At 39.9% G+C, this 288358-nt stretch overlaps 1 protein-coding gene, 1 non-coding gene and 1 pseudogene across 3 annotated transcripts; 1 reads left to right on the forward strand and 2 right to left on the reverse strand.

Moving 5' to 3' along the window:
* Nucleotides 1–4583: 4583 nt before the first annotated feature.
* On the reverse strand, nt 4584–212962 carry FREM2 (FRAS1 related extracellular matrix 2). 2 transcript variants are annotated; one of them, XM_060194905.1, is made up of 24 exons: nt 207499–212962; nt 200594–200683; nt 99642–99788; nt 93474–93704; nt 77570–77695; nt 76084–76335; nt 40981–41130; nt 37884–38090; nt 36690–36887; nt 35633–35797; nt 32993–33175; nt 31784–31914; nt 30168–30326; nt 28013–28316; nt 25145–25276; nt 24192–24523; nt 19022–19214; nt 14355–14459; nt 12042–12169; nt 11821–11955; nt 9833–9959; nt 8400–8587; nt 8097–8243; nt 4584–6054 (listed from the first exon to the last, which is right to left on the reverse strand). In XM_060194905.1, the coding sequence occupies exons 1-24, from the start codon at nt 212678–212680 to the stop codon at nt 5542–5544; spliced, it is 9525 nt and encodes a 3174-aa protein (XP_060050888.1). In that variant the 5' UTR covers nt 212681–212962; the 3' UTR covers nt 4584–5541. The 2 variants fall into 2 exon arrangements, with proteins under 2 accessions (XP_060050888.1, XP_060050887.1); XM_060194904.1 differs by having other exon boundaries at nt 37884–38093.
* On the reverse strand, nt 15847–17020 carry LOC132539296 (cytochrome c, somatic-like; annotated as a pseudogene).
* LOC132539626 (U6 spliceosomal RNA) lies at nt 109394–109504 on the forward strand. The gene has a single exon (XR_009550964.1). It is a non-coding gene; the product is annotated as a U6 spliceosomal RNA (small nuclear RNA).
* Nucleotides 212963–288358: the final 75396 nt, after the last annotated feature.

Genomic DNA, 288358 nt, shown 5'->3' on the forward strand with positions numbered 1-288358 from the left:
ACAGTGCTTCCTCCTTTGGTATGTTAAGTATAATAAGCTACCTTTGCAATGGCGATTGCCATGGATCCACTGGTGTTATTGTTTCTGGATACTAATAAAACCCACATTTAGAAACACCCAAGTCTTTCTATTCTGTCCTCAACAGTGTGACACCTGCAGAAGCAGCTGAAGGTTCTAGAACCAGAAGGGAAATGATTGACAGTCCTTGCAGAATATAGAAATGCCAACTATAGACATGCACCACAAAAACTTAGCCATTTTAACACATTTATATTTACATGGGCTTCATTTATATTAAATGTGTGATATACTTGGAAGGAAAACTTGGTTGTTATTATGAAACACAGTGGTAGAAAGAATAATTTTAGATATGATTGAAGACTGAATGGCTTCAACTTATTTGCACAATTGAATTTCCAAGAATAAACTCCCACATCTAGCAAGCATGCGGTATTCTAGTAAATGGATGACAAGTCAAGACTGCTCGTTTTTAAAAAGTTCCCATGGGAAAATCACAGAGGCTATTAAGTTCTGCAAATAATTCCACTACACATAGTCACTCAGTGGCCAGATAAATATAAATGTACTCAGTGCCTGGAGCCACTTGGGAAGGAAGCCGGCCCTTAACACAATTATAAAACACACAACTCCTTACCACAACAAAAGTTTGCTTTTCTAGACAAAAGAGTTTTTAAAAATAATCTTGCCCAAAACTTAAATACCTACAGCAAGGCACTGCACTGTGTTTGTTTTTGCAATGTGCTTAATTGGGATTCTTTTAGAAGTGATCTTTTATTTTTTGTAGTAATTGGCTGTGTTTTAAGAAATTTTTATTACAATACCCTTTATTTAAAATGTTAATTAAAATTATTTTCTCTTTTTTCTCCTTTTTTAAGTCACAGTAGTAATGATCATTGTGTGAGAGAATTACCCTCATACTAAAAAAATAAATATCTGTTTTAAGAAATCTCTTGGAGTATTTAATCATGTAACCAGTGTAGGCTGCATCTGGATAATAATGAAAGAACATTGTGCATTTCATAATTATTTTAGAACTTCATTCATGTTAACACTTTAATGCTACTTTTTGCCAAGTATTTCATTGCCAAATATTCAGTGATCCAAAGCTACTTTATATATGTGACCTTTAACCTCTATTCTTATTCAATTAAATGTTTAAAGGGATATTTTTCACATCTTTAGTGTCAATGTTGAATCTCCACAAAGAGCAAACCAAGGCACAGATTGTGATCAAATTATGCAATGCGACGCTTTTGATCCTTCCGCACGAAGCTCTGCTTTCCTTTTATCCAGAGTTTGGCATTTTATAAAAAGGATATACTGCATAAATGCTGGGCTTGCTTACCAGACTTGATGAATAGAATGTCAAATATATGGTGACAATACTAATGGTTTCAAGAGCATTAGTAAAGCATTCTGGGAAAATAAAAACAAATTGTAAAGAAAGGAAAAAAAAAACCTGGCCTATCAAACAGAAACAAAGGAAGAGTATGTGATTGCTAGCATTGCATTTTGTTGCTGCTCTTTAGTAAAATATAAATTTGATAAAAAAAAAAAGCACAATAGGGAAAGAAATATCAGGGGAAATGAAACAAATGTAGTTGAAAGACAGGGAAGAAAGCAAAAATGTTTAACGTTTGCAAATTCAATATTCTTTTTTCAATTCTTTTATTTTTTATATTTATTTATTTATTTATTCATTCCCTTTTGTTGCCCTTGTTGTTTTATTGTTGTTGTTATTGATGTCGTCATTATTGAACAGGACAGAGAGAAATGGAGAGAGGAGGAGAAGACAGAGGCAGGGAGGGAAAGATAGACACCTGCAGACCTGCTTCACTGCCTGTGAAGTGACTCCCCTATTTTGTTCTGGGTTTCTTACATTGATAGTTCTCAACATGGTACTACTTAAATCCTTTGCATTGATTTCTATGAGGAAAAGTCAACTGTGATTTTTCCTCTCAACTTTTTTTTTTTTTGCCTCCAGGGTTATCATTGGGGCTCGGTGCTTGCACTACAAATCCACTGCCCCTGGTGGCCATTTTTCCTATTTTTGTTGCCCTTATTGTTATTGTTGTTGTTGCTGTTGTTGGATAGGACAGAGAGAAATGGAGAGAGGAGGGGAAGACAAAGAGGTGGAGAGAAAGATAGACACCTGCAGACCTGCTTCACCGCCTGTGAAGTGACTCTCCTGCAGGTGGGGAGCTGGGGGCTCGAACCGGGATCCGTAGGCCAGTCCTTGCTCTTTTTGCCATGTGCACTTAACCCATTGTGCTAACTCCCGACTCCCTAAAATAACTTTTTATAGTTAATATATATTAAATCACTTAAGTAAGTAGATATTAAGAAAATGATGTGAAAATCTAAGTACTATGTACTTAAGAAAATTATCTGCTTTCTATGAATTGCTTTTTTTAAGATTTATTTTTTTAAATTTCATTTATTTACTACTGGATAGAGACAGAGAGAAATTGAGAAGTTAAGGGGAGATAGGGAGACACCTGCAGCCCTTCTTCACAACTCATGAAGCTTTTTAAAAAAATTTTTTATATTTATTTTGTTTATTCCCTTTTGTTGCCCTTGTTGTTTTATTGTTGTAGTTATTATTGTTGTTGTCGTGTTGGATAGGACAGAGAGAAATGGAGAGAGGGAGGGGAAGACAGAGAGGAGGAGAGAAAGATAGACACCTGCAGACCTGCTTCACCTCCTGTGAAGCGACTCCCCTGCAGGTGGGGAGCCAGGGTTCGAACCGGGATCCTTATGCTGGTCCTTGTGCTTTGCGCCACCTGCGCTTAGCCCGCTGCACTACAGTCCGACTCCCCCTTTTTAAAAAAAATTTATGTTTATTTATTTTCCCTTTTGTTGCCCTTGTTTTTTATTGTTGTTTTTATTGATGTTGTCGTTGTTAGATAGGACAGAAAGAAATGGAGAGAGGAGGAGAAGACAGAGGCAGGGAGGGCAAGATAGACACCTGCAAACCTGCTTCACCGCTTGTGAAGTTACTCTCCTGCAGGTGGGGAGCCGGGGGCTCAAACTGGGATCCTTATGTGGGTCCTTGAGCTTTGTGACATGTGCACTTAACCTGCTGTGCTACTGCCGGACTCCCTCATGAAGCTTTTTTTTGCAGGTGGGGACCAGGGGCTTGAACCTATGTTCTTGCACACTGTAGTGTGTGCATACTTAACCAGGTGTGCCACCGCCTGGCCCCTTTATGAATTGTTTAACAGGGGAGAAAGGGAAGGAAGAAGAAAGAAGGGGAGAAAGAAGGTGATAGGTAGAGAAGGAGTTTTTTTTCTTTGTTAGTAAAGGAGAGACATGCTAGTTTATATACATATACTCTTATTTAGTAAGTTCTCCAACTTAACATGTAATGATCTGAATACAACAACTCACTGGAGAGTGAACCTTGGTATAAATCTGAATACAACAACTCACTGGAGAGTGAACCTTTGGCTATATACAGTGTACAGAAACTGCAAAGATTGTGTAATAGTCAGACTGGAACATTCTCACTACTAAGTCAACTTAAAGTGAGTCGAGAGTACTTGCTCAAACAGGCTACATATATTAAACCCATTGCAATATCATAAAACATCCATGCACTATTTGAAACTTGGCTCATGCTCATTCTTATACAGGTTATGAGGTAGTCAAAGAAGAAGCCAGCATTTTAAAAGCATTAATATTTATTTGATTAAAAAAAAACCACTGGGTTAGACAGTAATTTGTGTTTATGTAAGGTTTTTGTAGGATCTTTGAGTTGTGAGTGATATGGGTCAATTTCCCAGAAGGATAAGACTACAGTTTACTCTTGCCCTAAAGAGAAGAGGCAAGTATAAGATATACGTCCCATCTCCCCCAGCACCAACATAATGTCCTCTATTTAATCATGAGATGGCTGGTTCTAATAGACACCAGTTAAGATGTGCCTGTATGACACGAGGAGAAGCTGGTCTTCTAAAGATCTCCATTCCACCAGGATGTCCAGTTGACCCCACTTTAGCTAGAAGTGAAAGGGAATCCCTTAGAAAGCTAGTTTAGGCAACTTCTTTTTCCCTCTTGGTCTTATTTTTGGTTTGAAATACATTTACCAGCACTATTAATTTTTTTCATTAAACCAATTTTCCTTTCCCGGCTGAAATTGCTTTCATTTTGGTGAAAGTGCATTTCTTGAAAATGCAACTGGTAAACTCATTCAAGTTCTATGGTTTTGTGGAGGGGATGTAAAACAGTGCTGCAATTTCTAGTTGTAAATACTGAGGTGGTCCTCACTGCATCAACTCACTGAGTTGGAGAAGTCAAAGCATGATGCTGTCTTCTAAAGTCAAAGAATAAAAGGGTGCATGATACTAGTCACCTCCAAGGTCATCTCTGACATGACAATAGCTAAGATTCCCATACCTCACCCCAGGTTGGCCTTCTTATTCTAGCTCTTGGATCAAATGCTGACTGGGAAGCTATTTAAGTTCTGGACATTGGTGTGTAGTTATGCTACTTTTGAGGGTTAACCTCATAAGTAGTCTGTCAAATGTTCTACTAGTCCATAAAATACCAGTGTGAGGCACTTTGGTTAAATATTTTTATTTTAATAAATATAACATTCCCCCTTCACCATCTGTAAGGATGTTCAATACTGCAAACACCTAGGCTCAGTTCTTAGGGAACATTGTCTTGTAAATGTCACTAACTCTATAGTGTATCTTTGTTGCCATCAAAATGTTAGCACCCTCTCAGCTGCCACAAGTGTGAGCACCATAAGGCATATTATCATGCAAGAACTCTACTATTTCTTACTATATATCCAAAACATAACAATCTCACTTGAACAAGTTCTTACAGTCTTACCATATTCTTTGGTTTAATTTAAAATTAAATAAGCAAATAAAACGAGGGTCTGATGAGGACGAGAAAGAACTGAAACCCAGGTTACTTTCCCTAAAAGTAACTTTTGAGTTACTTTCCCTCTATCTTTCCTTCCCCTCATGTAGCAAAAAGATGATTTGTGCATTGAGCAACTTCCGGTCATAATTCCATACTGTCCACATCAATCAGAAAACTTGTCATAATAAATCTTGTGTTTGCCATTCTTTGAGACCACCAATTAGTACCTTTCTATTAATACACTGTTACACAATGAACAAACAATGTGACAACTGTCCCATCAAGATTCATACAAATAAAGCAATAACAGACTCCTCTTAAATAGCTGAGAGGGTCTATGAGCACCTTTAGGCAAGTTCATCTGCACTGTGTAGAGAAAAACGCTTAAAAATACTATAGTCTTTGGATCCATGTACCTGTGAATACACAGTTGTGCCTTCGGGGTAAGATGTATGTGATCTGTGGTCTGAATTTGTCCTTTGACACATGAATGACTAGATAATTCAAATCAAAGTTCATGAGTCCGTTCCTCTGAGCGCTTTGTCACAGACGTCCCCAGTTCTCTGCCTCTCACAGGGTCCTTTGGGATTTGATTGTACTTTTTGAGGCACTTGAGGAAAAGGCTGAGCTCCACCTGCCTCATCAAACCTCTGAGCTGTCGCTGTAGTGGCTCTTTGGGGGCATCATGGGCTCGCTGCTGCCAGAGCTCTTTGAGACATCCTTCCTCCTGGCACCCTTCTTATTTTTGTACATCATTGCTGCAATGGCAGTGAGGCAGAGGGCAATAAATACTGATGTGATAGCTCCCAAGACTGTGACCAGGTTGATCTCAGAGCTGGGATTGTTGAGCTCCCTGGGAAGTACGCCTTCAGGAGGAACTCTCCCTGGGGGGACCTGCTTCCTGCTAGAGCGGTCCAGGGCAATATGCTGGATATTCGTTCCTCGGTTGTTTTCAGCTCCGATTTCCCATGCTAGCTGGGGTGTGCTCTTGATCTCTCTCTTAGTCTGTCTCTTGGCAGTTGCTTGAGGCTTGCCTTGACTCACCAAAGAGTGGTACTGGGACTCCACACTTCTTTTGCCTATGCCTCGTGTGGCACTGCCTTTTGATCTTACTGTGTAGATGGTGTGTATGTACCACTCTCTTCCCAGAGTGACCTAGAAAGCACAAATCAAAGGGTTAGAAAAATAAACATGCACTCCAACCTAATACATGACTATTTGCTAGAGATGTTAAAGACAGTGATAATAAATGGCAGTGCCATCTATCTTAAAGAATTAATATAAAATAGTAACTTTGCATGTGAAGTAAGGGCAAGTCTCTGTGTAAAAATTATAAAATACTCCATGCACTCATCAAATCGAGTGTGCAGAGAGATATGTGGTAGTCTATGGCTTGTAGTGAGGTTACATCAGAGATGGAAAGACGTAGATAGCATCACATAGTCTAACTTTTTCATTTAGACAATGAATACATAGCAAGCAAATGACTTTCTTTTAAACTGCTACTCCAATATTAACCAAGGTAGTATTAGAACTCAGGCTTCTGGCTCTAGAGACTGCTTTTGGGTATGCATTGCAGTACTGGTATAGCTAAGATCCCAGAAAATGTCAGTTTCCCATCTTTCCAGGGTGTGTAAAAAGCAAGAGAATTTCTGATGGCTCCTAGAATGCTTCAGGATTTAGAAGATCAAAGACTATAAAAAGTTATTTGTAATGCTGAAAATAAAAAAGTATCCTCCTTCAACTTCTTGTTGAAAAAGTACAGAATAACAAACATACTTCTTTCAGATTTCTTCTTTAGGTTGAATAAAGATAATACTTTTTTTTCATACTCTCCTGTCTGGACAATTTGCAGAAGCATATATTTTTTTGCCTCCAGGGTTATTGCTGGGGTTCAGTGCCTGCATCATGAATCCACTGCTCCTGGAGGCCATTTTTTTCTCCTTTTGTTGCCCTTGTTGTTGTAGCCTTGTTGCAGTTCTTATTGTTGATGGCGTTCGTTGTTGGATAGGACAGAGAGAAATGGAGAGAGGAGGGGAAGACAGAGATGGGGAAAGACAGACACCTACAGACCTGCTTCACCGCTTTTGAAGCGACTCCCCTGCAGGTGGGGAGCCGGGGGCTCAACCCAGGGTCCTTATGCCGGTCCTTGCGCTTTGCGCCACGTGCGCCTAACCCGCTGCGCTACCACCCGACCCCCATGCAGGAAGCATATTAAACAACAAACTTGCTCCCTTGAATATTCACAATTTGAACTCATCTCTGATTTTGTCTTATTTTCCCAGTGTTGCTATGTTTTCCTGTGTCTTTACCATTTACCTCTGGGTTAGGATTGTCTATCTTGACTTGCAGTATCTAAGAATAGAGGTTTCTGTGCTGTGGGTAATTTTTTTTACTTAGTCTAACAGTCCACACGAGATCACTGTAATAAATACAGGAAGTACATTGTGAATAAGGATAACATAATCCCGAATCATCAGACTCAGATTTAGATTTTGACCTGCATAAATGTCTTCACTATACACAGGCTTAATTTAGTATTAATACTTAAATAAAAATTATAGCTAGAGTTTATGAAATGCTCCCAATAGTAGCTCCCTATGTGTTAGTATATTAATATGTATGTTATATATATAGATATAAATGATTTCTCAGATATTTTAGTAACTTGTGGTAACATAGCTATTGTAAGTGAACTTATTTTTTTAATTGTTTTATTAGTAATTCAATATTGATTCACAAAATTACATGTCTAACTGGGGTATAATTCCACACTGTTCCCACCATGAGAGTTCTGAATCCCAAGTCCCTCCATTGCAAACCAGGTTCTCCCAAGGTTGCATATATGAAGTAACTGTCATCTCTACAACTATCTGTCTACATTTGTACCTAACTACCCCCTTTTTCTTCCAGGTCCAGTCCTTTATTCTCCTTCTAACCACATATAACTTTGTTACTACATCCAAGTATCTTTCTCTTTTTTGCCCTCTCTCTCTGGGACCTGATGGAGCTGGAGTTCAGAGCCCTCTTATCCTCTTCCTCCTATCACTTCTCCCCCACTGGGATAGATCAAAGTTGTTTTTGGGGTGCAGACGGTAGGAGTTCTGGCTTCTCTAATTGCTTCTTCGCTGGTTTTGGGCGTTGGCAGGTTGATCCATACCTCCAGCCTTTTATAAATGAATTTATTTTTTACTCACCTGAAACAGTGCTGTTGAGTCCACTTTAAATCCATCAGATCCAGGCTGATTCACTAAAAGAATAGCTTCAGGGTCATCCACTGCCAGTTTGGCATTAAACAGGATATTTCCAAAACTAATATCTTGAGTCTCTGGCTGAGCTTTGTCCTTCAGGCAATAAAGAAAATGATAACTGTAGATAATGCTAATTTTTGCAGGTGCAAAATGTTTTTTTCTGTTTTGTGCAAGTACAAATTACCATAACATGTCATAACTCTTGCCTTTGACTTTCTGTCTAGTTCATTGTTTGACCAAAGCACTTACCACAATTTTAAATCTGTATAAGAGGGATGGAGCATCAGCTAAACAGCCATATTCTGCATTGGTTGGACTATACTTGGGAACGTAGCCATCAGCTCCAGTGCATAGGAACACCTTTTCAATGCTGCAGTAAAAGGAGTCACCGAGATTCTGGACAGGATCCACCATGACACGGCCATAAATTACATCCCCTAAAACAAAGAAGTGTAAGAGTTATTTTTATTATGTGGGAAGGTGATCTACACACTACTGCTAACGATTTTTGAAAGCAATGGTACAACAAAGCACTTCTTCCCTTCCTACTATAACAACAAACTTTAAAGACCTCTGTGTATTTATCTCAGGATCTGATCCATTGCTAGGCACCCGATAAGATCACTGTGCAGTCCAGCTACATGTGGCTGAAGGTCTATGAAGCCTCATTTGCTCAGTCAGTAAGTGGGAGTGACTTCACAACTTCTCTCCTGACTCAACGTTCAGAAAATCTTATTGTGGTCGAAGCCAAGTTCACATAAATTAGCTGATGAGAAAGAAACCAATGTGGTATTGAATAAGACAAAAAATGAATACATTAATGACAAGCTGAATTAACTATTTGACATTTTCAGATAGAGACAGAGGGGCAGACAGAGACAGAGAAAGAGAATGAGAAAGAGATAAACACACACAGAGAGAGGCATGCACCATGTCAACAGAACTTCCTTCTGAGTGGTGGGAATTGGGCTTGAACCTGGGTCATGTACATGGCAAAGTAGCACTCTTTCCAAGTAAGCTATTTTGTTAGCTCAACTATTTGATTTTAAATAAAAATTTAATACAGAGCATCTACTATATGTGCTAAGTGTTTTTCTGGGGACTGGGAATATACTTCTGGACAAGATATATGTATATTTGCCTGGGGCTTGGTGCCTGTACTACGAGTCCACTGCTCTTATGGTCATTTTATTGGATAGGACAGCGAGAAACTGAGAGTGGGGGTGATAGAGAGGGGGAGAGAAAGATAGACACCTGGAGACCTGCTTCACCACCTGTGAAGCGACCCTCCTGTAGGTGGGGAGCCAGGGGCTTAAACCAGGATCCTTATGCCGGTCCTTGTGCTTCATACTCTGTGCCCTTAACCCAGTGGGTTGCTACCTAGCCCCGACAAGATAAATATTTACAGTCTCATGCAGCTATGGTAAGTATGCAACTTGAAATAAATATTCTAGAAAAAAAATCCAAACTTATTTCAAAGTAAAGGGAAGTACGTATTAGCTTTCTCCAACTTTCAGTACCTGGCTAAAGTGGTAAAGACCCAGTTAGATTCTCAAAACTACAAAAGATTAAAAATCCTCCCCACACCCAAACATAATTTCAATAAAATGAGGGCGAGGGCAACAGATACACTTGGTTGTTCAAGCTCAACTCAGAGATGCCTTTCATTTGTAAAATGATACCTTCTGTAAAAGCAACATCACTTTCTTGCCCAAATCCCATGGATCCATCAGACAGCCACAGACTCTTCTTGGAGAGCAGATACATTTGAGTGTTCAAGCTAAACTCAGCTGCCACTGGATCACTAACCTAAAATTAAGTGTAGAAGTCCTTTTAGATGTTTCCAGTAATTTCAGTCACACACATATTCACTGTGCACTGACATGTAAAGTATTAGACACTATAATTTTCATGTTCAACCAAACCAGCACAGGCAAGTGGAAACAAAGTGCCTTTGTCTTTCCTAAGAAGGTAAAATTGATGAGGTTAAATACTTTTTGAATGAAGCTAAACATTATCGTTTGAGCCCACTTCCAAAAATTTATCAGAGAAGTAAAAGACCTGTAAGTTTTGTGGTCAGTGGAAGACCATCACTTAGCATAAGTTCTTGGATAAAAGGTGTGATCACATTTCTTTTAATACATAACGACAAGTAGGTATTTTGAGATAATATTTGTTGTCCTAGAATATCAAGAATGAGAAAAACTATGGAGAACTATGGAGGGGGAATTCTCAAATCTCCAAGGCAGCAGACCACAGAGGATAAGATCATGAAAAAAAAAATAATAGTGGCATACATTTTTCTTGTTGTTTTGCGGTCACCAGAACTTCATTGCTCAAGGTAAAGTTTTTCAAATAGGGAAAGAGAAAAGGGAAAGAGAGAGGGAGAGATACCATAGCACTGAAGCATCCTCCAGTGCAGTGGGGGCTGGGCTTGAAGCTGGGCCCTGTGTATAACAAAGCAGGTGCATGATCCAGGTGAACTGTTGCACCAGCCTAGATAGATACTTTTTTCCTTTTTGAATTTTTTTTTATTGTCACCAGGCTTATTACTGAGGCTTGGTGTCTGTCTGCATGATGAATTCATTGATCCCAGTGGCCATTTTATTTATTTATTTATTTATTTCCCCTTTTGTTGCCCTTGTTGGTTTTCATTGTTGTTGTAATTATTGTTGCTGTTATTGATGTCATCGTTGTTAGATAGGACAGAGAGAAATGGAGAGAGGAGGGGAAGACAGAGAGGGGGAGAGAAAGATAGACACCTGCAGACCTGCTTCACAGTCTGTGAAACGACTCCCCTGCAGGTGGATAGCCGGGGGTTCAAACCAGGATCCTTAAGCTGGCCCTTGCACTTTGCTCCATGTGCGCTTAACCCGTTGCGCTACAGCCCAACTCCCCCAGTATTTTTTTTTTTATAGGACAGAGAAATTGAGAGGGGAGAGGAAGTTAGGAGAGACAAAAAGAGAGATCTGCCATACTGGTTCAGGGCTTGTGAAGCTTCCCCATGCAGGTGAGGCCTGGAGGCATGAAACTGGGGTGCTTACACATGGTAACTTGTGTGTTTAAACCAGGGTGCTACTGCCTGGCCTCTGATAGTCATTCTTTTTTTTCTTCTTTCTTGCCATACTACTTGGGCCCAGTACCCACACTACAAATCCACTGCTCCTGGAAGCCATATTTTCCATTTTTATTTTCTACTTTATTTAATAGAACAAAAAGAAATAGAAGAAGAGGGAGATAGAGAAGGAGAAAGACACCTGCAGACTTGCTTAAAACTTGTGAAGTGATCACCCTGCAGGTGGGGAGTGGAGGCTTGAACCCAGGTCCTTGTGCAAGGTAATGTGTGTGCTCAACTGGCTGTGACTCTTCCCAGCCCCCGTTAGTTATTCTTAAACTCTGGATTTTATACACTGAATTCATAACAGATAAGAGGCATTTTCCCCTATTTTTAAAAAATTCTTTCTTCTCTTGTATTCTCTTTGTCTAATTCCTCTTTTTTTTCCCAACATATAAGACCTAAGGTCATTCCATGGCTGGGGGGTGGGGAGGGCAGAAACAGAAAACAAACAAACAAAAAAAAAAGCCCTAACTTTACACTTAAGAGTAAACCAAGACTTTTTAACAAAGCAGGATCCCACAAGTCATGGGAAAACAATTTTGTGAGAGGCACCTGTTGGAATCGAATGTCCAGGTCAAAGGTGACGGGCTCTCTGGGGTTACAAGTGACTGGCAGGCGGTACTCTTGGTGAGATGGAGTAGTGCACGGCAGCAATTTCACAGTGTAGGTCCCCGAGTAGTCACGTATCTTTGATGAGAAAAGCAGGCATTCATGTTAGACTTGAAGTGCAACTGGAAGCAGCAGAAAAGTAGGTAAGCCCCTCCATCACTTACTGCAAAGTCAGACACGAAGCTCCATTGCTGCTGTGGCTGATTATAGGTGGGGTCACTCCTTACTAGGCGGAGGGAAAATGTCAGACCTGGATGATCCGCTGATATGATCATTGAACTTGTGAAGGAGGCTAGAAAAGTTTCAGTGACAGTAATGGTAGAACAGTTAAAAGAGTGCCCAGTAGGGCCCGGGAGAGAGAGCCATTGATTACACCATATCCTGAGATCCCGGAGGTCACCAGGTCAATCCCCAGCACCATCCTAAGGCAGAACTACACACTGGTTAAAAAGAAAAAAATGCATAACAATTTAGAGTTCTTAAAGTACTGTATTGCGTATTCCTTGCTTTCATTTTTATAATAAGCCTGCAAAGTAATAAGGTTGGCATTAATTATCCTCACTTAGCAGATTAAAACAACAACAACAACAAACAAACTGAAGCGTTACTATGTGACTATCCCAAGATCATACAGCTAGGATGTGTGTCTTTTGATTCCAATTTAGGGCCTCTTTCACTCTAATTCTGTCAAAAAGTTATTTGTGCCAAATGGTCATACAGTCCAGGGCTATTTTTCAGGGAGGCAGAGCAGTGCAATAAAGGCGATGTGAATGCCTTTATTGTGCACAGATGCCAAGATCTGAACTCTAGCCTGCTATCAGTCACACAGCTGGGCAAACCCAATTTATAAATGGAGCCTAACTTTAATTTGATTGTCCACAATTGTACCTAAACAAAGACTCAGTTTATTAGAAAGGTAGAGTTGTGGAAGAGAATAATTAAGACCAGGAAATCCTCAATGTTCCATAAGGGTCAGTTTTAATAAAGCAAAATGATTCTTTTTGGCCCAGTATTTCTTGTAGCCCGGTCTTGTAAAAATACAGTGAACTCTCTTTTTTTCTGCCTGTATTTTAGCCCTGCTCTCCCCTTTGGTAGGGCCCATACCCAGAAAAAGAAAGGATTTTGATGATGATAGTAAGTGAATGATGATTTTTTTCTTCTGATTGGACATGAGCTAGAACACCAACTATACATGTAAACCAGTTTATTAAGACAGAGGGTAATGGCATAAAACAAATACACACACACACATATTTAATGAAGTAATCTTTAAATTTAGAGATAAGCTCAGACATGGGATGTTAACAGCTTCACCTTATTGATATTCAAGGTATAGTCCATTATAGTTACCAAAGTTACATATCTAGTGTTGACTTAAGATAATCAATCAGATAACAAATCTGACACTTCAGTCTAAGAAGTGATTTGCTACTTATGATTCTGAAAGCACAGATTAAAAAAAAATTTTTTTTATGGTCCTGGGGATTGAACCTGGGACTTTGGAGCATCAGGCAGGAGAGTCTCTTTGCATAACCATTATGCTATCTACCTCCACCCATGTGGAGATTTCTTTTTCTTTTTTAAATTTTCTAAATCATTTTAAATATTCATTTATTTATTCATTTATTCCCTTTTGTTGCCCTTGTTTTATTGTTGTAGTTATTATTGTTGTTGTTATTGATGTCACCGTTGTTGGATAGGACAGAGAGAAATGGAGAGAGGAGGGGAAGACAGAGAGGGGGAGAGAAAGACAGATACCTGCGGACCTGCTTCACTGCTTGTGAAGTGACTCCCCTGCAGGTGGGAAGCCGGAGTCTCAAACCGGTATCCTTATTCTGGTCCTTGCACTTAACCTGCTACGCTACACTACTGCCTGACTCCACTTCGTAATTTTTTTTTTTTTTTTTTAGTGAGACACAGAAATTGAGAAGGCAGAGGGCGGTAGAGAGGGAGAGAGACTGAGAGACACCTTAAGCCCTGCTTCACGCTTGTAAAGCTTTCCCCCTGCAGGTGGGTACCAGGGTTCTTGTACACTGTAATATGTGGGCTCAATCTAGTGCACCACTGCCTGTCTCCCTGCACAGAAATTTCTTACAAGATCTAGAAAAGAATTGTGTGAATTCACCACCTAAAATTTCAAATTTTTGGCAATGCACCAAATTAGAGAAGGGGGTTATTGTCACTATTCTTTCTATTTAAGAAAATGCTACTTAAAACGATAACAGTAGGATTAAAAAAATCATTGAAACCATTTTGTATTGTGTCTAAACATCTATATTTTAATTTTCAGGTTTTGAAATGTAGCTTGACAAATATCAACTCCTTAACATGTAGATAACTGCATACATACAATTCATTTGACCTTAGGGCATCGAAGATCCTGAGCAAGAGTGCTAAAACATGTATGAGTATAGCCAAGCTATATAGTTTTTATGGAAGAAAGACTATTAAGGTTACTAGTGAATGGTGGGGCTTACCAGGATGTGACAGCACAAATAAGCCATGGAATTGAGCCACTGTCTTGAAGTTCACAACCAAACGCCCTTCTTCACCAATGCGCATGCTGGTTGGATAGAGAGCACCTACAATGGAATAGTGCATAAAAGTGGAGATATTGGTGACCAGGGACTTTGAGGACTTTGGATTTCTTCTAAGGATGAAATCAGAGTCTATTAATCTCATCTTTGATAAGCATCTGAAGAGGTACTACAAGAGGGATTCAAGAGAGGCAAAAGGAGTTTTGTTTTGCTTTCCTAAGGAAATGAGTAACCAGAAGAAGGCACAGCAATAGCTTACATTGATAACACATGCCAGAGCAATAGAAACATACTGACTGACTATAATAGGAATCTAAAAAAATATTTATTTACTTATTTATTTTTATTTGATAAGACAGAGAGAAATTGAGAGGGGAAGGGAGGATTGAGAGAGAGAGAGAGAGAGAGAGAGAGAGAGATACTTGCAGTAGTTTTACCACTCATGAAATGTCCCCCCTTTCAGGTGGGGATCAGGGTCTTGAACCTGGGTCCTTGAATGTGGTAATGTGTATGCTCAACCAGGTGCCCCATTGCCCAGCCCCAGTGAGGGTTTTTTTTTTTTTTTTTTAAGGATTTAGTGTACCAAAATGAATCAGTAAAATTGAGAGATGACTACTTAGTCAAATTTTGAAGATCATGGAATATATCAATGATGGAAATGCTTGGTGTTCTACAGAATGAATTCAAATACCATGGACTTAAAGAAAAATTGTGTTTTCCCAAGAAATGTAGTTAACCCAGAGTTGGCTTTTTCAAGGAATTTGGAAACCCTTTTTAGCCACTGAGAACCATAGAATGAAGCTATATCTGAAATCATTTACATATGCATTTTCCAAGATAAGATGTAGAATCAAAACATTTCAACAAATTTGGAGTGGTTTTTCAAGAGTAGTCACATTACCTTTCACGTAACTTTAAGAGAATTTCTTTTTATGACAGTAGATTTTTTTTCATTTTTTTCTGAATAAACATTCTCAATTTTAATATGAGGTAGTTAATAATTCAATTACTACTCTACACTGTTACACTAATCCTTCAAATATCTGACCTTCTGAATCATCTGTAAGATGTGATAAGTAGTAAATAGTCTTTACTTGACATTATACATAAATCACACTAAAATGCTTTTCATTCATAAAAGGCAACATTTAAAGACATGGAATTTTAATTCAATTGGCATATTTGAGACCAAAGGGATAAAGTGGATACTGCCAGCGTATCTTCATCCCTCCCTGTTTTTACCCGGCTAAAGAAAACAACTTGAAACAAAGGTCAATCTTTCTTTGTTCTGAGACAGTGAAGGGATTTCTACAGTATTTAATTACATCAACCAGTTATATAAATCTAAACACAAAACCAATTTCCTGTAAGTTTTGAGATGGCATTCAGCATCTTTGAAAATGTGAGCACAAATCCAATTATATTTTTACAAAGAGAAGGGTGATTGCAATTGCTGAACTGGAGTTAACAAAATCCAAAACGCTGATCATATTCATTTAACCACAAGCCAATCTTATTTAAATAAGGATCATCTGACGAAAGTATTCTATTTGCCATCCATGATCTGAATTCTGGTGTGTGAGATCGATTTAAATATGGTACACATAAAAAATATCTATCATGAGACATTTCTATTCTGTAATAAATAAGGGAGTGCCAACTATTACTCATTAGTAGCTTTTTTCAGATAAGCTACCAACTCTGCGCTTTCTGACTTCTTCTTGATGCCAGCAAAGATCATTTTTGTTCCAGGGATGTACTTCTTGGGATTCTCCAAGAACTCCATCAGTGTCTCCTCTTCCCAAGTGATGCCTTTGGCCTTTGTTCTTGTTGACATCTGTGTGAGAGAATCCAGCAGCCTGACCTGTCTATCGCCCAAAGAGACCATGGAGATTTGGTACAGTCTTGTGTTTGCCTCCCTTTTCCACGGTATGACACCGGGCACATTTCTGGACAAAAATTTTCTTGCCCTTCTCAACATCACCCATTTTTAAATCGCTCTTTCCTCACAAGATAGCCCAACGCTACCCTTCACCAGCCAGACGTCCCGCTCTTTGATCTTTTTTTTTCCATTTTTTATTTGTGATTAGTAGTGGGTTATAACATTATATGATTACAGGGTATATACTTCTACATATCACCCACCACCAAAGGTCTGTGTCTCCACCCTCCTACCTTCCAAAGATAACCACCATAGTTCTTTTTCTTTCTTCTTCTTCTTCTTCTTCTTCTTCTTCTTCTTCTTCTTCTTCTTCTTCTTCTTCTTCTTCTTCTTCTTCTTCTCCTTCTCCTTCTCCTCCTTCTCCTCCTTCTCCTCCTCCTCCTTCTTCTCCTTCTTCTCCTTCTCCTTCTTCCCCTCCCCCTTCTTCTTCTTCTTCTGCCTTCAGGCTTATCGCTGGGGCTCAGTGCTGGCACTACAAATACACCACTCCTGGTGGCCTTTTTAATTTTTTTCTCTTCATTTGATAGGACAGAGAGTAATTGAGAGGGGAGAGATAGAGAAGAAGAGAAAAGGATAGATACCTGCAGACCTGTTTCACTGCTCGTGAAGCATCCCTACTGCATGTAGGGAGCAGGGGCTGGAACCCAGGTCCTTGTATGGATCCTTGCACTTAGGATTATGTGTGCCACTGCCCAGCCCCCATCACCATAGTTCATACAGTCTTAGAAATAGTTTGCTTGCTTCAGTTACTGTTATTATTATTTGCAAGTTCGTGTGTATCATTTCTCTAGATTCCACATATGAATAAAACCATCTGGTAGTATGACAGCAGATGTTGAGAAGCACTCACAACAGTATATTCCCCTGGCTCATACTAAGCATTGCCAAGTGTGATGCTCAGATAGGCTTAGAGCCAGATCAGTACTGCATGCACATCTGGAAAGAAAGATCATTACTAATCCTAAACGGGTTAATTCGCATTATGCTTGTGGATTTTGAATTAAGATTTTGATCTGAAGGTTGAAACAAAGTTTTGCAGATGCTCACAGACACAATAAGGGGACTTACCAGCATTGTTCTAAGGCATTTAGCTACAGTACAACTGGGATAGCAGATTTTGAAAATTACATAGTCTAGCCTATCTTTCAGAAGACATTGGGTGTCATACTAGTTTTGAAGTAATGTTTGAGATCACACAGCTGGGCTGTAGAGTCAGAACTAGAACCCAGGACACAAGTTATAGTGGATTTTAAAATGCACTTCCCAATTTTTTCAAATAAAAATATATGACTCTCTGCTCTTTTTTTTTTATTGGTCATTGTCCACGTTTCACCACTCCAGGTCAACTTTTTCAGACAGATACAAAGAGACAGAGACAGAAGCAGTGAGGAAGGTTCCACAGCACCAACATTTCCCCAGTACAGTGGGTGCTGGGCTAGAACTTGGGTCTCAAACATAGTAAAGCAGTCACTCTGCTAGGTGATCTCTCTTGTGGTCCTCATGATTTGTATTCAGCTGGCACTTTTTCTATTAATTTTATAGAATTTAGGGAACAGTATACAGTGTGTAATGTGTAAATAGTTGCCTAAATGTAATTTGAACTAAATAACCACAAAATGTAGAAGTTACATTTCACAATCACATATAATGCACAATTGGAAACACAGATATGATTTAGTTATAACGATGAAATTTTCTGATAAAATAATTTAAAAACAAAATGTGTTAACAGTTGCTTCTGTTCTTTTCAGCGACAGTAAAAAAGAAAAATAATGGGAGTCGGGCAGTAGCGCAGCGGGTTAAGCACACGTGGCGCAAAGCACAAGGACCTGCGGAAGGATGCCGGTTTGAGCCCCAGCTCCCCATCTGCAAAGGAGTCGCTTCACAAGCGGTGAAGCAGGTCTGCAGGTGTCTATATTTCTCTCTCCTTCTCTGTCTTCCCCTCCTCTTTCCATTTCTCTGTCCTAGCCAACAATGACGATATCAAGAACAACAACAATAACTACAATAATAAAACAACAAGGGCAACAAAAGGGAATAAATAAATACATGTAAAAAAATTAAAATAAGGTTTTTCTATCTTTTTTATTGTCTTATTGAGGAAGTAATAATATAAGACAGTTGTCACAGGGTACAATTTCTCATCCCTTTATAATCAGTGTCTGTATACCAACCCCATCACCAACTTAGTTTTTCCTCCACTACTGAGCATTGGGTCCCCAAAATGCACTTAACCAGCTATTACAAATGATGAGATTGGGTTGGAAAAACAGCTCACTTGGACAGTGTGCTGCTTTGCCATGTACACAACCCAAGTTCTAGTCTGGACCCTACAATGTTGAAGGAAGCTTCAGTACTGTGGTGACTCTCTCTAGCTTAAAAAAATGAGATCATCTTTTTTGTCACATCCTGTGTGAAATTTGAAGGAACCACGGTAAGAGCAATCAGTGAGAAAAAAAAAGGATGAAGACAGATGATATCTTCTTCAACAGGTTTCTTTCAGTTAGCATAACACCCATGTTACTTTATAGTCCAATATGTTCATTTCTGAACTCAGCATCTGAGTGAGTGCATAGACCACATTCCATTTATTCACTCACTTATAGGTAGGACTTAAGAAATAAGGGAAAGTACAGTTTTTTTTTTTCTAAATCTATTAACCTACCTTGAAGTTCAGCTTCCGGTGGGCTGCCAATTCCTTCATTCCACAAGATGGCAGTGTCATATACGAATGTTAGACGGAGCTCAGACTTCAAGTCAAAATGTTGCCAGCCTCCTATCCCAACTGGAGAATGGAACACGTAGGAAACATACAGAGGAACTCGAAGGGTCACATAGGACTGCACAAGGTTTAGCACCTAAAGCAATATAATTATACCCATCAACACAATTTGGCATTGTAAATGAGCTTAAGTTTATACAAGCTACTTTTCTCCTTTCACTTACTGAAGATTTTGAGTAACCACTCAGGAAAGGAAATGACAGCACTATTGTCCCACATTACTTTGGAGGAATTAGACAGTTACTAGCAAACTACCTTCCTCTGGGGAGGGGGGGAAGCATGGCAAAATTTTTAATACCAACTGTTCTGTTTTGAACTTAGTATCTCCCAGAACCTCAAACAATTTGTCTGTGAGAAGGAGAGGGATACAGAAAGACACTCTAAGAGTGTGTTAGAAACAACATTTCAACCATAGGGAAAAATGCAGGAATTTGGCAATAGTTCATGGTAACAGCTTTAACTATTAACACACACACACACACACACACACACACACACACACACACACCTTTATCATGTTATACCTGGAAAGAAGCAATTATCAGCTAGTAAAATTTGTTTGCATAGTGATTACCTTGATTTAAGGTGCCAAGCCTAGAAAAGGTTTAGAAGAGTGAAAGCATTGTCTGTAAGACACTTTGTCACGGCTGTGGAATCGGCAGAGGACACACAGATGTGGGTAGTTAGCACTAGTGGTTTTCTGAGGAGTGTTGCCCAACATGTGGGCACCAAAACCACAATACTTCAATGGGAACATTCATTCAGTTTTGTGTGCATCTTTATTTTTCTGGATTTCCCCATCCTAGCTACACCAACATAAGAAGTCTGTGAAATCCTTTTGCAATTTGGAATAAGAATGTGTTGACCACACATTTAGCTTCCCTTCAGGTGCTGTCTCATGAAATGTGTTTCCAGTGCAATCCTATCTGCTTATATTAATGAAGCACTACTCTGCTGTTGTGAAAGCACAGATCTGGATAATTTGACCAATCTGGCACACACTTGCATGACAGGGCATTCCTTTTGCAGCAAGAACAAAAGGGGAAGTTCATTTGCCTTTCTTACACTTACACCTTCGACCACATCCATCCATCACACTCACCCAGGTAAGAGACATTTAAGTCACTGTGCAGATAAGTGTCATTGTGTGTTTAAGAGCAGGGGTCTACAAGCAACATAAAAATAAATACTTGTACTATAGTGTTGTTAGGAGGTTAAGATTGTGAAACTATAAAGTAATTAGAAGACTCGCAATGTAAACATTAAATATATGTTAGCTATCACTATTATCATCATCATTGCTAATGTTAGTACTGTTGGTAGATATTTTCTCTACAATCTCAGACTAAAAGAGGAAACTCTCAAAGGGCTAGATTTCTTCTATTTTAATTGATATTTTCTTTATCTATATTTAAATAGTGCATGGAGCTGAGGCTTTGTGTGTAAGAAAACACTAATTGCTAGGGAGAGGGAGAAACTTAAGTGCTGGGAAGAAAGTATTGGTAAGTAAGAGGGTCATCTCTGAGTTTCACCAAAAGAGTCAACTATATGTTTGACTAAATTGTACTACAACTTAGTCTTATCCTGAGGCTTTTATAATTTATTATTAAGTTCTGAAGTTTCAGTGATTCATACTGAATTTGGCCATCCCTGTAATGGTGATCATCCTGGTTAGGTGTTGAAATTAATTTTCACAATTTAAAAGCTGAAAAATTATTCCATTTCACCTGCAGAGGGGGAGCTTCACAGGTGGTGGAGCAGTACTGCAGATGTCTCTCTCTCTCTCCCTTTCCTTTCAATTTCTATCTTATCAAATTAAATAACTAAATATATATTTAAAAAAATAAAAGCTGAAAAATCAGTGCAGAAGGAAATCTTTTAGACTGGCCATATATTATTAAAACATAACTTTCTTTTTAAAGATTATATTTATTTATTTATTTATTGATAGAGATATCCAGAAATTGAGAGGAAACGAAGTGATAGTGACTAAGAGAGAACTAGGTGAGAGAGAGGGCAGGGGAGACAGCATAATGGCTATGCAAAGAGACTCTCATGCCTGAGGCTCCAAAGTCCCAGGTTCAATCCCCTGCACCACCATAAACCAGAGCTAAGCAGTAGTTTGGTTTAAAAAAAGAGAGATAATGAGAGAGAGATGAGAGAGAGAGAGAGACAGAGACACCTGCAACACTACTTCAGGACATGCAAAGCTTTCCTCCATAGGTGGGGACCAGGGACTTGAACCCAGGTCCTTGTGCATTGTCACATGTGAGCTCAACCAGGTACTCTAACCACCCTGACGCCAATTTAATTTTCTTTATTTTGGATAGAGACAGAGAAATTTAGAGGGAAGGGGGAAATGGGGAGGAAAAGAGAAAGAGAGACATGTGCAGCACTGTTTCACCATTCCTGAAATTTCCCTGCTACAGATGGGGACTGGGGGCTTGAACCAAGATCCTTGAGCCACTACTCACCTAGTGGGATGGAACCACTGGCAACTCAACTACAGAGCAATAGTTTTTTCTTGCTATCATGGCAATAGTAAAGAAAAAAAAAATCCTGAATATGAAGAGTTAAATAGAGGAAGGGTGACTTAAAACAAAGACTAGTCACTTTAGTCAAATATTTTATAGCAGGATTTGGCTGGAGAGATGAAACCATCAGAACACTGGCTTTGCATTTAAAATGGATCCCTGGAGAAATGGACAGATACAGTAAGACAAAGCTTAAGTAAGACAACTGTAGGGATTTCCATAGAGAAGATTATCTGGGTTGCATATACAAAAGCACTGCCATTTTGATAGGTGAACATAAAGCATTATTGAGGTTAAGAAGTGACTAAAGAGGGGTCTTAGAAGCTACCTAGTCTATTAGGTTTAGCAAGAGTGAGAACTGCAATGCAGTACTACTACTGTAACTATTTTGTTCATGCTAGTAGCTTGGGTGAATTAAGTAAAAGAAGAGAAACCAGAAAATAAAAAGGAATTCTAGGGTCATGCGCTTAACCCGCTACGCTACCACCCGACTACCTGAATTTTAAAAAATATTTAGTTATTTATTCCCTTTTGTCGCTCTTGCTTTTTTATTGTTGTAGTTATTATTGTTGTTGATATTGATGTCATCGTTGTTGGATAGGACAGAGAGAAATGGAGAGAGGAGGGGAAGACAGACACCTGCAGACCTGCTTCACCGCTTGTGAAATGACACCCCCCCCAGCAGGTGGGGAGCCGAGGGCTCAAACCGGAATCCTTACTCCAGTCCTTGTGCTTTGTGCCACGTGCGCTTAACCCGCTGAGCTACTGCCCGACTCCCTAGACTACCTGAATTTTAATTCTTATTCCAAGCATAGAGTTTTTGTTTCTTTCATACGAGAAATGCAGGTTGGGGGAAGAGGACCTCATAAAGGCTCAAGTAACTTGTCTAAAACACAGAAAATTTGAGAGCAAAATTAGGTCTGCATCTGATCCCAATGCCCAGAACCTTTCTGCCATTCTATGATTTCTTGCTGTTTGCGTTCTTATTGGGGAATTTTTTTACAAAGCCATACAAGTTTCTGAAATATTCTGCAGCTTTCTGAGGAGGCAGTTACGATTCTGTCTCACTATTTTGGAGTCCACGAGTTCTTAGGTAGAACATATGGCTTTCCAAGCAATATCAGCATTAACTTAACCTGCCAAGTTTCACAGCTTTGCTGTAGGAGTAAGCTGATAGTGAGCTATCATCCACTTTTCTCGTGCCACTACTTGTTATATATTTCAACATCATAGGACTAAAAGAGAAAAATTACAGTTCACCTTGGCTAAATTTTCAAAGCCATAATATACTCAGGGTGTCACTGAATACTGCATAAGCCTACTTATATAACCCCTTTGTTTAGTTCAGGTTGGAGAGAGCATAGGTTTTAGGTAAAATACTTTTTACAATTTTAAACTATGTCCTACACATTTGAGATTCTTTATTATAATCACTAATGAGGACCTTGCTTTCCTATAATTTTAATAGCAATTTTGTTGATGACAATGTGGGGAAAAGGTAGGTGTGTGTGAGTGCACAAGTGAGAATTTATATAAGCACATCTGACTATGTTAGTGACAGAGTAATGAAGCAGAGGGGGTCAGACAGTAGCGCAGCAGGTTGAACACACATGGCACAATGCACCAGGATCGGCGTAAGGATCCCAGTTTGAGCCACTGGCTCCCCGCCTGCAAGGGGGTCACCTCACAAGCAGTGAAGAAGGTCTGCAGGTGTCTACCCTTCTCTCCTCCTCTCTGTCTTCCCCTCTTCTATTTCTCTCTGTCCTATCCAACAACAATTATAAACAACAAGGGCAATAAGAGGAAAAATCGCCTCCAGGAGTAATGGATTCATAGTGCAGGCACTAAGTCCCAGCAATAACCCTGGAGACAAAAAACAAAAAAGAGAAATGAAGCAGAGAGGGCAGAAAAGGTGGATAGAAGAGACGAGAAATGGAGGTAGAAGGAAAGATAAAAGGCAAAGGAGGGACAAAAATAATGAGTGAAAGAGGAGAAAAAGTAGTCTGATCTAGAGAATTAAAAATCCTCACTTTGGAGGGTATATGACATGTGTGTGTGTGTGTGTGTGTGTGTGTCAGTGTGTGTATGATAATGCACATTTTGCAGATAAGTTAGTAGTTGGATTTTTATAATGTCAGGATATATTTTCAGCCTTGTTAAAGGTACACATATTGGTCTGGGGAGACAGCATAATGATTACACAAATGAATTTCTTGCCCATGGATTTGAGGGCTCAGGTTCAATCCCCAGCACCACTATAAGCCAAAACTGAGCAGTACTCTGGTATCTATCTCTGTTTGTCTGTCTTTCTCGTTCACTAAAGTAAATAAAAAAAAATTAAAAATGCATATGTTTTGACACATTGCTCTAGAAAGAGGTAAGTGGACTCTTTTGTATCCAGTGATCAAGCTCATCCCCTAGATGGTAAACTGAAGTTCAGATTTAGTCCCAGTCTATGTAACTGAACAAAACCAACTGGTTCACCCAAGGACCAAATGTCAGATGTTAAAGCCCCTTACCTGTCCATCAGTTCCAATGGTGCCTCCACAGTCAGTGAGCAGTTCTGACATGTCATAGTAGCTGACAAACTCCCACAAGCAGGCCTCTAGGTTCAGGTTCCGGTAGAAACGTAAGGTGCTAGAACCTCTGACAGTGGAGCTGTACTGGTAAGGATAGGTTTCTCCAACTATTTCTGGATTTTTTGTAGCATCAGTCAGGAAGCCGTGGTGAGTTTTCACTTCAGTGTAATCCAGGAGGTTGGAGCACTTGTGGTTCCCCACTCTCGTGCCATCGGGGCTGAGGGTGAGCTCAAAGTTGGAAAGCTCTTTAGTAGAGATCACCGGGAGCATGCCTATGGGAATTGCAACCATTGCATTACCAGCAAGTCATAGCATTACTATTAACCATTTCCTCCACGTAGAAAGTGAATGGAGGAGACCAGAATTTGACAGTGTCTTCTGTCCACTGGGAAACATTCACAGTGAGGATTAAGTTGCTGATTCACATGTCCTAGTCAAGCTTCCCTCTTTAGAGAGAATGAATACCAAATAAAACACTGCTTGTCACATTTCCTAAATTTTACTTTAGTATCTAAGGAATGTCTGAGTTATACAGCAACCTTTCTAAGAGATGAATGAAACCCCAGCATAATTATAACTATTTTACTCTTAAGGTAAGCATGGAGATGGCAAAATGTTTTGTTGTGAAGTTCAAATTCAAGAGCTTTGAAGACATGAGGCTGTTATAAAAGCTAACACATCAACTAAAGCTTTGTTTTGCTGTATCAAGTTCTTGTAACTTGAAAAAAAAATTCAATCTCGAACTGTCAGACTTGTCAGAAATTGGGTGGAAAGAAAGCAGAAACAGTGGAAAGAAGTCGTAAAATCTGACGTTCAAGTTGCAGACCCAGTGCAAGGACACTGAGAGGACCCATTCAAGTAAACACGGGGACTTGCTCATCCGTTTCACTTACCATCTATGTGTGGCATAGTGACTGTGAGCTTGATGACATTTGTGTATTCTGGGTCCTCAGGGCCTGTGTAGCGCAACTTAGCTGAGAACGGCTCTGCTCCCACAACTCCTGGCACCCGAGGCTGACAAAGACCTAAAGGAAAAATGGACATTGAAAGAAAAATTTTATTGATTTACGATATAGTTGTTGGCACATGGGTACAATTTCTCATCTCACCAAGATAGGTGTCTGCAAAAACACTCTCACCCCCAAATTTGGTGGAACATTTTTTAAAAGATTTTTTAATATTTATTTCCTTTTTGTTGCCCTTGTTTTTATTATTGCTATAGTTATTGTTGTTGTCATTGTTAGATAGGATAGAGAGAAATGGAGAGAGGAGGGGATGACAGAGAGAGGGAGAGAAAGAGAGACACCTGCAGACCTGCTTCACCGCTTGTGAAGCGATGCTCCTGCAGGTAGGGAGCCAGGGGCTTGAACCGGGATTCTTACGCTGGTCCTTGTGCTTTGCACCATGTGTGCTTAACCAGCTGTGCTACTGCCTGACTCCCCAAGGTGGAACATTTTTGTGCTACAGAATGATAATGGGAAACACTGAAAGATGCTTTTGGAAAAGGCAATATTATTTTTCTATACATTTAAGAGTTCTCTATGGATTAAATATATATTTCTTTATGACAGAAGACGAGGGATGAGGAGAGAAGAAGACCAGCGCACCACTCTGGTACCTGGCCATACTGGGGCTCAAACTTGAGATCTCATGCTTGAAAGTCCAATGCTTTATTTATTGTGTCACCTTCCAGGGCACCAAAGTTGTTTTTATTTTTTAAGGTTTTTTTTTTTTAATATTTATTTATTGGATAGAGACAAGCAGAAATCAAGAGGGTTGGGGAGACAGAAAGGGAGAGAAAGACATCAGTAGCACTGCTTTACCACTCACAAAGCTTTCCCCCTGCAGGTGGGGACCAGGGGCTCAAACCCAGGTTCCTGCTACACTGTAACATGTACACTCAACCAGGTGAGCCACCACTTGGCCCCCCAAAATTGCTTATTTCTAAGAAAGGTTAGAAAGCATTTTTTTTCCCCTCTGAGATTAGACTTTACGTATGCACAAATTCACTGCTCCAGGCTGGCTTTTTTCATTCAGTTAAAGGAGCAGCAGAGAGAAAGAGAAAGCTAGGAAGGAGAGATATCATGGCATCTGAGCTTTCTCCAGTGCTATAGCATCTCCTGCATGGTGCCAGGGATGGAGCCAGGGCCATACATTTGGCAAAGCAAGCACTTACCCTGTGAGCTATGCTCCAACTTGAAACCACATATTTTAAATCTAACAAAAAAGCTTACTTGTACGATCTCAATAAATACTGATACTGTATACATATAGGTGAGGGGTTGTAAAATATAATCTTTATGCGATGAAAACACTGAACCAGTGCATGAAAATACAGATTTTATAAAATGAATCTTATAGATTGTTTCCAAGACCTAATTAAAAACTTCCTCCGCAAAGTGAATGATAAGCTTATAGAGTGGATGTCTTGTCTTTCTAGTGTTGTCTTGAACTATCTCCATTTCTCTGCGATTTATGTGCCTGAACTCCAGCACTCACTATGACCCCCACTGTAATGAGCAGGTATGGGCTCATATACATCTTTCTTTACCAGGATGTCTTCCCTTTCCTGTCCCAGCAAGCTTCCACTCATCTAGCAAGCTTGGAGTCGCCTTGGCCTGGCCTATGAGCCACCCTGTTCAGATCTCACCACCTCACTTCACTTCTGTACCTTTCTCCTTCATCATTTGCCTACCCTACCCCACCCCACACTACCCCATTTCTCTGTTTATAGTTTCCAGCATAGTTTACATTCTCTCATGCTTCCATGAGTCATTTTTCATGAATTTTGATAGGACACAGAGAAAGTGAGAGAAGAGAGGAAGAGAGACACCTGCAGATCTGCTTCACCATTTATGAAGCTTTCCTCCTGCACATGGGGACTGGGGGCTTGAACCTGGGTCCTTGCACACAGTAATATATGCACTGAACAGAGTATGCCACTGTTGAGCCCCCCTCTGATGTTTACAAGGTCAGGTTTAAGCATCTTCTCTGTGATTAAACCTTTCCTGACCCATTCAGAGCACTGCATATGTTTTTCTGTTTTTTCTCTCTCCTTTTAAAAAATTAATGAATTAATTACTTTAAATTTATTTTTAATCAGAGCACTGCTCAGCTCTGGATTATAGGTGGTGCAGGGGATTGAACCTGGGACTTTGGAGCCTCAGGCACAAGAGTCTCTTTGCATAACCATTGTGCTATCTACCCCTGCCCTCTTTCTGTTTTCTCTCCAGAAAGAAAATTTCAACTTCAGCATGAACTCTTTGAGGACAGGAAGGCTTCCTTATTTTTCTTGAGGCTATCATAATGTCTGGGATAACAGATGTTAAAAAATGCAGAATAAGGACTAGGTGGTGGTTAACATTAATATTCTCATGATCTTGGGTTCAAACCCCAGTCTCTACATGCAGTGAGGAAGCTTCACAAGCTATAAAGCAGATCTGCAGGTGTCTCTCTTTCTGTCCCCTCTCTCACTCCTCATTCTGTCTTAATTTCTATCTGTCCTATTTAAAAAAAAAGGTGGGACAACAAGAGTGGTAGATTTGCTGTGCAGGTACCACACTGAAACCCTGGTGGCAATAACAAGAATGTGGGATGAATACAATTTTGCTTTCTAGTGAGTATTTGTGGAAACAATTTTTCTTTAAGTAGTTAAAGAGGATCATGGGATACCTGGGGCAATTTGAAGAATTACTACTAAACACCGGTCAAACACTTCAAACAGTCATGGTATTCTTCTATGAAAAACAGCAGTGCCTTACCTTCCTCCCTGCCAATGGTTATAATAGGGCTCAGCAGCTCTAAGCCTTCATTGCCATTGGCATTCACAGCACGAGCTGCACACTGAACTCTGGAGCCTGGCTGAAAGTATATAGAGTCTAAAGTGATCATCTTGGATGATGTGAAAAAGGTGTCAAAGTCCACTTCTCTCATGGGGCTGGTCACACCATCAGGCCCAGCTGGGGCGCTAATTAGCCATCGGTACCGTGTCAGAGTGTTGTTGATGTTCTCACTCATGCAAATCGAGCCTGTTTTGTCATAGTCTGAATACTTAGGGTTGCAAGCCTACAGGAAACAAATAAGTAGGTTAGGCTCATGGTATAGAACAGTGTGGAAATGATTCCTCTCGAGTTCTCTATCAAAGTGCTTCCATGGCAAATTTTTCCATTCGTATATACTACTTATATAACTTTCACATTTCTCTTCCTACTCATGGTAGCTTTGGTGAATTCTAATCTTGTATTTCAAACACCTAGACACTTTTGTGTCTGGCTTGATGTAAAATAATATTGTTACAAGGTTTATCCTTTCAATCCTCAGAGTTGTTGAATTTTTCTGTTCTCTTCCCCCCTCTTTCATATTTAAAAAATGCATTCTTTTTTTTATTTGCTAGGATAGAGAGACTGAGCAGGAAGGGAAGCTTGAGAGGGAGAGAGAGACACCTGCAGCACTGTTTCACCAGTTGTGAAGCTTCCCCACTACAAGTGGGAATTAGGGACTTTTACCTTGGTCCCTCACAGAGTTACCTGGGCATTCAACCAGATGCACCACCATCAGCCGCCCCCTTTTTCATTTTATTCCCATATTTAGTGGTTCAGGTCCTTCTTCTCTTTCCCCTTCTCCTCCTTTTTTTTTTTTCTGCAATAATCCTTAATTTGGCTCCTTCCTTCCTATTCTCAGCACTACCTCCCAGGTTAATTTGGGGATTCTCTAGTCAAGTGACACTGATGTCATAATACCACTACGTACTACGGTACCACATAGTACCATATACTACCATAACCCCTCTGCTCATGTCATTCTGTAAGAATTCCCTGTTGGCCAACAAATGAAGCCCATATTATTTGCTATAACATTTAAGCACCTCAACAACCTGACACCAAATGATTATTTATTGCTTGATTAATTTAACAAATGTCCATTGTGTGCCCTCTCTGTCTAGGCTGTTATAGCAAGTCCGTTATGATATAACAGCTATATCCCAGTTTTTTGCTTACAAAGAGCTCATCATCTAAGAGTCAGAGAAGGCAAGTAAGAAAGTCATCTTACTATGTCATTGTTAATGCTAATCCTTTAGATGTGACCTATGTTGCAATCACTTTTTGGAAATACCTTCTTTTATCTGACAAACTACTGAAATTCTACCTGATGATTTCAAGCATTCTGCCTCATAATGAGCATATCTTTCCTTTTGATACAGTGGTTGTGACTGATTCTTAGAAAATTTTTTCTTTCTTATTTTAACTTTTTATCTTTTTTTTTTTTTGCCCCAGGGTTATTGCCAGGGCTTGGTGCCTGCACTATGAATCCACTGCTCTTGGAGACCATTTTTTCCCCTTTTGTTGCCCTTGTTGTTCCATCATTGTTGTTATTATTATTGTTGTTGTTGCTGTCATTGGATAGGACAGAGAGAAATGGAGAGAGGAAGGGAAAACAGAGAGGGGGAGAGAACTACAGACACCTGCAGACCTGCTTCACTGCTTGGGAAGTGATTCCCCTGCAGGTGGGGAGCTGGGGACTCAACCAGGATCCTTTTGCCGGTCCTTGCTTCGTGCCACATGCACTTAACCCGCTGCACTACCGCCCAACTTCTTATCTTTCATATTTTTATACCTTCAGTCAGTGCAGAGTTCATACTTTTTTCATTTTTTCTGGCAGTGACAGATGATATCACACATGCCATGTGATAACTCACTGAGTACACATTACTTAATAAACCTTTGTTGGATAAGGGAGAAAAATGGGTGCTTTATTTGATTACTGTTACATATTTTCCAAAGCTCAAAGCTGAACTTTGCAGTATTTTTCTACTTTTATCTCCTCATGACAAAGTCAACACTGCAGTAGTTAATCTTTATAATCATTTTAAGTATTCTTTTTTATGATGTCCCTACATATTTTTCATCTCCTACTCACTGTGACACAGACGACAGGATAGCCAGACATGGGTTCAGCATTTGCTTTGGCCCTGGAAGTGTCATCATATATCAGTAAGGACACAATCTGTGGAACTGAAGGAAAAGTGACATCTGCCATGCTGTTCATCTCCTCTATGTACACAATAGCTTTGGTCACCTGGACAGAAAAGATGGTCGTTGTGACTATTGGGATACTAGACTCTTGGTGCTTCCAGAAATTATTTTTATTTAATTAATTAATTAATTAATTAATTCCAGAGCACTACTAAATTCTTGTCTATGGTGGTACAGGGGATTGAATTTAGGACTTTGGAGCTTCAACCATGAGTCTCTTTGCATAACCACTATGCTATATACTCCCTCCTACCCTTTTTAGAAATTATGCAGGACAATATTCATTAAGCTGGGCAAATATATGGTTTCATTGTGCTGAGGACTGCCACACCAGAGTCCTGTTGAGAGACAGGCCCTCTGTGGTTTGTTTCACGTGTTCCTGGCCCTTTTGAAGTAGCCTTGTCCTTAGCGACGGACGTCCAGGTTTGCAAGTGGTCTGTGAAATATTTGAGCTCCAATTCCCCCCCCAACCCCACCCAAAATGGTGAGGGTTGTAGCTAAGTCTATCTTGGGTTTGAAGTAGAAGATTTATGAACAAGTCAATTAGTTGACAGTGGGAAGGAAACTGTGTTCTATGCATGGTGAGGCACATACTCTATTGAGCTTTCTGGCCTCTATATGCAAATTCTTTAAAAAAAAAAAAAACAAAAAGAAAACCAACAACTTTGTACACTTAAAGTGATTTGAGTGAATTTCGGTACCTCTCACCCAAAGAGTTTAATATGTTTCAAAAAATAATAATAACATTTTATTTTAGCACTACAGCAGAAACAATCAATAGTCAAGATTACAAATAGGTAAAATATATTTAAGGACAAAATACCTCCACATTGAATGTCATGCTAATAGGGATGAAAAAAAGAAAGAGCGTAAGTTTAAGCAGAGAGAGGGAAAACACTGAAATATTCTTAGAATCAGTTTGTATAAAAATTACATATGGCTCAAAGATCAAAATCCCATTTATCTTGATGAAAATCTGAAGGGTGATACAAAAGAAATTAAATAAAGCCAGAAAGCAAATGTTAGGACATAGCGTATTGGTCATTGAGCTCTGGCCATGAATCTGACTCTATAAGGATGAGCAGATGGGAGTGAGAAGGACTAGAAGGCTGTTGTTTGAATTTCAGTGGATGATGTCAGGAGCTATTGCACTGAATTAAGAGTCTCATCTTTGTGCTGAGGGGACATTTTTCTTTCTGTTGAGAGAAAGCTCTGACTTTTTGAAATGGGAGGGTAAATGAGATGACTGGGAGTAGTGTTTTAGAAATCTTAGCCCTTGAGTTTCTGCAAATCTGACTTTTTTTTTCTGGAAAAAGATCGGATTTTCTTGATTGTAATTTAATTAGAAAAATTTTATTTTTAGTAAGAGAAAAGGGAATATGTGTATCTCTTGCAATTTGTACAAAGTTGCATTATTTTATTCTCCACAATGTGACACTTATTTGCATCATTTCTGATAAATATCAAAGCCATAAATTTATATTTACATTTGGTACTTACCTGTGTCTCTGCTATCATATTTTCATCGGGTTTTAGGTGAACAGTGAAGGCTTCTCTCATTTCTCTTACCCCATCGAAGATTACTTCTATTTCAACTATGTGTTGGGTTTCTCCCTCCTTAAATTCAATTTCTATAAATGAAATGACGTGCAATATATTTCCATCTTTTACATGTGAATATAAGATTTTGTCAAGCATTTTAGACAGCGACCCACAAAGAGAAATACATTTTACATATGGCACTGTGTGTGTGTGTATGTCTGAGCAGAATGGAATTCAAAATTTATAAACATCACTTAATCTTACCAAAAACATTCTATTATGTTCCATTCTATTTGATGCCATTCCATTTTATCCAAATAAAAATTCCAGATATAAGCTATTAAGATGATTTGCTGCACTATAATTTGCAAAATTGATAAGTTATGGGACATTGTCAGCAGCTTTAATATTGGAACATGTTAAATTCATATTTTATAGGACTTATACACCGACAGAACACAGGTCAAACTAACAAGATTGCAGGCACTATCAAATGTGAGTAGCTTTTATATTATAGATATGTGTGGAAAATGGGGTATGAAATTGGCTTTTAAAATTGCATACTGAATTTTATTTTTAAGTGATTTTTCTTTTTAATATTAATCTCAGAGACTATGAACATTTAAAATGCAAATACCAGTGATATTTCTCTTTATTCCCATCTTTCCTCATTAAAAAATAATAGTTTTATTGTCATAGATATTAAACCAAATTATGAAACTTTAGACCTGGATATTTGTATGCTATAGTGTGCGCAAGGACCCAGGTTCGAGCCCCTGGTCCCCACCTGCAGGGTGGGAAGCTTCACGAGTGGTGAAGCAGGGCTGCAGGTGTCTCTCTGTCTCTTTCCCTCTCTTTCACCCCCTTCCCTCTAAATTTCTGACTATCTCTATCCAGTAAATAAATAAAGATTAACAACAACAACAAAAAAGATATGCCACCACATGGTTCTCATTTTTACTCGATAAAAATCTCTCTTCTATAAAACTGAGTTTTAGACTTGTCTTTAAAGTTTTTGTTTTTATCAAGATTAATTGAGAAGTGTATCTATTTTCATTTTAGTTGAATATTTTTCCTTTTTCTCCAGATAACATCTGTGTTATTCTGTTACCTCATTTGTAATGATGTGACCCAGTCATGTGTCCACAAGCCCTGGGGGCCCCATACCTTCTGAAACAGGGTGATAATCTTCTCCAGAAGTAGCAGAGCCATCCTTGGTGTGGACCCTCACAATGGAAACCTTTGACGTGTCTCCTTGGCGAATCACTGGGATCTTTATAACCACTGACTGTCCTGGTTCTTTGGGCTCACTGACACTAAATTTGGTTTCCCCAAATTTAATAATTGCCTCTGAAATCACAGGAAACATGAATAAGTTAAATTTTAAGAGGAATGCCAATGCATCCCAGAACCTCACCTCTTCAGAGACTTATTCTACTAGGGAAAGACAGAGATAGGCAGGGGAGGATGGATCAATAGGCCAATGTCCATGTCCAATGGAGAAGCAATCACAGAAGACAGAATTCCTTCCTCCTGAACCCCCAAAACAATTCAGGTCCATATTCCCAAAGTGGGAGTATGACCAGAGGGCTCTAAACCCCAGTTCCACTAGGACCTGGAACGTTTGTGACCGGGAGCCTTTATTTTAGCACCATCATAGAGAGGGAAGAGAATCTGAAGAATATCTGAGGAAGTCAGGTGCTGTTTCTCTTCATTGAAAAGGAAAAAGGAAAAAAGGAAGAGCGCCTGCAAATTGTAATAGGTGTAGATGTGACTCAGAAAGAATGTGAAGGCAGGGCAGTAGATGGGAATACCAATGGGTATCAGCTTCCATGTATGGTCAGCCATCTTTGCCCAGTTGGCCCATGTGCTTCTCTGGTACTCCTTTTCATTTCCTGATTAAAAATTGTAAAATATCAGGGGTGTGGCCCTATGAGGAATACTTAGAGTTGTGAGGGTGGGGGAAACTTTAAAAATGGAATAAAAACCATTCATTTGAGTCTTATAAATACACACACACATACGCACACAAAATCATAGCACACAAAATCATAGGACATATACTCAATGGATTACTCCCAGTAGTTTAAAAAAGACTGTAAGGAGTCCGGCAGTAGTGCAGTGGGTAAAGTACAGGTGGTACAAAGCACAGGGACCAGCATAAGGATCCCAGTTTAAGCCCCCGGCTCCCCACCTGCAGGGGAGTTGCTTCACAGGCAGTAAAGCAGGTCTGCAGAAGTCTTTCTCTCCCCCTCTCTGTCTTCCCCTCCTCTCTCCATTTCTCTCTGTCCTATCCAACAACAACATCAGTAACAACAACAATAAAACAACAAGGGCAACAAAAAGGAATAAATAAAAAAAGAGACTGTAATATGTCCTTTGGGATGAAATGGATGGGATTGGTAGTGGTTATGATTCATGAAGTAAAGTAGAAGGACAACTATGAGATGATTACACTCATTGGTGGAACATAGAGAATTGAAACACATGAACCTGAGAAAAGAAAAATTATACACACACCCTCCATATTTATGACCTTGGGAGAACCATGGTGGTTACTGCTGGAGGTAAGTGGGGGCACAGAACTTCGATGGTGTGAGTGGTGTGGAACTGTATGCCCATTATCTTGTAAATCATTATTAAATCACTAATATATACATATATATATTAAAACTTGTAAGAGGAACACTTTTTCTCCAAATCTGATGTTCCTTTCAATGGAGGGCAGAGTTTAATGACTACTACTGTACAGTCTTGATTTTTCTCTGACCCCACATGTATTATTATTATTAATTTTTGTCATTTCATTTGGGGTTATTGGTTCACAGTACAGCTGTTGACATATGGGTACAATTTCTCATCAACCTGTAAGAGATGTCTACAAGTCATTTCAGGTCCTCCAACATCAAACACCAGGATCCCAAAGGCCTCTCTCCTCCTTCCAGTTGCCTCTCTGGTCTCCTTCCCCAAAGACCTCTGCTTTGGTACAATGCACCAAGCCCTTGGCTAAAAGATGTTAGACCAGAAACCATCAACTATTTAGAGAAAAACATCAGTGGAACTCTTTTTGATCTACGTTTTAAATGCATCTTCAATGATGCAAGTCCAATCTCAAGGAAAACAAAACAAAAAAATCAGTCAATGAGACTATATGAAACTAAGAAACTTCTTCATGGCAAAAGGAACCACCCTCAAAACAGAGAGACTCCTTATAGAATGAGAGAAGACCTTTACATGCCACTTATCAGACAAAGGGCTAAAGAGCTAATATTACTATAAAGTATATTAGCAGAAACTGAGCAGGCATAGATCAATTCCTTCCTTGGGAGTCAACCAGCTCCCAGAAAGCAAGAGCTCTGGGTGGTCTCTTTGCAGCATGATTTTAGGAAGGTGGTCGACTAAGAGTGGAAGAAAAGAAGAAACTGTTGGCTCAGGACTGCCTGTAGCCAAGTGCACTGAGGGGAAAAAGAATGAATGTTTGAGATTCAGCATTTAGCTAAAAATTATATTCTCCAGTTTAATGCTATCTTTCAATTCCCATTTGTCTTAGTCTCTTTTCTCAATTTTTTTAATCACTTAAAAACCTTTGTCAAGAGAGGGAGGGTATTTTTTGGGCCACTTCAACCTTTTCTTTTTTACATTTTATTTTTAATGGTCTACAGTACAGTTGTTGACATGTGGATACAACTTCTAATCTTACCATGATAGGTGTATGCAAAACATGTTCACCCCAACTTATGTTCTCTTCCACCATTATGTACTAGGACCCTAAAGTTCCCCAGAACCTTAACATAGGTGACTTCTTACTGTCAGCATCATCTTGGATCCGGATCAGAGTTTCATTTTGTTCACCAACTGCAGCCCCAAAAGGAGAGTTGCTTTGTGGGGCGCCAAGAACCAGACGGAGCTCCTCTATCTCCTCATACAGTACATCATCCATCAGTTCAAGGAGGCAAGGTTTCTCAGTCTCACCTGCAACAATAATCACAGTAGCAGGCCAATTCCATCACACAACCCCAAAAGGGATAGGTCTACAGCTAGAAGAAGAGCAGCACAACAGCAAGGATATTGCTTCCACCCCCTAAGATGTTAATAATAGTTAAGACCTCTTGATTGAGATCATCTGAGCATTAAATAATGTCCATCCCTATCTTTTAAAATTTTATTTATTTTAAGGTCTCTCATGTCAGATATGAGTATAGCTGTTCCTGCCCTTTATTTTTGTGCTCCAATGGCTTGTATGGTAGTTTTCCATCCTTTCACTTCGAATCCATGTTTGTCTTGCAGACAACATATGGTTGGGTTGTGTTTTCTGATCCATCTTCCTACTCTATGCCTTTTAATAGGTGAATTCAGGCCATTGACATTTATTGACATTATGGAATGAAGATATTTTAGTGCTATTATTCTAAAATTTTGGAGTGTTCTGATATATCGCATGTTTATGATGATGTGATGTTTTATAAGAGACTTTTTAGAACTTCTTGCAGGGCAGGCTTGGTGATATTTGAGTGATGATATATTTTAAAGCTCTGGAGATATTTTAAAATGTGGTATCTGTTTCTTTTCACTTCTGCAACTTAAATATTAAGTGCATCCACAAACTGTGAAATGCAGAAATGTTATATGTTCTGATCCACTCAGTAAGATCTGAATAAACAATAGAGCACATTACCAGGAACTAATTAATAACCTAACACAGAGACCAAAAATGATATTCATTTAATCTGTTGCAGTCTAACTTACTTTATTACTATTGAGTACAGGAGAAACATTGTAATCTAGTTAAAATTGAGAACTTGTATTTCTCACTAAAATCTTGACTTTATTCAAATTCAAGTACAGACTGTAAACTCAGACCTACCAGACAGGAATGTTATGATGGAGGCATCAGTGTTTGGTCGTTCTTCAAAGTCCATCATCACTTGGGCAGAGCCCTGCCGTGTATAACATCTCACTGATGACCTGAACTGGATATCTCCACTCCTATGGATCATTGCTACTATCTGTCCATCATTTTCATTGCCACTATATATGCGTTCTTTGAATTGCATCTTGGGCACTGTGAAGAAAAAAATAAAACATGTAACACAATGAGCACACATTAAAAATATATGGCACACATATTCAAATTTTAGGTGACACCTGGGTTAATTAAATATAGGTCTCATTGAAACAGGTTTGATGTCTCCAAGCAGCATTAAGATAATCAAAGTTGGAGCGCTTTGAGAATTTCTTCGTGATGACACTTCAGAGAACTCTACCATGTGAGTAAAGTTGGTTGCCTTAGAACAACGTTGTTGACGCCTTTATTATGAAATTTCAAGTGGGTGTATGGTGGTGACAGAAAATTCTTGTGCTGAGAAATGGAGAAATATCATTGACTCACGCTTGGGTCTCTGCAACCCTGTGTCATTCCCTCATTTTTGACACATTTTTGAGACATAATAAGGATATTGATGACATCTCAGTTAAAAAAAACTTAACAGGAAGATCAGAATTTTTCTTCTGGTATTGTCTTATTCTAGCAACATGATCAGGAAGAGAATGGAAAATATGTTAGCTATAGTAATGTTATTATTGGGATGCCTTCCAAATTCATAGGTGGAAGTTTCAACCCTCAGTACTTGGAAGATTACTGTTTTTTTTTTTTTTTTGGAGATAGTGTCCTTATAGTGAGATTATTAGGGACAGTTCTAATTCCATGTGATTATTATTCATATACAAAGGAGGAAATATGCAAATGGAGCTATAATTCAAAAATGATGTAAAGATACTGATAAACAATGGCCGTCTACAAATCAAGAAGAAGGTGGGAGAAGTGTTTTTCCTAATTCGCCTCACCACCCCCCAACTCAAAAAACAACCCTGAAAATCTCTTATCTTGAGTTCCTAGCCACCACGATGATGAATGACATGACATTTCCTGGGTCTGTAGTACTAATCCTAGCAAGTGAATGCAGGTATATAAATCTAGTGCATTATCAGTAAGACATCAATAATTACCATTTGTATAGACAGTAGCTGGCCATTTTACTTGTCATTAGGAAGTACTCACAGTCTGAGACAGAGTCGTTTATGGACACTGTGACCTTGCTGGGCTCGCCAAGGGCAGCGTGCATTGGCATACGAAGTATCAGTTCAAATTGCTCAATTCCCTCCAGCACTGGCTGCCCAAGATCATCGAGGATGATGACACGAACAGTCTGCATGTTGACTCCAGGTGCAAAATCTAAATTGCGACTGATTCCTACATAGTCTGTTCCTGCTGTACAGTAATATAACAACCAGTCACTTTAATTAAAAAAATAAACTAGGAGAAACAAATTACATAGATCTATTTATATTTCTTTAAAAAAAAATCACAAGCCAGCATAATACTACAGAAAACTTCTTTTTAATAAAATGCAAAAGATAGGTATCTGCATTGGTATCAGGAGCAAAGATTAAGCTCTAAATTTTGTTCCGTGTGTTAAACAAACTGTTTCAGTTAGTTCAGATTTCTTTGTCTTTATTCTGGATTTCTCAAGTGGAGCTCTATAATGAGTTCTAATGGAATCACCCACTCAAAAGAAAAGATGGCTATAAATGCATACGTGACACATATATCTTTAAATTTTGTAAACACTAGTTTATTATTTGTATTTATCTTCAGGAATCACTACAAAACATTCATTTTAGGTATGTGACTCTGTTGGTTAAACACACTTCAAATAACAACAACAACAATAATAACCACAACAATGATAAAACAACAAGGGCAACAAAAGGGGAAAAAATGGCTTCTAGGAGCAGTGGATTCGTGGTGCAGGCACCGAGCCCCAGCAATAACTCTGGAGGCAATAAATAAATAAATAAATAAATAAATAAATAAATGCAATAGGGCAGTGGCATATGGACGAGACATGGTGGCAGTATTCATTTAAAAACAAACAAACAAACCACGCACTTCAGATAAGAGTTTTTGTCATCAAGGCTCTACTCACACTTGCCTCTGACAAAGACAGCTATCATTTACTCTCAAAAGCATACTTGAAGGGAGCCGGGCTGTAGCACATCGGGTTAAGCGCACACGACACTCAAAAGCATACTTGATCTTTATTATTTTTCAGACTATGGCACACACAAGTAGTACTGACATTTCTATTCATACCTAATGTGGTGGAAAACAAAAACCACACTCTCTACGAACCACATACATAAAGACTGAGTGGAGGGGGGACCATAATCCAATATAATTACTTCTGTTTTGATTTTTGTATCTTTTGCTCCTCTCTCATTAATACCACCTCTTCCTCTACATATGCAACTGTGAATGATCTATCATTAATTCACTTTTTTAAAGTCTTTATTTTAAGATTTTTTCCTGTGGTCTTTTCAAGACTTCTCTGTTCCTTTGCATCTTTACATTCCCCCCCCCTTCCTTATCCCATAAATTTTTCTTTCAAAAAAGAGTAAATTGGCTAAACAATTCTTTTTTGAAATTTAATTTTTTTTTAATTTTCTTTCTTTATTTGTTGGATAGAGGCAGCCAGAAATTAAGCAGGAAGGGGGTGATAGAGTGGGAGAGAGACAGAGAAGACACCTGCAACAATATTTCACCACTTGTGAAGCTTTCCCCCTCTGTAGGTGGGGACCTGGGGCTCGAATCTGGGTCCTTGTGCACTGTAACATGTGCACTTAGCCAGGTGCGCCACCACCTGGCCTCTGCCAAACAATTCTTTACAGGACACCACTACATTAAAAATAATGAAACTCGGGAGTCGGGCTGTAGTGCAGTGGGTTAAGCGCAGGTGGGGCAAGGCACAAGGACCGGCATAAGGATCCCGGTTCGAACCCCAGCTCCCTGCCTGCAGGGGAGTCGCTTCACAGGCGGTGAAGCAGGTCTGCAGGTGTTTATCTTTCTCTCCTCCTCTCTGTCTTCCCCTCCTCTCTCCATTTCTCTCTGTCCTATCCAACAACGACAACAACAATAAAACAACAAGGGCAACAAAAGGGAATAAATAAAATAAATATTAAAAAAATAATTTAAAAAATGTTGAAACTCAAGGGAACTTAGACTAATTGTGATCAAATGAAGTAGAATCAAGGACTCTAAATGGAGAGGTGGAAAGGAACTAAGAATATTGTGTGGGGGGGTGGCTAGTGTATTGGTGGTGAGTGGTACTTGAACACCTATAATGGGGAGATAAGAAACTGTACTCATATGACAACTGTCTTATAAATCATCATTTGCCCCAACATAGTAAGGAAAGTTTCTAATCCTGTGTTTGCACTAAACATTGTGATCAACTTTCTGGAGATACGGAGTCAGAATAAAAGGCAAACATAAAAAGCTGTCCAGTTAGGACAGCTTATATAATGAAGCATAGAAAAATCCTCTTGACTTTGGAGTTTTTATGGGGACACTAGTTTAAAATGAGGAAAGACAAAAATGGCAATCGTACTACATGGTATTTAAATGGCATTAGATTTCTGTGAGGGGGGCCAGCATGGTTATTCTTGTTGTGCATATGATGTCATGTATTCAATGACACTGATCTGTCAATAATAGAGAACTAACTCATGCAAATACAGTCATTAGAACCGAAAGACTTTATTTCTTTTTTCAAAAATATTTTATTTATTTATTTATTTTCCTTTTTTGTTCCTTTGTTGTTTTTATCATTGTTGTGGTTATTATTGTTGTTATTGATGTTATTGTTGCCGGATAGGGCAGAGAGAAATGGAGATAGGAAGGGACTACAGATCTGGGGAGAGAAAGATAAGATGCCTGCAGACCAGCTTACTGCTTGTGAAGCGACCTCCCTGTAGGTGGGGAGCCAAGCAGGGGCTCGAACTGGGATCCTTATGCTGGTTCTCAAGTTTCAAGGCATGTGTGCTTAACCCACTGCGCTACAGCCCGACCCCCCCGAACCAAAAGACTTTGACTAGCTGACAATCTAGACTCTCCTTTGTGGTGGTCTTTACGTGTAGTTTCTTCTGGTCGTAAACAAAGCCTAGATTTACCTTGGCAATAGCAGTGATTACAGAAAATAAACAAATAAATCCATTCAATCTGTCTGCGTTACTAGGAGTGAAGTATTTTAGCTTTATTGTGTTTTAGCAAGCTGACAATTGTATAAGGGTGAGAAGAGTCGTGGGAAAGTGCTCACCATCAGCAGAGGGAGGATCCGTTTTCCGAGATCTCACAGTGACACTAGAAGGCCTGGATAGGTCCATGCCGGTTCTCCACACCCTCACTTCCACATAGCCTGCGCTCTCATCCACAGAGTACTCAAGGTCACCAAAGTAGAAGTTGGGTTCTGTCAGGAAAGAAGGGGACCATGTCTTTTTTTCTTCCCCATATCAGATTCTACTGATGTAATGCCAAAGAATAATTAGTTTTATCTTATCAGCTCCCTTATATTATCATGTTTTATTTATTTACTTATTCCCTTTTGTTGTCCTTGTTGTTTTATTGTTGTAGTTATTATTGATGCTGTTATTGGATAGAAGAAGAGAAATGGAGAGAGGATGGAAAGACAGAGAGGGGGAGAGAAAGATAGACACCTGCAGACCTGCTTCACTGCCTGTGAAGTCACTCCCCTGCAGGTGGGGAGCCGGGGGCTCAAACAGGGATCCTTATGCCGGTCCTTGCACTTTGCGCCATGTGCGCTTAACCCACTGCGCTACCACATGACTCATATTTTTTATTCCCCCTTTTAAATAAGATATCTTTTCTCTAATCTGTTGTTGGATAGTATGCCAGCTCCCCCTGGCTTCTGCTTAACCATATGCCTATATAGGGATAGATTTAATCCCATTCAAAGCTTTGGTCTATTTACATAAATCACTTTTACATTTACATAAAGCACTCCCTCCAGGGCATTGGTGGTTCAGTGATAGGATTCTCACCTGCTCCACCCCCTCCTTGTCACACTCTGATTTTCGCCAGTCACTTTTCTCTCCACCCTCTCTATGTCACATCCTGTTTCCACCCTACTTGGCAAGTATATATAAAGACAGCATTGTGAGTTTTAGGGTACTTGAGTTTAGCTTAGCTTGTTTTAGATTGTGCTGCGTCCTGCATGAATAAAGAGATACTGCCTACAGCTCAACCATGAGTCCCTGGTCGTCTGTTACCCGCCCGTGAAGCCAGCCCAGCGAAAACAACATAACCCTTCGAAAACAACTATCTGTAGATTGCAGAAGGCCTGATGAGATAAAAATGCTTCTGTTGAAAAATGGGAATACATATGATAGAGTGCCTGATGGAACACTGTCATGGTGAGACCTAACATTTGCTTTCTGTAGATGGGATTTGAAATGACTATAGACTTCTTGAATGTTCAGCCTGTAAAAATAGAACCAAGATAAAACAAACAACAAAAACCCACAAAGCAAAGCACTTTAAATTACATGTTTATGAAATTGTTCTATTTATCTCCTGCTAAGTCTTCTACCTAGAGACCATGCATTATATCTTCCATCAGGGCTGGTTGTACTGGGTTGTATTATAATGACTAGTTAGTAGCTATTGGTGTAGCTACCCTTAATGTATATAGTTACCAGATTTATAGACTTGAGAGAGATCAGAGTATGGCTTTAAGTTACTTGTAGGATTTTGGGGATCCCCTGTGTCAGCTGACGTTTCATTAGAGAAATGATCTCATGCCGAGGGAGTTATATTTGTTTTTAAACATGTATGGGAATGATGAATTTAGGTCACAGAAAGTAGGACAGGTACTTTGTAGATGTTATGTGTTTTCCCAGGAATTTGTGATAAATTAATGTAGCCACTGTTTACTGTCTGATTCCATTGGTGACAAACTTTATCTCCTGAGATAGCCATGAGAAAACCGATGGGCTGCGGCACAGTGGGTTAAGTGCACATGGTGCAAAGCACAAGGACCGGAGGAAGGTTCCAGGATTGAGCCCATGGCTCCCCACCTGCAGGGGTGTCACTTCACAGACAGTGAAGCAGGTGTGCAGGTATCTATCTTTCTAGCTCCCTCTCTGTCTTCCCCTCCTCTCTCCATTTCTCTCTTTCCAATCCAACAATGACAACAGTAACAACAACAATAATAGCAACGATAAACAACAAGGGCTACAAAAGAGGAAAAAATAGCCTCTAGGAACAGTGGATTCGTAGTGCAGGCACCGAGCCCCAGAAATAACCCTGGAGGCAAAAAAAAAAAAAATCGGAAGGATAGGAATTCTAAACTAATGAAGAAATGGAGAAAACAGATACTTGGTGAACTTGCTTAAGAAAGTTAATCTGGGGGAGTCGGGCAGTAGCGCATCGGGTTATGTGCAGGTGGTATAAGGATCCCAGTTCCAGCCCCTGGCTCCCCACCTACAGGGGAGTTGCTTCACAAGCAGTGGAGCAGATCTGTAGGTGTCTCTTTTTCTCTCCCCCTCTCTGTCTTCCCCTCCTCTCTCCATTTCCTCTGTCCTATCCAACAACGACGACATCAATAACAACAATAATAACTACAACAATAAAAAAAAAGAAAGTTAATCTGGAAATATTGACAGGTTCATAGGAAGTTGTAACCATACTAGAATGTAAAATTCACTTATTTTTTAGCTTATTTGGTAAGAAACCATTACCAAAGATAAGTTATGTGAATATATATGCATACAAAGACAAATAGTCTTTTGACTTTTTAGCCATCTGCATCTGGTTTTACAAGACTCTAAAGGACAGAGTTGGAAGGAAAGGTCATGCAATTCACATCAATGTTCTTCTAAGTACAAAGTTAGTAAAAAATGACTGCTAAGTTTCAGAGTTCTAATTCAATTAGAAACACAGTAAATGAAACAACACCCTACAACCATGGCTCACAACTAATGCACAGCTATTTTGTACACTCCTAAAGTGGAGTAAGAATTCTTTATTATCCTGAGCCAAATAAATTGCCTTCATTACAATGAGAATTCATGTGTTCTTTATACAGAGGCCATGATTAAAAGCATCTAGCTCCTCTGCACTCTTGAATAATACAAAACTGGCCTTGGGAATGAGTTTGTATATCTTGGTTCACAGAGTGATAAGTCTGCCTACAGCAAATGTTACCTTCTTCTCCTCCTTTTAACTTGGACGGTGCCAGGGCATGTGTGTGTATGTATACAGGTGAGGGTGTTATCTATGAGCCCCCATCAAGACAGACATCAAGAACAAGTTCATAAATTCTTTACATTTCTCCCACCTAAGAAGGGGAACAGAGGCGAAGGCAGAACTCTGAAAATGCTTATTTTGACCAACTGGGTCAAGTCAGGCACATCTGCATGTCTTTCAAAATCTTTTATAATTATACAGAGGCTTGATCACCTGCATCTAACTAGCAATCTCTCTAAGTCATCACATTCCTGGCAAACTTCATCATCATACAGATTAGCTTTCTAGCTTATAGCAGAGAGTTCTGAGATGTAATGAGAGAAGAGGACCTCCTACACAGTAATAACATGTATTTCCCCATCTCCCTACTCTTCACAGTACACACTACATGTTGAACAAAATAAAATCATGTGAGTAGGGGGGGCCAAGTGGCGCATCTGGGTGAGTGTACAATTACAGAGCACACATTCAAGCCCCTGGTCCCCACCCCACCAGTGGGGGCTTCGTAAGTGGTGAAGCAATGTTTCAGGTCTCTCTCTCTTTCTCTCCCTCCCTTTCTCCCTCTCCCCCCCTTTCTCCCTCTCCCCTTTCCCAAATTCTTTCTGTCTTTATCCGAAATAAATAGAATATATTTTTAAAAGAATATTTAAAAAATCATATGAATGGATGCAACTGTTGAACATCGAATGTACTTTACATCATAGGCAAAATTGTATTTTGCATGTGCTCAGATCTACTACATCAATTACAGATCAAATGTTATACATATGTATATAGTCTATTAATACATATGCTATTCTACATAGGTACACATGCATGCATATGTACATGTGTATAGACAGCAAATACACACAGAATATCTGTAATAGTTTGAAAATTAATTAGAATATTGGTATCTAACGTGTCATTCAGAACAATGATAAATGAAAATAGCCACTATATGGGGAACAGAGAGAGAGAGGTGGAAGGATATGGGGCATGAACCAATGCAACAGATAGTGACCAATGTGAATGATATAAAGAGTATATCATGATATTGTCTATTGTCTAGCACATTCTTAACAACGACAAAAGAAGGAAAAGGGTTTTAATTCTGAATTTCTCAATTCCACTCCAGTAGATAATAGAAGACATTATTACAAAAGATAATTCTTTCAACTTTCTGAAAATCAACAGATTAAAGTTAATTACGTGTTATCTCTGCCTTTCTGTGTCTCAGAAGTTCATCTATTAATCAACCACAAGCATTGTAAAGTACAAAAGGTTAAGTATGAAGAGATTAAAATATATTATTAATGTAATATAAAATGTATTAAAATATATAATTAAATACATAATTCAGTAGTTTTTAATGAGTTTTTTTTTGCACCATGCTATTTAACTTCTCCTAATAGGCTTTTTAAATTAGTGACTTAATAGTGATTTATAAAATTATAAAGATAACCAGTGTATATTACACACCAGACTCACCACCCAAGTTCTGTGCCCCCAAGCCCCAAGGATAAATACCATAGTTCTCTCAAGGTCTTACATACATGCTGAATACTTTTAATTTTGTTTTTTTACGTTTATGTGTTTCAATTCCCTATATTTCAAACATGAATGAAACCATCCAGTAGTTATTTCCTTATTTACTTCACTAAGCATAATCACTTCCAGTTCCATACTGATGGACTCTATTTGTTTCTTTCAATGTCATGTGGTACTAGAAGCTCATACTCAGATCTTCAGGGGGGTAGAAAGTGCATTCTACTGGGTGAGGCCACTTCCATTTGGCCCCACACCCCAGTCTTTATTGACTACTTAGTTTATTGTACCAGGAATAGAAAGAAGTGGCTAGTATTGCTGTTTCAATTTAACAACTTAAAAATCTCTAAACTTTGAATGCTCTTTGTAACTAACTGTTACCACTTGAACAGAATGTTATCTAATATGAATGAGTTAAAAATTCTCTAAGCAGAGAACTTAGCTAGATACCAAGCAAGATATAATGACAAAACATTCCTGGGACATTTTAATGGGTACTGGACAAGTGAATGGGAGAAAAAGATAAATGAATGAAGACCGTCAATAATTGAAAGATACCCACTCAAGAGCCAGAAAGAAGAACAACTTACTCTGGAAATCATTAAGATTTATGAGTGAGATTTTAACTCACCTCTCTTTGATACCATCTGTTTGTTTTTGTCTAAGAGCAGAATGTCATTTAAAAGTTAACTGTAGACCTTTGACCATTTGTTTTAGAAACACCCACATTACAACTTAAAGTAATTAGAAAAAAAACCTAGTTACGCCTTTAATCAAATCTTAAATACTATGTCAAATAAGTGCGAACTCTTACTGGAGAAAACAGACTATGGCTGAATAGTATTACTCAGAGTAAGAGCGATTAAATAGTTATGTCTCCCTTAGCCCACAACCATTTAATACCATCAACAGTCATTTCTCATTATTCTGCCACCCACGGATGACACAGCAGAATACGTGTTTATTCCCTCTGCAGATGAAAAAAAAGCTCTATCTAAATTTTGGGTGAACAATATAAAGGCAGTTTAAACTGGCCTAGTGAAAGTGTGACATTCATCAGGGAAGATAGATTCTACTCTCCGTCTTCTGTGTGGTGTTATGCTTTTGAGTAAAGGGTCCAGATCAAGGCATTGTCAACAGAAGAGTCTATTTTCGTTCATTAAACATTAATACACTTTTCAAGTCTGAGAACACATTCATTACAACCAGCGCAGATAGGTTCACACCTACTTTCCACAAAAGTAGTTGATAAAAAGGCTTAGCAAGTCATACAACACACACACCTGCAGTGAAGACAAAGGGAAATAATTTAGGTTTTCTTTTCTTTTTTTTCCCACCCCACAGGGAAAAAGTGAACCTTTTCTTTTGCCAAAGTCTGCGGTGTCGGGATTGATGTTTACCATTACACTGAGTCTCCTGAGATGAAAGGCAGAAGTACTAGAAATAATTGGTATCTGGAGCCAAATCTTATTGACTCAGATGTACATAGGCCATCCGTCAAGTAGGCTTTGTCGTTCTAACCAACATGCTTGCTTAGCACTGAATTAAATGTAAGCTTTCCTGCTGCCCTTTGCTTCAGTGCTGAATATATTACAAAGGAACCTCCCCAAGTGATTTCCAACTTCAGTCTCTGTTCTGAGCTTTTGAAACTGACAACTACCTACTCAACAGGCATCTCAAAATCAACTTCTCTCTATCAGAGTGTTTCCCCCTCTACTTCCCAATCCCTGCTTTCTTACTTTCTGTCTCATTGCAACTACCTTAGGTTTGGCCTGCATTACTTTCCACTTACATTTCTCCAGCAGCTACCTAGTCAAATTATCATTATTTATTTATTAGATAGAGACAGAGAGAAACTGAGAAGGGAGGGAGAGCTAGAGAGGGAAAGACACAGAGAGACACCTGTAACCCTACTTCACCACTCATGAAGCTTTCCCCCGCAGGTGGAGACCAGGGACTTGAATCTGAGCCCTTGCATACTGTAAAGTGTGCAGTTAACCAGGTGTGCCACCACCTTGCCCCACTTGTCAAGTTATTAAGCAAAGAGGTCACATTCCCAAAGCAAATCTCAAGACAGCCCTCCCCACCATTATTACCACCACAATTACTACTGGGGCTCACTGACTACATGATGAATCCACTGCTCCATGAGAGCAATCCTTCCTTCCTTCCTCCCTTCCTTCCTCCCTCCCTTCCTTCCTTCCTCCCTCCCTTCTTCCCTTCCTTCCTTTCTCCCTTTCTTTCTTTCATTTTCCATTTCTTTCATTTTCCATTTCTTTTATTTGAGAGAAATTGATAAGAGGGGAAGATAGACAGGGAGCAAGAAAGTCACCTGCAGCACTGCTTCATGGCTTATGAAGCCCCCCTCTCTCCCCCTGCAGGTGGCTTGAACCTGCGTAGGGCTTGAACTTAGATCCTTGTACATGGTAAAAAGTAACGTGTGCTCCACTGACCATTCCACCACCCATGCCATGGCAATCTTTTTAGTGAAAACTCTGGCATTTCTCAATGCTCTTAGGACTGCTCACAAGTTTCTTAGCACTATTTATAAGATACTGAAATACCTGGTCTTGTTATACCTTTTAAAGTTCATTTTAGCCCCCTCTTTTACTAAAACAATTCAGTGTCTTGACTATCCTTAGATGTGCTACTTCTAGTTTTTATTCTACCATGGCTATTTTTAAGATAGAAGCAGAGATAGTGAGTGAAAGAGACCCCAGCATTGAAGCATCTTTCAGTGCTGTGGAGGTCAGGCTCAAATCTGGGTTGCAAACAATGCAAAGCTCAGCACACTATCCAAATGAGCTATGTCACTGGCCCGCTAATCTGGCTGTTGCTTTGAAGTGTCACTGGCTTGCTACCATGGCTTTTGCTTTGAATACTACTTTCTTCTCTTCATCAGGCTAACTGCTGCTCCTTCTAGGCTTCTGTGAAAAGCTCACTTATACTAGGAAGCACCCCATCTTTCCCATCCAAACCCTCACCCACCCATATTCATCTCAGCACTCAATACAAAAGCTAAGATATGGAAACAACCCAAGAATCCAAGGACAAATAAATTAATAAAAACTTGGCAAGTGGGGCCCTGTGGTGGAGCACTTGGTTCAGTGTACACATTACTGTTGGTCTGCTTCTAAATTCTGCTTCTAAGACCCCTTCTGTTGCATTGCTTGCCGCTGTGGTCTATTTACATAATCATTGTTTTGCCTGCACTGGTTTAATCCCCACTGGTTTGTGCACTTTTTCCTTCTCCCCTATCCTACATACATCCTCTTCTTACCTGACACTTCCGCCTCAGGAGATATATGACAAGATTGTGATTAGAGATAGCTAGATCAAACTGCATTCCCGATTAATAAAGACTGAACTGAGTTCCCAGCTCAGCCATGAGTCCCTGGTCATTTCTCTCCCGCCCGCAAAGCTAGCCCGGCATCTGGCACCCCGAACTGGGACCGGCACATTACCATGTGCAAGGGCATGGGTTCAAGCTTCTAATTCCTACCTGCAGAGGGGAAGCTTCATGACTGTGAAGCAGTGCTGTAGGTGTCTCGCTTTCCCTCTCCTTCCCTATCTTCCCCAACCCTCTCAATTTCTCCATGTCCTATCAAATATAAGAAAAATAAAATAGATAAAGTGAAAATTTATTAAAAAGATGGTGGATGCATATAATGGAAAAGTACACAGCTGTGAAAAAGATGAGTTCTTGCCTTTTACTACAACACAAATAGAATTGAGGGGATCATTCTCTGTGAAATTGGTCAGAAGGAGACAAATACCGATGACCTCATTCATGTATGAAACATAAAAACCAGGGGACAGCAAGATAGGGGTTAAAGGAAAGAGAGCTTCAGTGGCATGTTGTGGAGAAATGTTAATATTCTGGTGATGGGTTCTGGTGTGGTACCACATCTGAAAGAGGTATAAAATGGTACACTTAAAAGACATACAGTTGGGGGCCAGGAGGTAGCGCAGCAGGTCAAGCACACATAGTAAGAAGCACAAGGACCAGCATAAGGATCTTGGTTTGAGTCCCTGGCTCCCCACCTGCAAGGGACTCACTTCACAAGCAGTGAAGCAGGTCTGCAGGTGTCTATCTTTCTCTCCCCGTCTTCCCCTCCTTTCTCAATTTCTCTCTGTCCTATCCAATAACAACAAGCTATTGGCAACTATAACAACAACAACTAGGACAACAAAATGGGGAAAATGGCCTCTAGAGAAGTGGACTTATTTATAGTGCAGGCACTGAGCCCCATAAATAACCCTTGAGGTAAAAAGAAAAAAAAAAAGACCAACAGTCTTGGACTGGCAGCATAGCATGTGATTATGTCAAAACATTTTTCATGCCTGAGTCTTTGAGCTCTCAGGTTCAATACCTAGCACCACCATAAGCAATAGCTGAGCAGTGATCTGGTAAAATAAATAAGTAATTAAAAAATTTAAAAGCCATGCAGTCTTATAATTCAGTTTTACTGAAAACAGAATAACAACACACAGTCTCACTCTCCACAAGCACTGCATGTTTGTGTCCTGAAGTGCTCCTGATTGCTGCCACCAGAGAAAGGAAGCCTCTCTTACTCACAGATGTTTCTACAAACACTCCTTGGCATCAGTGCCTGGCACAGTAGGTGCTCAGTTAACACACGGAGAGTGAATGACTATCAAGTACAACAAGGTTGTGTATTAGCCGAGTTCATGGGTGCAAAATGTCTCTGTGCAGAGGACCCAGAAGAGAACACTTAGTATTAGACACTGGGCCTGCAGAGGCCGTCAAAACAAGTGGCTAAAATGACTCCTCAGAGCAGCGCTTTGCACTGGGAGGAAGTCCACTGCTGAATGGAAATGGAATCACAAGGGATTCAGAAAGAATGGGCCTTTTAAATTTTTTTCTTTTATGATTTTGTTCTTTGTTGAGGCATGCTATTTTCTATTTTTATGTTTTGCCTTCAGGCTTTTCCAATTTGGATGTAGATTAGACACATCCAAGGAGATGGAGAAATACAGTCAGCTGGGTCTCCCCACAGTTTATGAAGCCAGAGTGCTCAGTGGGTGCTCCAGGCACCAGTGTTTCTTCTTTTGACTATGCTGGTTTTTGAATGACTGGTGTTTTCTCAGAATGGTTTTAGCTTCACAGAAAAACTGAGCTGAAGACACAGACTTCCCTTCTTGGCTCTGCCTCACCAGTGTGTTCCAGTATCTCCACAGTTGCCAGCAATCTGGAGCAGCTCATTTGCAAGGGCTTCGAAATTACTACTAATTGATAAATACCACACTGATTGTTTTTTTGGTTTTTTTTGGCTGTCAATTTTTTTTATTTTTCCAACACAACTGAGTTTATTAAATAAATGTGTATTGTCTACTGTTTACACTCATGTTGCTGCTATAAAGTACAACAACATACACACATTCCTAGCATGAATTACTTGTTCACCCCCACTGAAATACTGACATTACTTTAGGATTAGATCTTTGCTGCAGGGATTTCAAAAACCAAAGAACTGGGACATCATATCTTGAAAGAATATTCTCAAGTGATTTGTTGGAACATGAAGGCATAGCCAATACAGTCATACAGCACCAGCAGGGCTGTCAGTGGGAAGAAAAAGGAATGAGGAAAGGGAATACTTAGTTCTCAGCCAGTGTTTCTGGTGACAGTTGAAACTTGAAACTTTGAAGCTTGATTTTGTAAAATTCCATAATTAAAAATATTTTCTTGCTTATTTAATTGATAGGACAGAGAGAAATTGAGAGGTAGAGGGGTTAGAAAGGGAGAGGGGATGAGAAACACCTGCAGCACAGCCTCACCACTTGTGAACCCTTCTCACCTCCCCACTCCCCTACCTCCACTCTGCAGGTGAAGACCAGGGGCTTGAATACCTTGAACCCAGGTCTTTGTGCATGGTAACATGTGTTCTCAAGCTGATGCACCACCTCTCAGTCTGAGATTGTTTTAAATTCTATATCTTATTCCATCCCTCTACCCACACTATCTATGAAGCAAGTGCTATGTCAACCATATTCTCATAGATAAGAAAATTGAGATTGAAAGAATTTTCCATGACTAGGTAGATGTCAGTAATTCATAGTTAGAATACAGGTTTTGCATGCTTGGGGCTTCAGATTTGATTCCTGTTGCTATCATATGTCAGCGCTGAGCCATGCCCTGCCTTCTCTCTCTCCTTAAAATAAATAAAGAAGTAAACAGATAAATCACTTATATTTTTCCCCTTCTTTTTCTAGAGACAGAGTGAAACTGAGAGGTCAGAGGGCAACAGAGAAGGATAGGGATAGAGAGACACCTGCAACATTGTTTTACTGCTAGTGAACCACCCCTGTAGGTGAGGAGTAGGGCTTGAACCGGATCCTTGTACATGGTAATATGTGCACTCAACCTGGTGTGCTAACCAGGCCCCAGTCATTTTTCAAAGAATGGTTCAAAGTTACACATCAGGGTAATGGTAGACTAGGATTCATATGTAGGGTAAGCTTGTGCACTTTTACGAAGTTAACAAACCTTAAGGCAAGAAAAGAGTCACAATACAATTTTCATATAAGATTTTAATAGTCATGATTTCTTCCCCTGTGTGTGTGGGGGGGTGTTTTATATGTAATGGAAACACTAACATAAGCGTCTAGAGTTCCACACAGAGAAATGTTTATTGTATGTCCTTTGTATATGGCATAATTGGAAACAAGCCCTAAGTCTATTAGAAAGTTATTAGTGGACATGGGTAGATAGCATAATGGTTATGCAAAGAGACTCTCACGTCTGAGGCTCCAAAGTCCCAGGGTTAATCCCCTGTGCCACTGTAAGCCAGAGCTGAGCAGTGCTCTGGTATTAAAAAAATAAAAAATAAAGAAATTGGTTAAACTATAGCTCATTTATTAAATATTAGGGACCAGATAGTGTTGCACATGTTACCATGTGCATGAGGACCTAGGTTCAAGCCTCCAGTCCCCACCTGCATGGAAAGAAACTTCATGAGTGCAGTGAAGCTGCATGTGTCTCTCTTTCTCCCTCTATGTGCAGAAATCCCAAATTAAAAAGTCTACCTTTGTCCATAATTAGAATAAATGTTAATGAATTGTTTTCTTATCTAAACTAGCTTATTAGATCAGACTAGAAATAAAACAAAAAGACAAAACTACAGGAAAAATATAAGGATATAAAAACAAATATTAGGCCAACAGGACCAAAAGTCAGGCTGATGTAGCAATATTAACAAGATTCCAGGATAGTCGGTGGCATACTCAGTGAAGCAGACATATTACTTACGCATAAGCTGGAGGGAATCATGTTAAGTGAAAGAAGCCAGAAAGGGGGGAAGGATTAATACTGATGATCACACTCATAAGGTGCCGGTCCCAGTTCGGGGCGCCAGATGCCAGGCTAGCTTTGCAGGCGGGAGAAAGACGACCAGGGACTCATGGCTGAGCTGGGAACACAGTTCAATCTTTATTGACTAGCAGGGATGCAGTTCAACAATCTAATCTAATCTCTCTTCATTAGAAAGCCCTGTCTTTTTATATCTCCTGAGGCGGAAGTGTCAGGAAGAGGAAGTACATAGAGTAGGGGGTGGGGAGAAGGAAAAAGTGCACGAACCAGTGGGGATTAAACCAATGAAAACAATGATTATGTAAATAGACCACAACGTTAAGCAAAACAATCGAACCTAATGTGATGATGAAAACAGAAGGTCTTAGAAGCAGAATTTAGAAGCATACCAACCATAAAATAGGAAAAGAAGAAGAAGAAGAAGAAGGAGGAGGAGGAGGAGGAAGAGGAGGAGGGGGAGGAAGAGGAGGAGAAGAAGGAGGAGAAGGAGGAGAAGGAGGAGAAGGAGGAGAAGGAGAAGAAGGAGAAGAAGGAGAAGGAACAGGAACAGCAGCAACAGCAAAGCAAAGAAACTAACAGGGTGAACCTTTGAGTGACTGTGGCTTATTTCTGCATATCCAAGGACTCAAATGGGTGAGAATAGGTGGGGTGAAAGGGAGTTGGGGGGGAGGAAGAGAGTGCTCTATGGAGCAGGAGAGATTTGTCAACATCTATCTAAGGGAGATGAGCAACTGTAAACCTGTGACACCAATTTTGTAAATTATAAAGAGATATAGATAAATAAATATTTAATATTGCCTACGGTTTGGATATGTTCCTGGTTTCTAAAACAAAAGATTAATATTCAAATTAAGAACAGCCCTCATAAATGTAACAAAAGTTTCAATAGTAAAAGGAAAAAATATTGGAAAATTATATAAACATGCACTGTCTCGGAGGAAATTTGTGTGGCTATATGTAAATAACTTTATTAGTACCCAGGGCAATGGAAATTAAAACAGAATTGATATATTATTTAATACTTCTAACAAAACTATAATATCTCCCAAGTGCTGCAATGCTATTGGAGTAAAGTAAATTGCTTGGAAAACAAGAGTGAACTGGCACAATCTGGTAACACTGAAACTGTACATCCACCATTACCCAAGAAATATTTAAGTATATGCTTTAGAGATTTGCACATGTATTCAAGAAACATGAATAAATATGTCTAATGCAGCACTGATTATGCTTACAAAACAATAGGAAACCCAGTTTCTGTCAATTAAAACTCCTCTAAACAAATTTAAATGATTCAATCTTGTAAATGCAATGTTGGTTAAAAAAAAGAAAAGATAGGGAGTTGGGCGGTAGCACAGCGGGTTAAACGCACGTGGTGCAAAGCGCAAGGACAGGCTGAAGGATCCCGGTTCGAGCCCCGGGCTCTCCACCTGCAGGGGGGGGGGGTCATTTTACAGTTGGTGAAGCAGGTCTGCAGGTGTCTATCTTTCTTTCCTCTTCTCTGTTTTCCCCTCCTCTCTCCATTTCTCTCTGTCCTATCCAACAACAATGACATCAATAACTACAACAATAAAACAACAAGGGCAACAAAAGGGAATAAATAAATAAAATAAATTAAATTAAAAAAAAAAAGGTCTGAAGCAAGTGGCCCAGGAGTTGCACAGTGGATAAAGTGCTATACTCTCAGGCAAGAGTATGAAGTTTGATTCTTGGCATATTGTATGTGCCAGAGTGAAGTTCTGGTTTCTTTTTCACTCTCCCATCTTTTGTATAAACAAACAAACAAATCTTAAAGAAAAACAGGGGCTGGGTAATGGTGTACCTGGTTGAGTGTACATATTACAATGTGCAGGGGCCTGGGTTCAAGCCTACTTGCAGGGGGAAGGTTGTGTGAGTGGCAAAGCAGTGCTACAAGTTTCTCTTTCTCTCTCCTTATCTCCCTTTCCCCTCTCATTTGCTCTCTGTCTTAATCAAAGAAATACAAAAGAAAATAGATCTGCAGCAACTATGAGAAATGATAAGACTGGCTAATTTTATTCTTATTTATTTTTATTGTCAGCAGTGTTGAATCCACTACTACCTGGTGGATATGGAGGGGGGGACGACATCCAGCCTGCCCTGTAAATCTGCTTCACCACTTGTGAAGCTTTCCCCATGTAGGTGAAGAGTGGGGGCTCCAATCCAGGTCCTTGCACCAGGTAATGTGTGCACTGAACCAGATGTGGCGCTGCCTAGCCTCTGAGACCGGTTAGTTTTAGACAAATTGTATCTTCTATTGTATTATTTTTATGCACGTCTGTAGTAATAATTTTATTGTTAAATGGTATGCATAAAGCAAATACATTCTATTACTAAACAGAGTTGATTACATATTTACAATTATCATTCGCACATAGAAATTTAAGAATATTTGTCAGCCTGCTACCTAGTTATTTCCTAGGGACAGAATCATGAGGATATCTCATTTCCTTTGCTATACATTTTTATATACACTAAAAATGAAAACAAAGGGGGGAAAGCCCTGACAAACTGCTTTCTTTAATAACATCCTTTAAACATGTTAAATATTGTGTTAAATGACATAATTTTAAATGTGTCTTTCTTTCCCTGATTTTCTCTCCAGGAATGCTTTAAAATATATAAACATAAGTTCTTTTATTTTGCATAGGGAGAGAGGAACATTGAGAGGGAAGTGGGAAATGGAGAGATACCTGTAGCACTGTTTCACCACTTGTGAAGCTTCTCTTCTGCAGGTGGGGACTGGGGTTCTTGCCTATAATAACATGTGTACTCTACCAGATGCACCACTTCCTGGGCCCAAACATAGTTCCTTAGGGATGATCTCATATCTAGTCTTTGGAAAAGCATTTCCAAAATTCCTGTCTAAAAATATAAAGTTCATATTTAAGGAAAAGTTTGAGAGTATATATCAGTTCTAAAGCATATTTTGACATTTCTTTTTCCTGCCAGCTACAATTTTCTCAAGAGAATAAAAGTCAGTACATATCTAGGATGCTGATCATTTAAGAACAGAATTTTCTCAGGATTTCAGCTAAGAATACATGGCAAATCATTTCCCCAAAAGACATTGCTATCAGAGATTCTAGTGTCAATCTAGCTTCACTCTCAAGCCCTGCTAAGAGTCAATAGAAGTTCAAAGTAAGATGTAAATTTTGGGGTCAGGAAAGTTTTTCATCAATCAGTAGCATCTGAAAGTTTGATGAATGTTTATGATTCTACAAATAATATTGAGCACTTTTGTCTCCAAGGGGGGGGTGTTGGAGATTCTTACTATGTTTATATCTTTTAAAAATACTTATATATTTATTTATTTAATAGAGACAGAGAGAAATCAAGAGCGAAGGGGAAGATAGATGGGAGAAAGACAGAGAGACACAAGCAGCACTGTTTCACCACTTTAACATTTCCCCTCCTGCAGGCGATGGCTGGGGGCTTGAACCCAGGTCCTTGTGCATTGCAATACATACATTGTGTGGTGTAATACATGCTAGCAGTCAGCCTGGCCCCTTCATTTTTATTTCAGTCCTGTATGATTCCTTAGGGTGGTAAAGAGGGAAAAATTCAATCATGACCTACTATTTTTCAATTCAAGGGGTTGCAATTTATTGTTTTTTAAATGCTATTTTATGGCAGCGTGGCCACTGATTTATTTTTAATTAATTAATTAATTTTCCCTTTTGTTGCTCTTGTTTTTCATTGTTGTTGTAGTTATTGATGCCATCATTGTCAGATAGGACAGAGAGAAATGGAGAGAGGAGGGGAGGATAGAGAGGGGGAGAGAAAGAGAAACACCTGCAGACCTGCTTCATTGCCTGTGAAGCGACTCCCCTGCAGGTGGAGAGCCGGGGACTCGAACCTGGATCCTTATGCCAGTACTTAGGCTTTGCACCATGTGCGCTTAACCCGCTGCGCTACCACCCGACTCCCAGCCACTGATTAATATTGCAAATCTCTGAAGACTTTTATTTTATTTGCTTCTCCAATAGATTTATTTATTTAATCTAGTGCTTGTTTGCCACCAGGTTTTTTTTAAAAGCATTTTAAAAATTATCTTTATTTATTGGATAGAAACAGCGGGAATACGTTCCACACCTTCACACCTTTAATATTATTTCTGCTTCAAAAGTCACCAATCAATCGGAAAGTATATTTAATTCCTGCTGACTATAGTAAAACTTTTAAGAAAGGTTTTGAAACCAAAAAGGATTTTCACAAAAGGGAGATTTATGTGGGAATTCTGACAGCTGAAAGGAGGAAGGTTATGGCTAACAGTGTCAAACACAGTCTGTGTGAGGTCTCAGGAAAGAAAGCATGTGGTTGATACTAAAAATAAATAAATAAATAAATAAATAACCTTGACCACAGACTGACTGCTCACCAATTGACACTTGAAACATGCCTGCAGGCAGCAAAACAAAGGACTACAGAATAAACAGCGAGAGCTCCTCCCCTTCAAACTCCAAGGAAAGAATCCTTCTTCCTGGTTTCTCCTGTGAATGTTAATCAGTAGCAGTGTGGACTCTGCTCCAATGCTTCCTAGTCAAGTACAAAACGGGGATAGGGACTCAGGAATTTTCAAACTTTACGCTGTTTTGGGGAAAACACACACAGACTGTTCTGAAAACTGGATGCTGTTCTTTTTTTAGTTAGAAAATTTGCTTGACATTGGGCAGTCAGTCTCTTTGGCTCCTGAGTTTCTGCTCTACCTTCTGACAGTTAATACAGTTTGAGTCTGTGTGAAGGTTACTCAGCAAGCTTTCAGATCTCTGTACATTCTTGTTTTCCTCAGAGGTGGTTGCTTTCTTGTGGGTATGATGCCAGCTGGTCGCTACTTCTCTCATTGGACATTCATGTGTCTTATTCTTGCTTACTCTGTGCGGTTCTTTACTGAAAATAACATTGTTGCTTCAGATAAAACTAAGAATGATGAAAGCAGGAAGTTAAGGAAAAATAGAATTAGAAAGCCAGGTTTGCTGCATAAATGGTTTCAACCATGATGATACAAATGGAAACACTGGGGTGGGGTGGGGGTGGGCTTTCAGATCGCGGTGGAGCAGCGTCCATGACAGTGGAGGAGGAATGATGGTGGAGGAGGACCTAGGCAGAGCATCAGTGTTTGTAGAAAACAGAAATTTTACACATGTACCAACTATGGTATTTACTATTGACTGTAAATCATTAATTCCCCCAATAAAAAGTTAAAAAAAAAACTTCTGGGGAAAAAATGTAAGCATTATGATTCTCATATGACTTTTCAGGCTCAAAAAAATTATCCGATACCCCAGCTCATCGAAAAACAACTTTATCTAATCACTTAAATTTGCATTTTGTTTTAATTTAGAAAAATTAGAAAAATGTCTTAATATCCTTGTAGAGTCAAGTTTAAAAATCAAAGTTATCTCACCTCACAGACTGAGAGCTGTGGCTGAGGCATGTGAGTTCAGGCTAAAAGGTAGCTCAGAGAAGAGGTGGATAATAGGGTTAAACAGCTCAGTAAATGGCTTCTATGGGGAAACTTAAGAGTCAATTCAAGATTATTAGTGTTCAGGTCAATATAATGCCACAAAAAAAGCTAGCTAGTAACTAACAGATGGATCTTTGCTGGAGCAGTAGAGTTCCAAATTAATGACAATTCCCCTTTGCAGCCTTAAGTGGTGGGATACTTTAGATTAGGCTGATTTTTAGAGAAGGATCTAGGAAAATTTAAATAAGCTAAACTGCATATGGCTTGTCCTTTGTAAAATCCAACTACATCTTTATCCTTATCTTGCAGGAGAATTTAGAACTCTGAATCATACCTGTCTATCTGAATCTACTTCTGTGATACCTGTTTCCTCTTCCCTCACTTTTCTCATTTATCCCTTGTTCTTAAATTATTGGTGATTTTTCCTCAAATACTTTATTTATTAACAGGAGAAACGAGAGAGAGGAAGAGAGAGAGGAGAGTGAGGAGAGAGAGAGAGAGACAGGGAGAGAGAGAGAACCAGAGCATAACTCTGGCACATGAGCTGCTGTGGATCTGTGGATCATCTTCAGGCCCTAAGCATTTTTTTTTTGCCTCCAGGGTTATTGCTGGGGCTTTGTGCCTGCACTATGAATCTAGGGCTCTTGGAGGCCATTTTTTCCCCTTTTGTTACCCTTGTCATTTATCGTTGTTGTTATTATTGTTGTTATTGCTGTGGTTGTTGGATAAGAAAGAGAGAAATCGAGAGAGGATGGGAAGACAGAGGGGGAGAGAAAGACAGACACCTGCAGACCTGCTTTACCACTTGTGAAGTGACCCCCCCTGCAGGTGGGAAGTTGGGGGCTTGAACTGGGATCCTTACACCAGTCCTTGTGCTTCATGCTATGTGCTTAACCCGCGGCCCTAAGCTTTTAAGCACAACATAAGTCACTGCACCACCACCTGCATTGCATGGGTATTTGATTTTAAATAACAAAATGAGAGGGCAGAAAAATAGCTCACTTGTATAGTGCACTGCTTTGCCATGTGGGCAACCCAGGTTAAAGCACAGCCCCATAGTGCACTGAAAAAAATTTGGTAATGTGGTCTCTGTCTGTCTCTCTCTCTCTCCCTCCTTCCCTCCCTCCCTCACTGCCTTCTTTGTTTCTATTTCCAAAAAAGGATAATAAAGTGGTCTTTGTCTCAAAAAAAATTTAAGACAATAAGGTGGCTCTGTAGGTAGAGTACATGCCACCTTGCAGAATGAGGCCTTAGGTTCCAACCCTGGCATGAGGTAGGATGAGCAGTGCTCTGCTCTTTCTTTCTCTCACTAAAAGGTACTTAAAAGAAGATGATCATACAGTGCTGAGCACAATATTTGCAGATATTAAGTACATAGTTAATAAAGCCATCATTGTTAATAAGAGTAACGGCTTTTGAATCCTTAGAATGAACTAGGTAAGAGTATGGGATGATGGAGAACACGTCTCAAATGAAGCAGAACAGAACTAGAAGAGCTGATGAATAGAGGGACACCCATGTTAGAAGACTACAGAGAATCAGTGGTACAACAACACGCTTCTTAGGGTGAAGTCTTGGGGTAACAAGGAAAAGAGAAGGCAATGACAAGATCACCTAGGACCTTGTTTGCTAAGAAGTGGGACCTTCCACTAGAAGTTATCAAGTGAGTCTGCTGTTTTAGGAAGCAGAGGAATGCAATAAAATAAACATTAAAAAAGTATGTAGATTGGGTAGGTTGGAGGGGGGTGGATAAATCAGAAGTAGAGAGACTAGTGAGAGAGAGGAAAGCTGCAGAAATGTAAATAACATACAAAACTGGCCTGGACAAGGTGGTGACGATTCAGAGGGTGTGTGTGTGTGTGTGTGTGTGTGTGTGTGTGTGTGTGTGTGTGTGTGTGTGTGTGTGTGTGTGTGTATTGACAATTCAGAGGGTGTGTGTGTGTATGTGTATATGTGGTGTGTGTGTGTACCATGTACCGATTCAGAGGGGTGTGTGTGTGTGTGTGTGTGTGTGTGTGTGTGTGTGTGTGTGTGTGTGTTGGGGGAAGAAAGGAGAGTTAATAGAAAGATATAATATTCAGACACAAAAAGGTGGTGGATTCGAGGATTTGGCATAAGGAGTGAGAGATGGGAGGCTAGCATTGTAAGAGTCATTCAAGAACTAACTGATCTATTTTCTCTCTGAGAAATTTTATTCAAAAAAGATGGTATTTATTTAAGATAGGTAGACAGTTCTCACTTAGAGTGGCTTCAGAGATTGAACCTGAGACTGTTGGGGACTCAGGCATGAAAGTCTGGTTTGCTACCTTTTCACTGTCTGCCACGCCGGCCCCAATTTGCTTTGATTTCTTTCAGAAGGGAAGTCATTAAGTTCATGGTAATTCATGCATTGGTATTATTTTCTTTTCGTTGTATAAAATGAAAAGAAGAAGGAGAAGGAGAAGAAAAGAAACATACCACACATAACTCAATTATTAGATCTTTCTGTAATGATAACACAAGGGTATACAGGAGTTACCCTCTTCACAGAAATGCCAAGGGATGTAATGTTTTGAACAAGGTAATGAAGCATTCCCTCGAGAATTAATCAAACATCTCCTGTTAGTAGCTTTTCTTTTCAACATATTGAACCCAATCCAGAAGGCACTGCTTTTTAGATATACCAGTAGTTTAAAAAACTTCAAAATATGTTATTGGACCTATGCCAGTTAAAAGATAATTTAAACTAGACTTGTTGAGAAGTTCACGATCCCTTGGAAAGTGGGTCTAAAACTGTAGCTCTGAGGGAGTTGGGCAGTAGTGCAGCGGCTTAAGCACACATGGCTCGAAGCACAAGGACCGAAGTAAGGATCCTAGTTTGAGCCCTGGCTCCCCACCTGCTGGATAGTCGCTTCACAGGCGGTGAAGCAGGTCTGCAGGTGTCTATCTTTCTCTCCCCCTCTCTGTCTTACCCTCCTCTCTCCATTTCCTCTGTCCTATCTAATAATGATGACATCAATAACAATAACTACAACAACAATTAAAAAAAAACAAGGGCAACAAAAGGGAAAATAAATAAAATATATTAAAATTAAAATAAAACTGTACTTCTGAGTGGTGGTTTACATATAGAGCACATGTAATCATGTTTGAGGACATGGGTTCAAGCCCCTAGTCCTCATCTGAAGTTTCATGAGTGGTGATGCAGCTCTGTGGATGTTTCTGCATCTGGTATTCACAGGATCATCTTGCAGCCATGACAATGGGAAGGACCCTACGTTCTGGCTTTTTTTTTTTAATTTATATTTATTTATTCCCTTTTGTTGACCTTGTTTTATTGTTGTAGTTATTATTGTTGTTATTGATGTCGTTGTTGGATAGGACAGAGAGAAATGGAGAGAGGAGAAGACAGAGAGTGGGAGAGAAAGATAGATACCTGCAGACCTCCTTCACCACTTGTGAAGTGACTCCTCTGTAGGTGGGGAGCCAGGAGCTCGAACCGGGATCCTTATTCTGGTCCTTGCACTTTGCACCACGTGTGCTTAACCTGCTGCACTACTGCCCGACTCCCCCATTCTGGCTTCTTAAAGCCTTCCCTGGTAGGAAGTTTGACCCTGGAAATTATCCCTCTGAATAAGTGTGAATCTTTAAGAAAGAGAGAGAGAGAGAGAAAGAAAGGGAGAGAGACACAGAGAGAAAGAGACAGAGAGAGAGAGAGAGAAAATCAGCTTCTTCTTGGCCTTTTGACCACAGGGCTCTTGCTTTGTGGCATACTTCCTGGGATCATGAGACCAGATCCTTCGTGAAATACCCTCAGGGAAATTGAAACTGAGAAGTTTTTCAGCAATGTAAGATATAAAAAAAGAAAAAAAAAGGAAGTTCTTTTTCTTTACATTGTATAACCTAACTATTCTGAATCTTTTCTCTCTTCTCCTCCTAAGCACTAGCTAATAAAGTTCTACCAACTATTTGATTTCTTTTCATAGGGCTGTGTATAAATTCAGCAACTGCTGGCTAGTCTTGTCTTCTCTCTGACTTGGCCCATCCTCAAACAGTAACAACTGTCTCACAACTGAGAAGACTGTGGGTTCAGGAGACAATTGCATTTCCCTCTATGAGCTGCTAACTCACAGAACTCAGTCCTTTCAGTTCTTTTGTGTTCAGGAGGTCTGACCTTTCTGAAACCTGAGGTCACATTAGCTGCTCCTTTGAAAGTGGCTGCTGTAGGTGGAGCCTGGTCTTACTTGCCACGTTATACCTGTTTGGCTCCTTGGAGAAAGCCTCTACAGGGTACAGTCTTGGTCACCAATGTGTCCTTGGAGCCTTGAAGTGTGCCCACCACTCAGCAGGGACCTAATGTATCAGTGATGAGAGGGCAGGAGACACCTTCCATCCCTTCTACCTTAGCACAGCCTTTGTCATGGCAGAGATGCTTGGGGAATGCTTAAGAGAAATGCATATATAAATAGATGTAATTTCAAATGTCTGTTTTGGGGGAAAAAAGAGTTAGTGTGAAGGGAAACTTTTACCTATAACTGTAAGTGTTTCATGTTGTTACAAAAGGCTTGAACAGTCATTTTCGGCTTTCACTCCATTTTAGAATTCTAATATAGAAATTCACTGTGATAATTTGGAGCATGATGTAGCTCACTGAGTTTATCACATGATATCACTTCTATACTCTGCAGGACAGCCTTGTATCTCTCTGGGTCAGCAGCAAGATTTTTGGTATCATATAGAGGAAGATATAAGGTTGATTTTATTTATTTATTTATTTGCCACCAGAGGTATTATTGGATTCAGAGCTTGCATGATGAATCCACTGCTCCTGGTGGCTGTTTTACATTTTAAAAAAAATTATTATTATTATATTTAGAGGTACAGAGAGAAATTGAGAGAGAAGGAGGAACAGGCAGGATGAAAGTAAGAGAGACATCTGTAGCACAGCCTCTACACTCCTGAAGCTCTCCCACTTCAGGTAAGGACCAGTGGCTTAAACTTGGATCCTTGAGCATTATAACATGTGCTTTACTAGGTGTTCCACTGCAAGACCCTATAAGGTCAAGTTAAAAAAGGATATGTAAAAGGGCTAGAAAGCTGGACCAGGGAAGAGAGTAGCTCTCAAATATGGGGAAAGTGTATAAATATTGTTTACTGTAAACCCCATCGATTTGATCTGGGGCCTATCTTCAGGACAGGAGCATATGTAACCTCTAATTCCCTGTAGGTCCGAACTCGCATTCTGTGGTCATCAGTAGGAACATTCAGAGTTGCACCAGCTTTCTGGCCCTTTTTCCAGCCATGACATCATCTCCCCAGACAATAACAACCTGGGTCCACCTGCATATCAGATGTCAGGCTCAGGAAGAAACTAATAAAGTAATGGGCCCTTCAGAATATACCTAAAATAGACCTACTAGATATTTCCAAAACAGAGACCCCAAATCTTCATCAGCAATATTCCAGCCTTTAGGCTCATGATTAGTCAACAATTTATATGGCGTTATATGTTAACTCTTTTTCAGCCACCAGGTTCCAGATGCTACCATGATGCCAACTGGATAACCCTGGGCAGACGACCCCACCAATGTGTCCTGGAGCCCTGCTTCCCCAGAACCCTGCCCCACCAGGGAAAGACAGACACAGGCTGGGAGTATGGATCGACCTGTCAATGCCCATGTTCAGCGGGGAAGCAATTACAGAAGCCAGACCTTCCACCTTCTGCACCCCATAATGACCCTGGGTCCATATTCCCAGAGGGATATCTAATAGGAAAGCTATCAGGGGAGGGGATGGGATACGGAGCTCTGGTGGTGGATATTGTACCCCTCTTATTCTATGGTCTTGTCAGTGTTTCCATTTTATAAATGAATAATTTTTTAAATAAAGTTACGTAACAGGGGCTGGGTGGTAGCACAGCTGGTTAAGTGTACTGAGCCGAGCCCCAGCAATAATGTTGGAGGCAAAAAAAAAAAAAGTTATGTACAAAAAATTACCATTTAAAATTACAAAATTTATAAACAGAAGGAAAAATATTAGATGTTGCTTCACTAAGCCAGGATATAGACTTGCATCTTAAGGAAAATCAAACTATCCAGTCAAAGTTTACATCTATTCGGAGAAAGAAAGGCAGGTGCATGGAAAAATTGGTGAGCCTGTAAATACTGCTGATTCATTATCACTAAGCCCAAAATCAGAACACTAAACATTTATAGGCACTTCAAGATCTCAGTTGTTATAAGGAAGTAAACTAACAAGTTTCACATTTTTCCACTGAGTACCTGATATATTAATAGTATAGAAAAATGACACATATATCCCAAAATGTTTTGATGATCAGAGCACCGCTCAGTTCTGGCTATTGGTGGTATTAGGGATCAAACCTGGGAACTCTAGGATGCAAGTCTTATGAGTGACTGCACTATTTCTGATGCACCTCCCCCCCCCCCCCCGTTTTTGTTGTTGCTGTTACCACTGAGGTTTCACCACTGCAGGTCAACAGAAGAGACAAGAGAGACAGGAGAGAGAGGAAGATATCATAGCATCAAAGCTTCCCTCAGAGCTTAAACCTGAGTCACACACATAATCACAGTAAGTGCCTCCCAAAGGTAAGCTATATTGTCTGCTCTCCTAATTGTTTCACTTGAATGTCACAGAAAGAGATTCTACTGTCTATTCAGATTATCAGATTACTACTCATTAGTTGTGAATATGATCAGGGCATGTTTCAACAATAGATAATAAGTACATAGTACATTGCCTGTAGTTCCTAAATCCATAATCATACCTCTACAAGTTCACTGCCATATTTCACAGACTGGACTCTCTTTATATCATGGAACATGCAGGGCAAGATTTTGAAATATTCTGCTTTTGGTCATGTTGCAGCATTCTCTTTGCATTTTATGATTTTTATCAAAAGGATATTAGACCTCTACTGCTGGTGAATAAGAACTGCTGACACTAGCCACAATGCTGATTAAGAGACTTTTTCTAATTATTCAACTCCTATGCATTTTATTACTTTTATTACCATATCTCTTTTAAAATCTTTTACACACACACACACACACACACACACACACACACGTCCCTGGGGGATGAATTCAGGGCCAACTGATGCTACTACTGAGTGGTCTTCCCTAGCCATTCTAGTTTAGGAAAAGAGAATGAAAGGGAAGGAGAGATATCAAAGCACTGTGTCCCTTCTGCTATCCATGATAGTCCCATGGGGTGTGAGGACTTGAACTCAGGGACTTGCATGTGGTAAGATGCAAGCTCTACCAGGTGAGCTACCTCTTATAAAATATACAGTCATGTAGAGAAGACACTATTTTTTACCAACTCAGAGAAGCTATTTTTTTTTGAGAAGTTTCTATTTTTAAGATGACAGTGGAATTTATCTGTGGCTGGTATTTTGAGATGCCTATAAATCTTTAGTGGTCTACTTTAGTAAAACAATAATTCGACAATATTTATCCTTTGAAGTCTACAAGATGATATTTCTCACCCAGAATTCAGTCTCCTGTGTGGAAAAGATAGAAGGCAGGCAGATAATGTTACCAGGAGAAAGACAAAACAAACACAAGACAACACTATGCTTACAGGGGAGACAAGAAGGTCTAAAGCAAATCCTTCAGAACTTTTCTAACAAGCAGTTTGCTAAGTGATGTGGGAAAAGTAAATGCTTCTACATTAGTGGAAGAACTGGAAACTCTTTCTTTAAAATCATTAAGGAATTATAATCGACAGATGGCAAACCAAAATTCTCCCTGTATAAGTTAGCCCAGTACCTGAAACTGTGAACAATTTACTTATTCCAAGATCCTTGAGTATAGTATACACACGAAAATAGCTGGTTTCTTCTTGTAAAGTTCTCTGTTTGGAAACTTGATGCTGGGGGCTTGTGATGGTGCCCCTGGTAAAGGACATGCATTACAGTAAACAATGACCTGGGTTTAAGCCTCCAGCCCCACTTGTAGGGGATGAAGCTTCACTAGTGGTGAAACAGTGCTGTAAGAGTCTGGCTTCCTCCTCTTACCTCTCACCCCTCTCAATTTTTCTCTGACTCTACCCAAAATAAATTAAAAAACAAAAACAACAACAAAAACCAGAACGCTTAATGTTTGTCAATCTTTGAGTATTGTAGTGTAGACTAGCAGGCAGCTGTGTCTATTAAATACACACACTGCCGTGAGCAACACAATGGTTAGTGCCAGGGATTCTGCAGATAGAATGACACTAGTTGCTTGAAAGTGGGTGTGTTATCTAACCACTCAGATGATGGAATGTAGGTATCATACATCCTCACTCAACATCTGCGTATCTCTGTGTTAAATAAAACAACTCCAGTAAATGGCCCAGCATACCTAAGAAAGTGCTTGTGTTACTCATTACTATGTTTATATGACACATATTATAACCGTGAAGCCATGACAAATGGGCATGAGCTAATCTATTAGTACCAGGAACAGTAGGGATCCTATTCAATGCTGCAACCTTCATATCTTAGAATCCTCCTAGCACCCAACATGCCTGCACATTTGCATGCCAAGAATTTAATAGCCTATTTCTGAGTGAACTGGTCTTCTGTCCTGGCATAGTGCCCTAAGCTCACTTTCTGGTAGGTCATGAGGCCTTGCTTTAATGCACATTATACAAAACAATTAGCAGTTTTCATAAAAGAACACTGGCGGGGCCTTTGCCTTCCCTGATAATGGCAGTGAATGTTTTCATGCAACTTGCAGGAGTGATTGAGGTGGGTGCTTGCCAAGCTTCAGTATGTGCATCAGAACAAAGCTCTTAATACTTGCCTGCTGTGGTCAGTGCATTGTATCAGCAGCTTCAAAAAGAACAGGGGAGTTCACAGTGGCATAGCAGTGAGGGTCTACTGGAGCTATGGTCCATAACAGGCTAAGTCAAATGCTTAAAGAACCCATTCCAGCATCCTCACAGCCTTGTTAATCTGTCCTTTAAAAAGATGTGCCCCTGTTCCCCTAGACCCTAGGGAGCACTTCTCTGCTCACAGCTGGCCTGCTGGACTGAGTGCAGCTGGGTCCAGAATGAACAGAGAAGACTAGAGGAGGGGCTGGATTCTGTAGCACCTCCCAAAGTCCAAACCTGTGAAGTTCCACTTCTCTAGATACTTTCATTTACATTTAGTAAATAATACAAATTCAGAAATGTCCCCTTTCGACCTGTTCTCTATCACTCATAGTTTTGCCAAAGAAAGAATTTAATCTTGTAATTGTGCAACACCTGTCTTAAAACCTTTGCGTGAAGTGAAAAAAATTTTTTTTCAGTGATTCTGTATCATACAAGTATTTGAATTGAACTGCAAAGATGGTGGGGGTAGAATACTGGCCACGCAAAAAGACTGAAGCTCCAAAGTCCCAGACTCAATCTCCACCACTTCTCATAAGACAGAGCTGAACATTGTTCGAGTCTCTCTCTCTCTCCCTTTCTCATTATCACTAAATTAAGAAAATAAAAATAAAGTATATTTACCTGCAAGGACGTACAAAAGGAGGGAATTAAACCTCTGTGTGCTTTCATTTTTCAGCTATTGTGAAAAGAAGCAACATTTAGAGCCAGTTTGTTTAAAAAAAAAAAAAAACTAAAGGTACACTTACTGACAAATCCAACTATTCACTCAGTTTTGAACATATCCATAATGTTCTTGTTAAACAATATTTGATATTGACAGTCAAAACCTCTGAATATTAACATTAGGCAGACATATATTCTAACGATCTTTCGTTATTGTTAATCACACCCAGTTTATGGCACATCGATGTGAAATTTCTCTCCACTGTGATTTACTCTCCTCTCTTCCTTCTAGTTTTCATGTATTTTCCTGATTTCAGAACTTATACAATAATTCCTCTCATTCTACTTTAGTCAGTTCCACATGCATATAAGTCCTCTCACGGATCTCACAGGAACTTGATCTTAATATGTTTAAACAGAATTCCTCACCTTCTTCAAACTTTTTTCCCCTACACTGGTTTGCTCTCTTAACTTCCACGGATAGGCCCTCTATTATTTATTTGCTTGTTTGTTTGTTTTTTATGTCTGTCTCTGGGGTTATCACTGGGGCTTGGTGCCTGCACTCTGAATCCACTGTTCCTCATGGCCATTTTTTTCCCCTCATTTTGGATAGGGCGGAGAGAAATTGAGTGAGAGGGGACAATAGAGCGGGGGAGAGAAAGATAGACACCTGCAGACCTGCTTCACTGCCTATGATGCGACCCCCCTGCAGGAACCAGGGTCCTTGCACTTCACACTATATATGCTTAACTGAGTGTGCCACCGTCTGACCCTCGGCCCTCTATTATTTGAATCTGTCATGCACAAAGCTTTTTAGATACAATTTCACTAAAGTCACCACCTTCCTCTATGTGAGGTCTAAGTTAGTAGGTTTTCTGGGGGAGTGGGAGCTAGGGATTAAATAGAGATGAAGGGAGAAGGTAAGGGGGTTTCTTTCCAGCCTCTCTCTACTCACCATGCACTTCTGTTTTTTGTTGCTATTCTGCACCCAAAACTTTTTTTTTTATTATCTTTATTTATTGGATAGAGATAGCCAGAAATTGAGAGGGCAGGGGAGGTAGAGAGGGAGAGAGAAAGAGAGACACCTGCAGACCTGCTTCACTTATGAAGCTTTCCTCGTACAGGCGGGGACTGGGGGCTTGAACCTGGGTCTTTGAGCACTGTAACATGTGCACTCAACCAGGTGCGCCACCACCCGGCCCCACCACTGTCACTGTTTAGCAGATTTTAAAGTGCCTTTATACAGCTTTTATTTAGTGTACACACACACACACACACACACACACACACACACACACACACACACGGAAAGAAAGTAAGTTGGGTAATAGCAGAAACAGACCTCCCGAGTCTTTGAAGAAAAGTGTATCCTCAAATAGCCAAAGTATATCTACAGCTCAGGTCTCCTATCACCTAGCTTCGAGTTGACCACTCAGTCTTTCTCAGAAAAAAACAGGTCAAATTGGATGACCCACTACTCCCAAAACTATTCTCTCTCTCTCCTTTCTGTGTGCAATCCTGGAACAGTTTGCCTTATTTTTCATTCATTTAAATTCTTTCCATCTGTTAAAGGCTGTTTCTGTTCTTCTGACTCATGAACTGATCACACAAGTACTTTTAATCACAATCTGCCTTCTTAAACCTTGATTATTTCAAACTATTATGGAAATACATCATTCTCATTATTCTCACTTTTAGATTATTAGCTCTTCTCCCTTCTTGAATAGATTTTAAGCTTTGTAATATCCTGGCCTTGGCCTTACATATTTTTGTATGCTCTACTTGTTATACATAGTAGGAACACAAAAATAGTTGCTCTGTGTCCATGTAAGTGTGGGACTTTTGATATTTTTAAATGAAAAGATATTTCATATACTGTTTCACTCATGTTTTTGTTATATATTTGCTAGAGAAGAGAGATAGAGAAACTGAGAATGAGAGAGTTGGGGAAGACAGAGATGAAGAAAGAGGAACATCTGAAGCACTGCCTCACCTCTTTTTTAATTTAATTAATTTATTTTCTCTTTTGTTGCCCCTTTTTTATTGTTGTAGTTATTATTGATGTCATCGTTGTTGGATAGGACAGGGAGAAATGGAGAGAGGAGGGAAAGACAGAGAGGGAGAGAGAAAGACACCTGTAGACCTGTGAAGCAAACCCCCCCCCCCCCCCGCAGGTGGAGAGCCAAGGGCTCGAACCAGGATCCTTACGCCGGTCCTTGCGCCTCATGCGCTTAACCCGCTGCAACTGCCTCACCTCTTATTAAGCTTCTCCCTCATAGGTTGGGGCTGAGGGATTGAATTTAGGACCTTGCCCATACTAACCTATGTGCTCAATCAGATGCACCACTGCCCAGCCTCTCATTTTTGTTTTCAAAGGGGAAAATATCTGCTTAAATCATTAGGCCTAGTATCCATTCTAGGTGGAGAAACCTAATAAATAAATACTTTATTACTCAGTGGATTTCTACAGTAGTTTCCACAGAACAGAGTTGCATTAAACACCCACTGCCTTTCACTGGGTCCTAAGACCATCAACTCTATTAGATCCTTTATTAATGGCTGCATTAATATTGAGTCGTTAGAAACTCCTTTTTTTTTAATCCCTAGATTTTGAATATTATTCTTACTCCAGCACACTAAATACAGAAGGATGAGTTTGTTTTATCAAGCTGTTAGTGTAATTGAATTTGGCTACTGCTTACAATGACTGGCTTGGCATTACTTAATTGGAGCTTACATGGAAGGAAATAACAGCTTTCCAGAAGAAAAGAGAATGATTGCCAGGTCTTTCAGCTCAGCACAAATGAATAAAACATAGTTCACCCACACACCATACCATAATGTGTTTTTCTATCACTGGAACTGTTTTCTTCTCTATGGCGCTCCTGCTGTTAAGAAACCTTTTCTGATGTCGGGAACCTTTGGAATAACACATAATTGAGCTACATTTAACACAGGGCTCACCATGTTGTCTTTTCCGCACCCCAGGCTCGTATCTGGCATGGTAATTTTTCTAAGGTTGGAATAAGCAGCTACTTTAGCTAAAACCCCTGTGGGTTGTCACACAAAAGCAGGAAGAAAAAAAAAAAAAGATTTATCCTGAGTGCTCTTTAATTAACGTCCAAAGACTGACTGACAGTAAAGCTTAGTGAAATACTGTTAGGTCTGACTTCATACTCTTCCCAATCAATGAATACTATTAGTAAAGCATAGTGTCAAATTGTAACTTAGATTTGTCCCAAGGATTGAGAACACTGAAGCAGTACAGCTAGGATATCCACACAAGATGACAGCATTATCTTTCCCACAGACTATTCATGAGTAGATAGCGTCTTCCAAATACAATGCAAATTTTATGTTTCTTACAAATGTAGAAAGCACTTCATCAAAACATATAGCTGTACTTCAATATCCCTAATTTACTCCCATAGTATTAATAATAAACAGCTCACAGAAAGAAAACCTTTGTTACCCACTGAAATTTTTACACATTTGCATCTAAGGTAAGTTATGAGCACTCTAGACTGTGGTTATCCATTCTGCGGTACAAGCATACCATTTTCTAATTTTACTGACAAATATATAGATTTTCAGAATCAATACTAGATTAAGGAAATGACTTATTAGGGCTGGGGACACAGCATAATGGCTATGCAAAAAGACTCTCATGCCTGAGGCTACAAGGTCTCAGGTTGACTCCCCAGCCCCACTATAAGCCACAGCTGATCCGTGCTCTGGTATCTCTTTCTCTCTAAAATAAAATCAAAATATAGATAAAAAAAAGAAATGACATTGTTTTTTGGTCAGTAATCATTTGTTGGTTGATTCATTATCTTGTTTACCAGTATCACAGAAATGGATATAGCAATCAGAGGAGAGCTCAAAAAAAAAAAAAAAAAAGTAGAATATTTCACCCAGATTGTGCAACAGGTTTGAGCAGAGAATCAGGGAAACAATCCCATTTGCAATTGCATAAAAAAGAATTGAATATCATGGGTCAAATTTAACTAAAGGAGTGAAAAAAACAGTACACAGAAAACTATGGCATTATAGAAAGAAATAGACACAAAGAGATGAAAATCCATCCTATGCCTTTTAATTCAAAGAATTAAGATCATTATACGACTGTATAGACTAAGTCAAAATATAGATCAAATGTAATTCCTACCAAGGCCTCAATGACATTTGTCACAGAAACAAAAGAAAAATCTTGAAATTTATCTAGAAATAAAAGATATCTCAAATAGAAAAACAACAACAACACACACATTCCTCAAATAAAAGAATAAAAATGGAGATACTAGGCTTGGCTGGTTCAAAGCATACTGCAAAATGATAGTAATTAAAACAGCACAGCATTGGAATAAAAGTCACACAGGGCTGGGGTGATAGGATAATGGTTACATAAAGAGACTCTCATGCCTGAGGCTCTGAAGTCCTGGGCTCAATCCCCTACACCACCCACCATAAACCAGAGTTGAGTAGTGCTCTAGTAAAAATAACAACAAAAACCAAAACAAATCTGGTCATACAGATCAGTAAAGCATTAAAAGCCTAGAAGTAAAATCACATATATATGACAAAATAACCTAAACTCATTAGTGGGAGCAAGTAAACCCTCCAATAAGTGAGTTTGGGAAAACTGGACCTCTGTATACGAAAGAGGGAAACTAAGGCATTCACAAAATTAATATAAAATAAAGACCAATATATAAGCTAAAATTAAATACACAGAAGAAAATTTAGGTGAGTTGTTACTAGACATCAACCTCCCATTAATCTTCAAACGTGTTTGGAGATATAACTCCAATGGCCAGGGAAACTGAACAAAAAATAAGCAAAAGGCACTATGTCAACTTAAAAAGCTTCTGCACAGGAAAAGAATATTGTACTATGTGTGCTTAATCCGGTGTGCCACTGCCCAACCAGGAAAAGAATATTGCATCAAAACAAAAAGACATTCTGCTAAATGAGAAAAGACATTTGCCCAACATAAATGTCAAGAGTTAATATCCACAGCATACACAGAACTCATAAAACTCAACAATAAAAATTTTTTCTTTGGAAAAGTATCTATTTAGATTCTCTGTTTGTTAATTGTGCTGTATTACCCTTTTTCTACTCCATCTATTCTTCTCTGCTAATTTTTCTTTCTTACTTATCCTGTCACAGGATGGGCAAGTCTATTTTTAAGAAAGTCATTGAAATCTTTTTGAATAATATTTGCCAAACCCTGCTCTAAATATAGAAATCAGATTCATCTCAGCTGTTTTTCTTTTTAAGGGTATTTTATTTACTTATTTATTGGAATGAGACAGAAAGAAATTGAGAGAAAAAGGAGAGAGAGAGAGAGAGGGAGGGAGAAAGAGAGAGAGAGAGAGAGGGAGGGAGAGAAAGGGAGAGGGAGAGAGCCTGAGACCTACAGCACAGTGGTTTCACTGCTTGTGAAGCTTCTCCTCTGGAGGTGGGGACCGGGAGACTTGACCTTGGGTCCTTGCAAATTGTAACTTGTGCTCAACCAGGTGTGCCACCATCCAACCCCAGCAATGCTTTCTTTCCTTTTGTGCATTTCTGACTCTTGATTAAAGGAAAGGGAATATCTGCGATGAAAAAAAGGTCTCTGGACAAGCAATGACATTAGAAGTGAAAGGAAAAAGAGAAATGAGAGAAAACAGAGAGGAAGTCACAGGACATTTGATCTGTAAATTGGGTGAATGAAGGAGGACAATCCAATGGCTGACAAGATTTCTGACAAGCTTCCATAACATTTGCACTTGAACTCTAAAGCCTTACAATGTCAGTCATTAAGCCGTTAACCACCCCCCAACCCCCAATAAAGTGACTAAAAATCTCCACCACAAGCCCTAGGCTCTGGGACAAAAAGCTCTCTGAACTCTAGTTGTCTGTTAATATCCTTTACCCTGTCTCTACCAGAGAACTGCAAAATTCAGAATAAATATTTATAACAATAAAACATTCTATCAGTGCTGTGTAATAGTAAATACCATAACAATGGTTCTGCAAAATTGTCACCACTAGAAAAAGAACTTAAAATGCATGATTTGGTTTTGCATTTGGACCCAATACTGACTTTGTCTTCTACTAGCTTTGTAAATTCAGGTTAATTAATTGATCTCTCTAAGGTTCACCCTTGTCACTTAAAAAGCTGGAATAATAACATCATTCCCTCTTGTAAATGTGAAAGAAATGCACATGTAAAGGAGATAACATACTAATTTTGCAAAAATACTTTAATGCTTGAGGTTACAAAGTCCCAGTGCTTTGATACAAAGGGGTGGGGGGGGGAGGAGGGGGAGGGGGAGAAGGTAAGGAGGGGGAGAAGGAAAAAATAAATAAAGGAAATGAAAAATGCCTGGTGCCCATTAAATGATGGTTTTTTTTTCATTCCTTTTTTATTTAAATATTTATTTATTTGATAGAGACAGCCAGAAATCAAGAGGGAAGGGGTGATAGAGAGGAAGAGAGGCAGAGAGACACCTGCAACCCAGCTTTACCACTCATAAAGCTTTCCTCCTGGAGGTGGGGACAGAGGACGATGTTTTTTTTTTTCTGTCCCATTATTTTCCTCATGTGCATATACCCCATAACAAGACAAACTAGGCATTAACTATATGTTCTATTTTTTAAACTAAATCTGTTTTTGTGTCTGTGTTGCTAAAAACAGAGAGTTATATATCTAGAGAGTGGATATGCTTTCAGTGTGCTTTGTTCTGTTTTGTATGACAGTCAAAATACTGAGTTTAAAATGAAATTTCTAAGATTAGGTATGTTTAAGGTGGTATGGCTATAGCCAAATGAAATTTCTATACAATATACTAGAATGATTTATTAAACCAATAAACTAAAAAACATTAAAAATATTAGTACAGTTAACATATTTAGAGTATCAACTAGGTTTAAGGTAGAATTAGATGAGTTTATTCAAACTTTTTTTGGGTAAAAAAGTCCTAATTTTTTAACGTATTTATTTATTTTTAGGGAAAAAACCAACATTATTCTATATTCTACAGGAGGACAATGTACACTTCAGCATTGTGGACATGACACATGCCTGGCACAGTGTTTTTCTCACTGCATATTCTTCTACCTATCAAGCACCCTCCTTGTAGGTTATATTTAACTTCCTGAGTTTTAAGATTATTTGTGATTTAAAGTCTGTTGACTCTCCTCTAAATTCCCACCAAAACACAGGCTTCACTTGTCACTACTACTCCTTCCAGTTTCTTTCTCTTTCTTCAACAGTGAAGAAAAATTTTAAGAAGGAAAAATTTTGATGTACTAGATCCTATCTCTTCACTTTCTATTCTTATATTCCTCACTATATTACTGGCAGTCTTCTCTTTTCTTTCCTCTTGAGTACAGAGACTGGACTTGGACTGAAAAGAGACAGTTTTTTTTTGAAAACTGGGTTTCTTTGGAAAAAACAGCTCATACACTGAGATTAAAGTCACATAATACAAAGGTTTTTTTTTTGTGGTAGTGGGGGGACTGGAGTAGGAGTTATCCCTGGGAAGTCACTGCTCCAGGCTAAGTTTTTCAGATAGAAAGACAGAGACAGGAGACTGGGTGGTGGCACACCCAGTTGAGGATTGAATGTACATGTTACAATATGCAAGGACCCGGGTTCAACTCCTGGTCCCCACATGGAGAGAGAGAGAGAGTATGGGACGGAAGCTTTATGAGTTGGTGAAGCAGTGTTGCACATGTTTCTCTTTCTATCTCCTCTCTTTATTTCTCTCTGTATTTTTCCAATAAATAAATATAAAAAATTTTTAAAAAGGAATAAGAAAGAGATAGAAAGACACCAACCATGAAACCAAAGTTTCCTTCAGCATAGTGGGGGCCAGATTAAAACCTGGGTCATGCCTGTGACAAAGCTAGGTTTCTAATCAAGTCAGCTATCTTGCAGCCCATATTCCATAAGCTTTTAAAAGTGAAGCAAAAGAAACTAAAAGGAAATTAGAATTTTAAAATTTGCTTCAATTCTTCATCTCAACATTACTAATGGTAAATAGTATTGAAAAAGAATCTGTAGATAGGGGAAAACACAGAGAAATGACTAACCTTTTAAGAACATTCAGACAGGAAAGACAGATTGACTGATGTAGACATTTTGAAACTTAAGCACACTATGAAATTGAACATAAAATAAATGTGTGTGTTATTATTCTTTTACATACTCATTTTTTTGGTCTAGAAGGTTATGCCTGATGTTAATCTGGTTGACAGGAGGAATAACTGTCAGACAAATTAGTACTTACCATCATCTTTGTCGGGGACAATTGTAACTCTAGCTCCTGGGAACTCTGATCCAATTCTCCCACCCATGGGCATGCTCAGAAGGACCTGGAACGTTTCTTCCTCCTCATACAAAGAGTCGTCAATCACTATAATCCTACACATTTTCTCGCGTTCATTTCTGTCGAAGCGGACCATGCTGGTGTGGTCCTCGGGCCTGGATATGTAATCAGAATAGGACAGCACTGATGTGGGCACAGTTCCTGTTGCAGTTTCTAGAGAGAAAGAGAATCCCAAAGGTATTTTTGTATAACAGACTATCACAGGATTTTCAGAAACATTTTTTTGTATATGCAGCATCTTTGGGGCCAGTTTCTATATGGGATCATTCCTGAAAATTACAATAGCACCTATGCACTATTCCAGCATCCACTTCATAATGGTGTCAAGCAGACAACAAATACTACATTCCAAGTGTTGAATTCTCCACTTCTTGTCAGTGGTCTTCCAGATCAACACACTATTCATACTAATAGATATGACTGTCCATAAACTTACTGTGTGTAGGCAAGGTGCCATGTGTGCTATATACATTGCCTCATGGATCCTCTCAACCACTGTAAAGGGTTTTTACCACATGGGTTAGCTAAAATGTGCAGGAGTTAAGTCACTTACTCTGGGACTTAGAACCCCAAAACGATCCTGAGGTGCTCATTTTTAATCATCATCATTATTTTTACTGTATTTCTCTTCTTTTCTTTCCCTTCCTAACCCTACCTCCCCCAAACTTCTCTTCATCAGAGCACTGCTCAGCTTTGACTTATGTAGGACTGAACCTGGGACTTCAGAGTCTCAGGTGTGAAAGTATATTGCAAAACCACCATGCTATGCTATCTCCCTTATCCTTTGACTGACTTTCACCTAATCCACATGAATGGAATTTTTCCCCCAAGGGTTACCACTGGGGTTTGGTTTCTACATAATGAATCCATCATTCCTGTTAATTTTCCATTCCTTTTTATTTGATAGGACAGAGAGAAGTTAAGAGGGGAGAGTAGAGATAGAAGAGAGACACATGCAGTACTGTGTCACAGCCAATGAAACTTCCTTCATGTAGGTGGGGACTGGAGACTTGAACCTAGGTACTTGTGCTTGGTAAAATGGGCACTTAACCAAGTATACTACCACCCAGCCCCAATAGTGGGAAATTCAAGAATGTCTGTTCAGCATAGTTAACAACAGTATATACAACTTTTTTCTTTTGCATTTGAGAAATCTACCTAATTCCTAGAAAGGCATTGAACTAGAAGCAAAACAAAGATTTTGAAAGTTGGCTGAAACTAGTTTGAAATTTCATTTCTCAGGCTGTTGTTGTTGTTTGTTTGTTTCCCTTTCTTTTCCAAATTGTGAAGAACTATACTCCTTCTGACGTAAGGCCTTGGCTCCAATATGCTGCAGAGGGTGAATTGTTGCTGGGTGGATATCCTAGTTCAGTCCCAAGAGAACTACCTTGCTGTGTATAGCACATCACCATCAACTCCTGGCTTATGTCACCACTTCTTCTGATGGGGATGAACAGTTCACCGACATCTTCCTCAATGGAGTATTCAGACTGAGGAATAAATACAGTTGATTCTAGGGAAAGAACACAAAAATTGGCATGATTTTTTTTGCATGAATTTCTTATCTCTGAAATAGCCCTATGTAAATTACAATTATTTTAATAATCTTTTCCCAATTTTTTAAAACAAACTGTGCCAGTGGCTGAGAGAGCTCACCAAACAGGGCATTTGTTTGAACCAGGGCACCATGTGGTAGGGAGAGGGTGAAAGAGCAACTTGGAAACCTATGGTAGTATGTTATCTTCCCCTTCCCCTATTAATCTAAATATAAAAGTTGGCTTGGGAGTGGTGAAATTGAGTCCCTAGTGTCTCTCTTTCTCCCTCCCTCTCTCTCTCTCTCTCTCTCTCACACACACACACACACACACACACCAAAGAATGTGAGGTAAAGGAGGGAGGAAGGGACAGAGTAGGTTTAAACCCTGCAGGCTCCAGGCCACCGCTTTTTCAATATGTAAATAAAACCCAAACACTGCTTTTTTTTTTCTTTTTTATTTAAGAAAGGATTAATTAACAAATCCATAGGGTAGGAGAGGTACAATTCCACACATTTCCCACCACCCAATCTCCATATCCCATCCCCTCCCCTGATAGCTTTCCCATTCTCTATCCCTCTGGGAGCATGGCATCACACTCCCAGACCTTAAACTATATTATAAAGCCATCATCATCAAAACAGCATGGTACTGGAACAAAAATAGGCACACAGACCAGTGGAACAGAATTGAAAGCCCAGAAATAAATCCTCACACCTATGGATATCTAATCTTTGATAAGGGGGCCCAAAGGATTAAATGAAAAAAGGAAGCTCTCTTCAATAAATGGTGCTGGGAAAACTGGGTTGTAACATGCAGAAGAATGAAATTGAACCACTTTATCTCACCAGAAACAAAAATCAACTCCAAATGGATCAAAGACCTAGATGTCAGACCAGAAACAATCAAATACTTAGAGGAAAACATTGGTAAAACAGTTTCCCACCTACACCTCAAGGACATCTTTGATGAATCAAACCCAATTGCAAGGAAGACTAAAGCAGAAACAAACCAATGGGACTACATCAAATTGAAAAGCTTCTGCACATCCAAAGAAACTATTAAACAAACAAAGAGACCCCTCACAGAATGGGAGAAAATCTTCACATGCCATACATCAGACAAGAAACTCATCATCAAAATATATAAAGAGCTCAGCAAACTGCACCAAAAAAGAAAATGACCCCATCCAAAACTGGGCAGAGGATATGAATAAAACATTCACCTCAGAGGAGATCCAAAAGGCTAACAAACATATGAAAAACTGCTCTTGGTCACTGATTGTCAGAGAAATGCAAATTAAGACAACACTAAGATACCACCTCACTCCTGTAAGAATTGCATACATCAAAAAGGACAGCAGCAACAAATGCTGGAGAGGTTGTGGGGACAGAGGAACCCTTTTACATTGCTGGTGGGAATGTAAATCGGTACAGCCTCTGTGGAGAGAAGTCTGGAAAACTCTCAGAAGGCTAGACATGGACCTTCCATATGATCCAGTAATTCCTCTCCTGGGGTTATACCCCAAGGACTCCATAACACCCAACCAAAAAGAGGTGTGTACTCCTATGTTCATAGCAGCACAATTCATAATAGCTAAAACCTGGAAGCAACCCAGGTGCCCAACAACAGATGAGTGGCTGAGAAAGCTGTGGTATATATACACAATGGAATACTATGCAGCTATCAAGAACAATGAAGCCACCCTCTCTGACCCATCTTGGTCGGAGCTAGAAGGAATTATGTTAAGTGAGCTAAGTCAGAAAGATAAAGATGAGTATGGGATGATCCCACTCATCAACAGAAGTTAAGAAAGAAGATCTGAAAGGGAAACTAAAAGCAGGACCTGACCAAATTAAAAGGCACCAGAGTAAAAGCCCTGTGGTGAGGGGTAGACATGCAGCTTCCTGGGACAGTGAGGGGTAGGAGTGGGTGGGAGGGATGGGTCACAGTCTTTTGGTGGTGGGAATGGTGTTTATGTACACTCCTAGTAAAATGTAGTCATATAAATCAGTAGTTAATTAATACGAGAGGGGGAAAATTAATTGTATGTCTCAAAGTTTTTCAAAACACAAACTGAATCTTTTTAATATATAGGCTGTGTAATTGATATGCAGACTCTCTCAAAAGCCTAGACCAAGCAGATCAGAAGCAACCAATAGCACAGCTATATACAACATACTGGGTACTGTACAGCAAACCCTAACAAAAGGACTTTTCAAAGTTAACCCAATTACCAAACATTAACTATCCATTGTCTTTTTGAACCCTAAGACAACAGGAACCTCACATCTCCACTATAGATCCTCTACTTCCCCCAGTCCTAGAACCATTGTATAGGGCCCACTTTCCCATATGCCTCTCCCAATCCATATCAAATAATATTGCATCTGCTGATCACAACCTAACCAACGCAACGATTGCCACCTCAACATGCTTCACTTCAGACTGTGTCCAGAGACTTCACGTGTGGAATGACAACCCTTCAGCTTCATTACTCGGGTGAGACCTTTCCTTTCATAGTATACTCTAATTCCATCTCAGGTGGTTCACTTTCTAACAAAATTCCATAACCTAGATATACACCAGTTTCTGTGAGAGAGAGCATATGTTCACACGTATCCATAAACTACTGCAAAATATATACCTGAAAGCAGAAGTACACTAGAGTTTGCAGTGAGTACCCCCCTAACACTTCCTCTCTACTATTCCAAGCTTTGGGTCCATGATTGCTCAGCAATTTGTTTGGCTTCGTATGTTAACTCTCTTTTCAGTCACCAGGTTCCAGATTTCATCAGGATGCCAGCCAGGTTTCCCTGGACTGAAGACCCCACCAATGTGTCCTGGAGCTTTGCTTCCCCAGAGACCCACCCTACTAGGGAAAGAGAGAGGCAGACTGGAAGTATGGACCGACCAGTCAACGCCCATGTTCAGCGGGGAAGCAATTACAGAAGCCAGACCTTCTACCTTCTGCAACCCACAATGACCCTGGGTTTTTTTTTTTTTAATTATTTATTTATTCCCTTTTGTTGCCCTAGCTTTTTTTTTTTTATTGTCATTATTACTTTTGTTGTTATTGATGTCGTTGTTGTTGTTGGATAGAACAGAGAGAAATGGAGACAGGAGGGGAAGACAGAGAGGGCGAGAGAAAGACACCTGCAGACCTGTTTCACTGCCTGTGAAGCGACTCCCCTGCAGGGGGGGAGCCGGGGGCTCGAACCGGGATCCTTATGTCAGTCCTTGTGCTTTGCGCCACGTGTGCTTATCCCACTGCACTACTGCCCGACTCCCACAAACACTGCTTTTATCTCTAGAAGGAAGATAGGGGCTGGGGTTGGGATGGGGGGTAGTTAGGCTTTCAGGTCCTGGTACTTGGGAGTGAGAGTGTTTTGCAGACATCTATCATGGTGAGATGGGAAATTGTACCCTTGTACCAACAACTGTAAACCATTAATGTTCCAATTAAAAAAAGAAAAGAATATATGCTTTGTAGGTAGACTGAAATTGTTATCAGAGTCTGAGGTGTTCAGTTAGAATAAAGCCAGAATGTTACAGAACTGGTAAACTAGATTGAGTAAATAAAGATGCATAGAAAAAAATGATTATAAGATTGTCTTCTCAAATTATTGTGTGTGTGTGTGTGTGTGTGTGTGTGTGTTTGTGATTATTTCCACATGGTGGTAGGACTCTAACTATTTATTTCATTAAAGCTCTCTATTTGGAGGAGTAGATAGCATAATGGTTATGCAAAGAGACTCTCATCCCTAAGGCTCAGAAGTCCCAGGTTCAATCTCCTACACCACAATAAATCAGAGCTGATCAATACTTTGGTGTAAAAAAAGAAAAGACTTAATATTTATATTTATTTTCTTTGTTTGATAATGAATATGTGTTACATTTCCCTTCTCATCATTCCTTCTTCTGAGAGATGCAGCTGAACAAAGTGAATGCATTCTTTATTAATCAATGTAACTACAATGCAACGGATACTCTGATTTGTAACTACAGTCTTATTTTTAGGCTTTGATTGTAATGTAGAGGCAAAAGGTTACTTCTGTTCTCAGAAATAAAGGATCTCCAGCTACATTTGACAAAGACTATCCATGATGACCCTTTCTCCATTCTATTGAACAGACTACATTAACAAAATAAAAGCAAACACCAGATTATTATATTAAAAGTGCAATAGAACAAAATAGCTTCTGAATATCTTTTTTTTTTTTGCCTCCAGGGTTATTGCTGGGGCTCAGTGCCTGCACCATGAATCCACTGCTCCTGGAGGCCATTCCCCCCCCCCCCCCTGTTGCCTTTGTTGTTGTGGCCTTGTTGTGGTTATTATTGTTATTGTTGATGTCGTTCATTATTGGATAGGAAAGAGAGAAATGGAGAGAGGAGAGGAAGACAGAGAAGGGGAGAGAAAGACAGATACCTGCAGACCTGCATCACTGCCTGTGAAGCGACTCCCCTACAGGTGGGGAGTTGCCAGGGGCTTGAACAGGGAACCTTACGCAGGTCCTTGTGCTGTGTACCACGTGCACTTAACCCACTGTGCTACCGCCCAACCCCTGCTTCTGAATATCTTTGTTATAACAGACTAAAGAAGGCAAGGGAAACACAGTACACAGATGAAGGCATGAGTATTGGTCTTCCTTAAATTGTCTGCCATATTTAAAAAACAACTCAAGATATTCTAGTACATCCCTAGGCTTAAAGCAGTGACATTGGATAAATGCACCAATAAGTAGTACTGAATGGTGAGTCTGTTACTGATAAGTCTGAATTCAAATGACTCTGACATTTAGGTGACGTGTGTGTGTGTGTGTGTGTGTGTGTGTGTGTGTGTGTGTGTGTTCGAGTACAGGTGTGTTTTAACTTTAAAACAGGCATATCAATCTATAGTTCAAGAGGGGTTTGAAAGAGAAACAAGTGCTAGTAATGAAAACGTCTAAATAACATGATAACACAGTGTTACGAGTTAATTTCTAGTTATGATAAGGTCTCTAAATTATTCTGTTAGTAATGCTGGTTAGAGTGAATCCTTAGGTAATCTTGGATTACACAGTTAAATGTCTGTATGTAGATGTGTTTAGAAAGTTTTATATCAACAACTGGCTTTTTTTTTTATTTTTTTATTCTAGGGTTATTGCTGGAGCTCAGTGCTCACACTACAAATCCACTGCTCCTGGAGGCATCTTTTTCTCTTTCTTCCCTCCTTCCTTCCTCCTTCTCCCTCTTTCTTTCTTTCCTTCTCTTTTTCTTTCTTCCTCCCTTTCTTTCTCTTCCTTAAGACAGACATTGAGAGGGGAGGGGAGGAATGGAGGGAGAAGAACGACAGATCCTGTAAACCTGCTTCACTGCTTGTGGGGAAGCCTGGGGTATGAACCCGGATCCTTGCTTGGGTCCTAGTGCTTCATACCATGTGTGCTTAACCCTCCTCTCCCCTGCCAAACTGGCTTCTTTACTATGTTTTGCACAAATTTTTTTCCTTTTAAAAATATATCTTAACGTAGTAATATATTTGTTTTTTTTAAACTGTTAAATATATTTATTCATTATTTATTTATTTGATGAGACAGAGAAACTGAGAGGGGGAGGGGAGGTTGAGAGGGAGAGACACCTGTAACACTGCTTAACTGTTAGTAAAGCTACCCACTGCTCCTTGTAGGTGGGGGACCAGGGGCTTGAGCCTGGGTCTTTGAGCACTGTAATATGTGTGACCTACCATGTAGGCCACTACCTGGCCTCAGACAAACATTTAAAAAATATATTTATTTATTTGTTCCCTTTTGTTGCCCTTGCTGTTTTACTGTTGTTATTGATGTCATTGTTGGATAGGACAGAGAGAAATGGAGAGAGGAGGGGAAGACAGAAGGGTGAGAGAAAGATAGACACCCGCAGATAGGGGAGCTGGGGCCTCGAACCAGGATCCTTACACCAGTCTTTGCGCTTTGTGCCACCTGTGCTTAACCCACTGCGCCACCACCCGACTCTCACAAACACTTTTCTTATCCTGCTTTTTGTGCTGTATTTTTAACTCAGGATGATGATCCATAATGTGTCGCAATAGTTGAAAAAGAAAAGAGGTTTGGAGCCGGGAGTCCTAGAGATGGTTCAGAACCCAGGAGAGCACACACTTTGTCACACATAGAGATGCAGGTTTGAACCCTTGGCCACCACACTTGAACACCAAACAAAGGGTGTGGTATTTCTCCTCCTCTCTATCTCTCTTTCCCTGTCTTTCCCCATCTATTTTGGCAGAAAAAGGTCTGCTGTGACCAGTGGAATCTTGCAGACATGAAGCCCCAATGACGCCCTGGTGGCAAAATAAAAATAAAAAGAAGGAAAGAAGGATCCGGACACTTTCTGGAGTTGTAGTTGATTATCATTTCATTAATTCTGGACCTTTAATTCTGGCCCACCTATGTCAAAATATTAACTAGTTAGTGACCTCCTTATGCCCACATTGTCAATGGTACAATTTAAAAAATCTAAACATTTTCAAGTTAACAAACTTAACAACAGTTAAAAAACATTAAACAAAAATCATAATGCTTGGATCTTATGTAGCTATCAGTCCATGCCATCTCCTATCTCTTGAGATGGCTTTGGTTCATGCAGAGAAAACATTTACCTTTTCTTTGCATCTATTGAGATGAGGGATGTGGAGATGTCACTTTTAGCTCACTGTAGAATAGTACGCTTATTCCCTACTAAATATTGCATAATATTAACCAGATGTGGTCTATCAAAATGATCACAAAGAATGAAGAGCTGTTATTAACATGTTATTTAGATCTTTATGATTAACAAGTATTCTTTTTCTTTTCTCTTTTTCTTCTCTCTTCCTATAGTCCCTGGGGATCAGTGCTGGCACTAGCAACCTTCTGCTCCTGGCAGCCATTTATTTTCTCATCATTTTATTGGATAGGACGGAGAGAAACTCTGAGAGGAGGTGGAGATAGAGAGGGAGAGAGACAGACACCTGTAGACCTGCTTCACCCCTTGTGAACATCCTCCCCCTACAGATGGGGAGCTGGGGCTTGAATGTGGGTCCTTGCAGGGATCCCAGCACTTAGTACTATGTTCGCCTAACTGGGTACGCTGCTGACCAGTCCCCTACAAATACTCATAGAGATATCAGAGTGAACCCACTGCAATCAGATGTTTGCTGATATTTCAAATGTACACAATAAGTAATTGTGTGACATACAGACATCAAATGTCTGTGCTAGTTATCTGTCTCGAATATGCAAGGCTGTTTTCTCCTAGAAAATGTACATACCACTCAATTTACTCTGATGAAACATTACACAAAGAAAAAAAAAAGTAATGGAATCTTTACATAAAAACATTTAGGGGGGAGTCGGGCTGTAGCGCAGCGGGTTAAGCGCAGGTGGCGCAAAGCACAAGGACCGACATAAGGATCCCGGTTCGAACCCCGGCTCCCCACCTGCAGGGGAGTCGCTTCACAGGCGGTGAAGCAGGTCTGCAGGTGTCTATCTTTCTCTCCTCCTCTCTGTCTTCCCCATCTCTCTCCATTTCTCTCTGTCCTATCCAACGACAACAACAATAATAACTACAACAATAAAACAACAAGGGCAACAAAAGGGAATAAATAAAATAAATATTAAAAAAAAAATTAAAAAAAAAAAAAACATTTAGGGGAGTCCAGCGGTAGCGCAGCGGGTTAAGTACACGTGACGTGAAGCAAAAGGACCGTGTAAGAATCCTGGATTGAGCCCCTGGCTCCCCACCTGCAGGGGAGTCCCTTCACAGGCGGTGATGCAGGTCTGCAGGTGTCTTGTCTTTCTCTCTCCCTCTCTGTCTTCCCCCTCCTCTCTCGAGTTCTCTCGAGTTCTCTCGAGTTCTCTCGAGAAAGCTGTGGTATATATACACAATGGAATACTATGCAGCTATCAAGAACAATGAACTCACCTTCTCTGACCCAGCTTGGACAGAGCTAGAAGGAATTATGTTAAGTGGACTAAGTCAGAAAGTTAAAGATGAGTATGGGATGATCCCACTCATCAACAGAAGCTGACTTAGAAGATCTGAAAGGGAAACTAAAAGCAGGACCTGATCAAATTGTAAGTAGGGCACCAAAGTAAAAACCCAGTGGTGAGGGGTAGACATGTAGCTTCCTGGGCCAGTGGGGGGTGGGAATGGGTGGGAGGGATGGGTCACGGTCCTTTGGTGATGGGAATGGTGTTTATGTACACTCCTAGCAAAATGTAGACATATAAATCAGTAGTTAATTAATATGAGAGGGGGAAATCAATTGTATGTCTCAAAGGTTCTCAAAAGACAAACTGAATCTTTTTAATAGATAGGCTACGTGTTTGATATGCGGACTCTCTCAAAAGCCTAGACCAAGTAGATCAGAAGCTTCCAATAGCACAGATATATACAAGATACTGGGTACTGTACAGCAAACCATAACAAAGGGACTTTTCAAAGTTAACCCAATTAACAAATAATGTGATGATAATATTAACTATTGATTGTCTTTTTGAACCCTAAGACAGCAGGAACCTCACATCTTCACTATAGAGCCCCTACTTCCCCCAGTCCTGGCACCCTTGGATAGGGCTCACTTTCCCGTATGCTTCTCCCAATCCATACCAAATAATATTGCATCCGCCGATCACAACCTAACCAAAGCAACGATTGCCATCTCAACATGCTTCACCTCAGTGTGTATCCAGAGACTTCACGTGTGGAATGACAACCCTTCAGCTTCATTACTCGGGTGAGACCTTTCCTTTTATAGTACACTCTAATTTCATCTCAGGTAGTTCACTTTCTAACAAAGTCCCATAACCTAGACATACACCAGTTTCTGTGGGAGAGAGTGTATGTGCACACGTACCCATAAACTACTGCAAAATATATACCTGAAAGCAGGATTACACTAGAGTTTGCAGTGAGTATCTCCCTAACACTTCCTCTCCACTATTCCAAGCTTGGGATCCATGATTGCTCAACAAATTGTTTGGCTTTGTATGTTAACTCTCTTTTCAATCACCAGGTTCCAGATGCCACCAGGATGCTGGCTAGGCTTCCCTGGATTGAAGACCCCACCAATGTGTCCTGGAGCTCAGCTTCCCCAGAGACACACCTTACTAGGGAAAGAGAGAGGCAGACTGGGAGTATGGACCGACCAGTCAACGCCCATGTTCAGCGGGGAAGCAATTACAGAAGCCAGACCCTCTACCTTCTGCAACCCTCAACGACCCTGGGTCCATGCTCCCAGAGGGCTAGAGAATGGGAAGGCTATCATGGGAGAGGGTGGGTTATGGGGATTGGGTGGTGGGAATTGTGTGGAGTTGTACCCCTCCTACCTTATGCTTTTGTTCACTAATCCTTTCTTAAATTAAAAATTTAAAAAAAAAAAAAAAAAACATTTAGGGGAGTCCAGCGGTAGCGCAGCGGGTTAAGTACACGTGACGTGAAGCAAAAGGACCGTGTAAGAATCCCGGATTGAGCCCCTGGCTCCCCACCTGCAGGGGAGTCCCTTCACAGGCGGTGATGCAGGTCTGCAGGTGTCTTGTCTTTCTCTCTCCCTCTCTGTCTTCCCCCTCCTCTCTCGAGTTCTCTCTGTCCTATCTAACGACAGCAACAACAACAACAACAATAAAAACCACAACGATGATAAAACAACAAGGGCAACAAAAGGGGAAAAAATGGTCTCCAGGAGCAGTGGATTCATGGTGCAGGCACCGAGCCCCAACAATAACCCTGAAGGCAAAAAAAAAAAAAAAAAAGTTCTTGCCTATTTTTCTCTTATTATAAATAAAACTGTTCAATATTTATGAATGCCTGTGCTTTTCTAAGAGGAGAGATGCTGCAGTGTTTCTCACAGAGAACCTAAAACATCACTGAACTATGTTTTATTATGAACACTATGAATCTTCATTCAAGACCAGCAAAATAGTTCACCTGGATAGTGTACTGCATTGCCGTCACTCTGGATCATGCTTTCCCAGCTCTTAGCAGAGTTATTGAGGTATAGAATATTCTTAATAAAATTTTATTGAACAGATATTTTTCAAGGGCTGAAATCATCTTTACTGTCTTTCTAGATCACCTAGTTCCATTCACGCACACTAATATCGGTGAAGTTTGATATAAAGAGAGAAAAGACAAGACAATACGAAGGGAAGGACTTGTTGAGTTATACACACATACTCTCTTGCACACACATATATGTTCATATGCAAAGAAGGTTGTAGAACAAGGGGGTTATGGAAAAGATAAAGGAGTGAAGGAAGGATTATGACAATGAGAAGGTTTTCTAAAGGGTTCACAAGATCTGAAGCCATGGGAAGTCTGACAAAGAAAGCCTAACATCTCTCTGTTCTAGCTTTGCTTTTTTTTTTTTTTTTTTTTCCTACAGGGTTATTGCTGGGGCTCTGTGCCTGCCCTATAAATCCTCTGCTCTTGTGGCCATTTTTTTTTTTTTGGATAGGACAGAGAACTTGAGAGGGAAAGGGAAGATAAGAGAGGGAGATAGAAAGATAGACACCTGGAGACCTGCTTCATCACTTGTGAAATGACTCCCCTGCAGGTGGGAAGCTGAGGGTTTGAAGCAGGATTCTTGCTCAGGTTCTTAGGCTTCCTATTATGTGTGCTTAACACTGTGTGCCACCGTCTGGCCCCCTAAGCTTTTCTCTTTGTACCAGAGATTTCAATTCAGGAAGACACTGACTATACTGATTTACTCAACAAATGATAGCCAACTACTGATAGCCAGAATGATGTCAGAATAGTCTATTCTCTCTTCTGTGCTCCCACAGCATCTGGTTCATAAGACAATTCCTTTATTTTCATGCTACAAAACGTAGTTTTTCACATCATGCAGACAAAACAGTGGACTTCCCAGGCTTTTTCCAAAGACTGACTGTGCTTGGGTGGTCCTTTCTTGATTGACAGAGGCAGGTACCAGCATGGCTAAAAGATATTCATGTTGTCATTTTGAGAGATGTAACTCCACTATGTTTCTGGCCACTCCAGAACAATCAGGGACAGAGAGTAAGTGGTGGGCTCCACACATCAGGCATGTGAATGCTCCTCCCTGTGTGATGTGGTGAAACATGGTAAATAGTTGAATCCATCCATTAGAGAGGGGCCAACTCTACTGATTATAGAACTGTTTCTATAGAGTCAGAGAGTCCCTATTATCTGGAAGCATGTGCAGAATTACTAAGCATCATTGTGGACACTGAGTGTTACCTAACATTCAATAAGCATTAAAGTGTATATATTCTGGGGGTTGGGCAGTAGCACAGTGGGTTAAGTGCACATGGCATGAGGTGCAAGAACCATGCAAAGATCCTGGTTCAAACCCCTGGTTCCCCACCTGCAAGAGGGTTGCTTTATAAGTGGTGGAGCAGGTCTGCAATTATCTATCTTTCTCTCCCCCTTCTCTGTCTTCCCCTCCTCTCTTGATTTCTCTCTGTCCTATCCAACAACAATGATAGCAATAGCAACAACAATAATAACCACAACAACGATAAAACAATGGCAACAAAAGGAAAAAAAATAGACTTTAGGAGCAGTGTATTGGTGGTACAGGCACCGAGCCCCAGCAATAACTCTGGAGGCAAAAAGGGTATATATATATTTTTTCAGTGGGTGCAGATAGTTAAATATTAAAGAAAACCATGCTTCTAATTTCAGGTACTGGAACATGGTAGTAGAGGAGGACCTAGTGGGTGTTGAACTGTTATGTGGAGAAGTGAGAAATGTTATGCATGTACAAACTATTGTATTTTACTGTAAACCATTAATATCCCAATAAAGAAATTAAAAAAAAATTTCACACACAAAAGAGCTATCTATGACAGCCCTTCTGAGAAGCAACACCTGTGATTCAGGTCCCTTCCCTAAACTACCCTCACAGGTGTAGAGAAAAAAAACAGAAAAAAAAACATGGTTATTAAAAATCTCTATGTTTTCAAGGTTGACACTATGTGTGCACAATTTCACAGGTCATAAGCAGAGCGAGAGACACAGACAGAGAAAGGGAGAGACACCACAATGCCAGTTCTTCCTCAGATGTTTTAACACTCCCACGTAGTGCCAGGGCTTTAACTTGGGGTCACATGTGTAGCAAGGCATGTACCCCACCAAGTAAGTTTTCTCTGGGCCCCCATTTAAAAATCTTTACCCAGGGCTAACGAGAGGACCATTACACACAATGAAATTCCAGCAGTTTTTACTGGTAATAGCTTACACTAAACAGATTACATAAGGAATGCATGCTATGTGTCCTGTTATTACTATCTGTGGTTACTATTTATGATTTATAATAAGAAAGACATGCTTTGTTCTTTTTCCTGTTTTTGACACAGAGCTCCTAAAGCCCTTGGAGTTTCCTGTGATGAGAATGAAAAAGGTCTATTTTGTAGTGTTAATGAGGCAACTTTTCAAAAATATCTAACAATGGGGTTTAGAGCCCACCAGAGTTTAAGGCTCAAACTCTTGATTAGAGACACAACACACAGACACAGAAAAGAGAGATGGTTCAGAGCTGAATCAATCACTAATGGCCAAAGATTTGATCAATTATGCCCTGCCCATGTCAGGAATCCTCTATAAAATACCCATGTGTCAACAAATGTACTGTGATTCATCAATCACCAATAAAGTAAAAATAAATAAATAAACCACAAAGGACTGAGATTAGAGAATTTTCTGGTTGGTGAACCAGAATGTTTCTATGTGTTACCACATTGTGCCCCCAACTCCATGAGATGACAAGTTCCTTTATTTGGGAACTTGGCATATATATATATATATATCTTCAGTTGGTTGTTGATTTGTATCCTTAAATATTTCTTGTAATAAACAGATAGTCTACTGAGTAAACAGGCTTCCAGAACTCAGTGAGATATTTTAATACAAGCAGAAGATCTGGAAACTCCAGTATGCTACTGGTTGGTGAGAAGGGAGGTAGCAAATGCTGGGTTTTCTATTGACACCTGAAGTGAAGGATGATCTTACAAGGTTGAACCTTTAACCTGTGGGATCTGAAATTAGCTCCAAAGATATAGTTTCAGGATTGCGTCAAATCATGAGACACCCAGCTGGTGTCAGACAACTGCTTGGTGGTAGGGAACACTCTCCACACCTTAGAATTGGGTGTAGAATCATTTTAATTTCTCACTTCTCAGCTCTCTAGTGATTGTAGAATCCAGAGTATCACTCTGGATTTATAAACAGGAAGGTACAAATGAGTTTAAGAGGTTTTTTTTTTATCCCTTAGGGTAAAGTATGGCAATTATACTGGCAAATGAATAGAATAATTGAACAAAATTATATATAATATATAATAATAATAATATTACTAATATTATTATAATAATTGAATAAAATTATACTGGCAAATTATAATTGGCAAATGAAGAAATAGCTTCAAACAAAAATTCTAAGTAATGAGTCAGTTTATATGTAGTAAAGTTGTCATTGGGTGCATTCAAGAGACAAGCTTCATTATGCTATCATATGCCCAAAATTCAGGACTAGAGAAAAAATATAATTATTTATCCCTAGATAATACAGATAAAATAAATGTGATTAAATTCTAGCTGTTCTTTACTGAAAATTATAAACATAATTGGATTTGCTACTTAACTAAAGGCATAAACATTAAACAAAATCAGAGATACAGTTCTCTTATACTCACTCTGTAATTAAGCTTAGTCGTTATTTATTTATTTATTTATTTATTCTGCCATCAGCACTATCACTGGTGCATCCCGTGAGTACCCATTCATTGGGGAAACTGACAATCCTTCCTAGCCAACTGAATCCACATGGATCCCAGTCACAAGCAGCTCCTGACAGCTTTCAACCTGACGCTGTTGACTGGCTACGGAAGAAGGGCAAACGCTAGAAGAAGAAGACTGGAGCTCAGTGCTTGCACAATGAATCCACCATTACCAGTGGTGACTCCCCCCACCCCCTATTTTTAATTACTTTTTATTTGATAGGAGAGAGAGAGAAATTGAGAGAGGAGAAGAGGAGGAGATGGAGAGAAAGAGAGACACCTGCAGCACTGCTTCACCACTCATGAAGCTTCCTCCACTGCAGGTTGGGTCTGGGGGTTTGAATCCTTGCACATGGTAACATGTGCATACAATGGAGTGCACCACTACCCAACCCCAAGCTTAGTCTTTAAGCTCAGAGATTTTAACCCGTCTCCATTTCATGTTCTCAATAGATTGTATCTTCACAGAACATATAAGAGGCTTTTGACTGACAAAGTAGGCTGGCAGTTTAAAAGAAAGTCATGTCTGGTTTCTGACAGGATTTTAGTTTTAGAAGAGTCTCTCCAAGCTCTGTATAAATGCCAGCCCTCCAAAAGCCATTCAACTTTTTTTTTTTTCCTTGACTGCTTTGAGACAAGCCAGGACTGTGGAAGTAAGGCAGGGGAGGAGAAGGTCAAATTACACACAAAAGCAGTGAGGTCATTTTTACCCACATCAGTCAAGGGTGAACACTGACAGGCAAATGTAATTAATAGAAACTAAAAGTACCGATTTAAGACACTCTTCACCAAAGAGTAGAGCTGGGTATTATGCAATAAATGTGAAAACATAGCCAGCTCCAAAGTTTTGACTAATGAGTACATAAAAGAAATGTGAATAATTAAGAGTAATATGATTTATTTATTTATCTATTTATTTTTTTGTCTCCAGGGTTATTGCTGGGACTCAGTGCCTGCACTACAAATCCACTGCTCCTGGAGGCCTTTTTTCCCATTTTGTTGCCCTTGTTGTAGTTGTGATTGTTATTATAGCTGTTGTTGGATAGGACTGAGAGAAATCGAGAGAGGAGGGGAAGACAGACACCTAGACACCTGCAGACCTGCTGCAGCACTTGCGAAGCGACCCTTCCCCACCCCGCAGGTGGGGGGCTGGGGGCTCAGAATTGGGATCCTTATGCCAGCCCTTGTGCTTTGCACCACGTGCGCTTAACCCACTACCACCCAGCCCCCGATTTATTTCTTCAATAATTTGTTTAAAGAACATTTTGCAGATATGTATAGGGCTTTTCAAAATAATGAATTAACCCAAGAAAAATGCAGTATTTGTTTGGAAGAACCAAATAATAATAAAAATGTTGTTATAATACAATCCATAATCACAGTTAATTTTCTTGAAATAAAATTTATTTATTTATTTATTTATTTATTTATTGCTTCCAGGGTTATCACTGGGGCTTGGTGCCTACACTATAAATCCACTGCTCCTGGCAGCCATTTTTCTACTTTGCTGTTGTTGCTTTTATTGTTATTGTTACTGTTGTTGTTGGATAGGACAGAGAGAAATCGAGAGAGGAACGGAAGGCAGAGAGGGGGAGAGAAAGATAGACACCTGCAGACCTGCTTCACCGCCTGCAAAGCGAACCCCCTGCAGGTGGGGAGCCAGGGACTTGAACCTGGATCCTTACGCTGGTCCTTGTGCTTAGTACTAACCTAGTACTTAGTACTAAACTTAGTACTTAACCCAGTGCACTACTGGCTGGCTTCCAGAAAATGTAACTTCTCATCAAGTTTTGAGTTTCTTTTCCTGTCAGCAACAAAGTACCTATGAAGAGATACTGAACTATTAATGTAGAAACTTCTCTGTACAGAAATTCCCAATGTTGACTTTAAATGTTCTTCTATAAGGCATTTTGCCTTAAAAAAAAAAAAAAAACCAAACAGCAACATAAGAAATAAGTTGAAGAACAGAAGAAAGCAGTGCTTACCATCTCCTGGGTCAATGATCTCCACGGTAGTCAAGGAGGGGAACTCTAGGGCAGCCAGCACTGGCTCTGAGAGAACCACCTGGAAGGTCTCAGACTGCTCATGTTCTCCGTCACTCAAGATCCGAACTCTCCATGTGGCTCTGGTCTGGCCTGGGTTGAACTGCACTTGTTTCTGTGCTTTGCCCTTGAAGTCTTTGTCTTTTTGTGCAGTTCCGTCTCTTGTGCCAATACCTTCACAAAAACACAGTGCATTCTTAGTTACGTGTGTTCTACTTAATTTATTACGGTTTTCTCCCATCCAAGTACTAACCAGGCCCGACCCTGCTTAGCTTCCGAGATCAGATGAGATCGGGAGTGTTCACGGTGATATAGCCATGGACTTATTATGGTTTTCTATGTTGTTAAAATTTGTGTGTGCCATATAACAATACATCCCCCACAAGGTGCTCTGTCTTCCTTTATGGACCTGTATTCTCCGCCGCCCCCCCAACACACACCCCAGAGTCTTTTATTTCGGTGCAATATGCCAATTCCAGTTCAGGTTCTACTTGTGTTTTCCCTTCTGATCTTGTTTTTCAACTTCTGCCTGAGAGTGAGATCATCCCATATTCATCCTTCTGTTTCTGACTTATTTCACTTAACATGTTTAAAAAAAAAAAAAAAAAAAAAAAAAAGCTCCATCCAAGCGGCTGAAAACGGTGAAGTCACTGTTTTTATTTTAGTAATATTCCATTGTGTATATAGACCACAACTTACTCAGCCACTCATCTGTTGTTGGACACCTGGGTTGCTTCCAGGTTTTGGCTATTACAAATTGTTCTGCTAAGAACATATGTGTACACAGATCTTTTTGGATGGATGTGTTGGGTTCCTTAGCATATACCTCCAGGAGAGGAATTGCAGGATCATAGGGTAGGTCCATTTCTAGTTTTCTGAGAGTTCTCCAGACTGTTCTCCACAGAGGCTGGACCAGTTTACATTCCCACCAGCAGTGCAGGAGGGTTCCTTTGATTCCACAACCTCTCCAGCATTTGTTGCTGCTATCTTTTCTGATGTATGACAGTCTCACAGGAGTGAAGTGGTATAGCTCACTGTTGTCTTTATTTGCATTTCTCTGACAATCAAAGACTTGGAGCATTTTTTCCATGTTATATGGAAAACTGGGAAATGTTATGCATGTACAAACTATTTACTTTGGAATGTAAAACATTAATTCCCCAATAAAGAAGTTTTTTAAAAAAGAAACTATTCAGAGCATCCTATGCAAAAGACTTTCATGCCTGGCACAACCATAAAACCTAGCTGAGCAGTACCTGGTAAAAAGAAGGAAAAGAAAGAGGAGCAGGGGAGTCGGATGGTAGCATCGGGTTAAGCACACGTGGTGGTACAAAGTGCAAGGACCAGAGTAAGGATCCCAGTTGGATCCCCTGACTCCCCAGCTGCAGGGGAGTCGCTTCACAGGCAGTGAAGCAGGTCTGCAGGTGTCTATCTTTCTCTCTCCCTCTCTAACTTCCCCATCTCTCTCCATTTCTCTCTGTCCTATTCAACAACAACGGCATCAATAACAACAACAATAATAACTACAACAATAAAAAACAAAAGGGAATAAATCAATAAATATTAAAAAAGAAAGAAGGAAAGAAAGAGGAGCAGTTGGAAGAGGAGAAAAGAAACTACCCAGAAAGCCAAAATTCAGACCATAGCCCCTAGCCCCCAGAGGGGGGGAAAAGTTGTGTGTGTGTCATTTTGTGCCACATAGAAGTTGACCTTTCTTTTATTCCATAAATGGATGACTCAATAGGGGCTCTACAGTGATTGTTTTTCTGTAGGTATAGAGCATTTCATAGTTCCTTTGTACTTTTGTTTCCATTATAGTTTTGCTAAATATTCTTCCGTTCATTTAAAATATATTTTACTTGTTCTATTTTAATGAGAGAGGGAGGAAGAGCAGGAGAGAATGGGCAGGGTGGAGAACAGAGCACTGCTCAGCTCTGGCTTATGGTGATACTGGGGATTTGAACCTGGGATCTTGGAGCTTCAGGTATGAGGGTTTTTTTTTTTTCCATAGCCATTATACTGTCTGCCCAGCCCTAATTATTCTCTTACTTAAGTTTATGTTAGTATCTCTTTTGAAACAAAAGAGAATAAGTTGGTATTCATGTTGTTTCACATTCTTTTTTTCCCACAACTTCCTAAAATATGAAAAGTTCATATTTACTTTTGCATATATTACATTGCATCTGCCATATTACAGAGATTATACAACATTTTTGTAACTGGAAATATAAGCCAAGAAGAGCTTCTGTGAGAAAGAGAGATTCAATACACTAAGTTAAAGTGGTCATGCAGAGTTTTTAAAAAATTATATTAATCTCTTAATATTAATAGAACTAGTACCTTTGTGTATCAACCTGATCATTGCCAGACTGTTTTAGGTTGAAAGTCCGAGAATATTTCACTAAACCATGTGAATAGAACTGAAGCCCTAACTGTATATAGTTATTGTGAGTATTATGTTTGACTGACTGTTGGTTCACTTAAGGTAAATTTAAGTTAGTTAGACAGGCTGAAAGATTTCTGCATCTGTACACTAAACAGAGGACTTCATCATTACTATGTCATGTCTACATTATGCTATGCCTATAAATCCTATCTGGAGAGAAACAGTTAACAAATTCAATGTCACAGAAAAATAAAATTATAATAATAATAGTAATAATATGTTCTTAAGCACTGAATCAGAAGCTGTTAATCAAGTTATTAGAATAATGTTTTACTGTATTTCTTTAAATACAGATATTTTGGGGGCTGGTAAATACAGATATTTGGGGGGCTGGGTGGTGGTGTACCCAGTTGAGTACACATGTTTACAAGGTACAAGGACCCAGGATCAAGCTCATGATCTCCTCCTGCAGGGGGAAAGCTTCGTGAGTGGTAAAACAGTGCTGCAGGTGTCTGTTTCTCTCTCTCTCTCTCCCTATCTTCCCCTTCCTGTCAATTTCTGGCTGTCTCTATCCAATAAATAAAGAGATAATAAAAAAATTAAAACAAATAAGTAAACACAGGTATTTTCATAGAAGATGTCAAGAAAAGGATTTAAAAAAGGAAACAAAATCTTGTGAATATTAAAAGTGAAATGTTTGAACATAAATTCTTTTCTACCTGTTAAAAGGGTTATTGTTGGAACTCGATGCCTACATGACTCCAACATTACCAGTGGAGATATAAATAATACATTTTCAGTGCTGGGCTGGTGCTGCTTGAATGCCCATATCATCATGTACAAGGATTTGGGTTCAAGCCCTTGGTTTCCACTTGCAGAGGGGAAGCTTCATAAGTGGGGAATCAGTGCTGTAGGTGACTCTCTCTTTCCCTCTCTATCTCCTCTACCCCTTTCACTTTCCCTCTGTCTTATCAAACAAAAGAAAGGAAAATATGCCTGCTAGGAGGGTAGATTCTACGTGTAGGTACCAAACTGGTGGCAATAAACAAATTAATAACTAACTAAATAAAGCATTTTTCAATCACACATGAAGTATTATTTATGTAATGGCAAGAGAAAAAAGAGCACAGAGCCAGGAATTCCAGTGTGTCTTGCTGAATGTCACCAACTTCCTGTTAGCTCTCTGGTTCCAAATGCTCAGAGTGGTTATCTTGTGGATACACCACATTCACTGCCAAGGTGATGATGAAAGGAATCATTCTCTCTGAGCTTCCAGCACATATGTTGCTCAATGACCCATCTATTCCTATTGACATCAGCACCAAAAGAATCTGTTCATCTCTCAGAGCTACTGTATACTTCTCTCTTCTTTCATCAACAACACATTTTCTTTTAAAAATTGTTAAAAAGTTAAAAAAATGTTAAAAAGAAAAGGTAGTCAGCATAATACAAACTGTGTTCACTAAATCCAGCTAGTTGCTCTAACTGGATGATAATCAAATTATCCATTCTGGTGCAAAGTAAGTTTTGATGCTAAATTCCAACTATTGCTAAACACACACACACACACACACAGCTTTTTTAATATTAGTTTTTATAAAAGCATAATTAAATGAAATGGGAATTACAGAAAGACAGTATCTTAGACTCACCAAGCAAAGATGAATGGTATTCTATTTTTATGAAAAATGATTGTTCCCTAAAACAGCTTGTCATGCTTCTTAAATATAAGAGAAAACTAAAAAGCACATGTCAATTTTCAAGGTGAAATAAACAGGAGATGGGATATTAAATTTTCTATAAGTTAAAAGTAAATATTGCCTATCATGGAAAATAAGACTTTTATTCATGTCTGAAAACAGAGTTTTCCTATGAAACTTCTGCAGAACGAAATGAGGTAAAGTGAAGAAGCAACACTACTAATTTGTAAAAAAAAAAAAAAAAAAAAGTACAAGCTACTGTATTTTACTGTCGACTGTAAATCATTAATCCTCCCAATAAAGAAAGAAAAAAAAAGAGGCTTTCCAGACACTAAAATTTCCTACCAAATCATACCAAGTTAACACATGAGGCCTAAAATAACACTAACATGTAGAAAGTGCAGAACACCATGATAAACACACAGCCTGTAGAAAGTGGTTCCCTTGGAAAGAGGAAGATGGTGCCCAGCTTGGCAATGTCAGCTTCTACAACAGATGTAGCAAAACAAACTGAAAGTTATTTTCTATGTAAAAGCAAAAAGTCTCTTTGTTTTCTTTCGGTTAGAAAATAGGTACTGAAATTAGTCTTTTGTAAAAGTGAGGTAGTGAAATGCCAGCTTAAGGGGAGATACCTATAGTTGCTGATTTTTTTGAGCTTGTGAAGGTAAGTGACTATATCTTTAAGTAGAATATAAATTATCTAATTCTAAAAGTCCACTTTGGAAGTAGATGCTATAACAGAGCAGTTGCATGAAACAAAACATGTTCTCTGTACAACTCCTACCAGGCTATCAATCCCTTTAATCTGATAGTCCATTCAGTCCCACCAAGAATGCTATTGCCATCTGTAACGATTGACAGGTCTGAGCCCCATGCAGAGAGAGGTCTTTCCTACTCTCTATCACCCCAGGTTACTAAATAACTGTGTGGGTTAGCCAGGTAGAGCTATGGAGCCTTTGTAGGACTGTAAGAGTGGATTTTCATACTTATAAGAAAGGAAAATTTATTGAAAAAAAAAATGAACTCAGGAGAAAAAGATCTCTTGGAATTTAAGCGTTCTGGTTAATAAAACAGCAATAGAAAGAAGAATCTAAAATATAACATAAAATATTTTCAATTATTAAATTCCCCATACTGTGAACAACATATTCGTGGATGAAAAATTAAATATACTGGAAAAGTATATAAGTGAGAGCCTCACTTATAGAGTTAAACAACAAAATAAAATTTGAAAATAAGGGGAAACTAATATCCAGAATCTCAACAAATCAGGGGGATAGTCTGGGACTGCAGCTGGGGCATAACTATGGTGATGGTGGTGGTAGCGGCTTACCAAGTTTTTATTTTGCCATCATTTCCCTAGATTACTGCCTTATTTGGTATTCTCACTCAATGAAAGTTCATTTACCCACAGGAGCTATCAGTACTATCAGTCTAGATAGCAGCAAAACACATGGTATAATAAACAAGATTATTTTGGTGCTAATATTTTCTTTAACAGATCAAATATTTTGTCCCATCTAGTAATGGGATTACCAATATACCTAATGTTCTCTCCTTTATGCTTTCACAAAATTTAATGTGACCTTCCATTTGTATTGGAAAAAATATTCTTATTTGTTTGCTTTTAACTCTCAGTTTTACTTAATGAGCAGAAAATGAATAGTAATACTTAGCATTCTGAAAGCTGATTTTGTATAGCAGTCATGACATGTACCTACTTAATTTTGATTTAAGCATGAGTGGTTATTGCCATCAGAGAAACATCCTTGATAGTTGGAAAGTTTGAAGATGTATGTGTTTTGGTTACACATTTCTAATTTTTGTAGTAAAATTCTCTATGATTTAACGATGATATATATATATTTTTTTTTCTTGCAAGGAACCCTTAAGTATCAAGGGTTCTATGAGCTTTGAGACTCACAGTTTTTTAAACCAAATAGTTTAGTCTTACTTTTGCTATAAAAAAAAAAAAACCTATGGGGGGGTTAGGACTTTTGAGACAGAAGTATAAATTAAACTTACTTATAAATGAAGTTTCTCCCAAGTAGCCTCTACGTTTAAGAACAACATCTAGAAATTTGGAGTCTTCGTTGATGAGGTAATACTCCTTTTCAAAGGAGATCCACGCCCAATTTAGACGAAAATGCTGTTTAGTCAACTTGTTTCCACCTGCAAAACAAAAATATAAAGGCCAAATTACTGGTTTTCAGCATGAATAACTTTAAAAATTAGAAAACTTTACTGATGCAAGATTAAGAATCCTTAGTTACTTGGTCTGATAGTCTATAAACATGAAGATAAAGTTTACTTTTCAGTGATTTTATACTGTAAAAAAGAAACTGAGACTATCATCGCAAAATTCCTTATGTTTTAGGAAGGGAGGACAGGGTGGTTTGTACAACTGGTTGAAACAGCCTTGTTTAACTATAAAATCAAGGACTCAGAAGCAAGATGACTTTGTCCCCACAAGGTGCCGCAGAAGAGCAAGGATTTGCACAAAGTCTGAGAGGCTCATTTGTCATGTCAAACACACAAGCCAACTCCACAAATACTCTTTTCTGGTTCACTGACCCACTGGGTGGAAGGCTTTAATTATAACCACTTAAGAAAAAACAAATATCCCTCTCTTTGCCTCCCTTCCCTCCTATACTCCACTCCACTCCTTAGGGCAAACAGACAGTTCTTTTCATTTGATCCTTTCTACTCTTAAGATAAGGCTTTCTCCTCCCACCTTTGTACTAAAATGGAGTTGGCTGCCTATCAGGAGAAAACAAGCCCTGTGTGTGATCTCTCTCATGTGAAAGCTGCCACGCTAGGTAAATGAAAGGAGAAATGATTTATCAGCTGATCATTCTGCAAGGATCCTTCTGCTTCCTTTGATCAAGCTAATTATTCCAGAGTAAGGTGGGGCTTATAAACAAAGGCATCAGTAATTTCTTTTAAGTTTTTCTGTAAATGGGTGGAAAAAAAGCCACATAATAAACAGAGCTAGAGGCACAATTTTAATCTAGTTTCTTCTCTTTCGTTTTCACACAGAGAGAATGAACAGTAGACAAACAGAGACAAGACAGCAAAATCTCAAGATTTTAAGACTGAGGGTAAAAATAAGCAGACTGGAGAAGTAGCAGAGGGGAGTTAACACATGAAAATAGATGTTCGGGGGTCGGGCGGTGGCGCAGTGGGTTATGTGCACGTGGCGCTAAGCGCAGGGACCGGCCTAAGGATCCCGGTTCGAGCTCCCGGTTCCCCACCTGCCGGGGAGTCGCTTCACGGGCGGTGAAGCAGGTCTGCAGGTGTCTATCTTTCTCTCCCCCTCTCTCTCCGTCTTCCCCTCCTTTCTCCATTTCTCTCTGTCCTATCCAACAGCAAAGCAACGTCAACAATGGCAATAATGACCGCAACGAGGCTGCAACAACTAGGGCAACAAAAAGGGGGCAAAATGGCCTCCAGGAGCGGTGGATTCATGGTGCAGGCACCGAGCCCAGCAATAATCCTGGAGGAAAAAAAAAATGAAAGAAAATAGAAGTTCATCATAACCAGAAATTTTACAAAATAAGACGACAGTGATTTCAATAATTTTGAGTTATTAATTGACATTACTAATGATGAAAGAAAATACACAGTATAGTGAGGTTATATAGGGCAAATGGTGTTTTCTTGGTTGCTGTTCGACTTGTAAATTAGCAGGATCCTTTTAGACAATTACGAGGTAATGTGTACAAAAGAAATAAAACATGTTTTTATCATTTGACCATATAAGTCCTTCTGTGGGAAGAACAAAAAATAAATTTGCAAGAAACTTATTCATTACAATGTCTTCTAGAATAGCTGAATCAAAAAATCTGAAGAAATTCAAACAAGCAAACAAAAAACCCAGAAGCATGTTTTATGGTGGTATGTGACACCTATAAAATAATATTTACTCATTAAACAACAAACCAGGGCAGTATTTCATTGGGTAGGGTGCATGCCTTGCTTGCATATGGCGCAGGTTGGAGTTTCAACCTCACAAGTGAGTGTCATGGCATTGGGAGGAGATTCAGAGTAGTGATGTCTCTCCCCATTTCTTTGACTCTCTAGCTGAAGTCAGCCCTGAAGCAGTGAAACTAAACATGCAGGAGACCCTGGTCATATATCCACATCCACAATAAGTTTTTAAAAGCAAACAATAATCAGGGGGCTGGGCGGTAGTGCCATTGGTTAAGTGTACATGGCGCAAAGCACAAGGACCGGAGTAAGGATACTGGTTCAAGCCCCCGGCTTCCCATCTGCAGGGTGATTGCTTCACAAGCAGTAAAGCAGGTCTGCAGGTGTCTATCTTTCCCCCTTCCTGTCTTCCCTTCCTCTCTTGATTTCTCTCTGTCCTATCCAACAACAACAAGGGCAACAAAAAAGGGGAAAATGGCCTCCAGGAGCAGTGGATTCATAGAATAGGCATCAAGCCCCCCAGTGATAACTCTGGATGCAAAAAAAAATCATGAGAATTTTGTAGAAAGATTTAAAACAGTAAATCTAGCAATAAAAGACAGACAAAAGCAGGAACAAAAGGCACTGCTGCCGTAAATTTAGCTATGGATAATGAGGCATTAAAGATGGTTCAGGATGAAACTTCATATTAATGAAATGATGGACTTTTCAAAAAAAAAATTTTAGTTCATTTTGGAAAAAAAAAAATCACAGACTGGAGAACAGCAAACTCACTCCACATTTTGCCCTTCTCCATTTATTATACAGAACAGCTCCTATACACTGAAATCCAGAGCCAACTTCCCTTCCTATCTTCTGTCTGATTCTGAGTAAGTTTTTTCCCTAGATCTATCTTTCCTCATCTGGAGAATGAGGGTGATATTAACCAATATCTGTGTCTGCTGAGAGGATCAAGTGAAATCACTGGCTCAATACAATGTGGTAACTACATAGCACCATTCAGCAAACATTAGCTCCTTCTCCCGTCCACACTGCTTCTGCTCAACTCCACCTGAACAGCCCCAGCTGCCTGGTAATAATCTTCCTGTGACTTCCACTCAGTCTCACTTCTCCTTGGCCCTGCTTGCCTACAGCTGTCAAACATGTCCAGTCACGTCATTCTTTTGGGATGTTCATTTTCACCCTGAGCGACCCTGTTGTATCTTGTTACCCTCTAACCTGCTCATTCAAGGTCCAGCCAAGTGTTTTTCAGTATGTGGTTGTACCTCATTCTCCTGTCATCTCTAACCTCTTGCCTAAAAATGATGTGTGCTCCCTCTCCCCATGGTTCCTCACTCAAATGCTTTGTCCTCACACTCTGAGACTAAAGCTATTAACATTTAGATAAAAAGACCTCTTTTGAACTTTTCCAGCTGGCCTTTAGGCCTCCTCCTTTTCTTTTTCAGTTGGGTACTAAGTTTCTTCTCCTCCTCCTCCTTCTCCTTCTTCTTCTTCTTTTATAATAACAAAGAACCACAACCTTTAATTAGCCCTCAATAAAACCACAGGGATTTCTCCAGAGACAAAGCCTACTTACTTTTTCACAATCCAACAAGTATCACAACTTTGACTTGTGCTTGATAAAGAATAATTTCTAGGCATCTGCTTACTGTTGAAAATATTTTTATTTTCTTGGAGATAGATAAGTGAGTTAAAAATCCACTGTTAATATTGTATTTATTTATTTATTTATTTATTTATTTATTGGATAGAGACAGCCAGAAAATGGAGAGGGAAGAGGGTGATAGAGAGAGAGAGAAACAGAGAGACATGCAGCACTGCTTCACCACCTGCAAAGCTTTTGCCTTACAGGTGGGGACCGGGGGCTTGAACCCAAGTCCTTGCACATTGTAACCTGTGCGCTCAGTCAGGTGCACCACTACCTGACTCCTGTGAAAGCACCTTTACACCACACTCCCAGAATGCTATTCTAAACCTACTGTCAAGCTATATGTGAAGCCATTTCTTGTCAGTCCTACTATACAATCTTGCATCCCATCACTTATTGTAATGTAGCATCCATTCACATCTAACTTGATTTTTTTTCTAATTTATTTTTATGGGACACTGGGGGGGGGGCGCGAGAGAGACCGACCCACCAAAGGACCTCTGGACTATGGCTTATAGTGATGCCATGTACTGAATCTGGGGGAGCAAGCATGCAAGTCTGGTGCACCACTGCCATATATCTCCCTAATCCACTCACACTGTTTTGTTAATGAAAATAATAATGAAAAAGCTTGATTAAAAGCCTTCACTGTCAATGTCTTCTGCCCAGTATATATTCAGCTTTCCAGCTCTACCTAGCAGGCTCAACCATCTCCCTTGCCTTTAGTTTAGGAAGCCTGGTTTGGCATGCTACCTGTACTCCATTACCTACACAAGTGTCTGCCATTGTAGGAGCTGGTCAAATTCTTCTTTTTAGTCTCCAAGTCTACGTAGTGTGCTGGGATATTCATAGTATTAGAGTGGCTACTTAATGATTCTTGCTTCTTGATTGATTTTTTCATAACATTTTAGCTTATACAAAACCCACATACTTTAGCTTTTTTTTTTTTTTTTTGAGAGAAAGAGAGGCCAAGAGAGTAAAATAGACCACTGCACTGACATTTCCTCAAAGGTGGTAGGGGTTGGATTGGGCCTAGCATGTGGCAAAATAGCTCACTATCTGTGAACTATTTTGCTGGCCTATACATACTATAGTTTCATCTTATGTGTGATTAATAGTCTCTGAGCTGTGGTCTGGGAGGTGGCACAGTGGATAAAATGTTGGTCTCTCAAACATGAGGTCCTGAGTTCAATCCCCGGCAGCACATGTACCAGAGTGATGTCTGGTTCTTTCTCTCTCTCTTATCCCTCTCATTAATAATAAATAAATTATATATACATACACACACACACACACACACACACACACACACACACATATATATATATAGTCTCTGAGCTATGCATCAGTGAGTCTTTTTTGTGTTAACAGAGTTTATTTTATGGTGTGTGTCCTTTAGTCCTTACTCTTCCTCTCACCTCTAGAAATACAAGACCACAAAGCATAGTTTCTCCATTTCTCTAACTTTTGACAACTTATAGCTAATTTTAAAATTTAACCCTCACCTTTAAAAAGAATAACCTAGAAAATAACACTCTTCTAAATAGTTCATGCTTTGGGAGCAAGGTGGTGGTACACCAGGTTAAGTGCACATAGTGGAGAGTGCAAGGACCAGCTCAAGGATCCTGGTTCTAGCCCCCAGATCCCTACCTGCAGGGGAAGTCACTTCACAAGCAGTGAAGCAGGTCTGCAGGTGTCTATCCTTCTCTCTTCCTCTCTGTCTTCCCTTCCCTTCTCAAGTTCTCTCTGTCCTATGCAAAAAATAGAAAAAAAAAAAAAAAAGGGTCAAAGGAGTGGTGGATTTGAAGTGTGGGCACCAAGCCCCAGTGATAACCCGGGAGGCAAAAAAAAAAAAAAAGAAAAAAGAAAAAGTACATGCTTTTAAAACTGTGTCAGTAAGGCATTTCCTTAAGACTTTGTAAAATAATAAGCTCCCAGTCACATAACCAGCCTGGCTCTATATAGTTGCTTTATTCTACATAATTATTTTCTCTATATTGTTTTCCATAGCTCATATTCTATGTAAACGTATATACTTTTTTTTGGTTAATTTTCTGTCTCTATTATATAACATATAGTCCAAGAAGGCAGAAATTCTTTTTATTAACTGTTGTAAAAATGCATATTAAATAAATAGGGGGTTAAGAAGTGGTGCACCTTGTTGTGTGTACAAATTACTATGCTCAAGGGTCTGGGGTTAAGCCTCCAGTCTCCACCTGCAGTGAGAAGCTTCACAACTGGTGAAGCAGTGCTGCAAGTGTCTCTCTCTCTCCATCTCTCTCCCTCTCTCTCCCTCCCGCCTTTCTCCCCTCTCTTTGTATCTCCCCCCCCTCAATTTCTCTCTGACATATCAAATAAAAGGAAATAAAAATCAATAAAACAAAAATGGTAAATACGTAAGTAATGACTTCAGAATCTAGTATAGGAATGAATTGAAAACTCCCACACTAACATTATTTAGTATAAATGTCCTAAATGAATGTAAGTCTATGCCATACCACCCTGAATCTTTGTAGTGTGAGTAATATGTTCCAGTGTAACTGTTTAAGCATTCACACTAAATTGGGACTATTTAAGATGCTATTATTTCACTAGAGAAAATGATGTTAAATGTATAGTTTAACTGTAATTAAATAGTATGTAGGAGTGATATAAAAATTTGATGAGCCAAGCTTTATTGTATCATACTGTAGTTTTGTTACTAAAAGCACGCCTGGGGTCCAGGGTGGTGGCACACCTGGTTGAGCACACGTTACAATGAGGAAGGACCCAAGTTTGAGTCCCAGATCCCCACCTGCAGGGGAAAGCTTTATAAGTGGCAAAGCAGAGCTATAGGTGTCTCTCTGTCTCTCTTCCTCTCTACCTCTCACTTCCCTCTCAATTTCTGGCTGTCTCTATCCAATAAATAAATAGACAATAAAAAATGTAAAAAAGTGGGCCTGGACCTTGTATAACTGAAGTTGGTATTTTCTTCAAAAATAGAAGTATGGGTAGCATAGCGGATTAAGCGCACGTGGTGCAAAGCGCATAGACCAGCGTAAGGATCCGGGTTTGAGCCCCTGGCTCCCCACCTACATGGGAGGTGCTTCACAAGCAGTGAAACAGGTCTACAGGTATCTTTCTCTCCCCCTCTCTAACTTCCCCTCCTCTCTCCATTTCTCTGTCCTATCCAACAATGGCGACATCAATAACAACAATAACAACAACAATAAAACAACAAGGGCAACATGAGGGAAAATGAATAAATAATTAAAAAAAATAGAAGTATAGGGGGCCAGGTGGTGGTGTATCTAGGCAAGCACACAAAATGTTAAGCACAAGGACCCGCACAAGGGTCTGGGTTTGAGACCCTGGCTCCCCACCTGCATGGTAGGTTCTTCATAAGCAGTGAAGAAGGTCTTCAGGTGTCTTTCTCCTTTTCTATCTCCCCCCTCCTCTCTCCATTTCTCTCATCCTATCCAATAAAATGGAAAAATTTACTGCCAGGAGCAGTGGATTCACAGTGCTAGGACCAAGTCCCAAAGATAAGCATGGAGGCAAAAAAAAAAAAAAAAGATGGATGTTATTTTAGCATACGCTTCATGTCATATAAACTCCTCTAGTTTTTATGGGGAGAGTAAATGTTGGTAATCTCTAACAACAAATAAAATTGATTGAATTGGGGGTTGGGCGGTAGCGCAACGGGTTAAGCACACATGGCTCAAAGTACAAGGACCTACATAAGGATCCTGGTTTGAGCCCTTGCCTCCCCACCTGCAGGAGAGTCGCTTACAAGCGGTGAAGCAGGTCTGCAGGTGTCTCTCTTTCTCTCCCCCTCTGTCTTCCCCTCCTTTCCATTTCTCTCTGTCCTATCCAGCAATGACAATATCATCAACAACAACAATAATAACTACAACAATGAAAAACAACAAGGGCAACAAAAGGAAAAATAAATTAAATATTTTTTAATTGATTGAATTGAGGTTTTATTATTTTTTCACAAAAAACCCCAATTTTAAAAAGCTGTCGGATTTTAGCTGCAATCTAATTCTTTATCTTTCTAAAATAGATTCTGTAATTTATGATGCACATGGAGCCAATCTCAATATTTCAGTGAAGTGTCATTCAAGGCTATAACTTGTGTCCTAAATCCAGACAAACAGGTGCCTGACAGCTGATAACCACACTCAAATGCTTTGTCCTCACACTCTGAGACTAAAGCTATTAACATTTAGATAAAAAGACCTCTTTTGAACTTTTCCAGCTGGCCTTTAGGCCTCCTCCTTTTCTTTTTCAGTTGGGTACTAAGCAAGTTTCTTCTTCTTCTTTTATAATAACAAAGAACCACAACCTTTAATTAGCCCTCAATAAAACCACAGGGATTTCTCCAGAGACAAAGCCTACTTACTTTTTCACAATCCAACAAGTGTCACAACTTTGACTTGTGCTTGATAAAGAATAATTTCTAGGCATCTGCTTACTGTTGAAAATATTTTTATTTTCTTGGAGATAGATAAGTGAGTTAAAAATCCACTGTTAATATTGTCTGCTTGCTAAAACTTTGCAGCTCAATAAATTTCTGTTTTCCAAGAATAAACTTCAGTCTGGAAGCTTAACTGGAGATCAAATATACAACTATCTTATCTTATTTTTATTTGTTTTGCCACCTGTGTTTTTGTGCCTGTGTGATCCACCACTCGCAGTGGCCTTTTATATACATATATATATATGAAAGAGGGTAAGACACAGAGAGAGAGGAGAAACAACAGAGCCCTGCTCCACTACTAGCTTAGCTTCCCTTGTGCAGGTGCTCCTATGTGGTGGCTGTGACTTGGGCCCTGGGTCCTTGTGCCTGGTAAGGTATCTATCTGTTCTTTTTCTTTTGCCTCCAGGGTTATTGCTGGGGCTTAGTGCCTGCACCATGAATCCACTGCTCCTGGAGGCCATTTTTTCCCCTTTTGTTGCCCTTGTTATAGCCTTGTTGTGGTTATTATTGTTATTGTTAATGTCGTTCGTTGTTGGATAGGACAGAGAAATGGAGAGAGGAGGGGAAGACAGAGAAGGGGAGAGAAAGACAGACAGCTGCAGACCTGCTTCACCGCCTGTGAAGTGACGCCCCTGTGGGTTGGGAGCCGGGGGATTGAACAGGATCCTTACCGCGGGTCCTTGCGCTTTGTGCCACGTGCGCTTAACCTGCGCGCCACCGCCTAACCCCCAAGGTATCGGTTCTAACAGGTAAGCTATGTCCCAGCCCCTACACTGGTTATTCGTATTGTTTTTAAAGACAGCGACAGAGGAGAGAGAGAGAGGAAAAGGGAGAGAGGAAGAGGGAAAGGGAGAGGGAGAGGGAGAGGAAGGGGGGGGGGGAAGAGAGGGGGGAGGGGGGAGAGGGAGAGGCCCAGAGACCACAGTACCAAAATATCCTTCAGTGTGGTGGGGACCAGGTTTGAATCTGGGTCACAGACTTGGTAAAACAGTGCACTATCCAAATGAACTATTTCAGCCCCCCCCCCATCATCCTCCTGGTTATTTTTAAAAAATCAGACATCATCCTTTAAATTAGCAGAAGGAAGAAATAGGTATTTATATTAGAAAAATAAGATGATATTGTTGAATGGCTCAGAGATAATTTCATTTTTAAGTAGTTTTATTCCTTCAGATGGCCAGAAAAGCAATTAGCAACCACACAACTACCATCTGTGTCAATGCTGTTAATTACTGTGACAATTAAAAGTTAGAGTTAAAATGAAAGGTTTATATCATTGCCATTTATGTGCTACAATGATCTCTGCATAACTGTTATTTTCCTTTAGAATCTTTCATAAGAGAGTTTCTGAGCACTTCTAGAACTTTCCTTCGCCCTTTTAAGACCCAGGAATATTACTATGTACTGAAAAATTACTGGGTGCACAGTTGATGCCCACTTGGCTTTTAAGCAGCACCCCCAGGAGGTGACATTCAACTACAGGAGATGGCACAAGCACACAGAGAGTGCCTACCAATGAGAGCCTGGCAAAGACGAGGAGAGAACACTGATAATGAGCTGTGGAGTTCTCAAGAAAGGAAGGATTATTTTAACCTGAGGGGATCAAAGGCATGTTCATGGAAGAGATAGTGTTTATACAGAGCCTTAAGTACAGGGTGGTATTTGGATATTCAGAGAACTGGGGAGAAGGTGTTGCTGGAAGATTGAGTGTAAGAACTGAGATAAGAAATCCAGGTGCTGGCTTTGGCAGCACATATACTAAAATTAGAGTGATATAGAGAAGATTAGCATGGCCCCCATGCAAGGATGATACACAAATCCATATTTTAAGTGTTCCATATTTTAAAATTAAAATATGAAAATATTTTAAAATTAAAATATGAAAATATTATATTTAAAATTATAATTTTATAATAATTATTATAATAATATTATATATTATAATAATTTTATAATAATTAAAATTATAATTTAAAATTAAAATATGAAAATATTATAAAATATAAAATTAAAATATGAAAGTTAAAGAAAGTTAAAGAAAGAAAGTTAAAGATGAGTATGGGATGATCCCACTCATCAACAGAAGCTGACTTAGAAGATCTGAAAGGGAAACTAAAAGCAGGACCTGATCAAATTGTAAGTAGGGCACCAAAGTAAAAACCCAGTGGTGAGGGGTAGACATGTAGCTTCCTGGGCCAGTGGGGGGTGGGAATGGGTGGGAGGGATGGGTCACGGTCCTTTGGTGATGGGAATGGTGTTTATGTACACTCCTAGCAAAATGTAGACATATAAATCAGTAGTTAATTAATATGAGAGGGGGAAATCAATTGTATGTCTCAAAGGTTCTCAAAAGACAAACTGAATCTTTTTAATAGATAGGCTACGTATTTGATATGCGGACTCTCTCAAAAGCCTAGACCAAGTAGATTAGAAGCTTCCAATAGCACAGCTATATACAAGATACTGGGTACTGTACAGCAAACCATAACAAAGGGACTTTTCAAAGTTAACCCAATTAACAAATAATGTGTGGGTAATATTAACTATTGATTGTCTTTTTGAACCCTAAGACAGCAGGAACCTCACATCTTCACTATAGAGCCCCTACTTCCCCCAGTCCTGGCACCCTTGGATAGGGCTCACTTTCCCGTATGCTTCTCCCAATTCATACCAAATAATATTGCATCCGCCGATCACAACCTAACCAAAGCAACGATTGCCATCTCAACATGCTTCACCTCAGAGTGTATCCAGAGACTTCACGTGTGGAATGACAACCCTTCAGCTTCATTACTCGGGTGAGACCTTTCCTTTTATAGTACACTCTAATTTCATCTCAGGTAGTTCACTTTCTAACAAAGTCCCATAACCTAGACATACACCAGTTTCTGTGAGAGAGAGCGTATGTGCACACGTATCCATAAACTACTGCAAAATATATACCTGAAAGCAGGATTACACTAGAGTTTGCAGTGAGTACCTCCCCAACACTTCCTCTCCACTATTCCAATCTTGGGATCCATGTTTGCTCAACAAATTGATTGGCTTCGTATGTTAACTCTCTTTTCAATCACCAGGTTCCAGATGCCACCAGGATGCTGGCTAGGCTTCCCTGGATTGAGGACCCCACCAATGTGTCCTGGAGCTCAGCTTCCCCAGAGACACACCTGACTAGGGAAAGAGAGAGGCAGACTGGGAGTATGGACCGACCAGTCAACACCCATGTTCAGCAGGGAAGCAATTACAGAAGCCAGACCTTCTACCTTCTGCAACCCTCAACGACCCTGGGTCCATGCTCCCAGAGGGCTAGAGAATGGGAAGGCTATCATGGGAGAGGGTGGGTTATGGGGATTGGGTGGTGGGAATTGTGTGGAGTTGTACCCCTCCTACCTTATGCCTTTGTTCACTAATCCTTTCTTAAATTAAAAATTTAAATAAAAAAAAAAAAAAAAAAAAAACTAAATGATAGGGCTTGTTGAACAAATACATGCAGATTTTTTTTTCCTTTAACAAGGGTTTATTAAAAGTGTTTCTTTGGAAAAAAAAAAAAAAAAAGAAATACAGTAAAAGGGTGGGGGCAGATAGCATAATGGTTATGCAAATAGACTCTCATGCCTGAGGCTTCATAGTCCCAGGTTCAGTCCCCCTCCCCCACACTACCATAGCTAGAGCTAAGCAGTGCTCTGGTTATAAAAAAAAAAAAAAAAAGAAAGAAAAGAAAAAGAAAGAAAGAAAGAAAGAAATCCAATAAAATAGAGAACTTGAAAGAATTCATTGTGGTAGGAGTTCAGGACAATTACTAAATGTTTATTTCCTTCTCCTTTTCTTACATAAATGAAAGACAAAGAGAAGTCAAAATATATCCAAGTTCAAGTCCTCAAGCCCTACGGACGGGAAGCTTCACAAGTGGTGGAGCAATGCTGCAAGTGTCTCTTTCTCTCTGTCTCCCTCTCCTTTTCTCTTCCCTCTGTCTGTCTCTCACCTACTATAAAAAAAAAAGTCACAGGAGCTAGGTGGTGGCGCAGCAGGTTAAGCTCACATGGCAGAAAGAGCAAGGACTGGCATCAGGATCCCGCTTTGAGCCCCCGCCTCCCCACCTGTAGGGGGGTCGCTTCACAGGCAGTGAAGCAGGTCTGCAGGTGTCTTTCTCTTCCCCCTCTCTACCTTCCCCTCCTCTCTCCATTTCTCTCTGTCCTATCCAACAACAATGACAGCAATAACAATAACAATAATAACAAGAATGACAATAAACAACAAGGGCAACAAAGGGGAAAAAATAAAGTTTTTTTTTTTTTTAAAGTCACCAGGGCTGGTGGAATCTTCATTTAGGGACTAAGCCCCAGTGTGTGTGTGTGGGGGGGGGGGGAACAAAAGAATACACAAAGATGACTTATAGGATAAACTGAACATGTGAGGGGTGAATTTTAATGGAGAATAATTCCCAATCCTGCTGGAGAATCTTAGGATACTTTGTTCTAGAATCATTTTCTTTTTGCTACCGGGGTTATTACTGTGGCTCTGTACTTGCACAACTAATTCTCTCCTGCTCTCTCATGTGCTCTTTCTTTCCCTCTCTCTCCCTTTCTCCCTCCTTTTCCCTCTCCCGTTTTCTAATTTAGACAGCTGGAGAGAGACAGTGAATGAAGGAGAGACACAACACTGCTCCACCGATTATGAAGCTTTCCTCCATGCTGATGTTCCTATGTGGTACTCAGAGGCTTGAATCCAGGCCTTCTGCTTGGTAATATGTGTGCTCTCTCTGCTGGTTAATTTATCTGCTGCCCCACAGGAATCTTAGTCTTAGCACTTGGAATCCATGCCTATCTCTGATTACATGGGAAAACAGTAGTGACACTCCAAGGATGCTGATTTTCCTGGATTACAGGAAACCTCCAAAGTGAAAAAACATGGTAATAGAAATGGACATGTCATGAACAGTAGACTCTGTACAAAGTCTTAAACATCAGGAAAAACAAGCAGAGATGGAGTATAGTGCAAAGTATAGTGCAAAGGGACAACTAATCTCTAATTCTTATCCAGGTTCCAGAATGTCTGTTGAGAGGCCTAAAGTAAACAAAGCCATGAGTGCAAATATTAAGATGTTAATTGGGGGGGGGGAGGGCTCAGGCAGTGGCATGCATGGTTGAGAGCACACAAGATTCAAGCACTCAGTTCCCATCTTTAGCAGCAGCACCACAAACTCTGACCAAGCTGAACTGGCACTGCACAAGACGGACCAATCAGAGAAGGGCCATGGTCAAAAACCCTGGGAACCCACTGGAGTCCAGTGTAAATGAATGCCAGCTCAGTTGTGTAGAGCCAGAAATGCTTGTATGGGAGGGTTGTGCACCGTGGGGACATAGTTGGGCTGGTTTTGATGACAAGCCTATTACCTCAATGAATCTCAATGAACGGTAACTTCAAAAGTCAGTCACTTCCACATTGGAAAGATGAGGTAAAGAAGCATCAAGTCAAATGATTCACCTTAAATTCCTACAGAGTAGGTGGGAGTACTCATGCCTGAGGCTCCAAAGTTCCAGGTTCAATCCCCTACACCAACATAAGACAAAGGTAAACAGTACTTCACTATAAATCAATAAACAAACAAATAAAATTCCCACAGGTTTAGTAGAAATCTTGTACCCAGGACTTTGGGTAGGAGAAGACAAAGGGGCAGGGAAAGGGCATTGGGGACCCAGAGAGATGAGAAAATGTGCCCACATGTTAACAACTATACTGTAAACCATTATTCCCCAGTAAAATGATTTGGAAAAAAATAAATGTCATTTACACTTACTATTAGAAAGTATGTGAATTATTAGTTCTGCCAATAAACATTGCAGCCTCAGGGGTTAATAAACAAACATACATTACTGTAACACACATTCTTACAAGTTTAGTACCTGACAGATTTAGGACTCAAATTCAACCTGTGAGAATTTTTTATATACTTCTTCTAAGTCATCAGATAACTTCACTAAGGTCAACAGTCTATTATGGGGTTATCTTAATTTGTTTCAACTTAATTTATAAATGAATGCTAGTGAACAGAGGCACAGATGATCTGAAGATACTTCTTCCCGGCCACTGGCAAAATGCTCGTGTACTAATGACTGGTGAGACTGGCAAACAGACTAAAGGTTAGTTTCCAAATACCTGAGCTTGAGTCATAGAAAAATGAACAGAAGCTACGGGTAGGACCCCTTTGTTTTTATGAATGAATTTTGGACTTTAGCCAAAGGCCATAAGAATCAGAAAGAAACTTCCAGGTTGAGTGATGTGTCTGTCCATTAGGCCACAGCTGGGTCAGTCTCAAGCCTGAGCCTGTAGGAATTCTCAACATTTCTCAAACCAGCCCCCACCCCCACCTCCATCTCTGAAGGAAAAAAAAAAAAAAGAAAGAAAGAAAGGAAAAAGGAATGTGCTTTGTTACAAATCACATTTTCCCTGTAACAGAAAAGGGGAGAATCATGAGTATACATCTTCTTAACAAGGGCTTTAAAAATAGCTCTTCAATCAAACCTGATTCAATTATATAATACCTTGCTCTCTTAATTAGAAGTTTAGACCCAGTGGAATGAAGACCTTCACTTTGGCATGCAGATAGAAGAAGAAATTCAACTTATACATCCACAGAGGACAAAGGACAAAGCAAACATAATCACAAGGTGAACTCTCATATAGAGCATGGGCACTGCTTGACAATCACGATCAAGTGCAGACTCAATTAAAAGTTAATGAATGCTGAAATAAGAGTGGTGAAGGAGACACTTCTGAAGATGTGTCTTGGAAAAGTAGGCACCTCCATTTTTTTTTTTTTTCTTTTTCATTCCCACTAGGGTTATCACTGGGGCTCAGTGCCTATATAAATCCACCACTCCTGAGGATGAGAGAGAGGGACAAGTGCAGGCCTGCTTCACTGCTTTTTAAGCTTTCCCCCTGCTGGTGAGGGCCTGGGGCTTGAATCCAAACCTTGCACATGGGTGCTCAGTCAAGTGTCCCACCGCCCAGCCCTAGTACCTGTATTTTCAACCAAACAATAACCAGTAAGAGAAATAACCATATTATCATAGTATAAGTAAATTTATATTCCAAGCATTGCAGAGCAATGCTGAATCCTAAATTGTCTTTTTTTTTTTTTCTTTTAACCAAGACCCAGAAAGGCTGTCATTTAAGTTAGACTACAAAGAAGCTGATTGCAAGAGGATTAAATTCTCAGGGTATCTGACTTGTAGTCTGGTGGTCTTTCCACGTCACAGAGCGATCTCAAATATTCTTCTCAAGCTTAATTTAAGATCACTAAAACTGTATTTCAGATGAGATGAGTTATTAAACACACTAACAGGTTGAGGGGTTGGTTTAATTACTGTTCCTTAAAGTAGCTAGAAAGAATTTCCTATCATGAATTCCCCATTAATGAAGAGAAGGGGAAAAGTCGCTATATTTTCACAGCTACAATAGCTGCTTTATGGAAAGCTGAATTAAATTTGAAAAGAAGATCCACACCCTCTCCTACCTCTGAGGTGGGGCAGGCGGGGGGAGGGGCACAAAGCAAAATACCTGGTTCCTCAAGACTTTACTCACTGCCTGGAGCTACGTATACATTTATTAGATCTCTGGCAACACATTCTTAAAATAAACTTAATAGCCTTCAGGTCTCTGTTCAAACCAGAACCTTATTCCCACTGTGGCGCCAGACAGCTCCCCCTCCACCCTGAGGAGACTGTGCAGGGAAATGAACGCAGTGATTTCTCCCCACCTCTCAGTGCAACCGGTTTAGCACCATTTAGTTAATTCCTTGTGAAGTGAAGCTGTTTTCTAATTCTTTCTTTCTTTCTCTCTCTCTCTCTCTCTTTTTCTTTCTTTCTTTTTTGCCTCAAGGGTTATTGCTGGGGCTTGGTGCCTGCGAAGGAGGAGGCTATTTTCCCCATGTTTGTTGCCCTTGTTGTCACTGCTGCTGTTGTTGATGGATAGGACAGAGAGAAATCCAGAGAGGAGGGGAAACAGAGAGGAGGAGAGTGTTGCTGAGGACTTATTCTGATGCAGTCTCCGCCCCCAGGTTTTTCTATGCTCTGCTAAATCCTAGAGTGCCCCCTTTCAACCAATCCTGACTCCGCCCCCAGGTTTTTCTATGCCCCGCTAACTCCTAGAGTGCCCCCTTTCAACCAATCCTGGCCCTACACGTCACCCATGGTTGTCGCCCAATAAAAAGCCCCCCTCACCCCTCCCCTCTCTCTCTCTGGGCTCTCAGCTCTCCCTCTCTGAGGTCTCGCTCCCTGCTCTCCCCCAGTGGTCGGCCATTGCTGGCTGGCTCCACGTGGTCTGAACCAAACCTCCCCCCCATCCTATAATAAAGATCTGTGTACCCCTTTGCTCTGGACGTCCGCTCTCTTCTCCGCGGTGCAGCCTGACACCAGACCGCCTCAACAACATCTGGCGCCCAAAGTCACTATCATAGGCTGGACATGGCAGATTATGGAGTTGCTGTGGAGGATTTGCCCCCCTCCATCAGAACGTCCACCATGTAGAGGGCTGGCTAGCCAATGACGGGTAAGAGGAAACTAGCGCTATCCAGTCAACCTAAGACAGGGCATCTGGTACTACTGGGCAAAAATGACCAGGTGTTCCAATGACGGGTAAGACAGAAGGCTGATCCCCAACCTAAGACAGGCACAGTCCACCCTGCAACAAAACAAAGTCCGCCAAACATCAAAACATGATATAAGACAGGGGGACATGTGGGGAGCCATATGTGCCCTCAAGGTTGCTATTGGCATGGCCATAGAGTTTATGTTAAAAGATAGTTCCTGGGAATCGGGTGGTGGCGCAGCGGGTTTAGCAAGAACTGGCTTGAGGATCCCAGTTTGAGCCCCCGGCTCCTCACCTGCAGGGGAATCACTTCACAGGCGGTGAAGCAGGTCTACAGGTATCTTTATCTCCCTCTGTCTTTCCCTCCTCTCTCCATTTCTCTCTGTTCTATCCAACAACCACAATATCAGCAATAACAACAATATAATTACAACAAGAACAACTAGGGCAACAAAAGGCAAGATATAAGATACAAAAAAAAAAAAAAAAGGGATAAGATAGTTCCCGCTTCCCTACACCTTAGAGTCTTTGTTAAAAGATAAGGTCTTTTTCCCCATGAATCACCCAGGACCTTCCAGATAAACGGCTGACTACCATGACAAATAATATAAAATATAATCATAAATGAATAGGAAAGATACATCCCCCAATACTCAGTTGGTCAAGGCACCAAACCTCTTCTTCTATAAAGCATTCAAATCAGATGCCCTGCTAACCACGAGAAGCAGATTGTTTGTGTTTCTTTCACAGGAATCCCGGAAAAACCATCTGAACCCCTGCACACCCTGACGTCACTCACTAGATGGCACGACTACCGTGGCACACCCCCCGAAACCCTAGATGTCACTCAACGCGATCTGAAGAATCTGATTTGCAGACTCCAAGGACAGAACCTTTTTACTGCCTGTCTGCCTTTCCTACTTTTGCTTTGACCTGTCACGTTTTGGCGGTTCCAGCTCACAATCTACAGAAAAGCAGAATTCCAGAGGCTGACCTTCCTCATGCAGCATTTCATCCCCTGCCATTTCTCCCCCTAGTCGCCTACTTTGGACTGAGACTTCTATCGGACTTGCTGGTATACCCTTTGGACACTTTAGACAATTTTACAGCAGCTTCCTTCCCTTCACGTTGCTGGTTTTTCATAGACTGATCCTGAGTAATTCATAGACTTTACAGACTGTTGCCTTGAGGACTATACAATGCCAAATAGCCCCTCTGTTTGGTGGGTCATGCCTCCTGCCTCCCCCTCATTATGTACCCTTGCCCCTTTCTCCACCCAAACAGGGAATGCTCCTTTACACACCAATCCTTCCCTTCACACCACACTGGCTTTTACTTCTCCCCTTCGTGTCCCTTCCTATTTTGTTATGTCATGTAGGCTTATGCCCAAAAGGTTTCTGCCCCATGATAGTCTTTTATAGACTTTGTACATCTTATGCTATTACTAGGTAGAAATATAGAAAAGATGTAGAGATATTGTGAAGAGATGGTTGAGTAGGCTGCGCTTAAACCTATGAGATGAGTCTCTCCAGGTAAGTCTCTCTCTCTAAAGAGGGGTTGAGCACAGGAGGACGCATAAATCTCACAAGGTTGGCAGCCATTTAAGCCTTCCCTCCTCCACAGAAAGTCCTACATCTTCCCACCCGAGCATGGCATTCCTCTAAAACATTTAAGCCTGCTCCATTTTTCTTTACTGTGTCCATTTAGATATAAAGGGATAGGAGGAGATGTTGCTGAGGACTTATTCTGATGCAGTCTCCGCCCCCAGGTTTTTCTATGCTCCGCTAAATCCTAGAGTGCCCCCTTTCAACCAATCCTGGCTCCGCCCCCAGGTTTTTCTATGCCCCGCTAACTCCTAGAGTGCCCCCTTTCAACCAATCCTGGCCCTACACGTCACCCCTGGTTGTCGCCCAATAAAAAGCCCCCTCACCCCTCCCCTCTCTCTCTCTGGGCTCTGGCTCTCCCTTTCTGAGGTCTCGCTCCCTGCTCTCCCCCCGTGGTCGGCCATTGCTGGCTGGCTCCACGTGGTCTGAACCAAACCTCCCCCCCCATCCTATAATAAAGATCTGTGTACCCCTTTGCTCTGGACGTCCGCTCTCTTCTCCGCGGTGCAGCCCGACACCAGACCACCTCAACAACATCTGGCGCCCAACATGTTCCGTACCCACACCACGCCCGGCCTGAGGTCTCCGAAACCGCCCAGACACAGGTGTGGCATCCGCCCGCTTCTGTGGCCCCTTGTTTCCCTCCACCATGGGATTTTTTCCGTTTTATGAGGAGGTGTCCCAGACATTCTATCCTTCTCTCCTGGGACAGGCTTTCGATCTCAGAGACGCTTTAATTTTTGCTACACCATGGGTTCTCATGGCTATATTTACTATTTTCAGGATATGTACAAGGCCTCCTGCCAAAAGGTTAAGTGACCTTGAGGCTGAGATACAGGAGTTAAAGGATATTTACTTAGGACTTAAACACCCTAAGCAATCTGCAGTCAGCCCCCAAACCACTGCCTACGGGGACACGTGTTCGGTTTCTCCTGCGGCAGCTTCCGCTTCCACGACCCCTCCCCCCACTGCCCCTGAAGATACGTGTTTTGCCGCTCCTTTGACCCCTCCCCCAGCTGTCCCCACAGACACGTGTTCGGCTCCTTCTGCAGGCAAGTGTTCGGTCCCTTCTGTGGCAGACACGTGTTCAGTTCCTTCTGCTTCTCTGGCCCCGCCCCCTGCTTCCCGTGAGGCTTCCGGTTCTCTAGCCCCTCCCCCTGCCGTTCCGGTTTCAGCTCCGCCCCCGGCCCCTGCCACGGCGGTTTCAGCTCTGCCTGCAGCTTCCGTTTTCCTGACCCTGCCCCCGGCCCCTGCTGCCGTGGTTTCAGCTCCACCTGAGGCTTCCTCGTCCCTGACCCCGCCCCCTGCTGATACGTCACCATTAAGGGACCTAGTGACTGAGATACGAGAGCTAAAGGATATTTTTTCAGCACTTAAGGATTTTAAACCATGTGCAGTCCACCCCGGGAGCTCCGTCCCCGTAGATATGCGTTTAGTCTCCCCTGCAGCCACTACAGCAGTTTCTACTGAACTTTCCACTTCTGTAGCTCCCTCTCCCGCGCCATCGGACCAAATCCACACATTCCCGGTAAACTTGGCCCCTTCTAAACAAAACCCTCAGCCGTGGCAGCCATATTCCTCGAAAGAACTTGGAACGCTCAGGCAAGCAGTCAGGGAGGACGGTATGCACTCTCCATGGACCAAGTCCGTTTTGAGAAGCTTTTACCAGCATTTAAATACACCACAAGACTGGAAAGGACTGGCTCGTGCTGCACTCCCAGACCCACTCTATCTTCAGTGGCAGGCATGTTTCCGCGATGAGTGCTCTAGGCAATCGCAGGAAAATAGTAACAAACAGATAGAATGGAATTCTGATGCTTTGTTTGGAGCAGGAGCTTATGAATCTGGAGCTCAGCAAGCAGAAGCCAGGTTTCCAACTGGTTATTTTGAACAGGTACGCATCTGTGCAACACAAGCATGGGAAAGGGTGACCACACCTGATGTAGATCCATCAGCTCCCATTAACTCTTTTCACCAAGGCTCTGATGAGTCATTGGTGAGCTTCATCTCAAGGGTGAAGAGAAGCTTAGAGAGAAAGGTTTATAATCCTGATGTCCGCAAACTACTCCTGCGCTCTATTGTCTGGGAAGGCATGACACCACAATTCCGTCAGGTATGCTTTAATCTTAAACACCTACACCCAGATAATTGGATTCTAGCGACACAGGAACTTACATCAGGCAATTATGGGACACCCGCTAAGACGCAGGTCTATGCAGTTGCCCCACGTAAGCAAAACGGGGCCTGCTTTCAGTGCGGTCGCCAAGGACATTGGCGTAACCAATGTCCTGATAAGTTGCGACCACGCCTCCAGTCAGGGAAACCACGCCTCCAGCCAGAGCAACCCCGCTTTCAGTCAGGGAGCCAGAGACCACGTACTGTTTGTCCAAAATGTCGTAAGGGGTTTCATTGGAAGAGAGATTGTTGGTCCCAATTTCATAAAGATGGTTCGCCCCTGAATAGTACAAATTCGGGGCCTGAGATTTTGTGGACCACTCCTGTTTTAGAACAAGGACACCCTTCTATGACAGTAAAGATAGGCAACATTCCTTTTAAATTTTTGATTGACATGGGGGCAGCAAAGACGATTTTAAGGCAAGAGGAGGTTCCCCAAGATTGGGAACTCATCCCTGGACCCAGTTTACATGGAATAGGAGGGATGACGAGAGCATTTTACACACGAGACTCGCTTATGTGGGAAGACCCAGAAGGTTCTACTGGACACTTCCGCCCTTTGGTAGCTAATATTAGCACCAACTTACTGGGCAGGGATCTTCTGGAATGTCTTAATGTTAGGATATCCACAGACGCCTCTGCAGAGTGTAAAACTCATTCCCGCGATACCAGGTCTATTCAGCACCCCCAATACTAAATGCCACTGTTCGTAGCCAAACACCCCGCTTAAGCTGGCTTTCTAATGAGCCTGTCTGGATGGAACAGTGGCCTTTACCTAGGGATAAGCTAAAAATTTTAAAAGAGCTCGTCTGAGAGCAGTTGTCCTTGGGACACATTCGTCATTCTCGAAGCCCATGGAATACTCCTGTCTTTGTGATTAAAAAGCGCTCGGGAAAATGGCGCCTCCTTCAAGATCTCCGTGCAGTAAATAAAACCATGCAGGTCTGGGGCTCCCCCCAAAGGGGTTTGCCTCTTGCTTCTGCAATTCCCATGGGAATTCCAATCATAGCTATTGATATACAAGATTGTTTTTTCTCTATCCCCTTGCATCCGCGAGATTGTAAACGTTTTGCCTTCTCTGTTCCGTTTATTAATAATGCCAGCCCCGCTGATAGATTTGAATGGGTGGTGCTGCCCCAGGGTATGGCCAATAGTCCTACGATTTGTCAGGAGGCTGTTAAATCTGCCCTTGTCCCATATATTCATAAGGGCCTTAATATTTTTCATTATACAGATGATATTTTAATATGGGGAAAATCAGATACAGATCTCTATGCCTTACGTGATTTTCTCATTCCTGCATTAAAGAAAAGCGGCCTTAATGTAGCCCCTGAGAAGATACAGCTAATCCCTCCAATATCCTTCCTAGGTTCAGAGATTTCTCTAACGCAAATTTGTCCCTTAAAACCTAATGTTACCTTCCCTTCTAACCTTACTCTTGCTTCTTTACAAAGTTTTCTAGGAAATTTAAATTGGCTTAGGCAGTATCTCTATCTGCCCACAAGCTGCCTCCAACCACTGTTTGACCTGTTGAAAGGAAACAAACAGCCCTCTTCAAAACGTAAGTTAACTCCTGAGGCCTCCTTGGCACTGGAAAGGGTTAACCAGGCCCTCCAGGACATGCACCTTGTTCGATTCTCCCCCTCCTCTCCGGTAAACCTTCTAATCTTCAACTCCACCCCCACAGTAGTAGGGGCACTGTGGCAAGACCATGGGGTTCTCGAATGGCTTCACACGCCAGTAGGAGGAACTCCAAGACCCCTCACTGAGATAGATGCGTTAGCATTCATGGTTCGCCAAGGGAGAAATAGGTCTGTGCAGGTCTTAGGGAAAGAACCGGATTTAATCATTCTGCCCTTTTCTCTCACAGATACAGAGTGGCTTATACGCCATCATTCCCGCTTTGCCATAAGCTTCGTGGGGTTTCCAGGACAAATAGATAACCATTTTCCTTCTAATAAATTGATAGCTTCTTTACCTCTTCTGCCTCTACTAGCACCTAAACTTTTCTCTCGGGATCCCATTCCCTCTGCTCCTACAATCTTTACTGATGGCGGAAAAAGGGGAGCTGCTGCCCTTATATATTACCCAGACAAACAATCTCCTAAACCTCTCTTTACTGAGCTTCCTGATAATTCCCCTCAGTACAAAGAACTTTATGCTGTTTTTCTTGCACTAAAAGCTGTACCAGAATCCTTCGACCTTTTTTCTGACAGTGTGTATACTGTTAACTTACTTCCATGGCTTGCTCGTTCGTATGTGAAAATTGATGACAACCCACTTTCCCCTCTCTTGATTCAAATCACCTCTATGCTCTGTTCTCGAACCCAACCACTGTATATTCAACACCTTCGCTCCCACAGCCCTCTTCCTGGTTCCCTGTCCGAAGGGAATGCCGCAGTTGACCGCCTTGTCTCCACAGGAACTTTCCCAGTCTCTGTCTCTGATCCTGCTAATTTTCACTCTCTAACCCATGTTAATCTTAAAGGCCTTCAAGCTCGATTCCCTGATGTTCCTGTATCACAGTTAAAACATATCCTCGCTACATGCTCTTCTTGTGCAAGTCTCATAAAGACACCTGCTATCCAGACCCTTGGGGTTAATCCCCGAGGTTTAAAAGCTAATGCTATTTGGCAAATTGATGTCACCCACATACCAAACTTTGGCAAACAAAAATATGTGTTTGTCTCAATTGATACCTTTTCTAAATTTATGTGGGCTACAGCTCAGACAGGAGAAAGTGCTAAAAAGCTTGTAAGCCATATGCTCTCTTGTTTTGCTGTTATGGGGGTCCCATTATTTTTGAAAACAGACAATGCACATATGTTTACAAGTAAACAATTTAAAGATTTTTGTTCCCTCTGGAATATTACTCATACCACGGGCATTCCCTACAATCCACAGGGACAAGGCATTGTCGAGAGGGCCCATCAAACTCTGAAGGCTCAACTAAATAAAGATAAAGGAGGAACATATCCCCCAAATATCCAGCTAGCAAAAGCCTTAACTATGTTAAATCTCTTTAATATTTACAATAACTCAGCCTTACCCCCTATTATTCTTCACTGGCAAACACCATCTACCCTCCCATCTATTAAGGTCAAATGGAGAGACCCACTCGATAAAGTTTGGAAAGGGCCTGACCCATTATTGACCATGGGAAGGGGTTTCACATGCATTTTCCCTCAAAATTTCTCTAAACCTGTCTGGGTTCCTGCCCGCCATGTCCGACAATACCTGCAGGATGGCGCTGTTATTCCTGAAGAACAAGAAATAACACAAGAGGACCAGATGCAGGATACATCCCAGGATCCATAATATGGCATGGCAGAACCTACAAAAGTTGGCTCACAGAGCCCTCTCTCCTACCCCTTCCCTGAATGTCTTATGTTATGAATGGCCAGTTGTGTTTTGTGAGTGAGTGTGCTGAATGACCAAAAATTTTTTGTATGACCCATCTGCTCAGAAGTACTCTAAATGTTAAAACCAATGTTACTAACATGCATTAACTCTCTAAGTAACCTGAGTCTGCTTATAGTCCAAAGTCAATTATAGTAAACCTCTAACTTGTTACACGTTTTATTGTTTTTCACAAGTAAGTGATTACAGCTATCAAGCCTTCATATGAGGAATCATCTGTTCATACGGTAAGGTATTAAACTGTAAGAAGTTCCTCCATATCCAACCTATGTGAATTAGCAACATTCACATATTCTTGTAAACTTAACTGGTGTATCTTGTCTTGCCACCATAGGCCTGCCTTTGTCAGCCAACAATTTAAAGATGTTTCTCTTTATAACATCACCCATGCCACGGACATCCTTTACTACCCCCAAAGACAAATGGCTGTTCCCCTGGACATCACATTCACTGACTGCTTCCCTTAGACTTGAGATATGCTCCTACCTCTTCATATCAATGGATACATTCCCCCTTCCTTACCTGTATACCCTTAGTTGTGGGAACCTAGCTTGTTTTACTTCTTCTGCTCACAATAGGTCCTATAATTCTTTTTTTTTCAACATTTTAAATTTATTTATTAATGAGAAAGAGAGAAAGAACCAGACTCACTCTGGTACATGTGCTGCCAGGGATCGAACTCAGGACCTCATGCTTAAGAGTCCAAGGCTTTAGTCACTGCATCACCTCCCGGACCACAGTCCTATAATTCTTAACAAGCTCATGGCCTTTTGCAGCAACAGATTGATGCCATAAAGATGCAACCTATACAAAGTCACTATCATAGGCTGGACATGGCAGATTATGGAGTTGCTGTGGAGGATTTGCCCCCCTCCATCAGAACGTCCACCATGTAGAGGGCTGGCTAGCCAATGACGGGTAAGAGGAAACTAGCGCTATCCAGTCAACCTATGACAGGGCATCTGGTACTACTGGGCAAAAATGACCAGGTGTTCCAATGACGGGTAAGACAGAAGGCTGATCCCCAACCTAAGACAGGCACAGTCCACCCTGCAACAAAACAAAGTCCGCCAAACATCAAAACATGATATAAGACAGGGGGACATGTGGGGAGCCATATGTGCCCTCAAGGTTGCTATTGGCATGGCCATAGAGTTTATGTTAAAAGATAGTTCCTGGGAATCGGGTGGTGGCGCAGCGGGTTTAGCAAGAACTGGCTTGAGGATCCCAGTTTGAGCCCCCGGCTCCTCACCTGCAGGGGAATCACTTCACAGGCGGTGAAGCAGGTCTACAGGTATCTTTATCTCCCTCTGTCTTTCCCTCCTCTCTCCATTTCTCTCTGTTCTATCCAACAACCACAATATCAGCAATAACAACAATATAATTACAACAAGAACAACTAGGGCAACAAAAGGCAAGATACAAGATACAAAAAAAAAAAAAAAGGGATAAGATAGTTCCCGCTTCCCTACACCTTAGAGTCTTTGTTAAAAGATAAGGTCTTTTTCCCCATGAATCACCCAGGACCTTCCAGATAAACGGCTGACTACCATGACAAATAATATAAAATATAATCATAAATGAATAGGAAAGATACATCCCCCAATACTTAGTTGGTCAAGGCACCAAACCTCTTCTTCTATAAAGCATTCAAATCAGATGCCCTGCTAACCACGAGAAGCAGATTGTTTGTGTTTCTTTCACAGGAATCCCGGAAAAACCATCTGAACCCCTGCACACCCTGACGTCACTCACTAGATGGCACGACTACCGTGGCACACCCCCCGAAACCCTAGATGTCACTCAACGTGATCTGAAGAATCTGATTCGCAGACTCCAAGGACAGAACCTTTTTACTGCCTGTCTGCCTTTCCTGCTTTTGCTTCGACCTGTCACGTTTTGGCGGTTCCAGCTCACAATCTACAGAAAAGCAGAATTCCAGAGGCTGACCTTCCTCATGCAGCATTTCATCCCCTGCTATTTCTCCCCCTAGTCGCCTACTTTGGACTGAGACTTCTATCGGACTTGCTGGTATACCCTTTGGACACTTTAGACAATTTTACAACAGCTTCCTTCCCTTCACGTTGCTGGTTTTTCATAGACTGATCCTGAGCAATTCATAGACTTTACAGACTGTTGCCTTGAGGACTATACAATGCCAAATAGCCCCTCTGTTTGGTGGGTCATGCCTCCCGCCTCCCCCTCATTATGTACCCTTGCCCCTTTCCCCACCCAAACAGGGAATGCTCCTTTACACACCAATCCTTCCCTTCACACCACACTGGCTTTTACTTCTCCCCTACTTATCTCTTCCTATTTTGTTATGTCATTTAGGCTTATGCCCAAAAGGTTTCTGCCCCATGATAGTCTTTTATAGACTTTGTACATCTTATGCTATTACTAGGTAGAAAGATAGAAAAGATGTAGAGATATTGTGAAGAGATGGTTGAGCAGGCTGCACTTAAACCTATGAGATGAGTCTCTCCAGGTAAGTCTCTCTCTCTAAAGAGGGGTTGAGCACAGGAGGACGCATAAATCTCACAAGGTTGGCAGCCATTTAAGCCTTCCCTCCTCCACAGAAAGTCCTACATCTTCCCACCCGAGCATGGCATTCCTCTAAAACATTTAAGCCTGCTCCATTTTTCTTTACTGTGTCCATTTAGATATAAAGGGATAGGAGGAGATGTTGCTGAGGACTTATTCTGATGCAGTCTCCGCCCCCAGGTTTTTCTATGCTCCGCTAAATCCTAGAGTGCCCCCTTTCAACCAATCCTGGCTCCGCCCCCAGGTTTTTCTATGCCTCGCTAACTCCTAGAGTGCCCCCTTTCAACCAATCCTGGCCCTACACGTCACCCCTGGTTGTCGCCCAATAAAAAGCCCCCTCACCCCTCCCCTCTCTCTCTCTGGGCTCTCGGCTCTCCCTCTCTGAGGTCTCGCTCCCTGCTCTCCCCCCGTGGTTGGCCATTGCTGGCTGGCTCCACGTGGTCTGAACCAAACCTCCCCCCATCCTATAATAAAGATCTGTGTACCCCTTTGCTCTGGACGTCCGCTCTCTTCTCCGCGGTGCAGCCCGACACCAGACCACCTCAACAACATCTGGCGCCCAACATGTTCCGTACCCACACCACGCCCGGCCTGAGGTCTCCGAAACCGCCCAGACACAGGTGTGGCATCCGCCCGCTTCTGTGGCCCCTTGTTTCCCTCCACCATGGGATTTTTTCCGTTTTATGAGGAGGTGTCCCAGACATTCTATCCTTCTCTCCTGGGACAGGCTTTCGATCTCAGAGACGCTTTAATTTTTGCTACACCATGGGTTCTCATGGCTATATTTACTATTTTCAGGATATGTACAAGGCCTCCTGCCAAAAGGTTAAGTGACCTTGAGGCTGAGATACAGGAGTTAAAGGATATTTACTTAGGACTTAAACACCCTAAGCAATCTGCAGTCAGCCCCCAAACCACTGCCTACGGGGACACGTGTTCGGTTTCTCCTGCGGCAGCTTCCGCTTCCACGACCCCTCCCCCCACTGCCCCTGAAGATACGTGTTTTGCCGCTCCTTTGACCCCTCCCCCAGCTGTCCCCACAGACACGTGTTCGGCTCCTTCTGCAGGCAAGTGTTCGGTCCCTTCTGTGGCAGACACGTGTTCAGTTCCTTCTGCTTCTCTGGCCCCGCCCCCTGCTTCCCGTGAGGCTTCCGGTTCTCTAGCCCCTCCCCCTGCCGTTCCGGTTTCAGCTCCGCCCCCGGCCCCTGCCACGGCGGTTTCAGCTCTGCCTGCAGCTTCCGTTTTCCTGACCCTGCCCCCGGCCCCTGCTGCCGTGGTTTCAGCTCCACCTGAGGCTTCCTCGTCCCTGACCCCGCCCCCTGCTGATACGTCACCATTAAGGGACCTAGTGACTGAGATACGAGAGCTAAAGGATATTTTTTCAGCACTTAAGGATTTTAAACCATGTGCAGTCCACCCCGGGAGCTCCGTCCCCGTAGATATGCGTTTAGTCTCCCCTGCAGCCACTACAGCAGTTTCTACTGAACTTTCCACTTCTGTAGCTCCCTCTCCCGCGCCATCGGACCAAATCCACACATTCCCGGTAAACTTGGCCCCTTCTAAACAAAACCCTCAGCCGTGGCAGCCATATTCCTCGAAAGAACTTGGAACGCTCAGGCAAGCAGTCAGGGAGGACGGTATGCACTCTCCATGGACCAAGTCCGTTTTGAGAAGCTTTTACCAGCATTTAAATACACCACAAGACTGGAAAGGACTGGCTCGTGCTGCACTCCCAGACCCACTCTATCTTCAGTGGCAGGCATGTTTCCGCGATGAGTGCTCTAGGCAATCGCAGGAAAATAGTAACAAACAGATAGAATGGAATTCTGATGCTTTGTTTGGAGCAGGAGCTTATGAATCTGGAGCTCAGCAAGCAGAAGCCAGGTTTCCAACTGGTTATTTTGAACAGGTACGCATCTGTGCAACACAAGCATGGGAAAGGGTGACCACACCTGATGTAGATCCATCAGCTCCCATTAACTCTTTTCACCAAGGCTCTGATGAGTCATTGGTGAGCTTCATCTCAAGGGTGAAGAGAAGCTTAGAGAGAAAGGTTTATAATCCTGATGTCCGCAAACTACTCCTGCGCTCTATTGTCTGGGAAGGCATGACACCACAATTCCGTCAGGTATGCTTTAATCTTAAACACCTACACCCAGATAATTGGATTCTAGCGACACAGGAACTTACATCAGGCAATTATGGGACACCCGCTAAGACGCAGGTCTATGCAGTTGCCCCACGTAAGCAAAACGGGGCCTGCTTTCAGTGCGGTCGCCAAGGACATTGGCGTAACCAATGTCCTGATAAGTTGCGACCACGCCTCCAGTCAGGGAAACCACGCCTCCAGCCAGAGCAACCCCGCTTTCAGTCAGGGAGCCAGAGACCACGTACTGTTTGTCCAAAATGTCGTAAGGGGTTTCATTGGAAGAGAGATTGTTGGTCCCAATTTCATAAAGATGGTTCGCCCCTGAATAGTACAAATTCGGGGCCTGAGATTTTGTGGACCACTCCTGTTTTAGAACAAGGACACCCTTCTATGACAGTAAAGATAGGCAACATTCCTTTTAAATTTTTGATTGACATGGGGGCAGCAAAGACGATTTTAAGGCAAGAGGAGGTTCCCCAAGATTGGGAACTCATCCCTGGACCCAGTTTACATGGAATAGGAGGGATGACGAGAGCATTTTACACACGAGACTCGCTTATGTGGGAAGACCCAGAAGGTTCTACTGGACACTTCCGCCCTTTGGTAGCTAATATTAGCACCAACTTACTGGGCAGGGATCTTCTGGAATGTCTTAATGTTAGGATATCCACAGACGCCTCTGCAGAGTGTAAAACTCATTCCCGCGATACCAGGTCTATTCAGCACCCCCAATACTAAATGCCACTGTTCGTAGCCAAACACCCCGCTTAAGCTGGCTTTCTAATGAGCCTGTCTGGATGGAACAGTGGCCTTTACCTAGGGATAAGCTAAAAATTTTAAAAGAGCTCGTCTGAGAGCAGTTGTCCTTGGGACACATTCGTCATTCTCGAAGCCCATGGAATACTCCTGTCTTTGTGATTAAAAAGCGCTCGGGAAAATGGCGCCTCCTTCAAGATCTCCGTGCAGTAAATAAAACCATGCAGGTCTGGGGCTCCCCCCAAAGGGGTTTGCCTCTTGCTTCTGCAATTCCCATGGGAATTCCAATCATAGCTATTGATATACAAGATTGTTTTTTCTCTATCCCCTTGCATCCGCGAGATTGTAAACGTTTTGCCTTCTCTGTTCCGTTTATTAATAATGCCAGCCCCGCTGATAGATTTGAATGGGTGGTGCTGCCCCAGGGTATGGCCAATAGTCCTACGATTTGTCAGGAGGCTGTTAAATCTGCCCTTGTCCCATATATTCATAAGGGCCTTAATATTTTTCATTATACAGATGATATTTTAATATGGGGAAAATCAGATACAGATCTCTATGCCTTACGTGATTTTCTCATTCCTGCATTAAAGAAAAGCGGCCTTAATGTAGCCCCTGAGAAGATACAGCTAATCCCTCCAATATCCTTCCTAGGTTCAGAGATTTCTCTAACGCAAATTTGTCCCTTAAAACCTAATGTTACCTTCCCTTCTAACCTTACTCTTGCTTCTTTACAAAGTTTTCTAGGAAATTTAAATTGGCTTAGGCAGTATCTCTATCTGCCCACAAGCTGCCTCCAACCACTGTTTGACCTGTTGAAAGGAAACAAACAGCCCTCTTCAAAACGTAAGTTAACTCCTGAGGCCTCCTTGGCACTGGAAAGGGTTAACCAGGCCCTCCAGGACATGCACCTTGTTCGATTCTCCCCCTCCTCTCCGGTAAACCTTCTAATCTTCAACTCCACCCCCACAGTAGTAGGGGCACTGTGGCAAGACCATGGGGTTCTCGAATGGCTTCACACGCCAGTAGGAGGAACTCCAAGACCCCTCACTGAGATAGATGCGTTAGCATTCATGGTTCGCCAAGGGAGAAATAGGTCTGTGCAGGTCTTAGGGAAAGAACCGGATTTAATCATTCTGCCCTTTTCTCTCACAGATACAGAGTGGCTTATACGCCATCATTCCCGCTTTGCCATAAGCTTCGTGGGGTTTCCAGGACAAATAGATAACCATTTTCCTTCTAATAAATTGATAGCTTCTTTACCTCTTCTGCCTCTACTAGCACCTAAACTTTTCTCTCGGGATCCCATTCCCTCTGCTCCTACAATCTTTACTGATGGCGGAAAAAGGGGAGCTGCTGCCCTTATATATTACCCAGACAAACAATCTCCTAAACCTCTCTTTACTGAGCTTCCTGATAATTCCCCTCAGTACAAAGAACTTTATGCTGTTTTTCTTGCACTAAAAGCTGTACCAGAATCCTTCAACCTTTTTTCTGACAGTGTGTATACTGTTAACTTACTTCCATGGCTTGCTCGTTCGTATGTGAAAATTGATGACAACCCACTTTCCCCTCTCTTGATTCAAATCACCTCTATGCTCTGTTCTCGAACCCAACCACTGTATATTCAACACCTTCGCTCCCACAGCCCTCTTCCTGGTTCCCTGTCCGAAGGGAATGCCGCAGTTGACCGCCTTGTCTCCACAGGAACTTTCCCAGTCTCTGTCTCTGATCCTGCTAATTTTCACTCTCTAACCCATGTTAATCTTAAAGGCCTTCAAGCTCGATTCCCTGATGTTCCTGTATCACAGTTAAAACATATCCTCGCTACATGCTCTTCTTGTGCAAGTCTCATAAAGACACCTGCTATCCAGACCCTTGGGGTTAATCCCCGAGGTTTAAAAGCTAATGCTATTTGGCAAATTGATGTCACCCACATACCAAACTTTGGCAAACAAAAATATGTGTTTGTCTCAATTGATACCTTTTCTAAATTTATGTGGGCTACAGCTCAGACAGGAGAAAGTGCTAAAAAGCTTGTAAGCCATATGCTCTCTTGTTTTGCTGTTATGGGGGTCCCATTATTTTTGAAAACAGACAATGCACATATGTTTACAAGTAAACAATTTAAAGATTTTTGTTCCCTCTGGAATATTACTCATACCACGGGCATTCCCTACAATCCACAGGGACAAGGCATTGTCGAGAGGGCCCATCAAACTCTGAAGGCTCAACTAAATAAAGATAAAGGAGGAACATATCCCCCAAATATCCAGCTAGCAAAAGCCTTAACTATGTTAAATCTCTTTAATATTTACAATAACTCAGCCTTACCCCCTATTATTCTTCACTGGCAAACACCATCTACCCTCCCATCTATTAAGGTCAAATGGAGAGACCCACTCGATAAAGTTTGGAAAGGGCCTGACCCATTATTGACCATGGGAAGGGGTTTCACATGCATTTTCCCTCAAAATTTCTCTAAACCTGTCTGGGTTCCTGCCCGCCATGTCCGACAATACCTGCAGGATGGCGCTGTTATTCCTGAAGAACAAGAAATAACACAAGAGGACCAGATGCAGGATACATCCCAGGATCCATAATATGGCATGGCAGAACCTACAAAAGTTGGCTCACAGAGCCCTCTCTCCTACCCCTTCCCTGAATGTCTTATGTTATGAATGGCCAGTTGTGTTTTGTGAGTGAGTGTGCTGAATGACCAAAAATTTTTTGTATGACCCATCTGCTCAGAAGTACTCTAAATGTTAAAACCAATGTTACTAACATGCATTAACTCTCTAAGTAACCTGAGTCTGCTTATAGTCCAAAGTCAATTATAGTAAACCTCTAACTTGTTACACGTTTTATTGTTTTTCACAAGTAAGTGATTACAGCTATCAAGCCTTCATATGAGGAATCATCTGTTCATACGGTAAGGTATTAAACTGTAAGAAGTTCCTCCATATCCAACCTATGTGAATTAGCAACATTCACATATTCTTGTAAACTTAACTGGTGTATCTTGTCTTGCCACCATAGGCCTGCCTTTGTCAGCCAACAATTTAAAGATGTTTCTCTTTATAACATCACCCATGCCACGGACATCCTTTACTACCCCCAAAGACAAATGGCTGTTCCCCTGGACATCACATTCACTGACTGCTTCCCTTAGACTTGAGATATGCTCCTACCTCTTCATATCAATGGATACATTCCCCCTTCCTTACCTGTATACCCTTAGTTGTGGGAACCTAGCTTGTTTTACTTCTTCTGCTCACAATAGGTCCTATAATTCTTTTTTTTTCAACATTTTAAATTTATTTATTAATGAGAAAGAGAGAAAGAACCAGACTCACTCTGGTACATGTGCTGCCAGGGATCGAACTCAGGACCTCATGCTTAAGAGTCCAAGGCTTTAGTCACTGCATCACCTCCCGGACCACAGTCCTATAATTCTTAACAAGCTCATGGCCTTTTGCAGCAACAGATTGATGCCATAAAGATGCAACCTATACAAAGTCACTATCATAGGCTGGACATGGCAGATTATGGAGTTGCTGTGGAGGATTTGCCCCCCTCCATCAGAACGTCCACCATGTAGAGGGCTGGCTAGCCAATGACGGGTAAGAGGAAACTAGCGCTATCCAGTCAACCTATGACAGGGCATCTGGTACTACTGGGCAAAAATGACCAGGTGTTCCAATGACGGGTAAGACAGAAGGCTGATCCCCAACCTAAGACAGGCACAGTCCACCCTGCAACAAAACAAAGTCCGCCAAACATCAAAACATGATATAAGACAGGGGGACATGTGGGGAGCCATATGTGCCCTCAAGGTTGCTATTGGCATGGCCATAGAGTTTATGTTAAAAGATAGTTCCTGGGAATCGGGTGGTGGCGCAGCGGGTTTAGCAAGAACTGGCTTGAGGATCCCAGTTTGAGCCCCCGGCTCCTCACCTGCAGGGGAATCACTTCACAGGCGGTGAAGCAGGTCTACAGGTATCTTTATCTCCCTCTGTCTTTCCCTCCTCTCTCCATTTCTCTCTGTTCTATCCAACAACCACAATATCAGCAATAACAACAATATAATTACAACAAGAACAACTAGGGCAACAAAAGGCAAGATACAAGATACAAAAAAAAAAAAAAAGGGATAAGATAGTTCCCGCTTCCCTACACCTTAGAGTCTTTGTTAAAAGATAAGGTCTTTTTCCCCATGAATCACCCAGGACCTTCCAGATAAACGGCTGACTACCATGACAAATAATATAAAATATAATCATAAATGAATAGGAAAGATACATCCCCCAATACTTAGTTGGTCAAGGCACCAAACCTCTTCTTCTATAAAGCATTCAAATCAGATGCCCTGCTAACCACGAGAAGCAGATTGTTTGTGTTTCTTTCACAGGAATCCCGGAAAAACCATCTGAACCCCTGCACACCCTGACGTCACTCACTAGATGGCACGACTACCGTGGCACACCCCCCGAAACCCTAGATGTCACTCAACGTGATCTGAAGAATCTGATTCGCAGACTCCAAGGACAGAACCTTTTTACTGCCTGTCTGCCTTTCCTGCTTTTGCTTCGACCTGTCACGTTTTGGCGGTTCCAGCTCACAATCTACAGAAAAGCAGAATTCCAGAGGCTGACCTTCCTCATGCAGCATTTCATCCCCTGCTATTTCTCCCCCTAGTCGCCTACTTTGGACTGAGACTTCTATCGGACTTGCTGGTATACCCTTTGGACACTTTAGACAATTTTACAACAGCTTCCTTCCCTTCACGTTGCTGGTTTTTCATAGACTGATCCTGAGCAATTCATAGACTTTACAGACTGTTGCCTTGAGGACTATACAATGCCAAATAGCCCCTCTGTTTGGTGGGTCATGCCTCCCGCCTCCCCCTCATTATGTACCCTTGCCCCTTTCCCCACCCAAACAGGGAATGCTCCTTTACACACCAATCCTTCCCTTCACACCACACTGGCTTTTACTTCTCCCCTACTTATCTCTTCCTATTTTGTTATGTCATTTAGGCTTATGCCCAAAAGGTTTCTGCCCCATGATAGTCTTTTATAGACTTTGTACATCTTATGCTATTACTAGGTAGAAAGATAGAAAAGATGTAGAGATATTGTGAAGAGATGGTTGAGCAGGCTGCACTTAAACCTATGAGATGAGTCTCTCCAGGTAAGTCTCTCTCTCTAAAGAGGGGTTGAGCACAGGAGGACGCATAAATCTCACAAGGTTGGCAGCCATTTAAGCCTTCCCTCCTCCACAGAAAGTCCTACATCTTCCCACCCGAGCATGGCATTCCTCTAAAACATTTAAGCCTGCTCCATTTTTCTTTACTGTGTCCATTTAGATATAAAGGGATAGGAGGAGATGTTGCTGAGGACTTATTCTGATGCAGTCTCCGCCCCCAGGTTTTTCTATGCTCCGCTAAATCCTAGAGTGCCCCCTTTCAACCAATCCTGGCTCCGCCCCCAGGTTTTTCTATGCCTCGCTAACTCCTAGAGTGCCCCCTTTCAACCAATCCTGGCCCTACACGTCACCCCTGGTTGTCGCCCAATAAAAAGCCCCCTCACCCCTCCCCTCTCTCTCTCTGGGCTCTCGGCTCTCCCTCTCTGAGGTCTCGCTCCCTGCTCTCCCCCCGTGGTTGGCCATTGCTGGCTGGCTCCACGTGGTCTGAACCAAACCTCCCCCCCATCCTATAATAAAGATCTGTGTACCCCTTTGCTCTGGACGTCCGCTCTCTTCTCCGCGGTGCAGCCCGACACCAGACCGCCTCAACAACAGAGAGAAAGATAGACATGGCAGACCTGCTTCACTGCCCATGAAGTAACCCCCCACTGCAGGCGGAGAGCGGGGGGCTCAAACTGGGGTCCTGAAGCCTGTCCTTGGGCTTCACACCATGTGCGCTTAACCTCTGCTACTCTACTGCCCACCCCTCCCCGTTTTCTAATTCTTATTTGTATAACAGCACCACGCACCTTACTATAAAGCGCAACCACAATTAACAAGGCTTATAGTGTGAGCTATCTTTAGGATTATCTTTCAAAATTGTGTTACACTCACACAATATATATATACATATATATATGTATTCACACACATATAGAAGTGTTTACTTTGGTTAAAAAATTAAACCCCATTTGCTTCTGTTATTACCAACAATTAAATCTGGTGGCTGGGAAGGGAGGATTAAAGTGGGATGACAGTGCAAAAGCCATTCTATGAAGCAGAATACTGTGAAGGAATTTTGACTTAGAGTCCTTGAATGTCTTAGAGTGAAATGAGAATTCCCAGAAGCTATTTTTAGAGTAATGAGTTGTTAAAATCATTACTTAGTGTGGGTTGGTAGACATACTTGTTTTCAGAAGCAAAGTTAAGATTTGGAGGCTTTAGATTGCTAGATTTAACATTAAAGAGGAGTATGTGGTATCACGTCTGGTTACGTTGATTCTAGCAAACTGAAAAACAAAACAGCAACAACTTGTCATTGATATCTACCCAGGAGAGAAAAGGGGAAGAAGAGGTTGGCGGAGGGGTAGATGGAATAGAATTCCAGAAACATCTTATTTGTTTTTCCTCACTGCCTTTCATTTATTTCAGATTAGTTTTACAAAGCTAGCTTTGTATTTAACTTGTGTCTTATTGATTCAGTGGAATGCATTGGATCGACCTTCTCGTGGTGCATCCCGTGAGTACCCATTCATTGGGGAAACTGACGATCCTTCCTAGCCGACTGAATCCACATGGATCCCAGTCACTTTCAAAGCCAGCAACAAGCAGCTCCTGGCAGCTTTCAACCTGATGCTGTTGACTGGCTATGGAAGAAGGGCAAACGCTAGAAGAAGAAGTGGAACCCTGGTGATTGCTCTGACCACCTTAACATTATGCCATAGTTCTAAGTGCAATCTATTGAATGACCATAATGTATAAGTCATTGTATTACATATTGAAAAACCCAGAGGAAAACACACACACACACACACACACACACACACACACACACACACTATAAAGACAAGTCAGTATAGTCTTGAAATAGCAGACCTAGCAAGAAAACAGTTTAGACAAGGTACACGTTTGAACAAAGCTCTGTGCAAAGACATGTGATCTGCACAAAGATGGTTTACACGCAGTGCGTTCTGTACAACTGAGATTCTAGCAAGAAGAGAAACCAAGGAGCTCAGATAAATGGCAATGCAGTATGTAAGATGATGAACATTTCTGTAGTGGGATGGCATACATGTATGAATTTTTTTGTGTGGAGGGAAATTACTGATTATCAGAAGTCATTACTAGCAATGACGGTATCACAGTGATTTCTTTTTCTTTTCTTTTTAATTTCTTTGTTTTTTGTAGGTAGATGGGGTTCATGCACACACATTTTCACCATTCCTTAGCAGACTTTTTTTTTTAAGCAGTGTACTTTAAAAAAAAAAATTTTTATATTTATTTATTCCCTTTTGTTGTCCTTGTTGTTTTATGGTTGTAGTTATTATTGATGTCGTTGTTGTTGGATAGGACAGAGAGAAATGGAGAGAGGAGGGGATGACAGAGAGTGGGAGAGAAAGACAGACACCTGCAGACCTGCTTCACCACCTGTGAAGTGACACCCCTGCAGGTGGGGAGCCGGGGGCTCGAACTGGGATCCTTCCATTGGTCCTTTCGCTTTGCGCCACCTGTATTTAACCCGCTACACTACTGCTCAACTCTCGACTTTTCTTTTCTTTTCTTTTTTTGCCACTTATGTTATTGCTGGGACTCAGTGCCAGCACTACAAGTCCACAGCTTCTGGTGGTCTTTTTTCTTTTCTCTTCTCTTCTCTTCTCTTCTCTTCTCTTCTCTTCTCTTCTCTTCTCTTCTCTTCTCTGCTCTTCTCTCTTCCCTCCCCTCCTCTTATCTTATCTTATCTTATCTTCTTCCTCCAGAGTTATTGCTGGGAGTTCAGTACCTGCACCACAAATCCACTGCTCCTGGAGGCCATTTTTCCCATTTTGTTGTCCTTGTTGTAGTCACTGCTGTTAGATAGGACAGAGAGAAATTGAGAGAGGAGGGGAAGACAGAGCTTCACCGCTTTTGAAGCAATCCCCCTGCAGGGGGGAAGCTGGGGGCTCAAACCGGGATTCTTGCCCTGTTGCGCCATGTGCATTTAACCCGCTTCGCTACTGCCCAGCCCCCATCTTTTTTCTTTTCTTTCCTTTTCTTTTTCCATTTTTTTTTTCCTGTTATACTTAATAGGACAGGTCAGACATAAATTGAGAGGAGGGGGGAGATAGAGAGGGAGAGAAAAAGACACCTGTAGACCTCCTTCACCACTCATGAAGAGTCCCCACTTCAGGTGGGGACTCAAACCCAGGTCCTTGAGCATGGTGATGTGTGCTTAACAAATTGTGTCACTGCTGGGCACCTCAGACTTTTTTCTTTAATTATGATGGGGGGGGAGAGAAGGGAAGGGAAGGGGAGAGGGGGGCAAGAGAGAGAGAGAGGGAGAGAGAGGCTGGGTGGTGGTGCACCTGGTAGGTAGGTGCACCCAGTCCCTACCTGCAGGGTAAGAGCTTTCTGAGTGGTGGAGCAGTGCTGCAAGTATCTCTCTTTCTCCCTCTGTAGCTCCCCCTTCCCCCTCGATTTCTGACTATTTTTATCCAATAAATAAATAAAAAGATAAAACAAAAGAGAAAGAATGAGACACCACTGCACTGCATCAAATCTGCCTTTCAGTGTTCTAACAATCCCATGTGGATATGGGGTCTGAACCTGGGGCTGCATACCTGAAAAAGCAGGTGGTCCTTCCCAGTGGGTTATCCTCTGGTCCCATAGTAAAGTTTTAATGTCCATCTGGATTAAAGTTGGTTTTTGTTGTTGTTTTCAAACACAGAGAGAGAGAGAGAGAGAGAGGAGACCAGAGCATCGCTCTAACATACACAAGGTGAAGCATCAAACTGTGGACCTCAGGTATTTGAAATCAACATTTTATCCACTGTGCCACCTTTCAGGCCACAGGGTTCAAAACTTTCAATAAGCATCATCAGCAAACATTAAAAGTATCTTTTATTAGTGTTTTAATAATGATCAACAAGATTCTGGGATAAGAGGGGTACAATTCCACAAAATTCCTACCACTAGAGTTCTGTGTCATGTCCCCTCCATTGGAAGCTTCCCTATTCTTTATCCCTTTGGGAGTATGGACCAAAGATAAATGCAATTTTTCTTAATAAATACTATAAACAATAAACTGGGGTGGAATCTTTATATGAAGTTCTAGAAATGTAGGCATCTGATGTTTTCAGAGAATTGCAAAGCAGGCCTTATTTAGCTACACTTAATTTCAAAGTTCAAAATTCCTTTTAATATTTATTTATCTATTTTTATTTGATAAGACAGAAACTGAGATGGATGGGGAAGATTGAGAGAAAGAGAGAGACCTGTAGCAGTAGTCCTCTGCTCTTAAAACTTGCTGTCTCCAGGTGGGGACCGGGTTTCCGTTGATCTTTGTGAATGGCTGTGCATTTTACCAGATGTGCCACCCCCCCACCAATATTTTCTTAATCCTTAAGAAAATGGTGTAAACTTAGGCAATTGAAGAACACACACACACACACACACACACACACACACACACACAAAATGTTGTGAAAAAAAAAAAACAGTGACTAGGTTTCTTGGAGGAGTTTTGAATCTAAGTGTCTATTTGGTAAATTCCCCAAACACATACCACAGGTAGAATCCCTCCCCTCTTAATTTTGACTAGTGTTACAACATTCTTTTTTAGTCCAAGATAAACCACTTTTTTTCTTCACTTGGTTAATATACTGTGCTGGTGGCATATTATGAATAATCTGAGGACTGTAGACAATGATTACTGCAGAGAATTCATAGGTTGCAGGAATATGTTTTCAAAGGCACTATGTGGAAGATAAATACAACAACTTTACAAGTCCAGTAGTTCTCAAAAAGTGTAGGAGGGCAAAGATTTGGCTTTCATGGGACATGTTGGGAGACAGGTTTGGTAGCCACAAGGTGGGAGGGGAGGGTGCACAGGATTCTAGTCCACAAAAGCCTGGGAGGGAAGTTGGGGACCTACAGTACACAGTACAGTCTGAGCCTTCTCCCATCAATAAAGAATTCAAATTATCTAGTTCAAAATGTCAATTATGTCACTGTACATAACCCATGGTCCAAATTCTATTGACATAATATGTAATCTAATGTAAATATATCATCTGACTTTCCCCATAAATTTCGTGTTTGTTTTTTTAAATCTGGGGAGACAAAGGAGGCAGAGAGAGAGAGAGAGAGGACAACCAACCAACTGACCTACGCACTGAAGCTTCCCTCAGTACTGTGATAATGGGCCTGGCTAGAACCTGGGTTGTGCACATGGTGAAGCAGTGCACTATTCAAGTGAGTTATTTTGCTGACCCACATTTCATGTTCTCTTATAAACTGACAAAGTACAAGATCAAATGAGAACACTGTCACCCCTTACAAAAATAGGCAGACATTTTCAGATGCATCACTGATGTGGAAGCCTTTCTAGTATAAAAGGTCTAGCCTCTTGTTACAGGAAGTAGTTGGGCCAGTAGTTTTCCTATTCAGTCAAATTTATGGCTAATCTGCTGGGAAGTTAGGGTTAAGGATTCAAGAAGTGTACCAAACCGTGTCAAAGTGATATTGTATGCATGATTTGGATGTTAGTATGAAATCAAATAAGTGGGCAGTGACTTAAAAATATTTTAAGAGCTCTCTAGCAGGGCAGGCTTTACCAGAACACCTAAAAGTTGAATGTATTCATCAAAAGGGTTTCCTAAGGTCACTGAAGAAAAGCAATGTAGGACACAGAAAAACCTAAGTAATCCAGCAAGAAGCTTTTGGAAATCATCAGGAAATACAGTAAGGTGTCAGGCTACAAAATTAACATTCAAAGGTCAGTGGCATTCCTCTATGCAAACACTAAGTTAGAAGAAATTGAAATCCAGAAATCAATTCCTTTTACTATAGCAACAAAAAACAATAAAATATTCAGGAATAAACCTAACCAGAGAAGTGAAAGACTTGTATACTGAAAATTATGAGTCACTACTCAAGGAAATTGAAAAAGACACAAAGAAGTGGAAAGATATTCCATGTTCATGGGTTGGAAGAATTAACATCATCAAAATGAATATACTACCAAGAGCCACATACAAATTTAATGCTATCCCCATCAAGATCCCAAGCACATTTTTTAGGAGAATAGAACAAATGCTACAAATGTTTACCTGGAACCAGAAAAGATCTCAAATTGCCAAAACAATCTTGAGAAAAAAGAACAGAACCGGAGGCATCACACTCCCAGATCTCAAATTGTATTATAGGGTCATTGTCATCAAAACTGCTTGGTACTGGAACATGAATAGACACACTGATCAGTGGAATAGAATTGAGAGCCCAGAAGTGAGCCCCCACACGTATGGACATCTAATCTTTGACAAAGGGGCCCAGACTATTACATGGGGAAAGCAGAGTCTCTTCAACAAATGGTGTTGGAAACAATGGGTTGAAACATGCAGAAGAATGAAACTGAACCACAATATTTCACCAAATACAAAAGTAAATTCCAAGTGGATCAAGGACTTGGATGGCAGACCACAAACTATCAGATACTTAGAGGAAAATATTGGCAGAACTCTTTTCTGCATAAACTGTAAAGACATCTTCAATGAAACAAATCCAATTACAAAGAAGACTAAGGCAAATATAAACCTATGGGACTGCATCAAATTTAAAAATCTTCTTCACAGCAAAAGAAACCACTACCCAAACCAAAAGACCCCTCACAGAATGGGAGAAGATCTTTTCATGCCATACATCAGACAAGAGTTTAATAACCAATATATATAAAAAGCTTGCCAAACTCATCAACAAAACAACAAATAACCCCATCCAAAAATGGGGGGAGGACTTGGACAGAATATTCACCACAGAAGAGATCCAAACGGCCGAGAAACACATGAAAAAATGCTCCAAGTCTCTGATTGTCAGAGAAATGCAAATCAAGACAACAATGAGATACCACTTCACTCCTGTGAGAATGTCATATATCAGAAAAGGTAACAGCAGCAAATGCTGGAGAGGGTGTGGGGTCAAAGGAACTCTCCTGCACTGCTGGTGGGAATGTCATCTGGTCCAACCTCTGTGGAGAACAGTCTGGAGAACTCTCAGAAGGCTAGAAATGGACCTGCCCTATGATCCTGCAATTCCTCTCCTGGGGATATAGCCTAAGGAACCCAACACATCCATCTAAAGAGATCTGTGTACACATATGTTCTTAGCAGCACAATTTGTAATAGCCAAAACCTGGAAGCAACCCAGGTGTCCAACAACAGATGAGTGGCTGAGCAAGTTGTGGTATATATACACAATGGAATACTACTCAGCTGTAAAAAATGGTGACTTCTGTTGTTGAGGTGGTCTGGTGTCGGGCTGCACCGCGGAGAAGAGAGCGGACGTCCAGAGCAAAGGGGTACACAGATCTTTATTATAGGATGGGGGGGGAGGTTTGGTTCAGACCACGTGAAGCCAGCCAGCAATGGCCGACCACGGGGGGAGAGCAGGGAGCGAGACCTCAGAGAGGGAGAGCCGAGAGCCCAGAGAGAGAGAGGGGAGGGGTGAGGGGGCTTTTTATTGGGCGACAACCAGGGGTGACGTGTAGGGCCAGGATTGGTTGAAAGGGGGCACTCTAGGATTTAGCGAGGCATAGAAAAACCTGGGGGCGGAGCCAGGATTGGTTGAAAGGGGGCACTCTAGGATTTAGCGGGGCATAGAAAAACCTGGGGGCGGAGACTGCATCAGAATAAGTCCTCAGCAACATCTCCTCCTATCCCTTTATATCTAAATGGACACAGTAAAGAAAAATGGAGCATGCTTAAATGTTTTAGAGGAATGCCATGCTCAGGTGGGAAGATGTAGGACTTTCTGTGGAGGAGGGAAGGCTTAAATGGCTGCCAACCTTGTGAGATTTAAACGTCCTCCTGTGCTCAACCCCTCTTTAGAGAGAGAGACTTACCTGGAGAGACTCATCTCATAGGTTTAAGCGCAGCCTGCTCAACCATCTCTTCACAGTATCTCTACATCTTTTCTATCTTTCTACCTAGTAATAGCATAAGATGTACAAAGTCTATAAAAGACTATCATGGGGCAGAAACCTTTTGGGCATAAGCCTAAATGACATAACAAAATAGGAAGAGACACGAAGGGGAGAAGTAAAAGTCAGTGTGGTGTGAAGGGAAGGATTGGTGTGTAAAGGGGGCACTCTAGGATTTAGCGAGGCATAGAAAAACCTGGGGGCGGAGCCAGGATTGGTTGAAAGGGGGCACTCTAGGATTTAGCGGGGCACAGAAAAACCTGGGGGCGGAGACTGCATCAGAATAAGTCCTCAGCAACAGACTTCACTATTTTCAGATCTTGGATGGACCTTGAAAAACTCATGTTGAGTGAAATAAGTCAGAAACAGAAGGATGAATATGGGATGATCTCACTCTCAGGCAGAAGTTGAAAAACAAGATCAGAAAAAAAAAAAAAACATAAGTAGAACCTGAAATGGAATTGGCATATTGCACCAAAGTAAAAGACTGGGGTGGGGGTGGGTGGGTGGGGAGAATACAGGTCCAAGAAGGATGAAAGTGGACCTAGTGGGGCTGGTATTGTTATATGGGAAACTGGGGAATGTTATGCATGTACAGACTATTGTATTTACTGTTGAATGTAAAACATTAATTCCCCAATAAAGAAATAAAAAAAGAAAAATAAATAAAAAGAATTAAAAAAAAGAAAAGCAATGTAGGACACACAAGTACACATCATCCAGCTTTCCGTGTTGTATGTGGCTGAAAAGAGATGCTATATACTCCAATGCACATTCACCCACATGCCTTTATGTTTACTTATCTTACTTTCCTGTTAATAAGTCTTATTTTTTAAATATTATTGAGCCAACTAGAAGAACAATTAACTGGGATTAAAGCATATATAGACTTCTTTATTGCAGAAAAATGTAAGGTCTTTAATGGGGGACTGACTATGCATTAAGAATACTGAGCAGGCATAAGAGAAGGACAAAGCCTACAGCATTTCACAATCAAATGTCACTATGGAATCATTTCTGATGACTCTATCAAATGAATCTTGGAACAGGTTGACTGCAAGTATGGACTATGTAAAATGCAGACACCAGTGAATAATGTGCAGGATCTATCACATTGAGGTCATAGAATTTTTCAGTTGTTGACATTTGACACCAAAATTTGGAACTGTACTTCAATCTTGAAGAGAAAAGACAAAACAATAAGTGTAAGGAATTTCCCCTTTACCAGTTGCCATACAAATACTGGTTGCAAGTATTTGCCTTTCCAAATATGGATGACAAAATAAATATGGTAGCTAATAGGATGTTAAGTAAAATAAAGTTGAAGTAAACACAGCTGATTTCTGGCATATTGTTCCCTAGAGATCACATTTATTGTTAGGACATAAGCTTTGCTCTCTTGAGGCTTAACTGTATATTGCCATACTCCTCATTTTTAATTAGTCAAATGTAAGATCCGATGTCAGCAGAGACAAAGATTAGGATTTTTGCCAATTTTTAAAAAAACACAGCTAACATCACCAACCATATACAATGAGCCAGACCAGGCGCCCCCCCCCCTTTTTTTTTAGTTGGATCTTACTCCTTGTGGATATTTGAACCATAAGAGCTGCCCAACTCTGATAAAGGGTTTAAAGGCTTACCAAGAAGAATGCTTCTGAAGCTATTAAAACAGCTGGCATGAGAAGAAGGGACTAAGCTGGGTTTTGGAAAGAGGATAATGCTGCAACAAAAACTGCAGCTGATAAACAGATACAAATATCTGAAAGCTCACTGTTCTTCCCCCTAATCAGTAACCACTTCCCATGAGAATACCAATAAATACAACAGCTCAGTACACATCAGCCTTAGAGAAAAGCAGAGATTGTGTGTGTGTGTGTGTGTGTGTGTGTGAGAGAGAGAGAGAGAGAGAGAGAGAGAGATAGCAGAGAGCACAGGTCTATTATGACGTTCTACTTGTCTTTCCTTTTAAAATAATTTCACTTTATTTTTTAATATTTTATTTATTTTGTATAGAGATGGAGAAGTTGAGAGGGGTATCGAAGATAGCAAGAGAGAAAAAAAGATACCTGGGGACCTGGTGGTGGTGCACCTGGTTGAGCGCACATGTTACAATGCTTAAGGTCTCTGGTTTGAGCCCCCAGTACCCACATTGAGGGAGAAAGCTTTGCGAGTGGTGAAGCAATGCTGCAAGTGTCTCTCTGTCTTTCCCTCTCTATCACCCTCTTTGTCTGTCTCTATCCAATAAAGATAATTTCTTTTTTTTTAAAAAAAAGAGAGATACCTGTAGCCTGTAGCACTGCTTTGCCACCCATGAAGCTTCCCCCCTGTAAGTGGGGATGGAGTTTGAACCCTGGTTCTTGTGCATTGTAACATGTGTGTTCATCTGGCTCCATTGCTTTTGTATTTCCTGGTTTTACATGCTGCCAGGAACCAACCCAAATCCACAAATTTTAAGGAAACTACTTTACAACTGAGCCACCTCCCCAGCCTCCAGAAATTCATTAAAATTTTTTTTATATTTATTATTTTTTTTCCTTTTTGTTGCTCTTGCTGTTTTAACGCTGTTGTGGTTATTAGTATTGTTGTTATTGATGTCATTGTTGTTGGATAGGACAGCAAGAAATGGAGAGAGGAGAGGGAGAGAGAGAGGGGGAGAGAAATATAGACACCTGCAGACCTGCTTCACCGCCTGTGAAGCGACTCTCAGGCAGGTGGGGAGCCAGGGCTCGAACCGGGATCCTTATGCTGGTCCTTGCACTTTGCGCCATGTGCGCTTAACACACTGCGCTACCACTTGACTTCCAAGAAATTCACATCTCCATTAGTACTGTAATGATACTAAACAGAAAATAGACTTTATTCACTTAGGAACCAAATGGAAAACTTCCTAGGACCAGTGGATTTGTAGTGCTGGCACCAAGCTCCAGCAATAATCCTGGAAACAAAAGTGTATATATATTCATATCAAGTTTTGATTATTTAAACCTCTCTGTTCATGCTGACCCTCCAGACCTGCACTCCCTCCATTTTTCTCCTGTAAGCCCCTTTACATGAACACTGTCAGGCATAGGACAGACTGCTCTTCCTAATGAAGTTACTTAAGCTCAAACATGCATACATTTATGTTTTTGAGAGTCTTTTAATAAGAAGTTCATTTATATTAATGATTCTTAAGAAGAAGAGAAGATAAGGGCATCCCAATAACTATTGCCTAACCTAGACTACTGCTTTTCATTAAATTTAGAGAATGAATTGAGAAGAATACAATTATTAGCGTTATTTTATTTATTACTTTGGACAGAGATAGAGAAATTTAGGTGGAGGCAGAGATAGATAGATAGATAGATAGATAGATAGACCTGCAACACTACTGCACCACTCCTGAAGCTTTCTCCCTGCAGCCCCAGTTCTTGCACACTGCAATGTGTACACTTAACTGGGTCCAACACCATCCTGGCCCTCTTACTTATTTATTATTAAATTAAAGTTGGTTTACAAGACTGCACACTTTTAGGAGTACAAGTTCACCTCCCACTTGATTATTTTTTTTTAAAAAATACAATACCCCAAAATACTATTACTCCAAAATAACTAGATAAAAATGAACAGATGAGATGAACATACACCTCTCCAATAAGACCTATAAGTGAAAAATCTGTATGAAGCTTTGACAAATGAACATGTTCCTCATCACTTATTATCAGGGAAATGCAAAGCAAAACTGCAGTGTCACTTTACAGCTATAAAACTGGCTATTATCCAAAAGGCAAAAACCAAGTGTTGGCAAGGAAGCTCTGTAAACTCTCATGCAATGCTGTGTGAATGAACATTGTTAAGTAGTTATAGCAAACAGTATAGAGGGGGTCGGGCGGTAGCACAGTGGGTTATGAGCACATGGCACAAAGCACAAGGACCTGCAGGAGGATCCCCGGGTTCAGGCTCCCCACCTGCAGGGGGCGTCGCTTCACAAGCAGTGAAGCAGGTCTGCAGGTGTCTATCTTTCTCTCCCCCTCTCTGTCTTTCCTCCTCTCTCGATTTCTCTCTGTCCTATCCAACAACATCAATGGCAACAACAACAACAAGGGCTGTAATAAAAAGGGCAACAAAAAACGGGAAAAGATGCCCTCCAGGAGCAGTGAGTTCGTGGTGCTGGCACAGAGCCCCAGCCATAACCCTGGAGGCAAAAAACAAAAACAACAACAACAACAAAAAACAGTATAGAGATTCTTTATAAAACTAAATTTAACAAGGTCATACAATACAATTTTCCTACATCTGGGTATTTACCTAAAAAAAAAAAGTAGTAATTGAAAAAGAGATATGCATGCCCATGTTTCACTTACAGCATCACTTACAATAGTCAATACCTGGAAGTAACCTAAGTGCCCACTGGTTTATGAATATAGACAATGTGGTATTTTTACACAGTGGAATACTGCTCAGATATTTTTTTAAAAAGTAAGAAATCCTGCCAGTGCAACAAAGTGGATGGACCTAGAGGGTATAATGTCAATCCCTACAAAGATAAGCACTATGATGTCATTCATACGTGACATAAGCAAATGAAAAATCAAACAAACTAAATAAAACAATAATAAACTTCTAGACTCTAAGGGCAATACATGGCTACCTCATGGGGAGTAGGAAGGTGGGGGTGGGTATGCTAGGGGTTGGGGTTGGGCATAGCTCTGGACAAAGAGAAAGTAAACCTTGATTTTCGATGAAGTACATTGGAAACCAATACGGTATTTCATATTATTATGGGCTGGAGAGAAAGCATAGGGGTTATGCAAAGGACTCTTCTGCCAGGGGCTCCTAACTTCAGGGTTCAATCCCCAGCACCAAGCACCATAAACCAGAGCTGAGCAGTGGTCTGGTCTGCATCTCCATCTCCCTGTCTCTTTGTGTCTCTTTCTATCTCTCTCTCTCCATTAAAATAAAATGAATAAGTAAAAAAAAAATGTATTTTTTAAATTTTAAGGCTTATTGGGTCATTCATTATAATTATTTGAATGGCAATAATTTAATATTTTAAATGTCTTAATGAAAACTAATTAGTTGTCTTTAGAGGAAAATCAAGATAGAGTCTAAATGTACACAGTTTGACTTCTAGTGAAAACCAAGTGATTCAACAAGCTTTAACATCATCTTAGTTTATATACTAAATAGCTAATTGCTATAATTATTTGCTATTGTATCTTGGCCTCCATGAATGAAAGCACTGCTGAAAATCTGCCCAATCACCTGGATGAGGAAAGTGGCATACCCTTTTAATTAAAGAGTTGGCTTCTTTTCTATAGAATTATCTGAGACTGTTTTCAGTTCAGTAACAAGTTGGAGTCATCCTAAGAAAAAGTAAAGTCTGCAAGCTAGTCTGTAAACTAGAGCATTAATAAGGAATTTTTTTTTTTTTTTTTGCCTCCAGGGTTACCACTGCAGCTCAGTAACTGCACCATGAATCTACTGCTCCTAGAGGCTATTTTTTTCCTTTTTAAAAAATATTTTATTTATTTATTAATGAGAAACATAGGAGGAGACAGAAAGAACCAGGCATCACCCTGGTACATGTGTTGCCGGGAATTGAACTCAGGACCTCATGCTTGAGAGTCCGATGCTTTATCCACTGCTCCACCTGCTGGACCACTTTTTTTCCTTTTTGTTGCTCTTGTTGTTTTAATGTTGTTGTGGTTATTAGTATTGTTATTGATTGTTGTCATTGTTGTTGGAGAGGACAGCAAGAAATGGAAAGAGATGAGGAAGATAGAAGGAGAGAAAGACACCTGCAGACCTGCTTCACCGCTCGTAAAGTGACCCTCCTGCAGATAGGGAGCTGGCGGCTTGAACCGGGATCCCTATGCTGGCCCTTGTGCTTTGTGCCATGCGTGCTTAACCCACTGCGCTACCACCTGACCCCCAATAATGGAATTTTTAAGATGTTTTTCTTCTGACTTCACAGATGGCAGTTTATATTTTCAACTGAATTCTCAACCACATTTGTGTTTCTCTGTTTATCTCTTTTTCCCTCTACCCTTCCATGCCTATTAGAACAGGAGGACATTTTTTTCTAATACGTTTTATTTCTGACAGTTCACCAATCACCAGCAATGTTTGCGTATATATATTGCATGCATTGTTAGTCATTTTATTAATCCATTAAACTATACAGTAATTATAAATACAGATAGAACTAGATGCTGGGGACACTGATATAAAGAAGGAAACTCAGAATGTAGTAGGGAAAAGACAAAGAAATACATCTTTACTGTTTTATTTGGTAAGACCTGAGCTACTATAGTAGAAAAAGGTAATACACGGGGGATTTAGGTTATGGGCAGACAGGAAGGTTCTGGAACACAATTATGAACAGATGTTAGTGTGTTGCTCTGTGGCTTACTGAATGGCACATGACTTTCTGTGCTTACACTAAATAGACTCCATTGTGCCATTTGAGTGGACTTGTTTTAAAATAGATTGCTTTCTCTTTCTCCTATTACTGTTAACTTTTGTAATTTACATTAAAAACATTTATCCTTTTATCCCCTCCATCCTAATGTTGTCTATGAAACCCACCGAGGGTTCAAAATGTTATGACACACTAAACTGTACAAGTTATGTGGAAACGAATAAGAGAAATCTTACCACATACTGTTTTTTTTTTTGGGGGGGGCAGCTGTAATGACAAAAATGCATCATTCAGAATAAGATACACCTGGATGGAAAACTGACTCAACTGTGGCAAATACAAAGTTGGCTGAAGCATCCCTGGACTGTATTTTAAGTATAGACTTGGACAAAAGGAGATGCTGACACGTGGGGCATATCTGTGATGCAGGGCAATAAGATAGTGTGTGGATTAATTGCATCAATCTTATCAGAAGTTTGTCTTACTGAATTTTTTTAAAAAATTAATTATTTTTTATTTGGTAGGAAAGAGAAATTGAGAGGGGAAGGGGAGGTAAAGAGGAAGAAAGAGAACCATCTGCTTCACATTTTGTGAAGGATCCCTCCTGCAGGTGGGCCCTTTTACACGGTAACATGCATATGCATTGGATGGATTATGCCACCACCCAGTCCTGTCTTACTGAGTTTTATACACACACGAAATGTAGAGTATTTTCAAGCCTTCTTCAATGTATAAGTTACCCTAGAAAGCCTAGACTTGGGGCCAGGCAGTGGTGCACTTGGTTAAGAACACATAGGACTAAGTGCAAGGACCTGTATAAGGAACCAGGTTCGAGCCCCCTGCTCTCCACCTGAAGCAAGTAGACTTCACAAGTAGTGCAGCAGGTCTGAAGTTGCCTATCTTTCTCTCTCTCTCTTTTTCTCCCCATTCCCTTCTCAAATTCTCTCTGTTCTATCCAATAAACAAAAGAAAAAAATGGCAGCTAGGAGTAGTGGATTCTTAGTGTTGGCATGAAGCCCCAGCAATAACCATAGAAGCAAGAAAAAAGAAAAAGGATTAAAGGGAAAGAGATTGGAAGAGTAGTAAAACTCTCACTATTTACAGGTGTCATGATAGTTTACATAGAAAAGCCTAAAGAATCCAGAAGGAAACTTTTGGAAATTATCAGGTAATGTAGTAAGGTGTCAGGCTACAAAGTTAACATATATGTGCATTTAACTGAGTGTACCATCACCTGGCCCTGATGATAACGTGATTCCATCCTGACTTCCCTGGGCAGAGAACCTCATCAATGTGTCCTAGAACTTTACCTCTCCAGAGTCCTACCCCACCAGGCAAAGATAGGAACAGGCTTGGGTGTGGGTCAACCTTCTGATGCCTGTGTTCCATGGAGAAACAAGTACAGAAGCCAGGACTCTCACTTTCTGCATCCATAAAGAATTTTGGTCTATACTCCCAGAGGGGGAGAAATGATAAGGGAAGATGACCAGAGGGCTCTGGACTCCAATTCTGTCAGAACACACAGAGAGAAGAGGAAAAATGGAAGGACACTTAGAAGTAGTAATAGAAGAGTAGGCAGGACCACAGAAAAAAAATGGGCAAATATATAGAAATATAGATAAATAGTTACAGAAATAATAGTAATCCCATATCTGTGACCTTGAGAGAGCTACTGCAGTTTTCAATGAAGGGAATGGAGATACAGAACTCTGGTGGTGGTAACAGTATGGAATTATGCCCCTGTTGTAATTTTGTAAATTAATATTAAATCACTAATAAAAATTTAATTCTGTAAATAAACAAGAAGGATACTCTCCCATAAACAAAGACAACAGGAATCAGGTAAACAAGTGAAACAGACTTGAATGTTAAGCGAGAAAAGAAAAAACAAAACATCAACAAAAACAGATTTAAAAAAAACCTCAAAGACCTAATTTGATAAGGAATCTATGAAAATTCATAAATGGATAGCAGCTTCTCAAAGCTAGTCTGCTTTGCCTGCTGTACCAAATTCACATTTTTGTAATGTCCCCTTTCTAGTTCTTGTAATTTCTCTCTGTGAGGAATCGGATCCTATTTTGCACTGTAATGGTTCCTGTGCCATACAAATTAAGGAATCTTGCTTCAGGGAATACAGCAGAAATCCTCATTATTAGATTTGCAAGTGCATATTTTAATAGAACTCTTTTACTTTTACTTCTATTCATTCATCCCTATTCAACTCATCTAAATGGCTGTTTGAACCACTTATGCTGAGTAATAACTGAACACAGGCTCAAATGCTCATAGAGATACTTCCACTCTTCCAACTTGAATAGTTAAGAACACTGTAAGGGAGAAATGCTGACAGGTAGGAAAATATTTAATTGCTCTTGCTTAAAGTGTTATTTTGCTGACATGAGTTCAGTAGCTCAAATGTATTTTCACTGGTTTACTCATAAACAATTTCCTTTCTGATCAATAGATATTCAGTCAATATTTAATATATGAACAAGAAAAACTAGAAAAACCTGTGTCCCCTCTTTGCCCAGACAACCACAGCAGAATCCAGTTTTTATCTGCACTCTATGAAAGGTTTTCACACTGGTGTTTTGAATAAATGATCCCCACTTTCCCAACCTCACAAAAATGTACTCCTAGAGCAATGGCTATATAACCTTCCATGTGCATAATTACCTTTCATGATGGATGAACACAGCTGTTTCAACTCAGGTAAGAGACTAAAAACAATTCTTTCAAAAGGTTAAACATCAGGGGGTACATTCAGTGAACTGCTATTAAGATTCTAACTATCTCAGATTTGTGATGTTTCCTAGGAAAACTTAAAAGGAAGTATCCCCCAAACCTTCATTTACTTATGGAGAATGGGTCTTGTGGAACAACTGAAGTCCATACTTAATGTTTGCACTACACTGTCAGCTACATACTCCAGAGCTGATGCTCATTGTCCCTGGATAGTGATGTCTCTGAAAATTTACAGAATCCTAAATTGATGATAATTTGGTGAGTCACTTTGTGGAATAACAGGTCTTCATGGAGGGGAAGTTCTGCTTTTTTTGGACCTCGGTAGGCATAGTTTTCCTTCTGTGTTTTAAAATGTATTAGGAAAGTATAGGATGTTTCTGGCACTTAACTATTTTTTTGTATTTTTTTTTTATGCCTCACACTATGTGCCCCACTGGCCCTTCTTTCTGCTGAATCAGGTCTGAGCTTCACTTGGCTCTTAGGATAGTGTGTGAACACATACTTTAGAGTTAGATATGCCAGGACCCAAATCCAAGTTCTGGCCAATCACTGTGTGACTTAAAGTATCTTCAAGTCTAGCCTCAGTTTTCTACCCTAGAACATGGGAATAATCACTGTATAGGCTAAGGATTGGTGGCAATTAATATAAAGCAAAAGTACCTGTTCTTTACTACTCTTTATTTTTTTTTCAATTTTTTGCTTCTAGGATTACCACTGGGGCTCAGTGCTGGCACTATGAATTCATTACTCCAGCAGCCTTTTTTTTTTTTCTTTAATTATTAGATAGGACAGAAAGAAATTGAGAAAGGGAGGGGAGATAGCAAGGGAGAGAAAGAGAGACACCTGCAGACCTGCTTCACTGCTTGTGAAGTGAACCCCCTTGCAGGTGGGGAGATGGGAGCTGGGACCAGGATCCTTGAATGGGTCCTTGCACTTCATACTGTGTGTGCTTAACCCAGCACGCCACCACCTGCCCCCTTTACTATTATTATTAAATATTTTTAATATTTTTATTTACTTACTAGATAGAGACAGCCAGAAATCTAAAGGGAAGGGGTGATAGAGAGGGAGAGAGACAGAGAGATATCTGCAGCCCTCCTTCACCACTGGCAAAGCTTTCCCCCTGCAGGTGGAGAAGAGGGCTCGAACCTGGGTTCTTGCACATTGTAACCTGTGCTCTCTAACAGGTATGCCACCACCCAGCCCCCTATTATTTTTAAATGTCCATCTACGTATTTTATTTAAAAGCACACAGAATTTGAGAGCGGAAAGGGAGACAGAGAAGGAGAGAGACTGGAATGTTCACCAGTCAAGTTCAAATTGCTTTTAACACTTGGTTGGTTTTTCTTTTATATTCTTCAATATTTGTCGATTAAAATCATATACAAATATTTTGAAATTCTCTTAGCACTAAAACAATAATGATGATAATCATTATGACTATCACCACTTTATCATTTTCATTGTTACTAATACTCCTTCCATGAACACCAATTGTTGCATGCTCACAGCATGCTGGATAATGTCAACTGTTCACTTGTGATATTCCTTAGCCTTCACATAAATGCTCTCAAATGGAAACTATTATCATGCTCCTTTTTAAACCATAAAGGAGGGCTTAGAGAGATTAGTTCCGTTATCCAGTCGTCCTGGTATACAGCTGGTATTGCTGGCACTGGACCTCCAAACTGACATCATCCTCTTTTGGTTCCGTTTGGAGCTCTCTTGATGTGTCACCTTGATTTTCTTCAGCAACATCTCTTTCCTAATAGGCTCTTCACCTATTTCTGTTTTTCTGGGCTCTATCTTGAACAATCTACTGGTATTACACTCTGCATCAAAGAGATCTTAATATAGTCTTATGGCTGTAGCTCCATTTGCACTCCAACTGAACCACATTCTTCAGTTCCCGAATAATATCATTCCAATGTCCATGGCTGTCTCAATATTCCACAGCCCCCTGGAACTCACAAATGTCCAGAGCTGAAACCATATATATATATATTTTTTTTCTTATCCTGCAAAGCTGCTCTCCTCCACTTGTGTTCTATGTTGTAGAAAATCATTGTTCTTTTTCAGCATCCAAAGCAGGATATCAGGAATAATCTCAATTTCTCTCACTTACTCACTTCCATATCTAATCAGCCAAGTCCTAAGCATTTCTGGAATGCACTCCCTCCCTCTTTCCTTTGCCATGTCAACTACTTTACTTCATTCAGCATCACATAATCTTTCTTCCAGGGTTTTCTACCTAGTATATCCACTTTATTTTCTTCTACATACTCCCACTTGCCATCCACAATACTTCTCTACCCCCGACCCCACCTTTTTCTTTTTTTGACTCCAGGGTTATGGTTGGGGCTTAATGCCAGCAGACAAGTTCACTAGTACTGGTGACCATTTTTTCTTTCTTTCTTTTTTTTAAATTTTATTTGAAAGGACAAAGAGAAATAGAGAAAGGAGGGGAAGACAGAGAGGAAAAGAAAAAGACACCTGCAGACCTGCTTCACTGCTTGTGAAGCATGCCCCCCTGAAGGTGGGAAGTGGGGGCTCAAACCTGGGTCATTGAGCAGGTCTTTGTGCATAGTACTATTTAACAGGGTGCATCACCACCTGTCCCCCTCCTCATAGTATTTTTAAAATTCTCGTTACTATTGTATTTTCTTTGGGAAAACCCTTCACTAACTCCCTACAGACTTGGGAAGGAAGTTAAACATTTTAGAATGACTCACACTTTTTTCTTTAAGTTTTCAGCTTCATTTGCCTGATGCGGTCACACTAAGCATTCACTGAAATCACACCAAATTTTCTCATAGTCTGGAAACACAATGCATCTGATCTGAATTAATATTTGATGACATCTGGGGGGGCAGGTAGTGACACACGCAGTTGAGCACACACAATCTTGCGCAAGAACCTGTTCAAGCCCCTGCTCCCCACCTGTAGGTGGGCCACTTCACAAGTAGTGAAACAGGGCTGCAGGGATCTTTTTCTTCCTCTCTCTTTCTCCCTTCCCTCTAAATTTCTCTCTGACCTATAAAATAAAATTTAAAAAAAGAGAGAGAGAGGAAACGTAGCTGCTGTGAGCAGTAGGTTTGTAGTGCTGGTACTGAGCTCCATTTGTAACTTTGGGGGCAACAGAAAATAAATATTTAATGACGTTTGTTATACACCAAGCACTGACTTAAGTTGTTCTCTCCACTGATTTAGTCCGTTATTTTGGAAAATTCTTGAGATTCACTTGGCTTAAATTTGTCATGATTTCCAACTTTCAAATTATAGGCTAGAACTGGTGTGTATGTCACTCACCAAAACAAAGCTTTCCTGTAGTTTTATGTATTGCTTAGTAATCATTACTGACCTGCATTTTGTTATAATTCCTCAGGAGAAATATGATAAAATTGTTGTGCTGTTTTTGCCTTTTTATTAATTCATTTTGTAGAGACAGAGAGAGGGAGACGCATACACATACCTGTTTCACCACTCATAAAACTTGCCCTTGCAAGTGGGAACCCGAGCTGGAACCCACCCAGATCCTTGCACACTATCAGGTATGCATTGAGCCAGGTGTGCCACCATCTGGTCCTGGTAACATTGTTTTATTATTTTCTTAAGATATGTCTAGGAATAGCTATATATATATATATGTGCATATATGTAGATATACATATACATATAGCAATATATTAGTTTCAGGACACAATATAAAAATCCTACATCTGTATATACTTTAAATTATCAAATATAACTTTAATTTAAAACTCAATGGAGCCAGGTAGTGGTGGTGCATGGTTGAGTTCACATGTTACAGTGCACAAAGACCCACAGAGCTGAAGAGAGATCCTATATTGACATCAAAGTCACTGAACTGGCCTGGTGACTCAGGATAAAATCCTCCTCCCCCACCAAGATTTATAAAAAAAGAAATCAAATACGTGAGCCACAGTGCCTCCTGCTGGCACAACAAAATCAACACTAATTGAGGAAACTGAGAAATACACAGACAGCAATGACAGAAACCTCAAATGACCAGACAGACACATCTAGAAAAAGTGACATGGAGTTCAGAAAACTCATTACAAAATCTATTCAAGAACTATGTGATCGTTTTACCAAAAAACAGAAAAAAATAATGCTCCAAACAGAACTTCAGGGTGTAAAGGACACTATACATGCAGATCAGATTGAGGTAAGAGGCCTCAGCAGCAGACTTAATCAGCTGGAGAAGAGAATACACTAGACCACATCCACTAGACTGTGGATTTAAAACCCTTGGAGAGGAATGGTTTAGGAAAAATGAAGCACTTCTCAACAAAATAGCATTATTTACTCCATCAGTAAAATGAACATCAGAGTTATTGGGATTCCTGAGGAAGAAAAGAAAGATGAATAGAGGACTTATTCAGAGAAATTTTAACAGAGAATTTTCCATATATTAGCAATATTCAAAATACAGAAATCCAAGAATGTGAACACACACCTAAATTTTTGAATCTAAAATGACATAGACCAAAACCCATTATTTTAAAACTATCTAAAACCAGGGACAAAGAAAAAATATTGCAGGCTGCCAGGGAGAGGAAGAAAGTCACATACAAAGGCAAAACCATCAGGATTACACTAGATTTCTCATCACAAACCCTAGAGGCAAGGGGTGTGTGGAATGGCATATTCAAAGTATTAAGAGATAAAAATTGCCAGCCACAAATTCTGTATCCTGCTAAATTATCCACCAGATATGAGGGACAAAAAAAATAATCTTTTCAAACATTCAGAAACTGAAAGAATTTGCCACTACCAACCCTGCCTTGCAAGAAATTCTGTGGAGTCCAACATGAAAAGAAGAGGCAAAGGAATCCCAACTTTTAATGTGATGATCAATATTAGAATAGAACCACGAACCCAACAACAGGGAAACCAGACACAGGAAAGGAGAGAGCAAAATAGAACGATATAGTACAATGTTAGCCAACCTGAAAAAGACTTGTAGATATTGCAAGTTAGATACAACATTCATGATAACCACAAAACAAAATATAGCACAAAGACAAATAGGAAACATATACAGTAGCCAATATTTAGAAAGATAGGGATACAGAACTTTGGTGGTGGATGTGGTGTGGAACTATACATTGTAAGCTTACAATCTTGTACCAGACTATCAGTAACAAATAACAAAAAAGTCAAAAGGTTGTGTTAGGTCTGGTGGACACAAAGATAAAGAAGATATAGACCCTGAGGGAGATGTGCAGGAATACTAACTACTTAAATACTGGCATATGTTAAACACATCTGTTGGTATGCATGAGACCCTTTCTGTTTCATTTGGTTTAAATCCCCCCTGCTTAACACTATTCTATTTACATAACCACTTCATTCTATTTACATAACCACTGTTAACAAGTTCCACCCTCCCTCCAGGGCATTTGTAGTTCAGTGATAGGATTCTCGCCTAATCTGCCCCCTCTTTGTCACACTCTGATTTTCACCAGTCACTTTTCTCTCCACCCTCTCTATGTCACATCCTGTTTCCACCTTACTTGGCAAGTATATATAAAGACAGCATTGTGAATTTTACAGTACTGTACCTTGAGTTTAGCTTAGCTCCTCTTAGATTGTGCTGCGTCCTGCATGAATAAAGAGATACTGCCTACAGCTCAACCATGAGTCCCTGGTCGTCTGCTACCCGTCTGTGAAGCCAGCCCGGCGAAAACAACCTAGCCCAGCGAAAACAACACACATCCACTGGATTCTGGGCAGAGGATAACAAAGACGTTCCTTCATATTAGACAGCAATGGTTTCCAAGAGGAGACCATGCAGAAGCTGAATCCTAAGAGATGAACTCAGATTAAGTAAAGAAGAGAGTAAGCACGTTTGATCTAGAAAAACTACTGAATGTAGAGGCTACTAAAATTAAGCCACAAGAGAAAAGAAAAGATATTTGTATATTTGTATTGTTATGTGGAAAACTGAGAAATGTTGTGCATGTACAAACTACTGTACTTACTGTCGAATGTAAAACATTAATCCCCCAATAAAGAAATAAAAAAAGAGAAGAAGGGAGAAGGGGGAGGAGAGGCATGCTGCTGCCTGAGGGCCACTGTTGGCTATACACCCTTGTGCAAAAAAATAAATAAATAAACAAACAAAACAAATATTTTAAGGCAGCAAGAACAAAATTAAGCATCTCATGTAAAAGTTGCCAATCTATATTCTGCTGAAAGTGAATATTCACTAATGGGATTTCTATCAAAAGGAAATGTATGGGAGCTGGCTGGTAGTGTGCCTGGTTGAGCCTTGTACAGTGAACAAGGACTTGGGTTCCAACCCCCAGTCCCCACCTGCAGGGCTTTGTGAGTGGTGAAGCAGTATTGCAGGCTGATCTTTCTCTCTACCTCCTCCTTCTCTCTCAATTTCTGGCTGTCTCTATCCAATAAATAAAGATTTTTTTAAAGTGTTTGTTTTTACCAGCAGAACAAATTTCTTTCCAAGATGAATTTTTCATTATTTATCCCAACAAGGAAAATCCACTTATTCTTTGCTTTAACTTTCTAGTGGCTGAGGTTGAATTTGTGAGCTTCTTCCAGAAGCTACATGCTCAAAACATTTATGCTAATAGGATGTTGTGTACCAAAAATGGGCAGAAAGAACATACTTTCATAAATAAATATTTAGGGATAGGTAATAAAATATTTCAATTGGAGTAGGGCACCAAAGTAAAAACCCTGGGGTGAGGGTGAGGGTGGACATTCAGCTTCCCGGGGCAGCAGGGGTGAAGGGGGTGGGAGGGAGGTGGGTGGAATGGGACATAGTCTTTTGGTGGTGGGAATGATATTTATTTATACTCCTATTAATTTGTAGTCATATAAATTACTATTTAATCAATATAAGAGGGGAAAATTGATTGTATGTCTCAAACTTTTTAAAGCACAGACTGAATCTTTAAATATATAGGCTGAGTCTTTGATATGTTGACTCTCTCAAAAGCCTAGACCAGGGAGAACAGAAGCAACTGGTGGCACTGCTGTGTACAAGATGTTGGGTATTATACAGCAAATCCTAACAAAGGGACTTTTCAAAGTTAACCCAATTACCAAATAATGTGATGATAACAATAACTATCTATTGTCTTCTTGAACCCTAAGACAGCAGGAACCTCACATTTCCACCATAGAGCCTATATTTCCCCCAGTCCTGGTACCTTAGGGTGGGGCGCACTTTCCTGCATGCTTCTCTCAATTCATACCACATAATATTGCATCTGCCAATCCCAACCTAATCAATGCAACGAGTGCCACCTCAGCATGCTTCACTTCAGACTGTGTCCAGAGAGTTCAGGTGTGGAATGACAACCCTTAAGCTTCATTACTCGGGTGAGACCTTTCCTTTCATAGTATTCTCTAATTCCTTTCCAGGTGGTTCACCAGGTCCCCTGAGATAGAGCATATGTTCACACGTATCCATAAACTAGGGCAAAATATATACCTGAAAGCAAAAATACACAATAGTCTGCAGTGAGTACCCCCCAACACTTCATCTGCACTATTCCAGCCTTTAGGTCTATAATTGTTCAACAATTTGTTTAGATTTGTATATTAGCTCTCTTTTCAGCCATCAGGTTCTGGATGCCAGCATGATGCCGACCAGACTTCCCTGGACAGACCCCACCAAAATGTGTCCTGGAGCTCTGCTTCCCCAGAGACCCACCCTACTAGGGAAAGAGAGAGGCAGACTGAGAGTATGGACCGACCAGTCAATGCCCATGTTCTGCGGGGAAGCAATTACAGAAGCCAGACCTTCCACCTTCTGCAACCCACAATGACCTTGGGTCCATACTCCCAGAGGGATAAAGAATGGGAAAGCTATTAGAGGAGGGGATGGGATACAGAGATCTGGTGGTAGGAATTGTGTGGAGTTGTACCCCTCTTATCCTACGGTTTTGTTAATATCTCCTTTTTAAAATAAATTAAAAAAAATTAAAATAAAAAAGCATTTCATTGTGTAACATAAAAGAGTTCTGATATTACAATAAATTATCAGTATTGATTTCTTTAATTTTTAACAAAAGCAACACCTGTTCTCTGGATCTAGAGGGCAGTTCTGATGATAGTCCAGTTAATACAATCATGTTACTTCTAAACACCTGACTTATAGAGATTAATTTCTTAGTCACTATTTCAGGTTATCTGCTTTTTGGTTCATTTGTTTCCTTTAAGGCAAATTTCTGTGTCAGTCTAATGTCAGAAAACATAAGCCAGGTAGAACCCCCCCCCAAAAAAAAAATCATTCATACAAATAGGTTACTTTCTAGTTAAAAATTATCTTTCAAGGTCTGTGGCATCTTGTACCAGTAAGTGAACCTCCAAGGCAGAGAAACACTTAACTAAATCAACACTTAACTAAATCACTTAACTAAATCACCCCTGTGGGGGTGGGGGGTGGGGGTGGAGTTGGGGTTGGTAAATCTCTCTCTGAGATGACATAGACCACTCCTCTCTGTTCCTTGGACATATGGTGGCCTCCTATTTCTCCTAATTCTCACATCAATATCACCTTAGCAACTTCTAGGATGACAAGTGAACAAAAGCCCTCTCTCTCCCATGAATATTGCCTGGAATTGTGGGTGGAGCCAGAAGCAGGGGAAGCAGTTATAGAGAGTTAATCTTGTATTTTGTGAGTTCTCAGGGCACCCTCACTTGCTCACCTGCCTGGAGTAGAGTTGCACTATCAGGAATTTAGCTTCTGGTTCTACTCTAAAAGCTCTGACTAAACAAAATATTTCTGGACTCCATAACAACTATTTAAGTTATCCTAAGTAGTTCCCGAGTAAGCAGATTTTAAGAGCCCTAGCTATAATTCCCTGCTGTGATGACAAGTAATTACTATTTTGATAAATGGAGGCTTCCCCCCCCTTTTTTTTTTACTCAGAATAAAAACTGAGCATGGGATGACAAAGGAGTTGTTATCTTTTGCACATGTATAATCAGAGAGCACCATCAAAGTCAGCAGGTAATTCCTTCCTTTATGGAACATCACTTTCAAACAGCTATTATTGGATGTGAATGTTTAGGTCACAGGTCTCTGTTTATCTCAATTCTACCACACAATTTCTGAACTAAAGGGCATACTTATAATTTGAATTATAAGGATCTCGGTAAGTAACATAGAAGTGTATCTCAACTTCTGACATTATGTCAAGTATAAATCAGTGTAAATTCTAATAGTTCTAATAACTATACAGCATAGAATTCATCAAAAAAAGAAAGAGATGTGAGTCATTTTTCCTAGTATACAATCACCAAAATCAAAATACCTGTACCACTATCAACTGCAAACAAAATCATATGTGAAAATGCAGCTGTGTTTCTAAATTATACATTAGATTTTTTTTTAACTGTGTGTGAATGTCATTCTTTTCACTAAGATTTTTATCCAGGGATACATAGGTATTGCTGATGATATTATCTAATATGTTATTGATCTATTATTGCTATATTAATGTGGACACAACAATTTTCTGTACAAATTATAGCAGATGACCACAGAGATATCCCAATCCAAAAATTTAAGATCTTCCGTAGTTTTTTAAGTGAAATAGATTCTAGGTTCAAAATGTCTGGGTATAGTTGATATAACTGTGGCACAATTTATTTTTTATTTTTATTTTATTTAATTTATTTTTTAGACATTCTTTTTAAAATATTTATTTATTTATTTTCCCTTTTGTTGTCCTTTTTGTTTTTCATTGTTGTTGTAGTTATTATTGTTGTTGCTATTGATGTCGTTGGATAGGACAGAGAGAAATGGAGAGAGGAGGGGAAGACAGACGGGGAGAGAAAGATAGACACCTGTAGACCTGCTTCACTGCCTGTGAAGCTACTCTCCTACAGGTGGAGAGCCGGGGCTTGAATTGGAATCCTTCTGCTGGTCTTTGAGCTTTGTGCCATGTGCGCTTAACCCGCTGCGCTAGTAGCCCAACTTCCGTAATCACAAGGGCCTAGAGCTAAGGAAAAATACTTAAACTGTTCCTATTTATTTTCTATCTATCTATCGTCTGTCTGTCTGTCTATCTTGTATATCTGACACATCTTAGCTTTTTTTTTTTTTTTCGGCCTCCAGGGTTATCGTTGGGGGCCCAGAGCCGGCACTATGAATCCACTTCTTCTTCTAGCGTTTGCCCTTCTTCCGTAGCCAGTCAACAGCGTCAGGTTGAGCCTGATGTCTGCTTGTTGCTGGCTTTGAAAGTGACTGGGATCCATGTGGATTCAGTTGGCTAGGAAGGATCGTCAGTTTCCCCAATAAATGGGTACTCACGGGAATCCACTGCTCCTGGCAGCCATTTTTCCATTATATATATATATATATATACATACAGGATAGGGCAGATATTGAGAGTGGAGGGGAAGATAGAGGTGGGGGGGAGAGAAAGGTAGACACCTACAGACCTGATTCACCTCTTGTGAAGTGATCCCCCATAGGTGGGGAGCTGGAGGCTCAAACCGGGATCCTTGCACAGGTCCTTGCTAATCACCTGGCCCCCAAGAAATACATTTCTTCATGCAGATTTACTGTTGACTCTTCTTTCTCAGACTGCCTTATACCTCCCTCAAATGTCAAAATGTATGTTGAATATGTAAAGTTAAATAAGTATAATTCTTTTGAAATAGATACAATAATTCATTTTTTTTAAACAAACCAAAACTACTTAAGGACTGACTCACTTGTATTTCTTTGGTTTGTTCACTTGAAAATCGGTTTTCTGGAGATGGACAGTGGCACACCAGCAGAGCACACATATCGCTAAGTGCAAGGACATGGGTTCAAGCCCCTGGTCCTCACCTGCAGGGGGAGCTTCATGAGTGGCAAAGAGTATTGCAAGAGACTCTATCTCTTCCTCCCTCTCTTCCCCTCCCCTCTCAATTTGCCTGGAAGAAGAAGGAGAAGGAGGAGGAGGAGAAGGAAGAAGGAAGAAAGGAGGAGAAGGAGAAGGAGAAGGAGTAGGAGTAGAAGAAGAGTCCATCTAGTTTATTATGTAAATAATTATTGGAGGCAGGGTGGTGGTGCACCCGGTTAAGCACACATAGCATGAAGTGCAAGGACCTGCTCAAGGATTCGGTTTTGAGCCTCTGCTTCCCACCTGCAGGGGAAGCTTCATTCACCAGTAGTGAAACAGGTCTGCAGGAGTCTATATTTCTCTCTCCCTCTTTATCCCCTCATCCCCTTTCAATTTCTCTTTGTCCTACCCATTAAAGTGGAAAAAAAAAAAAAAAAGGCCACCAGGAGCAGTGGATTCAGAGTGCTGGAGCAGAGCTCTAGCCATAAACCTGGAAGTTAAACATAATAATTGATTCCTTGCATTAATGTATATAGCCTATTTGTTTAGGCTTCCTAAATGCATGTTAAGATGAGTCCTTTTTCCTGCCTTGAGACTAGAAAATTCTTTTTTTTCTCATTATTGCATATTGAAGAGTTTTATGTAAGAAGTTTTATCCGATGCAATTTGTGTTTCCATAATACCCATGGTATTTGGCTGGAGAGTGCTTTAAAACAGTAAAGTAAGGAAAATAAATATGAACTGAAGAATGATTACACCTCTGTTTGAATCAGTGTACCATTTGCTGTAGGCATGGGTTAAGTGGTCAGTAGAACATTTTTTTATTATTACTATTACTACTAGAAGAGTCCACAGAACTGAAGAGATGGTGCAGAGCTTGCAAACATATGGTGCCAGGTTCAATCTGTGGCAATGCATATGCAGGCCTAGGGCTCTAGTACTCTTTCTCTTGCCCTCTCATTAATAAATACTACCTTTGAAAATCCTCTGTTTGGGAGTTCGGCGATAGCACAGTGGGTTAAGCGCACGTGGCGCAAAGCTCAAGGATCGGAGTAAGGATCCGGGTTGGAGCCCCCGATCCCACATGCAGAGGAGTCGCTTCACAGGCTGTGAAACAGGTCTGCAGGTGTCTATCTTTCTCTCCTCCTCTCTGTCTTCTCCTCCTCTCTCCATTTCACTCTGTCCTATCCAACAACAAAGACATCAATAACAACAACAATAATTACAATAAGGGCAACAAAAGGGAAAATAAATAAATAAATAAAAATCCTTTATAAAATCCTCTGTTATGATGTTTTTTCCTAACACATTCTATTAGTGATTAATGAGGTCATCTTAGTGGGTGAACTGTGACCAAAGTTTTAAAAGACAGATTAGAATGATTAGAACAGATAATATTCATTTATTATTGATAGTAAGGGTTGAATGTGATTTCAGGGAATTTACTATGCTCTTTTTATCCTTGTTCAACTATTGGCAAACACTTGCATGTACTTGAGCTTTTTTGTGATCCTCCATTGTTTTTCTTTCATTTAGTGTGCCCATCATCAGAAGGGGGAAAAAAAATCACTTCTTCCAATGTTTTTTTCTCCATAGAGTTTTCTCTGATTTTATTCTTCACTCCCCACAAAATGAGGAGGTCTTGATCCACTCCTTAGTCTTTTTAAAAAATATTTTTATTTATTTATTAGTATTTATTTATATTTATTTTTCCCTTTTTGTTGTTTTGTTGTTTGCCTTTTTGTTTATTTTTCCCTTGTTTTTTATTATTGTAGTTATTATTGTTGTTGATGTCGTCGTTGTTAGATAGGACAGAGAGAAATGGAGAAAGGAGCGGAAAACAGAGGGGGAGAGAAAAAGACACCTGCTGACCTGCTTCACGGCCTGTGAAGCGATTCCCCTGCAGGTGGAGAGCCGGAGGCTCAAACCGGGATCCTTACACAGGTCCTTGCGCTTTCCACCACATGCGCTCAACACGCTGGGCTACCGCCGACTCCCTATTTTTATTTATTTATTACTAGATAGAGACAGAGAGAAATTGAGAGGGGAAGGGGTGATAAAGAGAGAGAGGCGCAGAGAGACACCTGTAGCCCTGCTTCACCACTCGTGAAACTTTCTGCTGGCAGGTGGGGCCAGAGACTTGAACCCAGGTCCTTGCGCAGTGCAATGTGAGCACTTAACTTGGTTCTTTGAAAACTTCCTCTTTATATCCCAAATGGAAGTCTAGACTTTCAAGCCACCATCTGCCTTATAATGTTCCTCTTTCTATCATCTACCCCCGTCCTCTGCACAAGTGTCCCAAACACTACAGTATCAAGGCCCTTCACACTGTCCTCATCTGGCATCACTTTCATTTCTAAATAGTTCTTTTACTATTGTGAGATCCAGAAACAATATCCCAACACTATCATACAGTTTGTCACCATCTGCCAAGTCAGTGTAATGCCTCTCCCCATTCCAAGCTCTTAAACTTTACTACAGACTCACCAAATCATCTCTGATGATCTTCACTACAGAGTCACTATCAAGTCACTATTGAATCTTCATTGAAATGAGGATATTTCTTTACAAATTTTGGTTGATTTTCTTTTTTTTTAATATATTTTTTTAATATTTATTTTATTTATTCCCTTTTGTTGCCCTTGTTGTTTTATTGTTGTAGTTATTATTGTTGTTGTCGTTGTTGGATAGGACAGAGAGAAATGGAGAGAGGAGGGGAAGACAGAGAGGAGGAGAGAAAGACACCTGCAGACCTGCTTCACCACCTGTGAAGCGACTCCCCTGCAGGTGGGGAGCCGGGGTTCGAACCGGGATCCTTATGCCGGTCCTTGTGCTTTGCGCCACCTGCGCTTAACCCGCTACGCTACAGCCCGACTCCCGGTTGATTTTCTTTACTACTCTTTCTCTTTCATTGTCACCAGGGTTATTGCTGGGGCTTAGTGCCAGCACTGTGAATCCATCACTCCTTTTTTTTTCTATTTTATTAGTGCCTTTCTTTCCCTCTATATTTCCTCTCTCCTCTCAATTTCTTTCTATCATGTCAAATGAAATAGGAAGAAAAAAAAGAAAGGAAGAAAGAAAAAAAGAAAGAGAAAAAACAGCCACCAATAGCAGTGGATTCATGGTGCTAGCATCAAATTCCAGTGGCAACCTTAGTAATAATAACAAATAAAATAAACCTTGTAAAAATATTTATTTTATTTGACAGGACAGAGATTGAGAGGAGGAGGGGAGGTAAAGAGGAAGAAAGAGAGACACCTGCAGACCTGGTTCTGCTCATGACTTCTCCCCTGCTGGTGGGGACTGAGGGCTTGAACTTGGCCCCTCATAGGAAGACTTTAATACCTTATCATTTTGATATAATTGAGCAAAATTTCAAACTTTTAAAACTTAAAGAACAATATTATTGCTGAAATTTCTCTCCTTTAATATAAATAGTAATATTTGGTTAGTTATTTCATTTACACTTATTAAAGGAAGGCAAAGAACCTTGCCTGGGTAAGAAATCACAGTTTAATAAAAGCAGTTCAGTCTTATAAAATAAGCTATCGACACAGCTTAAAAACACATAGGTGTAAATAATGGGTTTTGGGGAGTGTGGGGATTGAGAGTAAACTACATGAGAAACAGGTCAGATATAATTCTTTTAACTTTCCTCTTACAACTCTTTCCAAGAAAATGTCAAGTCTTAATGAGAATCTCCAGCAATCCAACATTCCTTCCTCCCAGAAAGAGATACTGATTCACACTGATGGAAAAATAAGAGCTGACAGAAATCCCTCGCTCAAGCATGTAACCACCTTTATTAATTGCCAGGTACCTTGTTCAACACTTCAAGTACATATTCCACACATTATCACTTTGACCCCAAATGCATTTCAACAGTGACTAATGGTTAGCAAGATCACTTTGTAAATAAAAAGAAATACCATAAATACCATTTATAAAGATTAAATGTATAGCAATGCATCCTCCACTTAAAAAAAAAAAAAACTCAGAAGCATACTGGGAAATGGAAATGGAAAACAAGAAGAGTCTATTCACAACCCTGACTTTTTCATATTTCAACTAGACCCAAGGGATTGGGTTACCACAAGAAGTGTGTGGCACTGGCAAAAAATGGTGTTTTTGTTTTGTTTATAAACCATGGACTATCACTAGGGTTCACATCCTTTTATCACTTTGAAACAATTATCCTAATAATTACACGGAGAAGAAACTGCTCCATTCATTTTTCAAATCCATGTATCTTCTTCATAAGACAGCATTTGTCTTCTGAAACTCTTTGGTTGTTTAAAAAATCTGAATAAAGCCATCAGTTTTCAACTGAGATACTTTATATTTACTGCCAGATCATAGATAAGATTATCATTCTCTCTATATTGCTAACTAATTAAATTGAACAGGATATCCTCATTTTTATAATCATGCACCACTGAAAGAATTAGCAATTGACTGGCCAAAGATGCTAGAACCCATATGTAAAATATACCAAAGAGCTAAAGAAAGTCTTATATATGGGAGTCGGGCAGTAGCGCAGCAGGTTAAGCACATGTGGCACGAAGTCCAAGGACAGGTGTAAAGATCCCAGTTCGAGCTCCCAACTCCCCACCTGCAGGGGAATAGCTTCACATGCAGTGAAGCAGGTCTGCAGGTGTCTATCTTTCTCTCTCCCTCTCTGTCTTCCCCTCCTCTCTCCATTTCTCTCTGTGCTATTTAACAATGACAACAATAATAACTACAATAACAATAAAAAGAGCAACAAAAGGGAAAATAAATTTTAAAAATTGTTTGGATAGGGCCCACTTTCCCATATGCCTCTCCCAATCCATATCAAATAATATTGCATCTGCCAATCACAACCTAACCAACACAATGATTGCCACCTCAACATGCTTCACTTCAGACTGTCCAGAGACTTCACGTGTGGAATGACAACCCTTCAGCTTCATTACTCGGGTGAGACCTTTCCTTTCATAGTATACTCTAATTCCATCTCAGGTGGTTCATGTTCTAACAAAGTCCCAAAACCTAGATATACACCAGTTTCTGTGAGAGAGAGCATATGTTCACACGAATCTGTAAACTACTGCAAAATATATACCTGAAAGTAGAAGTACACTAGAGTTTGCAGTGAGTAGCCCCCTAACACTTCCTGTCCACTATTCCAAGCTTTGGGTCCATGATTGCTCAACAATTTGTTTGGCTTCCTATGTTAACTCTCTTTTCAGTCACCAGGTTCCAGATGTCATCAGGATGCCGGCCAGGCTTCCCTAGACTGAAGACCTCATCAATGTGTCCTGGAGCTCCGCTTCCCCAGAGACCCTACTAGGGAAAGAGAGAGGCAGACTGGGAGTATGGACCGACCAGTCAACGCCCATGTTCAGCGGGGAAGCAATTACAGAAGCCAGACCTTCTACCTTCTGCAACCCACAATGACCCTGGATCCATGCTCCCAGAGGGATAGAGAATGGGAAAGCTATCAGGGGAGGGGGTGGGATATGGAGATTGGGTGGTGGGAATTGTGTGGAATTGTACCCCTCCTACCCTATGGTTTTGTTAATTAATCCTTTCTTAAATAAAAAATTAAAAAAAAATTTTTTAATTGTTTTAATTAAATGGTAAAATGTCATCTATATATACACACATATATATATACACATATACATATGTATATATATATATATATATAAATAGCTAAAGAAAGTCATATATAAATATATATAATTTGTTTAGTGTATTACTCATGGATAACTACAAGGTCTCTAAAGAAAAACTTCTTTTTGCCCCTGAGACTTTTGCATTTGCATGATTCTTTACTCTTAGTGATTTATTTTTCTTTTCTGATACAGAGAGGAAGGGAGAGAAAGAGATATGTAGGTAGAGGAGAGACACCAAAGTATAGCTCCACCTTTCACAAAGCTTCTTCTAAGGCAGGTGGTTCCCATGTGATGCTGGGAACTCAAAGTTAGGTCCTTGCACATGGTCTTAAAGTGTGAATTCTGGAGCAGCAGATCGCTTTCTCTCCTCTCCTCTCCTCTCCTCTCCTCTCCTCTCCTCTCCTCTCCTCTCCTCTCCTCTCCTCTCCTCTCCTCTCCTCTCCTGGATCAACTAGGAATACCAAAGGAGACCACCCGGACCGAAACAAGACAGGACTAGAATGACCACAGGAACCCAGTAAATCACCCGTGAGTACAAACACTCGTGGCTGGTGACAGAGAGGAGAGAGGGGCCTAAGGAGAGATTAAGTGACTGCTAACAGTTCAACAGTTTATCAGTGGAGACACCACCTCCAGTCTGCTCCACCAACAAGGGGACAGCTGAAGGGAGGAAAGGACTCCCCAGAGACTCACCAAGTGCAACTCTGAGTCTCCATTGCTACTACCCTCAGAATCTGGAGCAGCAACAGGGAGGGACACCAGGGGACAGAGATCTAACCAGGAAACTCAGGAGAAGACCTATACCTCGGTGGCATAGCTGAGGGGCTGTGAAAGTCTCTTTGCATAACCACTGGATTATCTCTGCCACACCCTGATTTATCTCTTGGTCAGGAGTCAGTGATTAAGCTAAGAAGCCTATTGACAGTTTAAAAGCCCTCATGCTCCCATAGCCTACAGGGAAGAAAAACAAAGAGGCTTTTACACCACTGATCTCCAACTCAGGGATTGAAAAAATTGTTAATTTCCACCACGGTAAAACCTTTAATTAAATTACTTAGACACAAGTCAATCCAGGCAATAGTGATCAATAATTTGAAAAGTACTGATAAAGGGAACTCATAAAATAATATATAAAATGGTTAGAACAATATTGGAGACTCGAACCAGGACAAGAGTCCAGCTAAAAGTCCTCCAGAGGGTGAAGCACAAAACAACGAGTTCAACATCCAAACATTAGCTAAGGAAATAATAACAGAAGTGAGTAAAGAATTTGAAAAAATTGTAATCAGAAATGCAGGAACAACAAATGAGAATATGGAAGAAAATTCTAATTATCTCATGGTTATTAGAGAGCTGAAAGCGGAAATCGCTGAGCTAAGAAGGCAACTAGCTGAACAAGCTAAAACAGTATCAGAGCAGGGCAACAAAATAGATGAACTGCAGAAAGCAGTAGAGGGCAGACAGAATAGAATCTATGAGGCTGAAGACAGAATTAGCAATATTGAGGATGAATTAGAGACAACTAAAAAAGAAGTAAGAGATCTCAAAAAGAGATTAAGAGATGCTGAAAACAACAACAGAGTCCTATGGGATGACTTCAAAAGAAACAATATATGCATCATTGGCTTACCAGAGGAAGAAAGAGAAGGAGAGGAAGAAAGCATTCTTCAGACCATAATAGCTGAAAATTTCTCTAGTCTAGACAACACCAAAGACATAAAGATTCAAGAAGCCCAGAGGGTCCCAAACAGAATTAACCCAGACCTAAAGACACCAAGACATGTCATACTTAGAATGGAAAGGAATAAGGATAAAGAAAGGATCCTCAAGGCTGCAAGAGAAAAACAAAGAGTCACCTACAAAGGAAAACCCATAAGATTAGCAGCAGACTTCTCCATACAAACACTACAGGCCAGAAGAGAATGGCAAGATATCTATCGAATGCTCAATGAGAAAGGCTTTCAACCAAGAATACTATATCCTGCTAGACTGTCATTCAGACTAGATGGAAGCATCAAAACATTCTCAGACAAGCAACAGTTGAAGGAAGCAACCATCACCAAGCCTGCCCTGAAAGAAGTTCTGAAAGGTCTCCTATAAACAACCAGACCACCACAAATAGGACATATATCAAAACACTCTAAAACTCTACAAGAATGGCGTTAAAATATCTTCAATCTTTGGTATCAATAAATGTCAATGGCCTGAATTCACCTATTAAAAGACACAAAGTAGGAAGATGGATCAGAAAACACAACCCAACAATATGTTGTCTACAAGAAACTCACCTAACTCAACAAGACAAACACAGACTTAAAGTGAAAGGATGGAAAACTATCATACAAGCCAATGGCCCACAAAAAAGGGCAGGAACAGCTATTCTCATATCTGACATGATAGACTTTAAAATAGATAAGATTAAAAAAGACAGGAATGGACACTACTTAATGCTCAGAGGATCAGTCAATCAAGAGGACTTAACAATTATTAATATCTATGCACCCAATGAGAAGCCATCTAAATACATCAAACTTCTACTGAAAGAGCTACAGCAATATATTAACAGTAACACAACCATAGTAGGGGACTTCAACACCCCACTATCTCAGCTTGACAGATCATCCAGGAAGAAAATCAGTAAAGACATAAGGGAGCTAAATGAAGAGATAGATAAACTAGAACTATTGGACATTTTCAGAGTCATTCATCCCAAGAAACTGGAATACACATTTTACTCAAATCCACATGGATCATTCTCAAGGATAGACCATATGTTAGGCCACAAAGACAGCATCAGCCAATTCAAGAGCACTGAAATCATCCCAAGCATCTTCTCAGACCACAGTGGAATTCAACTAACACTTAACAATCAACAAAAGATTAGTAACAGTGCCAAAATGTGGAAGCTCAACAGTACACTTCTTAACAACTTCTGGGTCAAAGAGGAAATCAAGGAAGAAATCAAAATGTTTCGAGAGTTCAATGAAAATGAAGACACAAGCTATCAAAATATTTGGGACACAGCTAAAGCAGTTCTAAGAGGGAAGTTCATAGCTATATAAGCACACATTAGGAAACAAGAAAAGGCACAAATAAACAGCCTGATTGCACATGTTAAAGACCTAGAAGAAGAACAACAAAGGAATCCTAAAGCAACCAGAAGGACAGAAATCACTAAAGTTAGGGCAGAAATAAATAACATTGAGAATAGGAAAACCATACAAAAGATCAATGAAAGCAAATGTTGGTTCTTCAAAAGAGTGAACAAAATCAACAAACCTTTAGCCAGACTCACAAAACAAAAAAGGGAGAAGACCCAAATAAATCAGATAGTAAATGAAAGAGGAGAAATCACAACAGACACTGCAGAAATTCAACATATCATGCGAGGCTTCTATGAACAACTATATGCCACCAAGCTAGAGAACCTGGAAGAAATGGACGATTTCCTAGATACCTACCAACTTCCAAAACTAAGTAAAGAGGAAGTGGATAACATGAACAGGCCCATCACAGCTAATGAAATTGAAACAGTTATCAAAAATCTTCCCAAAAATAAAAGTCCTGGACCAGATGGTTTTACAAATGAATTCTACAAAACTTTCAAAGAAGAACTAATACCTCTACTTTTAAAAGTCTTCCAGAAGATTGAAGACACTGGAATACTCCCTGCCAGCTTCTATGAAGCCAACATCACCCTGACACCAAAAGCAGACAGGGACACAACCAAAAAAGAAAACTACAGACCAATATCTCTGATGAACATAGATGCGAAAATATTGAACAAAATTCTAGCCAACCGGATACAGCAGTATATCAAAAAGATTGTTCATCATGACCAAGTGGGGTTTATCCCAGGCATGCAAGGTTGGTTTAATATATGTAAATCAATCAATGTGATCCACCACATCAACAAAAGCAAGACCAAAAACCACATGGTCATATCAATAGATGCAGAGAAAGCCTTTGACAAAATACAACATCCCTTTATGATCAAAACACTACAAAAAATAGGAATAGATGGAAAATTCCTGAAGATAGTGGAGTCTATATATAGCAAACCTACAGCCAACATCATACTCAATGGTGAAAAACTGGAAGCATTTCCCCTCAGATCAGGTACTAGACAGGGATGCCCACTATCACCATTACTATTCAACATAGTGTTGGAAGTTCTTGCCATAGCAATCAGGCAGGAGCAAGGAATTAAAGGCATACAGATTGGAAGAGAAGAAGTCAAACTCTACTTATTTGCAGATGACATGATAGTATACATGGAAAAACCTAAGGAATCCAGCAAGAAGCTTTTGGAAATCATCAGGCAATACAGTAAGGTGTCAGGCTATAAAATTAACATTCAAAAGTCAGTGGCATTCCTCTATGCAAACACTAAGTTAGAAGAAATTGAAATCCAGAAATCAGTTCCTTTTTCTATAGCAACAAAAACAATAAAATATCTAGGAGTAAACCTAACCAAAGAAGTGAAAGACTGGTATACTGAAAATTATGAGTCACTACTCAAGGAAATTGAAAAAGACACAAAGAAGTGGAAAGATATTCCATGTTCATGGGTTGGAAGAATTAACATCATCAAAATGAATATATTACCCAGAGCCATCTACAAATTTAATGCTATCCCCATCAAGATCCCAAGCACATTTTTTAGAAGAATAGAAAAAATGCTACAAATGTTTATCTGGAACCAGAAAAGACCTAGAATTGCCAAGACAATCTTGAGAAAAAAGAACAGAACCGGAGGCATCACACTCCCAGATCTCAAACTGTATTATAGGGCCATTGTCATCAAAATTGCTTGGTACTGGAACATGAACAGACACACTGACCAGTGGAATAGAATTGAGAGCCCAGAAATGAGGCCCCACACGTATGGACATCTAATCTTTGACAAAGGGGCCCAGACTATTAAATGGGGAAAGCAGAGTCTCTTCAACAAATGGTGTTGGAAACAATGGGTTGAAACATGCAGAAGAATGAAACTGAATCACTGTATTTCACCAAATAGAAAAGTAAATTCCAAGTGGATCAAGGACTTGGATGTTAGACCAGAAACTATCAGATACTTAGAGGAAAATATTGGCAGAACTTTTTTCCGCATAAATTTTAAAGACATTTTCAATGAAACGAATCCAATTACAAGGAAGACTAAGGCAAGTATAAACCTATGGGACTACATCAAATTAAAAAGCTTCTTCACAGCAAAAGAAACCACTGCCCAAACCAAGAGACCCCTCACAGAATGGGAGAAGATCTTTACATGCCATACATCAGATAAGAGTTTAATAATCAACATATATAAAGAGCTTGCCAGACTCAACAAGACAACAAATAACCCCATCCAAAAATGGGGGGAGGACTTGGACAGAATATTCACCACAGAAGAGATCCAAAAGGCCGAGAAACACATGAAAAAATGCTCCAAGTCTCTGATTGTCAGAGAAATGCAAATCAAGACAACAATGAGATATCACTTCACTCCTGTGAGAATGTCATACATCAGAAAAAGTAACAGCAGCAAATGCTGGAGAGGGTGTGGGGTCAAAGGAACTCTCCTGCACTGCTGGTGGGAATGTCATCTGGTCCAACCTCTGTGGAGAACAGTCTGGAGAACTCTCAGAAGGCTAGAAATGGACCTGCCCTATGATCCTGCAATTCCTCTCCTGGGGATATAGCCTAAGGAACCCAACACATCCATCCAAAAAGAAAAAATCATGTTGAGTGAAATAAGTCAGAAACTGAAGGATGAATATGGGATGATCTCACTCTCAGGCCAAAGTTGAAAAACAAGATTAGAAAAGAAAACACAAGTCGAACCTGAAATGGAATTGGAGTATTACACCAAAGTAAAAGACTCTGGGGTGGGTGGGTGGATGGGGAGAATACAGGTCCATGAAAGATGATGAATGACATAGTGGGGGTTGTATTGTTAAATGGGAATCTGGGGAATGTTATGAATGTACAAACTATTGTATTTACTGTTGAATGTAAAACATTAATTCCCCAATAAAGAAATAAATTATTTAAAATAAATAAATAAAGTGTGAATTCTAGGGAGTCAGGCGGTAACGCAGCAGGTTAAGCACACATGGCGCAAAGCGCAAGGATCAGTGTAAGGGGAGGCACTTCACAGGCAGTGAAGCAGGTCTGCAGATGTCTATCTTTCACATACACCCCCTTCTTCTTCCGCTCCTCACTATATTTCTTTCTGTCCTAACAACAACAACATCAGTAACAACAACAATAATAACTATAACAATAAAAAAGCAAGGGCAACAAAAGGGAAAATAAATAAATATTTAAAAAAAAATTTTTTAAAGTGTGATTTCTATCCAATAAACTATCTCCTGAGCCTAAGAAGTCCTCATCTTTGTTGTGGTGGTGGTGGTAGTGACAGTGTCTTTTTCTTTCTCCTTTTTTCTTTGGCATTTCCAATGCTTCAGCATGGTGGACACACTTTCTGGGATAGAGATAAAGAGATACAGGGAACGAATTCACAGAACTAAAGCTTTCCCCTGTCTGATGTCAGCCAGGCTTGGACCTGGGTCATGCACAGGGTAAAGCAGGAACCTCTCCAGGTAAGCTATCTTGGTAGTCTCAGGTAGTATTCTTTAATAAATAAAGTTGAGTGTATGGGGAGGAGATAGCATAATGGTTATTCAAAAGAATTCCATGTCTGAAACACCAGAGGTCCCAGATTTAGTCCCTCACACCACTATAAACCAGAGCTCAGGATGAAAAGAATTGAATGAAAATTAAAGAGTTAAATGAAAATAAAAGAGTTGAATGAAAATTAAATTCAATTCCTTTAGTAAGAATAAGAGATGGCAGAAATAAAAGCAGCACAAATTCTTAGCTTGTAAAATAATTTAGAGATATTTACAAAATTAAATTTTATAATCCTTGTGACATTGCAATAATGGAAATTAAATTGTATACTAGTATGTCCCAAAGCTATGAAAAATTCACATTATTATTTTTTTGGATTATGCATTTCGAAAGTGATGAGCAAGTTCTTGATAATATATCATAAATAAGATAATTCAGGAGTTAAACTATTATAGCCACAAAACATTCATCATTCTATTCCACAGTGTGCATCCTGTGCTGTGGTTTCTTCAAAAGGCTAAGTCCATGATATGCTAGTTGGTGTTTTTCTTCCTCTCTCTTTCCCTCTCCCTCTCCCCCTCCTTATCCCCCTCTCCTTCTCCTTCCCTCTCTCTCTTTCTTTTAACCAAAGGTCTCCTTAACTCTGGTTTATGGTGGTATAGGGATTGAACCTAGCATCTCAGAGCTTCAAGCATGGAAGTCCTTTGCACAATCACACTATATACCCAGCCCACTAACTGGTGTTTTCTTGAAAAAAGAACATGTTAAAGCAAAGAGTATTGTAAATGGTGAACTAAGGTCTCATTTCTTCTGAAAAGACTCTATAAAAACTTCGTAGAATGTCCCAGACATATTTGACTATGAAACTCTTCATACATTGTCTAACGAGCTCAACATTTTGTAGATTACAGTCATAGAAATGACAGGCTGGGCAGTCTTAGTGAATGTTTATTCTCAAAAACAAAGTCTTTGTTCTCAGTGACATATGTTCAAGAGGGCAAAGCTATCCCAGAAGTCCAGTCCTGAATGTACCATTAAGTATCCACGGGAATGTACCCTCTATGATGTATACTCTAAATATCCATTCATATCTTTCATCCAAGAAATGACCAATGGCATATCCACGTGACCATAAAATTAATATGATCTGGGGCCAGGCAGTGGCACACCTGGTTAAGCACACAGTACAAAGACCTGTGTAAGGATCTGAGTTCGAGCCACCCTCCTCCCCACCTGCAGCAGGGACACTTCACAAGTGGCGAAGCAGGTCTGCAGGTGTCTGTCTTTCTCTCCCTCTAACTTCCCCTCCTCTCTCCATTTCTCTCTGTCCTAGCCAATTAAAAAAAAAAAAAAGGCCTCCAGGAGCACTGGATTTGTAGTGCCTGCACAGAGCTCCAGCAATAACCCTGGAGGGGTTAAATAAAAACAACAAAAACAAATATGATTTGCCAGAACGTTCTGACAATGCTACTGTTGTGTAACAGGCTGTACCTAAGCCATGTTCATGTAGCACACTTGGATTCATTTGTAATTGTAACTGAAGAGGAATATAATTAATTTTATAGTTCTGAGTTGTCCTACTTTTTCCATCATAAAATTAAAGTATGAAGTGTCTCTGGCAATGCAAAACAAGTCTGAAGGAAAATATACTGAGAGTCTACGCAGTGCAAAAAAGCATGAGGGCGCAGCAACAATTATCACAGAGATAATTATGCCACCACTTTACATTACTTAGAGTCCATACATCCAGTTATTCACTGGATTTCACTGATAACTTACTTTGTGTCAAGAGCTAGGTGCTACATAAAATGGTGAACAAATATGGCCTCTGTCATCAGGCAACCTGCGATATTTGATCTCTAATGCTGTTCAAATGCATTTGAAGAGAATAAGGTTCATCGGTTTACTTCATAGCCTTTAAAATAAATAAATACATTACCCAGAAGGACTCTTTTAAAATTACATATATCGGGGAGTTGGACAGTAGCGCAGTGGGTTAAGCAAAGGTGGCGCGAAGCGCAGGGACCAGCGTAAGAATCCCGGTTCGAGCCCCTGGCTCCCCACCTGCAGGGGAGTTGCTTCACAGGCAGTGAAGCAGGTCTGCAGGTGTCTATCTTTCTCTCCCCTTCTCTGTCTTCCCCTCCTCTCTCCATTTCTCTCTATCCTATCCAAGAATGACATCAACAACAACAACAATAATAACTGCAACAATAAAACAACAAGGGCAACAAAAGGGAATAAATAAATATAAAAAAGAATTAAAAAAGATAAAATTACATATATCAACAGCATAGTAATGATTTCCATGTCTTAGATGCAACCTTACATATGAAATTCCTAGGAGTTAGAAAGGTTTGGGTGCAATGAATGCAAATCTCTGGCTGACAATATATAGTTGAAATTGTATCTAAGGCATAAAAATGACCTCCAGTAAGCTCTGAGGGAATTAAAACAATACATCCTTTGCACCTTAATTAAAGTCTGAAAAGAATCTGACTTTGTCAGGGCTGACAATCACTACCTTTCACTTCAAGTATTTCAATTAAAATACCTAACAGCTTGGCAGAAGTTTCACCAATTAACTGAACCACCACTTGGCTCTCTTAGAAACATTTATCAGATTCCAAATTAAGGTGCCACAACAGCTGGAAGTTCACTAGATGCACAATGGATAAATATTTTTATTTCCTCCACTCATACTCTATGCTAAAATATCACAAAAGAGTCTGGGCAGCAGGCTGGAGTAAAAGGAGCAGCTGCCATTTCTTTTGTATATGTTCCCATAATCTTTACTTGTGGAGGAAAAGAGTCAAAAGATACTTTTTTCACTATTTCATATTTCTGCCATTTCCCCCCACGATATCTGGGATAGTGACTATTCCTCAAACTTTATCTATCCTTCCCTCTACCCCAACACTTATAAAATCATATCATGTGCAAATTCATACCTCCAACTTTGCATTAATGAAATTTTCTTTTTTAAAAATATTTATTTATTCCCTTTTGTTGCCCTTTGTTGGTATGCTTCTAAATTCTGCTTCTAAGACCCCTTCTGTTTCATTGGTTTAATCCCCCCTGCTTAACACTGTATTCTATTTACATAACCATTGTTAACTAAGCACCACCCTGCCTCCAGGGCATTGGTTTAATCCTCACTGCTTTGCACACTTTTTCCTTCTCTCCACCCCCTATCCTACGTACATCCTTTTCGGACCTGACTCTTCCGCCTCAGGATATATAAGGACAAGATTGTGATTAGAGATAGCTTAGATTGCGCTGCATTCCACATGAATAAAGACTGAACCACTCAGCCATGAGTCCCTGGTCATCTCTCTCTCCCGCCCACGAAGCTAGCCCGACAGCCCTTGTTGTTTTATTGTTGTAGTTATTATTGTTGTTGTTGGATAGGACAGAGAGAAATAGAGAGAGAAGGGGAAGACAGAGAAGGGGAGAGAAAGAAAGACACCTGCAGACCTGCTTCACCGCTTGTGAAGCGACTCCCCTGCTGGTGGGGAGCCGGGGGCTCGAACAGGGATGTTTACCCGCTGCACTACTGCCTGACTCCCATGACATTTTCTCATTTTATGTTTTCTGGATACTCTGGCATTTGGGACTTCTGCAGACTGGAGAAAAACAGCCCCTCTCTGGGCTACTGTACTCTTACAGATAGCAAACTCTTCCCCAGCAGCTGATGTTTCTCTACAAACCAACCCACTCAGGTGGCATGTACATTGATCCAATCCCTCTGACTTCTATTCTCTAGGGGCCAGTGGCTGAGGTAATTTAATTGAGTCTGTGTGTTGACGTCATAAAATCATTTTATCTTAGAAAGGTGTGCTCTCGGCCTTAGAGCTATCTTCCTAGCAGCCTCTATGTGATGAGAGCCAAGTGGAGGAAGAAGCGGATGGGCAGGCTGAAGTGCAAACGAAGAAAGATGAGGCAGCGGTCCAAGTAGTCTTGTGCACCCATGGTAACCACAGGAGCAGAAATAAGGAATGCCCAAGGCCAGAGGAGCTGGTACAAATTTGATTTCTGTGCTGCACTAGAATTTGTTTCAGTGGATCTAGAACCTCAATCACCATCTGATCCTATGCTACCATCTTGAGGGACCTCCATTGCTCGTAACAGAACACAGTCCCTTTTGCTCCCTTTGCCTTGGACTTGACATTTTGGATTAGCTCTGTTCTCTTTTTGCGGGTGAATGTAACCTGTGTACAATAAATAACTTCCTCTGCTATCTTAGCTGAAGGGAGAAAAAAATGAAAAAGTAATAATGGAAGGTATAATGAAGATGAACCAAGACAATACATAAAACACAGAGAGAAATTAAGCCAAGGAGAGTTTCCTACTACACACAGTACTGACTTTCCAGTTGATTGTCATTACTTCTTACTGTACCCCACAGAGCCTGCCCAAACAAGTCACAGAAAATGCATGGCATATTCTAGCCTTTAGGTTCGTGATTAGTCAACAATTTGTTCTGCTTTATATCTTAACTCTTTTTCAGCCACCAGGTTCCAGATGCTACCATGATGCCATCTGGACTTCCAAGGGCAGATGACCCCACCAATGTGTCCTGAAGCCCTGCTTCCCCAGAGCCCCACCCCACTAGGGAAAAGAGAGACACAGGCTGGGAGTATGGATCGACCTGTCAACGCCCATGTTCAGCGGGGGAAGCAATTACAGAAGCCAGACCTTCCACCTTCTGCAACCCACAATGATTTTGGGTCCATACTCCCAAAGGGTTAAAGAACAGGAAAGCTATCGGGAGGGGATGGGACACAGAGTTCTGATGGTGGGAATTGTGTGGAATTGTACCCCTCTTATTCTATGGACTTGTCAGTACTTCCATTTTATAAATAAAATAAATAAATAAATAACAACAAAAAGAAAATGCACAGCAAACAGTCTAGAAGGGGTAGATATCATAGGGACACTCTAAACATGGATGGGCTAGGTCATCTGAGCCAGCATTTAAGTTTAAAAGAGATACAAGTCCAACCTCAGAAACACATGAGCTCTAATATAAGGCTGGAAAACAAGTAAGAGCATGGGTTCTTAAGCCTCTGCACCTATTATATCACCCTCCATCACCTTGAGCAAGTTACTTGTTGTATGTATCTCTAGTCTCTTCACTTACAAAAATAGAGATAAGTAACAGAATATCTCCTTAAAAAGGTTATGAGAATAAAGTATGCTACTTCCTACAAAGTTCTTGGAACAAAGCTAGATTCCAGCCCTACAGGTAATGAGTTGATTACTTCTCCAATTCTTCTAGGCACACAGTATCTTCTAGATACATTAAGAAGAACAACAAATAAGACAATATGTTTTATACAAGGGATAATTTCATTATGGATTGTGTTCTTGCATGCCTGAGTCCAGAGAGACCACGAGTTCAACCTTAGTACCACCCATCCTAGAGCTGAGCAGTACTCTGGTCACTCTCTTGCTTCCTTGCTCCTCTCTCATAATAAATAAATATATCAATTCATTAACCATATCTAAAAATAGAAAGGCTAGAAAAGAGTTCAGTAAATATTAACTATTATTGATGAGATAGTAAAATAATAATTTCACACATATATGGATTTTAGAAATCCTCTTTACACACTTCTCAACCAAAAGTCCTTCCCCTTCACCCTACACGTCAACCTGCAAGAACAAAAGCAAGACAAAATTCCTGTGGCAGCTGTAGAATTTTAAAAATACTATTTTTTTTTAAATTAAAAAATTTTTTTAAATCTAACTTCTTTAAATCGGTTATTTTGCTGATCCTATCAGGATTAGCAGAGATAGCTCACCTGAGAGGGTGCCTGCTTTGCTATCCATGCAAACCAGGCTGGAGTGCAGCTGACAACACACTGGAGAATGCTGTAGTATCCTTCTCTATATCATCTATCTATCTATCTATCTATCATCTATATCTGAAAAAAAACATTGGCCTTCAGTGAAACCCTCATAATGACAAAAATAGTAATTATAAATAAACATATAAAAACTGCATATATACTACAGGATTATTTTGCTCACATGTGGAATACAGATGATTAAAACAAATGGGTTTGCAAAAAAAAAAAAAGTAACCAAACTGTCTCTTGGTCTTTGTGGGAACTATAGTACAACTTTGTTGGAAGAGTAACATACATATACCATACATGGATGTGAAATTATACTTCTAATCTTGAGAAACTGTTAAATTTCTAATAATAAAAAGAGACGACAATGTATGTGATGACAAGCTCTACAGAGTACTCAGTATAAATCAGAAATAGATACTCACATATTTTTGATGAATAAACAAACTGACACACCCTCATGGACCTTGCCAGCAAGGCTTTACATGCTCCAAGGCATATATTTTCAATATTCAGCTATTTCTGCAGACATCTGCAGTAGATTGTCAGAAATAAATCATTAAAAAGTACATAAAATCTTGCTTTTGATACTAACTCTGGGTCGTAGATTAATTCTCTGTGGTCCAGTAGACAGGCATTTGGAAAGAAAAGGTATTATGTGGTAGAAGCTCTGCTTTGGCAAATATAAACTCTGTTTCAGTATCTTTACATCACAGTGTTTAAACAGTGGTTCTCCAAACATGCTTTCAATATCAGTTAAAATTGGCATTGTCTGGGCCCCACCCTAGGACTGAATCAGATAATCTAGGGATAGAACCCATCAATCTGGGTTTTTCTAATCTCTCCAGGTTATTTTAATGCATGCCAAATTTCGACAACTTCTGCTTAAATAATGTAGACTTAACTTAGTTAAAAGAGTATCTTTACTTGAAAAGAATGGGTCTGCAAGAGAGCTTGCTGGGATAGTGTACCAGCTTTGTCACACACATGACCCATGTTCAAGCCCCGTCTCCACTGCACTGGAGGTCTTTGGTGCTGAGGTAGCTTTCCTCTCTCTCTCTCTGTGTCTTTGTTTCTATCTGAGAAAGTCAGCTCCAAGTGTTGAAGCCTCAGTGGAGGGAAGTGGGTGAGAGAAAGAAGAAAAGGAGGCCAGAGAAGAGGAGGAAGTAGAGGAAGAAGAAGAGCCATCACCACCACCCAAAGGTCCAGAAGCTAGAGGTTTAGGCACGATTTAGATCATACTTTCTCTGAATCAGTGTTTCTCAATCTTGGCTGCATAATTAAATTTCTAGAGGAGTTGAAATAATAATAATAATAATAATAATAATAATAATAATAATGCAACATTTGTGTCCTAGCACTATAAATATGGATTTCTGGGACAGGCATGGGCATAAGATTAAAAAAAAAATGGAAAAAAAAAAACCTTTCCAGATGATTCTGATATCTTATCAGCATAGAGAACTAGCCTCTCTAAAATTCAAGTATACAAAAAGAAGGAAATTGTTAACCAACTCTATCATCAGTGCTTTATTTTCTGGTCTTCATAGCTTTTGTAAATATAAGGTGATGACAAGCCTATATTTATTCCACTCAAATGCAAAGGTAAATAGTTCTTAATTTACTGTTACCTAGAGTAACATTAGGAAGATTTCATTAATATTACAGGCTCTGTCAATAATAAAATATTATCCCAAAAGTTAATTCGCCTCATAAAAAGATCTATGAAATGACTGATACTTTTTTTCTAAAGATTTGCAATGTGTTGATGTTTTATTACATAAGCAGACACAGTCTGATCAAATAGTCCCCATTTTCTTTTTCTTTTTTTGTTTTTTCTCCAGGGTAATCACTGGGACTCAGTGCCTGTGTTAAAAATCCACTGCTCTTGGAGGCCATTTTCCCCATTTTGTTGCCCTTGTTGTTACTGTTATTGTTGTCACTGCTGTTGGACAAGACAGAGAGAAATCGAGAGAGGAAGGGAGACAGAGAGAAGGACAGAAAGACAGACACCTGCAGACCTGCTTCACTGCCCATGAAGCGACCCCGCCCCCTGCAGGCGGGGAGCCAGGGGCTTAAACTGGGATCCTTACACTCACTGGTCTTTGCACTTTGCACCATGTGCGCTTAACTCGCTGCTCTATACCACCTGACCCTCTCTCCCCCTTTTTCTTAGTAGAGTTTTCTGTCTCATGATTGTACAGTTTAACTAGTCCTAAGCCTTTAGGTGTGGGAAGAGAAGAAGAAGGAGAAGGGGAAGGGGGTGGGAAAGAGGAAAAGGAAGGAAAAATGAATGGAGAGAGTGATTCACCAAAGTACCAGAACTTCCCTAATGTCACTCTTGCATAGTACCAGGACTTGAATCTGGGTCCATTGGAAGGCAAAGCAGGTGTCCTACCCAGTGAGTTATCTTTTTACCCGCTCTGATCAACTACATTTCCTTCATAAAATGTGTCATTTAACTGCATTTGGATGTGGTACCAGGGCTAAGCATAGGTACCAGGGCAAACCATGTACCACACTGGGTAAATTATCCTTGCCCCACTACCCCCTGCATCAAATTTTCTCTCATTCATTTAGATCATTCTAGTTTGAAGTTATAAACTGAGGCATTTATAAGTCAGTATCTACCCAGAACGAGAGATATAGTTATTATCTGCCAGAGCATGTATAAGTTTTATAGCTTTCAGCAATGCCTTGCACATGCCAAGAATTCAGTGAAATTTCACTCAATTAAGTTGACTACACTTATTGTCAATGTCTGCAGACAAGCTTCCATCTCCACTCTCAGTAGGCCAGTCGGTTTTCTTTAGACTTACACTGTCAAGTGTCAACAGGATAGTAAATAAGGATTAACGATACAGAAAATACATCAAAGAAAAGTTGCGATGCTGTTTGTACATGCTGCCTCCTATCCTTATGTAAGAGGGAAATCCTACCATAAGACTAGCTCTGGGCCAAATGATGCCAAATAATTGGCATTATTAAAATTCCCCTTTGAATGACCTTCACTACTCTTTTTCCCCTCACATCTTGTTCCTGAAATGATCCTTGTATCATCAGTTCTTGATAAACCTCAAGTACCTGTGCTAACTGAATTCTGCCTGGTGATGATGTTTTTACATACGAACCGAAAAGAAATTGGCTATAATGATGGAATTTTAGAAATGATGGTAGGCTGTGGGCTATTGGTCTGCATAAGATGACCTGTGTTGTACTCCTTGAATCCCACCAACATGTGGACAGATGTTGACTTCACTCAGCATTAGGCTTATTTCCTACATATAGGAGAGTTTTGGTAGGCAGAATAGTGACTAATCCTTGGAATCTGTAAATTGTTAGTTCATATGACCAAGGGAAATTAAGACTGCTGATTGAGCTAAAATTGCTAGTAAATAGACTGTGAGATGGGAAGATTATTCAAATTATCTGGATGAATTCAATATAATCAAAAGGATTTTTCTTAAAGATTTTTTTTAAAAAATATTTATTTATTCCCTTTTGTTGCCCTTGGTTTATTGTTGTAGTTATTAATGTCATTGTTGTTGGATAGGACAGAGAGAAATGGAGAGAGGAGGGAAAGACAGGGAAGGGGGGAGAATGATAAACACCTGCAGACCTGCTTCACTGCTTGTGAAGTGACTCCCCTGCAGGTGGGGAGCTGGGGGCTCGAACCAGGATCTTTATGTCAGTCCTTGCACTTTACGCCACCTGCGCTTAACCCGGTGCGCTACCGCCCAACTCCCAATCACAAGGATTTTTTAAGTGGGAAGGTGAGGCAGAAGTAAATATTAGTAAAGAGTTTGAAGCTGTTATAATACAGACTTTGAGAATGAAGGATGTGGCCACTAGTCAAGAAACGCAGGCAATCTCTAAGAGCTAGAAAAGGCAAGAAAGCAGGTTCTTCGATAGTGCCTCCAGAGAAACATAAAATCTTGTTTATAACTTGATTCTAGCCCACTCAACCTCATTTTAGGATCTGGATCTCCAAACTATATGATAATAAACGTGTCATTTTTAAAAATTAATTAATTAATTTTTTTACCTCCAGGGTTATTGCTGGGGGTTGGTGCCTGCACCAGGAATCCACTGCTGCTGAAGGCCACTTTTTCCCCTTTATTGCCTTTGTTGTTGCTATTATTATTGTTGTTGCTGGATAGGACAAAGAGAAGTTGAGGGAGGAAGGGAAGACAGAGATGGGGAGAGAAAGATAAGACACCTGCAGACCTGCTTCACTGCTTGCGAAGTGACCCCTGTGCAGATGGGGAACTGGGGACTCGAAACAGGATCCTTATTCTGGTCCTTATGCTTTGCGCCATGTGCACTTAACCCACTACACTACCATTTGGCCCCCACTAATGTCATTTTTAAGACACTTATTGTTGGGTAATATATTAGGATAGCAATAGGAAATTGACACATTAACTGTGAGAAATTTATTTTAAGTCTATGGGTCTCACTTTCCTCCTGGGATGCATTGGATCGACCTTCTCGTGGTGCATCCCGTGAGTACCCATTCATTGGGGAAACTGACGATCCTTCCTAGCCAACTGAATCCACATGGATCCCAGTCACTTTCAAAGCCAGCAACAAGCAGCTCCTGACAGCTTTCAACCTGACACTGTTGACTGGCTATGGAAGAAGGGCAAACGCTAGAAGAAGAACTTTCCTCCTAAAATGAGGATAAGAGAGTAAAAAATATGAATTACTCTACTAACGATCAAAGGTATTGGCATGTCAAAATTACTGGTCATTTTAGAAGCATTAAAAATACATCATCCCCCATTTCTTCCCTTTACCTGCCAACATACTACTAATCTGCTACCATAAATCTTGCAATGACGTCTACATTCAAAATTGAGGGTATGTAATTAACAAATAATTGTCCAATAGATTTTTTTTGGAATTATCTCTTACTATGTTTTATGATGAAGGAAGAACTAAAACCATTAGCAAACATGAATGTTTATGTACAGCTTATCACTGGAGAATGTAAGATGATTTCGGAGCTCATAGGTGCTCTAAATAAGCATGCCAGGAATTCAAAGTTCAAAAGACTATCATAAACCATGCTTTCTTTCCATTAATACTAGGGGGTGGGAAAGGAATGCTAAAGGGGGTCTTGGTCTCATCAACTCTTCAAGACAGCATGAATGCTTTATTCCACCTGCATGCAGTTGAAGAGAGACTACAGAAGGGCTCAAAAATACCTTTTCATCTCTAGTATACAGTGTATTAGGCCAAAGTCAACCCACAGCTTGAAAATATAAAATTTAATTTAATGTAAAGCCTTAAACTATAAATCTATCTACATTTGCTTAGATAAACTGTAAAGAGCACAGGCAAACAGCAAAATGCAAAGCAATGACTGAAAACAAACCTAGATCTATATTGCTGTCCACCAATATTTAAAACATGCCATGAGGCTGGAGAGACAGCATAATGGTTATTCAAATGACTTTCATATCTGAGGCTCTCAGTTTCCAGGTTCAATTCCCAGTACCACAATAAGTCAGAGATGAGCAAATTGCTGCTAAGAAAACATTTTTTAAAAAGCCATGAAATATGAACGCCTGTCTTTATGCTACTACATGTTGAATGATAACATCCCCCCTTTTTCATAGTACATGATATAGAAAGACCTTTCTTTTTATTTTGATAGAACAGAGAGAGATTGAGAGGGGAGGAAGGGAAGGAGAGAAAATGAGAGAGAGAGAGAGAGAGAGAGACTTGCAGCAGTGTTTTATTATTTGTGAAGTTTCTCCCCTGCAGGTGGACACTGGGGACTTGAACCTGGGTCCTTGAGCATGGTTACCTGTATTCACCCTCTCTTCTCTGTAAAGGGATCAGCAATATCTGCAGAGCACTACAAATCCAATCCAGAGCAAACTATAAGCCTTAGCCACTTGTGCCCCACCTCCAACTATCCAGCCACCAATAGCAGACAGTGCCTTTGGAGACTGGGATCCATAAACTCACTCTAGGAGAACTAAAACTGCCCTCCGCCCCTCAGGCCCCAGTCAGCACTGTGCGGCTTTGCAGTTTCCATGCAAAATAATTTTTAATAAGGAAAAAGGACTTCTAAGTTCTCTGTATATTATTGTTAAAAGCTTTTTATTTAATCAACATATTAAACTTCTGGAATCTGTTCTTTAAAAGACAATATTTTCTCTGTAGTCTCAAAATTAAATGCTACATGATATTTATAATTCTAGGGACTCCATAATAAGTGGTTTTCACCACATTCACTCTCTCGAGTGTCTCTATCTATATCTACCCATGCAGTGAGTAATTAAGCAGGTAGAAAAAAGAGACTTTTAAAGACAGACATCTATAAAAAGTGGTTTACCTCTAGACATTCTGGTATTATAGCATTTATTTAGGAAAAAAAATCTTCAGTATGAAATTCTTTGCTAATCTACTATATCTCTTGGGAAAAAAAGTTTTCTGCCAAGTTAAAAAACAGTTATCACATGGCATTTCATTGACTTTATATGTCTTTTCTTGTGGCTGCTGACTTTACCACATACATATCTGAGATGGAGATAAGGGAGGGAAGCAGAGGGTCAGGGATGCAGGGAAAAAAGGCCATGAGGTGATTCTATTAAGGTAAGGGTATAAAATACCATTTTCAGTGATTTCTAAAATGCAAATCAGTAAGATTCATCACTCTTATCATAATAAATAAGTCAAAGAAATTGAAACATCTATAAATGCTAAAATGTTGAAAAGGTACATCTTAAATAAGAAACATACATAGAAATACATGCACACAAGTAAATATTCCATTTCTAGAAAAAGCAAGATAGAGACTGATGTCACTGCAAAGGTCTATGCAAAGAATATTGGGAAAGCATGTATTTATAAACAACTATGTGTGTTGAAAGATAGTTAAATACAAAGACGTGCTTCTGCTTTATTTTTTTTACATTTCTTAAATTTGATAAAACTATTCATTTTCCTTTAGATTGTTCTCTTGACTTCTGAAGTTACACCACATGCAACTTTAAAAGAAAATAGAAATAGGTTACTATTTATATTTAGCATAAATATCACTGAATGACTTCATTCCACATATATTTATTGACCTCCTATTAAGTGTGATGGGGAACTAATCACTGGAAAAGGAGACATGAATGTGGAAAAAGCAGTTACTGTCACAGGAGTTTTATAATCACAAATGTATATAAAAAGCATCTAGGAAAGAGGGACATATTTGGGGCTAAACTCTGATAAAGTGGCAAATGTCTCTGTACTCATTATAAGACAGAAAGTTTACTCAAATTCTTGCAGTCAGGATTGAAGACTAAAGTGTCTAGAAGAGCTCATATACATAATTTCTCCTTGATTCTGAAGTACAGAAAAAAATAAACAAAGGGGGGGGGGAATCTGCCTGGAGCCATGGAGAAAGAAAGAGAGAAAGAAAGAAAGAGAGAGAGAGAGAGAGAGGAGGGAGGGAGAGAGGGAGGAAGGAAGGAAGGAAGAAAAGAAAATGAACTATCACAGAAAGAGGATAAAAAGACATTTTGAAAACCACAAGTACATTTTAAGGTAATTTGGCAAAGAAAATATAAATGAATCAGAGGGGAAATCAGTAAGACATCTATTAGGAGAGTCACACTAAAAACACTTTAGTTATTCCTTCCACACAGTCTTCTGGGCTGTCTGAATGTGTAATTTCACTGCTATTGGCTACTTTTTCATTCAGACAGAGACAGAAAGAAAGACAGCACAGCACCAGAGCTTCCTCCACTGCCATACTACCTCCCATGTGGTGCCACACACTCTTAACTGGTCAGCTATTTTCACAGCCTTTAATACGTTCTTTTGTAACACCTCCATGTGGCAGGCACTGAAAATATGTCAGGAGAAAATTAAATTCAAAATTTAAAGATTAAGTTAAAAATTAAGATTAAATTAAAAATTTCAGTTCTCATGGAAATCATTATATTACAGTAGAGAGAATGGTTAATATTTGCATAGCATTTTATAACAGTCACTACTCTCAGTAGCTTATGGCTATTAAACCTTTTAAGACAATCCTCAATGTGGTTTTAATGAGACTAGTAGCCATGGTATAGTAAATAAATTGATTCAATAGAAGTTCAGGAAGTACATTTGATTGGCCTTAGTAGTTGGGTGGTTATGCATAGTGAAACAAAATGACATCTAAAGCTTAAGTAGCAAGAATAACTTTATCTTTAATGGTTAACCACTTCTTAAATGGTTAAATGTAGCCTAACTTTCTTAGCAATGATGGAGTGCAATTAACTCTGTACAATTTTTTGAATAAAACAAAAGAAGAATCATGGAAACACAAAATGATTCTTTTCTGCCCTCTGAATTTCAAAAGTCTACTGACCAGTCTCCTCACTTTATTTTTGATTTTTGAAGTGCCTCTCTTGAATCATACCAGAAGCACTGTTTTGAGTGTTCTCAACTCATGACTCTAGCAGTCACCGAAGTGGAGTTAAAGGTAGCAGGTGGGGGCATTACCAAGCTGAAATGGGGAAGCCTGCCTGCTCTGAGGGAGGCAGCAAAGAAACAGGGAGCAGACATGTCTGCTTTCTCAGTTTAGAAGAATGTGGTCACAGCACTCTTCATGGAGAGGAAAACTGTGCTGACTTCCTTTTACTACATGCTAGCTATTTTCCAAGCATGGTTCAAAATCAAAATGAAGATTACAAAAGTGATTCTCAATCAAAGGCAAAACTTAAGTATTTTATACTAGTACTTTTAATTTCTTAGTACCAATAACAATAGTTTTTTTTTTAAGTTTTTAAGATTTTATTTACTTATTAATGAGAAAGGAGAGAGAAAGAAATAACCAGACATCACTCTGGTACATGTGCTGCCCGGGATTGAACTCAGGACCTCATGCTTGAGAGTCTAGTGCCTTAGCCACTGCACCACCTCCTGGATCACAATAACAGTAGTTTTTTTTTTTTTTTTTTTTTTGCAGAAAGTGAACCTTATGTTGAATGATACTGAGCCACAAGTGACTAATTTATTCTCCAAGCTTCTATGATAGCAAAAAATTTGAAAATTATAAAAATTAACCACCTGAAAGTACATACTATGTATTATCCTCTTATTTAAAATTGCTCATATACAGCTAGTTGGCATAAGTCTGTTAGTCACTTGTGGTTCAGTAACATTCAACATGATTCACTTTTTTGCAAAAAAAAAAAACAAAAACACTACACTTTGAATATTGTGTTTGCTAAAGTGAGTTGTTTTAGAGTGCTCCATTTTGATAAAAATAGGTTACTTATATTTCACTTTCAAGTTTGTACAATTCCTACTTCCAAAGGGAGAAATAAAATGTACAAATTGAGTTAAAGTGATACATTGTGTTTTATTTGTTATTTGACCATAGGAAAGACTTATTATATATTTTTAATATAAATTTTAGTTTAACTACATGCTCATAGTGAAATAGCTTTGGAGGAATTTTAGCCTTTAGAATCAATATTATAAATGTATTCATTATTTTCACCAAAAACAAATAATAAGACAAGAACTCAATAGGCAGTTAAAGTCAAAAGATAGGTGCTGTGAGAAAAGCAAAAGAGAAAGCTACTAAAACACAAGAAAGCAAAAGATGAGAAAGAACCAAAAGAAAATAAATGAAAGGAAAAAGATGAAGGAAAGCTCTGGAAGCCTTCCTATCAATAGCTTGAAAAGCAGCTGTAGCTACCAGCAGTTATTACCACGTGACAGGAACTGTGCTGCCTGAATGATCCTATTTCCATGAATGGCCTTAATCTTCAAAAGAACCCTCTTAGCTAATTACTATTAATGTCCCCCTTTGCAAAGAAAAGCAAAGCTAAGAAAGGTCTAGTCACTTGGATTAAGGTCACATCGCCAATGACTGCAAGGGGCAGAACCAATATTTGTTCCAGTTCTAACTCCAAAGGCTGTGCTTCTACCCAAGATGGCAGAGAAGATAAGCCAGGTCAAGAGGCTGGCCTTCCTGTCTACACCTTTCAAAGAAGTAAGTCATCTTATAATTACCATATTCAAGATGACTTCTTAATTTCCTTTTGGAATTTTTCTTCAATGCCCCACACTTTTCCATGTTCATGAATGACAACACCACTCTTAGCTGAACAAAAAAGCCCAGATTCATGACATTAGTTCTTTTTCTTTATCCCATAATTTCATCTACTGATAAATCCTATAAATGAAAATCCAGAATGATGCCAATCTCAGCTTTTCCTTTTCATATCACATCTTTCTTACTGCAACAACCTCATATTCTCTATCCCTTGCCTACTTTTCTGGACTTTTTACAGCTACAACAAAATTAGATCATATTACTACTGCCTTATTTTAAAAAAAAATGGGGGAGGGAGGGATGGGGGGAACTGAGTATTGGCAAAATAGCTCAGTTGGATAGTGTATCTGCTGTCCACCGTAGCACTGGAGGAAGTTTCAATGCTATGGTATGGTTCCCTCTTTCTCTCTTATAAAAAAGAGCTCCCCACACACATAGCTCAGTGAAGCACTAAGAAGGAAGGAAGGACTGAAGGAAGGAAGGAAAGAAGGAAGCAAGGAAGAATGGATGGAAGGAGAAGAGGGAAAAAAAAAAGACAAAATAAAACTGGTGTAGTGGAGATGACTTAGTGGGTAGAATGCATGGCTTTCCAGGAATGAGGTAGTGGATTTGATCCCCCATCCAGAAGAACTTCATATAAGTACCAAAGGAATGTGCTAGGGGCTCTGGGCAGTGTCACACCTAGTTAGTCATGCATGTTGCTAAGCATGGGGACCCATGCAAGGATTCTCACCTACGGTGGTGGGGGGGGGGTTTGCAGGACACTTCACAAGTGGTGAAGCAGGTCTGCAGGTGTCTTTCTTTCTCCTTCCCTCTGTCCCCCTCCTCTCTCAATTTCTCTCTGTCCTATGTAATTAAAAAAGATGGGGGAAAAAAACACTGCAGGGAACAGTGGATTCAGGGTGCCAACACTGAGCCCCGGCAATGACACTGGAGACAGGAAAAAAAAAAAAAAAAGGAATGTTCGTGATTTGATTTCCATTTCTTTCCCTTTCTCCCTTCCCCACACCAGCACACCACCCCCCAAAAAAAAAATACCGAATAAAAATAATTGAACCAGGGAAGTCCATCATTGGTATCATGTACAGCATAAAACAATTTGGGAGGTATCATGTACAGCATAAAACAATTTTTTCCTCCCCCTTAGTAGAAAACATAAACATTGCCTTTATCAGGCTTTTTTTTTTTTTTTTTTTTTTGCGCCTCCAGCCTCCAGGGTTATTGTTGAGGCTCCGTGCCTGCACTTGAATACACTGTTTCTGGAGGCTTTTTTTTTTAATATTTATTTTATTTATTTATTCCCTTTTGTTGCCCTTGTTGTTTTATTGTTGTAGTTATTATTGTTGTTGTCGTTGTTGGATAGGACAGAGAGAAATGGAGAGAGGAGGGGAAGACAGAGAGGAGGAGAGAAAGATAGACACCTGCAGACCTGCTTCACCACCTGTGAAGCGACTCCCCTGCAGGTGGGGAGCCGGGGTTCGAACTGGGATCCTTATGCCGGTCCTTGTGCTTTGCGCCACCTGCGCTTAACCCGCTGCGCTACAGCCCCACTCCCCAGCTTTTTTTTTTTTAACCCTGTTGTTGCCATTATTGTTTATTGTTGTTGTGGTTATTGTTGTTGTTGTCATTGTTGGATAGGACAGAGAGAAATGGAGAGAAGAGGGGAAGACAAAGAGGAGGAAGCGATCTCCCTGCAGGTGGGGAACTGGGGGCTCTAACCCGGATCCCTACGCCAGTCCTTGTGCCCTGTAATGCTTGCTCTCTGGTTTGTTAGTTGAATTCCAGACTCAGTGATGCTCTTCCAGTTACTTGAACATAGGAGGGCCAGTGCCTTCACACAGGCTTTGCCCTTGCTTGGAGTATGTCTTTCTGTTACGATCTTGTTCCATCATAAGTCTAAGCTCAGATACCACCTTTCAGAGGCCTTTTCCCAACAGCTGCATCTCTAGTCTGAGGTTAATTATAACTTCCATAATACATAAAGTATATGTACCTACTGGAATCACAGATCAAAAATCATGACTGGTATTTTCACCTTTGTTTTCCTAGATCCCAACATAGTGAGCAGAATAGGGGGCTTCTTTTGAGTAAGTGGCCCCATAAATTCAGAACCAGTTTCTTAACATTGTATTCTTCTTCTCACAGGTTGTAGCAAATACATAATAGTATCAGTTACAATTTATACCTTAGACCACTGAACATAGCTATCTATTTCTTCCAGCTAAGCAGACAAGTGGGGCATTGTCATTATATAATATTTTTTAGGTGTATACTGTTGTTCTGCATCTAAAAAAAAGTCATACAATACATACCACCAAGAATTGGTTGATTTGAGTGGCTAAAGTAATGGTTCAACTAATAGAGCATCAGATTTGTAAGTCTGAGGTCCCTGGTTTGGTCCTCAGCACTGGACATACTAGAGTGGTGTTCTGATTTCTTCTCTCTCCATCGCATGTAAAGTGTTCTCTCTCCCCATCCATAAAGACCCTGGGTCCATACTCCCAGAGGGATAAAGAATAGGAAAGCTATTAAGGGAGGGGTTTGGGTACTGAGTTCTGGTGGTGGGAATTGAGTGGAATTGTACCCCTCATCCAACAGTCTTGTCAATATTTCCATTTTATTAAAAAAAAAAATTTTAAGTGTTCTCTCTTTTTCTCATTTATAATAAATAAAATAAATCTAAAAAAAAGAAATGGTTGAATTGAGATTATGGTGTCTTAAACACTCAGGTTTTTATAAGGAGACTAACATTTATTTTTTAAGTGTATATACAGAATCATGTTCAACTTTTGCAAATGTATTTAAGGACAGTAAGATTTAAGAAAAGTTTCTTCTAAACTAAAGCAAATGAAACTAGCATATTCTTATGACACATAATTTATGAATGAAATAAAAGAATTATAATACAATTTAGTTTACACTTTTCAATTTGAAAGGTGTAACTTCTTTCATGGATGTGGTCCAGGTGCCTTTTAAAAGCAGGAATTTGGCACAGAAAGACCTTGATGACTTGAACTGTTTTTGAACTGCTGGGTGAATGAAGAAAAGCTTACAGACATTTGCCCATAATAGCCAGCACCTCTTCCCAGGATCTGTTCTTCAGTAGATTTTGTGCTCTTAAAAGATTAAAAATATTTGTATCGGTGCCTAACATTACTTCACAGTCTTATTATAACTCCTTAAGGCACTAGTATCTTTCTCCTTGTTCTCATGTCACTAGCAATTAATTTTATTGCCAAAAATGTTTGCTTTTCTTCTCTAGGCTGACTGTCTGTATAATCTTTTAATGCTTATGCTCAGACCTTTTTTTCTGACATACTGCACTTATTTACATTTTCCCAGTCCTTGCTTTACATTTAAGCTAATTATCAGTAATTACATCACCTTAACTCCTGAAGTTACTGGTGACCATTAAGCAAAAACTCATTAGCAAAAACTAACTAGATTGAAGAGTTTTGGGGGACCAGTGTGTAAGAACCCAGGTTCAAGCCTCTGGTCACCACCTGTAGGAGAAAGCTTCATGAGTGGTGAAGTAGGGCTGCAGATGTCTCTCTTCTCTGTCTCCCTCTCCCTTTTCAATTTCTCTCTGTCTCTGTCCAATCATAAATAAATAAAAATAACAAAACAGAGTTTTTCCCAGTTCGAGCCTCTGGCTCCCCACCTGCAGGGGAGTCACTTCACAGGCAGTGAAGCAGGTCTGCAGGTGTCTATCTTTCTCTCCCCCTCTGTCTTCACCTCCTATCTCCATTTCTCTCTGTCCTATCCAACAACGATGACAACAATAAAAAATAAAAACAAACAAACAAAAAAACTCTAGAGTTTTTGGTCTCTTAGTGAAAATTTGATGAAGTATGGAGTAAAAATCCCAAAACTTAAACCTTAAAAGAAATTTCATATCTCGAAATGATGTTGCAGTTTCTTCTAGTATGTCAAGATGTTATTTATATCTCTCAAGAGCTTAGGAATTAAGAATGTTGGCAGGTAGAAACTTAGACACCAAAACATATAATCAAAGACAGTGGCAACAAATGTCTGGAGGTGGACAAGATACATTACAATGGCCAATACAAATAATATATCTGACGTCTAGTTCCATTGCCAAAATGAGGAAATGAAACTGTCTTAGTCTGCAAGCCCATGTCATTGGAGAGTTCACATGAGCAGCAAGGCAACTTTCATTATGGGGGGGGGGGGAGGTAGGGAAATGTAGGGGGCTCTTCTTATTCAGTATATCAGATCAAATGATGGTAAGCTTAACTTCTTCTGCCTATGGAGAAATATCTTGGGCTTGATATGTAGGCCTTGAGACTTAAAACAAACAAACAAACAAACAGAAGGAATAATAATTTACAGGATGACCCTTTAATGAGGACTGAGAAAGTCTCATGATAATATAGCTTTCTAGTATACCTGTCATGTTGTTTTAATGTGCCATAAAAGGAAAGTAGAGGTAACTAACATCACTTAAGATAATATCGCTGGCTTCGATATCTCAGTGATTTATAGAAGACGTCTAATTCTCTTTAAATTTAAAAACTGTATCATTGTTTATAAAATATACTGACCAATTAAAAAATGAATTAAGTATAACATGAGCTCCAACATGGTGGTTACTGTGAATCTCTTCCGTCTTAAATATGTTTCCCTGAAGATTTCAAAACAAGTTTTCACAGCAGTTGATTTCATATCTTTAAAAAATGTGAAAGCTGGGAGCTGGGCAGTAGTGCAGCAGCTTAAGCACATGTAGCACAGACCAGTGTAAGGATCTCGGTTCAAGCCCCTGGCTCCCCACCTGCAGGGGAGTCACTTCACAGGCGGTAAAGCAGATCTTCAGGTGTCTTTCTCTCTCCACTCTCTGTCTTCCCCTCCTCTCTCCATTTCTCTCTGTTCTATCTAACAACGACAACATCAATACCAACAACAATAATTAAAAACAAACAAGGGCAACAAAAGGGAAAATAAATATATGTAAAAAAAATGTGAAAGCTTTACTAAAAATCTTTCTTGGTGCCATAGGGATTTAAATTAATGGTAGGATGAAAGAGGCTTTAAAAGAATGCAAAGGATCTACTGGGAATTGTTTATAGAAGCTTTCTTAGCATACTATTTTATTGTTCCTTATACAGAGAGCTGCTTTTTCCTAATAATCTGTTCACTTATTTTAACATTTGCCATAGGCTCATCACTATATAGGTACTTCTTGCAAGAAGATCAATGGAATTTTTCTGTTTCTTCTTTACTAATGGAGTGCTACAAATGAGCTAATAAGCAGAATACAACATTCTCACTGTAAACAAAGATAGGGATAGAAACACAAAGAAGGGCGTGACTAACTTTGCCATCATTGCCTTGGGGGCAACTATGCAGAGGAAATGACATTTGAGCCAGTGCTGAAGAGTGATTAGCAGTCATTAAGGCAGAGGGTGGGACATACCTGGAATAGTTTTGTGAGGCAGGTTTTCACATCACAATAAAGTGCTAGAGGAGTTCCTGGGAGAGAAAACGAGAAAGCCAGGGGGCAACAAGAGTGCTGTCATGTTAGAATACCTGATAGTAAAATTACAGAGTTCAATGCTGAGGAGAAATCAGTTAAAATGCTTCATCCCCACTTATGAAGGAAATGAAAAATACATGCTTTTAGTCCCCACATGAAATCCTGGAGTACTATTGATAGATATAGAATTATAAAACAAAGAAGCATTTATCAAAGGGGGATATATTTTCCAGATATGTGTTATTGTTACATTAGTTTGCATTTGAAAAGTCAAAGGGTAAAAACACATAGAATAGAAAAACAGTTTAATTAACTCATAACAGTTCCATATATACACAAGATCTTTATATGAAGGTACAATGAAAGAATATTGCCCAACATCAGAATTCACTTAATAATTAGATGAACAGGAAGAATAGGAAATAGGAAGAATAGGAAAGCTATCAGGGGAGGGGATGGGATACGTAGAGCTGGTGGTGGAAACTGTGTGGAGTTGTACCCCCTCTTATCCTATGGTTTTGTTAATGTCTCCTTTTTATAAATAAAAAAAAAAGATTTGAAAACAAATTAGATGAAAACTATGAATTCACATCCAAGATACCTAGACAGGGATAACTGATTATGATGTAGCATTTTCTTGTTCTTCATTAGGATTCCAATAAGCATTTCATCACCAAATGATCATTTGAAGAATTATATTGAGAGGGTCAGATAGTGAAGCACCCAGTTAAGCACACATGCTACAGTGTGTGCAAGGACCCAGGTTCAAGCACCTGGTCCTCACCTACCGGTAGGAAGCTTCCAGAATGGTGAAGCTGTACTTCAGGTGTGCCTCTCTCACCCTCCTTATCTCCCCCCTTCCCTCTTAGTTTCCCTCTGTCTCTATCAAATAAATAAATAAGTAATTTTAAATTTTTAAATATTTATTTATTTTCCCTTTTGTTGCCCTTGTTGTTTAACATTGTTGTGGTTATTGATGTCGTTGTTGAATAGGACAGTGAGAAATGGACAGAGGAGGGGAAGACAGAGGGGGAGAGAAAAACACCTGCAGACCTGCTTCACCGTTTGTGAAGTGACTCCCCTCCTGGTGGGGAGCCAGGGGCTCGAACGCAGATCCTTAGGCCAGTCCTTGCGCTTGGCACCACATGCGCTTAACCCGCTGCGCCACCACCCAACTCCCATAAACAAGTGTTTTAAGAGAATTATATTAAGACTTCTTAATAATACATTTTAAGCACCATCTATTTTGTACCTTGCATATGCCCCATGCATATCTATCATAAATGCTCTGTTAAGTAACTTTTACAACTGTTTCGTAAATTAATTGATAAAACAGGTCCCTTACTTTGAAGTTGTTTCTTTGAGTTATAATTTTAGATCTATCATTCTGGTATTTCATGTGAGGAAAAAGCATGCATTCAAAAAAAAAAAAAAGCATGCATTCTTTTATCCTCTTCAGAAACAGGAATAAAAACCCTTTTTAGGGGGTCGGGCAGTAGCGCAGCGGGTTAAACACACTTGGTGCAAAGCGCAAGGACTGGCGTAAGGATCCCGGTTCGAGCCCCCGGCTCCCCACTTGCAGAGGAGTCGCTTCACAGGTGGTGAAGCAGGTCTGCAGGTGTCTGTCTTTCTCTCCCCTTCTCTGTCTTCCCCTCCTCTCTCCATTTCTCTCTGTCCTATCCAACAACGAACAACATCAACAATAGCAATAATAACCACAACAAGGCTACAACAACAAGGGCACAAAAGGGGGGGGGGGAATGGCCTCCAGGAGCAGTGGATTCATGGTGCAAGCACTGAGCCCCATGGAGGGCTCAATAACCCTGGAGGCAAAAAAGACCCCTCTTTTTATATTTTTTATTATATTTATTGGATAGAAATAGCCAGAAATTGAGACAGAAGGGGGTGATAGAGAGACAGAATGACACCTGCAATACTGCTTTACCACTCCCAAAGATTTCCCCCCTGGAGGTGGGGACTGGGGACTGGAATCCAGGTCCTTGCACATTGTAACAACCAGGTATGCCACCTCCTGGCCCCAGGAATAAAAACCCTTAATTTCTTCTCAGCATTAAAAAAATATATATATGTATGTGTGTGTGTGTGTGTATATATATGTATATATATATATGTGTGTGTGTGTGTGTGTGTGTGTGTATATATATATATATATATATATATATATATATATATATATATATGAATGATACTAGGAAGGGATACCATAGATTTTAGAGCACAGTGATAGTTATTACAGTATTATAAAATAAATATTCAATTCTTGAAGAAATAATTTTTTATCATCAGAGCATATTCAGACTTCATTCCTATCAAACATTCTTTTTTAAAAAAATCATGTATTTATTATTGGACAGAGACAGAGTGAAATTGAAAAGAAACGGGGAGATAAAGAGGGAAAGAGACAGAGAGACACCTGCAGCCCTGCTTCACCACTCATGGAGTTTTTCCCCTGCAGGTAAGGATCAGGGGCTTGAACCTGGGCCTTTATGCACTGCAATGTGTGTACTTAACGAGGTACACCACCGCCTCACCCCTCCTATCAAACATTCTTAAACACTTTGTCTTGAAAATAAAAAAGCTTGACTTTTGTCTCTTATGCTTTTCCTGAATATATGTAGCAGCTATTTCTTGGAAAAAGAAAATAATCCAGAAACCAAATAAGCTTTGAGCTCTCTGGTTATACAACTTGATGAAAATCAGTAACCTATTTCTATGACTCAGTTTCTCCAGCGGCCAGGTAGGAATGATATTTTTTTAAACTAAGCACAGAAATAGTATGAAGACAAACTTATATAACAATAAACCCATATGTAAGAGTTAATATCTATAGAAAGAACCCTAAAACATAAGGATCTGTGTGTGTATTCTTACACACATCAGCCAACATGTATTAAGTCCAAATATAGTAGAATTTCTTGTTACTAGCCCGAAATCTTCTGATCTTTAAGTAGTGAACTCTATATTTGTGGTATTAGATAACAGCACCTAAGCACTTCCCAGCCCTGCATTGGCCCCGAGCAAAAAGTAGTGACTATTTATTTACTTATTTTGGCTACTAGTGTTTGGTGTGATTTCACTACCCTGATGGACTTTTTTTTTTTCCAGATAGAGAGGTAGATGTGGGGAAGGGAGAAAAAAAACACCACGGTACCACTCCACTGCTCACGGAGTTCTCCTTTGGCACAGTGTTCCCATGGTGGTCAGGAGCTCAACTCTAGGTCCTCACACATGGTACATACAGTGTATGCTCTTCCAAGTGAACTATTTCCTGTCGCTAGTTACTCTGTGTTAAGTACCCTTCCATTAGTGGTAGATGGTCCTAGCCCATTATTATACCATACATACGTTTGTGGCTAGACAGATTCTTATGATAATACAATTAAATCTAAAACAAGACATTTCAATTTTCTATTATCCTTAATCTCTTCTACCATTCTTGACTCCTGACTTAAAAGATATATTTTTGTGATTATTTGAGGATTATTCTTGCCCCAGTAATTTCCTTAGATAATTACTGCTCTAAAATCATTCTTGCTGACCTGAAGATGGCAAATCTAGTGGATCAGAAAAATAGACTTCTCTGTCACAAACCCACCAGATGTCACACTTCAAGTTAGGATCATTTTCTGTCCAGTGATATTTTAAACAAATGCTATTTAAAGTTTCTAAAAATATGGAGAATAAGCATGCAATATTTTTGAAATAGATGACATAATAGTGTGGCATTTTATTTATATTATTTTTATTTTTAGATTGTGACGGGGGGGAGAAGGAAAGATGGAAGAGAGAGGGAGAGAGAGAGGAAGAGAAAGGGAAGAGAGAAAGAGGAAGAGAGAGGAGAGAGAGAAAGAGGGAGAGAGAGGGAGGGGGGGAGGGAGAAGGAGAGAGAGAGATTACAATATCAAAGCTTCCTTCAATGTGGTGGAGGCCAGATTTGAACTTGGGTCACACACATGACAAAGCAGCACACTATCCAAGTGAGATGTTATGCCAAACTAAATAGTGTACCATTGTAAAAAAAAAACTTTGTAAAAGAAACATAGCTGATTCTGAAAAGTTGCTCTCCTCCCCTTCTTTTCTACACTCCACTGACTGCCCTGTCCACACAACATATATGCTTCTTGAGACATTTCACTTTCTTAAGAACATGAGAAACAGAAAACATCTTTATGATCAACCTAGCAGCAGTCAATTTTTGTCTTCATTGGTAGGGTTGGGAAGACATGTGGTCAGGAGCTGAGAAGAGTGACAGTGAGGGCATTAGAGGATAATGGCAACTCAGGTTACAAGTCTTGCCTTATTTTGTGCAGTATTCTTCATATTTTACTGGCAAAACTTTAGCTTAACTAGCTCACCATAGAGAAAAACTAGCTTACCATAGAGAAAATCATTAGACACACTGAGAGTTAAACAGCACAGATGCCTTAGTGAATGCTACATATTATCCACCAGCACAGGAGGGAACACACCCTGGTGGGCACAGAGGGTAGACACATGACTTATGAGTAGAGCTGGGTTGGGTTCCAACATCCTTTTATTGCCTCAAATAGGCAGCCTTCAGCAAAGCACACTGGGAGCCATTGGACTTGGAGTCTATTTATAAAGACCTTTCTCTTCAGCTCTTTGCAAATCACAAGACAAAACTAGACAGGAGTAGGAAACATCTAAAACCATTTCAGAGTAGAACTACCACAGAATGAAATAAAATTTCCTAGGGTAAGTAACAGATTTACTAGGCATGAATTCAGGGAAGTATAAAATCATACTTGCTACAAATTATCAAGTATTGAAGTTGTCAAAGAGCAACCAAAAATTCACCCTCCTTTTCCATATGAACAGGAGAGTGGGATACTTACCACCATCTTCAACTGTGAAGTAGAATATGTCACTCGTGGCATTAGCTCCTTCTCTTAAAACATAGCAGATGTTCATATCATCAATGTCAGCTAGAAGGTGACAGAAGAACCACAAGATTAATGACTAGGGCAAAACTGGTGACATTTCATAATCAGTCTTATTGCCTGTTAATTTTCTAGTGTATATTTACGTTTTCCACTCCCAAGGGAAACCATGCTATCTTAACTCTCATATTTCCAAGTCCCTGAGTTTCAGCTGTCCCATGGAAATCTGATCACCTACACAGAAAAATAGTTCAAGAGTTAGGTTGTAATAATAGCAAGGTGTTGCCCCTTCCAGCAGTATTTGCATGTTCATGCACCAAAGGACTGACTGTCTAAATTAAATATGGAATGTCAAACTCCCCAACAGGTGGAACGGGAGATATTTTGAGGCATGGCAGATTTCCTGGCACTATTGAAACCACACCCCTTGTCTCCCTGTAGGACTGATCCTAAGAGGAAAGAGGTTTCCTTGTCTTTCCTTAAGCTAACTTTCTTGACCTCCTGTGTTGTAGCAAATTTAAACTCTACAACTTTTTTTTTTTGCCTCCATGGTTATTGCTGTGGTTCGGTACCTGCACTACAAATCCATTGCTCCTGGAGACTATTTTTTTCCCTTTTGTTGCCCTTGTTGTTTTATCATTGTTGTGTTTATTATTATTATCATTGATGTTACTGTTGTTGGACAGGGCAGAGAGAAATCGATAGAGGGGAAGACAAAGAGGGGGAGAGAAAGATAGACATCTGCAGACCTGCTTCACTGCTTGTGAAGCAAACCCCCTGCAGGTGGGTAGTGGAGGGCTCAAACTGGTACCCTTATGCTGGTCCTTGAGCTTGGTGCTGTGTGCACTTAACCTGCTGCACTACCGCACAACCCCAAACTCTACAATTTTAAAGAAAAAAATGTCAAGAAGCTCTTTTTTTTAATGTTTTAATATTTATTTATTTATTTATTCCCTTCTATTGCCCTTGTAGTTTCATTGTTGTTGTTGTTATTGATGTTATTGTTATTAGGACAGAGAGAAATGGAGAGGCGGGGGAAAGACCGAGAGGGAGAGAGAAAGATAGACACCTGCAGACCTGCTTCACCGCTTGTGAAGTGACACCCATGCAGGTGGGGAACCGGAATCCTTACTCCAGTCCTTGCGCTTTGCAAATGATACTTAACCAGCTGAGCTTCCACCCAGACTCCCTCTTTTTTTTCTTAAATGCCGCAGATTGATAATTATCACAATCCAATGTCAAAGAGAACTTAACAGAAAATAGCTCATAAAAAGCATCCTGCCTCAGAATTTTTTTTTTTTTTACTTCCCACACTAGCTAACAAATTCACTGGAAACTTTTGTTTTACTAAACACATGTATGCAATTAAAAAATGCATTAGTTGTGTGTTCACTTCCTAAATCATGCTACTCAAACAACATAATAGAATAAATATTTATTGACTTATTTTTTTTTAAATTTTAGATAGAGGGAGAAAATCAGAAGGAGTGAAGGAGACCACAACTCTGAAACTTGCTTCATTGCGGTGGGAGTCAGGCTCAGATGGGGTCCTACACATGGCAAAGCATCACATTATTCAAGTAAACTGTTTCACTAGTCTTAAAAGAATAAATATTCTGCTCTGTGATACTCAGAACAGACTTCTACTTGGGCAGGGCCAATTACTAAGGTGTTATTTTCAAGGTGACATATAATTAAGTTCATAGTTACTAATAGCTTGTAACAATGGAATATAATATTTGTTCATCTAGTATATATTATATGGTTTTTCCATCTTCTAACAGCTCTGCTATGTTCATGCTATAGAGTTAAAAGACATTACATATAAAAATGAGTTTGGAAAAAGAATAATCTCAAATGATACATGGCATTAGAATCAATCAACTCCTATAGTTCTAGTAGGTAGGCATGTCCAGCATACACTGTTATTTTGGCTCAGTTTGAAGGTGTCTTGCAATTAGGAACTTAAAGAAGGCAACACCTGATTTAACAGTGATACGTTATGGCTGACAGACTTATGCTGACTTACTTGGGAGCAAGTTTTGTTATTCCTTGATATTTTATTTTAACAGTACTCTAAATTTCCAGTTCCTGCATACAGTCATTTTTATCTTTTCTGTATGACTATTTTTTCTGAGAAGGAAGTCTGAAACCCTTGGGCTCCTATTTTTCATCTTAAATTCCTACAGTCCTTTGCTTAGGGGCTAATTTTCTTAAAAGTTCAAATGCTCCTGGATTTAAAACCAATGAGCCAGATGTCTGAGGAACCATACTTGTGTATCTACCTGTACATGTGTGATATTTCTGTGTGCTAAGAAGTAGGGTCCCAGCACAGCTCTCTACCTGTTTACTCTGTAATGCTTAACTTTCACAACCTTAAAGTGAATAGTTGTGAACTGAGTTTTCCAGGCTCCATGTCAATCATGTAAGGATCTTTTCTTCTGGTCATGAAGGGAAAGGCCCTTTACCAATGTCTCTATGCCTTCTTCAACTTTATAAGACAATCTATGGGAAAAGACCAAACAAAATCTATTCAGTACACTCTATAGCAATATTTTCTTGTATTTATTTATTGAATCGAGACCAAGAAAAAAAAGAGAGGAGTGGGAGGTAGAGATGACACCTGCAGGGGATGCTTCAAAAGTGGTGAAGCAGTTCTGCAGGCGTCTGTCCTTCTCTCCTGCTATTTCCCCTTCCCCTTTCACTTTCTCTCTGTCCTATCCAATAAAATGGAATAAACAGTCACCACGAGCAGTGGATTCATAGTGCTGACACTGAGATCCAGTGATAACCCTGGTGGCAAGAAGACAAGAGGAGAGAGAGAGAGAGAGAGAGAGAGAGGGAGAGAGAGAGCTGCAAATCTTTCTCCCTACAGGTGGGAACCAGGGTTCCTTGATCATTGTTAAATTGTGCACACCACTGTAGCCATATTTTCTTAACAAAAAATATTGAGGTATAGCTTTTTGGGTAACAGTTTCAATTAAATAAATCACCACTTCAAAACTAAAATAAGAAGTTTTTTTATGCAAAGGGAATATGAATGTAATTGTGTGACATTCAAGTGTCAGATTTTCTCTCCAAGTCAGGGCATGCAAAATTGATTAGCTGGAGCAAACTAAAATCCTTTCCATTTTCATTCCAACTCTGTTAATGATTTGTGGTTCATAATACGGACAGAGGTTTTATAAAAAAATCTCAAGTACCAGATGGCTTCACTCATGTGTAGAATACTGATAACTAAAGCAAATGGATTTGCAAATAAAAAATAGTAGCCAGTCTTTTAGACAATGTGATAACTATGGTGTCTATCAGAGGGTGAGGGCACAAAAACGCTGAGGATTCACATACACATATATGGGTGTGAAATTATGACCCTGAAATCTTATAATTTTATAAACCAATGTTAAATAACTAATAATAAAATGATTTAAAAAACAGAAAAGGTTTTGAAATAACACTGTTATTGACTGCACAGGTACCTCAAAGTAGCTTATAATAAATACAGATAAACCGTCACTTTTTATGTATTACTCGCAGCATATTTTGAAGATTAAAAACTTCGCAGTCAGATTGTCATCTTATTTAAATTAACCTAAAATAATTTACTAGAATGTCTTTTGTTGAACATCAAATTTAATTCAATTCATGCAATCCTTTCATTGTTTCAATTCTAAGTTCATCAACATATCAATCATACCCTGGTTCATACCCCTTGGGGAAATTTCTGAACATAATTCATAAGTCATCTTTCACAAGACACCAATATGCATTTTATTATCAAGGAAAAAAATTCAGGGACTTGAGGCCAGTTATGGAGAGATAGAGTTGAAACCAGGTGCTCTTTGGCAAAAAGACCAAAAAAAAAAAAAAAAAAAAGACAATGTTTATAATAACATTGATATATTTTCCCTAATTCTACTGTTAATTTTTCCTAATAATAAGATTGACTCAACTTTAGAAATGAATTTTTTTCTTTACTCACAGGGATCAATTAGTTAACCAATTTGTAAACAACTGTCTCTGGCCACATGTATATATATATATACTTGACTTAATTCAGTGCAATGAAAAAAAGTCCATCAAAATGGAGTCTGACATATCATTTCATCATATAAATAGATAGATATAGATATATCACCAAACACAAACATCATAGTCCTCATTATAGCCACTATTTTCATCTCACTACTAGAAAAATAGTCACAGTTACTCTGGGCCATAGCTTTTTCCAACTTTTTTGGGGGGTTGTTTGTTTGTTTGTTTGTTTTTCTGGGACTTGATGCCTCACAATGACTCTACTGCTGCTGATGGTCTTCTTTTTTCTTCTTTAACAAGTTGAAAAGAGATAGAGCTAGAGGGAGAGGAGGAGAGGGACAGATGGAGAGAAACCTGCAGCACTACTCAACTTCTCATGAAGCTTCTCCTCTTAGCTACTCTCCATCAACCACACTAGGAACCAAATTCCAGTCCCAACTTGTTTCAAATGCTGTGAGACTAAATATCAACAGTTTTCCTAGTGAATATTTGGCATGTTATTGAATGTATAATTTCTCCTGAAAAGGCAACCTTAAGATTCTATCTTCATTTTTTATAATAAACTTAAAACTACTTTGTATTTATACAAAGCCATAAAATGTAATCAAGATGAGGTAAAGACAGAGCAACATCCTGCACTAAAATACCCTAATAATTTTAGGGTTTAATTTTTAGAAATTATATCCTAACATTTTAACCTGCTATTCTCGATTCATAGAGCTTTAAATAAAATCATTTGTTTATCTTGATCCAAACATTCCTTGAAAAAAAAAACCAACTCTAAACTCAGATTCCTATTTTAGGTGAGTGGAATTATTTGAAGTAGCATTTACTATCCTCTAATATATTCCTTTTTTTCTCTTCACTTCCCATGAAAATAAACCAGTCTAAGATTGCATGGCTTCTCTATCCTCAGAAAGCCTCCACACAGAAGTTTCCTGCTGGTCTGGCATGACACTTGGCACTCTGAAGTTTTCCTGTCCCTGCAGGCCCTGGGATTCAGGCTCTCAGCCAAGAATCAGGAGATTGGAGTGTGGGACTATTTGCCAGCATCTAAAACAGAGGAGCAGTTTTCTTTAACACTACACTTCGATACATCAGTGTTTATTACAGCAGTTGTTACCATCGAACACAATACTGTTACAGAAAAAGCACACCCCCAGTGGGATGCCAGAGGGTTAAACTCCACCTCAAGCCACAGAGCCTATATTGGAAAGATCCAGTTTCCATTCTGACAAGGTGAGATTTTCCTGAAAGGAACCCAAAGTCCTTTGTAATCAAAGTCACACAATTTAGAGAACTGTATTAACTCCCAAGCCAGCACAGTGAATAGGTTTCTTCCTCCAGTCACATAAAACTCAACACAGGGCACTTACCCTTCCTGTCTGGGATTATGTCCCCACACAAAGAAAATTCAAGTTAGGAAAATACTTTGGTATCAAGAATGCAGATGCTTGGAGGTTGCTTTGTTGTTTGTTTGGTTTTTGTTTTAATTTTTTTTATATATAACAGGGTGGAGGAGGTCTGAAAAGAATCAACAATTTTCTTCTTCCACTATTAATTTTGCTAACATCAGTATCATCACTTTCTTAATGATGCATTGGGTATATCTTATGGTGATCATGTATTGTCCGCTTACACATCATTAACTACATTTTTTTTAATTTATCACAGTAACATGCCTTGTGTTATTTAAACTCTTAGACATATGCTTCTTTAACTGTTAGACAAGATTTGCCTATATCATGAAGGCAAATGATTTATTTAATAAATGATTTATTGAATCTATAGGAAAAAATATAAATAAGTATTTGAGCTACAAAGTTCCTAACAACTTTAACAGTATTGGCCAATACTCTTAAAGATTAAAGAAAGTAATATAAAGCTGATGCTCCTTTTGATAGGTGGGTCAAATAAGAAGGATACAGAGAATCTGGAAAGTATTCCTTTCTCTAGGCGCTAAGATGCCTCATGAGCTATTTCCTAAGCACACACCAAAGGCTGTTAAGAGGCAGGTATGGCAAACAGAGCAGAAGTGGAAAGCCTGCTTCAACATACTAACTTCCAGCTTTGGCTCTAACAGCATACTGTGTTACTATCAACTCTTTGAGGGGCTGGGTGTCTGTGTACCTGGTTGAGTGCTAGGACCTGGGTTCAAGCTCCCAGTCCTCAGCCCCACCTGCAGGAGGGGGAGCTTAATGAGCAGTGAAACAGTACTACAAGTGGTTTTTCTTTCTCTCTCCCTCTATAGCTCCTCCTCTCCTCTCAATTTCTATCCTATCAAATAAAAGGGAGGGCAATGAAGGGGGAAAAATATTAACATTCCACCTAAAGAGAAAATCACTACAGTGGGGCACATGGCAAGAAGGAAGCTGTTCCCCCAAGAGATTCCCTGTATTCTTCTCTTGACTTCTTCCCTTCCTTTCTTGCCTGCCTATTTTTAATGCTTTACTTAGAAAGCTTTCAGTAGGGAGTCGGGCAGTAGCGCAGCGGGTTAAGTGCATGTGGCGCAAAGCACAACGACCAGAGTAAGGATCCCGGTTCGAGCCCCTGGCTCCCCACCTGCAGGGGAGTCGCTTCACAGGCGGTGAAGCAGGTCTGCAGGTGTCTGTCTTTCTCATCCCCTCTCTGTCTCCCCTTCCTCTCTCCATTTCTCTCTGTCCTATCCAACAACAACAACATCAACAACAATAAAAACAAGGCCAACAAAAAGGAAATAAATATTAAAAAAAGAAAGAAAGAAAGCTTTCAGTGGAAGCAATGGCCCCAGGAAAGAAGGCCCAAGATGCCCTTTATTCGCAAAGAAACAAAAAAGTGAAGCATACCTTGTGTAAACTGGGTGACACTGTGGTTGCCTTTGCCCAGGTTGAGGAGATATCCGTGTCTGGGGGTCTCTGTCACAATGAACCTAAGAGAAAAATGTAAACTGTCTCTGTCCTCCACTTTCAATATTTTGTTTGTGATCATGAACCCCAAGTGGCCAGTAGCCAGAATTCGAAGTGTGGAGGCTCCTTTGTTCACAGCAACCTGGGGGGCATTATTGTCAATGGCTAACACCTGGATCTTCATCACTTGTGGTCTCCTCGTTTCGAATACAGTATCAGGAAACACGAAGAACTCTGAATGGGAACCATCAGTCACAGTGAAGGAGAAGCTGTCTTCACTTGATTCAGTGCCATCATGTCTGTAGCTGATTAAGTTCTCATTCAGGTCTTGCTTGGTAAAAACCATGACAGGCCTGGTGTTGTTTAATAAGAGTTGACCATGAACAGGCGCCTGGGTGATTGTGAACTTGAGGAGTTTGTCTGGAGTATCCCTGTCTTCCACAGTGAGTTCAAAGGGGGTGATCAGTTTGTTTTCACCCTCACTGACAACCAGTTTGTGAATGGTGACCACTGGCTTTTTGTTGTCCACATCACTGATGGAGATACGGAATGTCCGGAAGACAGGGTTTCGTCCGTCAGTGACTTGAAACTCAAAACTGTCCATCTTCACCTCATCGTCAGCTGTGTGGATATAGTAGATTTTGTTTCCAGCCAGTTGAAGCTGAGTGAAGGAGGTGATGGACACTCCAGCTTGATCAGTGCACTCTAAGTGACCTCGAATGGGAGCCCTGGTAATTGTAAACACCAAGTTTTCATCAGGACTGTTCAAGTCACTAGTGCTGAGTAGGTCTGTTGTGAGGGTGACTTTACCACCTTCTTTCAAAGACACTCCCTTACTTATCACATCAGGGAAGACAATGTCAATGCTTCCAATGGACACATAAAAGTAACGGTCTATGAGGGCGTTTATTCCATCAGTCACATCAAATTTAATTAGGTCCCGGATGCCTTCTTGCCCGAAATGGACATACTGAATAAGGTTTCTATCCAAATCATCTTGGGTAAAATTCATGCCCAGTGTGATATTTTCAAAGGTCCCTGTTGGTTTTTGTCTCTGTAATACACCATGACCAGGCCCATAACGAATAATATAAACCAAGAATCTGTCTTCAGAGTCTAAATCAGTTGCCATTAATATTCTATTGTTGATGATTTGGGTCTCCCCAATTTCAATTTCTAGTCCATTATTGATGGCCATTCTGGGGGTCTCATCATCAACTGGGATAACCATAATGAGGACCATCTTTTCCACAGAGTGCTTACCATCTGTCAGCCTAATCACAAAGCTGTCTTCCTGAGTCTCAGAGTCATCGTGTTCATAAATAATGCTGGAACTCTCTATGATCTGGTCCAAGGTGAAGCTTTCAACCAAAACTGTGCCATTTATCAGCTGGTTCATGATGTGACCATGAGTAGGAAATTGGGTGATCATGAAAGTGAGATCATCCTGGGGAATATCAGCATCAGCAGCATTGAGGATGGGAGTGTCAATTACCAGACTCATGCCCTCCATTACTATAAACTCCCTCATGAAGATGTCTGGCTGCTCATCATTGGTGGGGATGATGACAATAGGGAAAAACTGCCTCTCTGAGAAGTTAATGCCATCAGAACAACGAAATATAAATCGGTCTTCTACGGGCTCCACCCCCTTATGGACGCTCTGGACATAGTCAATATGGCCCTGCCTGAGATCTTTCAGAGTGAAGGCACTTATGGCAATGCCTGCTCTTGATTTTTCAGAGCCAGGTGCTGGAGAAATGTTTTCCACATAACCCGAGGTGGGCTGGACCACTATCGTGCACAAGATGTCATCATTTAGGGAATCAATATCTTTGGCACTTATATGCATGGAGGTTATAACACTTTTCTCACCTTCCATAACTATAAAGTGCTCACCCACAGAAATTTCTGGCGCCTGGTTGTCAACTGGAAGGATAGTCACCCACACTGTCACTCCTTGGATAGTATTCATACCTATTCTCCATTCTTGCGACGTATCCGACAGACTCAGGTTGAAAGAGTCCTCTTTGGGCAACAGACCTATCTCACCACTAGTGTGTGCATAGACAACAGAGCCTTCCAAGATGTCCCTTTGGGTAAACTGCTCTGCTGGAATGCCATTGACAAGTATTTCCCCATACATGGGTGGATCCTCCAAGATGAAAGTCAGCATCAAGTCATCAGTGTGCTCTTCAGTCCCCTTGATGATATTGGCAGTGATTTCAGTAGCCCCATGTTCTAGGACATCAAGATAGGTCCCCAGAGTGCCCACAGGGAGACTCAGCATGGGTACCTCACCATCCACTGAGCGGACAGTCACTCTGAGAGTAATGGGCACCACATGGTGTCTGTCGCTGACCTCCAACGTGCAGCTGTCAGTCAGGGACACATCTCCACTATGGATGTAGGAAATTCGACCCTGTTTTATGTCCTCCAACTGGAAGGTCTCCCCAACATGCAGAATCTGTCCAGATACTTGCATGTGACCATGCCTGGGTGGCTGTGTGAGAGTAAGAGTGATGTGGGCTGCATCGGTGTCCACGTCACTCACATGCAACTCTGCCTCACTCACAATGTGCTGCCCCTTCTCCTGAATAGTAAAGCCAGTGTTGAGGATCTCAGGGGGCTGATTATCCACAGGCTGTAAGTAAAGCGTAAAGACTCCTGGAGCAACATTCCCAGCCCGGTCCTCCACTTGGAACTGGAACTGGGCCACTCGGGCAGCCACTCCCAGTTCCTGATCCGGTGGTCTGTATGAAATTTTATGGTGGTTGATCTGGGCTTGGGTAAACTGGGTCACCACCACTGAAGGGTTGTCAGTCAGGACCAAGGTGCCAAGAGGGGCTGGCAAGTGGTTTTCATCTGTGTCCACGGGGGGCTGGGTCACCGTGTAGCGCAATTCTCGATCCTCGGTGTCCAGGTCAGTGTAGCGCAACCACTTCTTCCTCAGTGGCGTGAGTTGGGACTCCTGCACCACCATCCGCAGGGCACAGCCACTGCCCAGCTCTGGAGGGAGGCGGTCCACGGGGTGAATGCGGATCACGAACTTCTGGAGCCCAGACCGGTTAGGGGGATCGTGGTTATCCTGGACTCGAAAGGTGAACTGGTCCATCACTGGCCCAGGGGTATGGGGCCCAGTATGTCTATAGAAGAGACGCCCCTCTGTTATGTCCCGCTGCCGCCATGCTGTCACTGTTCGCTCAAAGAATGCTCCCTGCTTTCTCCAAGATGTCTTAACCAACTCTTCCTCCTCCTCCCCATTCAGGGGAGGGTGAGTTTGGCGGAGAAGCAGCTGCCCTGAAGTGGAGGATGGTGACTCTAACACAAAGAGCAGGAGAGAGTCATCTGAGTCCATGTCAGTGGCACTGAGGCTGAGAGGCAGGATGGGTACTGTTTCTCCCTCAGCCAGAGTCAGTCCAGTGTTGGCATTGAGGACTGGGGGCTGGTCATCCACAGGCACCAGTGTGATAGGGAACAGAAACTGCACCTGGTGCCTGCCCCCTCCGTCCACCATTCGAAGCACCAGGTTGTCGCTGAGTGAGCCATCTTGGTCGTCATGATGATAGACCACCTGGCCAGAAGCCAGCTCAGCCACTGTGAACGTCTTAGGAGCAGGGCTATAGGAAGAAGCACCCAGAAGGACAAGGTGACCATGCCGGAGGCCAGCCACAACCTCCAGTTGCACTGCCTCTAGGTCGTCCTCATCACTGATCACTAAGTTTTGGAGGCCACTGCCTATGGGACCCGTGAGAGGCCGAGACTGGCCCTCATAGAGAATGAGGCCAGTGTTCCGGGTGACCACGGGGGCCAGTGTGTTCATGGGCTTCACCACCACCATGAAGGCAAAGGGGTCTGAGGCAGCTCCCTCTGGGTCCACCACCTCCAGTTCCAGCTCGAAGAGGCGCTCTTGGTCAGAGTCCTCCGAGGGGGGCTGGTAGGCAATCTTCAGGAGGTGTAGGTCCTTCTGAGTGAAGGAGGAGAGGGGCAGGCTCCGGTCATCGGTGCTCACCAGGTAGCCTTGGCCTGGCAGGAACGGAGAGGTGAGGTTGAAAACAAGCAGGTCAGGAGGGGACTCAGCGTCCTCGGCTGCCAGCATGTCCGGAGTGAGGGCCGTCAGCACGAACTGGTCCACCTCCATCATCATCATGGCGACAAAGCTGGGCTTGGGGGCGGTATTCTCAGCCCCTGCTCGGATTCTCACCAGCACCTGGAAGTGCTCGCGTTTCAAAGCCGGGCTACCCGCAGGGGTCCCTCTCTGGCGCAGTTCCACCACCATGGGCACCCAGTCCCGGTTGGGCGAGCGACTGGGTCCTGTGTGGCGGTAGCGCACACCCAGCTCCTGGAAAGCTTTGCAATCCATCAGCAGAGGCTCCTGGGCGCCCCCTTTGCGTGCTGGTTCCGGGCCCTGCGGGTAGTGCAGGAGTTCCCCATAGCGAGGCAGCGCACCCAGACCCGACAGGATGCCCACACGACACTCCTCAGTCTCGGGCTGGTAGGCGAACTCCAGGCTCCGCGCATCCAGGGCATTGCTGGTCCCCAGCAACTCCTCCACCACCAGCGGCAAGTTCCGAATCACGATCTCCAGCTGGGTGAACACCACCTCCACCTCCAGCACCAAGGGGAGCACCGTCGCCCCTCCGGGCGCGTCGTAGCGCAGCTGCAGCCGGACTCGATCCCGCGATGGGCTGCGCGCCCCTAGATGCGAATAGCTCACCTCTCCGGGGCCGAAGTCGCACGGGAAGCGCTTGGGACTCAGGCGGCCGGGCCGCTGGGCCAGCGCGTCGTTGTCCAGCACGGTCACCGCGCAGCGGTCCCCCGGCTGCACCTGCAGCACCAAGTCGCGCAGCGGGTCCAGCCAGACTTCACGGCCCAAGGGCACCCGGAGCCCACGGTTCGCCAGCACTATGGCGTCCTCCATGGGGACCCCGGAGGCCCCTGCGAGGTGCGGGGGCAGCAGCTCCCGGCCAAGGGCAGCGGGGACTGGGCTTACCAGTGACAGGAGAAAGAGCACAGCCAGCGGCAGCCGGGGCGGCGGCGGCGGGGGCAGCGACCGATAGTGAGCGCGTTGGGCGCCCCGCCGCGCAGGGGAAGGAACTCCGGAGGTCCCGCCTGCACACATAGTCCTGGTGTCAGGGCTGAGGCAGAGGCTGCCGTCGTCTTTTCAGTGCCGGGGGGTGGGGGGGGGGAGACTGCGCCGCAAAGTGCCCGGGACTCCGCAGGCTGCCTGCCCCGTCCCACTGTCGCCAAAACTGCACCAGAAAGATGGGCAGGTCATGCGCCGCTGCCCGGGCTGGAGAAGCAGCGGAGTGCGCTAAGTCCTCCCGGCCCACGGACCCCCTAATCTCCTAGCTCCGCGGCGCAGACAACTGAGCCCCTCCACTGCTTCCCGGGTCCCGGGACTCAGGGCTAAGAGGGAAACCCCTCCCCTAGCACCCCCTTAGTCCAGTCCTCCCCAGAGGCCAATCGTTGAGCCCGGGAGGAGGCCCCCAATCCCGGGTTGGGTGGTGAATTCTGCCAATCAGCGCCTAGAGGCCGAGGCGGGGGAACCAACCCGGAGAGGAAGAAGGACAAGGCGCAACAGGTTGCCCTGCAAGTGAGGAAACAAGGGCCCTGGAGTTGCCCACCCTGTCTTCAGGCTTGCTCCGCCTCAAATTGGGGGAACCCACGCGGCTGGCAGGCTTCAGTCCCTTCTGCTGCAGCCTGAGATTTCACACTCAAAAGACGCTTGAGTTGGAATCAAAACCGAGAGCAGGTTGGAGGTCAACTCCGGTGGTTGTATAATATTTGCAAAGGAAGGACAACTGGAATGAATAGCCAAACGCTACAGCAGGCTACCCACCCCACTCCCATCCCACCCCTAATGATTGTAGTCTCCTCATAAATCCCTGGGTATAGTCCTTGGATTGGTGAGTTTTAACAAGTCTTTCTATTGCAAACAAAGTTTAGAATAAAAGAGGCGACAAAAGGGGCTTGGGGGGTAGACATTGGGAATGTTTTTGAGAAATGTAGTCTGATCCTAATCCTGAGGCCGCACCAAAGAATAAATGCTAGGGATATAGCCACAGGCGCTCCCAAAGCCGCCACAGTTGGGGTAGCTGTCATTAGAGAAGTCCTTGTTCCCTTCCATGTAATTAGACCAAGTGCAAACTAAACCCACTTGTCAGAATAACATTTCTTCACGTCAGGAGAATTGATAAATATCCAGAGGGAGAACTGAAGTGGGTTAGTTAGCTCCCTTTTCAGTCTGCGGGTTCCAAAGTCAAGAGTTTGAGCTCTTCCTGCCCCCTTGTGTTGGTCAGGTTTCAAGATGTGTAGATTGCTTTTCTGTCAGGTTCACTAACTGCACCACCACCTCAAATCCTAATAATTCAAATCCAACCATTATCAGATTAGTTCCTTGAGTAGCCTTGCTTATCCTGATCAAGATGTTCTAATTTGTATTATCTCTTACTTTTCTCTCCAAGAATACAAGCCAGACTATTAACTGGAATACAAACTGGAATGATGATCAGCCTGTCTTTTTTTTTTTTCTTCTTCTTCTCAAAGATGTATTAGATGAGAATGGGAGGAATATAAGAAAATGCTACAGCCTTATAAATTTCTATCTAAATTGAAGGAAGGTGTAAGGTGCAAAATGGGTCTATTTCCCTGAGGAGAAATTACTATTTTTTAAAAAGGTTTTTTTTTTTTTTTTTTGGTGTGTGTTTTTAGCCTGAGCTTCTCCAGTTCAGGGTATTGTTTCCTGCCTATCATATTCACAGCCATTTTTCCAGATTATACCACAGCTTCTGTCTACAACTTTTGTTAGGAACTGCCAGGATCTGTTCCAAGAAGCCCACTGGGCAGTGACTAACCCTGGCAATCAAATAGTGGAGAGTTATAAAACCTTTCAAAAGCTAGAATGAGAGACTAAAAACATGATTAAAGAAACTACTATAGGCATACAAACAAATAACATTTAGTTAATTGAATAACAAATGGCCTTATTCTATATGCCTTTGCCCTGTCTGGGAGCCCTTGGGTCCTACTTACAACTGGTAAATGGGTTTCACATCAGGGAATATAAGAAACATGTGTCCCCCATTGTAAGCATATGAGAAAATCATCATTCAATGCTTCACTGATTTCCAATTCTTTTTGGCAATACTATTTCAAAATTTATAATATAAAATTTATAATATATAATAATTCATATTTTATATAAATTATTTATATAAAATTTATATAATTTATATTATAAATTTATATAATTTATAATATAAAATTTATAATATAATATAATTTATAGTTATTTATCACTATATACAGAATTTCAATTGCAGTGGCAGGAGAAATTCTAATATTTCCTGTTATCAAAAGAATTAGGAAGATGTCAAGTGAAAAAAAATCAGGATGTGGTCCTTGATATATTTCAAACTCTGATTATGTGTTTAGATAAAAAAAAAAAATACAAAAGTGGCCTATACTCAGGCATTGTGATTCTGAGACTATTCTGGCCACAACTAGACCAACAGCCTGGCCCAAGATGCTTCCCAGTGGCTCCAGGGGGTTCCTTTTTTCCCTTTTAAAGCCCAGCTCTGTTTGACTTGTTAGCAATGATAAGATCAGCATTTGAAGTATGGTAGTATGGCTGAAGGGCATAGTTTAGCATTTGTCTCAAGGAAGGAAGAATAGAGGCTTGCATTATTTTTTAAGTAGCCTAAGGAAATCAATAAACTATGATCTTATATGACTTTTTAAGTGAGCCTTCCTTGATTGAAGAGAGGGAATGACTTTCAGGAATTTATTTGTTGATATCTGTTGTTATTTTTAATCACATAAAAGGTAACACATACCATTATTTGCTTAGACACATTATTATTATTATTACTATTTTTGCTTTGGAAATCATTGGCAAAATAGTGAAGTATTAAAAATTCTCATCTGAAAGCAGATATTAACAATGACCTTTCTTTAGAATACCTAAGCGTTAATATATGGCTGTATTAAAGTTAGCAAAAAAGCCTGTGTAAGAAGGAATGAGTTGACAACTTCTTACTTTGGAACCTGTTTTAAATCCTTAGTTCTTAATTTCTTAAACTATTTCACACTCCCTGTCACCTACTCTGTGCAAAAGAACCTTTAAAAAAAAAATGGAGTCTTCCTTTTTATTTGCCTGTGAAAAAAAATACACCAGAAAAACTCCTCAACTCAACTGAAAGCTCAAATTTCAATTGTTGAGTCCTTGAGATACTTTTCCTAGTGGGATGCACACTTTACCATGTCTGAGCCCACAGGTACCACATGGGAGCATTAAGCACTGCTCAAGAAGAAATTTTGTAAACTGTAAAGTGGTTATCCTTCTCTCCCCCTCTCTACCTCTCTCCCTATTTGTATCTGAAATTAATAGAATAAAAGGTAGTCAGCCCATTGTGAATGGTGCAAATTCACAGGATGAAGCTTCTTCCTTCTTCCCCCCTCTTCCCCACATACACAAAAAGAACAATTGTACAGATAAAATACAAATAAGTCAGAGATAGCTCACTGAGTGTAGGGTGCTTGCACTGCCTTGAGCATGACCTAGCTCTGAACCCTGGCACCACCTGGGAGGCAATGAAGGAAGCTCTGATGTTACAGCATCTCTCTGACTCTCTGCCCCTCTATAAGCAAAAGAAAGTGACCAGGAGTAGCAGAAGCCATATATGCACAAGGCCCTGGTTCCACCTAAAACAAAACAAAACAAACAAATAAAAAATCCAAATGATTTCTGCTCTAAAATTAAGGAAATGTTATGGAACTTTTCCTATAGGAGCAACCACAGCAGTCTTGGGTAAAGTTGAATTTGATCTGAGAGAGAGAGAGAGAGAGAGAGAGAGGGAGAGGGAGAGGGAGAGGGAGAGGGAGAAAGAGAGAAAGAGAAAGAGAGAGATTGAGGAGAGAACAGTGGAGTTTGAAGGAATCACGTTAAGAGAGATAAGCCAAAAAAGAATAGGATAAATACCACCAGATGGTCTTACTCATAGGCGGATCTTATGAAACAAAGACAGAAAGGGAAAACACTAAGTAAAATTGTCTGGGGAATGAGAGTGAGGTTTGGAATCCTGGTGCATGATGGTAGAAAAGTACCTAAACTGGGGTTGAGAGTGTTTATCAGACATCATTCATGTGCCAACAACTGTACTGTAAATCATTAATCCTTCCTCCTCAGTAAAATGAGAAGAGAGAGAGAGAGAGAGAGAGGAGATTGCAAGCACTCTGAAGCCATATGGTGGCAATCACTCAGAAGATTAACAAGTACTGTCATGAGTCCATGAAAAGATCTTGCAGAAAAATAACCAATGGAAACCATAATTGAAACTGGCCACCAAAGATGACTAATAATCACTTACAGGCAAGCATGTGATCTAACATTATAGCTACATAAGAAATACACATTGGCATTCAGTTTCTTGTATTGCATGTAATGTTATTTCTAGTTTATGATCAACAGGAATATTGCCCGCACTTCTAGTGGCTATCCTTTGCACTAAGATTCATACTGCAGATTTTTTTTTCACCTGGATGAAAGATGCTAATATTCAAGGGTACCAAACACCAGCACTGTAGCCACAAGAGGTTAACTGTCCATATCACTATTCCATTTTCTGTTTAAGAAAATACAGTGGGGTTCAGTGATTTGTTTTTCAAGTTCGTGCAATTATTGACAAAATTAGAATTAAACTCAGTGAAATAAAATCAAATAAGCTACAATTCAAGTTGTCTAACTGTGAATAGTTTGTTCTTCCTTTTGCATTCCAAAATACATTAATTTTGCTTTTAAGAATGTTGACAAAGGCTTTTTCTTTTTTTTTTCTCTCTCTCTCTTTTCTCACTCAGCAAAAGGTTTACTTAACAAATGCTGCAGAGAGGGATAGTGCTTGGCTGATAGGTCTTATCTTTCAACAACCTTTGGTTATGGGGGTCACTGGGTGTACTCTCTTGGGAAGCTACTCAATCCACAGTGTTGATTGGTACACCTTTGTTGAGGGAGGTAGTAAAGGTAAGAGGGGAAAAGTGAAAGCAGGTCACTATGGCTGCAGAGGTCTAAGCTGAACCAGCAGTGTATATAAACTCAGTATGAGATAAGGTTTTTTAATGAAAGCTTTGGCTTAGCATCTGTTATATTAACTAAGGGGTCCAACAGTGGTGCACCTGGTAGAGCACACATTTTATCATGGGCAAGAACTTGGATTCAAAACCCTTATTTTCACCCACAGGGAAGAATCTCCACAGGAGTTAGAACATGTTGCAGATCTTTCTATCTCCATCTCTCTCTCTCTCTCTCTCATTTCTCTCCTCACCCTCTCTTTCAAAAGGGAAAAACAAAAACAAAACAAAACTGGCCCCAAAGGGTGATGGAGCCATACACAGAGTCCTAGTGATAACCCTGGTGGAAAAATATACATAAACAAATAAATAAACTAGTTTTCCCAATATTTGAGCATGTCTGTCATTCCTTAAGATATCTTCATTTTGGAATTCGGGCGGTAGCGCAGAGGGTTAAGCACATGTAGTGCGAAGCGCAAGGACCCAGTTTGAGCCCCCGGCTCCCCACCTGCAGAGGAGTCCCTTCACAGGCTGTGAAGCAGGTCTGCAGGTGTCTATCTTTCTCTCCCCTTCTCTCTCCATTTCTCTCTGTCCTATCCAACAACGACGACGATGACATCAATAACAACAACAATAAAACAACAAGGGCAACAAACGGGAAAATAAAGTAAAAAAAAAAAGATATCTTCATTTTAAAGCTAATGAATCTAGGATATTCATATATCTGGGTCTTCCACCTTTTAAATTTCAAATAAAACTCAGAATGAAGTAGAATATAAACATACTTTAGACAAGAGACCACCACTTAGCTGGAAGTAAACAAAGAACCAATAAGGGAAAACACTCTTAATGGGATTTAAATTTAAAAAGTAACTTATGGGATGATGTGAGATTTCTTTTTTTTTTTTTCTTCTCCCTCCTCTCCCTCCTGTTCCTGTTCCTGTTCCTGAGATTTCTTAAAGTGGTGCTTAAAAAAACAAACAAACAAAAAATCCTTGCCAGGGGTTTCCTGGGGCTTCATGCCTACATGTTTTCCATTACTTTTGGTAGACTTAACTCTTCCTTCTCCTCCTTCTTCTGATATTGGATGATGAGATACAGGAGGATAGCTCTACCACGCCTGAAGCAAATCTTCCCACGTGCAGCTACTCAAACCCAGGTCCTCTTCTATTGTAAGTTTGTACTTTAACAGGTGAGCTATGGCATGACCCCCTTAAAGCAATCTTTTCTTTTAGTCTTATGAATAGATTTTCATTGAAGTACCTATGGTGTCCTTGAGAAAATAATGTGAGATTTAACAAATGCCCCTCTGAAGTGGAGTGTTTTCTCCTATCCACTTCTCATATGGATTAAGTTCTTTAAGACAGAGTAATCTAAAGTATAAATATGATTTTTCAAAGTCTCTCTAATTTTAATGAGGTAATTCACACATTTCTAAAGGGAGGATGCCTCCCTTTATTTTAAAAGTTTCAAAAACAAAGTGTTAAAGTTCTAACATATAGAAATAATCACACATCCTTTCTCAGGAATAATTTAAAATAAATCAGTTCTTGAGAATGATCTTGTGCTGTTGAAATAGCTCAATGCTTCCCTTTGTGCATGACCCAGGATCATGCCCAGCCCCTTCAGAACTTAAGGAAACCTCAATGCTCTGTTCTTTTTCACTTTCTTGTTCTCTCTCTCTCTGTTCCTATTAAAAAAGGCAGAATTTTTTCATTGGTAAGTCACTTAAAAGTTTCCCCAAAATATTCATCTTTTAAACTTATTTATGAATCGGTCTTTGGACCCCATCTTGGTAATTTCCATCCCTGACCTAGCTACACGCCAGTGCCCTTGTTAGAATCTCAAGTTATGCTTCCAAATTCCTTCTGTAGGGCTCAACACTGCTGTCTTTTGGCAGGACCCCTAAGTTCCAGTTCCCCCTCCTTGCCTTTCTGTTTAGACTTCAACATTTAACTTCTGCCATCAAAGGTAGAGAGAGGGTCTAGCCTGCAGCTAGAAACCTCCCAGTGACGGTTAGCTCCTCCAGGTGGAATCAGGCTCATCATATAAACACTGTAATTATGAGAAAGGCCATCCTTCCAGAAAGCTGGAAACTGCCTCTGTGATTTCCATCCATTCTCTTCTCTGGCATGAAACGGATTCTATCTACTCCTTCTTCCACATGACAGCTCTGCAGGTATGTGAGGTCAGTAGTCATGTCTCCACCCTGTTATCTTTAGCTCCAGACTAAATATTGCTGCTTTGCTCAGCTATATCCGTGCCCTGTCTTTCCCAGAGCCCTCACCATTTCATCTGCTCTACTTTGCAGGGTCTCTTTTTAAAAGGTGACACCAAGACTTAAACACAGTGACTTTCTTGAGAGTCGTAACTGATGACTGACTGAGCTGGATCTGAATCTTAACATGGAACCTTTATCTGTGTTCTCCTTCTCCTCCTTTTTTTTTCTTTCAGCTTTTCATCTCTTGTTTCTTTTTACTAGTGATTTAACAGTGTTCTTCAAAAATGTAAGATTTGAGGAATATTTTCACAGCCATACATAGAACACAGAAATCAACACTCCCTTCACTAAAGTTATGTGCCCCCCCTCGCCTGAACCCCACCTAATGCAGCCACCTTAGTTCTCACAAATTCTATGAGACAGTTTGGTTACCATGTTTATTTTTTGTTCTTACACTTTAGTCATCTGTATTCCAAATATGACCAAAACCCTCTGGCAGTTATTCCCTACCTCTTATTTCACTGTGCATAATCACTTCCAGTTCCATCCACTTTGTTCCCAATGATATGATCTCATTCTTTTTTGACTGCTGAGTAGAGTCCCAATGAATATATATCCCACAACTTCTCTATCTTTTCATATGGTGTTGGGCACTTAGATTGTTTCCAAACATTACTTACTGTAAATAGAGCAGCTATGAACACAGGGGGGGGCATATATCCTCTCAGATACGTGCTTCCATGTCCTTTGGATATTATGCCTAGGTTATTGCTGAATTATAGGCTACTGTCTTATTTAATTGTTTAATTATTCTCCACACAATGAACGGTCCCATGGAGAAGTATGAAAGTATCATCAGTTACCACCATGCACCCAAATCAGCAGAAAGTGAATAAAAGACGTAGATATTAGACCAGAAACTATAAAATACATAGAAGAAAACATAGAAGGCATGCTTCAGAACCTTTATATCAAAGATGTATTCTGAGACTTACCCCCGTGGATCTGGTAAGGTAAAGAAAGAATAAGCAGATGGAACTACATCACACTAGAAAGCTTCCACACATCAAAAGAAACTGCCCCAGAGATTAAAAAAAAAAAACCTAGCCAAGCAGCTAGAAGATATATACACATCACACAGCCAATATGAAACTGATATTGATAAGTTATAAGGAAATAAAAAGTTCCTCAACGAAACAGCAAAGAACCCAATTATAAATTGTGTATTCATTCTTCCAATCGAAATTATTTTCTCTGTCAAATCACTGCCTCTATGATTTGTGGTTCAGAGACATTTTAAAGTAAGTTAAGCTACCTTATCCTGCTAGACATACTCTGAAAGAGAAGGAAACAATTCCAGCTCTAGTTTCTTTTTTTTTTCTTTTTCTTTTAATTTAATTTCACTTATTTAATAGAGACAGAGAGAAATCAAGAGGGAAGGGGAAGATAAAGAGGAAGAGACAGTAGCATTGCTTTAACATTTGTGAAACTTTACTGCAGCAGATGTGGACCCCACTGGGGTGGGGAGTGGGGGGGTGGGTGTTGAACCCTGGTCCTTGTACATTAAAACATGTGCACTCAACCAGGTGTAGTACTGCCCACCCTTTTCCCCAGTTCTAGTTTTAAATTCTAAGGAGAACAGGTGACAACTGTAAAAAATTTAAAAGGAAAAGAGAAAACACAAGAATGCTAAGTCACGGTGTTTGTGTGTGTGCATGCACATCTAGTCGGAACCTACTTGTTGAAAAGGAATGACTTTATAGTTAGTACTGTAGTTTCCAGTGAAAAGATAAATATATATATATATATAATCCTTCAGGATTATTGCTGGGGCTCAGTGTCTGCACCATGAATCCACTGCTCCTGGAGGCCATTTTTTTTCCCACTTGTTTTGCCCTTGTTGTTGTAGCCTTGCTTTGGTTATTATTGTTATTGTTGATGTCGTTCATTGTTGGATAGGACAGAGAGAAATGGAGAGAGGAGGGGAAGACAGAGAGGGGAAGAGAAAGACAGACACCTGTAGACCTGCTTCACTGGGATCCCTACACTGGTCCTTGCGCTTTGCGCCATGTGTGCTTAACATGTGCTAAGTGTGCTACGCTACTGCCCGACCCCCAAAAGATATTTTTAATTCATTCTAAATAATCAAGGAAATCTCAAAAGATTACACAAGGAACCAATCTAAAGTTGAAATAAGCTTCTATCAATGAATAAAGATAGTTTGGGTAATATTATTGACAAATGAAAAGTTGCAGAGAAAAGTGTCTAAATGGAAATGGATCAGTATTTTCCTTTAATATTTATTTATTTTCCCTTTTGTTGCCCTTGTTGTATTATTGTTGTTATTGATGTCGTTGTTGTTGGATAGGACAGAGAGAAATTAAGAGAGGAGGGGGAAGATAGAGAGGGGGAGAAAAAGATAGACACCTGCAGACCTGCTTCACCGCTTGTGAAGCGGCACCCCTGCAGGTGGGGAGCCAAGGGCTCGAATGGATCAGTATTTTATTTTTAAGAATTATCTTGTTTTTAAAATATTAATTTATTTTTATGAGGGGGACGTCAGAGCATTGCTCAACTCTGGCACAGGGCAATATACTTGGGACTGAACAGAGACTTCTGGAGTCTTATAGGCAAGCATGTCCTGTACGCTTATGCTGAGCTATTTCCACAATTCTAAGGCCAGAATTTTAATTTTTTAAAATTATATTTATTTATTGGATAGAGATAGCCAGAAATCGAGAGAAAAGGGGGAGACAGAGAGGAAGAGAGATGGAGAGATACCTGCAGCCCTGCTTCACCACTTGCAAAGCTTTCCTCCTGTATGTGGGATCCAGGGGTTTGAACCTGGGTCCTTGCACATTGTAACATGTGTGCTTGACCAGTTGTATCACCACTCGGTCCCAGGCCAATATTTTAATATATGAATTCACTGTGTTAGGGTATACATTTCAAAATTATTGTTAAGTGAGGGAAAGCATGAAATTTTATAATATTTAATGTTCACTATGATTATAGTATATACAATTATAATATAATGAATAACAACTAGAGAAATAAGAAAATGGAGAATCATTATTGGACTATACTTCAGGGATTGTGTATGGAATTTTGTTTTTGTTGCCACATTTGTTGAATTTATAACAAAATAAGTCTATTTAAAAAGTAAAGTGTTTCTTCAGATTTGCCTTATAAACTATACCAAAATCTTTCCAAAAGTGAATTGAAGCTTCATTCTTGGACTGAGTTTGAATTTTCAAGTGTGAATCAACAAACATAGTTACTCAAGGTTCATATTAATCATGTTATAATTTCTATATATTTCACTCCCTTCTCTTAAGATATCGGTTCATATCGGCACAGAGGTAGCTTAGTGGGCAAAAAGCTAGGCTTGCGTGAGCAAGGCTCTGGGTTTGAATGGTTCCATAGTCTCTCTCTCTCTCTCATAAATTAAGTCATTTTTATAAATGACATTGATTTCCACCTTGATAGGAATTATTATAACGGAAAACAGCATTTACAGTTTCTGGGGAGGTGACTCAGTGGGAAGAATGCAGAATTTCCATGCCTGAGATCATGGGTTCAATTCCCAGCAAGACCTAAGGTGGAGCAGAACTAATAAGGTAATTAAGTCTTCTTTAAAAACATATTTGTTGTGTTTTATCAGTGTGCTAGATTTTGCATATTGCATCTAACAGTGTATAAATTTTATCAAAAATTATAAATATCAGTTGTGCTTCTTCTACCACACTCAGAATCTTTTGCAGTGTTAGGAGAGTAACTTGTGATTGAAGCCACAACCTGAAACATGGCAGTTACTGCTTCATGACCAATGGTACTGATTATGTATCTTTTCACAGTGAATATATTAACATCTTAATAAAAGTCTTTCAAGGATAACCATATTCAAAATAATGTTACTTACTGAGTGTGAAATAGTCCCTGTAAAGTGCGTTATTTAATTTCAATTATAGCTAACACTGTATACTTAGATTTGCTATTGAAAATTTGAAGTCGCTTGACTTCATTTTATATTTGTCAAGATACATCATCAGACATGCTCATTAGTATGTAAAAAAGTATGAATGTAAGGCAGAATGGAGGAGCTGGGATCAAGTGAGGAATTGCTTTTACACAATAAGTTAAATAAATACTGCCTACTTATATATGCACTGATGTCACACACTCAGACTATCATTCTGTTTCAATCTATTATCTGGACCTTATTAACTCTACTTTCCAAGAAAATGAAACAATACCAGAAAATCATCTTAGGCTATTTAACAGGTATTCATTATCTATGTTTTTTTTTTTCACCAAGGTTATCACTGGGGCTCAGTACCTGCACTACAAATCCATTGTTTGCATCAATCTCTGTCTTTATCTGTATCTGTATCAACATCTATCTGACCACAAGATCACTCAGCGATTGGTTGTGCCAAGTATAAATGACACCTTTTGCAGCCTAGTTTAAGATATTTTAAACCAGGTTGCCAGGCCAACATCACCTGGGACAATGGGAGAGAGAGAGTAAAGGAGAGAGAGAGAGAGCGAGTAGGAGAGAGAGAGAGAGAGAGATTTCTGTCTCCCTACTTATCTCAATTTCTGGGTGTCTCTATTAAATAAATAAAGATCATAAATTAAAAAAATAATTTGAGGGAATAATGTTGAGTACTACTATGTGTTGACCAAGCAACTGGGACTTGTATGGATAAATAAATGAGATTGTTTTCTTTCTTTTTCCACTCCTCCTCCTTCTTCTTCCTCTTCTTTTTTGATAGATATAGACCACAGCACTGAAAATTGCTTCACTGCAGTAAGGGCCATACTCTAACCTGAGAGTCATGCATAAAACAAAGCAGCACATTATCCAAATGATTTATTCTGCCAGGTCACAATAATTTCTTATTAGTGAAAATATCAGTTAATAACAACAAAATGAAACTAGCTTTAAATGATTAAATACTAGTACTAAGTCTAACACATTTAACAACTGAAGTTTAAAATTTCCTATCCTACATATTGATTTTCTTATAAGTTATAATTGTAATTTTCACTATTTTTTTATTTTCTAGCATTTGTGGAAAAGAATGTAAGAATATTTATATTTCTCAGGGTTTTTTTCTTTGCTTTAAAAGTTAAGGTATTATACTAAACTAGTTGGTGACTAAAATAACAAAAAAGATTAACTCTACTGAAGGAATTTGTTTGAAGAGTTTTCAAATGTGAATTTAACATACTTGCTGTTTTCAGTAATTCACATTAAGATGATTATCATAGACATTAGTTTCTCCCTTTTAATTACTTTCTGTGGTATATGAATCAATACAACATGGATAAGGGTAATAACTATTTTTAATTAGTTTATTTATTTTGGATAGAAATAGAGAGCCCGGAGTCGGGCTGTAGCGCAGCGGGTTAAGCGCAGGTGGCGCTAAGCTCAAGGACTGGCGTCAGGATCCCGGTTGGATCCCCCGGCTCCCCACCTGCAGGAAGGTCCCTTCACAGGCTGTGAAGCAGGTCTGCAGGTGTCTGTCTTTCTCTCCCCCTCTCTGTCTTCCCCTCCTCTCTCCATTTCTCTCTGTCCTATCCCACAACAACGACATCAATAATAACTACAACAATAAAACAACAAGGGCAACAAAAGGGAATAAATAAATAAAATAAAATAAAATAAAAAAAGAAATAGAGAGCCATTGAGAGGGGAGGAGGGAATTAGAGAGGGCATAAAAACAAGACACCTGCATCACTGCTTCATCACTTGTAAAGTTTCCCCCCTGCAGGTGAGGAGTGAGTGTCCAAACCCAGGTCTTTGTGTACTGTAATGTGTGTGCTCAACCAGATGAGCTACCACTTGGCTCCACTAACTGTTTCTTATATGTATACTATTCATCATTTTTAGTTCAGACATGGTGATTAAAACCTTTCCCAGAGCTGAAGAGATACTTCACTGGGTAAAAAAAAGTGCCTTGCCATGTGTACTAAGGTGGGGGGGGGGGATGCTTTTGTGCTGTGGTATCTCTGTCTCTGAACAAAAAAGTGACCTGAACTGGTGACATCATGTATGTACAAGTTCCCAGCTCCACACATACAAAGTCTTGTCCTTACTTTTCAGCATTTGGCCACTAAACTGAATAGATCAGATCAGAATAATGAGAAAGAAATTAAGGGGAAAATTAGAAGAGAAATGTGAGTAATATATAAATGAGAAGTGATCAGTGCAAGAAGACTAAAGACGAACTGTTCAGAAAAGAATCAAGTGCTTGAGGTTGAGCACACATGTCACAATGACAAGGGCTCAGGTTCAAGGCCCCGTTCCCACCTTCAGGGGGAAAGCTTTATGAGTGGTGAAGCAGTGCTGAGGATGTCTCCCTATCTCTTCCTCTCTATCACCCCTTTCCCTCTCAATTTCTGGCTATCTTTACCCAGTAAGTAAATAAAGATAACTTAAAAAATTCTTTAAAAAAAGAAGTTCTTGAAAAAGGCTCTAGGAAGTCTAATGGAAGAGGAGGGTTTGAGCTGGAAACTGAAGGCTGGGTTTGGATGACTAAAGAAACAATAGAACTGAAGAAATTATAGAGCAAGGGGTAACAAGAGGAAATTCAAATGTGTGTTTATACTTGCAAATCAACATAGACAGTCATGGTAAGCATAAGTTATTTAGTAGTATAAAGGACAGTTCAGTCATACTTGTGACCCAGGTTCAAAAACTGGCCCCCACTGCATTGAAGTAAGACACACACACACACACACACACACACACACACACCTACAAGTAGGCAAACATGATTCAGATTACGGAGTCACTAAAAGAGGTTCATGATTTGAAAAGCAGCAGTTGCTATTGGAGATTTTAAAAATGGCAGACAAAGTAATGTCTCAGGAAGAATAAACTGGCAGCTAGCTTTGTAGGGTAGACTAAAATACAATGCTTAAGTCTGTTACTGTGATATGATGTCTGGGATGGAAGGGAATGGTGGCTGCAGAATGAAACAGAAAGAAAAAATGCTAGAACATTTAGAAGTAGCAGTGTTCCACAGAAAGTAACAGTCTTAATATTTGGCTAGGGAGATAGCATAATAGTTATGCAAAAAAGACTTTCATGGCCCATGATCTTCTGACTTCTGATTAGAGAAATGCAAGGTGGTGCACCTAGTTAAGCACATACATTATAGTAGGCAAGGACTCAGTTCAAGCCCCTGGTCCCTGCCTGCAGGGGGAAAACTTAATGAGTGGTGAAGCAGGACTGCAAGTGTCTCTCTCCCTCTCTATTTCCCCTCTCCCTCTCAGTTTCTTTCTGTTTCTATCCAATAATAAATAAATAAATAATTTTTATTTTAAAAAGACTTTCATGGCTGATGCTCTGAATTCCCGGGATCAATTCCCAGAACCACCATAAGCCAGAGCCAAGCAATGCTCTGGTTGCTCTCTTTCTCTTTTTTCCTCTCTCTCTCTCTCTCTGAATAAATAAATAAAACTTAAATATTATCTGCAAAGGCATAAGTATAGGCAGAAGGGAATGAAGCAGAGAGATGAATCAAAGACTCCTTCATAGTATTTAATATTTATTTATTTTTGTTACTAGGACTTCAGGTCAACTTTTTTCAGCTAGACAGAGAAGGGGTGGGGGGAATACCACAGCACCAAAGTTTTACTTGGTGCAGTGGGGTCATATCTGTTACTGGATAGTATCTATGGCAAAACAAATGAGTTATCTTGCCAGCCTGACTTTATGACTTCTAACTAGAAGAGTGGAAGATTGATTGTACAAGGAACACAACTGGAATTGTTAGGGAACTAACATGTGAAAAAACTTAATAAACTCAGGGAGTTGGGCTGTAGCGCAGCGGGTTAAGCGCAGCGGGTTAAGCGCAGGTGGCGCAAAGCACAAGGACCGACATAAGGATCCCGGTTCGAACTCCGGCTCCCCACCTGCAGGGGAGTCGCTTCACAGGCGGTGAAGCAGGTCTGCAGGTGTCTATCTTTCTCTCCTCCTCTCTGTCTTCCCCTCCTCTCTCCATTTCTCTCTGTCCTATCCAACAGCGACAACAACAATAATAACTACAACAATAAAAAAACAAGGGCAACAAAAGGGAATAAATAAAAAAAAAATAAAAATAGAGGTTAAAAAAAACTTAATAAACTCAAAGAAATGAAACACAAAATGACCTTTGCCATAATTATTTTGGTTTTTCCAAAAAGAACATGCATTAATGTATATAAGTACACACCCACATCTCCCATACTGTCATCAAAGGAAGGGAGGCTATAATTATATACACAAACCCATTAAATTTCTTTGATCTACTCCCAGTATAAAACTTTTGCTTAAAGATATTCATAGTGGGCTATGGTAAAGAAGAGTTGTTTTAATATCTAAAATTCTAGTGAGCATTTTTCTTCCAACTCCATGTACTATTATTTTTGACTCTGAAATAATACAACAGTTAAAAATGTGAACCTTGCCACTTACATTGTAGAAGTTGCCTGCTTTTAGTTATGTAGTCAAATGAATTTATTTTGGCAAATTCATACTTGTTCTTTCTAATGTCTCATGATTTCTGAATGTTGATGTCTGTCTAATTCTGTATTTGATACAGCTTTCCAGTGTGGGTAGAGATAGTTGTTGTAAAAACATGCAGTTAAGTTAGATGTGACTTTACTCACATCTTTAAAAAAATCTTTCATTTCTTTATTTTTTTCTAGAAATAATTTGCTTCTGCAGGTATGTAACTTAGGGAAAAATATATATGCATATATGCAATGGTGACTACGAGCTATATGAATTCTTAGAAGTGGTTAATAGGGAGTCGGGCAGTAGTGCAGCGGGTTAAGTGCACGTAGCGAAAAGCACAAGGACCAGGTAAGGATCACCGGTTCCAGCCCTTGTATCCCCATCTGCAGGGGAGTCGCTTCACAGGCCGTAAAACATGTCTGCAGGTGTCTATCTTTCTCTCGCCCTCTCTGTCTTCCCCTCCTCTCTCCATTTCTCTCTCTAAAAATCAAACCATTGGGGCTGGGTTGTGGTGCATTCAGCTGAGCACACATATTACCATATACAAGGACCTGTGTTTGAGCTCCCTACTCACCACCTGAAGGGGATAAGCTTCAGGAGTGCTGAAGCATATCTACAGATGTCTCTCTTTCTTTATCCATCCCTGCCTCTCCCTCATTTCTCTGTCTTATCTAATAATAATAAAAAAGTAAAAATGACTGTAGGGAATGGTTGACACATTGTAAAAGCACTGAGCCCCAGTAAAAACTTTCTTGGTAATAAAGAAAAAAAAATGAGCCATCCATCCAAGGCATATCAAATACAATATTCCACTTTGCTATTTGCATTCATCATCAAGAATCATAAATTACTGTATAGTTAATATACAGTATAGTTACTGGGGTACCGATTTTGAATTCTGTGCTTTTGGCTAAGTCACAGGGAGTGATTGTGTGCATATTTAGTTCATTTGACACTGAATTCATCCTGGTGCAGCTTCTCTTGAAAAAAAGAATGATAACCAGAACCCATTACAGAAACATAAAGACCTAAGGATGACAGGATAGTTTTACATGATTACTATAAAAAGCTGAAGGAAAATACTGATTTTAGATGAATTATACATGAATATATTTTCTAAACTTGGGCATTTCTCGAGACATTAAACTCACTGGATCTTAACTATATAATTGAAGATTCAGGAGTGAAATATATAGTAGAAAACTGGCCACATAAGTGATGTAACAGAGAGTAGTACAAAGTGTCATCAACTGTGAAAAGTAATAGGAGGGGTCAGAGAGTTCGCCAGGGAAGGTGCCTGCATGGCTACTAATCCCAAGTGAGGTATTATATCATTCAGAGGGTATTAGCCTTCAGCAGACATGGGATAGGCACTGAACCTGAGTCATACTAAGCAAGAGTCTGAGCGCAGGGATGTAAACTTCTCACCCTACAGCTTCATCCACTCGATGTCAGAATTCATGGATCTTGAACAACTATTGCATAGAAATAAAAAAGAAGGCAAACAAGAGGGTATGACTGCGGAGATAGCTCAATGGAAGAGCATCTGGATTTGCATGCCAGATGAGCGAGAGGTCCAAGGCTCAATCACTGACTGATACTACTGTCAGAGTTGAGTAGTGTTATATTTTCTCTTGCATGAAAATAAATAAATCTGGAGCAGGTTGTGGTGCACCTAGTTAAGCACACATATTACCATGTACAAGAACCCAAGTTTGAGGGAGTCGGGCGGTAGCACAGAGGGTTAAGCGCACTTGGCGCAAAGCGCAAGGACCAGCGGAAGAATCCTGGTTCGAGCCCCTGGCTCTCCACCTGTAGGGGAGTCACTCCATAGGCGGTGAAGCAGGTCTGCAGGTGTTTTTCTCTCACCTTCGTCTTCCCCTCCTCTCTCCATTTCTCTCTGTCCTATCTAACAATGACGACATCAATAGTAAAAATAATAACTACAACAACAATAAAAAGACAACAAGGGCAATAAAAAGCAAAATAAATTAAACTTTAAATAAAATAAAGAACCCAGGTTTAAGCCCCTGGTCCCCGCCTCCAAGAGGGTTTGCTTCACAAGTGGTGAAGCAGGTATTCATCTGTCTTTCTTCCTCTCAATTTCTCTCTGTCCTGTCAAATAATATAAAGGGGGGGGGGGAGGCGGAGGGAAAAAAAAAGGTTTCCCAGAGGGATGGCTTCAGAATACTGGCACAAAGCCACAGCTAGCCATCATGGCTAAATAAATAAAACAATAACAATGAATTTAAAAAAAATAATAAAGTTAAAGAAACACAGAAATTTAAAGATCAAAATTTCAAAATAAGGATTTAAATAGAATAGAGCGTAGAAATAGAGAAGGGCGATAGGACCAACAATAGAAATTTTTTTTTGGATTTTAGTTCCCCTTTGAATCTCAAAATTTATCCTACATTATTCTCTATCCACTAAGCTGTGAATTCAAAATTATTTCACTAGTATTGACCAAAGTGTTCTCACAACCTGTAATTCTTCATAAGTGTACTGAACACAGTCTGACTTGTCATTCAGTTTCAAGTGGAAAATAAAAATAAAAATGCATTAAATATAATGAGTTTCTTCAACAGGGACTATTTTGGCTTTGATATTGACTGGTTTGTTTTCACATTGGTGTTTTCACTGACTCACTTTTGACTATAGACAAAATATTTCAACTTCAGGTCTGCTGCTTTTCCTACAAAATGGGAAAAACCTTCACCTGCGTCAACTGATCGTTGGTACTGTGTGTCTTCGGTGCTCAAGGCATGGAGGCTTTGCAATTTCTGGGACTACTGCAGGCAAAATACCATTCATACATACTTGACATAATTCATCCTTAGAGACAGATTTCATTATGCTGACAACAAAATGACACACTATCAAGTAGGAACTTGCAGTGTGCAGTCATTTTCTCCCCAGCTCTGCATGTCTCTTTCAACCTTGGTTAGCTGAAGAAAAGCGAAACTGACAGGCTGCAATGCAGAGTGACATGTTTCTAAAGACAGAAGAAATGCGTATGTATTGCACACTGGGTGGGAGGCAACGCTTAGTTGTATGTGTGAGACACATAACTAGGCTACAACAGCCACCCCCGGTTCCTGGCACCAATCTTGGCGTTGCAATGTTGATTCATTTCAGGTGTGCTAAGTTCTGAGCCTACATTGCTGAATTAAAGTAAAACCGAATTTAATTGAGCAAAGTCAAGAAAATGGGCTTTACTAAGGGAGAACTTTTCACTTAAAGCAAGGTGAGAATATCACAAATGGAGTTTGTTCAAGATTTATGTAAGAATGGAATATATCCCCACTAGATATAATGCTGATGACTACTAAAAATTCTCCCATTATGGGAATGAGATGACATTTAGAATTTTAATATAAGAGGGAAAGAGAGAGACAAGCTGGGAGTATGGATCAACCTGCCAATGCCTGTGTTCAGCAGAGAAGCAATTACAGAAGCCAGACCTTCCACCTTCTGCACCCCATAATGTCCCTGGGTCCATACTCCCAGAGGATTAAAGAATAGGAAAGCTATCAGGGGAGGGGATGGGATAAGGAGTTCTGGTGGTGGGAATTGTGTGAAGTTGTACCCCTCTTATACTATGGTTTTGTCAGTGTTTCCTTTTTATAAATAAAAAAAATTTAATGTAAGATCCCATAATTCCAAAGTAAGGATAAGAGCGTGTGTGTGTGTGTGTGTGTGTGTGTGTGTGTGTGTGTGTGTGTGTGTTATTTGTTTTTGGTGTGCATCCCTAGGGTTTCACTGCTTCTCATCGACATTTTCAGATACAAAGAGAAAGACAGAGACAGGGAAAGAGGGAGAGTGGAGAAGATACCACAGCACCAGAGCTCCCTACAGTGAGGTGGAACCAAGCTCAAATCTAGGTCATGTTTAAAAGCAGAAACTTTATCCAGGTGAGTTATCTTATTGGCTTAAAGATACCCCCCTTTTTTTTTTACTTAAACATTGTGATTAATAAAGACATTAATGTTTTTGCTGCTGTTTGAGGATTACCACCACTGGGGAGTGGAGACTCTCAGGGAGCAACTGCTTTGACACAATGGTCTAATAGGAACATGGGAGCCAGAGAGATGTGGGAGAAATTGCCAATGTGGCATTCATTATTTTCCAATAATGGATGGGATATAAGGGTAAAAAGATTTCAGAAAAAGACCTTGATTTGAAAACACATCAGCAAAATAGGGCAGCAGAACTATTAGAAACTCAGAAATGTTAGTGATTGTATTTCCCATATTTGGATTTTGGGGATAGGCAATATTTAATTTTATTTACAGGAAAATGGGATCATGGAAACATGAAGTCAGGAAAGGGGGGAGAGTGAAATTCCATCTAGTGGCCTGGAAGGTGGTATAGTGGATAAAGTTTGGTCTCTGCCCTCCCACACTGATAAATAAACAAATAAAAATTCCCCATGTGTTGAGTACTACCCATTCAATTCTCACATGATATTCCTTTTGCTATTCCAAACTTGATTTGCTACATGCAAATTTGCTCATTTGAAACCATTTTTTTTTCCCATAGGAACCATTAGGAAGCCACGGATATAAAATAACTTTCCAATTTTAACATATAACGTTGCAATTTCTTAATTTCCTAACAATCTATGTATATATATATACTGATTAAAGAATCACCTTTTATACTGTCTTGAAGTCATACCTCCAAAACAAACAAAACAAAGCCCTATTGGTGTTGTTAGTGAGAAATACTAGCGGGATTGCAGTGGTCACCCAGTGCAACTAAAGCTTAATATTTGGGGAAAAAATAAACAACATCCTTGCAGAATCATGCTGAAATATAGCCTGTTCCTCTTTGTATCCTCAGGGTACCACACAGGTTGTAGGGTGTTCCAACATTCTAGCACAGAGAGAGGATACAGGGTGGTAAGAATCAAAGGTTTGTACATTTGGCACAATAGAGAGGAGCCAGTGCAGGTTGAGGGTCTCGGTCTGTGTGTAACCTGAGCTGTAAAAGGCTAGCTGTTCTTCCATCCTGTCTTTGGTCTATGCATATGGCAAGAAGGCAACAATTCCTCCAAATTGATTTTATGGGAGGTTTGGAAACATTACTTGAAAAAACTAAACAGAAGTCTATCCTTCTCCTCTTGTCTTCATTTAATTAAAAAAGTAAAATAAAATAAAAAACATTTTGGGTTTTGTTGGTAGCACACCCAGTTGAGAGCACATGTTATCATGTGGAAGGACCTGGTTTTTAAGGCCCCAGATCCATCTGCAGAGGGAAAGCTTCATGAGCAGTGAAGCAATGTTGCAGGCATCATCTCTCTCTCTCCCTCTCAGTGTCTATGTGATAAATAAACAAAATAAAATATCTTAATTATTTTAATGATACAGATACAGAGGGGGGGGGAGAGAGAGAGAGTACTAGAGAGAAAGAGGGAAGAGCACTGATTAGCTCTGGCTTATGGTGGTGCTGGGGATTGAATGTGAAGCCTCAGAGCCTCTGGCTTATGTGTCTTTTGCGTAATCATTTTTTTAAATATTCTAAATACTTTATTTGTTGCAGATGAGCTACTGATGTTATTTTTTTTTATTTAAGAAAGGAGATATTAACAAAACCATAGGATAAGAGGGGCACAGTTCCACACAATTCCCACCACCGATCTCCATATCCCATCCCCTCCCCTGATAGCTTTCCCATTCTCTGTCCCTCTGGGAATGTGGACCCAGGGTCGTTGTAGGTTGCAGAAGGTGGAAGATCTGGCTTCTGTAATTGCTTCCCCGCTGAACATGGGTGTTAACTGGTCGATCCATACTCCTAGCCTGCCTCTCTCTTTCCCTAGTAAGGTGGGTCTCTGGGGAAACAGAGCTCCAGGACACATTGATGTGGTGGTCTGTCCAGGGAAGTCTGGTTGGCATCGTGCTGGCATCCAGAACCTGGTGGCTGAAAAGAGAGTTAACATACAAAGCAAACAATAATCATTATGCTGTTTCCCTAGTCTTCCCCAAGTCTACTACTCCTATCCTCTCCACACATTCAGGGCCTCATAAGAGCTTGACATTGTCTCAATCTATGAGCAAACTTATATTCAGAATCTCTAGTAAACAGATAAAAAAGAGAAACTACCTTTTAGGTTTCCAATCACAAGACCTAAGTTTTTGAACATGGAAGCATGAAGAGAGAGTCTTATAGAACACTTGGATCAGAAAATTTCTCTTTTCCCATCTCTGTTTCTACTAAACAGAATCATGTCAGACACATAGCTAACGCTCAAAATTTGGGGAATGAATAAACTTCACTTGCATCTCCCACCCACTTGAGTGATGATAGGAGAGTGGATGGAAACATCTGAGGGAGGGAGGGAAGAAGGGAGAGAGAAAGAGAGAGAAAGAGAGAGAGAGAGAGAGGGAGTGTTTTATATTGCCAGCAAATAAAAAAAATCACCAGCACCTGTCTGAAATCTCCCCTCAAAGACCAGCTACTTATTTGACTATACCTAGAATGAATGCTTACAATGAAAATTCTGTATTTGTGTTATGTTCTCTGGGAGAGGAACTTCCTACCAGATTTAATATAAAGACAGAAGTGGAGTTATTAGTTCAGAGAGGAACTGGTTAAATTTGTGTCTAAGTTTCTCTGTGTCAGCTTTCTTTTTTATCTCAACAGTAAGAATTATTGCCTGAAAACATCTAGGGCCTTGCCCAGGTCTTCAGTTCAGTGACTCATACAAACTCTCATAGTAAGAAGAGAATTTGGAACTGATTTTGTAACCAGTCCACTTTTTTTTTGCTAAGCATGGTTGGGTTAGGAAAAAAAAGAAAAAAAAAAAAAACCAAAAGATAGTGAAAACTTTGGTCCCCCATTCTCTTCTCCCAGTAAGAATGGAAAGAAATATATTGTATGACTCTTTATTTAAAGCATATTTTCAGAGCCTTCAGGAGGTCAGAAGACACAAGGGTATTTTATGATATTTAATTTCTTTCTCTATCTACTTACTGTTTAGAAGCAGGGCTCAGACTATCTTGTATTTGCCAGATTTAAAGGAGAAGAACTACTGTGCTTGTTGATGCACATTTCCCCCATCACTAGCTCTTTATACAAAGGCAATAAACACAATAAAACACCCACCTTGTTATCATCATTAAAGTTCAAGATTGTTTTGCATATAGAGTTTTGGGAAGAGGAGAATCTGGAATTTTGTATTTTGTATAATTCCTTTTTTTCTTTAGGGCATATACCAAGAAGCTACAAAATACTTTTTTCTTCATCCAGGGTTATTGCTGGGACTTGGTGTCTGCACCATGAATCCACTGCTCCTAGAGACTCACCCCCCCTTTTTGTTGTCCTTGTTTTATCGTTGTTGTGGTTATTATTATTGTTGTTGTTATTGATGTCCTTGTTGTTGCATAGGACAGAGAGAAAAGGAAAGAGGAGGGGAAGACAGAGAGGGGGAGAGAAAGACAAACACCTACAGACCTGCTTCACCGCTTGTGAAGCAACCCCCCTGCAGGTGGAGAGTTGGGGGCTCCTACCGGGATCCTTCACTCGATTTAATCAGATCCTGTTTTAGTATTTATTCCCTTTTGTTGCCCTTGTTGTTTTATTGTTGTAGTTATTATTGCTGTTGTTATTGATGTTGTTGTTGTTGGATAGGACAGAGAGAAATGGAGAGGAGGGGAAGAGAAAGATAAACATCTGCAGACCTGCTTCACCGCCTGTGAAGCAACTCCCCTGCAGATGGGGAGCCTGGGGCTCAAACCGGGATCCTTATGTGAGTCCTTGCGCATCGCTCCACGTGCGCTTAACACACTGCCCTACAGCCCGACCTCCCAAAATAGGCTTTTAACTTGAAATTTCAGTCTAATATATTTTAGGTTCTATATAAGTCTCATAATACATATATATATATATATATATATATATATATATCCTTTTGTACTTCCAGAAACGAGAGAATGAGTACACAAAGAAAATAATTTGGAGTGCTTTGTTTTCAAAATATCATTATATAGTAACTTTCTCGTGTCCCACATACTCTATTTATTCATATCTGTTTCTTTCTGAACTACTAATGAATAGCATTATTATTCTCTTAGCATTATTATATGTACAATACAATCTTAAGTTTATTTCTGAATGTCTCACACATATTAAGAATTTCTTAAAATACTAAGTAAAAAACTCAATCTTTTTAAACTTTTCTTTTCTCTCATCTAACCTTTCAGAGCTTATGAATAAAACTAAGCATATAGAATGCCACATCAATGAAGGTTTGGCTCTGCTCCATGCTACAACTTTCATAGCAATTTGCACAGGGAGGAGCTCACTAATGGGCATGTCTAGACGAAGTAGAGAGGTATATACTGTTCAACTCCCTGTAGTGCTTCGGCCCAAAAAGACCCTAGAGGGGTAGGGCAATTTCAGATTACATTTTAACAACAGTCAAATTACTTATTAGGTCCTTAGTGTAGTAGGCTACATTTTAGGCCATGCCTGCTATTCCAGAGTATACGATGAACCATCAACCTAACCATAAGAAGCAGGTCTGCAGGGTGTCTCTTTTTTCTCTTTCCCTCTTTATCTCCCCCCTTTCTCTTAATTACTCTTTGTCCTAGCCAATAAAAAAGAAAAATAGGGAGTAGGGCGGTAGCGCAGTGGATTAAGTGCACGTGGCGCAAAGCGCAAGGACCCACATAAGGATCCCGGTTTGAGCCCCAGGCTCCCCATCTGCAGGGGAGTCGCTTCACAGGGGGTGAAGCAGGTCTGCAGATGTCTATCTTTCTCTTCCCCTCTTCTCCATTTCTCTCTGTCCTATCCAACAACAACAACATCAATAACAACAACAATAATAACTACAACAATAAAACAACAAGGGCAACAAAAGGAAATAAATACTAAAACAGGATCTGATTAAATTGAGAGTAGGGCAACAGGTAAAAACCCTGTAGTGAGGGGGAGGGTGGATATTCAGCTTCCCAGGTGGTGGTGGGGGTAGGTGGGTGGGTGGGATGGGACACAGTCTTTTGGTGATGGGAATGGTGTTTATGTACACTCCTATTAAAGTGTAGTCATATAAATCACTATTCAATTAATATGAGAGGGGAAAAATTGATCATTTGTCTAGAACTTTTTAAAACACAAACTGTCTTTTTAATAAACAGGCTGAGTCTTTGATATGTTGATTCTCTCAAAAGCCTAGACCAGGGAGAACAGAAGCAACCAGTGGCACCACTATATACAAGATGCTGGGTATTATACAGCAAACCCTAAAAAAGGGACTTTTCAAAGTAAACCCAATTACCAAATAATGTGATGATAACAATAACTATCCATTGTCTTCTTGAACCCTAAGACAGCAGGAACCTCACATTTCCACTATAGAGCCTATATTTCCCCCAGTCCTGGAACCTTAGGGTGGGGCACACTTTCTTGCATGCTTCTCTCAATTCATATCAAATAAGATTGCATACTCTGATCCCAACCTAATCAATGCAACAAATGCCACCCCAGCATGCTTCACTTCAGACTGTGTCCAGAGACTTCAGGTGTGGAATGACAACCCTTGAGCTTCATTCCTTGGGTGAGAGCTTTCCTTTCATAGTATTCTCTAATTCCATTCCAGGTGGTCCACTCCCCAATAAAGTCCCCAAACCTAGATATAGACCAGGTCCCCTGAGATAGAGCATATGTTCACACGTGTCCATAAACCAGGGCAAAATATATACCTGAAAGCAGAAGTACACAAGAGTCTGTAGAGAGTACCCCCCCCAACACTTCATCTGCACTATTCCAGCCTTTATGTCCATGATTGTTCAACAATTTGTTTGGCTTTGTATGTGTTGTTAAAATTTCGCCTGGCTCTAGCTGGCTTCACGGGCGGGTAACAGAGACGACCAGAGACATACGGCTGGGCAGGGAAGCTGTATTTCTTTATTCAGGAACAATGATTCATAAACTAAGACAAACTAATCACCAAACAGAACTCTGCTGTCTCTTTGCGGCGGCACAAGCACTCTCTTACTCTGTAACTCGGGAACCCTCCAACTCTGGCACTCTGAAACTCTCGTACTTGAGAACCCTCTGAAACTCTGACACACTGGAACTCTCTCTTACTCTGTAACCCTGAAACTCTCGAACTCAGGAACTCCGGAACTCTGGCACTCTCCAACTCAGGAACCCTCTCCCGGGGTTACTTGGGGCGGGGCCAAGCAGGCCCGCGAAATTAACAGGACTGATCCAATTCTCTTGGGGGGGGGGGCTAGAACAAACCAATGTAAAGCATACGACATGTATGTTAACTCTCTTTTCAGCCACCAGGTTCCGGATGCCAGCATGATGCCGACCAGACTTCCCTCGACAGACCACCCCACCAATGTGTCCTGGAGCTCCACTTCCCCAGAGCCCCACCCTACTAGGGAAAGAGAGAGGCAGACTGGGAGTATGGATGACCAGTCAATGCCCATGTTGAGCAGGGAAGCAATTACAGAAGCCAGACCTTCCACCTTCTGCAACCCACAACAACACTGGGTCTACGCTCCCAGAGGGATAGAGAATGGGAAAGCTATTAGGGGAGGGGATGGGATATGGAGACCGGGTGGTGGGAATTGTGTGGAGTTGTACCCCTCCTATCCTATGGTTTTGTTAATGTCTCCTTTCTTAAATAAATAAATAAATAAATAATGAAAAATGGCCTACAGGAGCAGTGGATTCATAGTGCAGGCACCAAGCCCCAGTGATAAAACTGGAAGCAAAAAAAAAAAAGAGAGAGAGAGGGAGAGAGAGAGAGAGAGAAAATTGTGATAAGAAGAATGGAAGTTGATCACTCTAAGTGAAATAAGAAAAACAAAAAAAGAAAGACATTCAGCCTCTCATATATATGGAATACCCATAGCCAAAACAAGGAAGCAAGCACATCACAATAAAAATAACTCTTAGACTCTAAAATATATAATGTTTAACAAAGGGTCAAGGCAGGGGTAGGAAGAATGGGTTAAAGAGATCAACCTGAAAACAGAAGAGGTATTGCACTTGGTGGTAGGCACACAGAAGGGTGTTCTGCAACTTAACTAATGGTAAAGTAGTGCAATTTTATCTTAAAATTAGATTACCTCTAGTTTACAGATGCCAGTACTTAAGAAAGAATGAACAGAAATGTGAACTCTAGAATTGCTATTTTTTTCTAATAATATTACACAAAACACAAATCAAGAGAAGTGTTTAGTAGAAAAGTCTTATAATTTAATGTATGGTAAATGAAGAATAAACAAAGTTAATTATTTTTTTCCTTATCAGACTTATCACTGGGGCTTGGCATTTGCAATGTCTCCCTTGTTCCTGGCACCTCCCCTTTTTTTAAACAGACGGTGAGAGACTGAGAGAGATAAAAAGGAAGAGATACAGAGAAAAGGAGAGACACCTACATCACTGAATTGCTCCCCACCCGCACAGGTGGGAACTAGGGACTTGAACTCAGGCCCTCACATATACAGGGTGAGCCCCAGATAAAAGTGTTTAAAAAAAAGAGGACCCTTTCTCTCAATTGGCACTCATTTGTAGATCAATATGTGTGAATTAATGGACATTTTTCTGTTTAGTGTGATCAATTTTCCATCCTTTTTAATATGACATAGAAATTAACTGTAAGCATAATCTTTCCATTTAATTACAAAGTAAAAAGATTTAAGGAAAGCTTAAGAACAACCAGAATTAATCTTTAACTGAAGTTAAAATAGCAATGCAGTCATGTGGCTCAAAAATTAATGAATGCAATACATTAAAACTAATGTAGTATCTTTATTTCTTTTAATCATGAATTTAACTCAGTTGACTTTGGATAACTTTGTACTTAGAAAATTCTAAAAGTATACCTTGTCTAAATATTAATTTAAAGACTTTGTTTTTTAGTTTCTGATTTGCACTTTGTGTGTGTTTATGTGTGTGCCTCCAGGGTTATCGCTGGGGCTCAGTGCCTGCACTACTACTAATCCACTACTCCTGGAGGCTTTTTTCCATTGTTGTTATTATTGTAGCTGGATAGGACAGAGAGAAATCAAGAGAGGAGGGGAAGATAAAGAGAAAGACAACTGTAGGTGGGGAGCTGAGGGTTCAGATCCAACCAGGGTCTTTGAGCAGGTCCTTGTGGCTTTGCACTATGTGTGCTTAACCTGGTGCACTTAACCAAGTATGCTACTGCCCTGCTCCCTGATTTGCACATTTTTGTGATTCTCTAAACTGAACCTTTTCCTCACTGAAGCTAATATTATAAACTTTTAGTGCTGTTCACTCATCTTTTGATAGTGGACTGTGGAAATAGCCTAACATGCCCTTCTATACAAGTTATTTCTTATCTTTCTCTCTATTGATGAAAAACAGAATTATTATTATTATTATTATTATTATTATTATTATTATTTGCCTCCAGAGTTATTGCTGGGGCTTGGTGCCTGCACTATGAATCCACTGCTCCTGGAGGCTGTTTTTTCCCTTTTGTTGCCCTTGTTTGTTGTTTTTATTAGTATTATTGTTATTGTTGTTGGATAGGACAGAGAGAAACTGAGAGAGGAGGGGAAGACAGAGAGGAGGAGAAAAAGATAGACACCTGCAGACCTGCTTCACCGCTTGTGAAGTGACCCCCCTGCAGGTGGTGAGCTAAGATTTGGACCGAGATTCTTACACCTGTGCTTGTGCTCTGCTCTACGTGCGCTTACCGGCTGCGCTACTGCCTGACCCCCAGGAGAATTATTTTTAAGGTCAAAACAATTGCTTCTTTGCCTTTCTTTGTGCACAAAGGAAAACTCAAAGGATTTAGAGTTTCTCTTTAAGAAAGTTATCTATGAAAATAAACTAGCTTATTTTTTAGAACATCTGTTTGGGATTGAGTCTGAGCAATTATCTAGCAGGATAGATGACACATAGACAGAAGACATTAGGAGGTCAAATAGGGCTTATAAGAATTATTTTATTTATGTCCACAAGAAGACAAAGATGAAAGGTACCTAAAAATAAATCAAGCAGACACTAGAAGAAATGGACAATTATGACCTGATGACAAAAGAGGCATTTCCTTGCTTGGACAGTCAGGTAGGTGATTATGAGGTCCCATGAAACAGGACTCGTGTATCACAGTCTACGGTTTTCACTAGTTATTGAGCTGTTTGGATTTAGTAGATATTACAATATATTGCTGTGTAAGCCACCAAGATTTCAGAGCTAGTGATATAAAGAAATTTAAGTCTAGTCCAACGATTTAAAAGTCTGTGGAAAGTTGTTATCTGTCATCAGTTTTCATTCTGATGAAATCTGGGAGACTGCCCAGGAGATAGATTGTCTCACAAGTAGAAAATGTATGAACTGCAGTAGCATTGATAAGAAATAGAGCTGGGTCTAAAAACTACTTTAAAAGATACCCCATCTCTGAGCAGGAAAGTTATTTTCAGAAGAAAAGCTTAAATGATTTTATCTGGGCTAGGCTTCAGATCATTTACAAAATCACTAAAAAGCACAGAGGCATCTTTTTTTTTTTTTTTAAACCATTAGGTATAAATGAGGTTCCATATTCCACATAATGAAATAAAGAGACATAAAAGATACCATTATTACTTTTTTCCCCATGATTACTTTTTGAGGTATTTAAAATTTTTGTAGGAAGACAGTTCACAAGTTAAATTAAATGAATGATTCTAGAAAAATCTTGGCTATATACAACTACTGAGTAAGGTTCAAAGGGATCTCTGATGGGAGAAAAGAGAATTCTCAGAATAAAAAGGACAGAGGTGATAACTGCACCAGTTCAGGTGAGATGGAGAAAAATTACTGAAGAATAGACCCAAACCCAGTAAAGGTGAACTGGGAGTAGACTGTGTAAAGTCACAAATGCAGAGTGAAAAAGATAAGAGTCATTTTACTTTAAATAACAGGATGTCCTCAAATATTAATATTTCAGAAAAGTTCACAAATTAATGGCATCTAGAATGAGCAAAGGTAAAGGAACAAAGGAAATCAGGTTTCTGTTATTAGAGTAAAATGTTTTGAACTTTTATAATGGGAATCATAAAACAAATCATAAAATGATTTTGCCCATTTTTGACCCAAGCAAATAGAGACTTCATGTAGTTTAATTTAACAAGATAATTTATCAATACAATTTAATATTTGTACAAAAAATACACAGGTGAGCGATTGGGGAAAAGAGACTACCAAGATAAAAATAAAGAAAGAAAAGAAAATTAGAGAAGGAAAATTGTGTGCTGTATTAGTTTTCACATAAAGTGGTGAGGCCAAATTGAAAAGTTTAATTTTAAATATATTGAATTTGATGGATGAGGTGGTGGTGCACTTGGTAGAGCACGCATCCCTGGCCCCCACCTGAGGGGGGAGTTTCATGAGTGTTAAAGCAGTGCACAGGTGTTTCTCTTTCTCTCTCCCTCTCTCCCTACTCCCTTCCTATTGATTTTTCTCTGTCTCTAATCAAAACAATTTTTTTTTTTTCCTCCAGGGTCATCTCTGGGACTTGGTGCCTGCATCACAAATCCACTGGAGGTCATTTTCCCCCATTTTGTTGCCCTTGTTTATCGTTGTTGTTATTATTGTTGTTGTCATTGCTGTAGGATAGGGCAGACAGAAGTCAAAAGAGGAGGGGAAAACAGAGGGGGAACAGAAAGATACACCTGCAGATCTGCTTCACCATTAGATACACCCACAGACCTGCTTCACCATTTGTGAAGCGACCTCCCTGCAGGTGGAGAGCCAGGGGCTCTAACCAGGATCCTTAAGCCGGTCCTTACACTTTGTGCCATGTGCATCTAACCTGCTGCGCTACCGTCTGGCCCCCCCAAAATAAATATTTTTAAAATGACAAAATATTGTATTTGAAATGACCAATGAGAAATGCCCACTGAAGGTTGAAGGCGAAAGACTGGAACCCAGGACAAAGTCAAAGATAAAAGTCTGTCTTGAGAAATTCACCCTAAAGGAAGGAGCTTGCTGTTGGGTGGGGGTAGACAGCATAATGGTTATGCAAAGAGTCTCTTATGTCTGAGGCTCCAAAGTCTCAAATTCAATCCCTGCACCACCATAAACCAGAACTGAGAAGTGCTCTGTTAAAAAAAAAAAGAAAAAAAAAAGAGGTGGATGGGGCAGAGGTGGTGGTTTACCTGGTTAAGCACTCACATTACAGTATGCAGGAATCCAGGTTCAAGCCCCTGGTCCACACCTGGAGAGGGAAAGCTTCACAAGTGGTGAAGCAGAGTTGCAGGTGTCTCTCTGACTCTTTCCCTCTCTATCTCCCCCTCCCTTCTCAATTTCTCTCAGTCTCTATCCAATAATAAATTTAAAAAATAAAAAATGAAAAAATAAAAGAAGGAGTTTATTGAAAGGCAGAGAAGGGAGAAAACAGTAAGAGCAAAGATCCCAGACTGAAAAGTAAAAAAGCAGATGAAGGTGTGCTGAGGCCAGAGCTGTAGCTCAGGGGATCTGCTTCACAGGTGCCCAGGGTTTGATTCTTGATATTAAAAAAGAAAAACAAAAAAAGAGGGAAAATGGCATAAATGGCATAATCCAGTGGGATCTGAATTCACACACAATGTGAAATAAATGCCAGTTATTGAATTTGATCATTGTACAATTCATAATCTTTGGGGAAGGCAACTTAAAAGGTCATTCTATTAAATACTTATGAGTTTTTACATTTTATTTATTTATTTACTTGACAGAGACAGGGGAGATACGAACGAGCAACAGAGACACCTACAGCACTGCTTCACCACTTGTGAAGCTTCCCCCCCCCCCCCCCCCCCCGTGTATAGGGACTGGGGGGTTGAACCTGGGTCCTTATGCACTATAGCATGTGTACTCAACCAGGTGCACCACCCAGCCTTAAGGTATAATGAACTCCCATTTTCAAAAAGATTTCCTTATTTATTTTTACTACATACTAGAGATAGTTTCACATGAGACTCAGATTAAGACAGATGCAGAAAAAGAGGAATTGCGTAAGTACAAGTGTGCAAAATAAGTCATATCTAGGATTTGCACCAGGAGTTGAAAAAGGAACCTTAATGATACAAGGATACAAGTTCTATATTCTATCAATTAGGGTATTGATATTTCCTCTACTACTAAAATTTCATTTTATAACAATCGGCCTATTTAACATTATTGATAATTACACTCAGCTAAGCACACATAGTACTAAGCGCAAGGACCTGTGCAGAGATTCTGGTTTGAGCCCCTGGCTCCCCACCTGCAGGGAGGTCACTTCACAAGTGGAGAAGCTGGTCTACAGGTATTTATATTTCTCTTTCCCTATCTTCCCCTCCTCTCTCAATTTCTCTCTGTCCTATCCAACAAAAATGGAGAAAAGGCCACCAGGAGCAGTGGATTCATAGTGTCAGCACTGAGCCCCAGTGATAACCCCGGAGGCAAAAATAAGTACATAAATTAAGAATCTGGTAAAGGACATCATATTTAACTTTTTGTTGTTGCTGTTGTTTTACTTTTGAGATCGTCAAAGACAAGAACAGTGAGTGGAAAATGCATCTATGATGTCAGGAACTAATTAGAGCACGTGTGTTGAGGGTGGTGAGGATAGCACAGTGGCTATGCCAAAAACAAACAAACAAACAAAAACCACGTTCAAGCCTGAGGTTTCATAGTCCCTCGTTCACTCCCCAGCATCACCATAAATCAGAGCTGAGCAATGTTTTGGCCTCTGTCTGTATCTTTCTCTGTCCCTCTCTCTCTCATTAAAATAAAACTACACACATACATTTTTTAAAAGAACACCCATTTATAACTTTGGATATTTAACTTTCCTATTGTCAGTTTAAATCAAGTTATTCTTTTCTTGATTTGTTCTGTGTAATAAATGTGGCCTCTAGGAATAGCAAATAAGTAACCTAGTTAGTGGGATTCGTCATCATTCTAAGATTTATTTCCTTGATACACCTGCCAAGTAATGAGCATCTTTTAATTATAACACCTTAACAGAGATTTGTTTTGTTTGGGGGCATAATCAAGGTGCTAATTGCTGTTTTAAGAATTTGACACATACCATCACAATCTATTCTTTATCACCAGATCTTGTCCTTGCTGTGACATAATCACTCACAATCTCTTTAGTCAGACAAAAAAAAAAAAAAAAAATGCCTGCCAGAGTTTTGTCTTGTCTGTATCAAAGAGAAGACCTAAACATCATAAAACTGCTCATTGGCATCTTTACTTTAGTGGACTTCAAACAGTTCCTTTAAATAGTGTTTGATGTCTTTTTGTTTGTTTGTTTTTGTAGACTTTCCCAAGCTAAATAAAAATACAACTACTCTAATTTTACCAAAGGCATGTGCAGCTATTATTTAGCTCTCAAGATTTTTTTTTTTTTTTTAAGAAAACAAAACATATGTCTTGGTTACAAGAAACAGCTGTCACCTGAAAAGGATGAGAGCCTGGTTCTCTTTCTGTTCCTGGCAGCAGATCAAAGTTCCCACTGTTATTCCAATAACTTTCCTCATTGGATTAAAATAGAATAATAAAGCATACTGCCTAGTAAATAATGAGTTCTTCCAGGACTGTTGGTGTTGTGGTAGGAAGGAAAGCTTTATTGTCAGTTGTCTACTGGCTTGCTGTTTGTGTAATTATTGGGATTTCAATATCAGGTCTTACTTGATCTTTCACTAGATGGGCAAATATTGATATATGGTGGGGAAAAAACCCTTAGTGCTTTATCAAATATCAACTAAGTGCACCAGTCTATGCTTGCAGTTTTATGTATGTACATATTTATGTCTCTATATACTTATGTATTTATTTATTTTGGATAGAGGCAGAGAGGTAGAGATAGAGTGAAAGACATCACAATAATGCAGTGTGGGCAAGACTCGAAGCCGAGTTTCGTACATGGCAAAGCAGCACGCTATCCAAATGAACTATTCTGCCAGTCCTATAGCTGTATTCTTTACCACCAGCAGACACACACAGCTAAAATGCTAAATAAAATATGTGATTGATTGTCAAGTAGACATAAGATCCAGGCTTTTTTTTAATGCTAGGCATTGAAAGGTTTAACAGGAATTTAAAATAATTCTGTTTTCTTGCTAGCTTTTGTTTTGAAATTATTTTTTTCTTAAAGTACATGTTTAAAGGGGTTGAGCGTTAGTGCAGCAGGTTAAGTTTACATGATGTAAAGAGCAAGGACCTGCATAAGGATCCTGATTGGAGCCCTCAGCTCCCTACCTGCGGGGGGTGCGGGGGTGGGGGTGGGGGGTAGGGGTGGGGATGGGTGTGTCACTTCGCAAGCAGTGAAGCAGGTCTGTAGGCTTCTATCTTTCTCTCCCCCTCTATGTCTTCCCCTCTTTTCTCAGTTTCTCTCTGTCCTATCCAACAACAACATCAGTGGCAACAATAACAACAACAAGGGCAACAAAATGGAAAAAATGGCCTCCAAGAGCAATGGATTCATAGTGCAGGCACTGAGCACCCCAGCGATAACCCTGGAGGCAAAAACCAAACCAAACCAAAACAAAACAAAAAAACCCAGAAAACAGGTTTAACAGGCTGGGGGTACTCATCAGCCTGCCAACTGCCATGTCCAGCAGAGAAGCAATTGCAGAAGCCAGAACTTCCATCTTCTGACCCAAAAAAGAATTTTGGCCCATGCTCTCAGAGGGGTAAATGTTAGGGGAAGATGACCAGAGGGCTCTGAATTCTAATTCCATCAGGACTCAAAAAGAGAAGAGGAAAAAATATATATCTACCTGTGCAAGTTGATAAATTAGAAAACTATTACCTAGACATTAATAAAAGTAGATTTATCTACAAATTTAAAAAAAAGCCATACTTATTGTTGTGCAATAAATTTTCATAGTTGCTATGCTATTTTTAAAAAGCCATGTTGGGAGAGTTGGGCAGTAGCTCAGCGGGTTAAGTGCACGTGGTGCAAAGCGGAGGACCACGGTTTGAGCCCCCGGCTCCCCAACTGCAGGGACGTCAATTCACAAGCGGTGAAGCAGGTCTGCAGGTGTCTGTCTCCCCCTCTCTGTCTTCCTCTCTTCTCTCCATTTCTCTCTGTCCTATCTAACAATGATGACATCAATAACAAGAACAATAATAACTACAACAACAATGAAAAATAACAAGGGTAACAAAAGGGAAAATAAATAAATATAATTTTTTTTTAATTTAAGAAAGTATTAATTAACATAACCATAGGGTAGGAGGGGTACAATTCCACACAATTCCCACCACCCATTCTCCATATCCCACCCCCTCCCCTGATAGCTTTCCCATTCTCTATCCCTCTGGGAGCATGGATCCAGGGTCATTGTGGGTTGCAGAAGGTAGAAGGTCTGGCTTCTGTAATTGCTTCCCCGCTGAACATGGGCGTTGACTGGTCGGTCCATACTCCCAGTCTGCCTCTCTCTTTCCCTAGTAGGGTGGGTCTCTGGGGAAGCGGAGCTCCAGTACACATTGGTGAGGTCTTCAGTCCAGGGAAGCCTGGCCGGCATCCTTATGACATCTGGAACCTGGTGACTGAAAAGAGAGTTAACATAGGAAGCCAAACAAATTGTTGAGCAATCATGGACCCAAAGCTTGGAATAGTGGAGAGGAAGTGTTAGGAGGATACTCACTGCAAACTCTAGTGTACTTCTACTTTCAGGTATATATTTTGCAGTAGTTTACGGATACGTGTGAACATATGCTCTCTCTCACAGAAACTGGTGTATATCTAGGTTTTGGGACTTTGTTAGAAAGTGAACCACCTGAGATGGAATTAGAGTATACTATGAAAGGAAAGGTCTCACCCGAGTAATGAAGCTGAAGGGTTGTCATTCCACATGTGTAGTCTCTGGACACAGTCTGAAGTGAAGCATGTTGAGGTGGCAATGGTTGTGTTGGTTAGGTTGTGATCGGCAGATGCAATATTATTTAATATCAATTGGGAGAGGCATACGGGAAAGTGTCCAAGGGTTCCAGGACCGGGGGAAGTAGGGGCTTTGTAGTGGAGATGTGAGGTTCCTGCTGTCTTAGGGTTCAAAAAGACAATGGATAGTTAATGTTATCATCACAATATTTGGTAATTGGGTTTACTTTGAAAAGTCCCTTTGTTAGGGTTTGCTGTACAGTACCTAGTATCTTGTATATATCTGTGCTATTGGCTGCTTCTGATCTACTTGGTCTAGGCTTTTGAGAGAGTCTGCGTATCAATTACACAGTCTATATATTGAAAAGATTCAGTTTGTGTCTTGAAGAGCTTCGAGACATACAATTAATTTTCCCCCTCTCGTATTAATTAACTAGTGATTTATATGACTACACTTTACTAGGAGTGTACATAATAAATAAATAATAAATAAATAAATAAATAAAAATATAAAAAATTTTTTAAAAAGCCATGTTGGGACCAGGTGGTGGTGTACTTGGTTAATTTAATTGCACATGTTACAATGCTCAAGGCCTCAAGTTCAAGGCCCTAGTTTCCCGCCTACAGGGGGAAAGCTTTGCAAGTGGTGAAGCAGTGTTGAAGGTGTCTTTCTGTCTCTCGCCCTATCTCCCTCTACCCTCTTGGTTTCTGGCTGTCTCTATCCAATAAAAACAGATAATAAAGAAAAATAAACAACAACAACAATGCATGTTTATCTTTGGTAACAATGGGCTTATTATTTTATTTGAAAATGAATTCATAAATATGTCCTTTAATTTTCTCATTTTTATAATACTGTAAATCAAAATATTTAGTGTATATTATACATATCGACTTCAAAGATTTATTATATATTTTATAAATATAAAAATATATAAGCCAAAGATCTTTGAGATTACCAATCTATTTTTTTTCCTTTTATCATCCTATTGAGGGGGTTAACAGTATAGCTGTTGTATATATGGTATATATGGTTTACAGTATAGCTGTTGACACATAGGTACAATTTTTCATCTCCCTGTAACAGGTATCTACAAAGCACTGTCACCCTCTAATTAAGTCCTTTTCACCATCATGTACTAGGACCCCCAAAGCCTCTCATCCCTACCTTCCTTCCTTCCCCTGAGTGCTTTGCTTTGGTGCAATATACCAGAACCAGTCCAAATTTTACTTTGTGATTGCCTTTTCTGTCCTTATTTCTTTTTATTAAATATTTGTTTATTCCTTTTTGTTGCCCTTGTTGTTTTATTGTTGTAGTTACTATTTTTGTTGTTATTGATGTCGTTGTTGTTGGATAGGACAGAGAGAAATGGAGAAGGAGGGGAAGACAGAGAGGGGGAGAGAAAGAGAGACAGACACCTGAAGATGTGCTTCACAGCTTGTGAAGCGATTCCCTTGCTGGTAGGGAGCCAGAGGCTTGAACTGGGATCCTTACTCCAGTCCTTGTGCTTAGCATCATGTGTGCTTAACCCGCTGCGCTACTACCTGACTCCCTCTGTCCTTGTTTTTTAAGTTTCACTAGTGAACGAGATCATCCTGTAAATTTTTTTTTTAATTTATAAAAAGGAAACACTGACAAAACCATAGGATAAGAGGGGTACAACTCCACACAATTCCCACCACCAGAACTCCATATCCCATCCCCTCCCCTGATAGTTTTCCTGTTCTTTAACCCTCTGGGAGTATGGACTCAAGGTCATTGTGGGATGCAGAAGGTGGAAGGTCTGGCTTCTGTAATTGCTTCCCCTCTGAACATGGGCATTGGCAGGCTGATTCACACTCCCAGCCTGCCTCTCTCATTCCCTAGTGGGGCGGGGTTCTGGGGAATCAGAGTTCCAGGACACACTGGTTGTCTGTCCAGGGAAGCCTGGTTGGCATCATGTTAGCATCTGGAACCTGGTGGCTGAAAAGAGAGTTGACATATAAAGCCAAACAAATTGTTGACTAATCATTAACCTAAAGGCTGAAATTGTGCAGATGAAGAGTTGGGGCGGGGTGTCTTCGTTTTGTAGATAGCTAGTCGGCATATTTTAGTTATATTCCAAAGGGCCTGTGGCTATATTAGTTTCCTCTCTCTCTTCTCCCACCCCTGCATCAAATTGATATACAGGTGGATCCAAGTTATTGTCTGGGGAGATGCTGTCATGGCTGGGAAAAGAACCAAAAAGCTGGATCAGGGAAGAGAGTAGCTCCAAAATATGGGAAAGGTGTATAAAATATTGTTGACTATAAACCCCATCGATTTGATGTGACCTGGGCCCATATTCAGCTTAAGAGCCTATGTGACCTCTGCTTCCCTGTAGATCTGAGCTTATATTCTGTGGTCATCAGTAAGAACGTTCCAAGCTTCCCCAATATCAGGACCCACCTTCCTCAGGTGTAGCATAGAGTATGTTGTCCAGCCTCCCTTCAGAGGATGGAACAGTCTCTATGGTGTTGATCCAAGTTGAGGGCAAGGTCCTATGGGGGCCCACTAAGGGGGTCTATTTTGTTGTTCCTGATAGAGATGACTGGTAACAATGGAGAGAGGGATTTATTTGAAGTCTAGGCCCATCATGTCTGTTTGGGAATCTCAGGACTCCCCGAATAGGGTCCCAGCTGATGGGGTGGCCTGATAGTGACTAAAGGGTCATCATTAAAGTATGACAATCTCTTGCCCTTGAGCTTTGTGCCATGTGTGCTTAACCCACTGCTCTACCACCTGACCCCCATGGAGTTACTTTTCTAAGGTGTAATGTGAAAACAACCAGGGTAGAGATTTTTTAATATCAAGATGTGGAGAAAATCGGAAAAGATCCTTACCCAGTGGCATGACAAGATTGTTTAAGTACTGGGACATTCCTCAAGATATCATTCAGGTCTTTGTACTGGGAGTCCCTGACATCCTGCTATGGTATAACCTGGATTAAAGAAATTTTAGTGCACAATTCAGGGAAGTAATTTAAGTGAGTGTAGTCCATGTAGGACTATGGAACTTGGCATCAAGATCACTGGAATTTAAAACTTCCCTTTACAAGTTGCTTAGTTTGGAACAAATGGTTATATTTTCTTCATAGTTCAATCCCTTCATTCATAAGGCAGGAATACATGCACTATTTATAGGGGTTAGAGATAGCTCATACAGTAGAGCACATGCTTGACCATGTGTTAGGACCTGGGTTTGAGGAGCTTCATGAGTGGTGACGTAACTCCATGGTGTCTCCCTTATCTGCATCCCTTTCTCTATTTAACCTCGGGGGTGGCGGCAGGTCACCATGAGCAGTGGATTCATGCAGGCATGGAGCCCCTATGAAACCCTAGCAGCAACAAAGCCAAAAATTTCATTTTTTACTATTAAAACAAATATTCTTAATTCCATGCATTGAATGAGATGGTAGGTGCAATTAGAAGAGTGAATGCATAATTTAGTAATCTTTCACTGAAAGTCCACTTTTCTGTTTCTTCCCATCCCTTACCCTGATTGTTTTCACATATAATGATCTGGGTGGGGGTAGATAGCATAATGGTTATAAAAAAAGACTTTCGTGCCTGAGGCTCCAAAGTCCTAGGTTCAATCTCCCACACCATAAGCCAGAGCTGAGCAGTGCTCTGGAAAAAAAAAAAAAAAACTTAATATAATGATCTGTATTATTTCTATATGACTATTTTAGCCAACTTTATTGACAGAATTAACCCATGTCTTTCTCTTTTATTGCTGGAACATTTCTTCTCTAATACACTCTAGCTGGGCATGTTAGTACATTACACAATGTTTTTAAGATGTTAGTAACTAAAGCTTCAGATAAACAAACCTGGGAAATTCCTACACGCTGATTCCAATAAAGCAGCATAATGTAAAATATGCCCAGTACACACTCCAACTTAGTAAGCAGACAGAACATGCTTACAATACTTAAGTCCTTAATTTATTTCTTTATTTTCTCACTGTGAACAAATCTTTACAAATATATTACGGCCTTGAGACATTTTTCTTAGGTTAGGGAGTTTTTGGACATAGTCCAGGGCTTATAATACCAGAAGAGAAAAATTCTTCAACAGTGGCAAGCATGAAAAGATTAACATAGCAAGTAGGGATTTGGACATGAAGGTTTTTCATAACTGCTCTGTGTTTACCATATCTCTATGTTTAATCTGAGTGTTCTTTTTATTCCTCTCACTTCTATCCTGCTGTCCTCGTTTTCTGGCATTGGCAAAATCAAATGTCTTGATAGTCAGAAATGAAGTTGTCTGACTTAATGCCAGAGAAGGAATGTCAAGAAAGAAAATAATCAGAGGAAAGGATCATTATAAAATTGACCTGTAGGCATCAGTCTTTCAATTTATCTTGCCTCACAGAATTTGCCCACAAATAATCTCTCATGCATAAAAATTTCTCTTACTTTACAGAAGTGAGGGGAAAGTGGGATGTCTGTGCACTGCAGAACAGACCTGACTATAAAGATTAAAGGGTGAGATTTGTTGCAGTTCATTTCATAGATATGCTGCATTCATACCTGTTTCCTCTCAGAAAGACAGAAAGATTCCATGATCAGTTAAATGTAGATGTAGACATATACTATTTTGTGCTATTAATACATCTTAAAGGGGATAGAAAAGCTCAATTAGTCTCTAAAGCATATTTTCCAAACCTTAGATTTCTCTGGAGGAGAACAGGAACACATTCAAATCTCTTTTTTCAGTGGTCTAAGTACACAGTCTGTAGGATTCGTTTTCATTTTTTTTCTTTCTTTTTTAAACATATCTATTTATTGGATAGAGACAGAAAGAAATTGAAAGAAGAAGAAGAAGATAGGAAGAGATGAAAGAAACATGTTTGGCACTGTTTCACCAACTGTGAAGCTTCTCTGTTTGCAGGTGGGGGCTGGGGGCTTGAACCCCTGTACTTGCACATTGTAAACTGTATACTCTACTGGGTGTGCCACCACTTGTCCCTGAGGATTAGTTAGTTTCCTTGCCTTAATTTTTATAATAGTTTAGTCTTACTGTCTAGTTGATGAAAAAAAAAACAACTCAAGAATAAATTATGTACAAGTTCTTATATAAATCCTTCTCTAAGATTCCTAATTTTTTGTAGCTAATAATAATAATAATACCAAAAGTATGCTTCTAAACTTTTCTCTGTTTGAACCTTAACCCTTACTTTCATTTCTCTATTTTCAATTATCATCTGCCATCTGTTTATTGTTCTCATATTTTTCTTCATTTCTCCACCCTCCTTTTATATTCATTTCTTTACACTCCACTAAATTTTGCCCTAAATGATGGTTAAGTTTATTTCCTTTCCTCATCCATGAAGAACACACTTACAATTTGGTCAGGTCCTGCTTTTAGTTTCCCTTTCAGATCTTCTTCCTCAACTTCTGTTGATGAGTGGGATCATCCCATACTCATCTTTATCTTTCTGACTTAGCTCACTTAACATAATTCCTTCTAGCTCCGACCAAGATGGGTCAGAGAGGGTGGCTTCATTGTTCTTGATAGCTGCATAGTATTCCATTGTGTATATATACCACAGCTTTCTCAGCCACTCATCTGTTGTTGGGCACCTGGGTTGCTTCCAGGTTTTAGCTATTATGAATTGTGCTGCTATGAACATAGGAGTACACACCTCTTTTTGGTTGGGTGTTATGGAGTCCTTGGGGTATAACCCCAGGAGAGGAATTACTGGGTCATATGGAAGGTCCATGTCTAGCCTTCTGAGAGTTTTCCAGACTGCTCTCCACAGAGTCTGTACCAATTTACATTCCCACCAGCAATGTAAAAGGGTTCCTCTGTCCCCACAACCTCTCCAGCATTTGTTGCTGCTGTCCTTTTTGATGTCTGCCATTCTTACAGGAGTGAGGTGGTATCTTAGTGTTGTCTTAATTTGCATTTCTCTGACAATCAGTGACCTAGAGCAGTTTTTTCATATGTTTGTTAGCCTTTTGGATCTCCTCTGAGTAAAAACCCTGTGGTGAGGGGTAGACATGCAGCTTCCTGGACCAGTGGGGTGTGGGAGTGGGTGGGAGGGATGGGTCACAGTCTTTTGGTGGTGGGAATGGTGTTTATGTACACTCCTAGTAAAATGTAGTCATATAAATCACTAGTTAATTAATATGAGAGGGGGAAAATTAATTGTATTTCTCAAAGTTTTTCAAAACACAAACTGAATCTTTTTAATATATAGGCTATATAATTGATATGCAGACTCTCTCAAAAGCCTAGACCAAGTAGATCAGAAGCAACCAATAGCACAGCTATATACAAGATACTGGGTACTGTACAGCAAACCCTAACAAAAGGACTTTTCAAAGTTAACCCAATTACCAAATAATGTGATGATAACATTAACTATCGATTGTCTTTTTGAACCCTAAGACAGCAGGAACCTCACATCTCCACTATAGATCCTCTACTTCCTCCAGTCCTAGAACCATTGTATAGGGCCCACTTTCCCGTATACCTCTCCCAATCCATATCAAATAATATTGCATCTGCCGATCACAACCTAACCAACACAACGATTGCCAACTCAACATGCTTCACTTCAGACTGTGTCCAGAGACTACACATGTGGAATGACAACCCTTCAGCTTCATTACTCGGTCACCAGGTTCCAGATGTCATAAGGATGCCGGCCAGGCTTCTCTGGACTGAAGACCCCCACCAATGTGTCCTGGAGCTCTGCTTCCCCAGAGACACACCCTACTAGGGAAAGAGAGAGGCAGACTGGGAGTATGGACCGACCAGTCAACGCCCATGTTCAGCGGGGAAGCAATTACACTAGCCAGACCTTCTACCTTCTGCAACCCACAATGACCCTGGGTCCATGCTCCCAGAGGGATAGAGAATGGGAAAGCTATCAGGGGAGGGGGTGGGATATGGAGAATGGGTGGTGGGAATTGTGTGGAATTGTACCCTCCTACCCTATGGGTTTGTTAATTAATCCTTTCTTAAATAAAAAATTTAAGAAAAGAACACACTTAATGGTAGTTTAGAAACAGAACTTCATTACAAAGGCAATTTAGAGAGCTTTCCTTTAAATTAAAAAGGAGATGTATGGTTTAAGATTGGAATCACATTAGAAATAGTTTGCCGGGACTCTGACAGTAGCACAGCTGGTTAAGCGCAGGTGGCACAAAGTGTAAGGACAAGCGTAAGGATCCTGGTTCGAGCCCCTGGCTGCCCACCTACACGGGAGTTACTTCACAGGTGGTGAAGCAAGTCAGGTGTCTATCTCTCTCTCCCCCTCTCTGTCTTCCCCTCCTCTCTCCATTTCTCTCTGTCCTATCTAACAACGATGACATCAATAACAACAATAATAACTATAACAACAATAGAAAACAGCAAGGGCAACAAAACAAGGGAAAAATAAATATAAATAAATATATATATTTTTAAGTTTGTTAATGTTAAAACTTATTTTCAGAAGAGGAATAAAGGTGAATTTCTAATTTTTCTCAACAGGGTAAGTATTTGAATGCTGACATCCATGTTTTGTGTTTGCATGTTTAATTAGCAAATAATCAGAACTTAGTCATAATTGTGTCATTTATATTTCTAGTAATATGTGGGCATTCAATAAATGTTTGAACTGAACTGAATTTTTTGTTAAGTATAACATTCCAAACCAACTGTCTTCAAATTAGAGCTTTATTTAAAGTTTCAAATGCAGATACTTAAGCTCAAATGGAACAATTAATAGCTCTCATTTCATAAACAAATAAGTTAGGAATGTTGAGTTATTACTTTGGGTACATAACTTGGCAATAACTTGAAAAACTGATAGTTGCCTTTCTTGGTTATTGTTTATATGCTAAGTCATATGAATCAAAGGGCATTTTCTTGGCTATAACTTTCTGACGATGAAGTATTAAAATGCTTTGTCTACAATATCTGAATATATAATTCTATTCTCCTGGTAACACAAAAGTCCCTCAAGAAGTCCCAAGTTCAATCTTGGGCATGACCTTAAATCAGAACCAAGAAGTGCTCTAGAAAAAAAGAAAAGAAGAAAGAAAGGAAAGAGAAAAAAAAAAAAGTAAATTTATTTTTTTTAATTACCATGATAATAACTTTTCCCTTTATGATGCAGTTATAGGAAGTTCTTTGTAACTAAAAATGAGAAGTTTTATATAAAAGGACTGACATCATTTGCCATACATCTTGGTAGCAAAAAGGTTTTAATCAGAGTAACAGACTTAATGGGAGATATATATTAGTCTATTTGTTGCAAAGAATTGGCTTGTCAGTTGTGGGAGATGGCTCAGCGGCCAGAGTCATAGGGCAGGCTGTCAGCACTGCAGGCTAGACTCCAAATCAGAAGCTGCTATTCACAGGATTTCTTCTTCATGGAAACTTTAAAAACACTGCTCTAAAAAAACTTTCAACTATTGGGAGTTGGGTGGTAGCACAGTGGGTTAAATGCAGGTGGTCCGAAGCACAAGAACCTACGTAAGGATCCCGGTTTGAGCCCCCAGCTCCCCACCTGCAGGGGCTTTGCTTCACAGGCTGCGAAGCAGGTTCCCAGGTGTCTATCTTCCTCTCGCTTTCTCTGTCTTCCCCTCCTCTCTCCATTTCTCTCTAACGATGACGATATCAACAACAACAGCAATAATAACAACAACAACAATAAAAAACAACAAGGGCAACAAAAGGGAAAATAAATTTAAAAAAATAAATAAACTTTCAACTATTTAAACCGGATCCACCCACTCTATTTATAGTGATATATCTTATTCAAAATATCAACTGAAGATAAACGTCAAATACATCTATAAAATACCTTTACAACAACTACTATAATGCTGTGGTGTTTACTAGACACTTGAGGATTGCAGTCTAGCTATATTGGCACATCAAAAAATGCTGTACCCCAAACACTTGGCTTGATCTTTAATGAATACCACTTTGTAGTGGTATTCAAAGCTTTGTAGTGTTTTTTAATTTTTTTAAAATTTTTTTATTATATTTTTACTTATTGGATAGAGACAGCCAGAAATCAAGAGGGTGACAGAGAGGGAGAGAGACAGAGAGACACCTGCAGCACTACTTCATCACTCGCAAAGCTTTTTCAGCATTGAATATATTAGCTGTGGGTTTGCCACATATGGTCTTTTTTATTATGATAAGGTGTTTATTTGTTTGTTTTTACCAGAGCACTGCTCAGTTCTGGTTTAAGGTGATGACTGAACCTGGGACCTCAGAGCTTCAGGCATAAGTCTTTTTGCATCACCATTATGCTGTCTCTTCAGCCCTGTTGTTTTCTGATTTGCAGAAAAGGATTAGGTCAAGCTGAACAACAATAGTGCAACATTTCTGCTCAGCCCTGACATTTGTCTGACTCCTTTATCTGATAAGATAGAGGGAATCAAGGAGGGGAGATGATAGAGAGTGAGAGAAGGGGGCTTGCTGCGGCTCACCTGGTTAAGTGTACACAGTACTAAGCGCAAGGATCCATTCAAGGATCTCAGTTCAAGGCCCCAGCTGCCCACCTGTAGAGGGAATGCTTCATAAGCAGTGAAGCAGGTCTGCAGGTGTTTATCTTTGTCTCTCCCTATCCCCACCTCCTTTCTCAATTTCCCTCTGTCCTATCCAAAAACTGGAAGAAAAAAAAAAAAAGAATGCTAGGAGCAGTGGATTTCTATGGTGCCCCAGCCATTATCCTAGAGGCAGACAGAGACCTAGAGACAGCTACACAACTGCTTCACTGCTCATGACACTTCCCCCCTTCAGGTGGAAACCAGACCTGGGATCTTTGCATATGGTAATATGTATGCTCAACTGTGTGTGCCAGTGCCTGTTCCCCTCACATATCTTTCTAATAGTTCCTGTTTTCTCCCTTATTCACTGCTGAAGACATATTGTGTCTACAAATTATGTATTACGAAATCCAAGTGTGACTTTGCTCTACTATATAGCTTTTAGAGATGATATAAGTCTTATTTTGGTTTTGTGTTTGAGTTAAGTAACTATACTTGTGCATTTTTTCTCTTATAAAAATACTTACTAAATCTTTTCAATGATGATGATGCTTTGAGATATGTCCCACACTAAAATTATTACAGTATACACAGGGAGGGTATTATTGCAAAATTATCTTATTAATCTATCTATTCTTCGTGTATTTCATATAATTTTTCTTTGAGAAGGAACTAGATTGCCTTTATGTTTGGTAATGTGGGTTATAAATTCATGTGTAAAATAAAGCCACTTATAATGTTCAGTACCATTTTTTACCCATGCGTATAAAAGAAGATTTTCTGGAATAACAAATACTTGATTTGTTCTAGTTTGAATTCATTGATGAACATATTTATCAAAAATTACCCAATATTATATTTGAATATTTAAAATTCATTATGCATAAATCATATTTTGGTTTAAAAAAAAAGAGGAGTAGATACTGGAGTAGTTAAATTGAAAAGGAGAGAAATTCTGCCCCAAACTATCATTGAAGTACTGCCAGCCTTGGCTAGAGGATAAATTTAAAGCAACACTGGAAAGGCATTTTTAAATTAAAATAACATGTTTTTTTGATTGTCAGTCCTTCACCATGATAATGAGTTCTAGTTTTACTGTAAATTTTGTCTTGCTCAAACAATGATATTAAGAGGTGTTCCTTGTGTAAAGGAAATACATATAAGATGCACTGGAGAAATAAATGATGAGTATATTAATTTTGATTTTAAGAATATCTTTGCTTAATAACTAATATTTCCGAGGCTTAATCTCTTGATGGCTCAATAAATGATCTAGTAAAACAGTTATGTATAGGCAAATAGGTTTATGAAAATATGATTTACTTCAATTAGAAATATTTTTAATTATATAAAAAATTAGGTCAGAGGATTCATTGCAAGGAACATTTATAGCCAGGAGACATCATTTATCTTTATCCCTAGGCCTAGAATATTCCTTTTCACTTTTCCCTATGGCGAACCCTTGGCCATTCTTTAAGAGACAGAACATACACCTTTTTCTGTTAAATATCATAGATTGTTATGTTCCCCCAATTCTCTTTTCTTTTTTTCAGAGCACATATCATATTGTCCTTGCTTTCCCAATTAAACCTCAAATTCCCGAAGAAATCCTATATCCTGCTTAGTATCTCACTATTTCTTTTTTTAATTAATTAATTAATTTATTTATTTTCCCTTTTGTTGCCCTTCTTGTTTTTTAGTTATTATTGTTGTTGTTATTGATGTCATCATTGTTGTATAGGACAGAGAGAAATGGAGAGAGGAGGGGAATATAGAGAGGGGGAGAGAAAGATAGACACCTGCAGACCTGCTTCACCACCTGTGAAGCGACTCCCCTGCAGGTGGGGAGCCGGGGGCTGGAACCCGGATCCTTAGGCCAGTCCTTGCACTTTGTTCCATGTGCGCTTAACCCGCTGTGCTACCGCCTGACTCCCTAGTATCTCATTATTTCTATAGATCTGTATCTTGGCTGACAGAGTAGATGCTTTCAAATATTCATTGAATAAATGATTTCAACTGAAAAACATATTAAGGATAATTTGTAGTTTTCCATTCACCAACATTGATCAAAAGATCAAATATTTCACAATGACAGATAACATTTTTTCGTGATAATGTTAGATATAAAAGAAGAAAGTAGGTTTTGATGTTGGAGTCAGATTATAAGAGAGTTCTTAATAATTCAGTTCAGATACATTTCTTTCTCATGGTAAAAATACATCTTCTTGTTCCCTTGCCACTCCCCTTCCTGAATTCTGTAGTATAAGTCACCAGTTTAAATTCAGCAAGATTCCACTTTTCCAGTGCTTGACATGTTCTGCTTTCTTAGAAAACTCTGTTCTACTCTTCAAGAGTATAAGCAACAGTTTTTCTCTTTTGCTCGGGTCATCTTATTTGTAAGTGTGTGTGTGTGTGTGTGTGTGTGTGTGTGTGTGTGTGTGTGTGTGTTAACAGATAGAAACCAGGGTACTGCTCCCTTTTATCTGGTGCTAGGGATGAAACCCAGAGTTTCACACATGCAAGGGATGCACTCTACCACTGATCCACATCCACAGCATCAAAACTTTCTTTTTTTTAAAGACTCTACTGATATTTTCTGGAATACTTATATATACTTCTATAATATACAGCGATACTGTGACAGATATCTATTATAACCTTGTCAGCTATTTGGTCCCTATTTCTATATTCAGTATGCAAATCAAATAACGAAGTAATGAGAGTCATGGCAAGGTGAAATCTCTCTGTCTATATAAGTTATACAAGTTATTCTTGTATCCTCAGGGGCTACCAGGGTGCTTGATATGTAACAGAAGATAATAAGTAAATAGCTATTGAGTTAATAAACAGATATGTGGAATTACGTTAAGATTCTTAACATTGGTTTGTTTCATGATCCTGTTTTCAAATATTTCCATGACATGTAAATCAATATAAGAGCTAGGAACTCTGAATTATACCACTGACTTGAACATTTTACAAGGGAAGGACCTATGTTTACCTAACTACTGGATCTCCTATACTTACAGATTTTTTAAATTAAAAAAAAAAATTTCTTTGTTGTCTTTATTTATTGGATAGAGATAGTCAGAAATCAAGAGGGTAGGGGGAGATAGAGACGGAGAGAGAAAGATAAACTGCAGCCCTAGTTCACCACTTGCAAAGCTTTCCCCCTGCAGGTGGGGACCATGGCTCAAACCTGGGCCCTTGGGCATTGTAACATGTGCGCTCAACCAGGTGCGCCACCACCTGGCACTGATGTTTTTTCATTCTTAAGAATTATTAATGTTATATTCTAGGCATTTTCCTCTAGTCCAGATATCATAGATAGGCTTTACAGTTATTAGAGCTACATTTCCTTTAAAAGTCTCTATTGTCCATTATGCTTTCAACTGACTTCATGGAGATTATTTACTATCCTTATTTTTTTCATGTAAAGACGAAAGGAGAGAATAGTATGGGTGCACTTTTATCAATTCAAAAAGTAGAAATGAGTTGAAGATCATTTATTTTCACCAAAAGACATGTTAGAATAATAAAATATGTGGAATTTTTTGGTCTAGAAACTCAACTTCATAAATATGTTGAATTTTAATAAAGTCACCAAAATGAAATTCTTTTACAAAAAGTTCAAGAACAACCAACTGGTTTTGAGTCTGTGGATCTTGGATGCTGGGAGTAAAATCTAGAACTTTGAAATGGTGTTGGATCATCTGTTGTCATTAGCAAAACCCCTTCAGGTTGAGGAAGTCTATATGCCCATGCTCCATAACACATGCATTACTCTAGATCAACACTGCCCAATGCAACTGTTTGCAATAACGGATATGCCACATACCTGAGCTGTTGGTTATTAGTCACAGGAAACTACTGAATATTTGATATGTGACTACTATAAATGGAGACCTGAATTTTTAACTTTACTGATTTATTATTTTTTTTAATTAATTTAAGTTTAACTAGTTACATGTAGTACTGGCTACCAGACTGGGCAGCCCAGTTCTAGATATCCATTGCTAAGGGGATGCTTAGTACATTTTTAAAAGTTTATTAGTTATTTTTTATTGTTGATTTACAAAATTATGAGATGAGGTATAATACTACACTCTTCCCACCACCAGAGTTCTGTGTCCCCCATTCCCTCCTTTGGAAACTGCAGTAGTTTTCCCCAGATCACAGATATGGTTTGACCATTATTTCTATAACTATCTGTCTATATTTATGTGTTTCCCCTTTTTCTTTCCCTGTGGTCCTGCATTTCCTTTCTTTCTTTCTTTTTTTCTTTCTTTCTTTCTTTCTTTCTTTCTTTCTTTCTTTCTTTCTTTCTTTTTAATTATACAATGGAAACATTGACAAGACCATAGGATAAGAGGGGTACATTTCTACACATTGCCCACCCCCAGAGCTCTGTATCCTATCCACTCCTTTGATAGCTTTCCTATTCTTTGTCCCTCTGGGAGCATGGACCTAGGATCACTATGGGGTGTAGAAGGTGGAAGGCCTGGCTTCTGTAATTGTTTAGTACATTTTGTGAAAAATTGGTCCATGCATCCACTAGAGGGCAGTAATAACTAAAAACAGGTATCCACATTTACATAGATCATTTGCTCATTTTGTACTCTCCCCATTTCTACAGTCAATATGGGAATATGGGATTCAGAAAAAGTGAAACATGTTGTAAATGGAATTTGAAAATTACCTACCAAAATACGGAATGGTTGGACCAACTGCAGGAAATACCGAAGTGTTCCATCTTAAAGAGCAAGTAAAATAAGACATTTCTAGTATTCAGTTCTCTTTGAGTTACCAAAAACCCTCAGGAATAAAAAGCTATTGGTTGCCACTCATGGATGGGAATATGATAGAGCAGTGGAATGACAACTTGAAAAACTCCTTCTTTGGGGTACTGAATTTGCAACAAGTCTACCTGTACATTTATTAATTGCAAGATGTGATCCTTCAAAGTTACAAATAAGAATGAAGTGTCCTGTAGAAATAGTCACTTCCGGCTTTCTAGGCCATGCATATTGAATATTTAATCTCTTCTAGTCACTCTATACAAAATACACAATGTGAAGTATCAACAACCCATCAACTGTTACATAATTTCTTGTTAAACTCTAAACAAAACAGGGATTAGGTAGTCAGGACTTCGAATTGTTTCCCTAAATTAGTCAGTTAGCTCAGAAAAACAAAACAAAAGCCAAGAGTTCTTGCCTATAAATGTGCTACTAATCAGGATCAGAACAGAAATAAATACAGGAAGGATTCAGGAGATTCTGGAAAAAGTGACCAACAGAACTTACACTGCTTTCATGTATAGAGAATAGGTAATACAGTTCCCATGGAAAATCAAAATGTGGAAATGTTACATGACATCAAAACAAAGGTGTTCACTTATTCTTTATCACTAAAACTATACGTTTTTTTAATATTTATTTTATTTATTCATTGCCCTTGTTGTTTTACTGTTGTAGTTATTATTGTTGTTGTTGTTGTTGTTGGATAGGACAGAGAGAAATGGAGAGAGGAGGGGAAGACAGAGAGGAGGAGAGAAAGATAGACACCTGCAGACCTGCTTCACCGCCTGTGAAGCGACTCCCCTGCAGGTGGGGAGCCGGGGTTCAAACCGGGATCCTTATGCCGGTCCTTGTGCTTTGCGCCACCTGAGTTTAACCCGCTGCGCTACAGCCCGACTCCCAAAACTATACGTTTAATAATCCTGATTGATGTCTTTTGAATAGGGATGATTTCCTTATTTCCTGTATTTATAAACTTTCTACTCTATACTAGGTAAATCATTTCCCTGCTTCTTTATCCATAAAGTGAAAATGGTAGTGGTATCTACCTCATAGGGTACTAAGGACTCTGATGCATTAATGTACAGCCAGAGCGCACAGAGGTGTCAAGCATTAAATAGTAAGCAGATTTTCTGTCTGCCTGATGCCACGGGGAAAAAAAAAAAATCAAGATTCTGTATTTCAACACTTTGTGCGACTGGAGATAATTAATTTTGTAATATTGCTTTATACTGAGTAAAGATGTCTTCCTTTTTCCTATTTCTTTTTTAAAATGTTTATTTATTTCCTTTTTGTTGCCTTTGTTGTTTTTATTGTTGTTGTAGTTATCATTGTTGTTGTCATTGTTGGATAGGACAGAGAGAAATGGAGAGAGGAGGGGAAGACAGAGAGGGAGAGAGAAAGACAGACACCTCTAGACCCGCTTCACCACTTGCAGGTAGGGAGCCTTGGCTCTAACCAGGGTCCTTAGGTGGGTCCTTGTGCTTAGAGCCATGTGCACTTAACCCTCTGTGCTACCACCCAACTCCCTAAAGACGTCTTCCAAAAAGGCATTCTCTTTCCTTCCTGAATCCTGAATGCTTTCAAAAAAAACATTATATTACTTTTTTTTTAATGAGCAAAAGGTACGGAAGGAAGGCAAAAAGGAAAGGAAGACAAGAACACTACTCAGCTAAATTTTAAGGTGGTTCAGGGATTGAATTTGGGAACTCAGAGCCTCAGGCATGAAAGCCTTTTTGCATAACCATTATGCTGACTCCCCAGTTCCAGTCCTGAATTTTTTTTTTTCTTTACTTACCCCAGGTGGGGTTGAAAGTTTGGGACCTGGATTTCTTGCCTCATTTGATATTTTCTCAAAAGAGAATTTCCCTGATACTAGGTCCTTCCTAAGAAATTCAACACTTGGGAGTTCAGTTTCATAAGCACATACAATTTACTATCATTATCAGTTTTCCCAGGTTCCTAATGTTCAGCAAAACTGCGGATTATTCTCTATTATCCAAGAATTATTTCAGGGCATAAGTGTATGTGGGGAGGAGTGGTGGAGGAGGCACCTTGGTAGCAGGCAGATTTGTAAGTGTGAGAATGATCCCAAATTCAGTACCAAGCACTACCTATGCCACAGTAATGCTTTGGTTCTCTTTCATTAATTATTAATGAATTGACTAATTTGCTTGTTTGGTTTTGCCTAAAAGAACTGTTAAATGGAAAGATTTTTTTTGAACCCTGCCTCTTTCACTATCTCTATAGAGTTATTAAATATTTCTCTCAATCTCCTGTCATTTATGCTTTCAAATACTCTGGGGTTCTTTGAAAAGTTGGAATTTTACTTTTATTTCTGCATGGTGGTTATTTTTAATTTTTAAAAAATTGCCACCAGAGTTATAGCTGGGGCTCAGAAAATAGAAAAATAATAGCTGGGATCAGTGGATTCATCATGCAGGCATTGAGCCCCAGTTATAGCCCCGGTGGCAAAAATAAATAAATAATTATCAGAAAATAAAGTTAAATAGTCAGAAAGTCAAAGACAAAATAATAATGATGTGTGTGTTACATAAGAAAATATGGGTCAACATCAAAATAGGGGACCCCCAGAGAGACAAAAATAAAAAATAGAGAGGTAGTTCCTCATATATGGACATGAGTTTTCACACTGTGAGACCTACTTAGTTCCCCAGAGTTTTTAGAAATTGCATGAAAATACCACAGCAGAAAAATTTTAAATGTCTATGCATAGAGATAACTATACAATTACTCAGAGGAAAAAAATATCAAAATTAGTGGCTCAGAGATCAAGGTGGCATTAGGGATCTACTTAGGGAAGACAACCCTTTCGCCTGCACCATGCAGTTAGCCAGAAGAAATGGACAAAAGCACCCCTACAGAAGCCTTCTCTCCCTACCTGTTTATAATGCTATAAAATGCAGATGGATGCAGCAGAGAGTATCAGAAGACAAAAGATTATAGCCTCAGGCTCCCGGGCTACAAAAGCTGAGAGGCTGAGAAGCTGGGAGGCTTCCCTTTTCACCACCCTTAGATCTCTTTCTCTCAGGGGTGAACATTCTTATATGGCCTGTACTTTCTTCTGCTTTTCTGCCTACACTTTCTCCTATTACATGCCCATCTCCCTAAAAGATGACTGTCTCTTTTTGTGATTCTTTCAGATTGAGGCCAGTCTAAGACCTTCAGAATGAAGTTTGGAGGTGATCTTCCTGTTTCCTCTTACTTGCCCTCAACAGTGGCATCAAGCTTCTGAGCAGTAATATTGTAAACTAAAAGATAAAGGGGCGATGCTTTAAAAACTTACAGAGCCAATAAATTCTCACCATCACAATTATCACTCAAATGGGAAAGTATAGCTAGTAAAGGTCTTTTTCAGATAAATATATATAGCTTCAAAAACTCTTTTCCTGAAATAGAAAAAAATAAGTAAATCCAGAAATGCCAGTAGAAGTATTAAGTTTAGAAATATAGAGTAAAATGCTAAAGAAGCAGGTACATGAGTTGAAAATAGTTATCTGTGAACTGTGAAATTAGCACTAGGGCAAGGGTTCTCTCCTGTAGAAAATTTTACTTTTAAAGTCACTCACTTTTACTGTTTAATTAAATTAAATTAAATTTGATTCACATGAGAGTATGAAATAGGAGAAAAGTTGGAATACAAATGGATATATAATACAATATATGTATTTGAATAAAAATAAATGCCTATATTTGCATAAAGTGTATCTGGAGGACAGAGGAAATTGGTAACAATAGTAGGCTTTAAAAGAGAATTTATGGGTCTATTAGTTATGCAAAAGAACTTCCTTGCCTGAGGCTCCAGTGTTCAGTTTCAATTTAGGGCCTCACCTTGGGGCAGAGCTGAGCAGTGGTCTGTTTAAAGGAGGAAAAAAAAAAAAAAGGATTGCTGGGTTTATCACTGGGGCTCAGTGCCTGCATGATGAATCCACTTCTTCTGGCTATCATTTTTTCCTGTTTTCTTCCATTCTTCTTTCCTTATTTCTCTCTTTCATTCTATTTGATAGGGAAAGAGAATGAGAGACACCTGTAACACTGCTTCACTGGTTATGATGCCTCCCCTCTGTAGGTGGGTACTGGGTCCTTGAACCCAGGTCCTTTTACATGGTAGCATTTGCACTGAACTGGATGCGCACTGCTAGTCCCTCTCCAACTTACATTAAAAATTTCCATTTTTAAAAAAGTAATATCTTTTCTATTTTTTTATTTTCTTTATTTATTGCATAGAGACAGCCAGAAATTGAGAGAGTAGGGGAAGATAGGAAGAGAGAAAGAGAGACAGCTGCAGCATTGCTTCACCACTCACAAAGCTTCCAACCTGCAGGTAGAGAGAGAGAGAGCTTAAATCCAGGTCTTTGCGCACTGTAATATATATGCTCAACAAGGTGCACCACCACCTGGCCCCTAAAACTCCCATTCTTGTTATCCTTTTTCCAGATTCCTTGAATTCTTAATATCTTACCAAAATTCTTTTCAATACAATGACACTTTATTTTAAAGATACTATATATGCTCCAATTTGAAGAATCTAATTAGAATTTGGCGATTTTTCTTTTTTCTTGCATCTCTGTTCTTTTTCTGAGTTATTTCTTTGAATATTTTGGCCTTTTATTATTATTACTTTCTTCTTCTTATTATTGTTATTATTATTATTTGCTTCCAGGGTTATTGCTGGGGCTCTGTGCCTGCACTACGAATCCACTGCTCCTGGAAGCCATTTTTTTCCATTTTGTTGCCCTTGTTGTTTATTGTTGTTGTTATTACTATTATTTTGGTCATTGTTGTTGGATAGGACAGAGAGAAATTGAGAGAGGAGGGGAAGACAGAGAGGGGGAGAGAAAGATAGACACCTGCAGACCTGCTTCACCACTTGTGAAGTGACTCCCCTGCAGGTGGGGAGCCAGGGGCTCGAACCAGGATCCTTATACTGGTCCTTGAGCTTCGAGCCATGTGCACTTAACGGGCTGCACTACTGTTCGGCGCCCTCTTATTATTATTATCACCATTATTATTATCTTACCAAAATACTACTCAACTTTGGTTTATAGTGGTACTGGGTATTGAGCCTGGGAGCATCAGGCATGATAGTTTTTGACATAACAATTATGCTATCTCTTAAAGTTGTGTGTGTGTGGTTTTTTTTTTTTTTCTGGTCATTATAGGGTGATTTAGTCAGGCTATTGTGTGGAGAAGTATTCTTGTGTCTATTCTCTTGACCTAGCAGACATACTCAGGGAAACTATTCTGCTTGGAAAGATAAGGTCTTTAAACTAATTAGTGATTTTCTTAAAATATTTATTTATTCCAGCCATGACATCATCTCCCCAGACAATAACTTGGGTCTACCTGCAAATCAGCTGTCAGGATCAGGCAAAAACTAATGAAGTCATGGGCCCTTTGGAATATACCTGAAATAGACCTACTAGCTATTCCCAAAATGGAGACCCCAAATCTTCACCTGCAATATTGTTGTCTTTAGGTTCATGATTAGTCAACAATTTTTTTGGCTTTATATGTTAACTCTTTTTTTAGCCACCAGGTTCCAGATGCTATCATGATGCCAACCAGACTTCTCTGGACAGACGACCCCACCAATGTGTCCTGGAGCCCTGCTTCCCCAGAGCCCTGCCCCACTAGGGAAAGAGGGAGACAGGCTGGGAATATGGGTTGACCTGTCAACATCCGTGTTCAGTGGGGAAGCAATTGCAGAAGCCAGACCTTCCACCTTCTGCACCCCATAATGACCTGGGTCCATACTCCCAGAGGGATAAAGAATAGGAAAACTGTCTACGGCCATACCATCCTGAACATGCCCGATCTCTTCTGATCTCAGAATAATAGGAAAGCTTTCAGGGGAGGTGATGAGATATGGAGTCCTGGTGGTAGGAATTGCACCCCATTTATGTTTTGATGCTGGAGTCAAAGCTTATGCAAACAGGTTCTGTGCTCTGCTCACTATTGCTGCTCCTAGGTCCAAAGAATCCTTATTTTCTTTGAACTAACTAGGCAATGGGGTGGGAGACTTTTCTTTATTTGCAGATCTCAGTTTCAAGTCTCACTCTCTTGCTGTGAAGGCTGGGGTCTGAAGTCACAATTCTTCTAGCTCAATCTTTCTAGGCCAATTTTGATCTTCTGTCAAGATGGACAAGAGGCAGTTGTAAGGTTGGGTGGGTGGGTTAAAGGACAGGATTAGATGGTCTAACTGCCAGTAAATAAACATTTAACTCATTTTAGATTTCTTTCTTGTTCCTTAAAAAAAAAATGCTACCAGCATTATCTCTGAAACTCTGTGTCTGCACTATGAATCCACTTCTCTTAGTGGCCACTTTTTTTTTTCTCTTTCATTTTTTTGTTGATAGAAACAAAAAGAAATTGAGAGGAGAAGGGGCAATAGATACTTATAGAGAGAGACACCTGTAGCCCTGTTTAAGTTTATTTCTAATTGCATATTCACTTTCAGAGGCATAGAGAACTTCTAATTTCTGTGCAACTTGGAGTTCTGTAGCTGGGAGTCTTCCCAGGGACTTTTCTCAGTTACCAACTCGGGTTCTGGCTCTTTTACAACTCTAGTCTGTTAAGTTAGTTACCACTTGTGAGCTGTTTGATAGCTTCAAAAAAATTTGTTTCTCCCACGTATTTTTCTATTTCTCTTTGGAAATTTATACCTTTTCTATAAATCTGGCACAGTTTTAGCAGATATTAGAGGAAAACATGCTCATTTTAACACATTCTATATTTTTGGTAGTCATTCATTTTGGTAGTCATTCATTCAATTTTGGTAGTCATTAAGATTTCTTATTTGGACTTTAACCCTGTTGACTCTGGGTTTCATTATTTTCTCAGTTTCCTAGGTACAATTTTCTTCTATTTGTTTTTACCTATTACTTATTCCTTTCTCAGGGATTGTTTGAGATGTACTGCTTTATCAGGATCCCTCTAAGGTATCCTAATTAACTTAAAAAAAAATAAAAATTCTACCTAATAAACGCAAACTGTGTAATTTATGTTTCTGGATGATTTTTTTTTTTAAATCTCATTGCCACCAAAAACAAACAAGAACTAAAAGGATTATTAGTTATAGTAGCATGGAGGTTAAGATTGTGATTTAAATTCACTTTTCCACTCTCATTATATTTCACAGTTTTAAAAATCAACTGCAATGAATTTTTTTAATTTTGTCATTTGAGTTGTTTTTACCTACTTCTAAATGCCTACTCAAAATTGAGTTTGAGTTTAAGTATTCAGGTAATTTATAATTTTAGAAAGTGACAGAGCTGAATTTTGTTTTTTATTATTTTTCTCACTTAGAATGATTTATGAATGGACAAGGTTTTAATGGGATAACTCAAATTTGCAGATTATAAAATGTTTTATGATATTTCTGTTATTTATACAAGTTAATAACTACATGGATTAAAGTCTTCCCCACATCCAGGTTCAATATACTCAAATCATTCTTTAATACAGTATTTTCAGAGTAGCAGCAGATGAGAACAGGTACTATTTCATTTTGTCAGCCTTTATTTTATTTGAAATTAGACTTAAACCTCTCCAAAATAAAGATAATCTTGTTCATATCAAGTTTCTTATCACACACTATTTACCAAATAGCTAGCAGTAACTATTCTGAAAATGCCATTTCCTGTATTTTACATCCCCTCAATGTTCTCAGTCACAAAGGTATTGTAATGTGGAGTTAAAGTTTAATCATTCTTTGCTGATAACTTGCATTGATGGCAAGTGGACTGACCTGCTCAACTCGTTCTTAATGACATGCCTTTCAGAATAGCCCTCCAACCAGACATCTCCAGTCTCCCAAGGCACTAGGTGCATACTGGTGTATTCTATTTACTACTTTAGCTGTGATGTTTGGACTGCATTTAAATCCCACTAGTAAAACTGGTGTCAGTATCCCTGAAGTTTAAATTTATCACAAATTTCAAAGACTTCCAAGAAACCAATCTATTTAAATATTCTTATACAGTCTGGGATTTTGCTTTCTAGAGCTGTACTATAGCAATCATAATTGAGACACACATTAGTTTCACTAATTACTATCTATTTATTTTAAATATATATGAGCAAGCACATAAATAAACACACATATGGCAACTTAAGCAACACTGTAAATTAGTAGGAAAAAATTCTCACCAATACATTCCTAAAAAGTAGTAATGACAACAATAGAACATGGCTCTACAGAAATGCATTATTTTGAATATTTTTGGCTACTACAAAACAAAAGTCAATAGAATGACATGAAACAGAAAAATACTGACAGCAAAAGGAACCATCGCTCCAATAATAACACCTTACTGAATGGGAGACTATTCTTGCACATCCTACATAGAACAAAAGTCTAGTAACTAAGATAGATAAAAAAGACGACAAACAACCCTACCAACAAATAGGTAAAAGATCTGAACACAGACATTTCACTGAGGAAGATATACAGATGGTCAACAGGCACATGAAAAAGGCCACATGCTCAATGTCACTTATTACTAGAGAATTGCAAATCAAAACAATAATGAGCTAACACTTCACACCTGTGAGAATGGCTACATCAATAAGGGCTGGGAACAATGCTGGTGAGAATGTGGAGAAAAGGGTCCCTTTTATACTGTTGATGGTAATCTAAGTGGTTCAGTCCTGATGGAAAAGAGTATAAAGATTTCTCAAAACATTTAAAATAGACATACCAGGTGATCTGGCAGTTTCTTTCCTACATGTCTATTCAAAAGACTCAGAAACACTTGTCTGAAAAGAAATATGTATATTCATATTCATTGCAGAACTCAAAACCTGAGTACAGCTCAAGTGCCCAGTGGTAGAGAAGTGGAAAAGGAAGATAAGGTATATACACACACAACAGAGTATTACTTGACTGTAAGAAAAGAAGAGCCCACTAGACCCCCTCCACCCAATCAACAGCACTTTCTTGGTTTTGGCAACTTAACATTAGTTTTGCAGTTAACAACCAAAGGGCTTGTTTGTGTTTGACTTCCCTACTAGTGTTAGATCTGCTAATACAGACTGAGAGTTGATTCATGTTTCACCCTATCTTTTCACCTGCTTTATATCTCTATGTCTCACCTGTGTGAGATTATCTGTCAGTATAAATGAAATTGTGTGATGTAGGTCAAGAAATATTTAGGAAATTGGAACTATATTATGAATATTTATTAAATATTGTTTCAAAATATACAGAATAGTTTCCTCTGTCTACCGTCATACCACCCTGAACAAGACCGATCTCGTCTGAAATTGAATCACCTAACCTTTTCATTATACATTTATGATGATACGTACTGAAGACATGGATTTCGGAATTGGGCTGTGCCAAACTGACTACCGGTCAAACAAATTTTTAAAAATTGAGTCAGTATCTTAGCAATAATAATGAAAAGTGATATGTCTAAAGTTTTAACGTAATTCATTAAAACATGAAATAATAGTTGAAGTCTTCACTACTTTCTGGAACTGTGACAGGTCCATGAATCATTGTTCACAGTGTCATCTATAGGGCATCATGAGGCAATGTTAACTATTCCCACTTTCTGAATGATTCAAGTTTCAATGATTTGATTAGGTTCATGGATAACAAAACAGAAATTCACCAATTTAATTGATTGACATCTTTTTCTTTCTCTTTCTCTCTTATTCTACCCCCCACCTTTTTCAAAACTGCAGAATTTCACCACTCCTGGACTATTTTATCATTTATTATAATATTTATTTACTGGACAGGTACAGAAAGAAACTGAGATAGTAGGGTAAGATAGAAAGTAAAAGAGAAGGAAAGACACCTACAGTACTGATTCACAACTTGTGAAGCTTTCCTCCTGCAGGTGGGGATTGTGGGCTTGAACCTTAGTCCTTGAGCATAGTAACATAATGCACTTAACTGGGTGCACAACCACCCCACCCCTATTTTGACATTTAGATAGAAAGCAACAGACAGCACAACATCAGCATTTTATGTCCAGTGCCAATCCACATCCCATCTGGTGCTGGGGTTCAAATTTAAGCCATGCACCTGACAGAGCATGTGACAGACCCAATGAAATAGTTACATAATTTCCCCAGAAATTTTACTGATACTGGATAGCTCCAAAATCAAGTGTGGAGTTCTTCTCTAAGTCAAAGGGTTGTCTGTAATTTTCCATAGCTATAGATGATACGCTTCTTCTTCTTCTTCTTCTTCTTCTTCTTCTTCTTCTTCTTCTTCTTCTTCTTCTTCTTCTTCTTCTTCTTCTTCTTCTTCATCTTCTTCTTCTTCTTCTTCTTCTTCATCTTCTTCTCCTCCTCCTCCTCCTCCTCCTCCTTCTTCTTCTTCTTCTTCCCCTTCCCCTCCTTCTCCTTCTCCTTCTCCTTCTCCTTCTTCTTCTTCTTCTTCTTGTCCTCCTCCTCCTCCTTCTCCTTCTTCCTTCTTCTTCTCCTTCTCCTCCTCCTTCTTCTCCTCCTCCTTCTTCTTCAACTTCTCCTTCTCCTCCTCCTTCTTCCTCTTTTTAATATCACATCTCTATTTTAAATTTTTCTTTTTGCTGAAACTTTACTTATTTGATAGGACAGACAGAAATTAAGAGTGAAGAGGGATATAGATGGAGAGATAGACACCTGTGGGCTTGAACCCATGTCCTTGTGCATGGTAACATGTACACTAAATCAGGTGCTCTACCATGCAGCCTGTAAAGATGGATTCTTTACACCTTATTATCCTTGTCAGTAAGCAGTATAGTACCTGTGCACACATCACACACTTAACCACGCATATGTTATAACTCAAGAGTTAGTTCAGTGACAGCAACTGCCTCAAGTATTCCTGTCATTTATGTAAAAATGTAGGAATTGTGCAGAGTTAAGTCACACACATGTACACACACAGATATGAACTTAAACTTCTAAAATCTTATACTACTGTAAAACCAATGTTAGTTAATAATAATAAATTCTCAGTGAGAAAAAAACAACAACACTGAATTCTAAGCAGTAAAATAAACCTTCAGAATTAATGTGAATGGAGTTCTAAGTCTTCAAGAACATTTTTGTTATAGCCTATCTTGGAACTTTGCCTAAAATTCACTCTTATCATTTTTGTCCACATATTACTGCCTCCTTGCAAAGCTGCATTGCTAAAGGCTTAGCTTCTCAAGTGACTGACAAGTGAGTTTTTTTTTAAAGACTCCAATTCTCCTACAATCTAAGATTAAAAAGTAATCATAATAAATTAAAATAATAGTATATGATTGAAAAGGCTATTATATAACGTCTGTGAGATCAACCATGTATTCATGGTTGTTCTGTGTACTAATTTCCAGGGTGATTTTTCCTGTCAAGATGAACATTATAGCTGATCTGATCAAAAGTCTTTTTCTCTGAGTAAAGAAACCTCAAGCTAAAAAAAAAAAAAACAATAATAAAATGGCGGTGGATAAATAGGAAATCTGAATAGCCAATTGGATGTATTCCATTCACTGATCAATTAAGTTTGATACATCATTTGTCAAAGTACCTACTCCTGAAGTCAGTGGAATTTTAATTATTATTTAGCTACGTATCTGTGTTACAACAGGCTACCTGTAGGCTGAAGATAATTGTCAATGCAATGTGTAAGGGCAATGTGGGAGTAGGTCAAGGAAATCGGCATCATGGAACTTCTATTACAAGCTACCTATATACTAGACTCTATAACAGGAACTGTCTCATTACACTGAATCTGTGGAGTCCATAGATTTAATAGTGGGAGCGCTGTTAGTTGTTTTGGTTGCAAGAGTCAGAATAACTCTCCAGCTAACATTAAGAATCTAGTTGCTCTTAGGAATTTAAGAACAAAATCCTCCATGTAAAATGCTTGGTAACACTTTCTACCATGCCGGGAGCCAAAACCTTAGCTAAGTCTCTCACATAACCGGTGAATGGACATTCCGATCATTGTAACTGCAATTACCATCTAACTGTTTGGAAAGTTGCTCACCCACCTCCCTCCCCCGACTACCTTAGCAGAACTTCCTCATGGTGTGTGCTTAAAATGCGGCTGTAAAATAAAATTTTCAGAGCTTGATCAGAAACCTGTCTTGCTCTCGTTCTTCGTGTCTCTTGTCCCCTCCATTCTCTCGCCCCCTACCCTAGGTTTCTGTTGATAACCCCGCAGGCCAGGGCACCTGGCACCCAACGTGGGGCCTTTTTGGGTCTGGGGTCCGAGAGAACATCGCTCCCCGACGGTCGACCAAGGAGCATAGGACCACCACTTCAGAGAAGTGAGTGAAGGTTCACATAGGATCGCCGCTTTAGCCCAGAGTGAGTGAAGATGCGCGTGGTGATCGCCGCAGATTTACCTGTCAGTGAGACTGATCCGTTTTAAGGTAAGAAAGAGCGACACAATTATGGGACAAGCATTGAGCAAGCATGATTTATTTCTTAGGGGCCTCAAAGAGTCCCTCAAGACACGAGGAACAAGGGTTGAGAAAAAGGATCTCAAAAAGTTTTTCGATTTTGTGAATGGTGTTTGTCCATAGTTTCCCTTAGAAGGGACTACTGATGAAAAAGATGGGCCAGAGTAGGAAACTGTTTAAGAGATAACCTTCTGTTTGTGAGTCTGTCTCTATTCCCATGCCTGATTCAGGAGACCCCACCCCTGAGGCTCCTGCTAAGTCCCCTCCTGTTAAGAGTTACCCTCTTTGACAACCTTAAGACCCCCTGCCAAAGATGGGCCTGATGATAGTCTTTCTCCTGAAGAGACCTTATCCCTTGATGAAGAGATGGCCAAATATCATAATCCTGACCGGCCACCCCTATGCTTTTCTTTGTCCAGACTGCCACGCTATGCCACCACCCCTCCATTTTGTGCTCCGGTCCTTGGCCGACACCACCAAGGCTAAAACTCAACTAGCACAAAAAACAGCTTCCCTTAGAAAATTAGTAGAAGAAAAATGAGAGCATTTACAATTAGTTAAAGAACTGTGGGCTCTTGACTTGGCATTATCTTAAAACTAGCCACACACACACAAAAAAAATCCAGGTTTTCCCTCTGGCTACCACCAGAGCTCTAACTTAAAAACTATTAATCAGAGAACCAGTACACACTTTTGATAGAAATTTAATGATTTGTTTCTTTAAAACTCTAAAAATGTACCTTATCCCAGAAAAAGAATTTTAAAGATTTTTCTCCATGCACAGTAAACTAAGCCCACCTGTTCCATCCATGCAGCCAATCACATCACAGAGTTCCTGCTCCACAGATTGGCAAAGACTGCAGTCAATCATTCCTCTAGCCACACCGCCCCTCCTGGGGTCGGGGTGGGGGGGAGTGGCTGTGAGCTAAGGAAAAAATTTTTTTTCACCAAAAATGTCTGTTTTAAGTCTGTGCTAACCTTGTTTTCACTAATATGTGTTAACCCTCCAAAATAATAGAGTTTGCTTTAAGTTTTAAATAAGATTTAGTTGAGCTAAATGTGGTTTTAAAGATCCCGACTCATAAAGTTGTCACACCTTTACCAAAGTAAAATATAGGACAGTTTCGTCCTTCTGATAGCTAATATCAGCATTAATTCATTAGTTAAAAGATTTTCTGAGATCTCTAGGCATGGTAAAATGCCCCTGCAGTCTCTCTCCCTCTTGTGAGAATTGTAAATATTACCATCACCCCAATATCAACTGCCACTGTTTGTTAATTTGTTAATTCCATGCTTGAAATGGCTTTCTAGTGGCCCATTCAGTGTAGAGCAGTGGCCTTGCCAGGACAAAAGGGTTAAATGTGGTATTCCTGGCCTGATAAAAATTTTTCATTTGGCAAATGTGATTCAACAAAATTATTTTGTTGTTAAAATTCGTAGGCTCTTGCTGGGCGGGTCTAGCTTCACGGCAGGTAACAGAGACCCGGAGACAACGGCTGGGCAGGGAAGCTGTATTTCTTTATTCAGGAACAACGATTCATAAACTAAGACAAACTAATCACCAAACAGAACTCTGCTGTCTCTTTGCGGCGGCGCAAGCACTCTCTCTTACTCTCGAACTCAGGAACCCTCCAACTCTGGAACTCTCCAACTCTGAAACTCTTCAACTGTGGAACTCTCTCTTACTCTGTAACTCTGTCACTCTCGAACTCAGGAATCCTCTCCAACTCTGTCACTCTGGAACTCAGGAACCCTCTCTCGAGGTTCCTTGGGGCGGGGCCAAGCGGCCCACGAAATTAGCAGGACTGATCCAATTCTCTTGTGGCCTCACAATCCCTGATCACGGTGTACTGGTGTCCACTCATCACACTCAGAGAGATTCCCAGAAGTAGGCATGCATGAGTGTCCCATACAAAGTCGCTCTGCTTGCAGGAAGCACAAACTCCCCGGGCCCTTGCATTTAGGTCCGGCTAAGGCAATTGCTCCTGTGGCCTCACAATCCCTGATCATGGTGTCCTGGTGTACAAAAATCACACTCAGAGAGATTCCCAGAAGTAGGCATGCATGAGTGCCCCATACAAAGTCGTTCTGCTTGCAGGAAGCACAAACTCCCTGGGCCCTTGCATTTAGGTCCGGCTAAGGCAATTGCTCCTGTGGCCTCACAATCCCTGATCATGGTGTCCTGGTGTCCAAAAATCACACTCAGAGAGATTCCCAGAAGTAGGCATGCATGAGTGTCCCATACAAAGTCGCTCTGCTTGCAGGAAGCACAAACTCCCCGGGCCCTTGAAATTGATGCTCCAGTAGCCTAGGTGAAATCGCCAATACAACAAACCAGAGCTCAGCAGTGCTGTGGTAACTCTCTTTGTATATCTGGGCCAGCAATGGCCGACCACGGGGGGAGAGCAGGGAGCAAGACCTCAGAGAGGGAGAGCTGAGAGCCAGAGAGGGGGGGTGAGGGGGCTTTTTATTGGGCGACAACCAGAGGTGATGTGTAGGGCCAGGATTGGTTGAAGGGGGCAATGCTAGGGTTTCGTGCAGCATAGTAAAACCTGGGGGTGGAGACTGCATCAGAATAACTCCTCAGCAACATTATTTAGAGTAAAATGGTCATCTAAAAGAAATGTTAACAGTAAAAATTTATTTTGAACATTTCAGCTATGAGGTTTATCTTATCCAAATCAAAGTGAAATATCAATTAAGTTGTATACCCACCCTTGTTCATAGCTGCCCTAAGGGTGTGATAGCTTTGTGATAAGCAAAGATCCTAACAAACAAAGTTTAACATTTTACTTAAAATTGTTTAAGTGATTAAAAAAAAAAAGTTTTAAAATACTTTCTCAACTAAACAGGCAAAACTGGCTTGGGTTAGTAAAAGATAACACAATGGTTATGTTAATTATCTAACACCAGAGGGTTTTGCTCTGATAAATGAGGTTTAATTTAAATAAGATATGTAAAAAAATTTTTTTTTCCAAATAAAACTTATCAAATAAATATGAGACAGCCTAATTTAGAGCTGTATAGATGTTTTAGCTAACCTTTTTATATTTTATTCAAGAAGTATGCCCCTGGTTTCCCTGAAAAAGAACTCTAGATATTAAAACATGAGAGACTAAGTAAAAAGTTAAGAGAGTTTTATGTCTTATATAGACAAAAATGCTCTGGTTAAAACTTTTATTTTAAAACTTGTTAGAAGATTCTTTTTTATCTTACTCATGAGCTAGTTACTTTTGCTTTTACAGTAACTTACTCCTTTTGATAAAGTTGTTACTGAGATAACTCCCCTATTTAAAAAGACTACAAAAATTATTATCAAATAATTGGCTTTTGAGAGTACATATTCTACATGTCAAACTTTAATCAGTTATTTTAGAGAGCAAAAAATTATCTGGTTTGTTTTAAGACACTGTCAGAGGTTTATTCTTGATAATTTAAGGTAATACATGGTGCTTCTGGTCTGATAGATTTGTTTTGGCAAATCCTGATTTAACAAAATTATTATTTTAAACATTTAAGCTATGAGGTTTTATTTTAGCCTTTTAAGTTACCATATTAGAGTTCTAAAGAGCAAAATCTATTAAGAGTTTTATATCTACGCTTACTCATGATAGCTTTGTGATGAGTAAAGATCTTAGTAAACTAAGTTATAATAGTGTGCTTAAACTGTCTAATCAGTTTAAAATAATGCTAAAAAAATGGTAAACATTTTATCATGTCAACACATTAGGTATTGACTTTCTATAACATACTGGTATATTTTAATAAAGAGCCTTCTAAAATCATATACAAAAACTCAAGCCAATTCTAACCATTAGATCATCAATTAACTTGGTACAAGTTCTCTCCCTAAGTAAATAATTATAGGTACATCTGCACATGAAGAACTGACTGCTCATATGGTAAGATTTAAAACTAAACATTTTTCATTTTTTATTTATGGGTGTGTGATGACTCCTAAAGTCACTCATATCCTAAAATTTTTTTTTACAAGCCTCTTAAAATTTTAACGCTTGACCTGCCATAGTGAGGGCACTTTACTGGCTCCTGCATTGTTTAATTAAGATCCTGCTATTCAGACTTTTAAGATTAATCCCCATTGATAAAAGCCAATGCTTTCTGGCAGATTGATGTAATTCACCTGCTCATGTTTAGTAAACAAAAACATTTTTTTTTCTCAATTGGTACTTTTTCTAAATTTATGTGGGCTACAGCTCAAACAAGAAAAAGCTCAAAAACCTTAGGAGTCATATCCTCCGTTTTGCTTCAATAGACATCCAATCCATGTATTTTTGTTTCCTTTAGAACATTAAAAGCTCAAAAAATAAATAAAAATAGAAGGGGAATGCACCCCCCAATATTCAGTTGGCTAAAGAGTCAATGAAGTAATTATACTAAACCTTTTTAATATTTACAAAAATTTGAATTGTCCATTTATTATATCTCATTGACAAAGCCACCCACTCTCCCAGCCATAGAGACATATTCTTTTTCTTCTGTTTTTCAACACTGGATGTCCATGTTTGTTTTCCTTTTATTATGGTGGATGACATTATTGATCTTGCAAAATCCACAGTCCCTGTTGGCAAGTCCTTACCACAAAGGACGCCATGGCAGTATATAGCCCAGCTAACCTCACCAGCCTATCTAAGTCTTCTCTTTCTGCTGACCTACCACTGCTGACGTCATCCTTACATGTTTATTGACTGCTCACTTTTCTCCCAATATTCCTCATGTTCAAGGAACCTCACCTGACTTCTAATGTGTATGCACCTCCTCTGTTTGTGTTTTGGTACAACACCACCCTATATTTTCATGTCAATTCTTCTCTGCCTGGTCCTTGCCTCCTAGTTTTGCTTGTTCCACAGCTGACCCTCTATGAAGAAGAAAAATTTCATCAGTTGGTGCCGACGACGACCAGAGGACCAGACGTGCTGTTTCTTCCCCTGGACATCACATCCACTGACTGCTTCCCTTAGACTTGCTGGTGGCGTGCTAGGACATTTTGATGCCCCTTATGGGACCCCTGATTAGTCTCTTGTTAATGATTACCTTGGGACCCTTTATTTTTAATAAGATTATTGGCTTTATAAAACAACAAATTGACTCCTTGGCATCGAAACCCTTACAAATATATTACCACAGACTTGATTTGGCTGACAGAGGCTTGGCTGAATCTGAGGGTGACACACCTCTTTTAGGAGCTGCATAAAACTCAGATTTATGCACGCCAGCCTTGGCATGGTGTGGGCACCGGTAAGGGGTGCAAGGCTAAGCACTGCAGGGGGAGGACCCTATAGTCCGCCTCTGAGTCCCCCGTGAAGCAAACCTGATTTGCATGGAGGTTGGTGTCAGTCATCAAAACTCTTCCCCATGAGTTTTCCTCACCTTAGAAATAGTTGCTCTTCCTCCCCTCCCGAAAAAGACACCAAGAGCAGTATAAGATGCAGGAAGATCAGTTCTATATTTACCCCGCAGGAGAAATCAGGTCAATACTTCCCCCCTCTGGTTAATGCCTGCTTATCTCTTGATAAGATTCCTAGCTTTTACCCTCAATTGCTGCCTCACTTAAATTGTAAAAAGAGAGGACATGCCGGGAGCCAAAACCTTAGCTATGTCTCTCACACATAACCGGTGAACGGACATTCTGATCATTGTAACTGCGATTACCATCTAACTGTTTGGAAAGTTGCTCACCCACCTCCCTCCCCTCACTACCTTAGCAGAACTTCCTCATGGTGTGTGCTTAAAATGCGGCTGTAAAATAAAATTTTCAGAGCTTGATCAGAAACCTGCCTTGCTCTAGTTCTTCGTGTCTTTTGTCCTCTCCATTCTCTCGCCCCCTACCCTAGGTTTCCATCAATAACCCTGCAGGCCGGGGCACTACCACCTTTTCCCACTCTGCCTTTGTTATTACTAAGTTCTCCTAGGAACTGAATCTTCTAGATCACCTTGTCTCTTCCCTCCCAACTGCCAGCTGAAACAAATCATTCTCTGTCTATACTGTCTCTGTAACCAGTGATTATTCTACTCAGCTAATTCATAACCTTTATTAAATAGCCTATACTTTTGTTTTCTTCACAGCATTAACTTTTCTTTCAGTTACTGAACTCTTTTTGCATTTCTCTATTTAAATGTCCAAAGGAAAATGATTTCATTGACCTGATGTCTTTCTTATTTGGAAGGCTCAGGTTACTTCATCGCCACTGGAAAGACTGTAGGTCAACTATTTTTAAGTTAAATGCTCAGTCCTTATTCAATCAATTAGAATTATGACAATGTGCAAAAACAATACAATGGGGGGGTCAGCCTCTACTAATCCAGAGAACACTGGGTATCCACAATGATGTTGAACTCAAACTTTAGATCATATATAAAGATGAACTGAAAATTGATTAAAGGCATAAATATAAGCTAAAATTTATAAAATTCTTGAGAAGAAAATATAGGTATAGGTATCTGTAACCCTGATCATGTTGAACTCTGAAATATGGTACAAAAAAGGTATCAGTCCAAAAATCAGAAGCAGGACATCATAGATATTCAAAGAGTTTACCCTTCAAAAGACCTTATCAAGAAAGTAAAAAGAACCCACAGAATGGGAGAAAATATTTATAAGTCATATACCTAGTAAAACACTGTATCTAAGAAGTACATGTAACTTTTTAAACTAGGTGACTAAAAGTCATCACAGTTAAGATGAGCAAAATATCTGATTAGACATTTTTTCTTAAAGAAGATATACAAATGACCATGACATCAAAAGATGCTCAACATTATTAGTCATAAGGGAAATGTAAAAGCAAAATCACATTAGGATACCACTTTATACCCATTAGGACTGTAAAAAAACATAGTAGCCAATATCTTGAAGATGTGGGGATACTGGAATCTAATACATATGTGAGAGTTAACAGCAGTTATTCCTAATGTAATGTCTATAAAGTAGAAATACTTGGAATACTCATAATAAGATAAATGATTGAATAAAAAATGCCATTACTAAGGGACTAGGAGGTGGCACACGTGATTAAGTGCTCACATCATAGTGTGCAAGGACCGAGGTTCGAGCTCCTGGTCCCCACCTGCAGGGGGAAAGCTTTATGAGTGAAGCAGGGCTGCAGGTGTCTCTCTCCATCTCTATCTCTCCTCCCCTCTCAATTTCTGTCTGTCTTTAATAATAAATATAAAAAATTAAAAAAAAAAGAGTGCCGAGGCTGGGTGGTGGTGCACCTGGTTGAGCGCATGTATTACAATGCACAAGGACCCATGTATTACAATGCACAAGGGGTTTAAGCCCCTGGTCCCCACCTGCAGGGGGAAAGCTTTACGAGTGGTTAAGCAGGGCTGCAGGTGTCTCTCTGTCTCTCTTCCTCTCTATCACCCCCCCTTGATTTCTGGCTGTTATTTATTTCAATAAATAAAGATAATAATAAACAAAAAGTTTAAAAAACTGTTTTTAAAAAAAGAATGCCATAACTAGATCATGGAATCTTTTTTTTTGGCAAAAGAAATTATATACTAAGTCATGCCACAGTATGGATGAAACTTAAAAAAGTAAGTACAATAAGTGATAGAAGCCAGTCACCAAAGACCAAGTATTACTTAAGTCAACTTAAAAGAAATATTCAAAACATAGTCAAATTTTAGAGACAGAAAGAAGATTAACAGGCCTGGGGTGAGGGGCGGGAGGGCAGAGATACTGAAGGTGAAACCAAGAGAATACTGTAATTCCTTTAGGAGTAGTGAGTATGTTTTAGTATTCATGGTGATGGGGGCTGTCCAATTCTGTAAACATAGTGAAAATCATTTAATTATGTAACCTGGAAGGGTTATTTGTGTTGTGTGTACATTAACTCTTTGCAACATTTTTAGTCACAATCTTTAATATTTTTTAGATTATCTTTTCATTTGCTCTCCTCCAGTTGCTGTCACAAAGTCTCTTAGTTTTAGGCTAAGAAACTTGAAATCCATTTCAACTCTTAGTTTTAGGCTAAGAAACTTGAAATACATTTCAAATGGTTTCTTCACTCAATCTCTCACCTCCACGTAGCACACATCCCCATTCATTGACAAGAATTTTAGAATGGGTTCCTAAATAGCTCTAAATTACTCCTACTCATTCAGTTTTTATCCTCACTGTTTGTCCTAGGCTGTAGTGATTTCTCCCCTAGAGTTTTGTCACATTGCCTTGTCTGGGCCACTTCCACATTGCTGCAACAATGATCTTCCTGCAAACAATATTGTGAATATACTTGCAGTAGCTGCTTAAGAAGACATCATGGCTCTCAGTAACTTTCAAGAATAAAATTCAAAATTACTTAGTACACATGGTTCTTTTTTTTAAAAGTTTTTTTTTTTTTTAATTTTTAAAAAGACAGAGAGACACCTGTAGCCCTGCTTCACCACTTATAAAGTTTTCTACCTGTAGGTGGCGACCCAGGGTTTGAAACTGGGTCCTTGCCCATTGTAATACCTACGCTCAAACAGGTGTGCCACCACCCGGCCCCATACACATGGTTCTTAATGACCACCTGAATTTACCATTCACTTTTAAACCTGCAGCTTCTGGCATATTTCCAAGGTTAATAAATCTCTGAATAAATAGGTAACATAAAGGAGAATTATATATATATATATATATATATGTATGTTCACATAATGGAAGAATTTCCTCCTAGAAATAGTATCTATCTAGAAACCCTACATAGGCTCTAGGCCCCCAAAGAACCCAATTAAGTATTCTGTTGTGTTGAATTTTTTCTTGTTAATGCATCATTATGAGATAAGTATGCATTGGTATGGAAAAGAAAAAGGTTATTTGGGTGGGGGAGATAGCATAATGGTTGTGCAGACTCTTATGCCTGAGGCTCTAAAGTCCCAGGTTTAATCCCCCACACCACCATAAGCCAGAGCTGAGCAGTGCTCTGGTGTTTCTCTCTCTCTCTAAATAAATAAATAAATAAAATATTTTTTTTAAAAAGAAAAAGGTTATTAAGAAGCTAAACAGAGTGGGAAAGGAAATTATGTGCCATCCAGAAGCTGTGTTCTCTCTGAGTTTTGAACAGAGCCAAGCATGTTGTCAAAGACTGGCAAATACTAAATACTCCAAGGAACACATTATTACTCATGCTCCATGAATTTGTATTGTCAGAACATTTTTTAAGTATTAACTTTTGAAAAATTGCCACTAGGGTTATTGCGAGGACTTGGTGCCTGCATGATGAAGCCACTGCTCCTGTGGGTCATTTCTCCACTGTCTTTCATTTAGTTGCAGACAGAAAAAAAAAAAAGAGGGGTAAAGGAGAGAGAGAGAAAAATATTGCTTCCTGGATTATGAAGTTTCCTCATTCCCCCACCACCCCAACTGCTCGTGGATGTGGAAAGGGGCTTGAACGGTGGTAATTGCACATAGTAACTTGGGGTCTACTAGGTGTACCACCACCCATGCCCCTTGTCAGAACATTTTTAAGTTGCCTAGGTTTGTGCTTCATGAAACTAATTTATCCAATCTTTTAGTTCTTTCTATTATCAGCAGCAGAGATCTTTAGCATATGTAATAATCTTACAATACAGGAGTTTGTGAACTAAATATATATTAAGTTATGGCAAGATTTTCTTTATTTTCTAAATTTCTTTATGGGGGGTTAATGGTTTACAGTCGACAGTAAAATACAATAGTTTGTATTACAACTATTACAACATGTGTAACATTTCCCAGTTTTCCACATAACAATATCACCCCTGCTAGGTCCTCTGCCATCATGTTCCAGGACCTGATCCCCTAACCCCCCCCACCAAGTATGGCAAGATTTTCTATTTGCTCATAGATTCTGCTGTGCTTTTTTGGGCTATAATAATAACTATTCCCTCAATAGTTTCAGTGACAACCCATTCTGGTTAGGTGGTGAAGACTGCTTCTGACCTTTGACAAATGAACATCCAGTTGACTGCACTGTCAAGATGAGTATACTCCAACTCTTTTATTTTTTTATTTTTATAATGGTTATCCACATTTTTTAATTTAATTTTTTTATTTATAAAAAGGAAACATTGACTATACCATAGGATAAGAGGGGTGCAACTCCACACAACTCCCACCACCAGAACTCCGCATCCCATCACCTCCCCCAATAGCCCTCCCACTCTTTAACTCTCTGGGACTCCAACTCTTTTATTGACTGAATTTAGATTTGGTTGCTCTTGATAAAAACAGTAACTATGTATTCACATACAGCTAACTTAACAAAAATCAATCATTTTTATAGCTTCAAAGTAATTATATAAATATTTTTATGAATGGGGGCCAGGCAGTAGCACACAGGGTTGAGTGCACATAGTACAAAATGCAAGGACCCATGTATGGATCCCAGTTTGAGCCCCCAGCTACCCACCTACAGGGGGCCACTTAGCAAGTGGTGAAGCTAGTCTGTAGATGTCTTCTTTCTCTCCCCATTTCTATCTCCTCCTCTTCTCTCAATTTCTCTCTGTCCTATGCAATAAAATGGGAAAAAAAATGGCCTCCAGGAGCAGTGGATTTGTGACGATAACCCTGGAGGAAAAGAAAAAAAAGATATAAAAAATTTCTATCAAAAAAAGAAAAAATCAGTTTAGTACCTGATCTGAGTGGAAATGCTTCCAGTTTTTCACCATTGAGTATGATGTTGGCTGTAGGTTTGCTATATATAGACTCCACTATCTTCAGGAATTTTCCATCTATTCCCATTTTTTGTAGTGTTTTGATCATAAAGCGATGTTGTATTTTGTCAAAGGCTTTCTCTGCATCTATTGATATGACCATGTGTTTTTTGGTCTTGCTTTTGTTGATGTGATGGATCACATTGATTGATTTATGTATATTAAACCAACCTTGCATGCCTGGGATAAACCCCACTTGGTCATGATGAACAATCTTTTTGATATACTGCTGTATCTGGTTGGCTAGAATTTTGTTCAATATTTTCGCATCTATGTTCATCAGAGATATTGATCTGTAGTCTTTTTTGATTGTGTCCCTGTCTGCTTTTGGTATCAGGGTGATGTTGGCTTCATAGAAGCTGGCAGGGAGTATTCCAGTGTCTTCAATCTTCTGGAAGACTTTTAAAAGTAGAGGTATTAGTTCTTCTTTGAAGGTTTTGTAGAATTCATTTGTAAAACCATCTGGTCCGGGAATTTTATTTTTGGGGAGATTTTTGATAACTGTTTCAATTTCATTAGCTGTGATGGGCCTGTTCATGTTATCCACTTTCTCTTTACTTAGTTTTGGAAGTTGGTAGGTATCTAGGAAATCGTCCATTTCTTCCAGGTTCTCTAGCTTGTTGGCACATAATTGTTCATAGAAGCCTCGCATGATATGTTGAATTTCTGCGGTGTCTGTTGTGATATCTCCTCTTTCATTTACTATCTGATTTATTTGGGTCTTCTCCCTTTTTTTTTTTTTTTGTGAGTCTGGCTAAAGTTTAACCCAAACAGGTTATTTATTGTCAGGTATCTTTTGCTTTTAACATTAGGTAAATAGTCACAGAGTTGTAACAACCATTCAGTTTTATGTAGTTATGGGTATTATCTCTGAAGATTCTTGGAAACTCTGAAATCCAGTGATATCCTATAAATAAGGATAGTTACCTTTTTTTCCCTTTTCCCTCTAGGGTTATCGCTGGGGCTTGGTGCCTACACTACTATGAATCCACTGCTCCTGGAGGCCTTTATTCCCCCTCATTTTTGTTGCCCTCGTTCTTGTTGTTATTGCTGGATAGGACAGAGAGAAATTCAGAAAGGAGGGGGAGGTAGAGAGGGGGGAGAGAAAGTTAAACACCTGTAGACCTGCTTCATCGCTTGTGAAGTGAACCCCCTACAGGTGGGGAACCAGGGTCTCGAACCAGTATTCTTGTGCTAGAGTTTGTGCTTTGCGCCATGTACGCTTAATCCACTGTGCTACTGCCCGACCCCAGGATACTTACCTTTTTTTACACACAGAAACAAAACAGAAAAACCATTAGGGGGGCAGGTGGTAGCGCACTTGGTTGAGCGTTACAGAGCGTGAGGATCCTGGTTCCAGCCCCTGGTCCCCACCTGCAGTAGGAAGGCTTCAAGAGTTGGTGAAGCAGGTCTACAGGTGTCTCTCTGTCTCTTTCCCTCTCTATCACCCTCTGCCCTCTTGATTTCTGGCTGTCTGTATCCAAGAAATTAAAATAATGAAAGAAAGAGAAAAAAAAGGAAAGGAAAAACTTATCTTAAAAAAGAAACTATAGGTAAATGTTGTTAAGGGCAACTGAATTGCACTCCCATGCTTATTTTCAGAAACAAAGACAAAAGGTGTTTTTTTTTCACACAATGCCCTGAAGGCCAATACACAAGGGTTTTTATGTAGCATAAAAGAAGCAAGTTTCACAAAATTTTGGTTGTGGGTGTGGTGTGGTAGTATATCCCTACAATCTTATAATCTTTTAGACCATTATTAAATCATTAGTCAAAAATTTAAAAATAAAAAGAAGCAGATTTTAGAGCTGACTTCCTTACCCTATTCCTTTCTGTCTCAATACAGTAATACATGACTTAATACTTGAGCAACTGTCTTTCTTTTTGATGAGTGTGTGTGTGTGTGTGTGTGTGTGTGTGTGTGTGTGTGTGTGTGTGTGTATGTAACTAAAGGGAGGATCATCCCAAGACACTGAGTTTCTCTGTAGCTGGGATTTATATGTTAACAGCAAATATCAGAGAATATATCTATATTTAATGTATCATTTGTGAATTACATACCATTTTTCACCCATTATCCCATCTATTTTTACCTTTCTTAGAAAAATTCCCTTAGATTGTTGGTCATCATTTCTTCTTTGGCTAATTCTGCTTCTGTTTCTATCCATGTTGGTTATTATGCCAGCCCCCCTGCATTGCTTAACGCTATGGTCTATTTACATAATCATTGTTTTGTCTGAGACTCGCCCTGTCTGCAGGGCACTGGTTTAGTCCCTACTGGTTAGAACCTTTGCAACAGCTGGAGACCTGCCCTGCAGGGCATTGGTTTAATCCCCACTGGTTAGATGGATGCTTGCTACTTTTGCGCTCCGCCCCCTCTCCTAGTTACTTCCTTTTTCCGGCTGGCCACTTCCGCCTTGGAAGATATAAAGGCAGACTTTTCTGATCAATAAACACATTGGATTGCGTTCCTACTCAGCCATGAGTTTCTGGTAGTCTCTCTCCCACCCATGAAGCTAGCCCGACATTAGATATTTGTCTATGTTTCTGTAGCCACTTCCTCTTTTCCATTCCCTGGAGATCATTTCGATTGGGTTTTTATTCCAAGACTCTCCCAGTTTGTTTTATTCCATGGTCATAATGACTTCCCTCCTGTGAAATCCAATCATTGGGTTCATTTTCCATCATTGCCAGTCACTCTCTTTTTCCTTACTCTTAGGTCACAACTCACTTT

This window comes from Erinaceus europaeus, chromosome 7, assembly GCF_950295315.1.
Source record: "Erinaceus europaeus chromosome 7, mEriEur2.1, whole genome shotgun sequence".
Classification (NCBI taxonomy): domain Eukaryota; kingdom Metazoa; phylum Chordata; class Mammalia; order Eulipotyphla; family Erinaceidae; genus Erinaceus; species Erinaceus europaeus.

Excerpts from the sequence above, each read along its gene's own strand:
- FREM2 (XM_060194904.1), bottom strand. The coding sequence starts at position 212,680 with ATGTGTGCAGGCGGGACCTCCGGAGTTCCTTCCCCTGCGCGGCGGGGC. Across the intron at positions 30,327-31,783 it reads ATATGATAGCAGAGACACAG|GTGACCAAAGCTATTGTGTA; the intron begins GTAAGTACCAAA and ends TTTTCTGTCCAG. Across the intron at positions 6,055-8,096 it reads ACTCAACAGCACTGTTTCAG|GTCACTCTGGGAAGAGAGTG; the intron begins GTGAGTAAAAAA and ends TGTGCTTTCTAG.